The 243,793-nt window shown below is 43.1% G+C and overlaps 6 protein-coding genes across 7 annotated transcripts; 4 read left to right on the top strand and 2 right to left on the bottom strand.

The window, feature by feature from the left end:
• Positions 1–784: 784 nt before the first annotated feature.
• Positions 785–165,709, top strand: SYN3 (synapsin III; the record flags this gene model as incomplete). 2 transcript variants are annotated; one of them, XM_082280008.1, is made up of 13 exons in its annotated part: positions 785–1,101; positions 12,968–13,025; positions 22,961–23,052; positions 34,738–34,894; positions 40,971–41,060; positions 134,282–134,344; positions 143,798–143,940; positions 149,223–149,297; positions 152,637–152,739; positions 158,293–158,427; positions 163,381–163,450; positions 164,883–165,180; positions 165,577–165,709. In XM_082280008.1, the coding sequence occupies 13 exons, from the start codon at positions 785–787 to the stop codon at positions 165,707–165,709; spliced, it is 1,734 nt and encodes a 577-aa protein (XP_082136134.1). The 2 variants fall into 2 exon arrangements, with proteins under 2 accessions (XP_082136134.1, XP_082136133.1); XM_082280007.1 differs by having other exon boundaries at positions 163,366–163,450.
• TIMP3 (TIMP metallopeptidase inhibitor 3) lies at positions 43,925–81,424 on the bottom strand. The gene is made up of 5 exons (XM_082280009.1): positions 81,110–81,424; positions 55,759–55,841; positions 49,667–49,778; positions 48,859–48,980; positions 43,925–48,229 (listed from the first exon to the last, which is right to left on the bottom strand). Exons 1-5 carry the CDS (start codon positions 81,231–81,233, stop codon positions 48,032–48,034), a joined length of 639 nt encoding a protein of 212 aa, XP_082136135.1. The 5' UTR covers positions 81,234–81,424; the 3' UTR covers positions 43,925–48,031.
• Positions 165,710–170,126: 4,417 nt separating the features above from the next.
• Positions 170,127–180,979, bottom strand: FBXO7 (F-box protein 7). Its single transcript, XM_082279588.1, has 9 exons — positions 180,725–180,979; positions 179,106–179,409; positions 177,924–178,151; positions 176,446–176,587; positions 175,891–175,974; positions 174,154–174,246; positions 173,003–173,179; positions 172,295–172,332; positions 170,127–171,941 (listed from the first exon to the last, which is right to left on the bottom strand). The coding sequence occupies exons 1-9, from the start codon at positions 180,844–180,846 to the stop codon at positions 171,537–171,539; spliced, it is 1,593 nt and encodes a 530-aa protein (XP_082135714.1). The 5' UTR covers positions 180,847–180,979; the 3' UTR covers positions 170,127–171,536.
• A 103-nt stretch (positions 180,980–181,082) lies between these two features.
• LOC309572739 (BPI fold-containing family C protein-like) lies at positions 181,083–206,857 on the top strand (the record flags this gene model as incomplete). The annotated part of the gene is made up of 13 exons (XM_082281179.1): positions 181,083–181,192; positions 195,594–195,749; positions 196,464–196,527; positions 196,615–196,675; positions 198,124–198,215; positions 199,755–199,928; positions 200,889–200,942; positions 201,876–202,046; positions 202,674–202,741; positions 204,156–204,198; positions 205,089–205,155; positions 206,182–206,258; positions 206,786–206,857. 13 exons carry the CDS (start codon positions 181,083–181,085, stop codon positions 206,855–206,857), a joined length of 1,209 nt encoding a protein of 402 aa, XP_082137305.1.
• A 3,954-nt stretch (positions 206,858–210,811) lies between these two features.
• BPIFC (BPI fold containing family C) lies at positions 210,812–224,417 on the top strand (the record flags this gene model as incomplete). Its single annotated transcript, XM_082280921.1, has 15 exons — positions 210,812–210,917; positions 211,296–211,407; positions 211,521–211,649; positions 212,441–212,596; positions 213,377–213,440; positions 214,294–214,354; positions 215,271–215,362; positions 217,193–217,366; positions 218,059–218,112; positions 219,397–219,567; positions 220,098–220,165; positions 221,455–221,497; positions 222,333–222,396; positions 223,170–223,246; positions 224,376–224,417. The coding sequence occupies 15 exons, from the start codon at positions 210,812–210,814 to the stop codon at positions 224,415–224,417; spliced, it is 1,413 nt and encodes a 470-aa protein (XP_082137047.1).
• A 1,378-nt stretch (positions 224,418–225,795) lies between these two features.
• RTCB (RNA 2',3'-cyclic phosphate and 5'-OH ligase) lies at positions 225,796–236,336 on the top strand. Its single transcript, XM_082279576.1, has 12 exons — positions 225,796–225,928; positions 226,027–226,105; positions 227,006–227,073; positions 228,228–228,327; positions 229,436–229,592; positions 230,205–230,361; positions 231,513–231,672; positions 231,996–232,171; positions 232,667–232,855; positions 233,332–233,442; positions 234,131–234,250; positions 235,270–236,336. Exons 1-12 carry the CDS (start codon positions 225,836–225,838, stop codon positions 235,375–235,377), a joined length of 1,518 nt encoding a protein of 505 aa, XP_082135702.1. The 5' UTR covers positions 225,796–225,835; the 3' UTR covers positions 235,378–236,336.
• The last annotated feature ends 7,457 nt before the right edge of the window (positions 236,337–243,793 follow it).

The following is a 243,793-nucleotide window of genomic DNA, read 5'->3' as shown; positions in this document are numbered from 1 at the left end:
ATGTGGCTCATCTCACTTGATGTATGGAATAACTCTCATTTTTGTTGCTGCAAATATGTATGTCTTGAAAAATATGTATGTTTTACCACCAATAATTTTGTTTTGGTTTTCCCCTAAATGTCACCAACCAAGACTTAAAGGTTGTCTTAGCAGATAAAAATTTCTTGGGAAATCACTGTGGAAGTCTGTTTTCTGGGATGTCCTAGAGGTGAAAATTTTTTAAACCATGAGATTATTTAACTGCTGAAATACTTAGTATTCTGGGTAAAAACAAAGTCATCACACCATGGTCAAGGGAGAAGAGTCAAATACTTATATTTTGCAGTGTTCATTTTCTCACTTGAAGAGATGAACAGAATAAAGAGATCTTTCTTATTAAAACAAAGTAAACAAACAAAAAACTCCCATAAACACCAACAAGAGAGGAAAAAATGCGTCAAGATTAGACAGCCAAGCTTCTAGCGTGGAATACTGCATAGCAACCAGCAGTCCTTTCTTCTCTTGTTGATTAACCTACCTGTCTAAGAGACCAAAAGGGGTTTTCTTATCTCAGTCTCACAGTATATATCTGACATGTATGTCTTTGGTTCTCTTCCCACAGGAGAGAAAGAAAAAAAAGCTGAAAAAGTTAGACATATTTCTCCAGCAGGATTTCAAGGGAGAAAGCCTGCCTGCCTGGACTGTGAGGAGGTACACAAAGGGACACAGGGACATCCTCCAGGACTGGTAACAGCACTGTTCAGCCTTGCTCTTGCTGAGGAAGTTTCCGCACAACACTGCAACCATGAATTTCCTCCGGCGGCGTCTCTCAGACAGTAGTTTCGTGGCAAACCTGCCCAATGGCTACATGATGGACTTGCAGCGCCCCGACAGCTCCACGAGCTCCCCAGTTTCTCCTGCCATGGAGAGGAAGCATCTGCAGCCACCCCAACCCCCGCACTCTTCCTCTACCGGCAGCAGCATCTTCAGCTCCATCTCCAGCGCCATGAAGCAAACCACGCAAGCGGCTGCAGGGCTGATCGATCACTCGGCCGGCCCCACGCCCCCCATGGCACAGAAACCCAAGATCCTCCTGGTGATCGATGACGCACACACGGACTGGTGAGTCATCAGTGATCCCCCACTGGGTTCAGCTGCACATTCTCAGGGATCTGGGAATCACGGATAATCTGCAGGGGGTGCACAGATACTCTGACATCTGAGTCACCAGCTCTGGCCCCAGGCTGGTGTCTGTCAGATGACTTGCGTGAACGGCAGAGTGGGTTTTTTCATAACTTTCTCGGTAAAAAATGTTCATTTGGTATTCATTGACCAACTTCTTCATAACTTTAATATATGAACACGTATAGGAGGTTCTTGGCTCAGCAGGCTTAGCCAAGCTGTCATATCTAGCAATGATCCTAAGAGATAACAGCTGAAGGTGTATTAATGATGTGGTTCAGGACCTTAATCCACTGTGCTGACTCTAAAAATTAAAAGTGACTCAATCTCTCCATCTCTCTTGAGCTTTTCTCTGTATGCAAATTTATACATAAATTATGGTAAGATAACCAAGCTTCCTACTACCTGTCAAGGGCCCTTCACCTGCTGAGCATAGCAACAACTATTGCCAAAGGAATCTCAGGCTCAGCTAAGCCTCAGATTTGTCTTGTTCATGCAGGTCTCTTTACACACAAAAGTTTGGAAGTTTGTTTCCTATGACATTGGGTAGCACAGTACACTTTCCAAAGGGTAAGACAGTTGTAGTCTTCTGAAATGCTAGAGAAATGACTTACTGCTTTTTGTATGCTCCTTTTTGAAGTCAGCTGGTTTAGAAAGCTTTAGGCAACCTGTCTGAGAGTCTTATCTGGGGGAAAAATCCAGAGAATGTATTGAGGAGATGCTCTTGCTTCATCTGCCAGCTTGTCTCAAGACAAAAGAAGGAAAGAGTAGCCTAGGTAAGGGGGCGGCATTGAAGACTTCAAAATTAAAGAAGCTGGGTTACTGGGTCTTGGCCAAGGCAGATTAGTTTATTTTCTTTTCATCCCACACCACTCTTCGGTACAGCTGTCACCTTTGGTCTTCTCTGTTTAACAGGAAGAGTGGGGACAAGGTGAGACCTACCTTTTTAGGTGTATCTCCACAAATCAAGAGCTTAGCTCTTACCTAAAAAGAGACCACAACTGAGTACAAGTAGGTCAGGCATCTTCAACCAACTTGAAGTAAGAGAGGGAAAACAGTGGGATTTTTCTCAAAGCAAGAGCAACGTCTTAACCGAGTGAGAAAGTCCCTGATAAGGTTTTCACCATGAATGTTTCCCTGGCCTAGTGTCTTTCATCACAGTAGCAGCCCCTCAGCGCCAGCTCGTTCAGTCGGCAACACCAGTCTTGCTCAAGCAGACCTGATCTCTCTTTCCTGGGCACACCACGAGCCTCCCGCAGGCTGATGCTCACTAACCACTGTCTCTGTGAAATGCTTTTGCAGTTCCTTGGAGATGCTGCCAGGTGGCAGTCCCTTAACACAGCATCCTCGGTCTGGGATGGGAGTGCCTTTGTTGCACAGCTCTCGCATCTGGGGCTTAGCCAGCACTGTGTAGCGCAAACACTGCGATCAGAGAGGAAAGCCCCAGCTCAAAGGCGGGTCTAGTTTTCCCTCGAGATTAATGGTGCTGAGGGTAGTCGGGGCAGGGGAAAGGACAAGGAGGGGTTGGACCCTGCTGCAGTGTTTTCGTGTTTTAAAATACACATACTTCATTTGAATCCCTGCCTTTACATCTCCCAGCTGCGGTTCTGTCATGCAGACTTTGTGGTCTGTGAGCTGTGCTTGCTGAGGGAGCAGCAGCTGGGATATATAAAGAGGAAGTATGGCTACCCATGCTGTCCTCACTCCTCCACTCCTGTAAGCACTCCATGCATCCTGCTGTCTTGGCTATCCCTCTCCTGTCTATAACTGAGCAGTTTCTAGGAACTATGGGATACCCCTTTCATTTATCCCAGCTCTCTGACTCAACCCACAAGTTTGCAGGTATCAAATGCTGCTTGCAAAGGCTCCCTGCCTTTACTTTCTCTAAGGCTGTGAGGACACTGAACAAAATTAGTGTATGAATTCATGATCATACCCTGATGTATGTATGACATGAAAAACAAGGAAAGAACATTACTAACCCTTCCCTGCCATGGCTCTTTGCAGCATGAACAGAAATACATGTCTGGAAACTTCCCCAGCTTAAAGGCAGCAGTACATGGTCCTTTCTGAGAGAACATACCAATGCAACCACTCCAGTGGGCCAGGAGTGCTTCTTGCTGGTTGATTTTTGTGTCTCCAGGAAACTCAGTGAGCCCCTTGAGAGCAGCACTGAAGAGCAGTGGCTCCATGGCTCCATGGATGTTTACTTTTGGTAAGGTACTTCTGAGCAATGCTAGCCACCTTCGTGGTCTCAGGGTGTTATGTGAGTTCAGGCTGAGCAGCCTCAGGAAGCAGTGTTTGCCTTGTGAGAGCCCAGCTGACGAAGCTGATTATCCAGGGATTCTGACTATCCACTCTGCATCATGTACAGAAACAGTCCCGACTTTGGAAAGTGAACAACAGCACATTGTTATTTCTGTGCTGGTGATTCTGGGTTTGGAAGAAGCATCATGTTTGTAATGTGTTTCATCTCCACCTGCTCTGGTCTTTCTACTTGTGAAACCTTTGTATTTGGTTTCCAAGAAACATTTTCCTCCTCCTTTTGAAATAGTTTACTAAAAATATCCCCAAGAAATAACTACTGAAGTGTTGCCCTTATTTTAAGGGTGGGGGCTTCCACAGTGCCTCCTCCCCGAGAGCGAGTTACACAGAGTGTACAACAAGGACCAGCTTGTTCACGGACAGGAAGGGTGAGAGACAGAGGAATCTGCCCTTTGATTTCTCTTCTCTAAATGAAAACACTATCTCAGAATTGGAGACTGTAGCAATATGGCCAAGCCAGACATTAATTTATCATCACTGTTTGTATTACAGCGAAGGGCTGCAATTGTGGATTAGGATGAGGTGTTGCGCAAGTGCGTGACGAAATGCTTTAACAACCCAAACAGGCAAGTGCAAGTACAACACACTTCAAAGTGACAAATGGCAGTCTTTTCTGTTTCTGAGGCGCTACTATGTCTCTGATGGTACAGTACAGCACTCGATTTCTCTCAGAGGTCTGAAGGGAAGAAAGAGCATGCATGGGAATCTACGGTCTGTCTTCCACTATAAAATCCTTGCCGTTCTTGACATGCAATCCGCTCTGGTTTATTCCAAAGGCAAAGCACTATAAAAACCGTGTGAGTCCCACGGAATATGATCAGCTGCTTTCTGCATTAGCAGCAGTAAAAGAAAGGTACATTCTATTAAAAACAATGGAACTCACCCAGCTTTCTGTTAAAGTGGCAACATTCTGACAAATTTTCCATTCTCCTCAAAGACACAGCTCTAGACATTTCAAGGAAGCACGCAGTGAATTGCCTTGTGTAGGATGTGCACGAGAGGAAAATGCTATCTATACAGCTCTCTTGTGCTCTTGGCTTTGACAGGCAGCCCTCAGAGGCATGCACAGCAGTGAATGTACCTGTGCATCAACACACCAGGGAAAAGCTTGGCTCCTCTTCTGTCATTACTGGCACATTTCTCAGCTGGGGAGCCTGCACCTGGAGAATGAGGCTCCTTCTGATGGGCTGGGAGTATCTGTGCTTTGGGAGGCTTCCAAAAACGCATCCACAACTCACCTAAAGCAGTTGCCAGAAAAAATGGAGCTCAGACATGAGTGCACGTGCATGTGTTAAACACACAGCAAAAGGGAGCAGGACCATGAGGAAAGGAGACAGCAGAACTCCAGGTGGTGGCACGTGGGCCAGCTCTGGCAGCCTGACCTCAGCCAGGAGGAAAGCATCCCACCTCTGGCAACCTCCTCGCCCACCATGCTATTAAGAAAATTATGCTCTTGCTGGATTGAATTTCTCAGCAGATCAAACAGGATTTTGTACTGTGAATTATTAACCCCTGTCCTCTGTGAAAGTGCTCAGCTTTCCAGTCTAATGCCTCCTGTTTAAACAGCTTATGGGGGAAGTGATCAAGCACAGCTAAGGCTCCTATAAGCCACACATGCTAAAAGAGTCGCTTTCCGGACCAGACAGCATAACAAAGTTGTTCTTGTTGCATTTGCTGGGTATCTAAGTTACATTTGTGAAACAGCTCATGTGGCTTTTCAAAGCCATTGCTGTGTTTTGTCCAAGTTTCAGGCTGTTTCAAGAGCTCACAGTGCTGTGTTTGGTGCCTTGGCCAAAATACATGTGCCTGTGTGCAGCAGCTCCACACACGAGGACTGTGACATGCTTCTCCAAAAAATAAGTCACAGAGGATGTTTTAGGAGACACAAAACTGCATTGTTTTTTCTCCCCTTTAATTTGTGGCCAAATCTGCCTGAACATCCTGTCTCCAAAAATTTTAAGATCAAGGAAGAGAAAAACTGTGATTAACACTGAATGAAATCCTCTTAATGCATTTGAAATGGTTCTTTGTATAACAATAACGCCATGATTCAGGTCTAATTATGGACTGATTTGACAGGATTACCGTTTTATACTGGTCAAAGGAAATGATCAACTTCTTTAAAAAGAAAATGATTTTTACTTCTGAAACATGAAAATATTGAGCCCTAAATATGTCATTTGCCTAAAAACGTGACTGGTCAAATAATACCCTAATACTGAATTTTATTAGCAAGGGAGTTCCTAAATCCTAAGTTTTTTTCAAGGAATTCCTTTTAAAAATATTCAATGAGTGTCATGAGTCATTTCATGCTTTCAGTAGGCTGAAGGTGATGTACTAAGGCTCCCATTAGGAAGAATATTTCTGCACCTCTTTTAAACATAATGGTAAGTTTTGGAGTTCAAGCTTGAATTTAGGAATTTGCTGGTTAAATTGCAAAGTTTTGTCTATATTTCCTGATAAGAAATCCCAAATCATCTAACATGGTGGTGACTGAAAATAGATTATTATGGATTAGCTTTTTTTACACAGTGGTGACCTTTTAATATTTCACAAGTTCCGTGCAACAGTGCAGCAATAATTTGAAAAAACATGCATGTAAAATCTACGTTTTCACAAATCTGGTTTAAAAGCCCTCATATTTTCATCCTTTAGCCTTGTCTACCCAGGACCGAATATTTTTGTTCCTATACTTCTTGCCAAGTTCCACTTTTTGAGAAGTGGAAAGCAGAAAGTGGAGGCAAGCTTGTGTTAAAGGAGTGTGTGTGTTTGTGCACATATACATGCCTGGAAGCAGCATGGAGAGTTTCTGTATTCCCTAGAATACAGACATAGGGGTGAGAGGGAGGCAAGGCTGTCAAAAGTTTTCAAGAAATTGCATTTATCACATCACTTTCCAATCTGTTTTAGGTATATCACCGTCGTGTCTGTCTGTATTTTTATCCTGCATACGTAAAGTATCTTGGGATCTAGTCCCCCTAAATGAAAGGTGATACAGAAATGTAAAGGATTAGTATCATTACAAAAATAGACACAAAGAATATGGAAAACATTCCCCACCAGGTTATAACTGTGCTAATGCAAGTCAAATCTGGGTCCTTAATTACTTTACCAGAGTTCCTATAAATGCATAGAATTTAACCTCAGAATGTCCTGCCTAGTCCTGTACATGTTAAAAAAAACCAACAAACCCAACCCTCAGATACATTTCTCAGAGTTTGTGAGCCAGATTTCTTCTGCCTGGAAGTCCACAGCCCTGCCCCACTGTTGGTCCAAGTTAGGCCAGTTCTCCTGCTCCTCAAATTCAAGGAGAACTGAAGCAGCTGGAAAAAAATATTGCAAAATTCTCAACAAAAAATGATACCCCTTGCAAACAGCTCCAGGCCATATTATTTAGATTTAGCAATGTGGAAATGTTCCAGCAATGCACTGTTTTGATAACACACAAAATCAAATTGCTGCCTCATGTTGTACTTAATGCAGTACCCCACCTCCACCCCCTACCCTCCTACCCCCAGCTCTTTGTGGGCAGGAGGAATGTGACCACAGTACAGCCTGGGTGGGGGACCAGACCTACAGCAAAGTGTCCTTCCTATTCTGACAGCTCGGAGAAGCACAAAAAGCTGTGCCCAAAAGCAATAGCGCTGCACTAACTAGTGCTTCTTCTCTTGGTGGGGGGATGGCTTTGATTACCCCTGTTTGATGAGCAGGAGGTGGCACAGGAAGATGCTGGGAGGCCAGTATTGTGTGGGACTCCACAATTCCTTGAATACAAAGAGTGGCCTGAATAGTTGTGTGTGCGATCCTTAAAGTGCTGCTGGCTTGCCAAGCCAGGTCTCCCCGGAAAACAGGCCTTCAGAAAGGGAGGGCTCACTAAAGAAGATTTTAAAAACCCTTCTCCTTTGCTGCCTCAAAGCTTCCCTTTCCATGTGCATTCAAGCCAAGAAAATCCTCCCAGCCCTGTAGGGTGGGACCTCAGATCTCATCAAGGACCTCACCAGAGGACTTCCTTTATCCAAAAATCCCTAACCCATACTGCCATCAGAGCACAGCACAACCCCCTTCGGGTGAGGCGTTCCTTCCCTTGATGTGATCCCATAACTAATAACGTTTCAGGGGTGGTTTTACAGTAACCAGAGTGGGCTGGGTTTTGTGGTTCTTCCCAGAAGGCAACAAAAGAAGTCTGTTCCCACAGCCCAGCCGAGGACACTGAGGACACACCTGCAGCGCTGCACAGCTGGCGTTCTGTTCGGTGGCCACAGCAAGTCAGGTGGTGACAGCACCGGGAGCAAGGTGATCTCACCCCGGGGAGAACAGGGCTGGTCACAGCACTGCTGTGCCCGGGGATGAAGCTGAAACTTCTATGGAGTTCCTGCCAAAGTATCAGGGTGTTTAGGGTTACCTTTTGACCCAACACAAACCTGAGGTTTACCCATTCGTCCCTCCCTGTTGGTATGTACAATGTAAATACCTTTTCTTTCTTTGTGCACTTGTCTCTGGTCCATTTAACTTTTAATTCAAACCTTGTTTCCTGAGGTGTCAAAGCACGCATCCATCACTCTTATTCACCATCCTGACACCCCCACCCCTTGCCCCAAGGTACTCTTGCAGAGTAAGTATTAACTACCAACCAGTCCATCCCACAGCTGAACACTGCGTAAAGGTCTCTGGGCCAAAGCAGATGTGGACAAAAGCTCCAGCAGCTTGCAGACCTCAGCATTTATGGAGTGATTTTTCCCATCCCTATGCCCTGGGCAGTCAGGACTTGACCATCTCAAAATTCTTACTAGGTACAGCTGAGAATTTCTGAAGTGGGGAAAGTGGTGGAGGGGGTGAGAACTGGCTCCTGAAAGGAAAACCTTCCTTATTTCCACCCTCTCAATAAAAGGGCACAAATGCATCTCTCCTCCCCCTTCCCCTCCCTGCTGCCCTTATAGCATGTAGGGGCTGGGGGGGTCGAAGCATTCCAGCAGCTGCTGGCCAGTATCCTGGAAACTGCCTCCTTTTTCCCAGTCCCAGCCCCTTTTATGAAGGAGACAATGCGGACATACAGTGAGCGCCTTGTGCATCACTTGGGCCCCCAGGCCCTTTGACACGGGGATTTTGTGCAGTGCCTCACCATCTCCCCACCCTCCCCAAGGTGCCCCCACACCCAAACCAGGGGGCTTCAGCCTTGCCTTTTCCTGCATTATCCAGAAAGAAATTGCATGCCTTATTTTCCCAAGGGCTTGAGAGAAGTATGTGTAATGTGATACCAGGGAAATAATTCAGATAATTCCAGAATTTATCCATGGATGCCTTTTGGTTTGTTTATCCAGGTCTCTTCTTACCATTTCTCTCCTTCTTTCTTCCACCCACTCCCTTGCCTACCTCTCCCCAAGAGTCCCACGCATTTCTCTCTTCATCGTGTGTTGCTCTGGCCCCTCCACAGGGTTGGAAAGGCTGCTTCCTGCTCCAGATAAGAAGTGGTTTCCATCCAAAGCATCACTTGGCTTTCTTTGCTTGCTGTGTCTTCATCCAGAGGCACAAGCTAAGTCAGAGGATTTGGAGGAATTTACCACTACAATATCCTGGTGTCCTTCTTTTTCATGCTCTCAGTGAGGAGGGCCCATTTTTGGGTTGAAGGTACAAGCCAGCTCTTGAGTTTGTAGCTCAAGGCCTCTGTTGAACAGTGATACAGATGTGAGTCTGGGTTTACTCACATCACAGGGGATTTGGACTCAGGCTTATTAGTTCTCTGAAGAATGGCTTCCCAGTTTCCAAGACAGCATTCCAATATTTGCTGTATCAGTTCCACTGAGGTCTCTCCTAGGAAGATCTGAAAATCTGTGAATTAGCCTGAGGTAGGTAATTGGATGTGAATTGATCACCTATTATTCCCTGCTGCTGTTAAAGGTACACTCCATATCTGACAGAAAACTGTTGTATATGCTTCCTCCAGCCATGGCAATTGAGGCAGACTGGGGCTGGTTTACAGAATATCTCTGCAAAATGAACTTCTATCCTTTCCAGATTACTTCATAAGAAGAGGCATTGGGTTTCTTATGTCCCTGTAGTCATGTCAGAGCTGAGGCAGAAAGTGAAAGTTATGTTTGTCTGATGCCTTTGCACCCAGAAAATATGTCCTTTTCCAGAGCATGCAGCTTCTTCATCAGAAGGAGAGAGGGGTTCAAGGCAAGCTTCTTTCCTACAAGCCAGGGCAGACCTTTGGCTGTTTGTCAAGGTGCTTCCTCCCTCCCAGTCCTTGGGGCCACATTTAAATGGATTGCCTAGCTCTATAAATCCCACCCAGGAACTGTTCTTGAGCATGGCCCTGCAGTTTTCTTCAGTCAAAACATGCTTACATGCTAATTCACTGAGATCACAGCAACCGCACCACCCCATCTGCACCCTGCCTAGCCAAATCATAGCTCTGTGTTCTGCTGAGCTGAACATCTGACATGCTTTAAAATAAAGGGGTGGCCAGCCAAGCAGTGGTCAGTGCTGCTGGCTGCCTGGGAGAGATGGTGGGTCTGTGTGGCAAGTGGTTTGCCCGGTGTCCCAAGCTGGGGACAGTGAGCCCTCCTGGGGCAATGAGCTGCTCCTCTCATTGCTGCTGGCTGGTTGTGCTGGAGGTGAGTGGGAACACTTCCGAGGCTCCCCAGAAAGGTTTTTCTCTGGTCTTCTGGGCACCGCTCCTCTGCTGGACTACAAGCTGCCTAGGTAACTCTGCAGCAGTCAGGTCCTAGGCAGAGGTCTTGAGGAGACTTGCTCAGGTGGTTTTGGGGCAGAGAGCATCCACAAATGTCTTGTACAGCCATGAGACTGCCAGAAACATCCATATTTCTTTCTCGTGCATCCCCACCACAGCAGCGTGATCTTCCTTTCCTCTGTCTCATGACCACTGTAAGGACCACAAACCACCTCATACATGGGGCAGAACTGACCAGAAGAGTCTCTCTCTCCTGCAAGAGGTATGATGCTTCCACAGCATCAGCAATGATTCCAGCTTGCTTAAAATTTGAGGGGCTCCAGGAGGATGCTAAGGCCATTTGTCATTTAAACATGATACCCTCTACTGTCCAGGGGCTCCAAAACCTGAGGTGAGAGTTGAAAGCATCTCTCATCCATTTCAGAGACATTTCAGTAAGAAGTGTTTTATTCTTACCCTGGGCTGTGTCAAAATGATGTGATCAAAATATTTGGCTGCAAATTGCTTAGCACCTGTAGTCTTCAGAGACACTCAGAGCAGGTTCAGCTTCTGGGGGGGCTGTCTTGGAAAGAAAGGGATATATTGTGCTGTTGGAGGAAAATTCTTGGGACATTGGATGAGACAACCTGTGTGGAAAGGGGGATAGGATGGAGAGGTCACACAGTGTCTGAGCTGAGGTCCCTTGCACTACTCCAACAACTCCTAATGCTGGATGCACCCTCTGTGTGACCATCCATGAACACAGCCAGTACTGTAGAGAGGAGAAAGAGGATTTTGTAACCGTGTGGAGGCCAGTTTCCTGGACCAGGCAGTGGAAGCCTCTTTGCTCCATCTGAACCAGGCTGAAGACTGTTGTGCTTCATTGCAAGCTGAAGCAGAGCATCACCAAGGAGCTTGCAACCAGCTGGTCGGCAAAGAGGAGAGGCCATAGAGGGAGGAAGTGTGTTTCATAAATGTGGGTAAGGAATATATATTATGAGCATGCTGGGAATAAAAACAAACTTGTACCAGGGAATAGTGCGCCTCAAATTTCAGACCAGTTCCTGTGAGCCCTCTGAAAGCTTATTGCAGTTTTTAAGAAGTCACTGGTTGCAGCAATATCCCCAATGTTTAGGAGTGAGGAATATTGCCAGACCCTCTAGAGCCATGCCTCCAGAAATCTAATGGGATTATTAAGTGCATTTAGAGTTCCTGTTTATTGTTAGAGGCGTGATGTGTTAGCTTGTCTGCTGAGTTGCTTTTGTTCATGCAACGCTCATAAATTCAAAATAAAAAGGAAAAGTAGCCAGAGATCTGCTTTTTATACCAAACAGGGCTTGTTTGAGTCACCTGGTCTTGGTTACACCTGGCTGCTACATTGTCCCTCACCTATGCAGAAGTTTTATTTGCACCATGCTGATGGATGGGCTGTCTGGGAAGGGAAGTGTGATGCAGCATTCAGATGTACTTGTAAGAATTAAGCACAAAGCTTTTGACATTTTGAATGGTTTTTTCTATTATAATGAAAAATGTTGACTTTGTTTTGAGCCAGAATGACAAAACAACTTTTTTATTTACACATCACGTTTCTGGGGGAGGGGAGCATTCAGCTAAAAGCTGGTGTGTTTCAGCCATGGGGGAAATTGCCTTCCTACTGTCTCTCCTTTTTTTATTGGAACAAATAGACACATAGTAAAAATGTGAGCCAGCTTTTTTTTTTTTTTTTTTGCTTATACTATAAAATAGGGAGCAAAGCCGGCTTCCCCTCATTTTCCTTTACTTCTTTATTCTGTCCTGTCTTTGCCAATTGGAAACAGAACCCAGAGTTACTTTGTCTCTGGAAACAGCTCTTGCGGGACTAAACTGTTTTCAATGCTTTCCAAATAGAAGAGCCCTTTGGAGCCTACATGGCCTTCTGAAAGTTTACAGGGGAGGAGGACTGACAAAATAAATTCATGTTTTCTTCTGTCAAGCTTGTTTGGTGAGAGGAAGAACTGGGGAGAAATATTCACAGGGAAATTTATACTGGCAATTTCCCCACTGACTAATCAATATAAAGGGAATTATACACAAATATGAATACAAAAAGCTAGAACTGCCTGTCCTTTTCCTCTCTTTTCTTCTCCAACACTACTGTCAGCCTTCCCCTCACAGGAACAACCTTCTAGAAGTGCTTTGGTGTCTGCATCACGTGGGGAGATAGGAACAGAGCTGGTGGAAGGTGTATGTTCTTCTCACAGCAGTGTTCAACCCCAAAGCAAACAAGGTTTCTCAGTTCAGGAGTTCATCCTTCATCAGTGATACTGTAGAGATGCAGATATGGTTTCTCTAAATCAACAGCAAGAAGAAACAGAAGCGGAAAGCAGCTCTGTAGTGAGACAGCATGAGAACAGGCTTCACGAGTACTTCAGCTGTGATGATAAAGCTCCTTGCTCAACATCAGAAGTTCCCAGTGCTGCACCATATGTTGCTCTCCTTTTACAGAATAAAGATTGAGTATTAAATGAGATCTAGCAAGGAATCATTGATTAGAGTTGTTCCCTGGAAAAGATTAGGAGAACATTTGGTTTTCAGTTTGAAAATTAAATGAAAAAGTAACAAGCCTTGAAGGAACGTTCCAATGTGGTTTTCATCTGGCTTGGCAGGTTTCTCCTGGAGAACAGAAAGCTAAAAGGAGATAGGAATTAGAAAAACATGCTGTGACCCGGATAGAAATTCTTCAGCGAAAAGGGAAACACAGAAGCAAAACGGTATGTAATGAAAGCCAAAAATCTTATTTAACCATGTTTGTCTCTCTTGTTTCTTCTGCAGGGCCAAATATTTCCAGGGGAAGAAGGTGAATGGAGAATTTGATATCCGAGTGGAACAGGTCAGTGACAAGTGAATGTCTCTCTAAGGAATGCATGTGGACAGGGCTAAGGAGAGGTAATCTGTCCCAGGAACAGTAATGAGGCTCATAGCCTGTTTTCTGATGGGCACTGGACACATCCTGTTTCCCTGTTAGCCTTGTTAGACATTCATTTCAGCTGAAAACTCTTCATGTTGGGGTCTGTCCCCTGCTCTGTGTGCTGGTGCAGTGTCTGTCAAACAAAAGTCCCATATTGACTATGACTGGATGCTGTTGCCAAAGTAGAAATTATTATTAACAATCATCATCTGCAGACACCTGACTTGAAAGCAGGCATAAGAAGAGAGAGATGTAGAGATAAGGTGGTGATCCTGAAGGAATCATATGCTTATTTTATACTCATTAGGGCCATAATAATGTTTGGGTGGATAAAGAAATCTGAATGTTGTTTGAATGACCTGATATTTTCTGTTTTTATAAAGCTGTTGATTCTGCATCGTGTATGTACAGATTATTAATGCAGTGGTTTTGAAGACTTTCTCAGGACCCATTGCCCTCAAAAAGGTTTCTTCTCTTTTCAAAGGGGTCCTGTCCTGTTGTCTATGACTGTTCATGAGCGCACATGTTCTTATCAAACTGCTTCTGGGACAGATTTTTCTTTTTTATTGATGTCGTACTTGTCAGTCTGGGTGGTATTAGCAAGAATAATTCTTCCTGGCATTTCTTCATCAAAGTCCTTATTTTGTTGGCTGCCTTAGCAGTTATCCTAAAAGAGTATAGGAAAAATTTTTTAAAAATTTAAATCATGCTTCTCACTTAGAAGATCCAACTGTCTCCATCACTCAAAGCAGGGCCAGCTTCAAAGTTAGACCAGATACTCTTCAAAATGACCTGTTAGTTCTTTCCTAAACCTCCCAGCTCGACCTTTCCCCTAATACTCCTTCTCCTCAAATGTTACTGCACTTGAGGTCCTTATAAAGGAACTGCCTTCAAATGGTTGGTGAGTGCAGAAGGTCAGAAGTGGACTCTGGTTCCCTGCTGGGAGATCAAGTTGAGACCCTTGTCACCACCACAAGGTAGCTTATCCCATTTCCCCACGGACTCCTGTAGGGAGATTTTCCCAGTCTACCTCTTGAAATCCTTCACATAGGCTGAATATCCATGTTTGAGATGAGGCAACAGATTGCTCCAAGCCAAGACCATGATGTGATTCTGCTGGTGAGGACCATGGCCAGGCCCCTGCAGCTTTCATTAAATGCCCACACAGGGACTGCTTCTTTGCCCAAGGGAATGAAGCCCCCAGTGGGCTGGAGAGTTGAGGAACAGAAAACAAGAAAACAAGGATCCTGGCTGTTTCCACCTTTCCCCTCCCTGCCACCCAAATCAGGCAGCCCAGCCTCTGTTTGGTGGGCAGGGAGCTGCTCTTGACTCCTCCAGACCTCAGAAGGAGAACAAATGATGACTTTTACCAGCTGGATCAATCTGTCCAGGGAAACACAGAAGCTGCATTGTCATGGGCAGTCCTTGAATCTGACCCCAGGGCTCTCCTGTGTATTGTTTAGGTGAAGAGAAAGGCACTGCTTCCTTCAGACTCTGGCTTTTTGTCCCCTTCTTTGTTTGGCCATCCATCCTTGCTCAGTATTTCTTGATATTTAATTTTTCTTCATTACTGCAACCCTGTTCGTCTGGAGCCTTCCTGACTTCTTCACCCTCTTCCTCAAGCAGTCCAGGAGCCTAAACTGTTGTGGGAATGGGTCCCCTGAGGCAGAATGCTAACCCTCTCTACCTAAAAAAAAAAATATTCTTCCACAGTTTTCTTATGAAAAAGGAAAAAAAAGGGAATAACTGTTCATCAGTATGGTCCACATCTTTCTCTTTGAGTTCCCAGCTTACCAGTCTTCACTCCTGTAACTCTCCCCTGAATGGCACACAGACTGGGCCATGGAGCACAAGCCTTAACCTGGCTGTTCAGTTCTGAATAACCTCTTCATCAGAGAGCTTGACTCTTGGGCACCTCTTGAACCATTTGGTCTGCTTAGTAAGTTAATTCAGTTTTTCATTTTTCCATTTGATCCTGGTTCAGATAACCACACATTATTAACTCAGCCAGAAATACAGTTTGCCCCAGGAACTTTTTTTAGGTTTTATAGGAGAAAAACCACTTTTGATCTGAAAAGCTAAATAACAAAGAAGTTTGAATGGCAGAAAGCAATGAAAGGAAATATCCAAATGTTAAATACTCTTGAAAAACCACATTGGGAAAAAGCCACTGCCTTATTTTTACTGACCATGCTAACTCTTTTGCCATTCTTCCAGGATGTTCTGTAGCTGGTTTGAAGTTTTTCTCCTCCTCTTTCATATCCATCTTTGTTACATCTTAATTCTTTCTTAGCAAGCCATTTTAGCAATCTGTGGGGGAAGCAGAACAGGATAGTAGTTGATATTTTCTTGAAAGTCATGGCATCACTTACTTGTAATGGAGCAGGAGTGCTGAAAGCAGCACTGTCTCTCCCTCCCTCAGCAGCGGGAAGTCAGTTATCTAATCTGGTTGTACACCCTACCAGCTCTCCAGGCTGCCTCCCCCCTCCTCTGAGGAATGCAGGACATGTGTGATCCTGCTGTCCTGCTCTGTCTGTCCCCCACACCCAGCCCTGTGGAAAGCATTGGCTCATTTCAGCTGAATTTGAGAAACAGGCAGATGTTTCAAGATGCTAAGTTTCTGCAAGAGGTGAATTCAGTTCATATTAGACACTGGGTAATACACAGGGAAGAGACTGTTAAATGCCATCCTGCTGCTCAGGGAGCTGCTTCTGCAAGTCTCAGCCTGTAGGAAAATAGGTTTTATGGACTCTCAAATAAGGTTTTCTGGTTCTTTAGCACTGAATGAATTGCATGACCTCGATAACAACCCCAGGCCCTTGTTCTTCACATCCATTACCCCCAGGAAGAGATAGGGGTTACTGTGGGCAGCACCTGCTAAGGTGCTGGATAAGGAGAGGGCTGGCAGGGACACTGTGGCAGGTACACCACTCTCCTGTCATCCATTAAAATGAAAGTGAAGTCTGACTTTGTTTCCACCTTTGTTTCTTCTCTTCTAATCTTCAGTGTAACACTGAAACCATATTTATTAATGTGTTTTAAAGGCTGCAGGATTTATTATTGTCCACCATTTAGTGAAACCAGGCAGGCAGTGCTATTGCCTTCTTTCTGCTGGATGCAAGGAGAGAGGTGAAAGGCTTTGGTGGTGTAAAGCCAGTCCAAGTGTTCTCCTGTGCCATGGCCCCTTTTTCTTTGGAAGCAGTTTGGATTAAGTTTTGGTTATTTGCATATTTTTCCACTTCTATAGCAATGATTGTCTTTCGTGAGACTGATGGAAACACTGATCCAAAAGTGAAAATCTATTTGACCTATTCCCGTTAAAACCCTGATGGTTTAAGTTTTTACTCAGTGTGGGTAAAGCCCTAAGCTTTAAGGAACAGCTGAGTCTAAAAATACTATCTCTATTTTATGCTAAAAATAAGCTGCTTAGATTTTGATCCACGTTGCTGCTTTTACTTGCCTGGTGATGTCTAGCTTTCAGAACTGCAGTGTATGCATCTCCAGTTCTTTCCTCTAGAAATACAAATACTAAAAAAGTTCTTTCCGAAATGAAAAGCAGAAGTTTGAATAAATGGCTCGAAGGCTAAGGTGAACTTAAAGAATAATCTTAACATGCCACAGGAGTGGACCACATTGCTTTTAGTCTCTCACAAAAAGAATTTTTCTTCTATCTCCTCAGTTCTTCATTGGCCAGAGGACAGGAGGCATTAGGAACCACAGTACACTGAGGAAGAGGAAGAATTACACTATAGGCCTTATGCTCTGTCAAATCGTTTCCTTCATTAGAGAGAAACTAATTCAGCACCTCTTTTCCCACCCTCTCTGTGCTGTCCCAGAGGAAACTAAATCTTGTGTGCTCTAAGGATTCCTGGGGTTTCCCATACAGATCATAACATATCTCATGTGGGGTCTTCTTGGGCATTAGACATGCCCCAAGCCCAAGGTGAATGCCTTGTGGCCATGCATCCCCAGCACAGCCACAGACGAGCAGAAGAGGGCAACAGAGATGGGGCTGAGACCTGGACAACCACAGACCCATCAGACAGGATAGTAGGTGACACTGAGGGTGGGGGGCAGATGAGTGGGACACTTGACACCTGTCTGGGAGAGTGATGTCCACAAAGCAGGAGGTGTGCAGAGCAGGGGCATTGGGATGGCCATGGAGACCTGGCTTATGAGAGGAGACTGACAGAGTTGAGTTTGTTTATGCTGCCATAACAGAGGATAAAGGAGACATCAGTGCTTTTAGTAAATACCCTGGTGCAAGAAAGGGTTTCATGACATGGTGCCAGGCATAGTGAGAGGTTAGACCCTATGGCTCTAATGGGCTGTTCCAGCCCTGTGCCCTGCATGGACCAGTGGGAGACACAGCAGACAAGAGCAAGCAGCACCTCTTAGAGAGAGTGCACCACCTTCAGGGTACCTTTCCTGCAGGTATTTCCCAAAGGAATTTGAATATGTTCAGAGACGTCTTTCCTGACACTGGCTAATGATGGTGGAGTGGGGTGAGAAGTGTGACAGGGGAGCCATGAGGCCAGAAGGTCCATCTACACTTTTATTCCTGTTTGTTCACCCGTCTCCTTCCCACCATTTCCTGCTGTGATGAGGTGGGTCCGTCCGTCCGTCTGACACACATTCTTCTTGCACAGCTCATTCACTTGTTCCCACTGTTCAGTTTATTTTCAGGGAATGATTATTCAGTGAACTTCTATGTACATGCTTCTGGAAAAGTCTTGTGGTATAGATTACGACTCCATTGGCAGCATTGTCAGGAAAAAAGTTGTACTTGGCAGTCACAGAAGATAATTGTAATACAAATCATGAATTCCAGCTCCTTTGTACTTCCCGCCCTAAAGAGGTATTTTCATGTGTGGCGTAAAATGGTCCTTTCAAAAGGTAGTCTGACAGGTCTGTGTGTGATGAAAGGAAAATTAGCCTCTTGTCAAACAACTGTATAATTTTTGTTCATTATATGTTTAGGGCTTGGGGTTTTTTCCAACTGAATGCCAGAAAGCAGTTCAATAACAGCAACAGCAGTTCTCCTAGCTTTGCCACATGCAAGCATTCAGAAACCATGAATAAAGGGACCTGGAGAACTAGCAAGAATGACTCTAAAGTCATTATTTTCTTAAATTTAAAAAAATACTCTCTTCTTTTTCTTTTTTTTAATTTTCATTGACTTTTGGAGGTTTACAGAGTTTATGGTTTTGAGCCATTTCCTGGGATCAAAATATTTAGAAATGCGCTTTTTCTAAACCTCAGATTTTCAGACAGTCACATAACTTCTGAAATGAAAATTCAAGAGACAATTCTGAATGCCATCAGAGCTGATGCACCAAAAGGTGTTCACGCAGGGGAAGGCATCTGGACCTTCAGCACCAGCATTGTCTCTGGGAGAATGCATCCTAGCTTCAGGACTTGTGAAGAGCACTTGTGGAAGCTGCTGTTGAAGCCACAAAGCAGCATTCCCATCGCAGAGGGACTCTCTCCATTCTTTTCTCCCAGAGATCAATCCTGGTGGTACTGGGGGCAGGTGGGGAGCAGGGTGCCTCCCCAAGGAAAAATGTCTCAGGAAGAGACATGGGGAATCAGGATGTGTAATCTCCAGTGCTGCATGCTTGTGCACCAAGCATGCATAGCCCCAACCCTCATCCCACTGGCACCCGTACTATCTGCCCACCTTTCTGCCTGTGCAGGATTTAGGGATTGCTTACTTTCCCCTTGAGATGCTTGCAATGGTTGGAGTGAAATGTGCTGCTTTAGGAATGCAGCCTGATGTGGGCTTTTCCTTGTACATATTGGAAGATCCACCAAAAAATAAGGCATGAAATCCACTGAGGAATGCATGTGATTTGATTATACAGTAGCAACTCCTCAGCCCAAGTGCCTAAGCCATGGCACGGACCAGGCTAGTCAGCAGCCTAGACAAAGCAACACAAGGATTACAGTGGATCTCAGCCAGAATGTGAGCTAGAAAGCAGTCACACTGCTGCATGTATGACAAATCCATACTCAAACATATGGTTGGCAGTATTGCAAATGAAGGGAGTTGTGGACTTTCCAGAGAGAATCCTGGTGTCAGCAACAACTCTGATCAATTCACTGAAAAACGTCATCTACGAGAAAATCTTACAAGAATGGGGCTAGTTTTGTCTAGGGAAAAAAAAAATGGAAGAAGGATGTGCAAGTCTTTCAGGAATAAGCCTTCGGGTTCTGCAGGAAGACATAATGGACACAAAATAATTGCTGTCTTAAAAGGTAAGGGGAGAGATTTAGGTTGGGCGTTGGGAAAATTTTCTGTGGTTATTAAGGTACAGACTGCCTGAGGAGGTTCCTCATCTATGGAAGACAGAAGAGGTTATGTAGTATCTGCACACAACGGCAGAGGCAGAGATGGTCATGCCTTAGGAAAGAGAGAAAGACTGTGTGATGTCTTGAAGTCCTTCCAACACAACTTTCTGTTATTCTATGAAGAATGCTTAAAATACACCTTGAACATGTGCTTCCCTTGAATCACTAACAGGCATAGCTACCAAGCCAGGCATTTCTACCATTTCATGATTTAAAATGGCAAAATCGTCCTTGTTTTAATATCACGAAACAGAAACAGACACTCTAAAATAGCTCACCAAAAAGATCTCCAGCACACAGAGAACACTGATGGAAACTGAGAGTACCTTAAGGTTTAGTCCAAATGATCTGGAGAGTTCTCTGATTCTTAATACCTGAAGTAGGCATTTTTGACAAAACTATGATCAAAGTAGCTGTGGGCATCATCTCATATCTGAGCCTCAAAGAGGTATGAAATATTTCTACTCCCACAGTCTGTGTTACGTTATTCTTCAAGACAGATTGTGTCACATTTGTCACACCTGGTTTGCTCTTGCCCTGAATGTTTTTGCAGCCACTGGCACTGTTGCAAAGCGAGTATAAAACACCACCAGGCTAATGCAGTGCCTTCTTCTGTTCCATGATTCCTAATGCAAGTGACTCTGCAAGGCCACGGGGAGCTGGGCTCTCCTGTTTTATGCATAGTTACCTGTCACTGTATCTGCATGGTCTGCTTTCAAAAACCTCTTTGTCTGCAAGGTAAACTCAGCCTGGAGATGATCTCAGAGTTGAAATCCCAGCCAAGGGAAGTCATCAGGCTACAAAACCCACAAAGTTAAAAATACAGGGAGCACTGGAAAATCAACAGGAAACAATTTCTGCTGACTGAAGGTTTTAGCCTTCTTCCAAACGCCAGCTAGCAGCAGCCTGTTGGATGGGACAAAGCAGCTACATGAAAGCAGCAGCATTCCTTAACTTTGTCTGTTAAAGCAGAAGTGAATGCCAGGAAAAGGTCAGGATTGTCCCTCAGCTCTGATTGTAGATCTGGGTGTTTTGGGGGTGAGATAGCCGAATCCCCCAGACCCTCTCTACACTTCTCTCTCCTTGCCAGGGTTCCCTGGACAATGGTTGCCAAAGGGGATTTCTCCTTTTCTTCTGGCTCTTGACATTAGCAGGGCCTGAAATTGGTCCTGGCAGTTTGGCATGAAGTACTCACCAGCTCGGGGGGTTCTCAGGCCTGTTTGCAGGTCAGGTGTCTGAGCACAGCTTTGTTTGGCCTGACTTCCTCAGGGAAACGCCTGTCACACCAACTTAGTTAGACTGTAAGTGCCCCTCATCGAATGAAGATTGTCTGTTTTCACCCCCAGCAAAGAGGAGTGTTAAGCTCTTTACTACAAACCATTATGGAAAAAAAATTATGGTAGAAAAGCATAAAAATCATGAAAACACAGACCTAAAACTTCCCTTTCTTGCGCTGGTGTTCACATCAGAGAGTGCATTCCTCAGCAGCAGAAGCTGGAGGTCCAGCTCGACAGCACTCTGCTTTCAGAGCAGGACATCTCTGAGGCATATGGAGACACAGAGGTGGGAAAAACATCCTTTCATCTCCCCGATCCACACAACCTCTGGAGCTAACGTGTAAACTAGCAAGCGTGCCTTGACCCAGTGGGGAGATCACTGATGGTGCCCAAAGCATCTGATCTTACTGAATTTGTCCAAGGTGGACTCCTCTCTCCCTAGATCTCCTGAGATTTTTTGAATGTATAAAAGGCAGGTGCCTTTTAGGGGTACATGTTCTCTTATCTCTGATCTGACAGGGTCACTGAAGAAGCGTGGCTGTGGCCAAGGCAACACAGTGCAATCTCTCACGAGTAAAACCCAGGCAGTCACCTGAACCACTGCCAATCCCTCCCTGTGAGTGTGTCTGTGTGTGTATGTGTTTGTGTTTGAAGTAGCATTTATTTCTTGGCAACAGGAATTTTCCCCCTTTTTTCATTGTAATTAGGAGTTACAATGATGTAAGATCATGTAAGGGTGTTGCTTTAAAAAGTTTACGCAGGGCCACAGACATGAAATCTCATTACATCATTGGGTCACCAGTCCGCAGCCATTGCTTTAAAATTACATGGATTTTAAAAGAAGAAAGTTGTAAATTATTTTTTCATTTGTCATCTGGCCTTTGAGCCTTTACAGGTGCACTAGTTCTCCATTGGCAAGTTTTTTCCATGAGTTCATGAGGACAAAACATGCTTTTTTTTTTCTTCCCCTGCCTTTTTTTGCCTTTTTTTAATGTATAAAAGTTGTTCCTGGCACTATCTTTTGGTTCCAGCTAATAGAAGTAGCAGAAGAACATTAAACAGCACAAGGATCTCAATAAAATCATAAGTGTTAGCAGCACCATCTGAGTGTTCTGGTATTAGATAGCTACTGGTTAGAAGATGATTTTACTTCTGCCCAGTCCTCATCATACTAAGTCAGAAAAAATGCCTGAAAAAGGAAGGGGAAAAAAACTGCTCAAAGGGAGAAGACTATATTTTCTGCCTCAAAAAATTAAACCTGTTTGTTTATATTTATATCACAGGCACTAATTTAATATCAGATTTTGAATCTGCATCATGTTAGAAAGGGAGGACCTGCATGGCACTAGAATATTCTAGTTCAAGGTTTACTCATTTGCTCATCAAGACCAGAGTTAGGATTTGAAGCACAAGACTAACTCTGATCAGGTAATCCTGCCATCCTCCTACTGAGAGTGGCCTGAGACCACCAAGCCTTGCTAGCTCTCCAGTCAGGATTATCACTTCTCTCACCCAGCCAGTCACTCTGATTTGTGTCCTGACCTTCACTGACAACTTCTGCAGTCACAATCTCCCCTGTGCCTTTTGCTCCCCACGGCTGAAATATCCCTTGCCAACCTTTCCAGCCTTGTAAGTCGTGCCTCTTTTAAAATACAAAGCGTTTTAATGATTGAGCAGCTCTGTTTATAGCCTGCCCAGCTTTGCTAACTCTTTAATAGTAAAAATCTTAATAAGCAAATCACATCAGGTGACCTCTGCTTATCACCTTCCTGCAACATAATGAGGTTTTAAAAGGTTTAAATCTTTTGTATTAGATTTATAGCTGGCCAGTGGCACAGCAGCCAACTCAGAAATAATTCTAAATTGATGTCTCCAAGTGGAAACTTGGAATTTGAATTCAAATGACCTTACCTCTTTTTATTAGTATTATTATTATTCTTTCCTGTGTGCATTTTTCAGCTTGCTCATTCTTAATTCCTTCAGTACTCATTACTGCAATAAGCCTAATCCTGTATACTTTTACACCTCGAGTGTGGGAGCCATAAATACTTCTGCAGTCTCTCAGGGCAAGCTAGCTATAATTGGATCTCCAGTTGCCTCACAGAAAGGAAAAAAAATTGAAAAAAGAAGGAAAGGCACATTCCAGACAAAGAAAACTCTGCGTCTGTATCCATGTGTTTGTGTCTCTGCTGCCCCTGAGTAACACTTTGTCCTTTTGCTCCACTCCAGGCCGAGTTCTCCGAGTTGAACCTGGCTGCTTACGTCATGGGTGGCTGCATGGTGGACATGCAGGTCATGAGGAACGGCACCAAGGTGGTCAGGTGAGGAGCACCAGTTGGTCTTGAAAACTGGGCTGTCTGGATCAATACTGGGGCAAGCAGGTTGGCCTCAGGGGGTGACAAGTATCTGAGTCAGGGCAGCATAGTCCTGTTGGCTCCAAGGATTCTTGGAAGTGGTGAAAAGACTGGCCTGACTGGTGGGTTTGTATCAGGTCTCAGGTGCACATTATGCCATGCAGTCATTGTTTCCAGTCTAGACCCTTCATGCAACAGCAAATGCCTCCTTCTCAGGTTCTTTTTAGCCTCCAGACTCCCAATAAAAGGGATAACAGATCTTCTCCCTTGGTTTTTCTTGCTTCTCTGTCAACTCACCTTCATTTTAAACAGTGGCTCTAATTCACTAGCCTGCCTGACTTAGACCCTGATCCCATTGGACTACCCTCGCAATAGCCACTAAGCCCAGATGACCAGACCAAGAGCAGCCCTGAGGAGAAGGACTTGGGAGTGTTGGGGGGACGAGAGGCTTGACATAAGCCAGCAGTATGCTCTCACAGCCCTGAAAGCCAACCACGTCCTGGGTTGCATCCAAAGCAGCGTGGCCAGCAGGGCAAGGGAGGGCATTCTGCCCCTCTGCTCCACTCTGGTGAGACCCCACCTGCAGTGCTGCAGCCAGCTCTGGGGCACCCAGTATAAGAAGGACATGGACCTGTTAGAGCGAGTCCAAAGGGGACCATGATAATCGTCAGGGGGCTGAAGCACCTCTCCTGTGAAGATAGGCTGAGAGAGTTAGCATCGTTCAGCCTAGAGATGAGAAGGCTCCAGGGAGACCTTACAGGACCTTCAAGTACCTAAAGGGAACTACAACAGAGTTTTGCAAGGGCATGTAGTGATAGGACAAGTGGGGATGGCTTTAAACTGAATGAGGGTAGATTTTTTTCCTTTATTGTGAGGGTGGTGAAGCATGGGAACAGGCTGCCCAGAGAAGGTGTGGATGCCCCATCCTTGGCTGTGTTCAGCACTAGATGGTGCTTTGAACAACCTGGTCTATTGTGAGGTTTCCCTGCTCATGACAAGGGGGTTGGAACTAGATGACCTTTAAGGTCCCTTCCAATACAAAGTATTCTATGATTCTGTGATCCTGATGCTTGCAGCCTGATTTGCTCCTGAAATACCACTTCTTTTTTTGTGAGAGACTCCCAGTGCTCTGGCTTTGCCCTGTGGTATATCTCAGAGGTAATATCTGTCTCTGCTTGGTGGGGATTTCTGTCCTACTAGCATTACTTTGTAATTGCAGTCATTGCAAGCAGCCTTTTCCCGAGCAATGCTTCTCCAATCACACATCCAATTCACTTTCCAAAAGCATTGCTCCCCCTCTTTCAAGCACCAGAGTGCCAGTAATCTGGAGCTAATGTGACATGCATTTTTACAAGTTCTATGTGAAGAGTAGTGTACATTGTCACATGTGTGTATGATGCCTCTGTTTACACAGCACCAATATTACCTTCCACCCCATTATTCCCAAGCCTTCATCTTTATGAGCTCCTGTTGTTACAACTCTACATTTCATCTTTGATACAATAGCTTTTCTTTGTTTGTGTTGAAATCTTACTGCTGTTCCAAATTAATTTTTCTAGCTGCCCTGCTTCTCTGTGTACAATTCCTTTGCACTATTTGGTGTATTCAGCATCTTTGAGTTTAATACTCTTGACACATTTTATCAATGCTTTTGTCTGTTTGCAACTAGTTCAAAATTAGAGATAGGGACACATAATGTAGCATGCAGTGCTATTCTTGAAAGGGATTCTTAGAACAGCTGACAAACTGTGATTTTGAGCATGGTGGCCTCAGTTTAATTTCTCAAGATGTCATTTCCAGTCCAAACAGTGCAAAGCAAAACATGTCACTGTCAATTAGCTATGACTGTGGTCCATCAATTCATTTCAGGTCCTGACATCTCTCTTAGTACATCCACAAGGCATTTGTTCTTTGGTAAAATGTCATGAGCCTCTGCTAAAAACCTTTAAAGTTGTGTCTGTTACATGCATTTGCTTTCTCCTGTGCCACAAATGTCTGTTTCTGAGTGAAACAAAGCATTGTGTCCCATGAACCAGCCGCTGGAGCGTTCATCAGACAGTGTGCTGTGCTAATGCACTCTTGTGTTTGCTTGCTCATGATGCTGGAAGGTTTCCCAAGAACCATTTCCTAGGTTGATCACATCTTCATTTTCCTTCCTGTGTCTTTCCTCCCAAAGCCATTCATACATCTGGCAGAAAGATCTTGAGCTATTAAACTGAAACTGAAGACAAAATTTATTTCACAAAACTGTCTGGGGCATGGTGTTCATGTTTCTGCTCTCAGTGAATACACAGGTATTCCAGCTAGCATTTTTGCATGGATATTTATTTATGAAATACCTGGGGTTTTGAATGTCATTAGCTCAGGGTTTTTTGTTTTCATACCTGCATGTTTAAGGACACATTTGCCTTGTGGGAAGTGGATTTGGTAAATACACACTTGTCTGGATACGCAATTTATATAGCATATGCTACATGCCATAGTCCTTGCAAGCAGCAAATATTTGTTTGCAGCCTGTGCTGATGTGCCCCTGTTGTGCCCAGCTCAGTGAGTTTAAGAATTCAGGTGACCCAACTTCCACAGCCACTCCTAGCAATACTCTAGAAGGTATAGAAATTAAAACTCTTCTTCACTTCAGAAAGTGAATTGTGGAACTGAGCTGTGCAGAGGCACCTCAGCCCATCCACATGGATGCAGCTGCTTCCCACTCCCTTCAAGTCCCACTATCCCACTCACAGCCATGTCCTGCCTGGCCACAGACACACTTCAGAGTGCCCAGCCACAGGGAGACCCCTTCAACTCACGTGTGCACCAACACTGCTGCTGCTGTCATTTTTTTTCCATCACTTATTAGGCCTCTGTTAATTATTAAGCAAAATATTCATTCCAAAATCGGAATGCTTCTAGATGGTGAAATATAATACTCATCTTGTTTTTTTAATACCCAGAGTCATGGAAATCCCACTGACAATTTATAGGAAGGTAAATACAACATCATCTTGCTAACAACCACATTTGGGATGCCCCCCTGCAGGAGCCCTGCCTGCTTCACATTCCTCTTCAAAGGGAGAGCAATAGAATGTAGCAGTTTAGTGGAAAGACAGTGAATATACTACAGACAAGTAGATTTAAATCACCAAAATAATAAACTTCTTAAGAGCAACAACTAATATTCATATTCATATTCAGCAACCACTGGGCTGTCCTCTCCAATTTGACATTACATTTACTGATAAGCTATCTAACAATTTATTAGCCTATAAAATTTTGTCATTTTGGAGCAGGTCTCCTAGTTCTGTCTTTAAGCTGTAAATACCATATCGCACATGTAAAGCAAAGTTTAAACCAAAGCCTTTTTCTGCTGTTTGCGTAATCCCTTCTGACACCTTGGAGTTAAGGCATTTTTTCAGACCCCATGTCAACTGATTTGAACTGCCCTGGGAAAAAATTGTGGTTCTTTTACCTAAGAATTCTTAAATTCCCTAAGAAGAAGGTATAACAGTCCTTAAAGCCTTCCATTTACCACTTGCATCAGGAAAATTTTAAAAAAAAAAAAGATGCTTTAGAAATATTATTGGCAATTACAGAAAGCAAAGACATGGACATATACATGACTCCTAGCCTGCGTATCTTGAAGTAAGTAGCCACAATTAAGTTACCAAACAATCTTACTGAAGCCAGGCATTACTTTGCTTGCCTGATTTTTAAAACAAGCATGGCTCCAAGAATTTAATTTTACAGTAACAGTGTTCTCGGTCTCCAACTTCTCTTTTTTAGCTACTAAGTTCTGCACATCTGTAGGAGGGGGTGGAGGATTTGAGGTAGTGTCAGCAAAATGTGCTACTGGAGACAGAGGCTATCATCTAACAAATGTAAAAAACTGCATCTGTGTTTTCTGTGCCAGTTTCACCATGGTTTGTGAAGGCTCCATCAGCCTGTTCAGCACATTTCCTTCAGACAGAGAGCTGGCCATGAAGTGCCTTGTGCAGTCTCTAGCAAGCACTTTCCTGTGTTTGTGCCCTGTGACCCTTGCCCTGACTGAGGACACCAGTGGGATGAGCTGGGCACCAGGAGCAGTGTTGGGCTCAGCCAGGGCTGGTGGGGTGGGGGATGTCCCACACATTGGTCCTTATTACCCCAGCATTTATTTGGAAAAAATTGGCAGCAGACCTTCTCCACTGAAGAGTTAAATATGGGAAGCAGGAGGTAGTGTTTATTCATCTCAAAGGATCCCTCACCAGCTTAGACAGCAGCTCTTAACAGCAGGGAAAAGGTGGGTGCAGTAGCTGGAGTACTAAAGAGTGTGTAAAAACAAGTGTGGGTTTATGCCTACTTTTAAAACACTTGGGTGGATTCTTCATCCTCCTCCCAGTGCACACACAACTTCCCTCTGGACAGGTCTACACACACAAACAGAAGGATACAGTGAACCATCTGCAGTCTAATTTACTCTAGAAAGCTCTTGGACTGTGTCACTTTTACTGGGGTTAGGTGTGAGGAATAGGATTTTTATTTTCACATTTCTCTGAAGGGCCCTTCCTGTCAATATTTTGGCAGTGTAAAGAGGCTGTCAGTGTTGGCACTGCACCCACTCTGAGGTGCATTTATGCTTTCAGGATATTATAAAAGTGTTTAAGTAGAAATGAAAATTTGGGCTGTATCTGCTTCTGACAGCAACATTTCGACTCCCAAACTATGATCCCAGGTTCTGTATTAGATTAAATTCAGTCCTCTGCCTGACTTTTGGATTTCACAAGACTTCAGCTATTAATTCCAGTAGATATGGGAATAAGGTGGGGATATGTTGAAAATCTGGACAGCTCTTTTACCTGGGGAATACTAGTGTCTTTGGGAGCATTTCAGACCTTTAAGGATATAAATTAATCATGCACCAGACTGCTCTCATCTCCTGTCTCCCTGTAGAGAGGTCTCTTTTGCCACTGGGGCCGATCATCCAGGAGAGAAAGCACATTCTCCTGTTTGCATGGGACCTGTCAGAGTGGTGGCCATAGCACTTACAGTGTGGTGTGCAGGTTCAATGAAACCCCACAGGACAGACAACAGCTGATGGACCAGGAGATGCCCAGGGTCTGAAGTGGGGAGGACCCTGTGTGGAGAAATGGCCCTGGCAAGTGTAGAGGAGTGTCCAAAATGACAGCAAAGAGGAGCAGCACCAAGGACAAAGCCTAGCTGTGAGGAAGGATCTTTGCTGTGGAATGATGTTTGGTCCTACAGGCCTTGCCCAAATTTGGCCTGTCTGTGTAAGGTGTGTGTCTCTCCCTGCTCACCCTGGGTGATGTGCCCTTGCTACTCACAGCCATGCTGGGGTCAGTGAATTCTCCAGTTTGTCCACACAAGCCCATCCATTCCTGTAACACTGACATTCCCGTTGCTTCCAGCTGATTCAGTGCTTCTACAATGCTCTGGTGACAACAGGACAGCAACCTGTTGAATCACCATCCCAAAAATCCCTGAAAGTGCTTTTTTCCTGCAGCATATTTTTACACTGCAAGCTGCAGTAGTCACAGCATGAGGAAGCAAATCCTTTCACACAAGAGAAGCAGAGAAGAAGCTGGCCAGCCCACAGGTGTTTCCCTGCTATTCAGAGCTTGCAGACTCCAGGAGACATGTAGTCTGACTAAAAAATATGTGCCTGCTCCAGGATGCAAGATTCTTTAAAGTGAGGACACTGTCCTCTGCCCACTGCACCTTTTCCCATCCCAGTAGGTTCACTCACCCCAAAGGTCCATCAGCAAGCAGCTGCCTGAAAGGGGCATGGAGGTTTTCTAACCTACAGAGGCCATGCTTTCTCACCACACAGCAGTTGCACGTTGCTAGAAGGATGTTTTCTTGTCTCCACAGGACTATTTGTTCACAAGAGTTGGTGGTTTCTTGCAGTTCTTCTACAGACACAATGTCCAGGAAGACCATGGGAGTAGCCACTGTTCCTGGACACTGATGTAGGAAGTATTGGTAGGCAGTAGGTCACTTGGTCACTTTCCAGCTTCTCATGTTCCAGGAGGGTTGTGCCAAAGACAAACTGCAGCCTCTGTCTAATCCTTGTCTTTTTTAATTTAACTCTTGACCTAATTAGGGTCTTTTTTTGGATGTCTTTTTCTAGTTATTGTTGTTTGGGGGGTGGGGTTGGGATGTAGTTTTTGTTGGTTGGTTGGTTGTTTTGCTAATTCTAAACCAAATTTCTGCAATTTTCTGTGAAGTTGCAGATAGGAGAAAAAAAATGGCAGAAACTGATTGGGAAAGTTTATGGTTCTAGCAGCCAGATGGAAAAATATGTTGAGCTCATGGTTCTCCCAAGTTTCACAGAAAGTGCCACATGGTGGAGTACAATATGTGCTATGTATTTAACACTAAGAAACATTTGGGCAATATTTTTTCTATTGATGGCATGGCAATCCATAAATGTAATGGAGAAGTGTGTGTAACAGCCTGTAAGCTTTTGAAAATTCAGTTTAGGCAAGAGACCAATGTGCCAAATGACCACTTTCCTCACTGAAATACCCTGCAGAGACAATGAGCTGGGGCGAGATGTCTAACAGGGTACACCCTGGCAAGCTGCAGTTGCATATGAAGCAATTTAACACCTCTAGTAAACATTTATAAACTGAGAAATTATTCCCATATGGGGGATGATCTAACATTGTTTTTCACTAGTATCTCCCCCCTCTTCACCTGTCTGTCCCTGTCCATTTTTTTTTTTTTTTTTTTTTTTGGAGCAGGAAGTACAAAAGAGAAGAGACAGTGGGGTGTGATTATTTATGTATTTATTCTCAGTTACTTCCACCTCAGCTCCTGCTGCTAAACAGCTGCTTGGAGGCCTGCCTCTCCCTGCAGGGTTTGCTGATGTCCCAGATGAATAATGTCCCCCTTCACCTCCCCGGCAGCTGGCGCCCAGCCAACGTGCAGGCAGGATGCTGACAGTTATTGGGAAAACACTTGGCATGCAGACAGCTGCCAGAAAGCAAAAGTCACTCCAAGCAGACCAGGGTGGGGAGCATCTCAGATACTAAACTATTGCCTGACCCTTTTTTGCATTTACAGTAATTCTTTCCAAAAAGGAATGAGATGCCAGAGCCTAGAACATTCAATAATTAGTTAATCCAGGATTAAATACAAGAATGATTTAAAAACTGTGTACATTGCTTCAGTCTTGATCAGCTTTCTTTTTTTATCAGTTCTGCCATAGTTTGTCTCCTTTCCCTGTGGGTTTTTACTAAGGCTTCTTCCAGGGAATGGCAATCATCCTAATGTCACTTCAAAGTTAGCCCTGCAATGAGCATGGTGTTGGGCCAGATGGTTTCCAAAGATCCTCTCCAACCTAAATTACTCTATGACTTTATTCTGTGATGTTGGAAAGTATTTGGATCATCTTCTGTAAAAGCTTTGGATCACAAGCCTTTAGAAGGCAAGTTGATGTTGGCAGGTGTGGTTGTTCCTACTTTAAGGCTTTGTCTGAGTCCACATGCTTTTCTTGTCAGTGTTGATCAGTTTAGAAGTAAAATATATGGCAGACTTTTTAGACTGCCAGAGTACAGTTCAGAGAGTATGGGACATGATTCAATGGTTAGTTGAGCATTGATCTGTGGCTGAGAAGCAAATCAGAGCATCTTCCAGGGTGTCCTCATCTGCCTACAGTGGTATTGTTCCTTCTACAACTGTGACTCCTGGCTCCTGCTGCTTTTGCTGCACTGATCTCCCACACCCCCCATGTATTTTACCCAGCCATTCTCTACAACAATGTTCAAAAAAAAACCCCTGCTTCTCTCCTCCAGCCTACTAAAGAGAGATTATTCTTTATTCTATGCTGCTTTCTTTTTTCTCTAAAACAAGCTCTGTGTTATCTTATTTATATAAGCAGTCACATTTGTTCTTTCTTTGAATAACTTCAGCAGGGTTTATTTCTTTCTCTGGAAAATATGACATGAGGTTTTGACTGAAATGACATTTTTTTCTTGGCAAATTTTCCACTTTGCTAAAACATCAAACAGAATGTTAAATCTAACACCGTGATAGGGGAAAATGTCATCAATTCCCTATTAATTTTCAGTAATGTAAAAACAATGCCATTAACACCCAAGCAAAGCACAAAAAGAATTTGTTCCTATTTGTAAATGCCATTTTCTGTTAGGTGTCAGACACCTGAGGCACTGCATATTTGGAGGAATTTTGCACTTGAGCAAAAGTTGCAGCCACTTATATGGCTTGGACTTGTGCCTCAGAAGCTTCCCTGAAGGCTTCATTAACTGCAAGTAACGCAAAACTTACTGTATCATGTTGCTTAATTATGCACTTCTCTTCTTCTCTGTGTCATGCCAGATAGGAAAGGCTTTGGAAGGGAACTTAGTCAAAACATCTTGATCACTGGTAAGTATCTGAAAGCTGAATGAAGTCTCCTTGAATAATGGAGGGTAGCCAGAACCTGAAGTGAGGATGTTGTCTTCAGTGTCCTGGGAAGATCTTTTTCTACTGGCATGAAGAGCAAAGTGTCTTCTAAGACTGTCAGTCTTCTAAAAAGAGAGCAGGAAAGCCCATCCTTCTCCAACAACACCAGGAAAAAGCTCTCTCACCCATCATGGTGCTGGGGTATAAAGCACCCTTTGGCTGCAAATGGTTATTCACAGTGGAAGGGGTCGTTAAGAGGTATTTTGACAATCATAGAACTGGTTAGGAAAGATCTCTAAGAGCATTGGTCCCACCATTAACGAGCATTGCCATTTTCACCACTAAATCACAGCCCTAAGTGCCATATCCACACCCCCTTTGAACAACTCAAGGGACAGTGACTCAACCACTTCCCTGGGAAGCCTCTTTCGATGCTTGGTAACCTTTTCCACAAAGAAATTTTTCCTGATATCCACTAAACCTCCCCTGGCACAACCTGAGGCCATTCCCTCTTGTCCTACACCTTGTTACCTGGGAGAGGAGGCCGCTACAACACGCTCCAGCACCTCAATGTCTTACTTTCAGTGAGGGAGCCAAAACTGAACACAGGATTTGAGGTGTGACCTCACCAGTGCTCAGTACAGGGGGACAATCTAATGTGTTGATCACACTCTTTCTGATACAAATAGTCTATGCTTGTGTGTTCTTTCTTCATGCCCTTGAATCTCTTTGTGCTTCAGTGAGAAAAGCTGAAGGACTGTCAGCAAGCCAGAGTTATGCCTATATGCAGAAATAAGAAATAGGCAGTCTCTTTAAGGCATGAAACCTCCTAGCAGGATGTGCTGTCATCATCTTCTCTACCACAAAGCAGGCTGGGGACCTGCTTTCTGTACAGAAATGTTATTGATTGTTATTCCTTTTGCTGCTGGTCTCCATTTCTCTGTTACAGGCTCTGGTGCTCTTCAGCTGATGTTTATTCTCAGCTAGTCCCAGGCCTGGCACTCCACTGCCTTGCTCTCTGTATCCATGGGAACATTCACATTGTTCCATGGCTCAAAACAGGGATTCAGTGTCCACCTTCGCTTTAGAGATTCACTCCTCATCTGCTGCATGAGAGAGTGCCCTGCCTTCCTAGAGAACACAGAGTTTGAGAATAGGCTTTTCTACATTAATTCTGTGCCCTTGTGTCCATCATATAAGTGGAGAAACTCTTTCTCTGCCAGGATCTGAAAAGACAAGAGCTTTTTCCCTGAGCTTTTGGCTGGCAGAAGTAAAGCCAATGAAGGCAGTTTCCCAGCCACTCTGTGTCCTCCCCCTGAAGCTGGCTGTGCTCATTTTCATCCTTCCTCCCCACCACAGCATCACATCCCCATCCAGGGTGTTGGGGCAGATGTTCAAGGGGAAAATACCGCTGCTTCACCTGGAGAATGATCTGAACCATTACTGTGCAACCCCAGTAGGTGCTGTCCCATGAGTCAAGTCTGGGATTGTAACAAGGACCATTTTTTTCTTCATATGCTCAGAAAGCTGGATGAGGAGAGACACACCCATAGCTCCTGCCTCTCCCGGCACCACAACTGTTCAGTAACTCAGCACAGATATCAAGCCCTGGTCCTAAGTAGCTGGTAAATCCTTCTTGAGGACCTGTGCCCACCTGCAGGGTACTTTCTACACAGCAAGTCCAGCAGAACAGAGCAGCTCCAACTTTCCAAGATTTGTATTCACTTGCTGTTTCTCAGCGGAGGTCACCACTTGCCTCATGCCCGTTGACACCAGGGAGGTCCATAAATCAGCTGCACAGTGATAGCACAGCCCTCATGATGCTCATTCTGCATCTCGCTGCTGGAGGAAAGCACCACCTTTGGTGCCAAGTACATTAGGGAACATGCCTAGGTTTAAAAAAACTCCATGGGAGGGAATCACAACATTTCTAAAGCTTGGCCTCTTTCATCACAAAAGCTGAGCATGATCCTCACCATGTCTCAAGCAGGTGATAACAAAAGTCCAAGGCCAACAAACAAAATGAACATCTTTAAAACAACAAAGCTGTGCTGGGGTTTGTGTACAGTGTTTGTTGCCACAATCTGGCCCAGAGTCACCATCTCACATTTCCCTTCCAGAATGATGGAAATATAAATAGGGGCTATAAACCCAAAGTATTTCCAGCTCATACATCCAAAGGACAGAAATTATAGTCTCTTAGCAAGGAAAATGTTCGAGGGTAGTGAGGTAATGGGACCTGGTTACAGAGCTCATTTCTCTGAAAATCTTTAATACGGCATGGAAATTTTTCAGTGTCCTTGATGCAACCTCTGCTAACATATAAAATAATCCCCTCTTTCAGTGGAAAAGCCCCTTCCTTAGAGAATGAACTGCTGAGCCCCATTTTGGGAACCATTTCTTTCCAGCTGCTGCTTCCAGATATTTTTGAATGGCTCCGAAGACAGCGCGTCAGCAAGGAATGAAATCTGGCTGCTTGAAAGACAATCCATTGCCTGTTGGCTTACCTAGAAAGGGCCTCACTTTTCTGTGCATTAGCTGAGGGCTGCTGCTGTTGAACCATAGGAGTCCAAGCTCCAGTCTTGCTAAATAATATTCTGGAAGTCCAAGCCATGAGTCACAGCAGCATATGAGGGGCTCTGCTCCTCTGATTAATTACATTACCGTGCCTGCCCTTTGCTTGTTGACTCACAGCCGTGAGAGCCTGGGATGTGCTGCCTATGTAGTAAACTGATTAAAGGGGGAATGTGGGTCAGTGTATGGATGTGTACGAGAGCTTTCTGAAATCCCTTATGATATTCCCACCCACTGGGCATTGCTTCAATATGGAGCTCAATCGTCAGGAAACAAACTTGCTCCCTCATCTGTGTTGCACATTGCAACGAGCTTGCCAAGTACGGCCAAGCTTTTAGAAAGAAAAGAGAATTCCCCCCCCCAGTGAATTTATGACCCTTGGCTCTGCTTGTGGCTTGTTCCTGTGCATGCCTGAGTGACATGGAAACTGCAGAAAATCTGCTTGGCCTGTATCTATGCTCTCACACTTGCATCTACATTGGATTTTTCCTTTTTTAATGACTAGGGGGTTTTGTTGGGTTTGTTACATTATAACACGAGCAACACATGATGAGAGGCCCAGAGAAGAGCAACATGTGTTAGTGAAAAGAAAGGGGAAGGATGGAAAAGAAACAAGGAGTGGTTAGAAGTGCTTCTGAGCATTTGAAAGTAAAACATCACTCTCCTCATCTCTTCCAGGTCCTTCAAGCCGGATTTCGTCCTGATCCGGCAGCACGCCTACAGCATGGCACTGGGAGAAGACTTCCGCAGCCTCATCATCGGCCTCCAGTACGGCGGCATCCACTCGGTCAACTCCCTCTACTCCATCTACAACTTCTGCAGCAAGCCCTGGGTGGTAAGTGATGATCCAGCTCTGCTGCAAGTCAGCTCTGCAGAGGAGATCTCTGCTACTGATAAAACACCAAGGTTGCCTTCCAGGCTGTTTCAAAGGAGTTGGTCTCTTTAGGTTAAAATCTAAGCAACCTTAGGAATCCAGGCGGGAGTTCTTGGGGGAAAAACCTATCAGCACTACCAGCCTCTTTATCAGCCTCTAGTGGTATCAAGGTGTTATTTCTTCACCCTGAGTGGGACATTTCCCTTGTCCCAGACTCTAAGGGATCACCAACAGCTGGCAGGGTAGCAACACCTAGGTTTCTTGTCCTTGGGAAGGATCCACAGTGGAGAAGTTCATGGAGGACTGTCTCCCCTGGGAGGGATCCCACGTTGGAGCAGGGGAAGAGTGTGAGGAGTCCTCCCCCTGAGGAGGAAGGATCAGTAGAGACAACATGTGATGAACAGACAAAAACCACCATTCCCAATCCTCCTGCACCGCTGGCCGGGAGGAGGTAGAGAAAATCAGTCCAGTTAGGGTCAAACCACCACAGATGTAGAGTGTTTCAAAGTCCCAGAATGAAATACAACATTATCATGAAGTGTTGGTTCATTGAACCTGAAACATTGCACCTTGGAAAGACCTAGGCTGAGTCAGCTCCTGATGAGGACAGGACAGTGTTCTGATATTTTGCACTGGAAGCTCCCTTCACCTGTTCTTTAAATTCTGTCAAGTTCACAGGAGAATCTCAGAAAACTTTGAAAAATATTATCATTGGCTTTTCTCAGCCCCAAATCAAAGTGTGTAGTAATTCCCCAGACCATTTCTCTGAGCAGCTCCAAGGCAGCTGAAGCTGCAGAAGCAGGAGGGCTGGGGAGATAAGTTGGCCTTGAGCCACAAGAGTAAGGCTGGTCATTGCAGTAGCTGCAGGAGGAAGTCAGATGCTGATACCATTTTGGAGTTGGCATATGGGTTTTCCAAGCAGTTTCGTCCCAAAGTGCCTTCTCTGATCACTGATGCTTCCAGAATGGAAATTTCCCTGCATTCTTCTAGGTTCAAAGCAGGAAACTACAACTATATGGATGTGAGGAGATGGGACTTTGCAATATGACCCCATGGAAAACTTTTAGATGCATTTTCAGGAATTCCCTTACTCATTGCACAAATTTTGCTTGGAGTAAGATGGAATGCTTATAGAAAATGATATCTTCCTCATCACCTAATTAAGTGGAGTTTTATGGTTGTTTTTTCCCTTGGAATAATTATCCTAGAGGTCCTCAGTGTGTTGCTTGGTAGGTCAAGTTCAGATGAGGTCTGTAGTGACTCAGACATTTATTTCCATGATTGGGCAGTGTTGGATTTAAGTAATTTCTTACTAAAATGGTACAAGTGTAATAAACAGAGTCTTTTCAGTTTTCACCCCTTTTTATAACATTTGTGGGGTTTGTTGAGACCAAAAGCAAGACCCTGTCTTTTCCAAAAATGTTACAGTGCAACAATGACAGTGGTGAGAGCAACCTCAAACAACCTCACTTTGCCATCATTGTATAGGTGGTTAATGTCCATTTGACCTCAGTTTCCACCTGATTTTCCAGTTCCAGGCTCAGTACCACACCTTCACATTGGTTCTGACAGCTGGTCCTAGACACAAGTGCATTGACCCTGGTGACCAGACAAAAAGCCTCCACAGTTACACTGCCTTTTGAAGACAGTCATGTAGTCCATTCCATCTGATTTTGGGGTCAAGTCAGTCAGGGCTTAGCTGGTGCTTTGCAACTTATGCCTTGTAATTATGTTTCTGATGGTGTGAAGGGGCCTCAAGATGGGAAAGGCCTATTTTTAGGCATCTGAAATAAAAGAAAACAAACAAACTTAGCACTTAAAAAAATAAAAAAAGCAGTGCTGGAAAGGCAGTGTGGGAGAAATTGGCTCTGCCAGCAGCTTGGCTTAAGCTACTCTGGGTCTGGTTGTGCCATGCTTTCCTCACGGGGAATAGAGCTGGCACAGACAACCTTCCCAGAGGAGTCAAGGAAACCGTTTGCAAACTTTAAACAGGTTTTCAGAATGCCTCCTTTCCCTGCTGCCCCTGCACACACATCACCCCCAAACCAGCGACTGTAATGTGCTCAGCAATCTAAGATTGCATCGAATGTGCAATGCTCAGATGGTATTGAAGCTCTTGTAGAGATTGCAGTGGGGCATTTGAGGGCAAAAATCTTCACTGGCAGCACAATCAGAAAATTTTGTTTTTGTGATAGCTGGGAAGCAAGAGGTAGGGACACTTTGGTGCACGTTCCACTTTGATTGCAAAACAGGCATCTCGAAATAAGGGATCTGCATAACAGAGATTACTGGAAGCTTTTTGGATCTAGAGAACAGTTGAGATGCATGAAGAAATGAAATGAAATACCCCTGGGAAATGTGTTTTTCACTCTCATTTTTTATTTTCCCCAAAAATGGTTCCATTTCATAGAAATGTTTATGATTTTGTGGAGGGGAATGAAATTGAGACTGTTTTTCTTTGGCAATTTGCAACCACGTTTTATTCTCAGCAACTCTAATTACAATCAGCTGAGTTTGGGTTTGGGTTTACTCAAACATGCAGCCCCATTTTTTAATGACATTTGCCAGGTTTCTAGTTCTGCAGTGCACAAACTTCTTCAAAGATTAAAACGGGCACAGTTTGAATCAGATGTTTCTGAGAGGGAAAAAAAAAAGAATATTCAGGGGGTCTCACAACCTGAGAGAAACATCTAAGAAATCTGAGTTTTAAGATGGTCCCAGAACTGTTGAGAAATAATACTACAAGCACACTAAGCACATTGCTTCAACCACTAATAATAATTTTTGTGTTAGAATTCTAACACAATTCTAACTCTAATTCTAAGTTACAATCCAAAATACAGTGGGAAGAATGCTCAGAGCAGTACTCACTGCATGCAGGTAATGTCTGTAATTGCAAAGCAACTTCTGCATCTGTAAGGCAGCAGGAAACATGAAGTTTTTCTGACAGTCACCTCCTGAGTCCAAGGACTCCCAGCCAAACTGTTATTGACTGCCAAGGAACATAGGCTCCCTGATCACCTAGGCACTTTCAAAATATGCAAAAGGCCTTAAGGTCCTCTGAATGGACCTTTCTATTTCTCTGTAAAGACTCCCTGCATGTAACTCTGATCTCCAGCCAGTCAAAGGTATTCCACTTGCATACTTGTTCCAGGTACCTAAAACCAGGCTGCCTTGCCCCGTGTCTTATCTGTGGTCTGGATGCAATCTCGCTAAAACCAGTGGAACCACAGAAAGCAAGAACTGCTGCCAGAATGTGGAAGGTGTGGTTATACCTAGCAGAGCTGCTGACAGCAGCATTCCTACCCATCTGCACTGGGAGATGTTACTCGAGCTCTGTTATCAGATATCTCAGAGGCTGCTGCACCACGTAATGTGGGAGTCTCTTTGTCAACATCCTGTCCCTAACAACTGGTAAAAAAAGGGAAAATGGGAGGGGACTGTCCCATGAGGGGCAATACCAAAGTCAGACCTTTCTGCAGGCTTGGCCCAGTGACGAGGCTCCCAGATGTCTGAATCTCTCATCTGAAACACTCGCTATTTCAGCAACAGTCAAGAGCTGTGTGCTTCAAAAGGAAGCCCAAGGAACAAGTCAGAACATTGTCTATCAGCTGCACAGTTGTTCCAGTTATTTTGTTTGAGCTGTTTTCCCAGGATAAATGTACATTTCTTTAACATCACGGTGTCCATGGCTCACCAGGGCTGCATGCACACACAGCAAGGGGCATGGGCTGTTCTCAACCAGAGTGTTTTTCCTTCTCTCCCTGTCTCTGTCTCATTGTGTTTAACTTTTAAGCCCTGTTTGCTCACCTTGCTAGTCAAAACAGGGCTTTATTTTTCTTTTCTAGAATGTGCAGGGCTAGTGCAAGTAGTTAAGAGAAGCAAGCTGTCCTCCTTCCACAACATCAATACTCTCCTTGCCAACAATAATTATTCCACATGGGGAGTTTTCCTCTTATCTGCTGATGCATGTGAGGGTGGTGGTGGTGTTAGTGATGGGATATGCCGCCTCTTGATGTTTCCTGGATTTTCTTTAAATGCTGTGTTTTGAACTATGAGATTAGGAAAAGTATTCTTTGCATTTGCCTGCAAATCTGCTGGCAGCTGCCCCTTCAGCATTTGGCCTGGGTCTGGCACACACCTTGCAGCCTAATTTTTTTTCACAGTGACTGCATGCCAAGATTTAACTCTCAAAGGGGCATTTCTTCTCCACCAGCAAATGAAGTTTCAACTTCTTATGCAGCAATGCTTTTGCTTAGACTAGCCCAGTACCAGGAGAGGAGCCTTAACGGGGCTACTCCACAGAAAACATCCTCAATATCCTCTCTCTATCTGCAATGTAACTTGGTGTTGTGATTTGGTGCCTTTACTGGCTCCAGCTCTTGCCCAGAAGTGCTCAAAATATGCAAGATTAAGTAGCTAATGCTGTTGGGAAGAAAGGAAACTTGCTTTTCTTTCCCTTCTTCCCTAGGTGTCAGTTTCCTTCCCTTAATCTGTGTGTTACTTCCCTTAGGGGCCACAGGCATCTCCTTCAAGCTTAATACATCCCTACCTTTGATGAGGAACTTGAGAAGCTCATGCAAAGGACTTGCAATCTGTCCTAACTTGGCCCAGGCTGGAGACCTTTATTAATTAACTTGATTTTACCAAATTCTGGGGGGCTTGGAAACTGAATTCAGTTTATAAACTATTTTGTGAATAGGACTCAATCAATGGGGAACTCAGTCCTACCTTCCAGCACAGCAGGAACCAATCCCCAAACATTTTATTCTCTTATGCAGCTGCCAGTCCAACCACTTCACCAACAGCTGTGCCAATTCAGAGCTGTCTGTGGTAACAGGGCCGTGTCTCTTCAGAGAGTGAGCAGGGTGGCTAAATGCCTGACATTATAGACTCTAAGCTTCTCCTGAGATCTGAGAGGTTTCTGGGATATTCTTTGGCATATCACCCCTGCTTCAGAAACATTTTCTGTCCTGGTTATTAAGTTTCTCTCTTATAGTTTTGATTTTTTTCTCCAGGTGATGAATGATGGATCAAACAGGGAGGCTGCAGACAACATACAGAATAGTCTGCTTGCTTCACACATGGCTGAAGCAGAGCAGGAATTTGCTGTGCTGTGTTACACTTCTGTTGGGGTTTTGGAACCCGAACAGAAATCAAAACTCAGTGCTACCATGGGGAGCTTTGTGTCTGGTTGGGCACAACCCTGAATGCTAAAAGGGTTTATAATGGTGATGATAGTGGTGATGGTGGTGAATTGCATGCTGATGGGTGGGGACAACGACAAATGTTCCTCCTTGTGTGTGAAATACCGGGGCGGTTGCTGTCCCCGTTGATGTTCCATGCTGCTCTCTCTAGACACTGCCCTCACAGACTGGTGCCTCCCTCAGACCTCATGGTAGGTGGGACAGGGACAGGCAGATGTCCTTTCTCCTGTCATTCATGAAGGGCTGTTGGGGGCCCTTGGTTCACAATAAATGTCAGTTATGATTAACTCCTACTTCCTTGGGCTGGGACTCAGACCAGGTAGCACAGGCCATTCCCTCTGCTCATCACTGTCCCTCAGCAATTCTCCTGCCCTCCAGCACAAAGTGCCTTGCTTGGATTTGGCTGTGGGGAAGAGATCCAAGGGACAGCTTTGGTTTATTTGGTCTCTAACAGCGAGCAGTGGCACTGATTTCCTGGCTCTATCCTCTGCTAAGAAAGGCTCCTCTCCCCAGCTGAATTTGGAAAGCAAATCTTGTTCAGAGTAGAGATGTAAGTAAACCCAAACTGATTCTCTTCTAGCTCTTGAATCCCTTCTATGCTCTCTTAGTCCAAGGTTTGTGTACATAGGCTGGCTTGGCCATGGATAAATAATGCAGCTTTGTATTTTGTTGCTGCTCTCAGGTCAAGAAAGCAAGGTGGCAAAGACATAATTTATGTTTCTCTCACCTCCTTCACCACTATCAGAACATTTTGCAAGCACATGCCTGTTGCACAATAAGTCGCTGACATCCACTGTGTCTGTTTTTTGTTCCCCCTCCCTCACCCCAAGTTCTCTCAGCTCATTAAAATCTTCAACTCGCTGGGTCCTGAGAAGTTCCCCCTCGTGGAGCAAACGTTCTTCCCAAGCCATAAGCAGATGGTGAGTAACTTTGCTTTCTTCTGATGCCAATATGGATGGGGTAGAAACAACAGATGCAAGCTGGACACAGGAAATGGTGGTGGGAATGCTGGGAAGAGTCTAAATTTTACTTACAGAGAAATACTAGTTAAAAAGTGCTATGCAAAAGGCACTGCTTGGGAACCTCTTTCCTTTCTTGCCCAGCCCTCCCCTAGGTCATGTAAGGACCCTGAAAAAATGTACAAAGAGGCTCAAAGGTTCAACACTAAAGCAGAACTCCATTGTAAAACAGTCAACAAAAAGCTCATCCCTTAGAGCAAAGAATCACTCTATTCAGATAAAGTGGATTTTCTCTACTCCTGGAATTGTTTAAAATATGTTGACAATTTGGGACATGTGTCCTGAGAGATGTTTGTTTCACAATATTAGTTTGCTTGGTCTGTCACGTGCTCACCATCCATTAAACATTTATCAGCCTGAAGGAACTCAGGGTAACTTGGGAGTTCTTGAAAGAGTTTGCTTCAGCTTCTCATGTTTTCTTTGCACAGTGCTCTGGGGCCTGGTCTTTCTGTCAACAGCTAAACACTCAGTGTCCTGTGTGGCTGCTGGGCACTGTACCAAATTCTTAGGGCACCTTCCAAAGAAATCTGCATAGGTGCCTTTAGTCCTGGAGAACATGGCAAAGAGAGGGGCTCTGTTTAAAGCTGGTCATGGCTCTTGTTTTTCCTGCGTTAAAAGGAAGACTAGTCCTTTGTGAATTTTTGCTCCCAAGTTACATCCATGAATTAGTGGCGCTTCCTACATGGCTGAGGCTTTGATGAAACCCTGTATGAACCATGACCCCCTGTGTGACCACTGGCTGGCTGAGCTAATTTCCCAGGCTTGACTGTGAACCCAAGCAGCATTGCCAGCCTGAACATGAGGGTTGTTGAGATGCCAAACTAAGGCTCAAAAATATTCAAACCCCTCTTTTCTCACACACTTGTTGCAACACTGTGGGCCAACCACAATGCAGAACAGGGTGTAGGTTCCTGATCATGCAGGTTCTTGTGCAAAATCCCACTGCTGCCTGCTAGGTACTCAAATACTTTGAAATGCCAGACCTTCACCTCTCTGTTCCAATACTCTGCTCTCTACCTGTGCTGGATAGACTACAGCACTTCTATGCTTCACAGGCACATGGTGGAGGTAAGTACAGTCATGAAGTTGTATTATCATTTAAGACATAAAGAAATGGATAGTCCTTAAACAATGTGACCATTTGTTGCACAGTTCTATGATGAATTAGTTGATTGTGCCTGTTGCATTTAATTCCTAATGATTTATGAAGAAGGTTTTGTGACATAAGTAATGTTTCAGGACAGTTGTGACTTTGATCACCACTTCAGGAATGGTAGTTCTGGAAGACTTGATAAAGGTTATCATTGCAAATAAGTTAGCTAGCACTTTTAGCAAGATCTTCTTGTCTGGAAATCTGATTCTTGGTTCCTCGGATGTAGATGTATTTGGTGCCAGCATAGTAGTAGTACTGATCTTAATTTCACTTATTTTCCATCTTTATGACTAAACACCTACTTGGAGATGCTATTACTTACTTCCAAAAGGGTACAGGAAGCCTTTTAAACCATAAGTAATCTCATATGAACACAAACACTACTGCTGACATGGAAGCCTGAGTAATCTGGCTTAAATCAGTCACTTTTCAACAATTTACAGAAGCAACAATCCACTTGGGCAAATTCAGGTCAGCCCTTCCCAGGTGGACAGGTCTGCCTCACGGAATGAATCTACACAACTTCTAAATATCTTTTCCGGGAGCAACTTCTCAACACCCTGGGCTGTGGGAGCCTGAGAGGTCAAGCTTACACCAAGCAAGCTGCACTGCAGTCATCACCAAATACCTGCGAAAGTTGCTTGCCCACAGTGCCTCAGCTTCTCCATCTGTCAGACAGGAATATACTGATCCCCTTTTACCACTCTTCTTTTCCTTCTCCTGGAGGCATTTCCAAGCTGGACCAGTGAGCACTCGTAAAACACACTGTGGTCCTTTGATGGCTGAACCCCTGGAAGTGTTTATAACAAGTGTTATGGTTTTACCTCTCTGCAATGTCATACACTTCAAGCACTTAAGTTCTCACATAGGAGACCCTCACCCTTCTATATCCAAAATTTTCCAGAGTCTACTTTCTAAACCTTTGGGTTAAACAGAAAAAGAATTCAAAAATCTGTTTCATTCTTTCATCTGTGTAGACACTAGATTTTCCAAGAGTAAAAGTGAGATACAGGAATTATCTAACAGTAGGTCCATTTTTGTGAGCATTTTAATTTAGCTGAAAATGCTTTTTCTGAAACTTCTTTCTCATAAGAACTGGGCATTTTTAATCAGCCTTAAACAGTAAGCCTAAAGAGAGGACACAAGATTCTGACATTTCATAGCAGAAAAGATGAACCTCTCTTCCTTTTGCCATGGGCATGCACCTTCCAGACCTCCCCATAATGATCAGTTTTCTGGAAATAAGAGCAATCTGGCACGTGTTCTTCCAAGGACCTACTGGTGCTACAGCCAGCCCTTGCTCTGTACTGACCTCCTATGGCAAATTAACAACTGGGAATCATTAACTTCAAAAGGGCTTTTTCACCTCTCCTGAGCTTATGACCACAGTAACAATTCTCAGAGAGACCAACCTCTTAAAAAGAGGGGGGGATTCCTGGAGGGATCTTTGCCAAAGCACCAGATTTGCCAGAGGTGGAATATCTACTTTGGGACCAATAAAATGGTATCAGGAAGGGGAAGGAAATTAATAAATCCAGTTGCAAATCCATTTGTGTGCATTTGAAGTCGACAGAAACTAATATAAGTGAAGCAGAGACAGAATGTCTGTGATAGAAATAAAACCACTTTACTGTTTAGAATAAAAGGACACTATAAAAAGTGAACATTATGCAACATTACCTTAAAAGACAATATACATTCACTGAATATAAAATTTATAAATAACATGGAGGAAAACTGTAAACAGTGCTAGAAAATTTAGCAACAAATACATTCCTTCTGGACAAGATTTTTCACATGGGTTTGGTTCTCTCCCCAAGTTTTCATGACTATCAGGAACAGCAGAGTGGCTCTATGAAGGAAGGACAGTGTCAGAGAGAAGGAGAAGCCAATACAAGCAAAACAGCAGCAAATGTTTAGTGGGTTTTTATGTTTTTTCTCAAGACTGGTAGCCCCAAAAGTCACTTATTCTAAAAGACAAAAACCTTTTGCAGTTCCCTAAATTTTGTTCTGTCCTTCTAAGCTGTAAGTATTTTCAGAGACATCTGCAAGGATGGAGGCTTGTTCTCATGGAGGCCTTTACTTTCAACAGTCTTTACTGTAAAAAACACAACAGTATGTTTCCCATCACTGTGAGGTAGCATTTCACGCTGACAAGTATGAATGGGATACAATGACAGATTTATGTTTTAGAATAGTCCTACATAAAGGGCCATATAACTCTTCAAACCATAAATTTAGACCTAAAAATGGCACTTTCTTCCCATACTGAGGACCTTATTCAAGGAACTCCATGCACAGATCTCCTGCTCTCTAGCCCCTCCATTTTGGAAAAGGAACATAGAATCTAATCTTTCAGAAACCTTCAATATGTATTTTTGTCATTTTAAAGGGGAAAACACTCTCAAGCAAGTAACGAAAAAATATGCATAAGTAAGAAACTGAACAGCTTCAGTCTATAAATTAGTTCACACTTTAAAAAGTACTTTAAATAATGTTGGTGTGTCTAAAATATGGCGGCAGGGTGTGTGTGTGTAATCCTGAACATGTCCATTGGCAAGCAGAAGTGACTTAGCAAGGCAGAAGAAAGGAGAGCAGACAGAAAGGAAGAAGTCTTTGAGTCTGATTTAGAGCCTGTTCAATCCATGTAATGGCTTCCACTTCAGGAGTGCCTTCAGGCAGGTCCTTAATGCAAGCACAAGCTGAAGCTTAGCCCAAGAAATGCATGTCCCTGATAGCATGCACGGAAACAAAATAAAGAAGCTTCCCAAAAGAAATGTATTTTCACTGGATTCTTCCCCCTCCTTTCGGCTCCGCATTTTGAACAGCCTTAACAACTGTTTCTTTACACAGCAAGGGCAAAGATTTGCCACCAAACCTCCACCCCTGCCAGTCTAGCTGTCTGCATCTCAGAAATATTTTACCGTCTGCAAAATAAAGTGGGAATATGCTTCATTTTCTGGTAATGCATCTGCTGTTTTGTTTTGTTTACAAAGCACATAGCTACATGATATCCTACTTAGGACAGAAGTCCTCATAGTATTAGAACACAAATATTTTCACAATAATTTGAGTGCAATACTGTGACGTCTCAGCTAGCTAAATGAATCAGTGACAGGTAAAATATGCAGAGCTGCAGTTTAATGAAAATTCAAATCAACACTTTACTGCATCAAGGGGCATTTTCATTTAGCCTTCCAAAGCTGTGAGAAGTGGCTGCAGCTCAGAGACACTGGCCACCTTGAGCTTGAGGAGGACCATAGCCTGCAATGCCAACTCCAAGCAATGCAAACACTGAGGGCAGCTCCATTCTGCCCTCAGTGACCCTCACAGGTTTTGTCAGCCATGCACAACTCGAACAGAGATTGTTCCACTGGGCCCAAAGCCCAAACCCATATTTTGCCAAAAGGAACAACATTCTGAACCACTACCTGCTCCTGTGATGGGTGTCATGAAGCACCCTACTCTCCCTCTCATCTCCAACCCATAATTTAGGAGTAGTCACAGGGAAGAGGACTCTGAGAAGTGTTCCAAGTCTAAATCACAGGAAAATCCAACAGACTTTCAATGTGTTTTGTGCTGCATTGCCACTCAGAGCTGCTGGGGAAAAAAACACACGCAGCAGACTTAGGCATCTCTTACAGCAACTCTCTGAAAATGCCCTCTAAAGTTCATGCTAAAAATGAAGCTTTTTGCTGTAACAAGTCATTAGCAAATGGGGCATTTCAGAGGGTGCACGTCTGGCAGAGCTCTGGTAGCACACAAGGAACATAAAAACACCAGAGCCCATCTCAGACACCCTTTCTTTTCTATTTGGCAAAGATGTGCTAAACAATCCTCCAGTAACTGAGGTCACTGACTGTAAAATGCTGTATTGTCCCAAGCTGGAATCACTGCAACAACTTTTTCCTGTTGGTGGCAGCTCTGCTTTCTAAGTGGAATGAACGGAAGATATATGGAAACTTAAGATAAATAATCATAATAATACAAAAATGAAGTTAAGCACAATCTTTTCCCTGCCCAAGCCCTCCCCATCCAAGACTCAGTCACCCATTTTGTCAGCACCCCTTCTTCACCATCATTAAAACTTAAAATACTTTTATTTGATAAGAAAAATTATATTATAGTTTTCTTAATAATAATAAAAAAAATCAAAATAGAATGAAAAAAAAACTTCTCCAGTCAACAGCAAAGCACAAGACAGTAAGGCTTCTCCTCCCACATGACTGCAGGATATGGTATGAGCACATGCACAGGGCTATGCCTAACAGTGCCTAGAGGGAAACACAGCACTTGACACAGAAGGAATCCTCCGGGCAGCTGAAAATTTTATGATCCCAGACAACAGTTATTAGGAGACCACTTTTCCTTGCCTAGCCCACACACACACTTCCTTTCACTATATAAACAAACGCAGCTATTGTAGCTGCAGGGGAGGAACCGTGGTGCAAGGAGTTACAGAGGAAACAATGACTGTAGCCACTACTGCAGATACACTGGAGCTTCAAAATCTTAAAAGCAACTCACTGACTCGGAATGTCAATATTTCTGTCTTTAAAACACAATCAAACCATTCTTTTGTTTATAACACCAAAAAAATTCCACGTCCTGTCAAAAATAGCTTATGTCATTATGCGTATATACATCTTAGTTCAGCAAAACACTATTTTGGCAATACTTTTTTTTTTTTTTACAATAAATGTTCTAGCAAGTCTCCCCTTTCCCTCTTGCACGTAATTGATTTACAGTTGTTATTTTTGCACCTGTTTGGTTTAAGGTGCTCACAAGCTGGTTTTGCTGTTGAAGCTGAGCTGCAAAAATTTCAGGGGCCAATGCTGCTCAAAACCGGATGGCACAACCCTTCATATGCATTGCATTTACCTCCCTGAAAATAGGAGATGGGGTTTTTGTTTTTGAAACAACAACAACAACAAAAATACTAAATACTCTCTCTTTTGTTCTGGGGAAAGTCAGAACTTCAAATGTGCTGTTGCATTCACATTGTGACTGAATTAGCAAGGACAGTCAGTCAACAATGCTTTTACCAGATGATGTGGTCAGACACACCAGGTAAAGTCTCCCACTGCTGGAGTCAATCACATTGCCAATCTCTCCTATAGAGGAGGATTTCTTTTGGATGTTATTTTGTCCAGAGTTTAGGCTGGATTTCTTTTCATTTGCTTCACTTGCTTGATTAATCTGATTAATGAAATCTGTTTCCCTTGAAATAGATTTGTCTAAGTATTTTCAGCACTTAGTGCATGAGGAGGGGTGATGGGAAGCCAGCGCATAGAAGAATACAGTGCCTAATTGGCATAGTTTTTAGATTTTTGTTTTCCTAAAAAAATAGAGATTATATTGCTACAGCTAATGATACATGTAAGAGAGCAAGAGCTCCATCTTTTTTTTTTTTTTTTTCCTTTTTTTTCCCTCCCATTTTTCCCTCTGGTGTGCAAAAGTAAGCTCCCAAACGTCTGATCAAAATGAGTGGTATCAAAAAATGGAAAAGGTGATTACAAATTCAGTAAGGTAGCACAGACTTTTTTCTTTCCTTTCCTTTTTTTTTTTTCCTTTTCTTTTTTAAGTGTTCGAAGTGCTAGAATTTGCATGAAAATAGGCACTAATTTCATTGTCATCATCACGATCTGGTAAGAGTTAGTGTCCAAAGGAAGATCAGCCACAAGTAAGGGAGAGGGGAGATAAGGAAAGGGATAGCTGCTCAGGGATCTGTGGCATTGATTATCGTTTTATCTGGAGGTGCCCATCCTCTGTACCAACTGCAGTAGCCTTCCACCCTCTGGATGCAGGCATAGTGCTTTGCTTGATATCCCGAGTGGCCGAAGTTGGAGAGCATGTCTGTCCAAATGCACTCATTCTTGGAGGTGGCAAAGCAGGGCAAATAGTAGCAGGGCCTAATCTGCAATTGGAAAGAGAATTCAGGTAAGTCTACATGTAAAAACAACATTATATAAAATGGCTTTTTAACAGAGACAAGTGATTCAAAATTCCACTCCCTCAAACCTTGCTTACTAATCCGAACTTCAGCCTCAGTTCTGTAAGCACGTAAGCATGTGTTTAGCTTCACACACACAGCTAATTCTGTAGTCAAAAGGGCTTTTCAGGTGCAGAAAAGTTGAACTTACGTCTATGTTTTTGCAGGCCTGAGGCCATGTGAAAAAGTCTTAGTTCCAGTGCCAGGCTGTGGGGTTTTAAGTACTCAAAATGTTTACACAGGAAAAAAGCTGGACATATCTTGCCAAGCCTTTGGTACCTGATTTCATTCACCTGCAAATGATTCTGCACAGATTCTGAAAGTCTTCCCCAACCCCAATTAATTCCAACAGGGTATTAAAAGCATAGACTCTGCACTTTTATTTGATTATCTCTTCTTTGGTCTCAACACTAAAAATGAACTTTACTTTTTCTCTGTAAAAATTGTTGTCCTCCATTTCTCTTCCTGGCTGTTCTCTAGCATCATCAAGTATTACCAGCCAGGGGAGACAGAATGGGCTTGAATGTCTGATGCCCCCTTAGAGACACACATACCTTGCAGCCACAGCCCAGGTGATAACGATGGTTCAGTCCTTTGCGCTGGGACAGAGTCAGCCGGTCCCATTTCTCATACCAGTTGCACAGGCCAGTGTAAACCTTCCCCTCATACACCCGGCCTTGAAAACAGACACATGGTCACAAGTTAGCACTTCTCAGCTCAAGCGTTTCTCTCGTTTCCTGAGATGGCTAATGCTCTCAATATGTTTGGCTTCAGCCACTGCTCAGCAAATGTTTTCTTTTTATTAACTGGTTCAGGAATCTCTGGCCAGCAAGATAACAGCACTTCTGAAAGTCAGGTGTTGTTGTGCTGGCTCTAAGCACCACCAGCAACATGCAGGTTAGTAATGCTGTCAAACTCCTCTTAACAACAGAGAAAATGAGCTGACACCCTCACTAGAAACAAGACTTGGCAACTGTCACATGTCCATCCCCCTGCATCCCCCCATCTCAGCAGCCTGCGTTTCTCCAGCTCATTCCAAAAACCATCTTCCATTTCTGACACAGCCCAGTAGCACCCAGCTCCCTGTGACAGACATGCCAACTCAGGTATAAACTGAGAGCCATGGACTGTCACACAACATACTTCTCACAGCATGCCAGGGTGTAGGATACACTTTAGGAAAGAGAGGAACATCTAGGGAGTGAAATGACTCTCAGCATTGTAGAGTACTGAACACCAGAATACTGTTGGCCATCTTAACACTTAGGAAATTGTGTACAGAGCTGTCCACACCACTGCCCATGTCCTTAGCAGGTGCATGTATAGGATAGGAAACTTATGGAGAAGTACATGGTCCTTTACCTGTAATCAGATATTGGTACTTGTTGACCTCCAGCTTGACTCCACAAAGACTCTCAGAGGCTTCTGTGTAGATGTACTGAACGTGTGGCATTATCTGGAAGCCCCTATACATCTAGAGAAAGAATAAAAATGCTTTCAGTCATCTTAAGAGAACAAATTTCACTTAAGGTTCTTTACAATCTACATTCCTAGTTTGTGGTAGTAAGCAATAAATTCTCTGGTTTTTACAAGAGTGAAGGAATAATGACACTAGCTGGACTCATGGAAGCCTCCCCACCAGATCTGCTGGTAAAGCAGAAAAACCATGTGCTAACAAGCCATTGCAATTCAGCACAGAGACCAGTTTTTCCCATTCGTATTAGTTCCAGTGGCACTAAGTGAACAAAGCGCCAATGTTGCAAGCTCTGCCAACATCCTGAATTTTTTTTTCCCTTATAAAGGTCATAATTAGAGAGAAATAAAATTAGTTCAAGCTTGGAATCTTTCTCCTCTATGCGATTTACACAATTTCTTCCAAACGAAGAGGTTTTTCTTTTAAACAATTACCCTATTTTCCAGTATTGCTGCCATAAGAGTTTCAAACCTTTGGCGCTTGATCTAAGTCATCAAGTCAGACACCTCCTCCTCAAACGCGTAGCACACACAGCTCCTGCTGACCTCAGCAAGGACTTAATGTGTCTCTAACTCAATGAATGCAGACATTGAATTCTACACCATCTTCTAAAATTAGTCCCGTACTGATGGGCACCATAAAGAAAATATCATGTATACATAATTCCTCTGCACTCCTCCTCCTTCTTCATAATCTTTCTTCCAGCTCAGTTTAATCGAAACATGAGCCCACAGATGCACTGGCAGTTGGATTCAGTCAGAAATTAGCACATGTCCCCATCTGACCTGGCCTTACTGCTGCAATTTAGAGAAACTCATGCCCACCTGTTAGCAGCATAAAGAAGTCTTTGCATAGCAATGAAACAACCACTGCATGTGTACATTGGACCCATTAAACATATCCTATTTTTGAAACACATAGGATTATTTCCCTGAGAATTTCATCTTTAAAATTTGTCTTTTCAAAGCATTCAGTCACTCTTTTTTCCCCGCCAACTCCATGAATGGCCAATATTTAGAAGTTAAAGAAGAAACAATAGAAGTCAGAGAAAACCAGTTTCCTGGCATTTCCCAGCCTATCCTTTTCTCTCTCAGCCTTACTGATAGCACATTCACATTTGGCTTAGCAGTAAATATTAATGTGAGGCAAAAGACGACCAAAAAATCCCAAACAATCCCAGAGCTATAAATCCTTGCCTCTGTGTCACCTAAGCTGTAGTATTCTTCTCCAGGCTGCATTCTATTTCTTGAAGTCCCCTATTACCCCCAGGGTATTTCATCATTCCCCCACCTCCTTTAAAAACAACAAATCTTTTTCTTTCTGAAAGAACATGTTAATTTAACAGATTTTATGCTAGGCCCAAATACTTCCTATAAAACCATAAAAAACTACTACTAATTCTGCTATGCTGAGAGGCCAAATTTTATCTTTGGAGCATCTACGGAATGTCAGCCAGGTGATTTTTTTTTCTCCTTAGATAGATTCCCTTAATTAGCATGATCTTGTAACAGTATCACAACTCAGTAACAGCACTGCTGGGTACAGTAAAAGACATGCTAAAGAGTTTGCATTTTCCAGCCTTTCTTCTACACCCAGCTGATAGGCAAGGCCATTATTTTTTTTTTAATTAATCACAGTGTATCAACAAAAAATCATAGATCATGCTTGAAATATGACATTGTGTCCGTAAGTGGCCAAAGTCTTTCAATGGATATGGAAGAAGTGAATTTCACCTAATCTCTGCTTTATCTCTGCAATTTTCTTGGTATCGGATGACCCACTCAGATTTTCCAATCCAGTCAACATTGCTTGAGACCTAGATTCTGGCACAAGAATCCAGTCTGTCCTTGGATGAGTTCTTTAGCCCTCAGCACACTTTTGTTTCTTGCCTCCCAAGGGTACTGTGAGGAAAGGCACAGAGAATAAAGGTCACGTGTTCAGACCCCATCCTAGTGGGTGTCACACCAAGAAGCTCAGATAACAGTATCTAAGCAGGTAAGACTAGCTAAGGTAACAGCTGGGGCTGCCCAGTCCCTCCAGGCAGTGCATTATCAACACTGCAGAGGGCTGCACACTGTGCATTGCAGTGCAAGGGATCTGTCACTCGCAGTGCTGAGCTCCCAGACATGTTGGACTAATTAAGTATCTGTGTGACAAGGTCTGCACGTGGGCAGGCACACTTAGAGCCCTTTCTTCCTCTTGCCCACAGGGCTACGAGCTACACTAATCATTCCTCTGGGAAGCTGCTCAGGTCCTTCCTACAGGACTGTTACAGTCATCACTTCGTGCATCTTCGGAGCCATCAAGCTCAACATGACTGCCTGTGAAGTAGCCAGTGATGCTGAAATGGGGCTTGCTTTTCAGCTCCTGGACCTAATTTCCTGTTCACATTACCATCAGGGACACCACTGTCAGGGCTGCTAAAGGAAGCATGCTCAGCCTCTCAAAAAGCACTGCCACTCAGCCCTCAGTGACCCACATGGATGGCAGCCACTGCCACACCGACTGAACCCATGCTGGGGCAGACAGGGCCTGCCACACACTCTGATGACTGAACAAAATTCACCAGGACCTCGGTTCTCTTGGAAGGAAAAAGAAAGTTTGGCAAGGGGGAATCTTCTACAGATGCCTGCTGTCAAAACAAAAAAACCAATACCTTGAGCATTATTTTTGGGTACACAAAGTGTCTTGGAAGTGCTGTTAGACCAGTCAGAAGAAACCCAACCAAAAAGCTAGCCTGTCTCCTAACTGCTACCCTCAGAGTTCTCCTGTCCCCACAAATGTGTATTTTTGGAAGCGTAATAACAGGGAACAAAGTATTAGCAAACATGACATGGTGATGTCTGCTAGTGCTGCTCTATTTCCATCTGTGTCAGCACTCCCCTTAGCAGCCCCCATACTGCCTCAGAAATGCACAGGCAAATCCTGTGGTGGTTCCTGCTGCTTAAGTGACTTCACCCTGTAAAATTGTTCATGATGTTCCTCCTTCTATCCCTCCCATGTGAGGTTGCACTAGATACCAAGAGCTGGGAGTCACACTTTGCCTAACCTTCAGCTACCTAAAATATAGGCAATTCACAGGAATTAGGCATCCTCTCTAGTCAAATGCCACAAACAGACACCTCCAGAACAACTCAGCCTATCCTAAAACAGCTGTCTACAACTTGTGGGCTGAATGACACTTTGGTGGTTCCTCTCTCTATCCATTGACAATGAAGAGAGCAGGAAAGACTCAACACCTCATTTTAGTCTGTCTAAAATTAAACTAAATTAATCCTACCCCACTTCTTTCCTCTTGGGACTATCACATTTCCCCCCATAGACTCATTTTACAGATAAGCAACAAACCAAGGAAAGTCTCCTTGCTTCTGGCAGCCTGTGCAGGGTGCTGCCATGGTCAACCAGGACTGTGTGTGCGCATGGAGGAGAAATATCTTATCTCCTTGTTTCCTTTGCAGTTTCCTGAAATAGGCTTGGGCCATTCTCAGAATGCACTGCAGGATCACAGAACACATAGGGGTTAGATCAGTCCTGAGCAGATTTATGACACGTGATCTCAAAGTATTCTTATATTATTTGAGAAAGCAGTGGGGAGAGGCAGAGGTTGCTTGGAAAAGCACAAGGCCTCTTCAGACAACAAACCTGAACACTAGAAAGCCTGGCACTGTTCTGTCCCTGTGGGCTGACCTTGTGCTCCAGTCCAGGCCCCAAGCTGGTTTAGTTGTGAAATGCAGCAATGAGTTCAGTGAGGAATGTTACTGAGATCAAGAATCTAACCCGGCAAACTCCAAGCAGCCCGTGAAAGAACTACGGAGATTGTTTTCTGCCCTTTGAGGCTTTCAATGCTTTCCACAGGCAATTCAGCACACACTGATAGACTAAATGGCTTGTTTATTTTTCACCTGCAGGTGCAGAAGGGTTTATGTAGACTGACATGTTAGTTTTATCTTCAGAGTTGTTCCCATGCAGCTGTGCAGAGCCATAGGCATCCTTTCAGCAGGCGGACAGTCAGCTTTCATTGGAGCAAACAAGGGAGAAATTTGCTGCATCACTCTGAACTCCCCCACTGTATGGATCTAAATCCCTCTTTATACTGAAGTCTCTAAGCTCAGCAGAAAGACAGCAGGGTTTCCAAAGAAGACACTTGGTTTGTTTGTTTGTTTATGAAGAACTATGGCCTCCGGACATTCCAGTCCTACTGAGCACTTTGCTTCAGGTTCCTTCATGCCAAAGGTCACAGTTAAACATCCAGTGCAACATCCCACCAGCCCACCATCTAAGCAGACATAAGGGCAGTTTGACCAACACAAGATTTCCTCTTTAAAATCCCGCTTGGTTTTGTTGGACACATAGCTTCCTAACAAAACACTGTGGAAATGCTCCTGCAGAAAGGCCCTGTGCTGCAGAATAACCCAATGAAAACAGCCAGGACAGGCTCAGGTGTCTTATTTATTTAGAAAAGGGGCAGTGTTACTGTTGGTAAAGGGTAGTACTTAATTTCGGGGACTACCATTATTCTAGATCACTGCTGCACCCTGTTCATGGTCGTATGTTAGACGGGAAGCATCAAACTCTTGGCACTGAGAAGGAGGGAAAGTAATGGTACTGGACAGACCAGGATGAAATCAGAAAGAGAAGGTGATGAAGCCACTGCAGCACGTGGGCACTGAGTAGTTTTGTGAAGCAGGGTACACTTGCAGCGCTGGAGAGTGACAAAACTGGAGAAGAACAGCATGGAGTGCTGCAAACCTGATGAGGCCAACAAAAGCCATAAAAAACCAAAAAAAGTGGCAGTGTTGTCTCATTATTGCCAATACAACCAGTTGCTTATTTTTCTTTGTAAAAAATATGTATTTCCTTTGGATCTTACAGAGAAATTTTTAAGGTTAAGGAAGTCAGTAAGCCCAGCACCTCACGCCCTCTTACTCGAAGCGCAGGCATTCCACTCTTGTGGAAGAGCCATGCCAGGACCAGATTTGGCTACGTGCATGGTTTTGTGACAGCTTATGAAACAGGCTTTGAGTCTCCTCCTCCCCGCTTTCGTGCTTAGCTATAAACTGCCTTATAAAGAGAGTTACTGTTACAAGGCAGGCAAGTGACTGGTTTTTTCTGAACCTTTACTTTGTCTAATATGTTTCAGATTTCTGCAGTCTCTGCCAAGCTTTTCCATTCCCTTTCTTTTTTTTTTTTTTTTTTCCTAAAGACATAAACCAGTCTTATGACTGGAATGGCATTGCCAAGAAAAACAATCTAGGGCTAATTTTTAGCATTACATAACAAGGGGGCAGTTTAAGAAAAAAAACCCAGTGCAAAGCAGCAGGTTGGGTGCAGTTCATGCAGCAAAGAACTAGAGCTCTGAAGAAAGGAACCAAAGAAATCAAGCAACTGGTGTGGTTCTACCTCTTTTCATCTCTGAATCAATATTTTACAACTCTTCTGAGCTGACAATATTTAAAAGCTACAGTGCTCCGTTTAGCTTTATATAAAGACTTCATTGTATGATTTTCATTTGTTTTGTACATGGAAAAAAATGCTGTAATCCTAACTGGTGGTCACAAAGAAAGCAAGGAAAGAAGAGAAACGAGCACTCTCCCAAGGCTGGCAGACCCCCTACCATAATTTCCTTCTTGGATTTAAAGAAAGTGCTGCATGGCAAAGCTGGCATTTCCAGTCCAATACTGTGCATGTTGAACACAAAACATGACTTCAGTACCTAGAGAAGATCATCTGCCATCTTTTACTACCAGAAATTTTAAAATAATGGAAGAATTCAGGTATTCAGCATTGTATGTCAGGAATGACCTCTTCCTGCTCCTTTCCCCACTTCAGGGAAATGTCTACCAATTGCTGGTTTCCTTCCATTCAGTATGGCCACTACAAAAAACTGCAGTGCTGATAAGTATGCAAAGTGTTTGTTACTAAGTGTTAATTAGATTCCTTACCATATATACTAGCCCACGGGAAATGTCTGCAAACATACCTTCATCTGCTTGACCGTGTACCGCATCGTTCCAAATGGTCCATCTTTCATGAGCTTCTTCCCCACCACTTTAGCTCGGATGACTGTCATAAGAGAGGAAAAAACAACAAATTGTAGACAACTTTTCACAACATTAATGTTATACCCCCCACTTAAAAAAAACCCCACAAAATTGTTTAGATAAACTATCCTATAAAATAAACAAAACTCCAGGTTAACCTTCCTCGCAATTTATTCTAAGCCTCACACACAGTGAAGGCATGTATAATGGGATGCCAAAGCAGGTATTTGTTTAGAGGAATCCAGTTCTGTGTGAAGAATAAGAACAAGCATTATTTGTGGTTAAATCTCAGTGAAATCTGCAGAGCAGACTGTAGCTGGGACTAAGACAGATTAAAATCTTTGCACCAAGCCAGTGGGATGAAGTTTGTAATGCCTTAACTCCCAACAAACAGGATGATGTTCAATAGGATACTACTTTTAAATTGTTCTTTGTGGGCCCAGTAAAACTTTTCTTTCCCAATAAACACAACAACACAGTACAGTGCACTGGAATATCCCATATCTGGGGATTTCACTACAACTGCCACCTTTGAGGTACCACAAAACTAACAAATGGTCCCTTGAACAAACAGCTGCTGTGCAAAATCAGATTATTCAGCAACCATCAAGTGCCCAGTGAAAGCTGCCAGGCCAGCCAGAAGTCACCTGGAAGACAAAATAAGCTGACCCATCAGATCTTGTGTCCACTGCACTGCATTCCCTCATCAGTGTGTGGTCTGTGCCATAGGCACCTCCACGGTACCACAGATGCACCATAGCAATGTCAACTGAGCCCAAGCCATCATATGTAAGGATTTTGAGGTCCCATAGATAAGGATTTTTTTTAATCTAGTGGGCAGTTTACAGTCAGTGCTTAATGAAGGGTTCTCTTGCTCATCTATTTTTGGGGCATTCCACATACACAAAAAAGAAAATTAAAAAAACTGTTCTATCAATCCTCTTTGAAAAAGTTCTACAACCACCTGCTCATCTCAGTAGAGGAGCAAAGCTTAGGGACAGGGCAGGCATTACCCATTTTAATCCATCACAGAAAACCAACAAAAAGCAGGGAGGCATAGAAGGGAGACAAAGAAGTGGAAGCAGGAAAACAGAATGAGTTATTTGCATTACAGCACTATCTAACAGCAGCAACAAAGTTCAGGCATACGTTTTGCTGACGTATAGGACATTAAACAAGCCTCTTGTTGCGTCATAGCTTATTTAGGTTTCAAACATCTGTAGAAACCCACCGGAAGAAATGGGAAAAAGAGAAGGCCAAAGTTTTTTTTACTACCTAGATCCAACGAGGGAGGCAACAAGCTTGTCCTAGCTTTCTGAATAATCAGAAGAACAGATTTAAAGGAACAGATAGGTCTGGTTTTACACACCAGTTCCTGAACCTTGTTCCACGGGGGTGATGTGAAATGAAGACAAATCCACTCTGCTCTGATTTATATCCTGTGCTTCAGCCAGACGTGTCAAAGAAATTTTAAACTAGGTAAGACAGTTCTGGCTTTGATTCAAAGAACCAACAAAACTTTCATTCATTGAGTGTAAAACTTAAATTTTTTTTAAACTTCTATTTCCCAATGGCAGTAAAAGCAGTTTTATTGATTCTTCTGTTTAACAAGTTGTTCTAACTTCAATTTACTCTTATCTTCAATATTTAGTAGCTATATTGAACTGTGCGCTTGAGGACTGCAAATATCTTTAAAGAACTAGCTTCCTCCACCTGCTGACCCCAACCACCACAACCACCAACAAAGCTACAGAAACCAGACTGTACCACGAGTCAGTGAGAAAGAGCACAATTTCTTAAGACTTTGTGAATTCCAGGACAGCTCACTAACACTGGAGTGTCAAAAGTCTTATCTTCATCTGCTGATACACTGAAACTGAAAAAACTGGTGCTTGCCCAACACATCTAAAACCAACAAAGAAATCTTTTATCTTATTGACAATGATAAGAAATACACTAAAAGGCAGTATTACAAAATGGTAATGTTTCCAAACCAGAACACAGTTAGCATCTAAGATGACAAGCACATTCTCAGTTGCTGACAAAATACCTAAATAAATTTTTTTTCATGTATTGCCCTGCTAGCTTGTCACCCCTTTGACTTCTAGTTAGGGTACCACAGCCATTTCAAACAGAAGCTTTGATTTACAACAGCTTCACTAAATATTCAAAATGCATATCTCCACTAGCACGTGAGAGCATTCCAATTCAACTAATGATACCCTTGCAAACAATTAGAAGGGTCTGTAGTTTCCTATTATTGTTCCCCAGTAAAGTTGGAAAAGAACAGCTATCCTAGCAAATTCACTTAGAAAAGCCAGGACAAACCTTAGTGTGGGCTGTCACTTCAAACCTTTTGTAAGTGGGTCAAGCCCTCTGTTTTTCAGAGAAGTTGCCTTTATCACCCCAATGGTAACTTTTCTAGCTAAGTTGTTTTCAAGAGCCAGAAGTGAACAAAGAACCCACCCTGCAAATTTTTTCCCATATTAAAGGAAAAATCAAGCTGTTAGCCAAGAAGCAGGGGATATTCCAAGGTAAGTCTATCACCTGTAATCCCATCCCTGAGTATTAGATGCCTCTGAGACACTGGAGAGAAAAGCTGGATGGGCAGGACTGCTCAGAGGTTGCTGTTGCATGTGCAGCTTCAACCCCCTAAGGCTCCACACACAAGAGCCACTTGCACACCTTGCTCAGCGCAGAGCTCTGAGCTGCACATCTGCAGCCACGTGTTTCCCAGTCCCTCTCTTTGCTCCTTCAAAGCACCATTCCCCAGTTATATGGCCACTCTTCACACCTGGCCAGAAAATAAAGACCCTTGCTCCTGACTGAGCAGGGGCCATGCATACTTGTCAGAAGAACTTTTTGGCCTCTGCAAATTATCTGAAATTTACAGCATTTCTGTTGCAAATTCCATGTTAAGTTAATGAAGCTGACTGTTTACTGCTGCAGACTCCTACTTCTTGAACAGAATGAGGCAAAAGGTGCTGTGACTGCTCTCCTGAGCTCCTCCCTTCTCCTTGAAACTCTATTACAGTCCTGCTATTACTGATGGGAAACTTTATCCCACACAAGTGGTCACCAAAATAGCTGCATATTTTTAAACCGCAATTCCTTTGAAGCACTGCCTATGAAAATACTCCAAGATGAATGTTTCTCAGTACTTTGGGGTTTCAGGTCGGGTCACTTTGTGGGACTAGAGCAGTTGGCAAGGTCTCATGAGTGATTTGTAATTATTTATGAAAAGCTAAATTAGACAAGGATATAAATCTTGATAAGCATGGCAGTCATGCCATGATACAAAGAGGAGAAAACATATGTACTGCTTCTCAACATTTGACATGATTAAAAAATTGAGGGAGAAAACATCCCCTCATGAAAGGAAGGAAACTAGGCATTTAGTTGATACTCTTAAAAAAAATGAAAATAATAACCTGCTGTGTTTGAGGATTGAAGAAATTCATCTAAGAATGTATCACAAATTATTAATGTATTTATCTCTTTTCCCTGTCTTTTTGTGGTTTTTGTTTGGTTTTTTTTTAAATGTAAACTAGCACAGTAGTTAGGAAAACAGAGATTTGCCAGGACTAGTATAGTGACAGCAGCTACTGATTTGTGTTTCCCTGGCATTCCTGGGGTGGTACAAACTGTCTGCAGGTGCATGTATACACATAAATACGGCAAAAATTGCCTACATATTTTCCAAATGTCACTAGATGAAGTCCTATAAAGGCAAACAAATCAGAATGGGCATAGGAGAAAAAGGACATTTATGACATTTTATTTGCCCATATGCATACATGTCTAACTGAAGTACTCTTTAACTTATCACTTACTCTGTAGCCATTTTCTCAAGGATTCATAGGGAGAATAGGCCTAAAGGCAAGACCTGAAGCATAAGAGGACACTGACTTTACATCTGAGATGCAAGAAGGCATTCTCTTCACGAGTCAAGGAGCAGAAAAACAGGGAATGAGAGATGAAGACATGCACTTGGCAAGCTGAGGAAACAACACGGTGAAAAGACTTGTAGCTACCAACCAATTTCATCCAGGCACACAGTAACTACTACATGTATGGTAGCTCTTTCTCCCAGCTGAAAAGCAAAGGCATCAAATGTCCTGGTTCAATCCAGCCCGTGTCCTTTATAGGGGCCAGCCACTAGATGGTGACCCTGTCCCAAATCTTACCTTCTCCTGATGAGAGGGCAGCGGTACAGACCCAGGCTAACACCACCAATCCCAGCTGCTTGCTCAACTGCACCATGAGAACCAGATGCTTTCATGCAAGTGGGCTGGTTGTCATCCATAAACAGCATTTTAAATGGAGGCACACCCTTCAGAGACCAGGATTTGCTCCAAACCCATTTTCCCTCATGACCAACTACCATGAACAGCTCAGGAGGGTAACAACTGCTACACTTCTTATTATTGTTTCAAGGATTTATTTTACTGGTGTGCAATATGAGTATTTTCAAGTGAGAGCTTTGGCTGAGATGCATGCTCACTGCTTTTAAGTGAGTGAAGGATGTGGAGGACTCATGTTGTTTACTAATGGAGACACACGGGACAAGTTATTCTCCCGGGCCATTCTCTGACATTCAAACAGTGGCTAAATAAAATATATAGGGAGCAGCAACGTGACTGGGAGGCTGAAGAAAAGCTCCTTCTGCCCTGAGGCCACTGGCTACACCAACATTTAAAAACGCTGCTTTAACACCAGACACGTGACATGCCAAGGAGGATGGTGGCCATTTTATTCATCCAAAGACTATACAAGGGCTCACTTCCAAGAGCAATTTACTGAGACCTTTTTACCAGCCTTACTAGCAGCTCTCTCATTTGATCTGCCTCACAGGAACTCCCTTCTGTGCTGGTACATGCTGGAGGGCTCACACCACGCAGGGCTAAGGCAGCTGGTATGGTTTAGACTCCTGAGTATACCTAGCACACTACTGAAATATTAATGCCGATTATGGGGGTGTCTCCTAATGTGGTCAAGGCAGGATGCTTTTACACACAGATTTTCTAGTACTGGTGCTGCTAAGATGGAATTGCTGTCTCCCTTGCTTGCTCACTCGCTCTCACAAGATGCATTCCTTTTCCCACTCCCCTGGCTGATCTGTTAGCAATTACTACCGACACTCTTGGCTGCCCTAAAACCAGAGGACCATAACTAAAGGTGGATTGTGTCCTTTGAACTGGAAGTATGGCTCAACTGTATGCAACCTCTTGGGAGGCTCTATTAAACTGTCTGGCAGCTGCAGGCTTCTATGAGCAGCAAGTAGCTGGTGCCTGCTTTAGTAGGGGGAAGAGATAGAAGCCTTTCACCCATTCCTCCACTTCCACAGCAAAGCAGATTGGAGAGGGAAATACAGATTACAGCAGGGGATTTATGAAGAGGGAAAAAACCAGAAGCCTCCAGTCTGTTAGATGATCTGTTAGTACTGAAAGTCACCTCCTCCATAGCCAAAATAGAATTCTTTTACAAATCAGTGTTGAATTTGAAGGCTTCTTGCAAAGCACAAGAAGGCTGAAAAACACCATAGAGGAGCTTTCTTTTGCCTCATTCCATCATGACCTTCAACCAAAGCCAAAAAAGGCAAAACAAACCTCTTTTGCTTTGTCTTTGAAGAAGTCAAATCCAGCTGTGCTGGTACACGGGATCACCAAAGAACTTCATCAAGGAAGCAAAAAAAAGGTAGCGAAGTAAGAGGTTCACTGCTGGATGCCTTCCTTTTATACCCTGACCAACAAACTAGTTCCCATTACTGGCAGTCCAAATCTTGACTTCTTGCCTTTTCAAAGTGCCCCCAGGAATACTAACTGAGAAAGAGCACCTTCTCAACACCATTCACCTCTGCCAGTCAGTTTCCACATAAATATCACATTGTGAAGGACTTGTGTGTACATCAGCAAGTGTGTTGGTAGCTAACAATAAAAGTCTAAGTAAAAACAGGAAAGCGAGACACAGATAACTTTCTTTCCCATGTTCTAACCAGAATTATGACATTTACTGTTGGCCTTTGTTGTACAGATCCAAAAAAACTTTCCCTGTCTGTGGCATGGCAAGCATTTTTGAAGGCCACCCAAAAAAAAGTGGAAGGCAATTAAATGGGTTTGCCCAGGCCTAAGCTCTGTATAAAACAACTGATCACAATTACACTTGCTAAATATGAACCACATTTCCCATCCCTGCAGATTTCCTTGCCACTGACAGTCGGCACAACATGCTCTGCTGCTTGATTTCTAACACTGCAAAATAAGGAGTGATACAAATTTTTCATACAAGGCTTTGATTGTGTCACACCTTTCATCACCTCGCAAAGTATAAACTGCTCTAGAAGGGCTTTACTTGGGAGAAAGTTAATCCTCCCAACAAGACCATAAATTAAAGAAACAAGGTTGCATAAAACAAGCAAGCATAACTTGGTTAGTGCTTGTCATTTCACCTGTAGCTTATTAACTGGATACAACCTTTCTGATGGCAGTAGTATCAAGCATTTTTCTCTCTCCTGATATGGTGCACCTCACCCTACGGAAGTTAAAGTACCCTTTGAAATACATTAGAATCAGAGAGAAACAAGAGATCTCTGTTAGACAAAAACCTGCAAATTCTCTCCTGGACATTTCTTTCAGGTTCCTCCTATATGCAACTTGGTTAACGACTCTTCAACTGCCCAGCACTGCCCCTGCATTTAACTCCCGATGTTAGCTTCCTTACTTCCCCATCATACACACTGCTGGGGACATAGAGGGAAGACTGAATGGAGAAGGAAGAATGGATGGATCTAAAATGCATTTATATCCATTTAGAATATCCCAGTAGAATCTCTCGGATCCATATGTAGATGTTAGTACGTGTAAAAACTAGCTTCAGGAAATACCTCATGAAAAACACAAAGCTAAAGGAAGAAAAGAAGAAAAAAACCCACTGCCTGTTGTTATCAGCTATTACACCTACTAAACTCAGTGAAGCCAGGTAGACATAAGAGATTAGCTAGATCAGGCACAGGGCTGAGTTCCTGGAGTTACATGCATTGCTGGGTTAGTCTCACAGCTTGCATCAATGAAACATTCTAGGTTTGCTATAGATCTAAGCAGAGACACTGCAAACTACATAATGAGCATGGCTACAGCATTGAGAACCCTCTGGTAAAATAAAAAGAGAAAACAGTGTCATTCCTGCCAACTAGACATTTCTCTCTCTCCCTTTTGGAGGGCTTTTTTTTCTTTTTAACTTTCCTCCTATATCTTTTAATTAGTCACTGGAAACTGAATTCAGGCTAAAGGCAAAAAGCAGTAGGCAAGAATCAGAGAAAAGGAAGGAAAAATTATAGAAGTGGAGGGAGGGGAAGGGAGTGCCTCATGTACAGAGCACAGCAAAGGCATCTCACATCTCTCTCCAAGGAGTATTTTCAGCAGAGCGCATTTTGCCTCGTTCTGTGTCTCTGACAACTGCCAAAGGCAGAAATGCTTTCAGCCAAGGTTAGCAGTGTTGGAAAGATAGTTGTCAAAACCAACACACAAAAGCACTTCCAAAGCCAGCTTACAACAGTGAATAAAAATAACAAGCATATGACTCAAAGCAATACTCAGCTCAAAACACCTTTTCCGTTTTCTTTTGTCTACGTAAGATTGGTGCAACAGAGCAAGATTTAGTTCAGCCCTCTCTTCCAGATCAAGTACTTCTTGACACAGTACATAGAGGACCAGGGAAAGTCAGGCTGAGACAAGGCTTTGGTTTCCCACAGTTCTTTGGAATTGTTCAAAGGAGCCACAGGTCTAAGCTTTCCACTCAGAGAATATGGCTGAGCTGATGTGAGACCAATTAGGGGCAAATGGAAACCATATGCGATTTTAATGAAACAAGAAGCTGGTGCACATAACTTACTGCTGCAGGAGCATTTACTGCCTGAAAGGAATGTGCATCTGGCATTGATCGTTTCCCAACCCATCAAGTGAGCAGTAACATGGAAAGCAAATTGGAGCATATGATGAGAGATGAATTGCCTAAAGAGTACAGTTAGGGGAGCAGCCTCTGCAAGGAGAAAACATGTCCTTTGCCTGTGATTTAGTGATGCAGTTGTAAGTGAGGCTGATCTTCCATTTCCACAGATCATGATGATAAACTGCAAGAATGAGTGCTAAAGTGATTAAAATGGATCCAGTGATATTTTTAAGAACCTACTACAATCACAGAAGTCCCATTCTGATTCACATGGAGCAGACTTTTTCTCTCTTGAGGCCACGGGTACTCCTTTAAAAGCAAAGTACTATTGAGACTAAACAAGGGTAATATACAGTCCTCAAATGACATTGCTTTCCAGTGAACAACAAAATGGGTACACAATGAGATTTCAGGTTGAAGAGGCAGTGTAGACACACCCTTTTGAATTTTCTTCTAGTTTTTTTACTTACTATTAATTACTCAGGAAGTTTCAGTTCTGCTGAGAAAGGGAAGTCCCCATTCTGCAAATCTGTAGATAAGTTGCTTTACTGGGCTATGGTCATTTCTTCTGTAGGCTGTTGTGTTGCAAGCTGATACCAGGTTTCAGAACAAACCCACTGTCTACACTAAGCAGCCATGAGATGGCTCACATACATCAAAAGAGGAGGTGAGGGCAGATGCTCTGATCCAGCACTTGACCAGTGAATGCCCAGGGCTTGAACCTGGTAGATGTTACTTTGCATTTCAAGTAATAATGAGACTTCTGGAAAAACAAGACACATAGAACTGGCATGTCTTTTTTCCTTAGTGCTAGACTTCCCCTGGGGTATAACCAGAGTTAACAAGCATCATAAATTCATCAGTGTATATTTCAAGGATGCAATAGAAAAACTTTTGAACCAAATCTGCCAATTTATTAGTCTTTCATAACCCGCTGTGCAATCCACAAACCCACTGGGCACCAGACCCACACAGTTCAACAGGAGGCAGAGGAGGAGGAAAGACAGTCCTGCTAAAGAGAACATCTGGAGGCTGCTCTCATCTATGCATTAGAAATAGGGCATCTCTGACAGCTCATGTAAGCCTTTCAAAAGAGGGATTATCAAAAGCCACAGGCCTGGACACTCCCTGCTTCATCAGGTTACTTCAGAGGACTCTCCTTGCTTCAGCACCTTGCCCATCTGGGATGGGTGCCAGCGTTCTGCGAGGAGGCTGCACTCCACTGATCACATGGTTTATGCTCAATTTTGCACGTAGGAGCTAGAGAGGAAGAACTGTTTGGGAACATGTATAGATTTCAAGGGTACTGGGTGGGCCTGCAAATTCCTTCCTGCATTACAAAACTTGCACTAAACTGACAGGCTAAGCAGCTGTCCACACCACAGAGGTATACATATTTAACCAGGTCAGGCCTACATGTGCTGCTCTGCTGCTCCTATTTGCACTAGGCCTGACAGCATCTAATATTTGGTCTGCCAGACCCTGGAACTAAACCTGCCTTCAAACAATTTCCCCAGTGAAAAGAGTATCTTTGCCCACCATTCTCAAGATGTCATCAATTGTTCTGAAGTTGCCAGCATCTGCAGACTGTTCACATACAGTGGACATGTCCATGATACAGTTCTGGTCACATCATAATGCTTAAGGAATTTACTAATTGCCCATTTTATTAATTTCTGTTATGTAATCACAGTAATTACTATAATGCAGCTGATCTTAGATACATGAAGAATTTTACCCTGGAGTCTGAGCACCACGTAAACCCTTAGGTGTAGCACTCAGATCCTGATTCACTGTTCATTAAAAAGGTAGAAAACCTCCCTGAGTCCTGAATGAGCTTCACATACCACAGTTCCCAGCAGCCTACAGGTCAAGGTCAGGCAATTTGGCCAATCTGCCCACCTATCCAGAACTTTCCAGAAGTCCATGTAGTGCCCTGTCATAACTGCATTCCAAAGCATCATCCCTCATATTTGACCTTAGAAGGTCTGAAGAACTCAGTGTTGATTTGTTGTGTAAATCAGGTTTAAGAAAAAAAAAAAAAAAAAAAAGTGATATGAAACATCTCATGAAAGAGGTAATGAGAAGGCCTGGAATTCTGAAAACATCTACAAGCAACAACTCTTTACATGAGTAACACAAATACTGCACACTGTACATCCTCTGGCCCCGAAGGATTTTCCCGGTGCAGTGACACAGCACTGACTGCAGAAAAGGTAGAGAGCCGATGGCCAGTCCCCTTTCTTCTTCAAGCAGTTTGCTCAAACTCCCTGACTGTCCTACTGACAGACTAGCCTAAGGTATTCCATAGAAATTGCAGTGGAGAGAGAAACAGTATAACCATCTCAGTCTTCCACTACCCACACTGCCTTCATACATACTTTCATCAAAATTTCATGTCCATGAACAACCCACTAGACCATAATCAAAATGGATTTCTAGAGGGAGTGTATCATTACCTGGATGTTTATATGCATCCTTGGTGCTGTCAATGACCTATTAATGAGTTATGACTCTTAGCCAGACTTCTGTAAGCACAGAGACTACACTGAATGATTAAGAGTGCCTGTCTACCACCAATTGTTGACTCTCTTTTTTGCACAACAAATTATTTATACAAATTAAAGAATAACCCATGTTGTTTATTCTTAGACAGTATCGGTAAGAAGTGCTTACAACTTTTTAAATGTTTTAAATGGAAATGCTCAAGTCTGATCCTATGCATCTGATGGAGATTCACTTAAAGTGAACATACCAATCTCTTATCTCATCTGTGCTACTGGAGTTTGAGAGCTTCTGGAAGAATTCTTACTGAAAACTTCCATAAATTTCCAATTCGAGGGAGGCAAGCTTGCATTCCCATATCACTTCTTAGGTGTCCTTGTAACTTTTTAGAAAAAACCTAAAGGTCACAAGATATGGTTGGATAATCATCTCACAGCTGCCCTGGCGCAGTGATGGCTATTTTTTGAATGCTCTAAGGCCCATTAACTGTTTGGGAGGCAGAAGTTCTCTGGATACTGCAGTGCTGAATGTTTACAGAGAAGGGTAATCATTTCCAGGGTATCCACTGAGCCTGACTGCTTCCTGCCTGTCTAGGTCTCCTCAGACACTGCTGTAACAGGACTATTTTGGCAAGGTAATGAACCACCCTCTCAAGAGCCAGCTTTTCAGGGCTGGAGTTAAGCTCGCACCTGGCACACAGGTGTAAGCTTGTTTAAACATTGACAGGGAGGGAACTAACAGAAATACAAGGGGAAATACCTCGTCTCAGTCCACTGGCAGTGACACAATCACAAAACAAACTTGTTTGTTCATTAATGCAGCAAACGCAAGGAGAATAGTCCACTGACAAGGACTGGAGCAAACTAAGGAAATCTAGATTTGTCTTGTAAAGGGAATTCTCAGCATTCAGGAAAAGCTAGATTCGTGTTTTAAAGAGAATTCTCAGCATCAGAAAAAGCTAACTATAAACCTCGAAGGACTAATGAACTGGAATCTCTGCCAGCTTGAGAGGTAGTGTGTAACCTGATCAAAATCAGCACTTCCAGAAGGGGAGGCTGTTACTGTTAAGCCATCAGGCATGTTTTTGGAAAGGCTTTTTCCTGATAGGGATCGTGGCTTTATTTAAGTCACAAATTTCTAAGGAAAATATTGACTTCAGTAAAATTGTTTCCTCATTTTTTTTTCTCAGAAAAAATTCAACCTATTTTGATCCTTCAAAGCAATTCTCTTCAGTAGCACTTGAAGTCTTAATGTTGATGTGAAAGGACACCTTCATTCAAATTGGACATTTTGAATTAATCCTTCAAAACACTAGATTCAGATGCATCTGAATCACTTTTCCCAGAAAATGCCATGCTGAAAACTCCAATACTATCATTTTCCCTCACATTTCAGATGGAATAAATTTCCGCCATTTCAAAATTCTTCATGAAACAGAAATTCTGTTTCAAAAAACTCCTCACCAAGTTTCTAGCATTCTCTTTCATTGTATAAATCAGGTGACAACAACAATCTCTAATAACAGAAGCAAGACTAATTCCATTTTTCTCCTCATTTTTCAGACATGGCAAGTAAATGCATACCAATGAGAGCTGCAGGTGCTGAGAACTTGCATAATTTCAAAATGTAAGCCATTATCCCCTATGATCTCAGAGTATCCAAACTAAAATCAGCATTCAAGATCAGTCTTTTAATTCACTGTGCCAATAAAAGTCTGTCAACACTGCAGACTGTAAATGAACATAGACCCACAAGAGCTATTTTTTAAAAGCAACTTAGGATACCACAGACACTAATTTAACCTGTTCCTCAAGTAAAACATTGGCCTGCTGAGTGCTCGTACTTTGAGCCTGCAGGCAAGTCAGAAAGTCAACTCTGTGACAAATGCCTTCCTACTCTCTTTTTCCTTTCTGGCTGTTTCCAACATTTTGAAGCGGTATTGTTTGATTACAGGCTGCTTCCTGAAGCTGCTTCCTTCAACTGCCTGCCGAACCCAGCTGGAATCTTCCTACTGATTTTCACTGGAGTGGGATCAGGCCCTAAATAATTAGTGGAGGAATCCCTTGACTTACAAACTGAACAGCTGTCTTTGGCTTTCCAAAAGAAAAGTTATTCCTGCAGCTGTTTTCCCCTAAGTGCCATATCGCTCCGAACTGTTACAGGACTGGAGGGAGGGGGAGAAGGTGGAATCTTAACAACCCATTAAAAAGGAGTATGGGCCATTGCGCAGCAGCTCTTTCTGTTCGACTCAGAAAGGGTCACTGCTGCCAGGCTCAGACAGCCCTAAGGGCACGGGAAAAGTCGTCTTCTTGTTTTCACATCTCATTCACGCGATGGATAACGAGGGGGAGGGAGGAATCAGATTTTGGGTTAATTAGCACCATGAACAGACAGCTGCATTGTCATTAAAAGTTCAAGAAGTCACCAGGGTCATCACCGAACCGCAAGATGTACACACATGCACACGAGGCACACGTCTAAGCCTGGGCTTTGGCAGCCTTGCTCCGGCTCTGATTGTCCCCTACCCCAGGATACACTTTGAGTCAAGAACACTGAACTGTTGTAGCTCTGAGGAGAAGGCAGAAACATAAAGGTACTCCCCCTAAATAGCAGTTGTTCATCCCCTTGGAACTGCTTAATTTCACACGCAATATACCAGCTAAGAATAGTTACACAGCTTTTTTCCCCTGAGAAAAATCAGGTGTGGCTTACCAATGTATAGTTTCATGTTCACTTCTAATACTCTGTGGGATAAGCAGAACCCCAGTTAACAAAACCATGCTGTTGGTGCACACTGTTTCCTTCCACAGCTTCCTTCCACAAGCAAGGAAGCTGGGGAAGTGCAAGTGCACATTAGCAAACTCAGAAATGAGCATGTATAAATAATAATGAAAAGATAAAACCTCTAAAATGTCAAGGACTGCTATTAATAAGATTTGGAACAGTGTTAGCCTCAGAGAGTCACAAGTTGGCTTAAAAACAAAAACAACAAATTATCCAACTATGCAAAACAGCCACAGATTACATTCTCATTGCCTCAGATTGCAGTAACATTTTCTGTTAAGGGATTTTAAGGAAAACACAACAAGACAATTAAGGATTCCCCTGCCACCTTCCAAACAGGGCAGAGAAGAAATATAATCTTGAATAGCTGAAACATTAGTGCTTCTGCAGAAAGCAGACTGGCATTGTCTAGTTCTGTTGGCTTTAGCTTTGCTACGTATATATTCCAAAACCAAAATGGATCTGAAACCACCATCATTATAGGGAAATCTCACCAAAATGTAGTTTTGTTTTTCTGGGTGAAAGCATTACAGATCCTGCTTGCTCTTGCTATTACATTGGCAGGCAAACATGCAGCTAGCTCATGAGTGTATAGTTCCATTCAGTGCCTGGTCTTTGGCAAGGGAATTACCCTGGGAATACAGAAACAAGATTTATTTTATTTTATTTTATTTAACACCTGTTGATCCCAGTGTACAATGATTGTCCACATTACTGAATTTCAGTATGTTTATGACAACACAACACAGCACATTGCAGCAACTCTAGCAGAGATGTTCACATGAGGAAAAGAAGTAGAATAAAGAGGTACAGTCCAAAATTCAGTGGGGAAATTACATTCATCAGCATTTTGGTTCTAATTGCCCAAGTTAAGATGAGTACTGCAAGGGAACCAAGTGGGCTAAGCAGTTCATCTTAGAAAATGCCTCTGAATTCTTTCCCTCCCATTCAAGACCCGGATATCTTTTTGAACCAAAACTGCCTTTGCCATATTTTAACAGTGCAACCTAGTGATGCTTCCTCAAAGTACCACCACAGTATTTCAATAACAACTTTTGTCAATCTTTCCTTGTTGGTCCACATATATATTAAGGAGTAGGTGCTGGAAGGAACCCAGCCATGTGCTTGACCTTATGAGGGTTTGATGAACACAGAAGCTGCACAAAAATGTGAACCCCAGGGTGTGCCAAGACAACTACCACCTCAGAATCCTGTTCTGTCCTCTCTCCTTCTTTCTGTCAAAACAGCAATCAGGATGTGAGCAGGCAATGTCAAATTCAGAAGAGAAGAGCTTTGAACAGCACAAAGGACAAAGTTTACGTCAATAGCCCAAGCTGCCATACTGCATAAAGGACAAACAGGAAAGCAGTTTCTGAGACAGGAGGGAAAGAAAGACCCGGTGCTTTCCTTTACCCAGCTCTTCCAACAGCCATTAGTACTAGAGGAAATTGGTGTGAGAGAAGGGCATGCAGAAACAAACACGAGATCTTGCACTGACAGGAAGGAACCTATTGGCTTGAAAACTTTCCGGTACTAGTGAAAGCTTTGTTTCCCATACAGCCAAATACACCAGACAGGTGCGGTCTGATTCTCTCAATCTACACCATTTCTTCAATCAATTTAAACATGCCATTGGAATAAAGGCTGGCAAGGACCTGCTTCCCACCCTGTTGGCCTCCCATTCAAACAGAAAGAGGAAACCAGAACACACTGGCAAACTCAAGAGATAGCTGTAATTTAGAATGCATGTGGGAGGTAGATTAGACACTCATCCTGATAAAGAAAAATAGACTCCAGAGTTGAAGTATGACTCTAAAGAGTTTTGGAAGGAACTTAAAACTCCATGGATTGAATCCATCTCTAATAACGAGGAATTAAGATGATAGCCTGAGAAGGGAGCTTTGGGAAAGTCAGAGTATCCCATATTAGGCTTCTGGGAAGCATATTTTATCAGTATCAGGACTCCAGCCTCGCTGGATGATGCAAATGACTCACTACCATAGGTTCTGTTGCAGTGTGTTTGTTCCAAAGTAAAGGTGTTGAAGGCAAAATACTGATAAGGATCACTGGCTATTTGCCACCTGAGCTAGCTGAGCTTCTCTCTGAATGCCTTAAAACCTTCCTGTGATAATTTAGGGTCTCTTAAAGTACACCTAGAAGTTCTATCTGATATTACAAAATCTTCTATTTCTGTGCTTCTCTGTAAAGCTGCAAACTGTTACACAGTGGGGGAAAGCAGGACAGCTGCTTAATTCTATTGAAAATATACTGTCTGTAGAGAAGATGGAAAGAGACTTATTGAAGTCTTTTTCTTTATCTTGATCCTCTAAGGAAATAACCAACTAAATCCTTAATCCCCAACCCCTTGGGGAACAAAAAAAAAAAGGAAAAAATAAAAAAGGGACAGGTGCTGCTCTTCATATTTAAAAAAGTAAAACAAAGAGCTTAAGAACTCATCCTGCCCTCACCCCAGCACAATCCTTTGCAATACTGAAGTTCTTGCACAGGAACTGCAGCTCTTGTCTTCCCACACTTCTCTGGGTTTGTGATTTTTGCCCTGCAGGATGCTAAGGGAGGGCTGGGTATTTTGTGGCTATTGAAGTATTGTACATGATGGCTATTTAAGTGCCCCAGGGATCACTTTGCTCTTTTATTTCCTCTTGGACTGATCCACCTCGCCAAAGCATTTAAGATATTCAGTATTGCAAGTGCTATACTTTTGCATGCAGTGTGGTCTCTCAACTAGTTCCATCTTTTCCCCACCCTACATTCTCCCAAATACCAGAGTTCTTTCAGCTGTCAGCTCTGCACCATATGTAGCACATTATCTATTGGAAGAAATAATTTCCTTAGAAACAGACCCATATATCCTAATCCAGAGGTGAGCATGATAAACAAGGAGGATGTTTCACTCTTCCAGAAATTTAAAGCAGGGGACCCAGCAATCTCACACTTCACAGAGTAAAGCAGAGGACCCAGCAGTCAGTCACTTCACAAGAGCTGGTCTAAAAGCTCTTTCATACTGTCACCTCAGATCCCTTTTATCTGCAATGTGCATTTCTCTGGACCTATGAAAGGCAGGCAGGATATTTATAGCAGCATCAGAGGAGGCAGGAAGTAGGGAACTGGGGTGGGTGATTGGAAAGGGTATAAAGGGCTTGGAGCACGGGGGTCAGCCTGGAACTCCATCCCCCAAAAGAACAGAGCTGAAGGAGAAGTGTCTGGGGAATAGTTGGTTTTCCACTGATGTCCCCTGGCTCACTCCTCCTGTACCTGCTCCCTTTCCACCACCAGCCATTTCCTGTCTTTCAAAGTTGTGGAAGTTTTCCATTCCGTGGTTTTCCGGTCTTGGTACAAGCAAGAACATTTTTCCCTTACATTTTAACTGTTTGGAGACCAACAACAAAACCTACTCGCTGGAGGGAGAGCTTCCTATTTACGGCTGATCCATGAAATTTGAGAGGGCTGATTAAACATCAGAGGAGCAAGATCTTTGCTTGTTCGTGTATTCATTGAGCATGAGAGATTGAACTTGTTGTCTGAACAAATGCTCCAGTGCCCCTCTATAGAAAATTAACAGACTAACATAATGCCAGCAGGCCTCCCTGCTGACTTCACTGCAGTAACACCCAATACTGAGGGAAACATGGAGAAAAGGAAACAGATGTTGAAGTCTCCATACTGTAATTACAATGCAGCATGAGGGAGTTAAAATTCAAGTCCTTCATTCTAGGCCAGCAGGAACCTGGGTGATTTTGAATATAGCCCTGTGAAACAGAAGTACTCCTGTTTCCTATGTACTGTTGTGTGACTTTTTTTTTAAATGAATCAGTGGGGAGCAAGAACTAATAATGTGTTACCTTCATGCTGTTGCACCTGGTGTAGCCATTGCTACCTGCTCAAGTTTTGTGCAAAGTTGGTGCAATTTATAGCTGCTTTGCCAAAGTCATGCCAGTGATCATGCAGGCCAGCAGAAAGCTGGGCCTTTTTATGTCAAAGCTGAGGAATTAAGAAAGGAAGAATCTATGAAGTCTCTTTTTCTTCCTTGGGCCCTTTAACGTACCTTTTTTTACCTCCCCAGTAAACTGGTTCTAAACTCTGATGAACCAGCAGGATTACAGAGCTCTGACACTTTAGAAACAGACAGGTAGCTAAGGAAGATTGTAGGCATTTTTATTAGTGTGTATGTTGCCTGGGATCAGTAACAATTTGTTGAACAATTTGCACACCCTCCTTTGATCTCCCGGAGAGGTTACTACTTCAGGTATCTCAAAAGTACCTTTAGACAGCATGTTATATATGACAGCATGTTATATATGGCTTCATTTCATTTGCTTCTCCTGCTGCTCAGTGTGAATCATTTTCCAGCTAAGCAGTATTTTCCTTATAACTCACCTGGCAAAATCAAAGACCAAGCCCTGCACACACACCCATACAACCTGCATTTCTTGAAGGGCTATTTGAAGGAACTTTGCATTCATCTGAATGGAGGAAGACAACAGCTTGGCTGGAGTCCAGATAGACTAAAGGGTATGTGCTCTGTCCATGGCCACTCCACACAGCCAGGTTTTTTCAAAGCCTAAGCCTCGACTGCCAGTCAGAAATAAACATGTTACAGGCTGTTAGAGATCAGTCAATAGAACATCAGATCGTTTTATGTGGGTTCTCCTACTTAAGTGTTCCCTGAAGCCCAAGTATATACTCACTCTCCTGGATGGATAATTTCCACCTTAGGCATGTCCCACATAGTTCCCATAGCTCCAGATGGGGTGGCCTGCCATGTGTCACAGCTAGTGACTCCTCCTAGCTTGACCAGCCTGTACTAGTTCTTCACTGCAGCTCCCACACTGCACCTCCACTTTCTTCAGGAATCCTTCTCTCCTCATTATACTCTGAGATAATCTCTGGAGGGCCTTTGCCACTCCTGCAGCTCCTAAATACCTTCTCCTGTTTCCACTGGGCCTATTGCTGTGGCCATTCTCTTCCCCAACCTGTAATAATGACAGAAGTTTTCAAAGCTGAGCCTGCTGACACAGACCTCTAGTTCCCCACAGCCCAAGACCATACCCCTAAGTTGACAATGGCCTCCCCACTCCCCAAGCACTGCTCTCTGCTGGTTCTTGGCACATTTCTGCCCAAGGAGGGACACCCCAAACCACCTCCTTTCTTCCTAAAGTAAAAATGAGATTCTACATCACAGGCAAACTGCAGCTGATTTTTACAAGGATTGATATAAATTTTTGTACATGCACCTCTCTGCTATTTAACTTGAGTTTTATTGTCTGTATACTGTTTCTAAGGGCTCAAATTGCCCTTTAGAAAGGTCTTATATAAACACTAACAGGAATTTGGACTATTCATAGTCAACATTAATTTTAGCACCACACAACTCAAGAGACTTCTGACTTGCTTCCAGAAGATTCCCACTATCTTTTCTAGCAGGCAGAAATTTTGGATAAATAAAGTAATCAGGGTTATGTGAAATTACTTGCATTTTTATGTTATTAGACACTGTCAGTTAAAGCACTACATCTTCAGTCTGGTCACTCCAGAGAACTACTTCACATTACAGTAGAATGTTAACTTTGTTTTTGACAATAGCTTTTCAGCTCTCTAGTGTTTGTAACATTCCTCTTAGAAGCCTGAAACGATCAAGTCAAATCCAACCCTGATACAAGGTGGTGAAATACTGGTGAGACAAGTGGCAATGCACCTGCCTTACACAGAGCATGAGGCTTATGAGGCAGGTTCAGTACTTCCTCTCCATATTCATTACTAGGGCAGATTTTAGATCTTGTATAAGAGGGTGTAAATCCATTTAACCCACCTTGGTCTCATTTACCTCAGGTCCAGCACCAGCCTAATCCTTTCAAATAGGACAAACTTGAAGTTCACATTGGTTAACATTCTTTTCTCAAGCTATTCCAAAGCAGACCCAGTTTAGCCCTAGTTTTAAATAAGGCCCTAGGCCACTATGGGCAAATAGCACTGGTAGTCATGTCACTGGTGGGCAGCGAAGTGATAAAGCCCCAGCAGTGTGCATCCCTCCCATGAGCTCTGAGTACTTCTACACAGAAGGTTACCAAAGCAATTTGCAAAGTGTTCAGTGCCACAAAGCTGAGGAAAAGTTGAAACAGTCTTGCAATAGTTTCAAATGTAGTCAGCTGCTCTGATCAGCCTTGTCTCAGAGAAGTCTATGTAAGTACAGTTAACTTAAAGAGTAGTAACAGTCCAATAAAGTTCTGCCAGTAAAATTTCAAGTGTCACATGTGGATGTTCTTCAGAGGTTTAGATGAGCTACTGTAGGCCTTTAATGAACTCTGCATTTACTTAACTAATTGGTGCTTGAAAGCGCAATTTTCCTCTCATCTTCTACACTACTATCATTTTACCAGTATAATTTAATTTCAATTTATATTATCATGAAAGACAGAATCATACCCTGAAAATCTAGAGCAATAAGCAGGACATTAGAGCAAAAGCCTCTTCATCTTGAAATGAAAAAAAAAAAAGCCATAATTATAGGGAAACTCAAATACACGCACTGCTGACATTGTTAGGATGGAAAGTAAGTTCCTTAGGTTAGTCAGTCTGGTTCAGAGCTGGCAAACACAGCATGCCTGGTCTTGCCTGTTAACTCAAACCAAGCTGTCCTTTCAGGTTTACCCATTCTTACAAACTCCCAGACAGCATCTGGTGGAAGTTTCCTTTAATTCCAAGACCTCCTGCCCAGACCAAATGGGCTCCTTCTGTGATGCATGCTTGGTTGGGGTACATAAGAGCACCACATGGTATTGGAGCTGTGAGGAAAGAGAAGTATGATCTTAGACAGCATTGTTACATCATAAAACTAAGTTTCCATCTTAATGGTTTTAACATCCAACTTAGGGCAAGGTGACTCAATGAGTGCTCCTACTAAAAATTCTTGGCCCCACCCACCCTGGCTGGGATTGCACTTGAGTACAGAGATCCATTTCATCAGACGCAACTCAGTTGCCATATCCAAGAAACTCGGAAAGTGCAGGACTAACTGTATTAGTGTCTTGGAATGAGGGAAGTCCACTGATGAAGATGAGAATGAATTTGTCACCGTGTGCCACTTCTCCTATGGTCAAACAATCAAATCTGCTCATCCTGAAAAAGCAACATGAGTAAGGCAGGTCCTTCCCAAACCCAGATGAAAAACACCAGTACTGCGTATGGCTGGACATAACTATGTTCCCACCACCCCACTTCTGTCCAGAAACATCAGAGGAGCAATTGGCAGGTGGAGAGTTCTAAAGAGCACATGGGAAACAGTGAAAATGAGAAGGGAAGAAATGTACATAAAGCAGGAGCTCCAAGGCTTAAGGTTAGAACATCTGGTTCTCTGCTGGCTCAGAGGCCTTGCTGGAGATACTTCCTGCAGGAAATCTGGAGTAAGCATATGCAATAATAAAAAGATAAAACATTCTGCACTACATCTTCCAAACAGTAGTTTCCACTACTTTTATTTTTTAATACATACATTTGGAGAAGTGACAAACTCCAGATCCCGCTACTCTTATAAGGACTAAAATTGCAAATAACCACACAAAAAAAAAAAACAACAAAGAAGCAACTTCTATTTCCACTTCTACTAAATAGGACAATTCAGCTGCGAGTGGCCATCCTTCAGTCAGGAGACATGACCAGTCACAAGGAACACCCTCTTTCAACAAAGTTTTTACCAGGGACATTGGAATTCCGTAAAAGTTAAACAAATCTCCTCAATTTCTTCCCACATAAAATGAAATTTGAAGTACTTTTTTTTATTATTTTTTGAAGCTTTACAGCATGCTTCTCAGATTTCCTGCTTCTAAAATGCCTCCAAGGGAAGTCCAGTCTAAAAATAAAATCACATCATTACTTCCTCAACAAAAGTCTGATTCCAAAGTGGATATACTTTTGCAACCATTACCACAACATGAAACAAAAAAAAAATTGCTTTAAATTAATCTCAACCCTAAAGATTGGTATAATTAATTGGAGATGGTTTATTATAAAACTTTTAAAACAGTCTGGGAGACCTTACCTGTCTACCTTAAAGGCTAAGACAGCACATTCAATGTCACTACAACAAACTAAGGAAAGCATGTTCAAAATCTCACGCATGATCAAGTGTTCTGCACATCTCTTTTAGCTTATGAGTGAGAAGGTGGAATGACCAACTCAAGAAGAGCAGTGAAAGAGCAGGTTATCAATTAGATTTGTCTAAATCTTAGACTCCAAGCCAAACAAATTCATGAGTTTCCTCCTTCTTTACTGCTTCTTCCTTGCTCTTCTCTCACATTCTCAGTTCAAAGGATGGGAACCACTGCAGGTGTTGTGGGCTCAGTGCTCTGGGTATAGGAGGATGGAATAAAGAATGGCTTCATCAGCACCAAGGTACCCTTAAGAACTTACCTTCACCTCCCCAAAGCTCGTCAACTCCATCTTACCGAGAGTGAGGTTATTTAGAACAGAGAGGAGCACTACCCACTGGCATCCTTCCTGATACAGGTATTTCTTCTCCCAACAGAACCCATACAAAGAAATGTTATTTTGAGCTTCTTTGAACTTAGGTAAGAGACATCTAATAGTGCCATAGCTGTTCTCTAAAGTATATGCACAAGATAGAAGTAAGACAGCTGTGGAGTGAACAAAGTGCTTTATCACTTGCAGACTGGTTTGTCAAATTGCAGTCTGCAATTTCACATATTTTTGTCTTTTTTTTTTTTTTTCTTTTGTTGAAAGGAGATGTGGGGCAGAGGGGGCCAAGCAGGAGGTGTTTTCCAAACCTGTGAATTCAACATTCAGCAGCCAAGCTCAAAAGTTCCTGCTGTTCGTGCAGAAAACGGACAAACAAGTCCCTTTCATGTCAGCTATGTCCAGCTGGAAATGTCACAGCTTTGTCACAAAAGAACAAAGCATGCCTGGTGTCTGTTCTTTCAAAAGGTCTCTTAATTCAAACAAAAGAAAAATATTCACATCTGGAAGGGGTCGTAGGCAGAGGGCGGGAGTGGAGGAAGCGAAGTTCAGATGGCAAACCATAGCAGTTGCTGTTTGTCCAATTATGGTACTGCCTCTTCTGGCACTTACTGATCCCGTTAAAGAAAGAAAGCCAAGAGTTAAAACAGCAATTTTATTATTGACTGACCCCACAGGGCCAGACAAGACACACCTCTTCACTTTTGCTCCATTCATCAAGCTGGAACACTCAGGCTGAGTGAAAAGATCCCTTGTGATCAGTCTAGCAGTAGTACCTCTTTTCTCCCCTCCCTCCTTTTTTAAATTAAAAAGGTATATATTGTTATTTATGACGTTCAAGATTCCTTCAAAGACCACACCCTTCACTTTCAAAGGATGCACATATTGAAATCCTTCCCTTTCCAATGGGTTTATTTGACCATCTGTTTCTGTAAAGATTAAAACCTTCTAATAACTGCAGGGTTGGGAGGCTGCATCAGAACTGAGCCACTGGAAAATGAAAAATTAAATGTCCAGTGAGATCAGATTAAAGGAGAAGAGAATGAACTTGAGAGTAGGACTTCACTGGTTAAGCATGAAACACCAACAGTAGAAGTTTGCATTACAGTCCTCAACTAAAAGTTTTCTCCTTCTTCAAAATCCACTGCTTCTGAAGATGAAAAGCCTCTCCTAGGCTGCCACCTAGCTAGTTAATTTCTTATATTGTTTTAGGAGCTGTTTTTAAAGCCTCTTTTGCTCCAGCCCTTACTGCACTGACTCCTCCCTTTAGAGCTGGTATTTTGTCAGAAGTTTCAAGAGCGATAAAAACTTGCTGCCAAGTCCCTTTCTTCCCCACAATGTGTTTTATAACCCAGCATGTAGTTTAGTCTGTCTAAACACTGCACTAGTACACTGCCATCAGTTTCCATGGAGATGATTAACTCCTCCAAAGCCAGAAAGCTTTAGTGTGCTTTTTGTCCTTTCCACATATGAAGAACATGACAGCATTTACTAAAATCAGCCTGCAGAAATATCACATTTTCCACATAGTTCTAGCAAATGTAAGGATTAACTTTTGCTTCAACCCATCAGAGACCTGCAGTCTTAACCAAACTTGCATTCAAGTAATTTACTGCAATGGTTTTCTCTTTCCCCTCAAGCTTCTCCTCCTTTGCATTGCTGTGATGTCTGAAGGCATGACAGCCCCAGAGATGTCAACTTTTTGAACTACTTTGTCTCAGAGCAAAGCCAAGGCTTGAGATATAGTGAAGAGCCCAGAAGAGAGAAAGGAAAGATGAAGAATACTTTGAACTCAACCAGAAATCAGAGTAGGAAACAGAAAAACTTTGTGCCCTAAAGTTCAGGAGCACTGTTACATGAAACTTCATCGTTTACTCCTAGTCACTTTTGCATCTAGTAAAAATACAGTCAGCATATATTCATTACAAAAACGTATTTAATACCATCTTAAAAAGTTGAATTGAACTGAAATTACCCTAATCTATTATAGCATGACCTAACCAGAATAAGAAAGCAGTTCTTCTCCCTAAATGCAACTAATGAAGGCCACATGCTGCCATCAGCTTTTGCTGTGGAAAAACAGTTTCCCAGTCTCATTTCCACAGAAAGGACAATCTCCCTGGCAGTTGCCACTTAGGTGGTACACTTGTTGATCCAAACTATGAAAATGGCAACAGAAGTTTGAATACTTTAGTTTCCTGGAAGAATTTCCCATTATAAAACTATTTTATAAATGTTTTCCAGGGTTTCATCACTGAAGCAAACTGTAACCTTCCTACCACTTTTAATAGGGAATGGGTTTTTTGGCATTCAGGAGCAGATACACTATATAAACTACACATGAATAACCAGGCACAACTGCAGTTTCTGTAGAAGAACTGAAGGCAAGAGGTAGATCTTTTGCCACTAACCGTGGCTAACTTGAAAAGGCTGCTGGCAGCGTTCACAGCAATGGGTGTTCTGCTGCAGTGAGAATTATTTTCTATTTGACTTCCATAGCAGTTGCCAGGAGGATTTCTTTGCAGACTCTACTCGGAGTCAGCACCATGTGGGTACCAGCAGTGCAAAGCCCCCAGCCCCTTTTATGCTGTGCTACTAAGACAACCTTCAGAGAAGACAGGAGACTTCACTTGTGCGTCCACTCACCACTGCTGAAGTGACAGCCTGTATTTACCATTACATGGACATGTGTCCAGTAGTAGCTCAAAGGACACCACTAATTGGTTTCATATACTTTGTCACGGAAGAGTTACCAAGCAGCAACCGTATTTTGTTACCCACCCTTGGCTACAAGCAAGCCAACAAACTTGTGAACAGAGTCTCTATTACCTCCTCCCCAGAGATTTTTTGGTGCTGTCCTTGTCCCCTACCTAAAGTTAGTGTAACGATGCACCCTAGGGATGCTGAAACCCATAGAGGAAAACATCAGTCAGGATCCAGTGAAAGTGTTTCAACTTTCCCGAACGCATGCAGGTTTGCGTACCTCCCACAGCAGCAAAGACCGCAGCGCAGCACGCAGAAAGCCTGGAGACACTTGGTACCTGCTTCTCCAGCCCTTCCCAGCGCTACAGGCACAGCACCACAAGCCTGTGTGAGCCGCACCTCCAACACCAGCCGCCACGGGCCGTTTCCTGGCTCGGGAGAACCCATCCTAATCCTGCCTCCTACTTCTTGTCACCAAGTTGAGGAGGAAATTTTGGCAGCCTACACCTCCATTTGTGTTTCTGTCCCGCTGTAGGAAACATGCCACTCTGACAATTACTGATTTCTTTAAGGCACTTCTGGGTGAGGCTGCTGCGGGACAGGGCTTGGGAGGGCTGGGCGGGGGTCCGCCACCACACGGCTCTCCTCTTACCGACCCGGGCGTCTGCGGCAGCGACGGAGCCAAACCCGCTGTTGGGAAGTCAGGTCTCCGCTCTCCGGTGTGACCCGATCGCCCGTGACTCGCGGGACGGTGCTGCCTTGCGGTGACAGCCGGGCTGCTGCCCGCACCCCTCGGGGTCCCGGGAACTTTGTGGTTCCCCCGAGCCCTCCGGGCCCGGGCGGCTGCGGGGCGGCGGCACTTACCGATGTCGGAGTTGCAGAAAGCGTCCTGCGGATGGATGGGGACGCAAGTGCAAGCCTCCACCACCAAGTCCCGCAGGCTCCAGCTGCACAGGAACACGACGAGGAAGCTCAGCCACGCCGTCATGCTGCCCCCGAGGTGCCTCCTCACTTCTGCGGAGCGGGAGGCGGCTACTGCTGTGTTCGCCTGACTTTATTCTTGCTCCCTAACAGCCCGTGCGCCGCGGCTGCCTGCCCCGTCTCTGTCTCCCTGGCTAGCTCTGCAGCGCAGCCCTCGCTCGGCGGGACGGTGCGGGCGCTGAGGGGCGCTGAGGGGAGCCGAGGTGCGGCGCGGTGCGGGCGGAGCGGGGCCGGCGCGCGGAGTTATACCCGGCTCGCGGCGCTCGCGCTCCGGGGGCGCCGCCGCGCGCGGCCAATGGCAGCCCCGCATTACCTCATCGGCGCGAGCGCGGGGCGGGGCCGCGCCCGCCGCGCCTTGTAGGGAATAGAGCGGGCGCGCGGCGGGCGGGGGGCACGGCCCGGGCACGGCCCCGGCTCTGGCCCTGGCCCCGGCCCCGGCCCCGGCCCTGGCTCTTGTCCCGGCCCTGGCCCGCTCCGATCCGATCCGCGCCCGGTGCCGCGGGACGGGGTAAACCTCGCTCCGTGCCAGCTGTAGCTCCCTTGTACCGCCGAGTGTCCGCCCCAGGCTGTCACAGCCTCCGCCGCCCCGCGCCGCTACTCAGGGCACCTGGAAAACGTACACGGGGCTTGCTGTTCACTTGGAAATCTTGGGCTGTTTCCCTTCGATCCATCTGCGCTGTCTGCAAACTGACTTTAAACTGGAGGCGATGGCACTTTATTCACTCTATTCCAAAGAGCTTTCAGACAGCGATCAGAAAATGCACAAGTGCGGTGTGCTGCTTCTTTAGCGCTTCCAACAGGCAGTAGAAAGAGGATGGGGGAAAAGAAGGACAAGACCTATCTGAACTGTAAACCAGGATTTTGCCCTGGATGTTTTTAATCCTGCTCGAATACTCCTTCTCCATCACCCAGCAATTCCCCTTCTCTGACCTTTCAGTCAGAAAGGGGTCATAAACTGCTAAAACCAAGCTGGAAAGAGCAGTGTTGTATCCAACCCGGGCACTCCCAACATTTAATCTCAAAGTATATTTTAGCAGAGCAGCTTTAGTGGAATTTATAGAAATGTCCTGTTTGTTTTGTTTTCCTTTATCCCCTTTCAGAGCCATAAATTTCTATCAGCTGTAGAAATGTAAATGTTATAGAAGAACTGTAAGGAAGGAGATTGCCAGCTGCATGATACAGACAGCCTTATTATCCTCCAAAGGGGACTGAGGGGTGATTAATCACAGTATCAAGCCAGTGTATATAATGTCAGAGTACTTTCCACTGGGTTTACAAGACTTAAGCACATCTAGTTATAAATTATGCTGGTATTAAAGGTCAGGGACCAGCTGTCCTAAATTTCTATATAGTCAGCTAAGTCTTTAGATTTACAATTCTGCTCCATCTGGGTGAAGCACAGCCTGCCTACACCTTTTCTTTAATCATACCATCCATATAAAATTAAAATCTCCTGTCTTATGGAAGCACAGGCTTTTATTTGGAGCATCGGTAGGCAAAAGCTTCAAGATGGGTGTTGTCAGTAGGGATCAAGGTTACAATGCCAGCAGAGGAAAACACAAGTTCCTATCCTCACCGTGACACAGACAACCTGTGTGACAGCTTTGCCTCACTGTGTCATAGGATAATAGTGATGGGAGCTGCTCAGGAATGTTAGTGAACACACTGAAAAAATCGGATGGTGTTGAGGTGCTAACGGGTCCTGTAAGTGTGTATGAGACAGGGTATTAAACAGGTCGTTCAGTTTAGATATGTCAGTGTCTCAATCGCTGGGCCCAAATTGCAATACGAGGAACCCTATGCAAAACATATTTTAGGTACTTGGACTGTCTGCTCAAGGTACTGCAAGTGAAGCTGGATCCGTCAGGTAGGGTGGACTGTCGTTTCAGTCTCACTGGGTGTTCTCACACAGAACAACTCCACTGACCTCAGCAGAGTAACACGGAAGAAAAATGAGGTGTGTCTGACACTCATTTTTTGTTTGTTGTTGTAAAACGTTTGATACCCACCAACATCATGGTAGACCTGGCCTATCAACATCTCAGATCAATATCTGAGAAAAGTGAAATTCTGCCAGAATCTGACACTGGTATAAATAAGGGAGAGTTTGGCCCACACACAACTAGATTATAATCACAGCTCCTGCACCACCTCCCTTCGCTCTCTGGCCAAAGTAACTCCCCTGAGTATGTTTCTTCATTCCTATAATAGCACCTTTCCTGTGTGTTCCGAGGACTAACAAGCTAAATGCTTTGTAATAAGCTTTTAAGCTTTGGGTGCTGTGTAAATGCTGAGTGTCTATGATACACAGATGCAGGACACATTCAGAGGAGACTGAAAAACAAATCTTCTCGATTTCTGAAATGGGAGGAGAAGGGGCCTACAAATTACTGAAGTTCCACAGGGCCCTCCACGGTATGGAAGTAGCTTGTTTACAGTGAGGTAGACCAAGCTTGTTAAAATGACACCAAGTTTGTGCTGGTTGCAGGAACTAGTTCACTTTTCGGATATAATCCAGAAGTAATCAGATGGAAAGGAGTGACACGGCTTGATCCAAGGGCTGGGCACATCTCTTTGGAAGGGATGGGGTGCGGGTTGTCTGTATGGCAAGGCCTACCACTATCTTCTATACCGTTGTTTGGGAGGTGATCCAGAAATTTTTTTAGTGCTTGTATTATCATTGCCCGGAGTAGTAATGCCTGTGTTTGGTCACGGCTTAGCTGATTCACCTGCTTTTTTTACACTTAGATATTCTTTTTCAAAGAGATGAACTTCTCTACAGTAGTAGGGATGCAGTTTTTCCAACCAGGACTGGATGATGTACAAAAAGAACAATATTTATTTGCCACTTGAAGAGTAAACTTCACGCACAGAAACCAGAGTGCGTTATTTTTGTAAAGTACAGGTAAGTCATACTCAGGAAAGCTCAGTCTGGCCAGTGGCCTGCTCAAGGCCTTTGTTAAATAGTTTAACCTGCTTATACACTCATTTTATCATCTGTAAATAGAGATATTCTATGTTATCCTCTGATAATATCCATTACATATTCAATATTACCCTCTCCCCTTTAAGATCTGCCAGCAAAGTGAGCTCTGAAAGAGCCAGGCAAGAATTCTGAGTGTTTATTTATATGAGAAAATATTGATAACCATGTCAGAGCAACAGAGAAAGTCAATGAAGGAACTGAAAGGAGACTTCTCTTTGAATTCCTGTTCTATGCTCTGTCTGCATGGGAGAAACTGCAAAGGGAAAAAAATAAAGTAAAAACTATCATTCCGCTCCTTTGCTCAGATAAAACTTTAAGCCTTATATGGCCATAAAAAAGGTAGCATTGAAAGAACGAGAAAATAGAGACCTCGATCTTCATATGAGAAAATTCGGGTTCACATTTGGTTAGTGTCACCAAATAAAGAAATCTATGCTATTCCCGTCCTCCATCAAGAAACACACTGCTGAACACAATTAAGGATCTCTCTGCCTTACCGAGCAGCCATACAACTTCATGCTGTGATCTTGTCGGATCCCGCAAGCCAAGCATGACCGGGCTGGGTCAATAGCTGGTGTGAAAATTCCCAGGGAAAGCCAAGTCCCGCAGGTGTTGTTGACCGGGAAAAGTGTCCTCCTCCTGTCCGTCCTGCAGGAATGTGCGCGGCAGTGCTAGGGGGCAGTGCACTGCAAGAGATAGTTCCGACCTTCGCAGATGGAGCCAGCTCCTTCGCAAAACCTAAAGAACCGATTGTTTGGAAAAGGAAACATGTTCAGCTGGGTGTCTTATTTAAATTTCAGGAACGAGAACTACCTTCTGCTTTCACAGATACTCACATTAGTTTATATCAGGAGTACGTTAACATCATCATTTTTTTTCCACAAGACCATCCTGGAACCAGGGGCAGAGACTGAGATATGAACTAAAGGCATGTTCACTTGCCTTCTGATCACATTTCACTGTGAGGGATGCCGGCTGCTTCAGTACAGAAGGGCTTCATCAAACTACAGCAACTGCTGGCAAAAAAAACCACACACACCAGGGTGGAGGGTTGAGAGAAAGAGTGAGTGAGAGAGAGAGAGAGAGAGAGAGAGAGAGAGAGAGAGAGACCCGACTACCACCAGAGAAAAATACCCTGACAAATGTCCCATGTAGTGGTTGGTAACACTCCAGTTTTAGATCCTATTAATTCCACCATTGTATCAGTGAACTCTACATGCTATTTAAAATGAGAAGACTCGTTCTTCAAAAGTGTCTTTGATTCTATAAATACGTACCAAAAAATTCATTTGATCTCTTTCTGTGAGGTTGCAAAGGAATTATGTCACCTTCCTGTCTGCAAGCCAGACATAGGTAACACTCCATCCCATTCCCAAGCTTTTCGTTGGAGGTACACCATTAAATCTTCATCAGCTCTAACATTTCTATACTGTGTTCAGTCCTCAAGGATCCTTTACAGATTGTGCCCACTGAGAGCACCAAGCCTGGAGCAGACTGTAGGCACCATGTGTTTCCAGGAATATTACATTATAAAGGGTTGTGGAATATGAAATCACCCTCACAGTAGTGTGGGGATCCTCCAGTCAGGCTCTGATGTGGCATCAGCTGCAGAAGAGTAACCAGGAAATATCTTTTAACAGCCTTATCAAGCTGAAAATGTTTTCTGCACATGACCGTGCTCTTTGGCCCAAATCCAGCAAAACACTAAGGCACATGTTCAACTTTAAGCACACAAGATGCTCTACTGAAGTCAACAGAACCATTTACATACACAAAGTTAAATATAAGCTTAAGTGCATTTCTGGACCAGGGCCAAAGGGCTCAGTACCATGCAGGGTTCAAACCAGGGGGCTGTGATTAGATGGTCTGACAGAATCTGGGAGGGAAGGACACGACGTGATTTGCTTGGTTCTACCTGCCTATGCCTCATTCCATGCAATTAATTTTCTCTCATTTTTGTTTATAATAAGTCTTTCCATTTCTCTTGTTTTGCTTTCCTGCTGCTGTAGCCATTTCCAAATTGAAGTTTTGATTTTCTTTTTTAAACCCTTCTAAACTGCATCAATAGCATTAAGTGACTGAACAAAGAGATTTCAACTAGATGAAGTGCTTCAAATGGTAATAAGAGCTGGTGTTCCCAGAGCTTTGGAGGCTGCACTAAATACAGAAGAGAGTGAGAGCAATTGAAAATCACTTTTCTGTTGTTCCTTTGTATGAAGTGGTTTCTGGCTTATGCAATGCACAGTAATTAAAATGACTGGAATGCCTCACATTTTTAAGAGAGCTTTAAGGCAGCTCTGTGGCATTGCAGCCAGCAGAGTTCATGAGCAGATTCATGGCTGCAATCGAGGTTTGACGTTTTTATCCGCGTAATTTGAAGAAGACAATATCTCTGTAAACGCCTTTGAGGGGAGTTTGAGGAAGAAGGGGTAGACACAGAAAAGCAGTAACATCTGCTCCCTGCATCAGCTCCTTGAGCAGCTATGGGGCAAGTCTTCCTTTTGATGAGACAAGAGCCTAACAGTTAATGTGGTTGTCAGAGATTTCATTGCCTTCTCTCACTTTAGCTTTAATGTCCTGCTCAAATTCAAGTGCGGGACAGCACTTACACATTCTCTATCTCTCACTGTAATCAGAATCTTGTAGTTCTTCCTCCAAGGTGGAACTGCACAGGAAATGTCTCTACCTGTGAGAGAGGGTTTGCATCTGAGTACTGGCCATTGTGGCTGCTGTATATTTGTGGGGTTGTGTATTTGTGTGTATTTGTGGGGTTGCAAGCAGCTCCCTGACGTTTAGCAGAGAGCCTGGCAGATTGGCATGTCTCTCTGCTCACAACTGGTTGCCCTCCCTGTGATGAGGTTTGCTCTGCTTGGCAGGGGTGAGGGACTATCCTGGTGCTTTTCAGTCTCCCTGGCAGAGTCCAGAATTTCATTTTCATCTTTTCCAATTTTTTTTTTACTGAGGGTGGCTGACCACTGGTTTTCTCTCAAGACCTGGCCTGGCTTTTCACAGTGCTGATTGGCCACAGAGGAGCAGTAGAGCTGAATACAGCCTCACTCGGAAGGGGAGCTGATTGACCTGAAGACATAGCCTTTTTTGCATGTTGAGCAATTAGATCCTTCTTTCCTCATCTCTCTGCCTCTCACCAGCCTTCTGAAGGCATGAACTGAGCCTGCCTCCTCATCTCCCAGCATAACCTTTCTCTCCTTCTCATCAGAGGGCACTGTCAGGATACAGCTGCCTCCACAACCCTGTGTGAGTATAGGGAGGTAGAGGAAGATCCCAGGCTGGAGGCAGTAATCCTGTATCTCTTAGACCATCCTGAGGCTATCAGAGCTGCAGTCCTTCCATATGCCAGTCCCTAGGATGTGTCACTGGTTTTAAAGCATGTTGGAATCCCCTGAAATCTCCGTACTTGTGAAAAGCAGAAAGAGCAGCACCAGGGGGCTGGCATTCCCTCTTTTTGTTTCTTTAATGAGCCTAGAGGTAGTATTGGGCTGTCAGGTGTGAAAGAAGGGCCTTTTCTTTACCTGCAGAACAGGTGTGAGTGCAGGAAAAGTTGCTGTCTTGAGTTGCTTCTCCCTGCACAGCCTTGAGAAGCTTGCTGTAAGAATTAGCCAGTGTCTTCATCCCCATAGTGCAGGTGTTACCAGTCTCTCACCTGAAACTGCAAATTAAGGTATTAGTTACAAGGACAGTCTCTAATGACAAGGAGAGTGTCCCAGCAGGGAATGAACTCAGTGATTCCTGTCATGCATGCCAGCACATGATGTCAAAAGTGAGAAGCAGTTCCTCTGTGTGGAAATCCCAACAGGGGTTGTTGCCTCGGCATAGGATTTTTTTATAAATCCAAACTGACTTTTTCAATGCTTTTCTTCCTGTGTTCCCAAATCAATGCTGTATTCTAAACAGTAGCTGACTGCTCACTTACATCATGCCCTTCCCTCAGACTCACGGTCCCAGCCAGGAGAAGCCGGGGAATTTCCGATGCAAGATTTCAAGGACAGATCTCTTTCTTCTCTAGAGCAAAAGGCAGCACTTCAGTTTCCTCACTCCTTTGGAATTTTTCTCCATAAATCTTGGCATACGGTGTGAGACAAAAGATGAGGGGATGGTAGATCTGCAGTCTAAGGCGAGGACTCTTACTTGTTTATTGTCTTGCTCTTCCCAAGTGAAGAGTAACGCATTCCTCAAAGGAACTTTTCAGGTCAGTAGTGTGAGTTCCACACCTAATGTATTAATGTCAGGAGTGAAAAAATTAGCGTTTGATTTGGCACAGATGTGTGAAAATAGTATTCTTTCTCCACTGAAGACAGAGGTAACAATCCACAGCCTCTCTTCCCCTTTCCTTTCATCTGACAGCCTCTATCCCTTAGCTGTGCCTTTCTGTGTGCTTCTGAGGGGTGTTTCAGTGAGAACTACCCAGAGCTGGCAGGAACCAGGAAGGTGTAGTCTGTACGTGCAGATTACATACCAGGAGTTGAACTAGGAAGGTACCAAAGCTTGACCATGTGCTATGAGCAAGAAAACACCTCTCTGTAGTTTTGCTCTTAGTAGCTGTGCCACCAAATCTCACAGAGTGTTGACCAGGTGTTTGGCATTATCCCAAGTGCCCTACTGTGGGATCCTGGACTGCTCCAAAGCAGTGCTTCTTCTCAAGAGGTTGAAGAGGTACTGAACACTTCTAGCAGGAGCAGGTGTCCAATAGTAGCTTAGCACAGCACATTCTATCTTCTCCCTCTCCTCTCCAAGGTAGCTGCAAGAAGAGATTGAACTCTCACCACACAAGCCAGGGAGGCAGAAGGGTTCTCCCTAGACACCTAGCTGAGGTCTGTGAGGAAAGTGCTCTCAAAGTTATGCAATGCTTGGGAGGAATCTACAGTTTTAATCATGGGATAATTAATGAAAAACAATAAACACAGGGCTGAGCAACAGCAGTTTCTACCAACAGAGATATGACTATCCAGCAGACTTTCCCCAGCACCTGACAGTACAAAAGACAGTAGATAGACAAGCATTTTATGTGCTTTGGTTTAAGCTGTGTCTTTATGTTCCCTAGATTACAGCACAGCATTTTTTAACCAAAATCTTGCTTCCTTTTCCCTCAGTTCATGTTCAGCAGAACCACCACAAGACCAGTGAGTGGAATGGGAAGGCAGGTGTGGATGTTTGCTCAATGTCAACAAATCCTTCGTGCAGCTAGGACAGAAGGCACCCATCTGGTCTCCCTTTCCTCACAGGACAGCTGAAGGCATTTCAATTCTCCCTCCCAGTTTTGAGATTGAATGAGCTTTTTCTGGAGAAAACCTTCTCCCATTGATATTTACATAAAGTTATTTTTGTGCCGAAGAAGCATGATCATCAAGAAGAGCAGTCTGCCTCATGAAAAGAGAAGGAGCAAGCTGGGAAGGGAATTTTTTACTTCATTTGAAATTGATTTTCCCATCCAGAATAGAACTTCACCTTTGAACATCACATATAATGGCAATTTAGCCTGGAGAGGCTGACATAGCATAATCTGTGTATGAATGTAAACAATAGCACTACCAAGAGCTGGCTGGAGAAAACCAATACTCACTCTTAGTGAATGCAAGAGCATTTCTTCCTCCTCCTGCTCCTCCAGAACCTACCTCCTTATCTTAGACAGGGTCTCCAAGTCCCTTAAGGTGTTTCCACAAGTATCAATGCAATTACTTTTAACAATATTTTTATTCTTTTTTCCCTGAAATTATAATCTGAAGGATTAGACAGTCATAGTCCTTTGGTCTTATTTTGAGAAAAGGCTTTTGAAAATAGGAAGGAGAAAATAGGAGAACCTGGTGCTGCCAAAAAAAACCCCAGTTTATTCCATCCAGCATTTCTGGGAAGAAGGAGGGAGGGCAGCTTTTAAAGCCATGTCTCTGGCTGCATGTAAGAGATAGTTCTCAAAGGATTCCCTTAATCAGATTCTGTAGAAGATGGACTGTCCCTTTGTAATTCACTCCATGTCTTATTCTAAGGCCATATGCTCTGGTCACATGAAGATTTACAGTCTCAAATTTACTGGCCTCAGAGAATCTGAAAGAATTATGCAAGAAATCATGTTCCATCATAACTGAGGCCTCACACAGCCATGCTTCTTAAAGACTGCTTCTAACTCGATATATGGCCCCTCTAGGGCTTTGTAAGCCCTGCTGGGGAAGAGGGAAGGGGAGGAAAAAGGGGAGCTGCTGATCATTGCCATATGTGAGAAGCATCCCTGTCTGCACGTGGGTGTGACGTCCGTGTTGTCACAGAGGCCGAGGTCTGCGGAGCCCCCCTGTTTCCTGTTTCCAGTCAGAATCTTGCTGCTGGAGCAGGAATCCCATATCACTCTGTACTGCAGTTACAAAAGAGGAAAGTTATGGCCATTGGAGGGGGAAGGGGCGGGGGAAATCCTCTTAAATAGCTATGTAGGATGTCTGGGCAGGAATGCAAGCCAGGAGTCTTCAGAGGCAGTAGAATAAGTGGGAGTTTAGCAAACAACCATTTTCTTCCTTTGACTAGTGCTCCTCAGAGACCTCAGCACTCCAGTTCTCATAGCTAATTTTAGCTATTTGTGGTTGGCCTGTTCCTAATGTTCCTTTCCTATCTCTCTCACACACACTGAACCTTGGGATACTCTCTGTGGGCTGACAGATGACGTGAAAACCTCTAATCTGCAGGTCAAATATCAAAAAATGAAGTGGGATCATGAAACTGGAAGCATAATTTGCTTTTTTTCCAAATAAGGGAGATCTATTCATATTAGAAGTTCTTAGCATACCAAGTTTATGAGGTTTTTTTAAAAGTATATGAGGGGAATGACTTATTCTTTAAAATTTTATGGTAACCACCAAAGATGTCCCATGGACACAGCCTTTCCTTTGCAGACTATGACTGATATGCTTTCATTATTTTTTGGCGCTGCTCTTTGTTAGAAAAACCAAAACCACATTGTCCCAAACACTGTACTGAACATAACAGGCAGGGGGAGTCCCTGCCAAAGGGCATCGAGTACATGTTAGAGAGGGTTTAAAATGAACATAGTGGCAATAAATGGGCCATGACAGGAGTGAAGGAGCTGGCAGCATGTGGCATTTGGACTGCAGATATCACCTTCATGGAACTCTGAGTCTTACCTGCTTTACACTCCTGTGGTGAATTGATGTCAACGCTTTATCGACCATGAAATTTGCAATACAGTTTGTGATGAGTCTGATGTCCAGAGGCACCACAGGGTACAAAAGAAAGGTAAAAGGGTAGGGATGACTCCTCCTGTCTCAACCAAATTTTCCCAGAAACATGAGCAACAGGTGGCTCTTTTTCTTCCCCAAAATTTTTCCTGGCTTCCCTGTCCTGATTGGCCCTCCTCTTCACATACAAATCTGTAGGGGATGCTCTGCAGGCACAGAGTGTATGCTCTGAGTGATGGAGGTGTGTGACTGTGGACAGTAAAAGGGCATATGGACCCTGAAGGCATCTGGAAGAGATGCTGGCTCGGCTCTGCTCTGTAAGAAAATTTAGTTCAGGGTCTGGAAACCAAGTCACTGACCTTATTTTCAGCTGATTGATTTAAAAAGTCTTAGAGTTGGGTGAGGAATCCTGAGAAGCTGATTCAAAGGAGAAAAAAAGTAGTTATTATGTCTCTCAATGATAGAAAAGTAGTGTTCCTTGAGCTGACAGAGGCCAGATTTACATTATTAATTAGACAGACACCTCTGGTTTTGTGTTGGACCAGATATAAAAGACTGACTAGGGTATCTTGGACAAGACTGCCTGTAGCACCCTGTTCTGGCTGGCAGGAAGCAGTAAGTCTGCACATAAAACAGACTTCATGAGCTGCTTTCCTGGGAGCTCTGCTGGCTGCTGAAGGTCCCTTAGTTTTTCAGAGGTGTTGGCAGTTTGTTTGACTTTCAGACAGAGGTAAGTCCTGCTAAAAGTGAAGGAATGAATGGGGGGAACCTCCCCCACACACACTGCATCTACAGGTTGTCCTAATAATCCCTGAACAGATGGACCTGGTCATGTGTGCCCTTGAAACTCTATCTGTTTTGGAGGAGTAGTGGGTGTGGTGCTGTGGGCATGGACAGATATATGTGTTGCCTTTCACAGAGAAGCTCACTGTCCTCCAAAGACTGAGTATCAACAAAACTCTTCCTGTGGGGACTTCCAGTTCTGCCTGAGCCAGCTGTAAATTCCTTTGAGGCTGAGACTAAGAAAACTGGAATCCTGGGAGGGCTTTGGTACAGTCCCAAAACCATTTCCACTGAACCTTCCCAAAAATATGGTTTCTCTGACCCAGGAATGTGAGCTCTGTAACAATGCAAAGCTGAAGCCCTAGACCGCTGGAATTAACCAGTATTAGCTCATTGCGTCTTTGCGCTCTGTCTGTCTCAGCTAATCTGAAAATCACTGTCCCTCTGGGAGACAGACTTTGTTCCATTTTTGTGTAGCACCTGGCACGATGGGGATGTTAATACTGGAGTGAGGTGCTACCTCTATATAAAAAAAATTTAAAAAATCGTGGGACCCCTAGTTTCTCTCTTCGCTGCTTTTGAATTGATTATTTAGGAGTAAATAATCATAAAGCATCTGAATGAATGCAGCAGAGCTAACGGCTGCTTCAGCCAGGAAATGCCTGAGGAGCAGGGAAAACAGACTGGAGTATAAATTGCCATAGCACAGTAGAACAGAAGCCATGAGCTGGTACAGACTGGCTGATGCAGGAGACATCAGAAAAGTAGTTACATACACAGAGAACTCCTCCACTGGTCCCAACAAACCTGGAACAAAACTACATTTGCTCTACAGCAGGTGAAGGTCCAGTCCTCCAAACCCAGGACAGCTGGCCATCCTGACCACTGGACCTGCCAGCTGCCTCCTCACTTGCCAGACCTTCTGCTTTTGCATTCTGTCCCTCACCATCTGTTTGTCCTTTTTATGGGAGAAGTCCCTTCCAGTTGTCACCCTGTTCATGAACCAGTTGAAATATTTGCCTCCCCTACTGTGACAAGTTTCCTTCACATTTTTTGTGCTTCCTTGCACGATACAATTTCTTTTCTGAGCAAACATTTGCAGCCTTCCCCTTTTAAACACAGAGGTTCTGGAGTGACATAACACCTCTTGGAGCAAATGCATTCCCTAAAAGCCTTCCCCATGATTCTGAGGCCCCAGTTGTCAACACTCTTTCTTCCAAGGATAGAGAATGTAATCCAGGCCTCCCTCCCTTGCCTGTGGTTTCTCCATCACAGTAAAGTCATTGGTGAGCAGCCAGAATAGCCACCAGCATGCCAGGAAGGGCATGTCAAGGTTGGGAAGGAAAAGTGGCAGCACCACATTGTGTACCAGGCATGCTTAGTTGGCAGATGGTCCCTAAGGGACTGCTGGATGCTGGAGTATATTTAGGGCAGCTTCTGGGCTACTTGAGCTCACACTGACAGAGGTAAGGCAAAATCATGCTGCTGCACCAAACTCCTAGGGACTGTCATTCTTCCCACCACTTGTGAGCAAGGCCTGAGCAGAGAATTTAGTCCCGCATCACACCACTACACACAGCAACTTCTCTGCCTCTTTCTATCTGCCAAAGTAGCATGGGGGCAGTTGTAGTGAAAACTTTCTTCTGGAATGAGGAAAAAGACAGATAAAGAAGAGCCCCACAGACTGACATAAATAATCTTATTAACTTGTGCTCCCATGAAACACACACAAACACAGAAGCAGGGAAGGTTGTCAGGGCTGTTCCCAGCTCTAAAGCAGCCCTTTGGCAGGACTAGACTGGTTGGTTTTTTTCTCCCCAGATGAGAGGCTGGTCAACACCACCCCTAAACTCACCTCCACCCCCAAACAGCTGTTTTGCCAAAGGGTGGAGAAGCAGACCTCCTGACTGAGGGTGGAGCAGTTTGAAGGGGAGGAAAGCAGTGACTTCACTTCTTATTAAGTAATAGCAGAGCGGGGTGTGCGTCACTCTGAAAAACAAGACTTTGGGTGGAGGCAAAGTCTCTCTGCAGCATCTTATGCATGGAGCCTTCCTCTTTGTGGGAAATGAGCAGAATACACCATTCTGAAGAGGGAATTCAGAAAATCAAAGATGGAGTAGGTTGAGCACCTCATAATCTTACTTAAGGGGATCCAAGAAGAGCATCAAGGTGAAAAGGCTCATAATGGTGAAGGTTGTTTGTGCTAGACTTTAGGAAACACTTTGCTCCAGCAAAGATAGAGAAACATGGGAATAGATCGAGTCCCTGTGAAAAAAGCAGCATGTGGGGGTCAGCTTTCATAGGGGGCAGATAGCACTGAGTCTAGGTTCGCATACCAGGGGGGTGATGGCAGAATAGACAAAGGTGTCTCTGTGATCACAGAGAGTTACCTGCAAGGGGACTCCTGTTCTTAGGTTGGAGACAGCCTCTTCCCACCCTGTGTTAGTGAGCAGGTATCACAAGATCTGAACCTGTCTCCCCAAATAATCCTTTCCCTGCAGCTGACTCTGTCAGGGATGTATGGACAGCCTTAGGCCAGTCTGTTGCATTCTCACTGCCAGATTCAGTTGGCTTCTGCCAGTCCTGACTACTGCTGAAAGAGTCTCTCAGGCTTGAGAGCAGTCTGGAATGTTAGACATCATTCCAGGCTGTTCTGAGCAAGACAAGAGTAAGAAGCAGTCTTGGACTCCAAAGGCTTCAAATGTAACAAATATTTTCATACTGCTGGTGCTGTTCATACTGCTCTGAAAGTGCAGTTGCCAGAATGGCCATCAGAACAGAAGCTGTTTCACAGGTGGGTGTGAGCCAGCTGTAAAAGGCCTTCCCAAAGGCTCTGTGCAATGCTTATGGCGTCATCAGAGTGTACCTCTGGCCCCACTTACAGTGGGGACATAACCAAAGGCACTTATTTCCTCTCCTAGGCCTCCCAGGTGGAACTTAGAATACCTTGGCAGTGTCCTAGAGAGACATGGCAGTGTGGGGGCACACCCACCTCATTCCTCTGGCTAGCACAGGGAACCACAGTGCAGGCAACAGTGCTGGCATGTCCTTCACTTGTTGGGTATTTACCCAGGGTCTTGCCTGGGCATGTTTGACCTTAGAAGGTCAGGCTGTTGGGTTTAGACCCATGCTGCCGCTCACATGAGGTATTTTATATCCAGTTTCTACACACCTTTCCATACCGCAACCACACATGGTGATCATGTCTCCGATGCAGTCAAGAATTCAGACTCTCCTTAGGGGGGGTCTAAAAGCTGCCAGGCTGCCAAGGGCTCAGGCCCTTTTTGTTTTTCCTGTATATAAACTGAAAGCCCAGTTTTGTGATACCAACCTCCCAATGGCTTCTCATGCAGACTTTCACTAGAGGCTCCTCAAGTCTGCAAAGAGCTCAAGCACACACAATAAGCAGCTTTCCTCACTCCTGCCTCAATTATATGAGAAGGGAAGAATAAAAAATTAAGGAAGGAATAATTGTACCCTTCCTGCCAGACTGATTGACAGCAGCAAGGGCAGTTCAATTTCATTAATAAACAGAATTTTGTGTTCCAACTTCCAACCTGAGAAAAATAAATTAACTGAGTGTTCAGAGAGCCCTACTTCCTTGCTCACAAATCATAAATGGCTTAGCAGAACACCACTGTTCTGGAAATAAAGAAGAAAAGGACAAAGGAACATAAACAAAATAACAGGCATCCACCAGCTCCCAAAATGATACTTGCCAAAGCCCTTTCTCTTTGCTTGCTGGCACAGCTGCTAGAGCAGACTATTGCTCCCCTGCTCTGGAAACACTCCACTCACAGCTGACAGTTCAAGGGGACTGCCACACACCTGCTGAGTAGCAAAGTCTTCCTCAAGCTGGAGCTGAGATAGGGTAGGAACCCCTGAGCAGTCCCTGTGGGTTGCTGCTTCTTGCAGCTATTCTAACTCCTTTAGCAGCTCCTCTTAAGTGGCTCCAGCTAAGCATCTCCCACCACCTGCAGTTAAGCACACCTAATCCTCACTGGGTCCTGGCTTTTTGTTGCTCAAAGACAACGTCTTCAACAGACTTTCCTGGTCCTCTAGTTTGCTGTATTTTTATCAGCCAAGACTGCAAACCATTACACGAATCTAAGGGTGGTAGGGTGGTCATCTACTATGGCATAGCTAGTCCCAGCTTTTCACACTTGGTCATCCTCATTATCCTCATTTTTATGAGGATAATGGTGATGTTGTTTTCTTACACAAATCCTCCCATATGTGCTAGCATATGTTGATCAGTATTAGGCCCACCTCTAGGCTTTTTCAGCTCTTTTCTCTCCAGCTGAGGCCAGTAGAGCAATTCTGTCCCTATAGCTCTCCATCCCTCTGGGCCTCCTTCTGGTCAGCCAACAAAACAGGAAGGAAAACACAGTGTCCAAGTTAGTTTCTTGTGCCTTGCAGTCAGCCTGAGCCTCTCATTAGGATTCACTAAAAAATAGGAGTTGTCCTATATAAGCCTCAGGGCAGTCCTCTGTTTATAACAATTTAAGATCCTACTGCCATATCTGTGCCCCAGACAAATGAACTCAGAAAGGCAAAGGGATGCTAGTGAGTTTGTGAGTTCAACGCTTCTCCACCCCTTCCCTGTTTTCTTAGAGCAGGCACTATTCCCTCCTCAAACCAGGGAATTAGTAACACTAATGGGGGAATGTGTCACCCCTGCATGCTGAGTATGCCTCAGAGTCAAAATACAGCCTTAGCAGCTGAGAGCAACAATGAGTTGTGTTCAGCTTTTTTTGGCTGCACCATCACTGGAGCCCAGAACAAGGGCAGTGATGTCATGGCCATAGGCTTATTGTGTGAGTATCATATCCAACACTATGAGCTCTCTGTGATCTATTACTTCCACATTCACATAACTTGGGGCATATATACACACAAATAGTTGCCAGAGCCAAGAGTAAGTCATTTGGAACAGATTATTTTATTTCAGGCTTTTAACAAGAATGCTTGTCAGTCCCAACAGGCTTATTCTGGAGAGGTAGTGCCTAGCTCAGTACTGAGCTATATAATTTAGTCAAGACCTCAGCTATAAAGACAGAAGTTTGGAATGTAGAAATGGGCAGACAAGAATCCTGCTAAGAAATAGCTTACATTTTCCTGACAATTAGCCATTGTTGCAAGTATTTATATAAATGAAGAGTTAGAAAAAGTTCTGCAGCAAAGAACAAAATTACTCCCAACCATTTTCAAGAAAATTACTTTGTAGCATTTTGTGCACTTGTATTTGAACAAGACTTTTCTCCATTAGCCTCTGAGTGGAGTGGGGGATTGTTCCCTCTTTTCAGAAACGTGCAGTGTGTATGAAGTGATCTGTCAAAGGAGCCAGTACAGGAGGGGGTGTGGAGCTGAGCATACAGTGGCAGTGTAATCAGAGGCCAGCCCCTGGGTCACGCAGGCAAGCTCGAACTCGCTGTAACCTGCCTGGAGCGCGTGCTGATAACCGGGGCTGTGGAGTTCACAGACAAGCTGTTAGCAAGCATCCTCAGCCCGGGAACTGCACAGGGCTGGAGCCTGCTCTGGGCTCTGAGCAGCCCACACTGCTGTTAAACCCAGCTCAGGTAATCTGAACTTCGCATGGATAGGGCTGCAGGAGCTGCTGTCTGCAGGGACAGCTGTGCCAAGAGTGGCAGCTCCCTGCTTTATAAAACTCTTCCATAGTGTATTGCCAGGTGCCTCAGGTGACAAGGCCTGCCTGTGTCCCGTGTTATGGGCCCCTTTCATCATTTGCTGGGTTAAGGCAGGATTCCTCTGCCCAGAAAAACAGGGGAAGCCCTGAGAATTCATAACACAGAATCTTATCTCAAGGGAAAAGACAGAGGCATGTGTGTAGAGGCTTGTTGAACTACGCATTCCTCTAATAGTTTCCCAAAGCTGAGCACCAGTGGGACAGTCACACACTTTGCTGCATGTTCCCAACAGGCTGGAGCCTTTATCTGCTGGGCAGGCTGGTGCTGGAGCGCTGCCAGTCTCCCTGGAGAGCAGCTGTGGCCCCTCAGTTCCTGTGCCTCTGCACTGGGCAGCAGATTGGCGGAAGCTGGTGCAAAGCTGCCTGTCTGATTAAATTTGTTATTTTGCAAAAGGATTTATCTTTGTTTGTTGGTTATTACTAAAGAAAAAATCCTAAGCTGGTGCTTTAACCTGTTTTAAACCTTTCACAGGGTGAAAGAATCTGGTTCCTTTGCTTCCAAGTTGTAAACAAGAAGCAGAAAGCTAAGAGAGGGCAGAGAAAACAAAAAAGTTTTAAAATACTATTTTTCTTACATTCTTTTTATTTTCCAATCAAAAATTATTTTAAAATTTCCAGTACTAAAAGGCTTCCCCATCAGAAGTGTTGCTGAACTTTGCTTCTGAAAAAAATCTGACAACAGGTTGTCAGCCACCATCTCAGACATACTCCAGCTCCCACACATACCTGCTGTCTCTCCAGGGATGTGCTAGTAAGCCCATCCAGAAGGGTTTGTAGATTATAAAGATGACGAGAGATGTTCATGCTTCATAATTTTTCCTGTACAAAAAAAAAAAAAAACCAAAGGAAGCCAAATCAAATGAACCACTTATTGCAAGAAAATCTGTCTATATGCAAGATTCACTCTGGCTTAATTGAGCTTGTGGCTGACTATTAGTTAAAACAAGACATTTTCAGTTGAGAAGGTTGTAGGTCAGCAGAGACTGGTAGGCTACAAATGAAGATGACTGTAAATGTATTGTTTGAGTGCAAAAAACTACATTCAAATACTACTGTAGTCGCAAAGCCAGGAATTGCCCATGGATAGTGCCCGTACAGGGGTTGACACTGAAGTTTTAATATCTTTCCTCTGAGCCATGCAATGTAGATCATTTGTTTCACAGTATTCCTGTCACAGAATTTCAGCAATTAAAAAAATAAACATACTTTGCTTTGTCCTTCTGTTCAATGGATGAACTTAGATCTTCTCTAGTACATAGGATTTAAACAAAGTTCTAAGAGCAGAATGACTAAAACCCCTTTTGAGATCATGGCATTCAGCAAGATATCATATCTAACTGTTTCAGAAACATCAACAGATTTGTTTTCACAGCAGTACAGTAGATATTATGTGTTTTGTAAATGAGAGGCTGCCTGCTGAAAGTGCAGAATCAGAAGATTTGTGTACTTGATATGGAATGACAAGGACATGGATTTTCAGTTTCTACCATGCTGCAGCGCTTTATATTCAAAGTCCAGGTGCAGTTGCAAGTGTTCATTCCCTTTTGCAAATTGGTTGTGGCTCATTGCAGCACTCAGGGGCTGCAATGCCAGCTTAAATAGCCTCCACCCTGGTCAGCAGAGCCCTTGCCTTCCCACCCCAGCCCTACAGTGAATCTCAACACTCGCACACTTTCAGTTTGGGGCCTGTTCTGCAAATAGGATGAGGGAATCAATTCATAATAAAAATAACCCTTCTTGGCCTCAGAGCGCAGTCTGGGACTGGAAGCTATGTCAGGCTCACAGAAAGCAATGGATAGCCTTATCACAGTCACCCATGGGGAATCTGGCTAACTTGCCCAGCATCATACTGGATAACAGGAACACTGGCCAGCTCTGCAGGGCAGCAGTCCATCCCTTCAGTCCCATGATGACTCTTGCTCCCTCTGCAGTCCCTTTTCCTCTGGTGACCACTGCCATCTACTTTGCACAATGCATGAGGCAGGGGGTAGTCCTGAGGGCCCTTCTGAGGCTTTCACAGCTGTGAGTAGCCGTCAGGTGATGCTCAAATGTTGCCCAGGTAACTTTCATCCTGGATTTCGTAGGTTTCTAAGCACTTGACTCCACAACCATTACAAATTTTTTATGCAGGCATTTTGTGTGCAATATACAGCACATGTAGATGTTATTCTTAGGGACATGGTTTAGTGATGGACTTGGCAGTGTTAGGTTAATGGCTGGACTTGATCTTAGAGGTCTTCTCCCACCTAAACCATTCCATGATTCTATATGTCCTCATTTAAAGTGACCTGAAGTATTAGAAGAATGAGTGAGGGAGGAGATGGGTATCTGGACAGTGCTGAGGACCAGAACTAATGCTTTCTTCTTGTTCTTTAGATTATTTGGAGATAAAGGAGCTTAGAGGGATTGCCAGCAAAGGTTCCTCACTCTGAGAACCTGGCTGTTGCTGTTAACTGCAGAGCTGAACTACCTGTTGGTTCCTTGCAGAAAAGCTGCCACATACAAAGTGCTGCTACTGTTGGAAGCAAATGGTTACTGTGATGTCCAGCACAGGCTCCTTCCTAACCCAGGACTACTGCAAATATGTCAGAGTCTCTGTTGGACACACAGAGCATGCATGACAGGCTTTTCTTCATGTCACTGCCTAGCAAAATCTTGGTTTTGATCACTCATAAGGAGAAATACAGAAAAGTGACAGTTCCTCTGCAAGTATTGCCATCACTGGGATGGTCTGTCTAGCTCCCCTCCAGTAGGACCCACTCCCAGACATAAGCTGGAGAAGTCTCAAGGCCTTTCTGACATCTTCATGACACATGGGACATCCTCATGTCTCCTGCTACCTTTCCTTTAACCATTTCAGCAGAGGATGGGGCAGCAGTGTCAGCCACTTCACTTATACTCTTGTGCACTAAGATAATTTCACCAGATCATTGTATCTGCCTTAGTGACAATCTGTGTAACTAAAATGGCACAGAGCCAACTACTGAAGGGGCTAAAACCTGGCACAGGACTAGCTCTTGTGACATTCACTAAAATAACAAACTCAAACTTCAGCTGGGTCATCCTTAAAATAATCTCTTTTGTTTCTTTCATTACACCTGATCCAAGCTCCTCATTCCCAGTTTTTAGACTCAGAATATCTATGCCTTCCTTCTCCCAGTACTACTCCAGTCTACCATTATTTTCTTAGAAGTGCCTTCCAAGGCTTACACTTCTGTCTTTGTGCTGCACTGCTTCCTTCTCTCCCACTCCAGAATCTATGGGTCAGACTCAGACACAGCCATCTAGCTACCCTCAGGGTCTCATGCAGCAGAAAGTCATTGTGGGGCACACTGTACTGAGCAAAGTGACAGCAACCCACTTCCCACTTTCTGGAAGATTATCAGCAGTTCACAGAGGGGATGCACAACTAAAATAATCCAGCAACGTGCCAGTCCCACTTACTCTGAGCCATGGCACTTCTTCAAAATAAATAATCTTATTGGGTGGCAGCTGCACCATTAAAGGTGTATTATCATGCATGAAAGATTTTTCATACTTTTTCTACCTGAAACAGGCAGCTCTTATTTCCCATACAATTGCAGCCTTCTCATTCTCTTTTCCAGAGGCTCCTTAAAAGCCCTGACCAACAGTTTTCCACAGTTTGATATGTCATGCCCACAGCTCAGATTTTCTTGTACAGTCTGCAAGATACTGAAAGGCAAGCTTGATACTTGGGTTTTCTGTAATGACCTCCCCAAAGATATTTCTGAGTTAATAACCATAAAGATAATAATGCAAATAGCAGGAATAATGATAACTACAAGGTGAGTGGTAAAATTACTCTTGAAATGAGCCTTAAATTTGAATAAAATGTAGTAATATCCCTGCTGGAGAAGCCAGAAGCACTCTCCTCTTGCAGGATGAAAGGAGCTAAGGAATGTGCTGGCTGGCACTGAATCCCTGTCCTCTTGGGCCTTTAATGGGTTTCCTGCTCCTGGAGGTTCAAAGAGCAATTACAGTCTCCAGCAAAAGTACAGCAAATGGAAAACAGATTCTCTGGCTTTCACTAAAATGCCAAGAAAATAACTAATGAAAAGATGGAGGCCTCAAAGTCACCTCATTGCAGCAGTTGACTGAGCTGAAGGGAAATCTCCCTCTGTTCATCCCCAAGGCCAGAGGTAGTCCCTGCCATGGGCAGTGGGTGTTGGGAACCCAGTTTGCAGACCTATCTCCCTGAGGAGGCCCATGTTAGTGGAGAGAGATGATACCAGACAGCTGGAAACTGCCTCTGGGCTCCAGCTCCTTCACCTCTTTGTTGGGCGTTTGGTTTTGTGCCTTTGAATTGGCTTTTGGAGAGGAACAAAAGCAAGGTCAGGGTAACTTCCTTCACTGCAGCAAGTCATCATAAATATGGAGGTACATATCCAGTACAAGGCAGCTGGATAAGCAGAGATAGGGGCTAACAGAGGAACCAGCCATGGCTACCATCAGCCTGGTAACAAATCGGCTTGCTCAGGCCAAACAGCCACCTGCCTGGTGCAGGGGAGGAGAGTTGTGAAGACAAGTGATGGAATATGGAGAGAAAACACCCTTAAACTGAGGGTAACCCTTCCAGAGAGCTGCCTGGATATATGTAGCACAGGAGGTTAATACATCAAGAGGGACTAGAGGCACAAGTGCTGTGAGCTGCATGCTCATCTCCTGTGAGGACCTGCACAGACACATAAGGTGGGCTCCAACAGGGTGGAACCACACAGGAATTTCCTCAGGGGGCTGCACAGCCAAGTGCCTGAGACTAAAAATGAAATCCACAGGTACAGCAGGACTGGATTTAGGACCAGCAGAGCACATGTTTTTTTCCAGATCAGAGCTTTGATATAATAAAAAATATGTATAGCCCAAGAATTAGTAATTAGTGGAAGTTAATGTAGGTACATGTTCCGCATAAAAGGCAGCCTTGCACAGTTTTCTCTTACTCCTGTCATTCACACGACCAGTAACTCCTGCAGCATTAGCACACCATAGCACTGCTGTGTTGTGAGAGAGGCTTCTTTTCCCTGAGAAGAGCTATTGCTCTACCAATAGATTTCTTGCTTGGTATCCAATAAACTCTGCCACACAGGGAAAACTGAATAAGTCTGTCTGAAGCGAAAAGCCCTCCAAGTTGCTTTGCATCACATTTCATTTCCACCTCAGATTACTTGAGATTAAATCCTACCGTGGGTGGCAGGGAGAAATAGCTAATAAGTCTGAGCATCAGCAATAATACCAACTTTGTGCTCAAACAAGGATGCTCAGTATCCGGTGACAGTACAAGTAGGTCACCCAGCCAGCTTAGCAACAGGAGGAACTTCTCCATTAGGACTCAGTTCTGGCACTGTTCAGTCTATGGCACTCATCTGGGATGTAGCTCAGCCCTGCAGTTCCGCAGGTGTAGAGAGGAAACTGTATCCTCATAATTAGTCAGTAGTGATGAAATAATTGCTGAGGATTTCTTTGGTCATCTTATATTACCAATTGATGCTTCCTCTAGTTTTCCTTACTGTCTACAGAGGAAGAAGGAATGCATTCTCTCCTAACCATATGGATGTGTAATTCCCCTTAACCTAACAGGGACCAAAGAGAAATTGAATGCTAAGGAGGACTGGTAAGGAATGGATGAATGAATAAAAGGCCCCCTTATAACAGTTCTGACCCGGATGTGTGAGGTGATCTTAATCCCTGACCGCCTGCTAACAAATATGGACTACAGGCAGAGAGTTTGGATATGAAATATCTAGATCCAGAGCCAGTCACATTTGGAGAGTAAATGGGTTTTTTTGGTCCCATTTTTTCACACCAGGAAGAACAACTTGCAGTCAAAACAAAATTAAAGATTATTGATTTAATTTGTTCACCTTTTGAAACTCTTTCAATCTGTCTGGGGAGGAAAAATAAGTCTTTCGTAATTAAATGTTATGACAGAAGGCTAGGTAACTTTTCCTAGAAGAAGATGTTTTGACTTAACGTGTTTGGACAACACAAGGTGAAACTAGCCTTTTCTCACTGCAGTTTGTTGGGTCTGTAGACATTAGCTAGCAGTATCAGCTCACTGTCTCTACTGCAGGCCTCATCCCCTTCCTTGAACTGCACAGTCAATCTAAATTTCAATTTCTGTAGGTAAGGAAAGAAGCAATAGCAGAACAGGAAGGGAAAAACAACAATTTTGAAGCTTCCAGTACAACAGAGACACACTATGTGCCATAAATGCCTAATTCCAGTTTGAACACGGTCTTTCCTTTATGAACCCCCTACTGCTGCAAACAGTCTTTTTGGAGAACCTCTATTAATTAATTTAGGAAAAAATACTCTCAGTGCTGCTTTAGAAATGCCTAGAAATGGTAAAACTCTGCTATCTTCTGGGCTCTTCAATGCCAAGGTTGGAACCAAGGATTTCTAGATGGTTTAAGAATCAGCTGGACCACAAGACTGAGAAGGTAGTGATAATCAAAGACTTAGCATCTGCTCACACCTAGTAATAAATGGTGTGCACAAGAGATTGATCCTGTGGTCCATATGCATCAACAACAACCTGGAAAACACACATGCACCCTCAGCATATCACTGGAAGATGCAAAATTATGACAACTGACACAACAAATGACATCTTCAACTGAGAGGCACCTCAAAGACATAAGGATTGTAGCAATAGAAACCTCATGAAGTCCAGTAGACAGAAATGCAAAGTTCCTCACCTGAGCTGGAATGACTCCCTGCATCCCTACACACTGGGAGGGAACTGGACAAGATACTCAAAGTCAGGGGGTTACAGTGGATTTCAGGCTGGATGAACTGATCGTGCATTGGCACCACAAGGCAGCTGTGTTCTGAACTATATCAGGAGCAGCATGGCTGGCAGATCTAGAAAAGTTCTTTTCCCTGGTGCCTGACACTGATGAGGCTGCATAGGCCACGCTGTCCAGTCTGGAACATGCCCATTGCAGAGGCATGGGAGGAAGCTGGAGAGTGTCCAGCAGAAGTCTACCACTCTGACCAGAAGTGGTCAGAGGCCTGGAGCACCTGATTGGCAAGGGTGTGTTGAGGCAGTTGAAGGGAAGGCTGATCAAACAGCCTGCAACTGCCTGAAGGGTAATTACAAACACAACAGATCCACATTTTCCTTAGCAGCATCAGGTGATACAACATTGAACGAGAGCCACAGGAGCTGGACACTAAGAAGGAAATTCCTATTAAGGTAGCACAGCATTAGAACAGAGGGGCCACAGAGGTCACAGAATATCCAATTTAGGCAGTTTTCAGGACACAGCTATTCAGAGTTAGGGCTGGCCAGATGATGTACTGGCAATAGTACTTCTGTGAATAATTGTGGGTGGACTAGATGACTTCTACAGCTGTTCCAATCACAATATCTATTGTTCTGTGATTCTTTACAGTCACTAGTCAGTGATTTTGACAAGGGGATTTCCCAAAGTTCACTGCACAGATAGAGTTATTTCCTAGCAGGCTTAGATCATTGCATGCCTGACAGATATTTTTCCTCTAAAATATGGTGAGCAGCATTGTAGTTAGATTTCCTCACGCTGAGCAACATGATTCCCATTCATTATTCTGACTCTAAGTCAGTCACAGATCATACTTGTATAGAACTTGAGTTTGAGATGGATGCTCTTTGGGACTAATATTGGCATCATCTGCACAATCAGCCTCTTCTCTAATCAGTCCTTGGTCAGAGAGGACCTCACCAGGCAGTAACAGGGGATTTTAAATCTTACTAATCTTAAGTGAGGTTTTGAGAGTAAGCTCAGACCATTCTTGATGGTCAGAGACACCCTTTGGATTTTCTCTTTAGTTCTGAGAAGCTATAAAGATATTTTCAGAGGTATTCAGCCACAATAAAGAGATGTTGCCACAAAAATCCTGAAAGCAAAGGATCAATTGACTTCAAATAATACACTGTCACATAAAAATACTCTGAAGGCCCATGCCTGTGTCCCAGATACATGTACACCATACCTATGCAAGAAAAGGCACTTATTCATGTGACAGCAATACAAGAATCATTCCTTGCTGTGACAGCTGAAGTGGGAATGCCAGGTCCTCTTTTTAGCAGTGTAGTCTCTTTGTCACAGAGTAGTATCCTAAGAGAGTCCTGGCTACAGACACACAACAATGACAAACAGCCAAAGTCTAAATCTGGTAACAGCAGCCCACATTTCAGTCAATGACCCTTTAGTTGAAAAGGCTGACTAGTTCCAAGGAAAAGGAAAACACTCAAAGTGTTGCATTTTTACAAAGAATGCAATACTTTTACTCCACTGTTTATGACTAATGTATCACAAGGAGTCAGAGCTGCTAGTTAATTTGTAATAGTATTTGTGAATCAGAAGAGGGACAGCCTTGTGGTTACAGCTGGACTGACATTCAGGATGTCTGGGTCCAATTCCTAGTCTAGCATAGATTTTCCTTTGTAAACTTTGGCAAGCTGCATAATCTCTCATCCTCAGTTCCTTGCCTGCAATTTTTTTCCTCCCCTTGGCTTTTTGGCTGTCTGATCCATTTTAGTTGTGAAGTGTTTCTGTAGTTTCTGACATCCAGAAAAGTACAGAGTAACATGTATGATGTAACAAATTATGCTCTGAGCTGCAAATATCTCTAAAACAGACTAAAGGCTGGTGTTGTTTGCTTCAAATAGCTAACAAACACACTTGAAGAAACCAGCCTGGACAAGTGAATGGTTAGCAAACAGGAACTACATTCAAAAGTAATTGTTTATAATGAATTCTGTTAAATACCTGCTGCTACTGTTACTTTTGAAACCAGTACCAGCACAGACATATTTACTACCATTTCATGCCAACCCGTTTTTAAGTGAAGGTACATGTTTCCATTGGTATTTCTGTCACCTGCACTGTATTAAAAAAACAAGTATTTGAGGTTTTTTCTTATCATCAAATGTGAAGCAAGAGTTTTATGTTTGACATTTTAAAATATTCTTTACAAATTGCAACATTCAAGTGCTTATCAGTGATGTCTCCCAGGGATGATACCTCTATCTTTCAACATAAAAAATAGTTTTAAAATTGAACCTACTGCTGATTAGGTTGCTCTGCAGCCTGAAATTTTCAGGGGTTGACTGAAATGTCAAGAAAATACAAAAACAAATGTGGACATAATTATCTCTATCTTAACTGTCATATTCCAGAAGAACTCTCTTGGCACCAGGAGGTCTAGATTTAAAGAAATAAAATCAAGAATAAGCAAGTAACATTTTATTCACTTGGCTCTTTGGACCTCAGAATGGGAACACAGATCTCAGGGTGATAGAACTAAAACTTATTTTTTATTCTACCAGCAGAGCTCTGTACCCTTACAGACATGCCAAAAGCTGTCCCCCCAATAGAGTAAAGCACAAATATAAATACAGAACAGGGGTTTTCAAAATTCAAAAACAATGGCAGACTAATGTATGTGCCTGGAATCAAAGAGAGATGGTAGATACCTACAGAATTAAATACAAAGATGCCAAGAGAAAAATTCTGGCAAAGAAAAGCTTCTGGTTTCCTATCAGAAATGCAATAATCAGGGTAAAATCCATGTACAGGTCATATGAGTTTTTCATACTAAGCAGGAAAAGACAGGATCCACAAAGTCCAGAAATGCAGTCAGGTGAGCCCTCATTGAAAACAGTCTTTGTGCATGCCAGGCATCTTTCATTCTGAACTGGGGGAAGCCATAGGTTGGAGTTAGTGGGACAGTGTCTGTTCTGGGAAACAGCACAAGCTGGAAAGTTCTCCAACAGTCCTAAAGGGCAGTAAAAACAGAGAATGAAGTGGGGCTTTGACCCCTAGAGGAGATAACATGACCCGAGTGGAAAACAGCTGCATATGCATTAACTCTGCCTGCAACACAGAGAAGGATCCCAACAGAGGTCATTGTGCACAGCAAATTGCAGCTCTTCATTATATACAGCTCTGAATGCAGTACTCTGCCCATGTAGTTATAAACCACAAAGCCTGAGGGACAAAGGAACAAGCCCCTGGGGAAGCTTTGCAAAACTAGAGGTAGGAGGCGATGGACTCAATGAGTTTCCTAAGACTTGCTGTGCTACAGTGAGAAAGGCTTGCAGAGATTTTGGACAAGCATGCTGAACTCTGAAAAAGCATTACAGGGCCTCTACAATTTTCCAGAATTTACCAGAATCTGAGGCCCTATCAGTTGGCCACTCTTCTACGCCTTTTGAGCTGATGAAGACTTTTTCCCCTGAAACCTTTGAAAGCCATTAAGAAAGTAAATATTCCCTGTAAGTACCATTCTCCCCTTTCCTTAGTTGTGTTTAGAAATAAAGCAGATTCTTCTAGCAAAAAAGGTTTGAAGAGAAGCTAAGGTTGTATGATCCTTCTGCATGATCCTAGCCTAGCAGCAGAATGATACAGCTCAGTTTTGAGGTTCTAACAAACACCAGCTGAATCTGCCACCTCAAAACATGGGAAAACAAGAACTGATGGGCTCATCTGAGGTCTCAGCCTCCTTGCTGCCATATGGCACACCTAACAACTTACCGAAACAGCATTGTAGGATAAAATAATGTACTATAAGAACAATGAAGTGCAAGGGCTAGATTAATCAGTTAGACCTTTCCTGTAACACAGCCATCATTTCAAGCTCTCTCAGTTCTTGGTGAAGCAGCTGCCAGTGTTGTTTTAGAGACACAATTTGAAGTTTCTGCTGGCCCATGCCCAGGACTGTCACAGCTGGATAGCAAGGCCTGACCCCTGCTTCCTCAGGCCACACAGCACTTCCAGGCCACTGAAACCAGTCCATTTTAGCCCATTAACCATCCCTACAGGTTACTTCAGCAGGCCACCTGCACTGACTTTGACAGCCACTTTTGGTCATCAGTAACACCTGTATTTTAACAAGAACGTGCACAGTTTAGACACACACTCCATTCTGTCCAAAGAAAGGGGTTTTTAAAACAATATATTCTAATCCATCTTTTAGACTGAATTTTCGCTTCCCTAAAGTACAGCTATTGCCTAAGATGAAGGTATTCAAGCTCTTACTGTGCATGTTTAGGTACCACTGGTTTGCCCAGCCTGTGGCACATAATTAAAAGCCACAATATCCCTCCCTTTTATAATTGAAACGTTTCTTTTTAAACTTCATGATAAAACCTAAAGTGCCAACTGAACAGACTCAAGCCTACCCATGAATCCCTTTCTGTCACATCCCAAGACGATGAGAGGGGATACTGTCCTCACCATACCACACATTTTTCTCAGCAGAAGGATCTTCATCCCCTTCAAACTTGAGCTATTCAGCTCACAAGGAAAAGCCTGCTTCAGTAGTTAAAAGCTTGTACAGTGTTGGTGTTACAACATCTATAAACCAAAGAAAACTCCTTCCTGTTAATCTCTGCCATGGACGGTAACAAGGGTGGTTACATTACATGATATTTACTTGCTGGGAAACAGACAGAGGACACACACGGATAAGCTTTTCACAGAGCTTATACACAGCTTCTGTGCTTGTGCCAGCCTTTGGAAACCGCTCACCAGGGCTGGCTTTGAGCAGGAGACCTTACTTCCATCATTCCCAGGATGATCGTTTTTGTCCCACATCTGATTTCTCACACATCGGAATGTCATAGAAGATAAACAGATACAGGAGAGGAACACGGTGGGAAACAGCCTCACCCAGCTCGTGAGGAGCCACCAGAAGTCAGCCTGTGTCAAGGCAGCATTGTTTTGACTCAGACTCTGAAGTACACTGTGGCAGTCTGGTCAGGGCCATGCCTTCATCCTGCCTTGAATGTAAACATGCATGAGGCTTCTTTTACCACATGTTTTGGGAAGCATCAACAGCTCTTGGCAAGCAATAGGAAAGCAATGACTGAGAGGCTGCTGGCATGCTCCTTTAGCTGATGTCATCTTACAGTCAGACTAGAGCTCTGGGTGCATGCACTTAGTCACACATACACAGAGCTACCAGTCACCAAACTTTTGTTATGGCTAAAAAATTAAATTAGTTATGTTTGGCTGGGGAGTTCTCCCTCCCTCTCAGAATCATTGCAGTGCTTTCTTGCTCCAAGTGGCAAGGCAGCTGCTCCCTCAGAGCACCCACCATCCAAACACCAGGATAAATCTGTCAGGGAGCAGCAGAAGCAGGGCTGCTCCTTAAAGGGAGGTGAGCCAGGAGCCAAGGGGGAGCGTTACTAGCCAGGTCTCAGTCCCACTTTGCCAGAGAGAGGAGAGCCAGACAAACCCAGAGTTGATGGTTAGGTCCAACCAAAAATTCAGGTCAAAATGCAGTACAGTGGTGATGGGACAAGTACTGAGGCCAAGCCAGAAAGTCAAGGAAAAGGATCAGATCCAGTGCTCACCAGGCATGTCCGTAGCAACAAAAAGCAAGCCGTGAAGCTAAACCATAAGTTTAGATCCAGTTCAACAGGCTTCATAACCAGACAGGAGCAGAGCCATAGCTGGACAGGAGAGCAGTGCTCCTCCAGTACAGATCAAGCAAGCAATGAATACCCGGTGGTGAGCTTAAATAGAGCTCCTGGGCCCATGGGTGTGAGCTCCAGGTGAGGTGTCTCAGGGTCATTGGGGCCATTAGTGAGCTCAGGGCTCTGAAAAAAACAGAAGCTTCATTTTATTTTTCGTGTCAGATAATAATCTGAGGAACATGATCAGGCTGAGAACTGTAGGTATCTTGGGAAATTCCAGAATCAGGGTTGATTGTACAACTTTCTTTGCTTCCCTTATGCTTATGCATCTGTTCTCCAGTCCTTGATTACTGGATCACATACTGACTTTTTTTCCACTAGTTTTCTGCATCATTTAACACCCAGTTCTGACTGAATGGCCTGTTACCTCCTCATAAGTTTTGGTCCACTGTTCTGACACTATTCAAATGCTGTCCTGAGGTGAGAATGATTCTTTTACTCCTAGGTGTTTCAGTGGTTCTCGTTGCTAAAGTTTCATAAATAATAAACAGTTCATATTCAAAACATCCCTTCCAGCTAAGGGGAGATTGTGAGACCTTCATATAGATGGAAATTTGAGCAAGTAAGGGATTATGTTCAGTAATATTTCAGTATTTTAAGTGAGATACCTGAGATTTTGGGGTTCTTTTCTGTCTGTGTAGCACTATATTGAATTTTATATAATCACAGAGAAGTTTCAACTGACTTCAGCAGCAACAATGACTACCTGGCACTTGGATTAGTAAAGATAAGGGCTGTTGGATCACAGAGTCTGACTTCCTCTGTTTTACAGACCTATATATATTTTAACTAAGTTATCCCTGTAATTAGTTAAATACTTCAGGATTATCCAAGGAATGAAGCAAGTAGCTAGGAAGGCAGTTAGTCTCAATTTGAAGATCTGAAGAGATAAAGAACTGATGATTTACTTGGGTTGATTTTCGGGGGATGATTAATTACTCTTACTGTTAGAGCTTTATGCCAAATTCCTCATATGAATCTGCCTAGCTTCATCTCACAGACATAGGTGCTTACTTTTCTCCACTGGATTATAGATTCTTTTTACATCTGGTATTTATTCTTCAGGAACATATTTGTAACCTGTTTTCCAGTCACATTTTTAAAATTTGGTAGGCAACTCACTAATGGACATGTTCTTCAGCTCTTAAATAATGTCAGTTCTTCCTTTACACAACAATTTTTAAGACTTTCATCTTTTTCTATATGTAAACACGAGTCCAAGGTCTCGCTCTCTGGAGTTAACTACAGCAAGATTGAAACATTTTCAAGTTAGTTTACAGCGTCCAAAACTAAGAAGGCCAAAAATTGAGAGGCAGAACGTTAATTCCTACAGAGAACTGTGATTTAAAGGATTTTCTCAGAATTTCATTTGGATTTTTTGGCACAGTTAGGGACAGAATTCAATTCCCTAAGATGTCTTTCAGCTGCCTAAATCATCAGAGTGCCCTTTCTTTTTCAGCTACTCCCTGACACATAATTTATGCATTTTCTGACTTTGGAAGAAATGAAGCAGGGGTCCTGCAAACAACCTCTTCCTTAAGTCCAGATTTAGCCTTGGAACAGGTCTACTTGGTGGACCCTTCTGAAGGGGACCTGTGGAAAAAATAGCTCACAGTCATGTAATTAAATGCTGATTCATACAGCTTATGTACAAGGAAGGAAAACAAAGTTTATGTTTCCTAAAGTTTGGGTGCTTAACTTTTTAAGAACCTTTACAAGGTTCTTTTCACATGATATATGGGCAGGGCAATCCCTAGGCTTACCACAAATCACACCGGAAAAAAGAATTCCCTCTGGCAGCTGTATATTGGTACATGCATGACTCACCAAGGTTGGCACTTTGACCTGCACTTCATGAAGAGCAGGCATGTGTTTGCATTCATCACCTGTGGCCATACAGACATCTTTGCAAATATTTTCTGCTAAGAGAGAACTGGTAACAATCAGGACATTTAAAATCCACTCTGGACTCTGAAGGGAAAAGGTCATGTTGGAGACGGGCTTTCCTTCCCCATTCCCTCGAGTTCATCTGTATCTGCATTCTGGGTCTCGCCTATCCTGGCTCCTTAGGCAAACCCCATTCTCCTCATATAGTTGGGTTTAATATCTGTCCTATTCTTCCCTGTCTAAACGTGGTGTCCACTAAGTCCTGATGTTTGTCACTAGTGCCACTGGCCTCGGCTGATACATCCAGTGCCTTTATCCCTGGCTCTCTATCCATGCTGTCTCCCCTCTCTGACTTTGCCTACCTGCTTATTTCTTCTTTCAGACTCCCTCCCCAGATATCTGTTCACTCACAGAGCACCCCTTTATTTCAGACTCTCTCTCCAGCCCATCCCAGTTTTCAGTTTTCCTGTTGATCCGTGTGAGGTATCTGCCTTCCATAAGATCCTTGTCACCACCCTGCTGTTCCTTGGTCCATAATTCCTTGCCCAACTGCTCCTTGTCTTCCTCATCACTGCACATGAGATCACATCTCTGCTGTCTTTCCTCATAAACTCTTTATCCCACTGGTCCCCATGTACTCTGCTCTTGTCTCCCACCCATATTCTCACCCAGACAGACCTTACTTCTAGTTTCCTCCTTCACAGCAGTCTTCAATCCCTGTGTCACCAGCTGACTTTCCATTGTGGCCTGGACAAGTCCACCCCTTCCCAGAGCTGATTCTTGTTTTTCCTGTGTTTAAACCATGGCTTTCACGGTAGCCCTGATGTTAGCCCAGCACAGGGAGTGTGGCATGCACAAAGAAAGGGACAGAGATGCAGAAACATCACCAAGCAGTAGCACATCCCATCAGCTCCTCGTGACCACAAACTGGTGTTTGTCTGCGTGACAGCTCTCACCATGCTGCAAATGTAGAGCAGTTTACTTGCCTTTTACTGAAGGGTGAATTGCTGTGAATTACCCCATTTTATGGAGAGTAAGAATGAACAGGGATAATTGCTACGTATCAGTTCTCACAAAGTAATATGCTTCCCTACATTTGTTTGTTCATGTTTCCACACCCACAGACTGCCTTGCTTCAGTCCAGCACTTGTAGCACTTGAGACTTGCAATTGCAGGGGAAGATCTCAGTGAGCCTCTGTACTTTAGAAACCTGCATAGCACAGGGAGACCTTTTGACACGCCTGGGGTAGATCTTTGGCAAGACTGTGTTTAGCAGGTGCTACCTGCAGGTACCAAAAGTTTGAAACTTGACCAAATTTGGCCAAATCTTTATGATTATTAAAAAATTCAGGGGCTGCTACACTTCACTGGCTCTTTTCATAGCTGAAGTTGTCAGATTCACAAGGAAGCAGTCACAGATATTCTTTACTATGGGCAAACCAACTTTTCCTTTGCTTGTCTGTCTGGCTTTATGTCTACTAAGCTTCCTGGCTTACTTGAAATATTCCACGTATTCTTCTTAAGGGAGGCACTCAGAGTGGAATATTCCATCCTGAATGGTCACCAGAAGGCAAATCTTTCAAAAGGTAAACCAGTATCTTCTAGTAAGTTATGATCAGCCACAGAGACATCAGGTGATGGCAGGTCTGCATGGCACCTGCTTGTAGAGGACAGTGTTTAATGTGCATACCATCCACAGTGTATATATTGACATAGTGCAGTCTGATGGAAACAAAGAACAAATTGTAATTGCATCTCTACAATCTTCAATAGAAACATATGTGATGATGATGATGCTGATGATGCTGATGCTAATAATAATAATATGGTGACCACATATATGCAAGCCCAGGACTGTTTTCAAGCAAGAGAGATTATTATGTCTTAGTCTAGCATAAAGCTGGGCTGAGTGATAGGAAACATATGTTTCTTGGTACTTGTGCTTGCACAATGGTATAAAAAGAGTCCTGACATTCTGTAGGTCTCTGGACAATTCTGCTATTGATGTGTTGTGAGTCACTGCAAACAGACCATCGTATGTTTCTGAATCACTTCCTGCTCAAGGGGTTCTTCCACTTCTTCCAGAGATTGTATGCTGGGGAGGAATTCAGTGGGCTAAAGCCTTGGAGACCCATTCTAAATGCTTTCCCTTTCCCTTCCCTTCTGCAGAATGACTCAGACAGGGCATGACACCTTGAACCAATGTCACTATTCCCTTACTGGGATGGGAGAACCTTATGGGGAGTCCAGAAGGAAATTTAATTCTATATTTTATTTTAAGGACATTCCTTCTGTTTTACTTTGTTTATGTTGTAGGCATTTTACCCTTTATGGGGTTTTTTTGGGGGGAATGGGTTTAGAAATTAGAAAATGGTGCTGTGATAAAACAAAGGTTGTTTCAGCTGTTTTCAATACAGTTGCAATGTTTTGCCCCTCTGTCCCAAAAGTATTAAGGCTCAAACCAAGAAATGGTCCTTAGATATCTAAGAACCTCGGAAGCCTAATTAACTTTACAGCTGTTAATACTTGTAACTGGCTTCATTTAGATTCTCAGAACATTCATAGGTGCTTCTCTTAGATCTGTGCTGTTGATTTGTCATTATTCTGATAACACAAGAGACTGTAAGCCTGGCAGAAGATAGCAGATAGGCCAGCACAGAATTAAAAGTTTTGTGTCATTTACAATGTCCCAAAAGTCCTGCTTTGCATAAAAAGTATTGTCAATAGACTGTTTTAATGCATTTTCATAAAGAAAAATATCTCAATTTAAGGGAAATGTATTCTTCTCCTGGTGTTTAAAATGCTCCTGCTTTCATTTGACATTTCCACTAGAAAATAGTGTCTTGATAACATTTTTTCACAGAGATAAGCCATTGTGAATTACTGAAACCTTGCATTTCAAGGGCCTTTTAGTTTGCTTTTCCCAAGTTATACTGGACTGATACATGATCTTTTGGCAAATCAGTATTGTGATGAAAGTACAATCAGTTTCTAAGTAATTGCAAAATTATTTTGACTTCAAGAGATGCTTATCCTGAATGCCAGCTAATGCAGTACTTCCTCGCTAAATGGCAGTAAACAGTAGTCCTGAATAAGCTGTGCCTGTTGTTCAGAAACTATTTAGAGCTATCACATCTGAAGGAGGTGCATTTCACTGGGGCCTGATTTTCAATCCATCAGTGCATAACAGGGCCTGTCATCAGGGCAGTTGTTGCTGCCACTTGCTTTCAGAAAGTGTCTTCAAAATACAGTTCTCTCTATGCACCTTCACCAACAAAAACATAGAATGCCAGATACATTTTTTTTTCATAGATCATCTGCTTTGCTTTCATGTAGGAGTGGATGGTTCCAGGACTTCAGTTCTTAAGAGTTTGTTCTATCTCATCTGTTTCTTTGTAGATGTGCCAGGCTTTGGTTTGATCACTTTGTAACATTATAGGCATTCTTACCTCTTCAGAATTTTTCTCAAGGAGATCTTTGTTGCTGACAAACCACTCATCTTTTGCAAAATTATGTAATTTAACAATGCTAAATGCAGGTCACAGTTAATTTCCTTACATCCTTACTCTTTGCCACTGGGTGGTTTCTCATTTTGGTAATGCTTCCTACCGACCTGTTGTACTGAGTGTAAATTTGGACCAGGAATAAAATGTGTCATATTGTGTTCATCACAGATTCAGATCTGCTAAAACTGCAGTGCTGTGTTAGCAGCTAGCTTTGCCAGATGAGTAGACCTAGCAAAAATGGATATGATCACCTTTATGGCTACCTAGTAAGGTTGCCTCTGAAATAAACACCTCATTTCTCCAACATAAAGGAATTTATGCCAGACTGCATCAGCTGACCAACTGTTCCCATGCCATGGGAGTTTTCACTTGACTGGCCTGTGATTTCAGTAATTGTGACAAGCTGTAACAGGTTCCCTCTCCCTTGGAAGACATCCTCAAACTCTTTTTCAATTGTTTTGATCTTCTGCCTGTTTGGTGAGTTACCTCTTTAATGAAATTAAGGGAGGGGCATGTTTTTATTCGAGGATAATTTTTTTCTCTTGGTGTGATTATAAATCATACTTCTTCCAATTTGCTAATTGCCCATGAGTTTAGTCACAACTCTAATAGGAATTAGCTCACCACACTAAGTCCTGAGCTTCATTTGTTTATGGTCAATTGCCTGTAGTTTTACTTTCTATGCTAATGTGCCCATTCCTGGAAACACTTCACCAGCATCATGTTCAAGGCACAGGCATTTCATTTGCTTCTGAGAAGGTAGTCCTTTAATCCTCTGCAGCACTGCTCACTGGTCCCATGAAGTGTTGCCTGTAAACATGGTGCTATTTTCCTCTTTGTCCATGCTGGGCAGTGCCTTGGACAGCGACAGAAATTATTGTGGTCCTTGAAGGCTTTTTCCAAATACAAGCCATTGTCCTGACTTTTGGTGTTCGTAGATCTCTGTGCAGTTTATGAGGCAGCTCCATGCTCAATGTTCTGTTCTGTTGCCACTCTCTTGTCTGGTGATGGCATCCTCTGTGGTATGACAGCACTGTCTGTCTTGTGTAGCTTTGAATTAGGTAATTTCCTTTGGCTGGCAAATTTTAATGGCATTTTCAAAAAATAACTCTGGCTCATCCAATAGATTTTGACTACTTTTTCTCAGGTTCAAAACCATGTTTGCTGTCTTCCTAAAGACTCAGCTCCTCAAGATCAAGGGGTTTGGCTTTTCAAACCCCTGACAATTCAAAACTCTTCTGCCCTTAGCCCCGGTTATCTTACTGCTTAATGACATATGGTTCACACGTTTCATTTTTACATCGAAGCCAGTACTCTTCAAATTCCTGTGATGCAGCATCCTGGTGAGCTGCAGATGTCAGGCTTAATTCAAACCGATTAGAAGAATCCAGTAATTCAGAACCAGCTATTGTCAAAAACAAAGCCACCTCTGAGTGATGTAGAAGCATTCAGCGGAAGAGTCACCTAAGCATAATTTCCCATAATCACTGAGCAGTGGAGGCTGAAAGGACACAGAGTATCCATACTTCCACACACAGTCACTCCAGTTACCCCTCCCCAGCATCCAGCAAACCAGGCTCCTCCTGTTCCATGGCCCCCAATATCTTCTAGTAGACAACAAGCCCTGTTTATATTTTTCAAGTTACGCTCCATACTTCCAGAGAGCATTAGCTCCGGTAAGGTGAAGGCTTCAGTGATGCCACTCTTCCACTCAGAGAATTTTCCTACCTTTTTTTTTACCTATAGGAACCAGGGTGGTGCTCAAAATAAATTTCATTCAACCAAATGTAGGCATGTATCCTGTAGATGTGTATATTTGACTGGATCACCAGCACTGTCATCAGTGGGGAGGAATACTGGTATTACTGTGAAACAGCTGTTCTCAGCCTGAAGTATGTGTTTCAAATAGTTTGGACAAACCAGGCTTTGAAACCTCCAACTGAACCCTACTGATATTAAACTTTGTCCAGACTGGCTGCTGCAGATATAAAATGAGATTCATGGGTGTCTGATATTGGGTGACAAGTACCTGATTGGAGGAGTGTGACAGAAACCTGCTTTATTCAGTTTCTCACTCCCAACCCTTCAGCCTGAGTAGCATAAACCTGGGCACAAGAATGTGATCTATCTAGAACTTATAAATGTCTTCAAGCTTTGACCATGGAAGAAAAGTAGAGTGCAACAGGGGCAGTTTCTCCTGGAAGGGATGCAGTGGCTGGAAGGATGTAGCCACCAGGTTCCAGTTTGCCAGGTTTCTGCTTCAAAGTGCAATTTTAGACATAATGCTGGGTGCATCAATTACTCAGCTTTTCCTGACATTCCTCACAGACAAAAAAAATCCTGTAAAATCACCCCAGTGAAAATCAAAGCAGGGTTGGTGTCATATTTGCAGCAATGTCACAGGAAGAGAGTGTTGTGCCTTTTCAGCTCTGCAGACAAAAGCCAGGGGTCTGCCAAATTGTCTAGTTTCACTTTGACTGTGGGAAAGGAGTTGCAGAAGAGAGCTCAAGTTAGTGGAGGCTGATCTACACACAAAACATGCAACGGGCAGGCTTGCAGTTGTTTGGCACATGCTCTGGGCTGGCAAGGAGGGACATCATCCTTCCAGCCCAGCACCAGGCTCCAGCTGATCCTCTGCCATCCGCAGGGGCAGTTGCCGCAGGCTCGGCGCTCCCTGACAGGGGTGGTGATGTGGCTTTGCGCTGGCAGGGGTGTAGCTGCAGACATGGGCTGTGCTTGCATCATGCATTGCAAGAGTGGTTACCACAAGAGCTGCTGCCTTTTGACCCTCCCAGTGAATCTGTGCTGGCCAGGGCTACGTGGCACTAGGCTGGTAGGCAGCCCCTGCAAAATCATCTCTTCTGTGCCTGGGAATGCCATCCCCATTGATCACTTTCCAGCTGGCTTATATTGATTTAGCTTAATTCAATGCAAGTGTTTTGCATGTAGAAAAGGCTCTGTGAATGTTCCCATGAGGTCTAAATCAGTTCTTCTGTCTCTCTTGCTCTTTAAATCCTATTGTCACTCATGTGTAGCTTTCCTGCACTCAGTACATGCCTATTCCTGGGGGGAGTAATTGCCAGGGGCTTAATTTTAGAGAGGAATGCTCACCCTGCTGTCTGGGAATGAAGCCTGGCATAACCGACTTCAAAGACTAGAGAGATTTGTTGCTGAGTTTAAAAGACATCTTTCCCTTGACTGGGATTTGCTATTGTATCCCTTTTGCTCTTATCTTCCCTTTCAGCATATGGGAGGGCTCAGGTGCTTTCCAGACTCTTTTCCATCTTTGGACCCTCTCAAATGCACTTGCAAAGGTGCTAGCAAATTCTCAGTTCTGCCTCTTGCCCTCTGCACATCACTGAGCTGACTGAGGATGTGGTGGATTTGATGGAATCTGTGCTTAAAGAATCCGTCATTTGACTCTCTGTTTACACAGAGCCCTGGTATTCAGCACAGACCTAAAAGAAGGGTTATTTTTAATTCTAAAGAACTAGCACAGAAGGAGAGAGTTCTTTGCCTTCTTCCTTCACTTCACATAATAATTTTAGTCCTAATGAAGGACTCCACACCAAATATAATAGAAGGAAGAATTATTTTTCCTGTGTGCCTGTTGTTTTTCTAACAAACATATGTGTTTGTTTATTTTTAGATTATAAAATGCAATTATTGTGTTCTCTGAAGTACACAAGTAAAATTAAAAACACGTTGAGTTAACTTGATGCTTAATTTATGTTAATTAAACTATTCAATGGGAAGGATGTTCCTAGTTATGTTGCTTCAGTGGGATCTGGATTTTATTCTGGGCTCTGCCACAGATTGCCTATTTGATTCAAGGCAAGTCACTTAATCTCCCAGTGTTTCAGTTCTTCATTCCCCAAATGAAGATAATTCTCCTTCATCTTCTCTGTTTTGACTATAAATTCTTGAATCAGGGTGTGTTTTGCACAGTATTTAGCATAGTATACCCTGATTTATAATCGTATCTATTGATAACAGGTCAACTTGTCTCCAAGAAAAAACACCTCTGCAAGTTCTTCCCAATGCATGGATTTGCAAACAACTATACTTTCCACCACACCCAGACAGGGAATTTCAGAGCTCTGTCAGATCATGCTCAAAACTGAGTTTTCATCAGTGGAAATATGCTTATCTCAGGTTTCCAAATCCCAGGCTTTTACTCTGGAAGTTAAGAACTCAACCTCAAGAAGAGCTTAGCTCTTTCACTGCATCCTTAAACTTCGTCTAAGCTAAGGAGTGTGTGAAATCTCATCAGAAGTTTTACTACAGATCAGGTCCAGGCCTGTGGGTTAGGTAAGACAGAAACTGTGGCTTGAGCACACTTGGCTGGCACGCCTGGGAAAACTCTGTGTCGTGTGAATGGCTGAAGGACCTGCTTCACTCTGATGGTTTCTCACAGCTCCACCTGTCAAATAATCAGTCTCAGAATAGCTTACACCAGGAGGATCTACTCCTGTACTTCCCAGGGATCTATCTAGCCAGGTAACTGTTAGGAAGAGTGATGATTTTCTGTCACAACTTGGTGTATACTCATTTGTGCTGACCATCTTCCCACTACACCTGCACTCATTTGCTTTCCTGTTTATTCACCAGGTGTGTTTTGCCTGGATGTTTGCATTATGGTTTTGTACAATGCCTAGTGCACTGACAACTTCAGCCCTAAGCTGGCAGCACTGAAGCAGCAGCTACCAGAGGAGCTGCCCTCTGTTTTCAGTCAGTGCTGGCTTTAGCTGAGTCATTTTCTCAAGCTGATCGAGTCCATTGAACCCTAGACCTAAGCCCTTATTTCTCCAAATCTGGGAACTCGGGCTACATTTGCAGCAAACAGGGTGAGCAGTAGCTAATGCATGATGGGATTATGCTTTTCTTTTATCACCTGACAGCACTCTGACAGACTGCTTTTCAACATCATCTGCAGTCACTACAAACCTCCCAAAAAAGGCCATGGTATCTGTGGGGCTTCCTCCCTTCTTGCTGCCTGTGTCTCCCTGAGCAGTGTAAAGGCCAGGTCAGCCCTATGATCTTTCTACCTGCAAAAAGTCCCAGTGTTGGCACACTTCTCCTGACTAAAATTCCTTTCTTCACTTGACATATAGTACCATTCTTTGCAAATGTAACTGAGACACATCTAACATGAGGTTCACGATGTGAGGTCAGAGTGCCAGTGCTTTGACTGCCTGGCCAGCTGGGCTTGGGCTCCTATCTCACAGGAAAAGAAGAGTCCCAACCTTGCACTATTGCCAGAACACATGCTGGGTTTTGGCCCCACACTCCAAATGGACTTCCACTAAATGACACACTTCCCATAGCCAACCTGGCAAGCAAAGCCTGTCCCAAGCATGACCCAAAGGGCCAAAGTATCCATTCTCTTCTGGCTTTTGTGGTCATGTTCACAGAGAGGAACTGGTGAGCAACAGCAGTAGCACTGATCATTTTTAATGTCATCTGAAGTCACTATAAACCCCATTCCTTACCAAAATTTCCTGCACAGTTTAAATCTACCCTCCTCATTGCTGGATATGTTTGCCCAACTGCATTTGAAGCTGTGTGATGCAACTCACCATGGTCATGAATGACATGAGCATGCAACAGACCTCTCTTGCTGGCTATTGCTTGGGGGAAAAGTTCTGGCCACCAGCTGACACTCCCAGGACAGATCAAACTAATGAGACTGAAATAGAGGTCACTGAGGTTCAGAGCTGGTTCAGTTTGCACCTGGGCATTTAATTCTTCATGTTGCTGCTTCCCGTCAATAAGCTGTAAGCAAAGGAGAGTGGTAGGAACCAAGGATCAGGGTGTCCATGGGCTTCTGCCTCCTGCAACACTCACACTGAATTAAAGCAAACAGCCTCTTTAATTAAAACCAATAGCCTCTGCTTCACCGCATTTAGGCAGCTCCCTAACAATTCACACCTATTCCATACAGCCATTTCTGTCTTCCTCCTGATTCACTGAAAAATTCCCGCTCACTCTTTCCGTAAACTCAGCATCCTGTCTCCTGTTGAGGTTACAAGCCAGATGTTAGCTTAGCCAATGATTAATACCTTGAAAAGGTCAGCTTTGAATTTCACTGCCAAGTTCACCCACCTCTCTGGGCAACTCCTTATACATCCTCTCTTCCCTTCGTAACATATTTGCAGTTGAAAAATATTAAAACTGATATACTACTTTATATCTTGAAAGCACATTAAAAATAATCTTGGGTGTTGAGAAATGTTTTAAGGCTGTGCTTAGAGAAGAAGGACCTGTTTAATCCCCTTCTCACATGGATTGCTTGTAGCTCTGAAAAATCTGATCTCTGGCTCTCTATGCAGTCCTGTGTACCACCTAATCACCTCTCAACCAGCCCAGTGGATCTAAAGAAGTGAATTCAATATAATTAATGTCATCTTTTGGTGGGGACACAGAAAGTTTACACCAAATTTTACAGACGAAGGCTCCTCATTCTCCCTCAGTCCCAAGCCAGACTTCATAACCTTGTGCAAGTAGTCTCACCACGTTAAAGATTAACACTGTCTTTGTCACACCCTGCACAGCTTAGCTTGTCCCAGTTCTGTCTGGGCTTCTATGTGTGCAGCATCACCAAAGAACCTCTGTTCCTCATCAACAAATGTTAGGTAATATTTGAGAGAATTTTATCTTGGATCCTCTCACATGGAGAAATACAGTTAGGAGCAGGCAGATTTTGCCTGAGAGTGTTTTGTTTTCTTGTTTCTTTTGAAGTACAAGAGGAAATGTGGGAACCATTTCTAAATTGCCCATGCTCCAGAGTGACAGAAGAAACCCAGAAACAGATAAAGACTGACAGCTGGAACATATTGTGATCCAAAGAAGCAATTAGCTTATGGCATTAAAGAATGAAATCACATATAGAAGAGATTCGTGTCTCCTGGCATTACTTGGCAACCTGGAAACTTTGGGGCAAATGAGGTCCGTGGTCCCAGGCCAGTGTGGCACGGACATGTGCCATCCTAGAAGGAAGAGTTTAAGAGTTAAGGGCCTTTCCTTAATGACCTCATCTGAGACCTCACAGATGTGTGGGAAGAGACAAGAGGGAGGAAGGGGTCAGCAGCTTCCCTCTCTCCCTGAGCTTTCCCAGCATTGCTCCAAATTCCTGAAAAAGCTTGCTTCTCCCTGCTGCGGGGACACTTCGAGGCAGCTTTGGTCCATGTCCCCCTGGGACCTTGCATCATAAGCTGGGTGAATGGCCACAGCCTCTCAGCTGTCCCCCTACTCTCAGTCAGCCTCAACTTTAGGCATGAAAGGCCATCCTCATAGGGATTGCTTAAAAGTTACATCACTGAGCAATAAAACAGTGAAAATACCTCAGGGTAGGAGAGGAATTTGAGATAAACATTCTTTACCAGATATTGCAAAAGAAAGCATGGGCTCATCAAAATGAATGAGCTAACTCCCGTTGCCCTCAGTGCTCTAACTCCAGCCCTTACGTGTGCAATGCCGTGCTGCCGCAGTGATGAGCTCAGGACAGCATTAGCAGCATGAAGTCAGACGGCTGGATTGGTGGATGCAATCACATTTCCTGCCCCGGTTACAGTTTTACCCTCCAAAGCCTCAATTTAATCAGTGGTTGTACTCATAGTGGGATTTGTTTCAGGAGGGATCCCATTCGCCACTCCCAGTTTCGGAGAGCTGGTTAATCCTTCTGTGGGGCAGGGTTCACACATCATGCCTCATAAAGTCCCTGTGTGAGGGTTTAGGAAGAAAGGACAGGATTTGTCGTTAGCGCTCTGTGAGCGTGTCTTCACAGCAGGCACAGAGATACCCAACCAGATGGCTTCACTCCATTAACTTCTCACAGGTGGAGACCAAGGTCCAAAAATACACAGCAGCAGCCAGGTCCATGTAGGCCAACCCCATGCTCCCTCCCCAGAAAGGTCTGGGAACAAAAACACCTAAACTGTCCCACATAGGCCATCTACATGTGGCTTTTTTGCCACATTCATCCAGCCCTGCATTTTCCAGCTCCAGACTGGTCAGCCTGCATCATGATGTGCTTCATGAGCCTATCAGCCCAGAGAATCTCCACGCAGTGTCCCACTGAGGTCATGGAAAAATTTGCTCCGTACACAGGATCAGAGCAGCATTTGTGCTTTTGGGAACCCCTTCCACCAAGGACTATCATTAGCCTTGTGTGGTGCAGAATCAGTTTAAAATAACTTCACTTGGAGCGCTCCATGGAAATCCCCTGCCAGTCACCCTCCTCACGTGCTTTTTGTTCTGAGATTCAACAGGCCTCAAAGGGCAGTCTCAGAAGAGGCCACATCTGTACAGAGTTTGCTTTCATCCCCACAAGGGTTCCCAAACAATGCCAGTGCCAGCCGGAGGTTTGCTGAATAGTATGAGAACCAAAGACTTTCTTTGCCTTCTGTTCATCCATTAAAACCTTGTGAGTCAAAATTAAGAGGACAGGAGTGGGAGCTTTAGGAGGCTGTGGTTTCTCACAAATGCCTTAAGCTAAGTACTAATGAGAAAGTTAAAAAAAAAAGAAGTCTGCAACCCATCACCAGAGCAATGCCACAATTAGAGACAAATCCCGTGTGCACTGCTTTACATTTATGATGCAGACAAACTAATTTAACTAATTAGGGCTGTCTACAAAATGCATATGAAATAGTACTCTGTCCTCAAGGCCCAATATCAGAGATTCTTGCTACTGAAGTCCAAAAGTGCACAGATATATAGCAGGGACACCTGCTATTCTCTGAGCATGGAATTAGCCAAGCCACCTCTGCATGGGAAATTTTGAATATTTTCTTTATTGTCCCACCCACAACTGATGGATGAAAACCAATCAGTTGAGAAGTCTGCAAGGATTACTGTATGCAAAACTCCCTTTGATTTCAGAATTTAATTTTAAAAACCAAGAAAAAATGAAAAGTCCAATTGGCTTTTCCCATTTGAAACTAATTTTTTACACATTAACTTAACTTTACAGTTTTTATGTAAGCCTAAACAGTTAAGGTATTATTTAGCTTCTTTGAGAAAGCAAACGTTTTTCTTTGTCTGTGCAAAGGTTTGTTGTTGTTGTTTAAAAGGCACTCCTGCTCCCCTGAAATTTGGTCTGTGTATTTTGATAGCAGCAGTTTGTGCAGCACAGAAACTCTGCAGAGAAGTTCAGCTGCTGCATTACTGAGGTGCTGGCACTACCTCCATGAGAATTAAAGCCATGACCACAATAGAAGACTTCAGCAACTAGTTCTGAAAAATAATTTAGTGGCATGAAGTTTGATGAGAAGAAAAGAGGTAGGATTGTATTAAAGAAAAAAGTTTTAAAAGAAACCCATCTTTCCAGACTAGTTTGAATGTGCCTGGTTCTACCTCCGGCCAGAGTGCCTGGCATGAGCTCCTCTGCTGAACCCAATGCCCTTCTTTTCGGCACATCCATGTGGGTTTCTGCCCACATTCCAAAATCCTACCTGGATCCCACAACAGCCTCAGCACTTCATCTGGGAAAAAAACAAATGCCTTCCTGTACTGGGCGTGGACCAACTCACTAACATTTGTCTCATTTATCCCTGAGAAGTGGAGGTATTGCCTCACAGATGAAACCAGCTCAGGTCTCCACCTCTTTTTCCAGTAAAGGATGCACCCTTTCTCTCTAGACAAACAGAAGGAGTGGGCTCACAGAGACCACAGCATCCTTTGCCACTCCAGGATTCCCCAAGGTAAAGAAGAGGGTCTATGTATTACTCCAAAAGGAATTTCTCTGCTTCCTGCTTCTTGCCATTCCGGGCTGTTGCAGCCTGCGGTACATCAATGTGTGCTCAGCAGGGGAAAAATGCCGCTGGCCAAGGTGGTGGTTGTGAGATGAAAAAGGCTGATCTGCACAGTGGTTTCTTCTGTCTTCGTCTGAATGGTTTCACTTCAGGAACCCCTTCCTTGTTACAGCTGGGAAAGATGTAAACAGAAGCCAGGCCCATCTGAAAATAACTCTGCTTGTGTCCTGTGTGGAGCCTGCTTGATTTTCCTTCTGCTTTTTACTCCTAGTATCAAACTAGGTTGTCTCTCAGCACTGAGTTTGCAGACAATTAGGAGCACAGGTCACCTACAGCTTCTTCCACTTCACTGGGAGCTCTAGTGGCTTTAGCAGGATTGTATCTTATCTCATGGAATGAGACACAAGAGGGAGACAAATACCCAAGTGGTGCCATTTTAAGCTCATGCCCTTGAAGCCTAGGCAGGAAAATATATTTCTCAGATCTTGAGTGATTCCAAAGTTTTGGATATTTACCTAAGCCAAAACTGAAATCTCAAAGATCCTCAAGAATGAAACATGGACAAATTAAGTGCATGTCAGAAAAACTTCCCTTTTGCAGTTTGAAAGCATTCCATGTCCCATTTGGACTGGGGAGGGGGGAAGAAGTTAATTAGTGCTCATTCACTGAATCATTGAAACATGATACTTCCACCTTTCAAAATATAAAATTTGCCCCCTGGGACCTCATTCTCTTTCCCAAGAAACTGCTGAATTTGGAGAGATTGTGAAATACAGCCCTTCCTACAGTTTTTGGCTCCTACTGAAAACATGTAATTTGAAAGTTCCCAAGAAATCTCAAAAGACACAGAGCTAATTCAAACATGGGATACAATAGCTGCCTTTCATGTCCTCAATGTCTCTGACATGAGCCAAAAATCAGTCTGGATAAACACAGAAGATTTTTATCTGGAGAAAGAAGCTTGAAACTGTGAAGCACAAGAATGAGGATGTAGGAAGAACAGAGCTCATACCCGGCCCCCACGTGCTCTAGGTGCCTACAAAAGATACCACAGCAAATTCAGGGTTAGGAAGAGCTGTTTCCAGTGTTTAATTGCATGTGCAGCCCACGGAGGAGGTAAATTCATGGAACAGGATTTACTCCCCACATTTATGTCCCAGAGCACAAAAAGTAGGGGATGTGTGCTTCACTCCAGGCCACGTTAGCAAAGTATGTGAATTCCTGCATGAGCCTAAGGGCTCAAAATGCTGAAAATATGATCTAGCTGTAAAATAGAACAAAATGAGCCCATAGCTCAAACATTTCTCATGTGAGGCAATACCTGACTTTCCAGGTCAGCGGGCAAAAGAAATGTGGTGTAAGTATCTGTGGCTGTAAGCCAAAAAAGGACCCACTGTGAATTCAGTCTAAAAAAGGTAGTCAGTGGAAATTGTCATATGGGAATAGTATGACATCTGGCTGCATGAGGTAGACCATTTTTCTGTACAACCAAAGTGAAACACTGGTGTGGGAACATACAAAGATAAAATGCAAGGTAAGGACTACTCTCCTGCCCAACCCAGTGAGACAGAGAGGCTACATTAACAGGGGCAAACCATACAGTGCCAGGGTCATTCTCTGGCAGCTCTGTCATGGCCCAACCACAGTCGTGCTATCAAGCTCTCCTAGCCTCCAGTGTTCTGTGAGGCATGGCTGCAGACTTATGCTGGTTCCATGTTGTGCTTGGGAGATGTTTGGGAGAACGTTATTTATTCGTCTTGAGAAAGAATATGCCAGAGATTGGTCTAACAACTTAACAGTATAGGCAAATCAGGGCCAGTGTCCTTGCTATGTCATTGTTCTATCTACCAGTATAGATGTGGCCTGAGATGCCAGCTGCATTGTGATGCTTCCCATAATCCTCATTCTTCTTTATGTCCAAAGTCCCTCCTGAGGCTTTAATCAAGATTATTAACTGTGCTTTTAAAAAAGTATAAAAAATGGATCTTTCAAAGAAGTCCAACTGTGACTGCCTGGTCCTCTGTGCTGCTATTTCTATTGCTTTCAGTGCTGAAGAATAGCAAGAAGGAAGGAGGTGGTGATTCATTGCCCAAGAGCTTTCAGGAGCCCAGAGAGTATTTCAAATGTTCCAGTATCCCATTGCCTGTACCAGGCAGCATCCATGGCTCATTGCTGGTGCCAGCATCTGACATGGCAATGCCAGCCAAATATGCACGGGATCACTGGCAGTTACAATGGCGTGAGGTTTACAAGAAAACTTCAGAGCCATTTCTGTGGCAAGCAGATATTTCTCAATGAATGTACTAATAAGCCCAGGACCCACTTCTTATTTTACAGTGACATAACTGCACCGCTCTCAGATGTGCTGCAGAAGGTTGGGAAATCACAAGTAAGCCCTTGGAGTCATGTGGGGGCCTCCCAGCTTTGCGGTCAGGGTATGTGGCTTCACTGTGTGTAAAAGCTGGGGGGAGATCCGTATGCACCTTGTCCTTCGGTGCATATGGAAAAGCACCTGCAGCAGACTGTGTGGTGAGATTAGAGACCAGCAGTAACAGGGGAATTATTAGCTTCAGTGAGACTTGTTGCAAAATGTTGTTCTCCTCTGTGAAGTTTAGGGAAGTTCTTTTCTCTCCAAAGAAACCCCATGCTACCCATTTTGAAATCAGTATTCAGAGTTTTCCCCAAAAAGGGACGGTCAAGCCTGCCAAGGGAAGAGAGATTTGTTGGCCAGTATCTTGTGAACCTCAGGGATTCTTGGAAGAGTGATAGCTTTGAAGATTGCAGCACAAATTCATAAAGCATTTTATTTCCCATCTGTCTTTTTCTTGTATCTTTTACCATAGCTTAGATGCTACAGTTTTTCCAAAGGTAACCCCGTGTCCATCAGTAACCCATCAAAATAAAATTCCTAGGGAGTTCCCTACCATGTTAACAACTGGTGTTCACCATCTCTTCCTTGGCAATGTGTTTACATGGGGGATGGAATTTTCTAATTAGAGAAAAATATAGCAAAAGGCAGACAATTCAGGTCAGGGGGAAAAGGAAACTCAAGAGTTTCTTCTTCTCTTTCACTGCATCCCATAAAAAATATTTGGACAGTTTCTCAACATAAGGAGTTGGGAGAATGTATTCACTCTCCTAGCAAAAAAGGAAAGACAAGAAGCTTCCTTAAAGGCACCACTGCAAGATAGCTAAGTGAACATCATGCATTAAGGAATTATAGAAATTTTCTATGTAGTCATAGAACCTTTAAAAAACCTGCCCGTGATTTGATACGTGATAATGGGGATTTATTGACCAGGACTGCTGGATATGTGTGAGAATACAAGCATACACATGTGCATACACATACTGCATTTTGGGATTTTTTGCTGAGCATCTGTTTGTCTGGATATGTTCATATCATTCTCACACTTGAAGCTCCAAAGGAATGAGAATAATATCAAATGCTTACACTCTTATTCTCCACTAGGGGAATCCAAACACATCCTGTCTCAAATAAAGAAGTTACATAACATTAGAGGTGGAATCAATGACAAAATGTTTCGGATTGTGCTTATGCCTTTTTATTCACTTCCATGACCCATTCTAACCACAGCAAGTGTTAGGAGCCCTGAAACATTGGTTTGTGGTTTGTTTACTTGAGGATGTGGGAATTAAGTCATGCTGCTGTTGGGGTTTCTTTTTTATTATTTTATTTTTTGTTGTGTTTTTTAAAAGCAATGGGAGAATCAAAGGATATTTTTTTACCATCTGCTGCCATCTCATCCATCAACTGCCTCACTGCTTTGGGTCCCACCTGTACAATGCTGTCTTGATCCAGCTGTCATTGAACTCCTCCTGTCACAAGTATCTCATTGCTCTTCTCATCATAGCCCCTATCTCCTCCTTCTTCCTGAGACCTCTGGAGATACATACTCTTCCTCAGGATTTACTTCAGCTGACTTGAAAGCTGTCTCAAGGCCCTGTTTCCTCAGATAACGATTCTTTCTTCATTGTGCTCTAATTACAATACAGTAAACAATACACAGGTGTGTGTTTTACAGGAATCCATACCACGTGCAGCCCTGATCTGGCCATGCCTAGCAAGGCTGGCAAGCAACCAATGCTGATCTTCAGCTCAAGTTTTTAGTAAGATAGTTCCATAAACACATTGACATCATATAATGACATCATTGTTTTCCTGTAGGTTTGAATCAGCTTGCTTGCTTTTACAGGAAATTATATGTTCACTGCTCCTCCAACTTAATTGACACCAGGGAAGTGCCACACACGTTACTTCCAACATTTAGCTTTCAAGTGCATGAACAACATTCCCATCATCCATTAGGTACCCACCCAAAACAGGCTTTGTCATCATACAAGTAAAAGCAGCTAAATAAACATTAAAATCAGGTTTAGAGTAGAAAAGAAAAATTCAGAATATTACTTCTGGGGGAAGGATGAAGCCAAAAGTACAATACCTTGTGCTATGGGGCTTTCTGGCCTGGTTGAAAACACTGGATGCTATGGTAATATGATACCGATGCCAAGAGACCAAAGTTTTAATGACTCCATCTCCCACCACCTCAAATCCTTCCTAATATTATCCATGATGTAACTGCAGCCTGTGCTATTCATTTTAGCATTGATTGGAAGGGTTTTGCAGAAGAGAGAATAATACTAGAAACTGAAAGTTCATTGTATAAAACGAGCTAGATAATGTGAACTAATGCACAGAACTAAACATAACGGAAGGAAATCAAAAACGACATTCTGCTTTGTTCATGGACTACAGGACAGTACACAAAATCACAAACTTAAAATCAGCATCTCTCATGCTGATTGACAATTGAGGGTTTCAGTGAAACAAAAGTGTCAAAAGCATTGTATTCATGGTTTAGATCAGGTTTCATAGAACTATAAAATATTAAGGGGTTGGAAGGGACCTTAAAGATCACCTAGTTACACCCCCTCTGCTGTGTTCAGGGACACCTCCCACTAGACCAGGTTGCTCAAGGCCTTGTCCAACCTGGCTTTGAACTCTGCCTTTCTAAGATTCCTCCCTTCGGATCAATTTAGATCCAACTCTGTTCTACTGCTCCACCAGTAAAGAATAGAGAAAACATTCATAAATTTACAGGAAATGCTGAAGCCCTCATTATTTGTTGGAAAGGAGGGGCAGAGGGTAAAGTGGAAAGTGTCACAGTTTACAGCCACGTGTTTTCAAATAAAGGCTAATGTGTGCATACCAGCAGTCATTTTACACACCAGTGCCAAATCTGATAAACTGAAAAGTGGTCTTTGCAGTGACACTACACACAGAGCAGAGCCCTGAAAATCAGGGGCTAAAATGGTACACTTTGGGCCATCAGTGTTCTAAGTTGGAAATAACTTCATGACGCTCCCTTCACTACTACCAAAGAAGACTTGGTTGAGTTTCCTAGTTCAGGATTCAAAATGCTGTTTGACTCTTAACAGGCCTCTACATACATCAAGCTCTAGACATTTATGTAAACCTTGGCATCTCAAGGCTTTGTCACAACCTCTGGGAATACATTTGTAAGATTTTAATTCAAAGGGTTGAGTTATGAATATGAACAAACACCCTGCATATGATCACTGAGCTAGCTGTAGCACTACAGTCCCATCTCAAAACTTGCAGACCTCATCTACAACAGTCCTGTCAACAGTTCATGCACATTTTAAAATGATCAAAGTGTTTTTCACTATTTTTCCGAGAAAAAAAGAGCCCTTGCAACACATAGAAAGACACAGACACATATCTTTGCATGATTTCAGTAAAAACATGCTTTTCTTATTAAAATGTAGTGCTATTCTGTGATTATAATAATCTTCCTTTCTGGGAAATGTATGAGTCAGTATGTGTAAATACTCATCTCAGGGGTCTGCCCTTGTGGTGGCTCTGGCCACCCTCAGAACTTCTCACCGCGTTTGTGTGTGAATTGCATCAGAGTTGTACGTATGATAGATTCTCCCTTCTTTCAGCTTCCCTATCCCTCTGGGTGCTTGCCAAGTATGCTGGCTGGCCACCTTATTAGCAACAAAAGTGGGACTTGAGTCCCAACCAGACTCTGGTGGAAGCTGGAGGTTCCCCCATTGACTGGAGTGGCGTTCAACCACTTCCACCGCATCAGCAAGGGCTTTCCAGCGGGTGGTTATGGACACTGATTGCTTTAGTCCTGTGCACTATGGAGAGCTTTTGATTACACTTAACTTCCACGCAGGCTAAGGGCACTCCACTGTCACTAGATAAACTCCTTATATAATGCAGCTCTGTGTGTGTGCCATACTCTCTTGTTGGTTCTTCCATAAGGCAGGTTCATGTACATGGAAATTTGGTGGGTTTTCAGTGGCAGAGGCAGATTCCTGGCTAACCACGCACCAGCATTTCTCTGAAGCCACAGCTTTCCCAGAGAAGCTACCACATGTTCACAGTCTGGATCTGTCTCACCCCAAGCCCCAAGCACTGTGCCTAGGACAAGCCACGTGTGACCCCAACATGCTCTGACACCAGCTCGCCACCCCTACGTGGGATGAGACCAGCCTTAGTAAGAAAGCTGAGCTCATGTTTCCAAGAAACGAAGAGAAAGGGAGACGTTTGCGCAGCACGTTATCACTGCCGGTGGTACTTTCCAGACTAACAGTAAACTTGGGTTGTTTACTGGATCCTAAACTTTCTTTGCATGTATACAGGAAAACAGATGCTTCCCACTCCCGGGCCCCATGCCCAAGCAGGCTCCCTTTAGCAACACCATAGGCAGAGGACAAAAAACAGGGCAGCAGAGACATTGCTTCCTGCCTCGGTCCGCTTTGAGCTGGTGATAGAGCATTATCTATCCCGCACACTTCTGTGGCCTCCTTGCCAGGGTATCAGGCAGGCTCACAGCACGCAGTTTGCTTTTCCTGCGCCATTGGAACAGCTGCTGCCTCCGCTCCCAAACAGGGAACAGAGGCCAGGCCTTGCAAGCGCTTTGGCTAAACAGGGGGCATGGGGCAGGGATGAGAGAGCTGGGAAGTGAGCCACATCTCCCAGAGCCTGAGCAGGTGGGTGCCCCAACTACTAGGTTACCTTTCATCTTCCAGCATTAAAGGTCTGGCATGGTGCATCCATAGCCCTATCTTCAGTACGCCTCAGGTGCAGTCCCCCAAATGGTTCATTTATGCCAGCATAAATTAAATTTCAGGCTCTTACAATGAATTAAAGAGGCAAAGGTGAAATAGAGCACAAACTCATGTGCCTGGACATATACTTAACCATTTGACTTCAGGATGGCCACTTATCAGTCTCCTGCCTCTTCTTCTGAAGCAGTGGTGCTGATCGCTGCCTCTGCCAGGACTGTAATTTATTGTACCCTTCTGTGGTCCAAAGATCTTTCAGCTTTCTGCCTGAAGAAAATGACACAGGCTGCTTGAGGACGTGATGCACTCACTGTTCCCCTCTCCTGTGACATTTCTTTATATAAGCATCTGAATAGCAAAACATATCAGTGTTCATTACAAATTTTGTTATTTATAGTGAGCTGCCACAGATGGAGACTGCAGCACCATTCTATCTTTAGGGCGTAGTGCCTGCCTGTCCATACAGACAATTGGTAATTAACACAAGAACAAGTTGTTTATCTATTCTCAAATAAATAGGAGAGCCATTTATCCATCCAAATTCAACTGCCTCCCTTTGCCAGATCTCCAGGTTAACTGCTTAATGAATAGAGCTCATTGCCTCAGGCACTTAAGTAAAGACAGAAGTGTCTTTAAAGGAAATGAAATATGGACTAAAAAATAACTAGTTACATACTGAACAAATAGCATTTAGATCACAAGAATCATGAGCACAAGACAAGATAAAGATCACAGGGATGCCGAGCAGAGGTGTAGAAATGGACCAATCAGTATGTGGGGGAGATGCGGTGCATATATCCTAGTTACTCCCAACACGTGCACTTCCTACCAGTACAGCCACCCAGCTCTGAGCCCATCACTTCAGTGAATCCTTGCATGAACATGAAACTGGAGAAGAAAAGGCAGAGAGGGTACTTGCAGTTCTTCAAGTAAAATCCCACATGTGCTCTAAGATGACCTTGTATGCCTTGGGTGGCAGGACCCTGCCCAATGGAAACACCACACAAGCCAGGGAGAACATATGACTTTCTTTTCTATTTTTATTGCTGATTCCAACCCTTCTTTGTTTTCTTTTATTCACTATACCCACCCCTGAAAATAGAGAAGAACAGGCTTTATGAATAGATGGACTTTGTGAGTTGCACCTAAGGGTTGGCCCCACTTCCTTCTCTCCTTGTCCCCCCACCCTCCCCACTGATGGGAGGGGTACACTCACTATTAAGGCCAAAGCAGTCCGTGTGGAAAAGAACAAACAACCTTTGTCTTTCTCGCCATTCAGACGTTTTCAGCATCTGAAAGTTTCACTTACTCAAGCTTGCATGCGCAACTGTGTTTTACAAGCATATGAGTGTACACACATCCATATGTACAGGGTGGGAAAGCTGCTACCACGCAGCAAAAGTGGGTCAGATCTGAGGAATTCTGCCAGGCCTCCATTTTCAATCATATGGGACCCAGTGAAGAGCTATTTGCTCACTGCCCTTCCATCCAGACAAACTTTATTTGGCCTTTTTATTCTCCAGTTTACAGCATCCAGGAGGGGGATAAAAGCAACTAAATAAAGAAAATTATTCCAAAAACAGTGGCTGGAAAAAATAACTAACGAAAAAGTCCTTCTTTTTCTTTCAGCTCACAACTCCGAATTTTCCTGTAGTGGTCAAGCTGGGACATGCTCATGCTGGAATGGGGAAGGTAAGTAAAAGAAAATATATATATATATATCTCTGGAAACAGATATATATGTGGCACAGCATTCCTGTGATTACACATGGCATGTGGCCAGCCAGCAAAGGGGTTAAACCTCCCCACAACCTATCTGGGTCGCACTGGCTGTTCCTGTGGGAGAAAAGGCCTTTTTCCGCTGTCACGCACTTGGAGACAGGCAGTGGTATTGGGTTGGAGGCTGTCTGGGATGCGGGAAGGGGGGTTGGTGAAGCGTGGGGGGAAAGCTGGCTGGGCTGAAGTCATTAGGCTTGTCTTTTATACATTTTCTCCTCTCCTGAAAGTGGTAGTGTTGTTTATTCAAGCACCTGTAAAGTGCAGCTACACCCCGTAGCACTCACAATGAGGAGCTGTGGCGCTGGGCTTCTGGAGTGCATTATGATGACCTTATTCAAAAAACAGGAGCCCTTCAGTTATTTTTTTCCTCCTTGCAAGGAAGAACAAGACCTTACAAAGCAGAGTGGCTGGTTGCCTGCCAAGGAATCCTGAAAAACAGTTCACTACCCAGGACCTGTTTGTTTTTCCCAGGCTCTCTGGGGTGTTTATTCCCCCAGTGAATTAGCAGCCCCTGTTTCTTGGGGTGACTGGGCTCCCCTTTCAGTGAGGCATCACCAGCACATTCCTGCTGCACTTGAGTCTCCTCTTTCTTGCATCTATCTTTTCAAAAGGCATCCCCTATCTGTCTAAAGCTTGATTTGCTCAGAAGTATGAAATTCTGAGGTATCATCTCTAAATCCAATTGAGTGGTACATGAACTTCGTAACTGATACGCCTCTCGCAGTGCCTCCCTAGAGCAGACAGACCTTCTCCTGGCCTCACACTTTGCCTGAAAAATATATATAGTTACACCAAATTTAAACTTGGTACAGTTTGTTTGCTTGTGCTCTGGAAACAGAAGCCCTTTCTGGCTTGCTGGATTGCACATGGAAGATCTAATAATCTTTCTTGCTTTGATTGCAATGTTCCCCTGTCTGGATGGTAGCTGCTGGGGAGGAAGTGGGCACAGATCCCTGTGCCAGTGGTGGAGTTGGCTTTCAGCATCAAGGAACAAACATGTAAATAAGCAGGAAATGTTGGTTAATATATTGGTGCTGCCTATGTTAAGCAGGCAGAGGTGTTATTGAATTAGAGTGCATGCAGACAGCCTAGAGGTGCTTGTAGGGAGCCACTAACTTGTTCCTAGGAAGGATTTCATTAGCAAAAACCAACCAGGACAAACTAGGAGGAAAACCTCCCCCCTGAGACCTTGCAAGCCCGCATGTCTCTGACTGCTCTGCCATTTCACCTGTAATGCAGGTGTAATTCATGTGTCTCATGCACAAAGGACCCTTAGAGGCTGCAGAAATGAGGGTAGAATCAGAGAAAAGTACTCCAAACTTAACAGCATTTCCAGACAAAACTCTCAGCAGAACATTTAGCTATTGTCTTCTGCACCACACACCAGATCTTCTTCCACCTCTTACTTTCCCTCCCATTTTATTCTTTAATTATGTTGATTTTTGCTGTTACAAGTTACAGAGGAAGAGAGTTTCTATTCAGACTCCTGGCACAATTGTACTCGGCGGTACAAGGAGGGTATGTAGGAAGTCATTCCAGATAAAGATAGGCTAACAGCCAGCATCTTAGAAGAAAGAATTGATCTGAGGCCAAGTTTACTTTAGTCCATTATAAAATTAGTGACTACTAGCAAAGTCTGGATGTGCATTTGGGTACTGAGTTTCAACACTGCTCTGTTCAGTAGATGGGGAAGGTACAGGAAGCAAGGGCTGTTGACCTTATGGTTTTAGTTTGGGCGCTTATCCAGCCTGAAGGATAGTTGAGACTGATTAAATTTTCTTTCTTCAGTCTCACTGCATTTCATTGCACAGAGCAAAAAGAAAAGAGAGAAAGATAAAATAAAACAAAGAATAAATCAGTTGGTTTAAAACACAAGTAACAAGAATTTGTTTCCTGCTTTTTTTGAAACAGTAGGGTTCAAGCCCAAGTGGGACTGACAAAAGAAACCACAGAAAATATCAGAAGAAATACAGAGAAGCAGAATTATGGGTATACTAGAAAAGTAACACCTACAGGTAAAAAAATCAAGCCTACGATAAAGTAATGCAGAAGAGGGAAGTTCCCAGGAGACATTATGGTGTTTTTAACCATCATAATGCAAAAGCAATAACCAGTGAGATTACAGAGAGCTAAATTATTTCTTTGCACTGGTCTTCAGAAGTAGAGATAATAGCAGGAAATAGCAGGTCTTTACCTATAAAATATACATAATATGAAAAGAAAGAGGTTTGCTTTTGGTTTGACAAATGCAACAAAGTACATGTTAATAAAGCACCTGCATCAGGTCATGTTTTGTATTAAAGCAGTGACTGGAGAAACAAAGGATAAAATAACCTTAGCCAAAGTACACATGTATTAAAATAGTACTTACTGCAACAAATGATGCCAAGATAGCAAGCCATGTATTTGTACCTGTAATTGGTGCTTCAAAGGATGTGAGCATTCAGGTTACAATGTTATTAACAACAGAAATTTTCAAGGAAGTACTTACTTTTTTTTTTTTTTTTTTTTTTGCTATTAATGATAAAATCACATGTAATGGGAGGCACCAACACTTAAAAGAATGAGTAAAGATGGGAAGTCCAGGCACTGCTATTCTTTATTTGCCTGAGGCAGTGACCAGGAGCCAGAAAAAGTCTGGATGCAGAAATGCCTCTTTCCTGAAGAGCTCCACCATCTGCTTGCAGGGAGATTTGTGTCATTTCACAGTTGTCTTCAGTTTCTCTGTGTTACAGACCAGAGGAATTATAACGATTACCTGATACTTACTGCTAACTCATGTTCATCAGGTTCTTGGCAGTGCAAGTGCTGAGTGTTTAATTTTTTGCAATAATTGCTAGAAGGAGCATAATTATAATAACTTTCATTTTCGCATATTGTTTTTTTGACAGAATTTTCACAAAACTCACTCACCACATTTTTTAATCAGAGGGCTGAACAAAGAATCCTCAAAGCTAAAATGAAAAATAACCACATTAGGACTTGTACAAAATAGGCTCTATTGACTGCCTTCCCCTTAAGGGTGGGTCATCACAACTGTCTTTAGCTTGGGAGAGGAACAGCTATTATTCAAGGTCAGAACCAAAAAGGGGTGGCAGTATACCATTGGTGAAAGAAGGGCTCTTGCCAAATGATGTGTGCATGTGAGGTGCACATGGAGATGGAGAAAACAAATTTGCAGTAAAAGGCATCTTTTGAAATTTCCATTGAGAAATGCACAAACAACAGCCCCTCTATTGACTTGAACAGAGACACCAGTAATAGCCTTCACCCAGGAACAGACAATCTTCTAATCTAAAAACAGAACACATGCCCCTCCAGCCCCTCCCATGATCATCGTTACCCTCCTTCCAAAATTTGGAGTCACTTCATATTTCGGTGGCACTGGAAGATCATAACAAGTGCTCTCTGTGCTGCTGACCCTGTGTAGTATCGGTACAAATAAAATATCTGTAGAAATACTGCGTAGACAACTGTTTACAATGGAGTCAGCAGAGAAGGACCTTTCTCATGTTGTACTTAAGCTGCTCAGACTTACAGGCTCAACAGTACTCAAGGACTCTTCCAGGGAAACTGTGGATGGACACTGAGAGGAGATGTCTTTCCTTGTGCAGAACAGAACTGTTTTCTACCCAGCAGTTCCTTAGAGGTCAAGGCATTTTTAAGCATTGTGCAGTTTGAGCCTACCTACCCCAGAAGTGATTGGGGGTCTCTGTTGAACAGGGAGAGCACTGCAGTGAGAAAGGAATAACACTTCTTCCTGACTCCGGATCTCATAATGCCAGAGCCCATGGAAAAGAATAAAGCTCTGAGTGTGTTAGTATTTGCCATTTGTGTGCTAACATGACCCTAAAGTGCCCTAGGAACAGAGCCCAGTACTGCAAATTCACTCAAAGAGCCTCTTCACCTCTTCCTGATCAGATCATGAGAAGGAAACAACTGCCATATCTACAAAGAGAGTAAAACCAGTATCTGTTCACGTGACTTTGCATATATTTATATCAATTTTTTTTTTTTTTTTTTTTTTGCTACTCCTACTTTATTTTTAGACCTCTCGAATTAGGTCCATTTAAGAGTCACCTCCTGTCCCCTCCTGCCCCATAATTATGAAAACACCTTCCCAGTACAAATCCTGGCTTAGATGAATTTATTACATTGTAGAAGAAAAACTTGTTGTTCATAATAATATGGTCAGAGTTATTTTCTCCCTTACTGGATGGGAAAGACTTCTCTGCTTCTTTTTTTTTCCCTGGTATAAATATAGCACAAACCAAACAGAGCCACTCTGTAATGTAAAAATACTGCAAGGTTTTTATCAGGAAGGACAGCTCGTCACCTTGTCTCTCTCGGGACTGGAAATAGAATGTTCCAAAAGTGAGAGCTTTGAAAATCCAGTGTGCTAAAGAGGAAAGGAAGGGGAAAGGGCTGCCTCAGTTAGTCAAGGAACAAATATTTTCTTTTAGAGAAGACAAATAATGACTTGACATGTAACATTCATGCACAACAGAGGAGCCCAATCACTGAATTCCCACTGACTCATGAGTGAGGATGTTCCAAATGTCATGAAAATAGCAAAAACATCCACATTTCTTGCACATCAGTCTGAAATCTTTTGCTGGACACAGGAAACGGTGACTGACCCAGGGCACCAAGGATCAAAGCAGCCAGGACCTGGGCTCTGTTTTAGGAACATTCAATGCATTAAAGACAGCATCTGGGGAACTTCAGTGTGAGGATAATGAGGAAATACAGACCCCAGTGTGACTTTACTATTTTGGGGTGGGTCAAAATTAGGCCTAAACTGATTGTGCGTCAGTTGGATTGGGTATTTTCTGAGAAGAGGAATATAATTTGGGGTACAGAAAAGGAGAGATTCAGGAAATGGTCTGCACAGATCTGTTCCTGAAGATCCACTATCCCAAGATGGTAAGGTCCCTACAGAAAGGCTGAGAGCAGGTCAAGATAGACAAAAAATCTCAAGCTTTGTGTGGCCGCACCACTTCCTCTGGAGGAAAACACTCAGACCATGCATTTTCACAAGCCTACCAAGACTCAGTTAGACACCACATTGCCAAGCCCAGCCCTGGCTCAGCGTTGGACACCCACCTTCCAGCCAAACCTGGCTCTAACCTCATTTTGGACACACAAAGTGCTTCTGCAAGTTATCTCCGAAGTGATGTGTGTGTAGTCTGTAGGGCAGAGTTAACCTCGAAGGCAGAGTTCAGACTGGGTGATGCTCAAGAAAGGCAAGGCTAGGGCAGCCCTAGCAGATTAAGATAATTGTGGCACTTTGGCTAACCCGATTATTTTTTCATGTGGCCACATATTGAAAGCAAAAGGGGACAGTGGAGCAATACCTTGCAGTGCTCAGGCTAAAGATGAGGGAGGAGTGCCATAGCCATGGGACCCTGGCATCCAGGAACATCTGGGATGTACAGGAGGCAGCAGATTAGGGAACTATGAGACAGAGGAAGCAGAAGTTTCTACCCAGATAGATCCCACCCTGAAGGAACCCATGCTCACACAGATCTCAGGTGTGGCTCAGACTGTCCGGGAAGTTGTTACACTGGGGTTTTAACACTGCCAGAACCCATCCAAAATCCTGCTTTGCAAAAAGGCCTCAAAACAAGGTCTGCAGCAGGGTTGGGGCAGAATGTTTCCTCCAGACCTGCCCCCTGGACTGCTCTCCAGCCAAGGCCAGAAAGGTCAGTGCTTATTGGGCAGGCTGAGGACGCAAACAGGTACCAGATGCAGGTCATGCAGTATCCGCCTCTGAGATGCCACCACAGGGCAAAGGGATAGTCACATCTGTGTAAGCATGTCCCCAGCAATCCAGCCAGACTCCCCTTTTCAACAGGGAGCATGCGAGGGCATCACTGGTGCCTGTGTTAGAGAAGAGAGCCAGAAGGGAAGGAGAAATTATCCCAGGGAGCTTTCTTACTCAGAAAAGGCATTTGTCAACACACTGGCCCAAACCCTTCTTAACAGGTCACTAAAACACTACAGCAAACAGCAACTTACGGCTTCAGAATGAGTCTATTGCTGCTCAAACAGCCAGCACAGCTAAGCAAACAGGCTGCCAGGGCAGGGGCTGTGTTTGTACTCACTGTTTGCACTCCTCTATGCAGTTAATGGGATATAGCATTGATCCTAAGAAGGTTGCAAAATAAAAGGGAGAGAGGGGAAAAAATGGCTTCCTGTTGGTTTCTTTCCAACTTCTTTTATCAGTTTCGTGTATTGTCCAACCTGCCATTTTAGAAAACAGATTTGTCTCTTGTTAGGTAAATTGGTAACTTTGCTCTGGAATGATTTTTAAAAGTCCCTTCTTAAATAATGCCCTCTGGTGTCACACTACATCCACCCTGGCTTTGGTTATATGTCTGAGATTTTTTCTTCTGTTGGGAGAATGGATACCTTATTGACCTCTAAAAGGGTTAAAAGGCAGGAGGAAATGAATTATACAAAATTTAAAAGTAGAAAGCTAATAAAATGATGGACTCAATAGATAAAGCAGGAAAATAAATCTCATTTGACTGTAACTTGAGCGCTTCCTGTTTATGAAGTAATAACTGTACCCTGGGATAAACCAGCATTAACCCAGAACACGGCTGTTATTTTGTCAAATTTGGCTGGCTCTAACAATTAACAAATGGTGGCTCAGATTTCAGATTTGGTGTGGTGATTATTTTGATGCCTGGTGGGAAATAAGTCTGTGATCTCTTAAAAGGGGATTTCTGTGAGTTGCTTCCTCTGAAAAGTGCATGGGAAGTACTCTGGTACAGGCCAGGGAAGATGCCAGAGCTGTTTCCTGAGGACTGTGCAGTGGTGTTGCACGGTGGGAGTCATTTTCTTCATTTTTCATTTCTTAGTTTGTGTCCTTGGAGAGTCCCCCCTCTTCATTAACCCAGCCAAAAGTCCTCAGGGACATTAGAGAGAACACTCTCTATTGCTTTCTTCCTCTCCCCATGGGGAAGGGGTGGTGGAGAGGAGGGAGAAATGGGCCCTTCCTTTCCATAGCATGCTGTATTTTTGAGGAAAAGTCACATTTAACAAGATGAGCGCCTTTCTAGCGATATCAATATGGTCTAATTCCAGTCTGGAGGGGGAAGCTGCATCCTTTCCTCTGCTCTGGGACCAATGTTCCTGGGCTGTGGATGCAAACATTTCTGTTTGGGCCCAAAGACATCTGTTGCACAAGCACAGCACTTTGTTTCAAATCCCACAAATGTCCTTGTTCCAAGTAGGTCATTATATAATGGCTTTTGTATTTTCTCACTCCCAAAAGAGTCCGGGAGAATATGTTGTCACACCGTGTCAGTGCCGCCTGCCCTTGCAGTCCCTCCTTCGATCATCTCATCTGGGTGGGACTCTCTTGCTTGATGTCATTCAGCCCAGGGCAGCTCTTATCAGTGCAACAAAAGTACTCAGCTCCAACACAGCCTGCATTGTTCCCTCTGGTATTTTGCAAGTCCAAGCTCTGGATTCCCTCTCCCATTCTCCCTGCTGCCTCCAGGGCATTCCTACCACCTCACCCCGCCCTGTACATCCCCACTCAGACAGAGAGGGAAACAACACAGCCTAGAGCAAGGCTGCTCCTCCTCGATGCCGTGTAATGGTTGCCTTACATATCCCCTTTGTGTTTGTTATTTCCTTTTTTTTTGTTGTTAGTACCCTCCCTTCCCATAGGTGACTGTCATCTCCCTCTGCTCCTTTCCTCAGCAGTTCCTGGATAGTGAGAGCACAGCCCTCACCACAGCAAAAGGGAGATGGACTAGGGGTATTTGGTGGTCAGCAACAGGAGAAGCAAAGAGAGTTCTTTTTCCTACTCAGGCATCTAGAAATGGTCACGGGTGAAACTGGTTGCACTCTTCACCTCCCCCACAACTGCTCAGTTTTTGAGAGCTTTTCTGCAACAGGATGTGGCCGAATCTTTGGCCAATGCATAAACTGGCACTTACACAAAACCATCTAAACAGAGTAAAACAGGTTAGCAACAAGCTTGTCTGTTCCCTAGTGAAGATGGCTCCCACCCTCCCATGGCTGAAGGCGGATAAATAAAGCCACTTGTTTGTTCTTTGCAGAGAAACACCAAGTACCATTGCATGTGCTTCCTTCAGCTGGCTCCACACAGTCTGGCATCACCCTCCATTAACCCACAGTGATGCAACTGGGAAACTCTTCTGGAGAACACACTGATGGATTGTCACCTATCAGTGCACACTTAACAAAGCAGGGTTGCAATCCCCAACTGTGGTCTCAAAGCATTACCAAAATACAAAGTGAGGGTAATAAAGTAAAGAAAGTCACTCACTTGCTTATCCTTTTCATACAGTCTTGGTCTTTTTTCCACAAATTAATCCACCCTTCCTGCATATGTGCAGCCCTAAGGAACAAGACTTGTACAGGTTTCTCTGATGCACCAAACAAGTGTTTGCCAATACACTAAAGGCCATGGTTACAGGTATGAGTGAGGTGAAGTAGTCCACTATGTTCTTGCTACCTGCTTGCTCAGTTTTGCTTTCCCAAATCAATGAGCTTTTGCAGAGGTTTGATTATATCATTAGAACTGCTGTTTTGGTTCTTCTTCATTTCATTTGGTTTTTTTCAGTAAGATACAGAGCATTTCCCATAACTGGACACAGATCTGTGAAAAGCCATCTTCTCAGAAAAACTGTAGCTCATAAGTCAACTGCTCTTTCATTTCCAAGTGCAACTCAAGTCTAACACCCAACCAGCTCTCCTACCCACGTGCCCATTGCCTCACACTCACACTAATCTCCCCAAGAGTCACAAACTCCCCCAGAGACATCCTTTTCCTTCAGAGCTTGTGTCCAGTCAAGAGACCTGCACCATTCCTCAAAGAATGTCTGGAGGAGGGTAATGTGAAACGCCAGGGAACTGAAGCCTAGAGGTGGCAGACAACCAGCTCTCATGTTGATTTCCTGGAATTGGTTTGTACTTCCTGACCACCCAAAATACTCTACTTTCATCCATCGCAACATGGGAAATAGCAGTTCCAAAGTTTGAATGAAGTAATACCTCTTAAGAGATTGAATACTTTTCTGGAGCACCCTAAAAGCAAAGAGCATTAGCAAGAGCCATTTGGGCAGAGGTCTAGCTGCCTCTCTGGTGCCAGGTTTACCAGGGCTGGTGCATGAAGAAGGAGAATGGGATGGATTTACTCTGGGTTGGTTTGCTCTGGGGAACTTCTCTCTTTAAATCACAAAAGTGCTGCTCTGTCCTCAGCTGTGTGTATGCGAGGTATAACTGACATTGTGCTATTCAGGTGCAGAGATGACTTCTGTTCACAAAGTATTCATGTTCTTTTTGTTCTTGTCTCTTTTTCACTGGATTTTGATAATCAAGGTCAAAGTTGAGAACCAGCACGACTTTCGGGACATGGCCAGCATAGTAGCCATGGCAAAAACCTATGCCACCACCGAGCCATTCATTGACTCCAAATATGACATCCGAATCCAGAAAATTGGCAGCAACTACAAGGCTTACATGTGAGTGCATGGCTATGCCAGAGCGAGACGGGGACGAGACAGTGCTGTGGATGTGATTGAGTCGGTGTCTGCTCTGGGCAGGAGTAGGTAGCTGACTTAATTTCCTTGAAGAATAACCCTGCTGTTTTCCTCCCACCTCTGAACCCAGATTCTTCATCCACCAATCATCTTCTCCATTAGTCACTGTCAGGTCATTGTTTCTGGAATGTAAATCTCTGTCTGTCTGCTTCTGGGATTCAGTAAGTTCCCACTATAATTACTGTGCTCTGCCATCACCTCTCCATCCTGTCGTTGAAGGGCTCATCTTTCCCAGCAAAATCCTCCAGTTCCAACTACCCTCTCGTGGGAATTGAACCCACCCACTTTCCACCTGGGGGAAAAAATGAAAAAGATTGAGCCAGCTGCAACTCCTGGAGCCCTACAGTGTCCAGGCCATAGCAGCATCCCATCCTTCAGCCCCCAGCAGCAACCTATCCTTTCCCCAGCTGGAGATCACAGCACCACAGTCACACGAGGAGCACAGAGCGCCGGGTACGAACGGCCTCAGCTGGGGCAGCACGCAGGGTTTCTGTGGGCATTTTGCACCGTGCGCTCCTTGACACATACAAAGGATGCAGAGGAGGTGAGACATTCCTGAGGGTGCCCCAAAACTCCTCCCTGCCCTGTGGGGTAGTGAGGGAGGTGGCATGACAGCGATCTTCAACACTGGTATGTTTAAAAGTATTAAAAAGCATTCAGCCAAGCTTCAGTAGTCACCACACTCAATTAGAGATGTAACCACATGAGTCAGTAAGACACCTGTTTCTTCTTACTACAAACCAGTAGATGAAAAAAGCCACACTGCACAGCTTCTCCAGAAGCTCCTTATCCAGCCACAGAATTCTGGACAGGTAGTCAGCTCCAGCAGTACATTCTTCAGGTTGCAAGGTAATTTGTATATGTTACCTAACACCTACAACACTGTGACTCTTGGGTCCATGTTTACAAACCTCCAGGCCGTAGTTCTGCTGAAACATAGTTAAACAAGATAATCAAATGTACACAATCACGTATTTTTCAGCTATAACTGCCTAAAATTCCCAGGTGGATTCCTAACACAGAGATGTTTAAGAAAACTAGATAATGTCTGAGTCACATTCTTCATGGGAAGGAAGGAAGGATGTGTGGGACACTTACCTACTTCATGTGATCTCAATGAGAGAAAATTTATTTTTAATTGAATCAGGTCAACAATAGCACAGTTGCCTAATATTACATTAACATCTCAGGGAGTCTGACTCAAATTGGCCAAAGGAAAGAAGGTTTAAAATATCAATTAAAATTCCCAATTCCTGCCAAGACACCCAGCCTTGGCTCCAGAGCCTGCTCCCCAACTGCCTCTAACTGAAACAAAGGCCAAATTAGCTTGACCATATTCTCTCCTCACTTATTATTTGCACTCATCCAGCGCAGGGATCAGAAATAACACCAGATGATTCAGGAAAGAAAGCAGTCACACTAAGACCTAATCCCACTTGGGAATATAGCTGCACAAACAATTGTTTGATAAAGAAAAAATGTTTTCATATGTAAATGGTCATGAACAGAGAACACCTTAATGAGAAATGAAGTTCCTTAGCCAAGAAAGCAAACAGCAAGATTCACCCAGTAACTTGCCAACCCAGGAGGCTGACTTAGATTGAGAGAGCCATTTACGGATGTGAGGTTGGGAGAGTGGTATAGTCAGTCCCACCAGGGACTGTTCCTTCCATCCCAGCATTAGACAAAATAGGTTATTTCTATGGTATACGTAAGTCCCTACTGTGTCCAAGGACAGAGGTAAAAGCACCCAAAATATCAGAGCTCTCACTGATGTCCCAAATAGGAGACTCAAAACCATTAGTCATGCTAGCAAATCTCAGCCTTAAAGGCAATTCCAGCATCTGCAGTAGCATCATACTAAGTGACTTGCTTTGATCTGTGAGCCATGGAATCTATCCAGTAATTTTATACCTTCACCCACACATATAGACTTTAAAAGCCCCTTTTCTTCTGAGAAAGACTGCACTGAAATTCTCCAGAATATGTTTACTTTGCACCAAGCATCTGCCAAGAGGGAGGATGCTGCAGGGTGACTCATGCATTCCTCCCTGCCCCAGATGTTCAATGCACTTCCTTCCAGCCCATGACCCAAGGCTTCAGTTCGGTTTCCCATTGGCTTCAGTGCAGTGACTCCAGATTTACACTGCTAACAAACTCCTACTTAGCCCATGCCTTGGGCCAGTCTGAAAACAGCAGATAAGCAGCATATGATACATGCCTAGAATTCCACCAAGTGTATTTGACTGCCATTGTAATAGTGGTGAAGAGAAAACATGAAAACAGCTCATGTTGCAGGCAAAATTGGGGCAGAAATTATGCTTCCACTCTCACCCCAACTGGAGGCAAACAGGGGGATCATTTCCAGTTAAGATTCATGAAATGTTGTTCACTTTGAATTAAGCCAGCAGCTACTGACTTTCAGGCATGGGATATTCTTGCCACCAGCTCTTAGTTAGAGGGTAATACCCTTCCTTTGTAGTTTCATGAGTGGGATTTCTGACCTTGTCACCTCCAGTGCAATACAATGTGATCTGTAGGGGACACCATATCAACTGTGTCTAAACTAGAGCTACTTTTAGACAGAAGCGGCCCAGATTAGAGGTGGTGAGTATACAACACCAACAACTCTTGATCTGCTCATTTATTCACTTATACTAAACAATGCTGAAGGTGTTGTGGTCACAAATCTGTTTAAGCAACTGTTCTCTAAAAGCCTGGGGTCCCTTCTTTTAAGATACTGACTGTACATTGTGTGGCCCCCTGATGCTTAGGATAGTTGGAAGCACTTTGACTTTCAGTCCCTGAAGGAAATGGGGTTTGAGGCAGAACATCCTTAGGAAAAATTTTTGTCTTCAGTCTCTTTTTTCACTTCGTACAATACAAAAAAGAAAATCAAAAAGAAGCTGTATGAAAAGCAGTTGGGATCACTTGATCTGTTTAGCTTGGAGAACAGGAGACTGAGGGGCAACCTTATCACAGTCTACAGCTTCCTCACAAGGGGAAGAGCAGGGGCAGGCACTGATCTCTTCTCTCTGGTGACCAGTGACAGGACCCAAGGAAATGGCCTAAAGTTGTGCCAGGGGAGGTTTAGGTTGGATATCAGAAAAAGTTCTTCACCCAGAGGGTGGTTGGCACTGGAGCAGCTCCCCAGGGAAGTGTCACAGCACCAGCCTGACAGAGTTCAGCAGGCATTTGAGGCACATGGTGTGACTCTTGGGGATGGTGCTGTGCAGGGCCAGAAGTTGGGCTCAATGATGCTTTTGAGTCTATTCCAACTGAGAATATGCAGTGATTCTGTGATTCTGGAAGTTTGGGGGCACAGCTGACACCTGAACTGCTTGGACATGCTTGGAAGGGAGTGACATTGACTGTGGTGTAGGGTTTGGTGTCTGATCCAGTGGGCTTCAAATAAAACTCTACAGTTTCAAAGCAGCAAAGTTCCCCAACAGGAAAGTTAGGAATACCGCAGAGAGATATATTTTAAATCTTATGCCCAAAATTGGCTCGAGATGGATAGGCATAAACAAGTCCAACAAATCAGCCCAATGGCTTGAGCAGAGTTCTTATTTTGGGAGCTTTCCCATGTCAAATTTTCTTGTAAAACTGTCAAGCTGTGGTTCCCTTTTCTTAGGGACAACACAGCTGCTTACATTTGGTATGCCAGGTACATTTTCTAAACACCGATGTCAAATCATCATGTCACTAATGAGACTCCAGGAGTTTCCACCAGTACTAGTGGGATTTTGGATGTCCCCTGCTGCTGCAGGGCAATTTTCTGTCAAAAATACATGTTAGCAAAGAGTGATTCTTCCCGCTGCAGAACTGAAAAACATAATCCTAAGAATCCCATATCAAAAAAGAAAGAAAGGCTGAGGATTGAACACTGACCTTGCAGGCCATAAAGGGCTAATGAATGTCCAAGCTTGAGGAGGAATCCATTCTTTCGCTTAGAAAGTACAGAAGCAAAATGGATGCTGGGTGGAGGCAACAGGCCCAAAAGTCAACTAGATGGAAACACAGTTATTCGACACAGTAAACATGCTTCTTTGGCCCCCCACTCCACTCCTTTAAACATGGTTACAAAGATAATTTAAATTTCACAGCAACTATACATACCAGTTTAGAGGAGAATTGCAACAAGCACTCCAGAGGGTCTCTCACAAGAGTAAAGGGGAACCTTAGGCAGTCAGTTTATAGTCTAGCAGGACATCAGTATTACCACTGCTGAACATAGTTTTGCAAATTCAGTGTCTTTTGCAGATGATGCTGAAATTGTGAGAGAACTGGCAGCAAGGGCTCCCACAACCTCCATATTGAAGTGTTGGCTCATACCTCATACTCCTCTCATAAATCTCTACCTAAATCTTCTTCAGCATGCAGAGTCTCTCTGGATGTATCCTGTCAGCTTGCTGACTTGTTCGAGCTTGTACACTATGGAAGGGTTATCTGGAGTGTTGTCAGAGCAGGCTGTCCAAAGTCTGCCTTGGGCCTAAAATCAAGAAAAGGAAAATTTTCACCCCGACAGTGATGGCGAAACCTAGAATTTTCCAGCAACGGTACATTTTTTGGAAATTAACTATGAGTTGCAGCTAATGAAACTCCAAAGATTTTGAAATAAGAAATTCTCTAAGTCCAAACACAGTGAGCCACCAACAGGTCAATGAAAAGCCAGTGAAAAGACAGTATGATAATATATCCTATGACATCAGTACCACTGAAATCAAATTGAAGTGGACCCAGAAGTACAATTGAAATCAAATTTAAGTAGACTCAGAATGTCAGAGATGATATTTTGTGACACTGCTCAGCAAATATTTGCCTGGAGAGTTTCTGGTCCGTGGATGGAGGATGCTACCCATTGCAGAACACAAGGATGATTATTCTAGAGATCTTTTACACGCATTTCAGCTCCCCTAGGTCTGATGTATAAAGAAAGAAAGTACTCACAGAGCCTGATGTGTGCTCAAGATTCCTTGGAGGTTTCTCTGTCTAAATCCTCAGTCAGTTTTTCATGAGTCTGAACAACATACCCTGTATGGAGTGTTGTTCAGGAAGGATTTGGAAAGGCTTCTGGGAGGAAGAACCTCGCCTCATCCCCTCCTGTACAAGCACAGAGTCAAGAATGAGGACTACAGTATGCGGGAGGATGGGTCAGGAGTCTATTTTCATGTTCAGGTTGTGTTTTTGGTTTGTTTTCCTAGGAGGACTTCCATCTCTGGAAACTGGAAGGCAAACACAGGCTCTGCGATGCTAGAACAGATTGCAATGACAGAGAGGTAAGGAAGAGTGTTTCAAGACAGTATTAGCTATTCTTGGGCTAGAAGGGAGGAATTGTGTTTCCGGCTTTGGCTAATTGAGAGAACTGGTAAGTGAGGTCTCCTGGGAGGCTGGATAAAGAGTTTAAAAGACCGAGTGTTTTCTTAAAAAAATACTGAGGACACAAAGGCAAACTGTCCTATTTTGAAGAACAGACTGAAAGTACAGCTAGAAACCAACATTGCTAAATCATTAGATCTTTAGTGAATGTAACCACAGGAAACAAGACCAGCAAGCTAGGTCAAGCACACCAGTACAAACATGTAGGGATAAAATCAGAAAGGTCAAAGCACAAAACACAAAGTTCCATGAAGTTATTCTAAGTGCATTACTAATGAGAGGCAGACACAGAAAAGTGTTTTTCTTCTGCTTAACAGAGGAAAAATCTGTCAGCTGAAGTGCTGAAAGCACTTTTTGCTTTAGGCTCACAAAAGTGGTCAGTTGTCTTAGCTAAGGTCTTCTCACTGCTGAACAGAGCAGGAAGAATTCCCTCATGCGTCTCACAGACTAAAATTTGCAGATGTACTTCCATGTATTCAAATCACTGTGATATTTGCTAATATTGCAACTGCCTGACACAGGGGACTCATGGTTACATGCTTTGCTGTAACTCCTATTCTGCAGAACTAACACTTGTTCTCATCACTTTTCTCCAACACACCTAAGTAGATTACTCATAGATTTATAGAATCCATAGACTACCTGTAGGTATTCATCCCTAGTGAATTTAAGATTTTTTCAGATTATACCTTCAATTTGTCAAGATCATGATTAATTCTTACTGTCCAGTTTTAGGCACCACACTTGAAGACAAATAGTAAGGAGCTGGAGAAAGTCCAAAGGACAATAAAAGGAACGTTCAGAGAAAACCTAATGAACTGTTGAGAAAAACATGCAACAATTCTATGTAGTTCTATGTAGTTTTCCACCTTTTTCAGTTAGCAGACCTCGGTAGACGTGTAGACTAAAGCACAATGAATTCCTGCCTGCAGCACAGAGGTTCACTCTCCTTCATTAGCTGCTACAGACCTGGAAGAAGTTGCCCACAAGCTGAACACCACTTCATCCCAAAGATGAAAAAAACAAAAGAGTATAGGATCTTTAAATATATGAAAGCCTGTTAATAGGCATTTCTCACTACTTACATTACAAGTATAATACCGTAAGAAATAAATTATAGCAGAAAAGGTTCCTTTGAATATTTCCTATATTTTCTTACAGTACGGATAGCATAGCACAGCAATTGATTCTCTGAAAGAGATGGCAAATCTCTGCCCTCTTTCAGACCAGATTAAAGAAATGTCTCCTCTTTGGAACATGAGAATTGTGCAGGCAATCATCTAAGGTTCCTTCTGCACCTTTAGTTCCGTGAAACAGGGAAGCCAAGCCCCAAATCAGATGCTGAAGGCAACTCTGCAAGACCCTAGTAGTACTGAGGGAAGTGGACATGATGATGCATCCTGGCTGTTTATAACACAGCTGAAGCTAGAGACATGAAGTGTAGACATTACCTTATTGCAGTGTTGTAGGGCCAAAACCCAGATTCCTGCCAGCCTGCAACACTGCATTTTGAAGGTTTGTTTTGTAGACATAGTACCACAATTAACCACTCTAGCCTTACTCAGCCATAAATGCAATAAACTCTGTTGAAATCTCTGAGATGTCAGTGCATGAAACAAGACAGGAATGTGCTCAAATGCTCTGATGAGTAGGAGCAACCTGAATTACCTACTGTACTGAACAGTAGTACAAGGGATTGACATGTTCAGGTAATGGAGAAATGACAGTAACCCTCTGAAAATGCAACACCTGGTGCATGTGCATAAATATGCTCTTCTTCCCCATAATACTCCTATTACACCCCAGCAGCTCTGATGCTCCCAGTGCTCACCTATGACCAACAAACACTGAAGATGTGTAGCTATCAGAGCCTCTGGCATGAACAATTTCCTGAGCCTGGCTGCTGAACCCAGACACCTAGAGATGTTCCTCAGGAGCACAGGTGGTTCCCACAATGGTGCCCCTGGATGCAGGGCCACAACAGTGCGTGAGGGGGGCTCTCTGTGCCTCCTGCCTGGCTCATGAAGTCCATAGTTCTCCTCCTCCTTATGCTACTGACTCCTCCTCATACACTGTCTTCCTTGGGGGTCCAGGGTGAACACACTTGGTCTCCTCATTAGGGATAAAAGAGCACCAGTAATCATATAAGTCATGATTTTGCTTCTTCCCAGAGACATAGTGTTCACACAAGTTGATCATTATATTGTAAAGCTATGGGGATTCTGGCTGGCTTCAAGGACGTAAATTTGTTCTTTAGCCAGAACAGCTCTTTCCCCAGTCCCTGTAGGGTCTGCAAAATGTCAGTGTTTTCATGAGACTGTGGCCTTCCCTCCCCTCTCTGCATCTTGTCATAGTCCTGCTTACAGATCTGCTGTTCTGAGATTATTATTTTTATTTAAATGGCTGGGACCACGGCACAGCTGCACAGGAAATAAAACCAGGCCGCCTCATTCCCTCCTCATTTGCACAGCAGGGGGATGTGGTCCCCCCATAATATGCCTCTTGTCATTCTCTCTCCTCCTCTGACACCAGGATAGCTAAGGGGGCACCAGCTCACATTCCCATCCTGGGATGGCTAGGGAAAAGGGCTGCAGCCTGTAGGTCTCCCTCTAACAAACAGTGCCTGGTCCACGTGATGAGACTGCCTGACTAGGAGCAACACCCAAGGGATAGAAGGAGGCAGGAGACTGTAAAAGGATAAAATTGAAAATAAATTGTAAAATGCAGGAGCCACTGCATTACAGATCAGAGAGGGGATGGCTACTCCTCACTAAATTTGACACTCATGTTCTGATCCTATTCCAGTCCTAATGTCCAGGACATCTTATCAGGAGAAAGCTGCCTGCATAATGGAGGGCTTTCAGGCAAAGCCAATACAAACGCTGAGGGGCCAACACTACTGGGAGATTAAATGAGCTAAATATTTATAGCTTGGCTGAATGACAACCAACTGGAGATCTGATGTAAATACCAAGGAGGGAAAGAAACATTTTAAGGTGGCTTTTAGGGCAGGATTGAATCAGTCTGAAATGAAGGGAACTTTAGGCAAGATTCTTTTTTCTTATTCCATCTCCTACACAAGAGAGGGAGTCAAGGACCTAGCAAAGCATATGAAGGACACCTTGTAATAAGGGCTCCCAAATCTCTTTGTGTTCCTGTGGGCAGTGGGGTGGGTGGCTGGTTTTGGTGGACTACCCAAGGACAGCTAATCCTAGGCCATGCTCTTGTGCTTTCTGCAGGTACAGACTCTGGGCAGATGCCTGTGCAGAAATGTTTGGAGGTCTGGATATCTGCGCTGTCAAAGCTGTCCACAGTAAAGATGGAAAAGACTATATCATTGAGGTGAGAGCATGGGCAACCTGAATGCCAGTCTCCTTTGGGAAGTATATCTGCAAGCACACTGCCTCGGAGTTCACATGCACCAGCATACTCACTTACCCCTGCGTGCTCCTGCGGTCTCTGTTCCTCCGTGCCCACCCGTATCCTCAGGCCATGGCCCACTGATATGTAAGGAACTGATTCAGAGCCCCAGCCAAACTAGCAGATACACAGCAAGGTGTCAGGGTTGAAGTGCCTTCCTTTCTCAGTGTGGGCTGTGAAAGGAAATGGAGAGACATGAAGTGCTTGACCACCTCAGCAGATAATTCAGTTCATTAAAAACCTCAGTTTCTCTCTGAATGAACCTGTCTTTCTTCGGTCACTTCCAAACAAAAATCCTAGCTGTATCTAATTTAGAAGAGGAAAATAAATGGTGAGAGTGTAGCAAAAAGTTCACAAGCAACAGGAGAAACTTGATGAAACAAAAAAAAAGGTGTATTTTCTAAAATCTTTTTGCATTCACTACAGTAAGAGGCCATCAAGACAAAGCACCTCAGAGTTACTATGGGCAATGTGTATTACACCATTTTGTGTTCAGAGCTGGACAGACTGTGGCTCTGAGAGCTAAAGTGCAATGTGCTCCTTGCCAGGCCAGGAGGCAGATACGGAAGTGGGATCAATAGCACACTCAGGTCATCCTAACAGGGCAGAGAAGGAAAAGCTGGCCAGAAAATCAAACTGGAAACTGAAGAAATGCCCTGGAGGAGAGACAATCTGGCAAGTAAGCAAGTGCCTCTGTCAGTGTGTGGCTTGAGGAGACACAACTTCTGACCTGCTGTAAACTCCATCAACACAGGCCAGCCGAGGAAGACGAGCAGAGCCAGCCTATTGGCTTCATGCAGGGGTGCTGACACACTGGAAAGCTATGTGTGGGAGAGCAGTCCCACCCGCTGAGGGTTGGGATGCTGATGAGAACCACATGAGCCCTCCAGTGACTGCACATTCCTGCATTATGTATCTGCTCTCCCCAGGGAGGGGAGCAGTGACCTGTCAAAGGCCATGTGATAGAAGCGTGCTGCCAGCAACCAAATGCTGGCAAGCCTCTGTCTTTTCCTGAATTGATGGGGCCTGGGCTAATGGGTCTGCTCCCGTATGCAATTCATCAGCACCTAGAGGAGCATCCCCCAGAGCAGACTGTTTCCCTGCTGTGCACTTTCAAATCTCTATGCCCCTGCAGCTGGGAAAGGCAGAGCAAGAAAGCAGCCTTGCTAGAGACAAGTGTAGGGACATTTGGATTGTGTCCACACATGGTTAGACGTGATATGTGGTTTTCATATCCCTGCATATATTCTTGCACATAAGCCTATGTACGTGCACACACAGCTAGTTCTGGGCTTAAAGATTATATGCCTCTGTCTGGGTATGCCTCTGGGTTTTCACATCTGCCACTGTGTGTGACTGACTGGTGAAGAGCACATCCGTACCCTAGCAGCCACCATCAGCTTGCACACAGAGAAAGGCACGCTCACGCTCCTCTCTCTGTGACCAAGGTAAACAGCAATGCATCTAATATGACACACATCAGAAGAAACACGGTAGTTTCAGATGGGTCATGCTGAATTACCCCACTGGAGAACCTGACTGAGCAGGCCTGATATACCAACATCTAGCAGGCATTCAGATGCCAGGCTGATGGACATTGTTGGAAAAGGAGCATAGTGCAATATAAGGAGCAGAGTAGTGCAATATAAGGAGCAGACCAAAGCCAAATAGGCACCTTTTTATGCAGATCTGAGGGAGACAAGTAATTAATTGCCTCTAGCCAACTTCCTGGGGTACTTTTCTTGTCTGAAACTGATCCCTTGTTTTGCTTTTTTCTTTTGATAGTGGGAGAAAAAAGTTATTTGACAGAGTGACAGTTGTATTTTCGTGGTAAGAAGGAACAGTGTGCTGTGACATTTTACAAGAAAGCATGCCTAAATAGGCTAAACAAACAAGGAATTTGCACAATGCAATTGCAGGCAGTAATTAATTTTCACGGGGCAAAGTAGTTCTTCAGGCAAGATTCACAGAGGTAGTGATGGGCAGTTCTATGAACTGAGATTTATCACAGTGGTTTGTGGCAAACAAAATCAGATTAAGACAGATGGGTTATCAACAGCACCAGAGTAATCTTGCACACATGGTATTTGCTCTTACTTGAACTTCACCTTCTTTTCTTTTCCCATGGCAAACAGCAGGATCTGTTACGTTTCTGCCTTCAAAGCATTAGCACACTTACGTACTATTTTCATGGCTTGTGTTGAAACAGATTGTGAATTTAACAGTAAATGCTGATAATTGTTTTTTCCTCTGCTTTAAAGAACTTTGTCACTTTGAGGAAATATTCAACATAAGTAGTCAGCACTCAATCAGAATTCCTCAAAATAATGCAAGTTCTCCACTGGTGTAGCAGCCAGATTCTCAAAAGAGCTCAGCAACATGTAGGGTTTAATAATCTCCCCTCTCCCTCTTTGTGGTCCATGTGATTTATTCTTCCTCCTGGAAGAATAAGATAAACCCTGACTGCCATACAGCTAAGCTGCGTTACTAGACATGCTCCTTGCTGCCCTGCAAGGAGCCCTGCTCATCCCTTCAGCACTGCCTACCATTCGTTTTGATATGTCCAATCGCTGGTTTCCTTCCTTCCTTCCTTCCTTAGAAATCACCTAAACACTCCACTCTTGCACATCAGAGTGTGAAAAAACAAACCCGGGCTTCATCATCAGAAAGGCACAGAGGGACAACCAGGGTGGTCTTTTCCTGAGTCTCTTCTCTGCCTGGGCACTTTTCCTTCATCCCTCACACACCTTATCAGGCAACAGCAGCTGCACAAGGAGCAGCCACTGACCTTGGGCAGCTATAAAGGCTGGGTCCATATGTGCTGACATCTTCTTGCCTTGCCCAGATGATCATCCAGGAAGGCATGAGTGCAATCTGTAATTCACATATTCCTCTCAGCCAGCTGATTTATTCAGAATTAGCATTTGTATCTGCCCAATTCCAGACCAATTCACCCTTCCTGGATGACAGGCATGCTGACATCTCATGATCTTTTCAGTGCAGTGGCAACCAGCTGTGTCATTTTACCCACAGAAATCACTGCCATTTTCAAAGGCCTTCTCTTGTGCATGTGATTGTTCACTCCTGTATTTTCTCTCTCCCACATCTCACATCCCCCTGGCAGACACTGCATATCAGGACAGCATATAGCCTCATCCTTGGTGCACCTTCACTGATTCAGGTGGAACTGCTCCAGGGTTCACTCCCTCTGGGGCCTTTCGTTTATAAAGCACCATCTTCCTCTTCAGCCACAGCAACCACAGAAATAGGAAAAAGCAGTCCTTGAGTTGGGGAAATCAGCTCTGGGGTTCTCAGCACAGGAAAAAAATGGACCTGTTGGAGCAGATTCAGAGGAGGGTCATGAAGATGGTTAGAGTGCTGGAGGTTGTTCAGCCTGGAGAAGAGAAGGATCTGGGGAGATCTTATAGCACCTTCCAGCGTGTAAAAAGGGCCCATAAGAAAGACAGGGACAAACCTTTTAGCAGGGCCTGTTGCAACAGGAAAAATGATTATGATTTTAAACTAAAACAGGGTACATTCAGATTATATATAAGGAAGAAATTTTTACAGTGCAGATAGAGGTGGATGCCCCATCTGTGAAGACATTCAAGGTCAGGCTGGATAGGGCTCAGAGGAACCTGATCTAATTGAAGATGTCTGTTCATAGCAGGAGTACTGGACTGGATGGCCTTTAAAGGTTCCTTCCAGCCCAAACCATTCTACGAGTCTATGAAAAGCGAGGTTCGGGCTGTTTTGAGCGGAGCCGTGTCTCGGTGACTCCCAGGAGGGCGGGAGCCGGGAGCGCGGCTCGCCTGACTCTCGGCAGGGGAACGGCATCATCTGGTGGTCACACGGCATCATCTAGTGGTCACACGGGCCCCTCGCACCGTGCCGTGCAGGGACACGGAGACCTCTTCTCTCTCGGGATCTGTAATGGCCACATTTCCTTTTAAGACAGGAGTGGAGAGGAGGGAAACCTGTGCAGAAACCTGCTGGAGGGCCCCCAGGAGCCCCTGGCTAGTGAGACCCAGATGGGAATTGGCCATTCCCTGACACTGTTAGGAAGCATCACATTCCTCACGTCATCTCCCAGCAGAAGAACAGATAAATGGATAGTGGAAGGAAAAGCCGCGTTGTGTATTTTGCCAAACACTGACATACAATTTTCTAACCTTCTCCTTTTGCCCCCTGGGCCAAGTAGGCCATGGATATAAACATCAACCCACTCTCCAATGGTACCTTAGTTTAAACTTTCTAGGTAGCTTTTCTAGTGTTCAGAAAAGACACCTATAGAAATAAAACAAAACCATAATTCTGCAAGAAAAGAGCAGAATACAACCTCGGTGAACTCACCTCACTGATTTCCTCTACTTTAAATCTAAAAAAAGAGGGTGCAAAATTTTCCATTTCCCTCCAAGAGTGTTCTCTTGCAGCCTTGCCAGGGTGGAGTGCACTTCCGATTGTTATCTGAGCATGAGTCAGTGCCTTTCTTGAGCAATTCAACCTTCAACTCTGCATTTCCAGGGATTTTAATGTTTCTTTTAAAAATAAAAGCAAAATAAAATAAACTCTTCCAACCCTGTTATTTTGGTACTATTATATTTACTCCAGCTGAATCTTAACTTCATCAGAGTACAGTTCTTCCTGTGGGATTTAGTTAATGTTTGCAAAGCACTTGATTTATGATGAACTGTTGAAAATTATGTTTGGGGCTGCTATACAGCTGAGGGTCTGCTGTGCTTCCAGTATTATTGTTGTGAGGCCATTTCTTACCTCAAAGACCCTTCGACAGTTTTCCTTCCCCCATCCCCACGGTCTCACTTCCCAGTTTTCCCCAGCAGAGTTGTACAACTTGCTTGGAAAGCAGTTGTATCACAGCATTATCAAGAAGACAAGCAGAGAATAAGTTTATTTTCCTGCACTTGGTGCTGGTTTGGTGACATCCTATTCATTACACATCTGTGGTGTTTATTTTCGCTCTCAGGGTGCAGTGCTTTGTGTTCATTAATCCCAAATGTCTCCTGGTTTCCTCCAGCTCTCATTGCTCTCATCTCCTCAGGATTCAGTACATGTTGTTTCTCTTCTCCTGGGGCCCTTTCAGTTGCAATGTCACCCCAAAATACTGGGGGACAATGCCAGAGAGTCCTTATCCATCAGAGGCATCTCCTCAGGACATGTGAAGGAGAAAGTTTGTATTTAGTTGATTTAGAAACCTCCAGCCACCATAAGCCTTGGCTTGGCTCCCAAGCTGTGAAGGGAAGGAAGATGGAGAGTTGGGGGAAGTACGTGCTCTTTCCAAAAAATCCTAAGCGAAATCCCAAGCCTGGAAAAGTCAAGCATTTTTCAGCATGAGGAGAGTGGTGACTCCAGATGTTGGCAAGGATGTGGAGACACAAAACAGGTTAATGTAAGAGGTGAGTTGAAACAGGCAGCAGGAAGCCACCTTACTAACTGTTGTTTTTTCTCCTGTGGCAGGTGATGGACAGCTCGATGCCCCTGATTGGGGAGCACATAGAAGAGGACAGACAGCTTATAGCTGATCTGGTTGTTTCCAAAATGACTCAGCTTGTCATCTCTGCTGGATCTACACCGTCACCGCTGAGGCCTTGGGTATGAGTGAATAGAGACCTTGTGACCAAGTTATTTCCCTGAACTTCTTTCTTTCACTCTCCTCGCTGAGTCTGTCACGCAGTCAGACATCCCAGAGAGTTGAACAGCCCCATATGGGAGTGTGGACAGACAGACTGATTCCTGCTCTTCCAAAGGAGACTCTCACAGACTCCTTGAAGTGGGCACCCCTAAGGAACCCATCTCTTTCCCTTACTCTCCTTCCAGATAAATGTGACATCACACCAGTAGCATGTCCATGCATCTAGACATTCTGATTTTCTAAATTCACATTGAAGACAGGCATTTTTAGAGGTTCTTCTAATGCCCAACTTCATTTCTGTCTAACAACATCCCTCAGGATAGGTTTCATTCCAGTTTTTACCTCTCTGTTCTGCTTTTGAGAACAGAAAGTGGGAATCTCCAGCAAGACTTGTTCCATTCCTTACGGTCATTTCTTCTTCAGAGATGTCCTTTGCCACCTTCATCAGGGGGAGGCTTTACTAAGGCTGAACTCACGTATTTTGGATTTAAACTGACTCCTTAGTTCTTCTTGTGTACATCCATTTTGAGTATCAAATGCATCTAATTGTACTGCCACATTTCTCAGGGGCAGTTCTGTGTAAATTAAACACCCCAGAACAAAACCTGAGTATCCAGGTGTACTTGCTCCACCTCTTTCAGTATCTAACAGGGAGCCAAGTGTGAAGATTTGAGGACAACAAATCTGTACAACAGAAGAGACAAGAGAGTAAAAAGGTTGAGGGACAAAACTGATTGCAACACACTGGTACAATTTTCATTTCCACTTGAGACAAAAAAATGGGAGAAGGCATTTTATGGTGCTCTGCCTTTGTCATATGACAATCCACTCCTGCTAAACCAGGTCCCAGCATGAAGGGTATTCGGAGAAGTGTATTTGGGTACTCCAAGTTTTAGCTAGAGTTAAGGAGTAAAACTTTTAATAGACACTGAAAATGCTTTGAGGCAGGGAAAGTGATACAGAAGAGATAGCATTTACAAAGTGGAATCAAGAACTACCATCCAAAATAGCCAAGATATAGTGCATGAACTAAGAGCAAAGGGCAAGCCAGCAGAAACTGAGAACATGAATAGATGTGTCTGTTTTCCATGTCTGCAATACACTGGTACAGGATTGGACTGGATTACAGCTGACCTAAATTAGGGCCAAAGCAAGAATAAAACAAATCTTGAAGGGATACTATGTCAAATAGAAGAGTCAAATAAGAAAAAGATTCTGCATTGGGAATACAACCTAGAAATACCTGTATATATAATCAAGAAAACTAAACCCACAAGCACGTTATCTAGAGTTTTACTATACAGAGAGAAAGAGCTTGGTTCCACAAACATAAAAAAAATTGCACATGCTACATTACTAACATAATGTTATAATAGTTAGAAGTGTCCAAAGAGAAATAATTAAATATGAGGCTGGTGAGATGCAGAACTAGAGCTATAGGGGAAGACTTCCACAGAAGGAATACAAAGAGCAATTCTGAATACAAAGGCGGCAGTACTGAAAACATAGAAATATAAATCCTTGGATATCCTATGGGTATGAATAGAATACCTATATGTATTATTGGACCTCTCTATACGAGTCTCTGGGCCGAGAAAAACTGAGAAATTATGAAACTGAGTGCACAGAATTGACAGAGATGGAAAAGTAACAAGTCACAACAATGTGAGACTTCAGCTATCAAGAAGCAAGTCAAATACCACAGTGGGACAGCAATTCAGAGGGAGGTAAAAACATCTTGACTTTGCCTTAAGAAACATCCAGGTACAAATTCAGAAAGTGAGTGTGTACCATTAGATGTCCAAGGGACAAATGTGATATCAAAAAGTAAGGGTATGACACAAGCAGTGAGAAAATTAATCAACTCCCTAGCAGTAAAACTGTATAGATGTTATCTGAGAGACCACTGTTTTCCAGAATGCATATATACATTTCTGATCTGCTCCTGAACCAAGAATGTGAGAAATAAACTTCTGGAGTTAAATTAAAGAAAGGACATTTAAGACAAACAGGGTGAAAAAAAAACCTTTCAAATTTGGAAATCTGACATTTAAGAAGACCTTTATGTAGCATCATATGAATAATAAAATGAAATGTAAAAAGGACAGAAATTAATTTTGAGGAGCAGATAGAGGAAAGAATGAAACAAGTTCTTTGAGTTCATCAGAAAATGGAACTACCTACCAAACAATGGGTGGGTTCTATGGATCATCCAGAATTAAGGGAGGAAAAGAAGACAACAGGGACAGTGTTTTGACTCTACAAAATGTAATTGCTGAAAGTGGGGAACTGCTTTACCTTGTTACATTTTTCCCTGATCAGAATGACACAGAAAAGAACAAAAACAGTCATTAAGTCAGCGATGACTGATATTTTAAAAAAATTATTAAGCCCCCAACTCCAGATGGCTACGTCCAGTGAACTGATTTTGGGAAGTGACTAAGCTGCCAAAAAAACCTGTGCAAAATCATTAGAAATAGTCACTGCTCCAGAGGATTGGTGTACAACAAATACAAAATATGTGGTTTGAAAGCTGTAAGAGTAATGTAGAAAAATTTAGCCAAGTAAGTCACAGACTTTATGAATTATCTCAAATGATAATTTAAAGAAGAATACAGAAGATTAAATAAATCAGCAGAAACCACAGCTAAGGGCATTTACCACATTATTTTTTTGCAAGGAAAGAAAAATGCCCCAATAATTTCCTTTCGATTCTTTTCCTTTCATTTCTTTGGAAATTCTTTCATGAAGTGGTAGATAACAGGCAATCAGTCAAAATGATGTAGCTAGTCAAAAAGCCTTAGGCAAGGTAACAGACAAGCTATGAAAGAAAGCATGGAGGGGCTAAAGGGTAAAGTTTTATTGTGTAGCAGAAGCTTACCTCAGATAAAGACATAGATATGAGATTTTAATTCTTGCAAACAGTTAGCAGAGGCTTCAAGGCTACTGAGCCTGGCTGTGTTGATAAATGGGTTGGTTGAGCCCAGGACAGGATAAGATGTTAATGACAAATTTGCTCTCATGCCTTCAACGTGAAACCCAGTTTCATGGTTACACTGAGGTTCTTCCCTCGCTTCTCTGACCCACCACCAGACTTTCCCTTCACTGTGTCTCTTCCAAAGGCAGAAGACCTTGGGCTGGTCCTCACCCCTTCATCTCTCAGCCTCAAAACTCTGTTTTGCCTTTATCTCTGAGATGCCTTGGTTGACTGTAAGGAAAGTCTGTAGAGGTGAATATGATATCCAATTCCCTTTCTTTGGCTGGTCTAGTCAGGATGTCTCACAGCATTCAGACAATATATTTCCATCAACACCAAGGCAAGGTTTAGTTCCCAAGCTATGTAGGGCTAAAAGCCATGAATGGAAAATTCCCAGATTTTCCTTCCTGTCCATTTGCAAGTCCCAGACAAATTGTACAAAAAACGGACGGGCAACTTCATCACATCTTTGTTAGTCAGTTGAAACTAATTTCAATGTTTACAACTATGAAACATTTCTTCCCACTTCCAGAATCACTTAGCTCGTTCTCCTAACCTTTCAGGAGCCTTGAAGACCCTTTTATCATGATGTTCTCCATGTAAATAATCCAGCATGTACCAGCCTATCTGTCTTCAGCTTCCCCTGTTTTCATAAACAATTTTGTGCAATAGGTTTACTCAGGCTTTTGTTAATTTTGGACCAGCCCTTTGTGCAGCAGTTCTGTGTTGCTTAATCTGTTTATTAAAATATCTGTCAAAAAGACTAAACAGCAAGAGAGAAGAAAGAGCAGATGGCACCAAATTATTTGCATTAGTCAGGACCAGGGATGGCAGTGAAGAACATCTGACAGAGCTATGTATGTTCAGTCACCACAACAGCAAATGAGACTCCATATGGAAGACTGAAGGATAAGCTAAGCTGGGGGTAGAGAGACAGCATAAACAATGTGCAGAACTTTCAAGTGGCACCAGCCATTCCCTTGAGAAATACTTTGTCACATACAGGCTAATGAAAACCATTGCTCAGCCTATGGTTGTGTTGACAAGGGAAAAGCAGGAAATTAGGATGCAGGAAAAATGAACTGGCAATGTATACAGAGAACCCAGATATTGCTTCATCTGGAAAAATGTAAGCAGACCCATCTCTGGCATCTGCAGGAGGAATTACAAAGCTGGGAAAGAGAAGTTGGTGATGAAAACAATTAGGGGCTTGGAAATATTCCCATGCAGGGACTGGAGGGATTCTAGTCTATTGGCTTTACAAAGGAGGTGAATGAGAGAGAGGGCAATGAAGGTTTACAAAATAATGAATGGCCTAGCATGGGCAGGTTGTGAGAACTAATCTCAAAACTCAGAACAAAGCAATGGAGACAAGAAATGGGAAAGACAGTGAGGCTGAAAGCTGAGCAAGACTCAAAGGGTCTGGATGTAAATATCTAAACAAAATATCTGGAACTGTTGCAAAGATTTTGTGGAGCAGATAATAAGCTTCATGTTTCAGGGCTGAAGCTGGCCCTTGCTTATTAGCAATCAAGAGGAGACCCCTTAGGGTACAGAGATGATTACTCCATAGACATTTCCATGGTTCATCCCTCCTTCCTTTGGAACATCTGGTGCTGGCAACTGTCCAAAATGGGAGATGGGACTAAGAGAACCCCTCAGGCCAGATACATTTGGTAATTTCTGATTGCCTAAAAAACATTCTAAACTGTAACTTCATTGTTATTCCCTGTGAGCAAACAACTTCTATGCTCTTTATTACTCACCTCTCCATTACGGTCCCATGAGATTTTACCAGCCAGATGCTGCATGTGTGTGAGTGTGTATTTAAGGAACACTTCATGACTCTACAGTTCCTGTATTACCTCAGGGCTTCTCTTTGGGGACTCTGTATTAACTGGATTGGCTTTTTTTCCTCCAGCCTCCACAAGTTCAGCCTGTGTCAATGAAATCTCAGACTGGACCTCCGCTTGGACAACTGTCACAACCACGGCCTCCTCCACAAGGTACAGTTCTCTGAGTCCCATGACAGTGGTAACTCTGAGTCTTATCAGTTTGCCTTCCAAATAAAAGGAATCAGGATAAAGGTTTTGCTCATTTTCCAATTCACTGACAAGCAGGCAGCAAATTCAGCGTACTATTAAAGCAGATACTGTCATATCCCACAGCAGCTCAGAAAGTGGGATGATAACTTGATATAGATCCAGTTGATACCCCTGGTACGACTTGGCCCAGCCAAACAAGGCCACTTGAACTGGCACTGGAGCAGGATTCTGGGCTCAGAGTATATTGTGTTTGCACAAAGCTGTGGTGGCTACAAGTGTTAAGAAGTGATGGGAAGATGCTAGTGTTGTCTGGCTCGGAACAGACACCAGTGTTGCAATGCCAGGATCCTTGATCCATCTGTCCAGGAGTTCCCATGTCAGCAAGAGCACATACCCAGCTCCCCCTGACAGCAGAAGCAGGTTTGGCTTATTGTCCTGATGTACACTGAAGCATAGGGCTACTCCGTGGGTAGCCAGGTCACACCAAACATTCAATTCACATAACTGATTAGACCCTCATTTTTGCCACCTTCCCTTCCTTTCTCCATTTCAACCTTCTACCAAATTAACACCCTCCTCTAATTATCTTTTTCTCATTGGTCACAGTTTTGCTGCATCCAAAATTAGCATTTCTGATACCAAACACATGTATGTAATCTTGGCATTCCATACTATCGATATGAGCTGTTGGCCTTGCAGGGTACTACTCCCCATCTGTCTCCAGTACTCCCGTTCAATTCTCAGTAAAGCTTTTTCTCACACAACTCCCCTGACCACCTGTGAAATCCAGACAGCCTTCACAACACTACCTGCAACTTTTGTCAGGTTCTCACAGTATTATCTGTCATGTCCAGCAATTTCTCATGTCACATCCAATTGTTTTCCACATCCTCTTCAGTTCTGAGAGTCTGCTACCAAAGCAACTGAAGCCACCTGGTGATGGTTCTGGAACAGAGGTATGGATAGTGATAGGATGGAGTGCCTCACATCAAACTGCTGGGCCCGTGAAGGGACCGCTGACCTAAACCGGCAGGGTCAGCATACATTTCCCACAGAGCTGGTTCTCCAGTGACTCTTCCTTCCCCAAGCAGGAAGCGCTCACCAAGGATTAGAAATACCAGATACGTGAAGGGTAAGGCAGGTTGAAGTGATTCCCTTTGGGGAGAGTGGAGGGACTTCTTCAGTGCTGAAGAAGGTAGAGAAATGGACAGCTCTAGAGAGGAGGGCATGACACCAATTTTAGGCCTGTAAAAGAGGGTTTGTCTTATTCTTCTCCATGAAGTTACTCTGAAGAGTCTCTCCTCTTAGCAAAACCTGTCCTTCTGTAGAGATGTTCTGTGCTTGTTGCCCACCACATGCACTTCCTCACATTTATCTCACATGTCCCTTTCAGGCGGACCACGCCAGCCACAAGCATCTCAGCCTCCACGAACAAACGCGCCCCCGCAGCAGCGGCTCTCTCCTCAAGGACAGCAGCCCCAGAGTCCCCAGTCCACTTCCCCTCAGCAGCAAAGGTCACCTGGATCTCCACAGCAAGTCCGATCAGCAGCTGGGTCCTCTCCAGTCCAGGCCTCCAAGGCAGGCGCGTTCCCTCCACAGCAGCCCAGGCCTCCTGCCCAAGGCCGGGCTCCCAGCCAGCCGAGCCCCACGGAAATGTCCAAGCAGCAAACCACCCCACACCCACACCTGAAGTAAGTGCTCTGACAAACTGCTAGGATCTGTAGATATTAGAAAAAGGCTGTCCAAAAAGCACCCTGAGCTGACATGAAGAACATATCAGATGTTGCGAGGCCGTCTTCTGTATTGGCAGGGAAATTACTTACGGGTTTCCCACAACAGCCTCACCAAATGGCAACTGCACACTTCTAGGCAGATGTTTTCAGTAACACACACCAATCTGGACTAAGCCACTTGCCCATGTCCCATTCTGTCCCACCTCCCCCATTCCTGGATGTCTTAGCACAAGGAGATTTTCCATACCAACCTTTCCTTTTATCCTTCAATTTGTGTGATGAAACACAAAGCATGAGTAACCAGCTTTCAATTCCCATCTTCTCCTGCTGAGTCTGGACTGTTTTCCCTTTCAGCAAATCGCAGTCCCTGACAAACAGCTTCAGCATATCTGAGTCATCTCAGCGAGGAAATGCCACTGAAGATGAAGCAAAAGCTGAGACCATCCGCAACCTGAGGAAATCATTTGCTAGCCTGTTTTCTGATTAACAGTCCCTGCAGCTGGATCTGTGCTTTTGTCAGCCCTCACTCTACATTATGTCATACCTGATGTCATCCTGGAATATACTCAGTGAACCCAGCGATTTACAACTAACACCTGGGTAAAGGGAATTTAGAAAACTATAGTTGTTTTAATACAAAGAAAATACTCGAATAACCGTCTGAGAAGTGACTGTATAAAAGTGTCACTGTTTCATTGGGTTTTGTGCATAATCAGAATCACATCTGTTCAAATGACTGAGTTGTAAAGCAAATTTTACTCTTGTTAACCCCTGTGGAGTCAAAACAGTTATGACAGTGTAAACTGGGTTTTATTTTGATTTGTATATAGTTAATACAATTGTTAACTTCCAATTACTGAATTATTGTTAAGGTTAAGCTAAAAAAAAAATAAGGCTTCTTTCAGAAACACACGTGCAAAGGCAGAGTCAAGAATAAGCATCCATTGACCAACAAAGTGAGCATGCTTGAGCATGGAAATCCAGTGAAGTGTGGAATTTCATGGTACCAACTTCATAAAAAGTCACTTTTCAGAGAAAAACGATGTTCACGATAAATATGGTACCAGGCATCAGTAAGCACCAAAGATCACACAAGCAGGTCAGCCAGATGGACTGCTGGTTTGTTCCAGATCACTCTGCTCATAGCAGATAAAACATCTCTGTTTCATGCCTTGCATTTATGTCCCCTGTGTGTGATTCCCAAGTACTGAGAGAAAAATGTCATGTTCTAACCCAGTAGCCTTAGTTCAAAAATAACCTAAGAAGTGGGTCTTCCACACAAAAAAGAACTTCTTCCCCTGCCTCTGAAAACACGAGTTCACATTCACAGTTCACACGAATTCCAGACAAAACCCAGCTAAACTCCAAGCACTTTGGTGACTTGGTCACATCTGGCTGTGTATGTCCCTCAGGAATATGCTTAATTAATAGCAGAGCTGATGAAGTGCACATAGCTGTGTGCTGAGTGTTCCATAATACTGAATGGACAGGAGTGAAATCCTGTCTCCTGCCTTGAATTCCCACTGACTTTGCTGGGGTGAATGCAAAATGAATGCAAGGTGACAAACCTGAAACAGAATTGGAAAATTATGCTTTACAAGTACGATGACCTGGGTGCATCCAGAGACACCAAGCCACAGGAGGGCACCTTTGGGATTGTCCCAAGCAGGTAACAATCAGTATTAGTTCTCCCTGACCACTCCCAAGAATTATCCTTCCAGAGAAGACAGAGATGGATTTTGCTGGTGTGCTTTTCCTCTAAGCCTGCAGCACTGAACGAAGCTGTGTCTGTGTACGTATACTGGAACTGGGACACGACAAAACCCAGACAAACTACGTCCATGATTGAAAAAACTCACCCTGGGTAAATCCACGTATTTATAGCTATTTACACCAGCTGAGAGCCTACCCCTTGCACCCTGGGAGGTCTGTTTGTAACACATTTAATGCAGGTTCCAGTCCTCATCCCACCTCAACATACAGCTTTGAGGCCAGACTTGACTTTGTGCTTCCCTTGGCAACTTCACCATGATGATACTTAGGAATGCCCAGGGAGGTCAGTAAGTTAAAAAAATATTTGAGCCAATGGCCCAGATCTTTGCTGCCACTTAAACAAGGAGATCCCCAAAGCAGCAAAAGCAACAGCTGCATTTGCCATCTTGGATCTTATGATTCACTGGTGGGAATGAAGCCAAACTAGGAAATCCTTCCTGCATAGTACCTGTAATGAACATCTAAATCCAATGAAGTCATCTGGACCTTGTATGACCTACCCCTGAGCAGGCCTTTGCACATATAATGGCAAGTAACAGCATAGCTTTTCCAGATTGGAAGTCCTCAAGAGACTCATCTGGATCAATGATTTATACCTCAAGTTCAGTGTTACAGAACCACCTTACTCTCTGATGGTTTGTCTTCTGTTTTGGGTTTGTTGGGGTTTTTTTTCTCAGTTCTGTGTTGTCCTTCAGGGTTTGACAAGCAGTTTACAATGTAGCATCATAAATATGTATCATCTGAGAAAAAAAAACCCAGTCTCTGCTCTTTTGCAGTCTCCAGGAGCAATAAAAGAGTGAGAAATAGCCTTGAGCAAGCACTGTCCCACTGGCAAGAATAGCAGATTAACATGCTTCACATATATGGAGAAGAGGTAATACAACCCTGGCAGGAACGGATTTCCTTCTGTAACACTTCCCTCAGCATGGTTTATGCCTTCCCCTACTAAATGGTCACCAGAGATGCAGAGACAGAAATGAAAGTTTACTGCAAGAATCCTCAATTGCTTTATCCCCTGCAACTCTACAACTCCCTTACCAACACAACATATACAAAAAAGGAATGGTGACTAGTACGACATGACCCCATAAATCAACAGCAGTCCATCGCTGGAAGTGTAACAGCTGGGTCATTTGCTGAGGCTGCATTGGAACACAGCAGGGCTGTCCTCTGACAGACCACAGGAACAGGAGAGCACTGTCAGCTTTGATACCCAGCAGTGACTCAATCTCTTCATCTGCCTACAGCTCCCAGCTGTCATCTTTCAAGGGACAAGCAAACAGCATTGCATCTCCCCTCCTCCTGGCTTTAAGATGCAGCATCAAGTACAAACAACAGGCACTCTCAGATTAATTTATTTAGTCCATAGTTCCTGAAAAAGCACCTTCAGTTCTATTCACAGAAGTGCTTTAAAACACAGAATTGATTTCCAAAGTCAGAATGATGAAAATCGATGTTGTGTCCTGTAACTGTCCCAACAGTACACTTCAAGTCTACAGCTACGATGCTCACATACTAGATGTTGTGGCTAGCACAAGATTCACAAATGCATCAGCCCATATTCAAGTTACTGCCTTTGATGCTGGCTTTCTACTCCAAAACCCCTACACTCTAAACAAAAGGGGGTATTTTCCTTTTTTTGAATGAGAGGCTAAGGTATGCCCAAGAGGCATTTAGGTACCTAAATATAACAGCAGGGGCACAGGGCAGTAAGAAAACAACAGAAAAATTGGTAGAGAGAAGCTACATTTAAATCACAGGGCACACATGTCCCACAGCACACCTTGGGATCTTTCTCACACAGATGTGAAAACTAAGCACCTGGCCAGAGCTTCTTTTGTCCTATTTGCTTTAATTTTCTTTGCATGGAAGCCAGGAAACATGAGTAGGTTTGTGTGTTTGGATTCACCCCATTCAGTAGCTCGGACACAGCTACGACACCCAATCGTATCCACCACCTGGAAAATTAGTTTACATTTCACTGTTTAGCTACAAACTGAGGAACACCTTGACTTTCTTGTCATACCTAGGTGTGGTATTTCAAGAGGATTGGAACACACCTTCCCAGGCAAGCTAAGGTCCAAAAGAACAGCAGTCCTACTTGTAAATGCAGTGGTATTTTACCATCTTCCACTAGTCACAAGCAGGTACGCAAGACCCCACACCTTGTGTACGGCTCAGTTGCTTCATCTGGTTAGCTTAAAGTTTCATGAATAAGATAAAACAATACACAGAAAAGCCAAGGATAATAGTTCCTTATTTCCAAGTGACTTAGTAGCAACCTTTACAGTGCTGCATACTGATGAACAGCACAGGTAAGGAATGCTCATCTTCAGGCATTTCATCTCTTGTGTTTTCTCTCTTGCAGTTTGCAACAGCAATGACAAATACACTTGACTTAGGCAAATAAACAAAGCAAGCAGCTAGTTTTCAAGTATTTCCTACGTTTTGTCTTCTAATTTTATACTGTTGGTCCTGAGATACTCACTTTATACCCTGTTTTATGAATAACAGGAACTACTCTTTAAGGAACTTTACAGTTCCAGCTAAGTCAGGTTCCTTAATCTTTGGCTCACAATACCTTTACTACAATGTGAAGGACAACAAAAAAAGGGAAGGAATATCTTCAGGTCACTTTGTGATTGTCTTCACAGCAAAAAGGGACCAATTCCAGAGCAGCACACAGCTTGCCAGCAGGGCAAACCACGTGACTGTCATGGAGGCATTGGCAATGTGAGTACCACTGCCACCACAAAATTAACTTCTCACATGCATTATGTGATCACTGTTCCCAGAAATAGCTTGGGGAAAAAGGAAAAGGATAAGTCATGAATTATTTTATCAGTTAAAGCTCTATAATCTTATCTGAACATTATGCATTGCTGAAGCACTAATCACAAGGACAAAATTATGCAAGACAAGTGCAGTGTAGATTTCCCTTTTTTACAATCAGTGGAATATAAAGAATTGCTGTAAACTCTAAGATCTGACTATACATTTCACTTTTGAAAATTCTTTTGGAACGAAGCAATTCAACCACTGAAGGCAAATGTTAAAAGTTAAGGCTAATCTTGGTAGTGAAGGAAAACTATTGCTGTGAAGTAGAAAAGGGAAGAAAGAAGCAATACAACTTTTGACAGCAAAATAAAGTATTATATTTTACTTCCACTGGCAAAACTTCCTGACCTTACTGAAGTCAGCTGATTTTATACAAAACAAGATGAACCACTGAAATATCACCTGAAAAAGCACATAAGTTTTACTGATTAAATAGCTTGTATTTAACAGGAAATGTCATTCCATTTCCAGGTGGAATTTCAAAAAAGTTTTAGAAAATAATATCAGTTGTCACAACAGTCATCAATACCATTTACATTTATAGAAACAATTAGATCAATCATCTTAAAAAATACATAAGAAATTAAAAGTTCTAGCAAAGTTTAGTCATTCCAGTCTTCCTTTAATTGAGCTCCAGCATCAGCCTGCAGGTCTCATGAGGAGACTTTAACAGTGGTCTTGTTAGCTGCTCATTAGTTAATAAGACAACACTTGAAAGGTGCTCGTAACATGCTACAACACATTTCCTTTTGGCAAGATATAATCTGATACTTAAGTAACGGAATTAAACAGAATTTACTGAAGTCAGAATTCATTCTGCTTCTCATGTTGTTGTAATCCCATTTCCACTGCAACCAGGTCAGCCTATTTAATTCTTTAAGTAAGTCAGAGAGGGAGAAAAGATGCATTTTCACACCACTTTTAGTTCAAACAGAGTAAATGCAGTCATGTACTACAGATCCTTATTTGTAAAGTCAAGGAGAAAGTCAAAAGTTTTGCTGCTGATTCTTTGTAAAATTGCTCTGCTTCTGCTTAGACTTCTGAGTTGCACCGTAGCATGACTTTACTCAGTTGTTTGTAAAATGAATTTACTTGTGTTCTAATATTTCCATTATAAAGAAAATACCTTTGCTGTGTTCTTTGTGCATTAAGTAACAATACAAAAACGCTTTTTACCTAATAAAGGAAAAAGGAAACAACACCTTTAAAACTTTCCATGAACACACATCTACCATAAGTGGCAGTATCCTGTTCTATGTGGTACACGGTAACTTTTTTGTTAATAAAGACTATTACTGAGTTGGGCAGATTTTAAACAAAACCTTTCATCCTGGCAATTTAGTAAAACTCTTCAAATAAGACAGACAAGTAGAGAGTTAGTATTTAAAGTGCTCTTTATCTGATGCAGTAAGGATTTGGCCAGTATCCTGGTCTCTAAGTAGCACTTCACAGACGATTAAGGGCAAGGAGGGGGGGAAGCAGAACAAACTGCTCTAAGTCGTAGCTCTGTGAGGAACAGACCTTAAGTGCCAGGTGGTACAGCACTACCAGAGCACAAAACAAACCCAGCCTCTGTAGTTGGGACATTACCATGCACACATGTTCTTGAGACAATCTGAAGGCAGATGTTAGTGCCTGGGATTTGCAATCAGTTAGAAAGCAAGCTCAGCAACTACAAAACTCCCTGCAGGAAAAAGCAGCGATCAAATGAATGCACGGCGAATGTCCATGGGGCGGCCCCGGCTGGGTCGAGGTGAAAACCTGTCACTGGGACCAACTCGTCCTGGAAGCGTGGGGTTTGCTCCAGGCAGGGAGCCAATTGGGTCAAAATGTGGTCTGAATGGAGGAAACTGACCTGGTGCTTCTCCCTGGCCAGGAATGAGTGAGTTAATTGGGTCTCCAACATACGGAAGCGTTGGTCTCTCATCATATTCTCCCCCAATGATCATTGGGGGATAGATTGGATTTGATGGGAATGGGTTGGGTGGAAAGGGATTAGGATAGAATGGGTTGGGATGAAAGGGGATTGGATGAGGTATGGGGGGCAGAAGCATCATGTGCCTCCATCTCAGAGCCTCCTTCTTCTGTTTCAACTTTTTCTTGTATAGCTGCAGACAGAAAAAAGGCATTTTGAAGCTAAGTGTTCCAGCTTCAGCACCTGCATTCAGTTTTACAGCACTTTTCAAAAAAGCACTCCTCACCAGTCTGAAAACCCAGAGCAGCAATTCCCCTGCCCACCAAAGACCAGGCACAGCATCTTTGGAAGATCTCTTAACACGCAATTTGAGCATGCACCACGTAACTTGTTGATGCTCCTTTAACCTGGTCTGACCAACATGCACACACAGAAAACCACACTTTGAAGCTAAACTTTAACTCAAAGTTACTGTCTCCCAAAGTTTATACTTAATTCTCAAACTAAGACTGATCTCAGAGAAATTCTATAAAAAAAGCCACCTACTTCTTTCCAGTCTGTGTCACGAGGCCTTGCAATAGGATCTACAAAGAGAAGCAAAAAATTACAAAAAGCAACAGATCTTGTGCCACAGATACCTGCAGTTTGTCAGAACTCAAAGAATAACCAAGATACAAAAAAACACTTTGGGTCAATATGTCTTTTCATAAAGATAATGCATCTTAAAAAATATAAAGCTCCAGGTCCATTCAATAGGTAATCTACTTGCACACCCATTCAATGTAAAGCATAATCTCCAAATGTTATTAAACAGAGAAATCCCAGAAACATTGTCCCTGCCTTTGCCTTGTGACCGCACTTCCCTTGATTACCTGTTTCTTCACTCTCTTGTGAGAAATTGAAGCAGGAATGTATCTTCCCTCTACTTCCTAAAATATGCAGTAGCCAATACACCAAGGTAGCAAAGGAAACAGATGAAAACAAGGAAAGCCTGCACCACATAATGGGAAGAACCACATGGAGCAGCAGTAGTGGCTCAGAAGATTGCCAACAATTTTCCTTGGCAGTAAACTGTGCATCCCACTGAATCACACCTGACCAGCTGTACTGGTTAGTATCACAAACAACTGCATTTACTCACAGTGTTTAAACATCATTATTGGTTGCCCGAGGAGCCTCTTATCAAAACCTGTCAGACCTAATCCCTCTGTTAACAGGAGAATGTAACCAGAAAAAGAGGTGTCTCGACATTACCTCGGAAATCCCGCAGATACATAAACCTCCAGAGAAGCTGGTCATTGGAAGCTGTGTAGAGATCACGGCAAACAGCAGAGAGAGAGATGAGGGAACGGACATCCAGAAGTCTGAAAATCCGAAGCTTGAGCTCAAGAGGAAGGACCACTAACCCAAACACATCTGGTAAGTTCAAAGCTAGAGAAAGAAGAAAGTAAATTCAGAAAAAACAGAGTAAACTCAACACCACTGAGGTAGTGGTTCTATCTCTAAAGACCCTAAAAGAAAAAAGAACATAATCTTTCCCTTACATCCTCTCCCTTTGATGCCTGAGTTACATCACTTTTCTGAGCAACTACTGTGATACTGCAAAACAGATCTCTTACAACTCTAACTACGCTTGTAAGGTGCACAAAATAGGGCAAATGACACTTTATACTGAGCACTATGCCTAAGAAACATTCCACACACCAAAGTGTGCTTATAGGCTACAGAGCCAAGGAATAAGTAAAGAAAAAAAAAGACCTGCCCAACTTAATGAGCTTGCAAAAAACCAGAAGTACAGGGCACATGACTCGCATAAAACCTTCATGCACTGAAGTCTAGAGGGAATTCCACTGAATTCAGAATACAGAGCTGAGACCTTTTATGGCAGTAACTATGCAGAGAAAGCTTGGCTTCCTACTGCTTTACAAACACTGGGTTACTTCCCACCATCCTCTCCAAGCCCTCAATGACCAGTTCCTAATAAGACCACTCCTGAGGTCAGACTTCCAAATATGATGCTAAATAAATTTTTCTGTTTGGACAAAGAAATAGATCAAAACTCAAGAACTATTGCTACAAAATTACTGTAGTAGGATTTCCTCATCGTTATGCATGGAAAACAGCCACTCCATTTCCATCTCTGAAGTGAGACTAAAGCAATCAAAATTAAAACCAGAATTATATTAACATTTTCTGAGTTACAAAGATTAATATTTTTGAGTTACAAAGATAATATTTTAATGCTAAATTTCTTTACCATGTATATATTACTTTGTGTTTACTCTTTATATGCCTATCGCTAAACAGCTGTTTCTAACACTTTTCCTTCAAGCCTTTAGATAGACCCCCTTCCTTCCATCCTCAAAAATTAAGTACCATCTCTAATTGTAAATATTTTCTCTCACCTTGTCGGGCAGCAGCCAGGAGAGAGTAAACCAGCTGGTCTTTAAAGAGACGGGATAATTTCTGAAGATCTTTGTAAACACCTGCAACCTTCTCTATCAAAGAAGGGAGAGAAAAAGCTTAATTTCAAGAGATTATAATGCAAAAACTACATAAGAATTACAGTTTTCTTATTAGCACAACTTCAATCTGCTTGTGGTCTTGATGGGAGCAGCTCTGCTGCTAGAGTGTAACTATCCTGCAACAAGTCAATCACTGACAAACTAGAGACCAGTTCCATGGTCAGGCTAAGCTTTCCCTTTGGCCTTAAAAAGCGCAATTAAGGGAAAGACCTGAGTTCTCTGCAAAGAAACTGACTCTGAAGGTGTCAGAGCTACATTTGTCATATTTCAAAGCTCCTGCCCTACATAAACCTATGTTCTAAAAGCCTGCAAGCTTCATTTCTCTGACAGAAGTATTTTTCTTTTCTGTTCCCGGAAAAAAGAGGAGCCGGGAGACTTTACTGGTGCATTGGACACATTTCAGCACTCAGTTCTTCTACAGCCTTTCAATTAGACTTGGACATCAGTGACTACACAGAACATAGGAAACTGAGTCAGCCTGGACTGCCAATAAAGCAGCTCATACCCTTCTGAGAATGTAAGGGTGGTCAGGTCTGTGCTGACAAGGATCTACATCAATCTGCCCTTCTCTCCTCCCTCACTTTAGTCTTCCCTCTAATCCTGCCACTCTGGAGAAACCTATGTGGTCAGCACATGTTTCCTGACAAAAAGAATTTAACAACTATGGTGCCACAACAAGAGTGGAGGTACCATCAACTTCTGAAGTCCTGAGCCACCAGGCAGAAAGGGGATATCACCCAGCACTGATGTCCCAGAGATTCACACGTGTCCGTTTCCCGCACTTTCATGTGTCGGAGGAAAATAACTTTAAGGGATGGGACTATGCAACTACACGAATTTATTGTTTAAAATAACAAACGCATCAGTCAAGGAGTGAGATTTTACACCACCTCCAAGTAATGGTGACTAGTGACAAGATTTAGGGTTACATCGTAATTTATAACTTTCTAATCCAATAGACACTTAAAACGACACTTTGTTTTAGATTAATGACCTATCACCTGTGGCACTTCTCACTGCAATGCAGCTGTGTCTTCACCAATAACTTCTCATGTCACGTACACACAGTTGTCTCTCTTATACCATCTACATTCTTAACTTAAACTATATAAAATCACACTATTATATTTTAAAACCCTTCACCAAAACACCCAGTGTACAATTTTACTTATAATGATAGGAACACAAGTTTGTAATCCTTTTGCTTAAAGTCCACAAATCTCTGTCAATTAAGCCAGACCTAGTCTCTTCCAGGGTTGTAAATCAAAGCCTCCTTTAATTGCAGGAGTTTCTACTCCTCTGTCTCCCACACACACGTGCTTAAGACCTCATAAATAACAGGCATATGGGCCGAAGGATAAACTGAGCTTTGCAAGGTTCTTTCCTCACCTTGTTAATCCAAGAAATACAATTTGTGCTAATAACAAAGTATGACTAAATGGCTACACTCCGAATTCCTCTTACCACAAGGTTATGACTAACCCAAATGGTAACCACATTTTTACTCTTTTTTGCTATTCTGTACCTATCTGGTGCTCTACTAAAGCATATTCTTACCCACTGTGTCACTTCTTTACTTTTCAATTTACTACTATGAGTATCATAGCTCAGACATACCTGGGTCCTGAAAGCAAACAAAGGATGATGGCAATAGCTGGATTCTCTTAACACTTTTAATCTCTTCATTGATTTTTAATGTTGCTACAAATACAAGAAAGAAAGACATTTCAGAATTTAAAATCCAGTGAGACAACAGAGACCACTTCATTACTGAAGTAATACATAGTCTGAAATTGTAAGTCTTGCAAATAACATAAAAGAAGCCAAAACATTGTAGCTGATGCAAATCTACTTCCTTCATGTCTGGCAATGTGTACCAAAGCTCCTGTGAAATTAGACACCAAACATATTTCTACAATATTGCAATGAAAAGGCCAGGTGAATCTCCTAAGGATTAATCTGTTACAACAACTGAGAAATAAACAGTTAACACAGAGACTAGAAATGCCAAGAGTATTCAGCATCAGGAAGTGGCAACTCCTGCACCTCAGCAACCCAAGTAATAAAGGTGTAGTTCAAAGCAGAGCACACAAAGGACACTTAAGTTTTCTCTTCCTAAGCAATGGTGATACTTAGGAATGTGCATCCAGGATAAAGACATTACTGACTTACCATTAATAGCAATAAGCTCTCCCAGAGGCACACAAGTCAAACCAGCAGAACCTTCTCCACAAAGGGGATGTGTGTACTGTAGCTTATAAATACCATTCCCTCTCCATTTCTCTGGCATAGAGACTGCCTTGGCTTCTATCCCCTACAAATGCAAAGGGGTAACAAACACACTGTCATACTTCTGCAATGTGCCAATGCTGAGGGGTGAGAAAAGGATTAGAAGTTAGGAAATGGCAGAATGATGCCTGCAATTCAACTCTTAGGTCAGTCCTAATGCACATTATGACACAGTGATTACGAATATGTCTGATTCTACACTATTTTCCCCAAAACTAACAACAAATCTAAGTGAAGTTCAGTAAATTTTTCGTCCTGATAGGAAAGGACATTCAGTGAGCACTCACACCTATTTCTTTGAGACACATCCATCCATTCCAACATTCTGACAATTCCACATAACTAACTTGCTGCACACAAAAAAAAAAAAAAAAGTTATTGTACCTTTTCTGTGAACTTACAGTATTTGACAGGGCTCTAGAATCATAGTTTGAAGTTAATTAGAAAACCTGAGTCAGCTAACAGGTTGGCTTTCAATTTCAGCACGAAGAGGCTCAGATGGAATTTCAGAGGTATACAGATACAATGTAACCAAAAGTGAAAGTAGGTTCCTTCATTTCTCTTAAATCTGCAGGGCAATCATCCTTCCTACCTCCAAGCCTGCTCACGGACCCCAAACTTCATCCCCAGCGGCAAATGTATTCTTTACACAGTATTTCAAATTAGGGGGATGCAATGAACTTAGCATATTTATTAAATTGGTATTGGTCAACCTGACACCCACATGTGCTTAGTCAGCCTCACTGCAAGAAAAAATACGAGAATCTAAACACCTGCCCAAGACCAAGTCTTTTTCTGCACATTCAGCCACATATTAGTAAACATAAAATGCAAATGCAAAGGGAAAAAGTGAATCCAAACTTCGTACAGGCATACTGCCATAGGTGCTCGAGTATGATACCTCTATAGATTAGTAGAGCCAAAGACAAACATGACACTTAGCTGAATATGGAATTAGAGCCAGTGCTTTGGCAGACCTAGGCCTCATTAAGCACCACTTGGCAGGATAGCACTGAGACAACGCTGACTCTTAAGGCAGTACTTTGGGGAAGTGCTACAATCTAAGCACATCAGCACATGCTCAATAGTGTAAGGCAGGAGCAGGAGGTTCAGCTGGGTCCCAGTGAGGCTGAGGACCAAAACAAACACAGGTACAGGCCTCTTCTTCCACACCTAGAAGCTGCTCTGTCTTTAGCCTGAAGACTTTCTGGTCAGGGAAATTAGAGAAGCTGATCTTTCAGCAGCCCCTGCAGCCAACTGATATATACAAAGGCAGAAGCAGATCCTCAGATGCATCTTGTATATTCCACAGCTTCCCCACACTGACCCAGAAATTGCTGTTTGGTGGTGCACCTACCTACCTGAGGTACATAGCCTGTTTCCATCATGAGAAGATGAACCAGAACGATCAAGGCATCAGTGGCACTGGTACAGTCAGCAGAAAGGTAGAGCATCTCTAAGGAATGGGGTATTTCACCATCAGCAGCTTCACTGCACAGCATGGGTTCGGAGGGATAGGAACCTGTACCTTCTTCCAGGTCAGCATCTTCTGGGACTAATCCAGAAGGAAATTCTAGGCTGGATCCTGCCTTCAGGGGAAAGCAAAACATACGTCAGAAATTACACCTCTATATACATCAACATTAAACATCTGTTTATTGCAGCCTGATTTCCCATACAAGTTGTACAGATTCACTATACCTCCATATTCTAGCATTCCAGATGGAGACTGGGACTATACATGTAGCCTTTGTATTTTTTAATCTTTATAATGCAAACCCTTCATGAAAGAGTGTTATTTTATTGCATATACTAACTAAAGACAAAGTGATCATAATATATTAAACCTTCATCTGAATTTTTGCAACATACACAGGAATAATTTAATCACTGTACTATCACCATTTATTTGAACTTAGCCAATATGCATGGCAAGTAACCAAAATGGTAACTTGGGCTGCCAACAAACACAACAGGCCTAAAAAGCAGGGGTGGGGAGAAATCAATCAATGGAGTGCACCTGCTGCCACTTGAGGAGGACTGTGGCTTCACTGTAGCTTCCTTTATTCTACCAAAATCATAGCCTGTTATTAGTAACTGACAAAACTACACACAGACACTTTATTTAAAAGAAGTAGAATGAAACCTGTAAACAGATTTACCTAAGGGAAGGGTCAGGAAAGGGGGTAAGAAAAAAAGCCTATCTTCGACAGTGCCTGTTGCATCTGCTCCTATCTAGAATCAGTTTCCTCAAGAAGATAGCACTGAGGCAGGTAAGAAATGTAATCCTTACTTCCTTAAGTGTATGCTCCAGCAAAAACATTTACTCCTGAAACACTTTGAGCTCTCTGAATTAGCTTCTGTGCCACAGTAAAATACAATGAATAGAGATGAATTTCCATTCAAATAACTGAATATATATCAGACAAATATAAGGAGCCAAATATTCTGAAGAGATTATCTCCTATGTAGTACAGCAACTGACACAACAGGATACCTTCTTTTTTGCCCTGTGCTGTACAGGAAAATTCTCATGTACTTACCCTCTCATCACTCTCTTGAACTTCCACTTGAGCCTTCTCATTGTTAGACTGCTCATTCTGCCCTTCTCCTTTTGGACTGTTGGCCTGACTTTTGTTGGGGGTCAAGGTGGACGGCTCATGACCATTCTGAAGTGGGGGAGGAGCAGAAGGAGGTGGAGGAGGAGGTAGGCTGGGTTGTCCATCTGGCTCTTCTAGTAGCAAGCAAATCAAATCACCAGAAACAATCCCGTATGAAGCTAAGGTCTTCTGATCCTCTGTGAGAGGATCTTTTCTGTTCAATGTTATTGAAAATGTGGTATCCGAACTGCAAAATAATTAAAAAAAACAAAAACGTAAGGAAACATGGTTGGCTGACCCTGGATAGCCACCCACTGGACATGGCAATTGGTACTTTGGTTTAGTTGATCTGGTAGTGATTGGTCGAAGATGGACTTGATGATTTTGGAGGTCCTTTCCAACCTTAATGGCCCTATAATTCTACAGTTAGAAATGCATACTGCATATTACAAGAGTATTGTGCCACGGGGCTTAATCCATTACTAATTACCTATATGTTAAAGAAATAGTGAAATAGATAGAGATAAAAAAAAGATTGTATGAAATTATTTCCCCACATTTCTTGCCAAGTACATTTTAAGTTACTGTAGCTGCTTGGTAAATAAAACTTCATTTACAGAAATTGCTCATAAAACAGTTATGAAAGAAAGCAAACAAGTGCCCTTCAAAATAGAAGATATCACAGCTAGGAAAACGAGCTCTAAATAACTACTGCCTCAGATTATTTAAAAATAAATAGTGTTGAAGGCTCAACCACCTTGCTTTCCCATCGAGCTAAACATTAATTTCAAAGATCAGCAGCTGTCCTATAGAATGCTAGCTGCAAATGAGGGTGATAAAATAAGATGCTTCAGGCCAAAAAAAAACCCCAGAAATGAAACTGGTTAGCAGGGAAGCAGCTACCCAGTATCAGCTATAAAATACACCCACTGCAGCAAGACAAGCAGTAACTTCAGATTCCTCCTGCCCACACTGCTGTGTGAATCACCAGTGAAACACCAGCACGTCGGACCTAATTAAAGGTTTGTGATACAAACCCTTCAGCCACCATCAGAAAACGCTCCCCTTTTACAGGCGGTTCTTAAAGCGATTCTGCAGGCTTTACTCTCCTACGGAGGATGCCGTGAGTTGCTCACAGATAAAACGTTTATGAAACTGAAACCGAGATTCTCCAGGAAGCCGGAGAGAAGTGTAAAACTGAGACCCTACAGCATTCTGTAACATAAGTACCGCGCAGAAATCTCAGCCAGCTCTGGCCGAGCATTTCACAGCGGAGCACGCCCGAAGTTCTGCCTTCCCGTTCCGCAGCGCCCAGCCGGGAAGCAGCGCTGGTGCCCCGGCGGGGCAGGCGGTCCGCGAGCCGGTTCCGCGATCCCGCCATGCGCCGCCGGGCCGCAGCAGCGCCGCCCCGCCCGCAGGGGGCAGCACCGCGCCCGCGGGGCCGGGGGGCAGATCCCTCCCCCCGCGCCGCGTGGTACGGCCCCGCCGACCCGGGCCGCGCACGGCCGGCATCGCCTCCCCCCCCCCGGCACCCCCTCACGATGGTTCGCTCCGCTCGCTACCTGTACCCCCAGGCGGGCAGCAGGGCCAGGCGCAGCTGCGCGCGCAGCTCCCCCAGCGTTGGCTCCGCCCCCTGCACCTCCAGGGCTGCCGTTCGCTTCTGCAGCCGAACGCGGAGCTTCATGGCGGCAGCGGGACGGGGTGGGGTCTCCGCCCCCACTTCGCGCCCCGAGCGGGCCCCGCCGGGCAGCGGCGGCGGGGAAGGTGGCGGCGGGGCGCGGGCGCAAGGGCTGCCGGGCCGGGCCGTTGTTTTGGTTGTCGCGGCCCCGCCTCCGGGGCTCGCGGCACGCCCCCGATCGCTGTCTCGGCGTCCCGCGTTGTGGCCTGCGCGGCGGTGGCGGCCCCGCCCGGCCGCGATCGATGATTGGGCGCTCGGTTGTGCGCGGGAGGAGCCGCCCCCGCGCGCCCCCACAGGCGGTGCGGGAGCCGCCATTGCTGCCGGTGTGGTTGCCTTGCGGCTCCTGCGCCTCGTAACTGCTCCGTTCCTCCTCAGCTGCTTCCCCTGCGATGGATAAGCTACTGGCGGGTGTTATTCTTGTGCCCGGACTGCCCAGCCCCGCGTGGCGAGGGTGGTTGGGCCGCTGCCCTCCTCGTCCTCAGTGTAGCACAGGGTGAGGCGATGTTCTGTAGCCAGAACTGCCAGGGAGAGCCTGCCTGGGTGTTAAACTGTAGGCGAGGGTGGAAATGCACAAGGGGAAAGGCTGAAGGAGGATGCTTTCCCCGAGAGTGTTTAGTTTATAAAGGAACCACATTTTTCTAGGCCAGACTGCTGAGTTACCACCTCACAGATAATGGTACAACGACTGTGGGCAAAAAATCTCGCCAAAAGTATGAAGTGGTACAAACTGAAGTTTACTGGCTTTAGTTCCTCTTCACGTGTCATAATTGGAAGAAAGCCCTTCCCACGTCTTGAACCTGGAAATGCACACTTGGCAGGAGTATAATGTTGAGTGGGGGAATAACGTAAAAAGCAAAAAAATTTTCAGGTTTTTACTTTGTTTAATGAATTCCATTGAATTTTTAAAAGCAGTAAATTCAGAGGTAACTTGGAGCAATGCATATTCTCTGAACTTGGTTTTCTTTCTCATGATAAAACGTGGCTTGCATCACATTTCTCCATACAAAGATTAATGCAAGAAAACTGGGGTACATTCTAGGAATATAATACTAAAATATTAAGTGAAATCACAAGACCTAGCTTACACAGCTACCACCAAGTACAAGTGCTTATTAGGGGCCTATACACATTGCTTAACCCTGTAGAAACAGGCTTGCTGGCTTCTTTCAGCCCCTAGGGGCCCAATCAGAAAAAGGAGACTTGAAACTTCAAAAAACTCTTTATTCTGGGCTGCAGGTGAAACCTCCTTTATGCGTCTTAACGTGGCCATCGAAACTATCCCATTCATTTTGGAGTTGGCTGTCAGACGTGTCTCAAACTGAAGGGCAGCCATCCTCTGTTTTCAACATGTCAATAAATTCCTCAGTGGAAAGGAGAGGCTTGTACTGAAGGCGATGAAAGAAGGATGCTGAGCTGGAACACCACTCGCTGAACAATGGAAGAGCTGATGCTCATTACAATCAGCTTGGTGTAACTTACGGGTCCTCACTGACAAACACTACAACAAGGGATTTCCTGAGAAGCTGCACCCTTTGCCACTACCGTTTTTGAAGGAGTGCTTATGCAGTCATCGTCAAATGGGGCCACATCCTGGATAAATCCAGAAGAGTGGGTTGCTGCAGCAGGGGGGGATGCCAATGGAATTGGCAAAGAGGTAGAAAGGAGAACATGTGAGGAGCACTGTGCTTCTCAGAAATTCTTTGCTCTCTCTTGAAGAGGGTTGAATCCAAAGTGAGTCATGCTGCTGCCTCAACATCATTACCATTTCCCTTTGGCCATGGATGTCCTGCTCTGTTTCATCCTTCAGAGTGAAGAGGTGACTGTCCCAGCCACCTCCTGTTATCCCACTGGCTCTGTGGCATCTTAGTCTGTGCTCCTTTGGCAGGGAGGAGGAGGCTTCCCTAGTATGTGGAATGCCCACGGCTGCAGACATGTTGCTAACAGCAGAACCACCTTTTCAGTAGCTTGCACAAGCTGAAGTGATTGTGTGACATGAAGTGGTTCAGTTTCTCAGGAGCTGACTGTAGCCATTATTAGGTAACCAGCTACACCAGTTACAAGTGAGCATTTTTGCTGCCATTCTGTGAATTTTTCCTTTGAACTTTATGAGTCATGCTATAATGTAAGGTTTAGACACGTTTTCCACACAATGTAAGGTTTAGACACATTTTCCACACAGCAGGAAAATCTCCTAGGAAACAATTAGGATGAAAGGCTAAACCATTTTCCTCTGCTTTCAAGTCTGGCAAATTACAAATGACTCAACACCACCATTAATTTTTTCCCTCACACATCATTCTAGAAAAAAGGGCTGTTATTTGATGAGTTACAGGTTTTCTCCACCATTTTAATTTTGTCTCAGTCTGCAGGCAGGAGACTTTCAATAGCCATATATGAAGTTGACCTCTGGCTGGGAAGGGCACTTGTCAAATTAATACAGGAAACCTGTGTGCTTAGAGGCTTGGAAAAATGGTTGTGTACAGAAGAATTTTGACTTTCAGCATAGTTTGCTCTTATCAGAAATAGTGAATTATTTTTGAGTCTAATTTGTTAAGATAATACACAGTATGATGATGATGAAAGCTTTTTGTCAGTAGCTTGGAACGGTTGTTGAAGACAATGTGGTTTCTCTACTCAGAGTACTTTATTGAGAATGTTTCTTTCCCTCGTGGTCAGTGTGAAACACAACCAATAGAACTTGTTTCACCAAAGCTGTAAAACACTACTGAAAGCCCTAGTGGGTTCTGTTGAGGAATTTGAAATTTAAAGCTGTAGTCCTGTTGACCAAGTCCCATGGCAGAGGAGAGCTATAAAGTGTAAAGGTCTCTTTGGTTCAATTGCATACCTAATAGATTTTTTTTTTTTCCTGAAAGATGAGTGTGGTAATAAAGCTGTGAGCCTGTGGAACTTTTCTGTTATTTTTCTTCACGTATTTGCCACTACAAATAATGTGGTTTATAATACGTATAAATAAATATATGTGTGTATATATTAACTTCTGATGGTCATATTTTGAATGACAAGAGTCACGCTGAAAGGTGGGATAAAGTGTGGAATGAGAAGGAGATGGGTATGAAGGCTGGAGTATCATCAGGAGATGAAGTGCCGAAGTCTGAAGTTCCATTTGAAGTGTGCCAGTGGAGGAGGAGATTCAAATAAAAGCCAGTGGAGAGAACCTGCTAAATCCTTGCAGCTTGCTGGTGGTCAGCTTTACTCCTAGAAGGTATTTTAAAGTGCTTTATGCTAGTGCTCTATACAGTGAGTGGAACTCTGCATTATACCATCTCAGGTTGGCTGGCTGCAGATGACCCTTAAACAGTGGCTGGAGTTTGCTCGTGTACCTCTTAACTTTTCTGTTTCTGAATAAAATCTTGATTGTATGGCACAAAAGACCTTCCAGCAGTTTTCCTGGAGTTTGCCCGATTGCTTCAGACGCTTTTAGGTGCCACTGTGTTTTTCTTTGGATTTGCATATTTTTAACAATACCAAATTGCTGGGAGTTTTGTGCTGAGCAAAAGTATTTGAAGTGACACACCAAGGTCAGAGTTTGATATCTTCTCATTAGCAGACTAAAATCATGTTTCTCTGGGTAATAAAAAGAGGGTCATTTTCTTCTTAGGGAGATTACTGCATCTACCTCTTAGGAATCTGACAGGACTGCAATTTGTGTGACCCCAGGGTAGTGGCTGCCCAGGCTGAGAGTGCCTCATGCTACTGTCAGCTCCCTGAAAGGAGCGCAGTGGTTGTAGAAGAGACTGATGAGTGAGCCAAACAACGGGGAGAAAAGCAGAGAAGAAATCTTAGAACAGACCTATGCAAATGATGGACTCAGCTCTGAATTTGGGCAGCTTCCAGACAAGTAATGCCTGCTGCATTCCTGTTCAGTGTCTCAGTATTTCTTACTCTTTGCTCGTCCCTTGGGAACCAGCTTAAGTGCACCCCACAGTTCTTAGCTGTGAGGGCAGCGTGCAGGGCAGAGCCAGAACAAGGACACTGATTTTTGTTTTGCTAAATGGACTTTGATAGAAATGATCCTCATCGTCCTGGCTCGGGTACTAGGATAGGGCAGTTACAGAGGTCAGCAGCATTAACTCAATGGATCAAAACAGGGACAATGTTTTTTTCCATCAGCTCGTGAGACAACTGCCTCCCAACATTGTTATCCATTGTTAGCAGATTCTGTGTAGGCACTACAGCTATGCTATTTATTTTGCAGCCTGGCGTAGATTAATAGTTCTCTGGCAACCCTGCTCCAAGGCCTTGAAAGCCTTTATGAAGGGCATCAGTAGTAAAGCCACACTTAGGAAAAGCTGTGGTAACATAAAGCTTTTGCAAAACTGCTGAAAAATCAGGGAGCGTCCCAGACATAGTCACAGGTACAACCTGTGGGGTAGGGGCTGCCATTTCCTCCTGGGAATTCTGTTTGAAGATTTCACTGAGCAAGATTGATGGCTGCCTCATGAGCTGGGAAGTGGATAGCATTACTTTCAACACAGAATGCAGGAAACCATGAACAGGAACTTACTGAAGTTTTTCTCATTCTGTGGGTATTTCCAGTAGTTGTGGAGAGAGATCATCTGCTTTTATGTCATTTAGCAAACTCCTGTCCGTGTCATTTGCTGTTTTATTTAAGCATTCCTGACAATATATCTCTTCTATCAACCATATAAGCTTTATATTCCTTTTCCCTCAAGAGGTGATTTTCCATATGGAGTATCAGTGTGTAGGAAGGGTTAAAATCCTGAGGCTATTGAGTCCGTTTTGATTTGACACTGTTGACTGAGCTGCAGAAACCCTACCTCTTCTTGAGTATACTGCAGAGTAACTAGAAACAATGGAGCAAAGAAGGAACTGAAAAATCCAGTCCCAGTTCTATGATAACAGCAGAGATATTTGGGAAATTAAAGTGCTCCTTCTGGACTTCAGGTTGGGTAGACTCTATATTTGCTATCGTGTTTGAGAACTGTTTGCCTTGTGTTTGTTAACCAGTGAGGTTTCTAAATTTTTGAAAGTGAAAGAAATTATTCTGTGGGTTGTAAACTGGAGAATCTTGTACAGGACCAAGGCAAGACAATGACAAAATTCTTTTTCAGACATACTCTATGCTGAGGATGGTCAGTTGAAGACAGTGTGGTTTTATGGCTGTGTTAAACCTGTGCAAGCCAATTATGGTGACTTTTTTTTTTTCATCAGAAGCTTGCTGAGTTGTTAGGCAGATTTCAGCTGTAATCTTTATTGTGATTTTTATTAAAAGTTTTTGCAGACTGTTCACGAAGGAGAAACCAGACATGGTATCTACAGCCTGGTAAGTAGAGTACTTCATTAGGGTGAGACAGGTACACAAACTGAAACAAAGGAGTTTTTAATCTTTTCCTCTACTTAAGTACTTGAATGCACTATCTCTGCGAAGACAAAAGAATTGAGGGAATTATTTACATACAGAAATCAGTCCATGCCTGCTCAGTTACTGAAGATAAAAATCAGAGTAATTTGTCTGACACATATTGTCTTCAGCAGTGCAATTGGCAGCTCTCATTTAGACTATCAGGCAGCTGACAAGTTCCTTCTGCTTAGCTCTGTCTGCCTCAGTCATCTGACTGACCTTGTACAATCGATCCTAAGGGTCTGAGAGAGGCTCAGGGATGAAACCAAGAATATCAGCTTTGGAGCGCAAAAGTGAAGCTTGTTGGTGTGAGGAAGCAGTATGAAATGATAGCATCTTTTATTCCCGTGGCAGTTCAGTTTCTTTCAGCTTCTTACCCAACCTACATTTAAGATCCAAACAAGAACTAATCAGCTCCAAAGCATGCTAGATTGCAAGATTGCTGTTTTCTGTTCCTCAGTGTGAATGACATGCTATGGGAATGAGGTATCTCATCTGCATCAATGTTTCTAGAAATCCTGCTAGATAATTATCTAGTAAATAGCCATGTCCTTTAATGATAGAAAAATCTTTCTGGTTTTACATTAATTTTTAATTGACCCTTACTAATCAGGATTGAAAATGGCATGTCTGCAGGAAAAGTTAGGACACTTTTTGGAAAATGTTTAAGGTATGTAACTTCAACAGGCTGTTGTGCATAATATAACATTGCTACCTTAAAGTATTTCTTTTGAGATGCTTAAAATAGAGAAAACCAAAAAGGCGAAAGAACTAGAGATGGACAAATTAAAGGGTGCATTTTCAAAATTTGTCACAATGTGGATTATGTTTTCAGAATGTTTTTTTCCCTGAGACTACTTTTTCTTGCATAATGTTCTGGGATAACTTTGTAAGGATTCCTCGAAGAATCAGTTTCACGGCAATATTGATAATGCATTTTGTCTGTCTTACAGTGGGAAATCTACTGAAGACCAGTTATTTATGAGGTGCTGGGTAGAATGTAGATTTGCAACCATTTAGAGTCTGACCTGATAATACTAATTTCAATACAGAAGTAAGACTACCAAAGGGTGGTGGGGTGTGGGGTTTTTTGGTGGAAGAGACGGTTTGTGCTTGTTTTAACATTTATGTGTTTTCTAACAGATTATGGAATAGATTGTCCAAGACAATATGATACTTGTTAGAAATCGAGGAATTACTTTATAGTCTCCAAATTACTGGGAAATTAGCAAGACCTGTTGCTACTGATTAATTAGCATGGTTTTACACATACACAGGTATCATGATCACAATCAGATGTGTTAGAAAAGAATGTCCCACTCCTGTCTGTGGTAAGCCCAGCATAAAGTTATTATAGGTCCCTAATAAGCAATTTTCTAATGCAGCACTGGGAAGACTTGAAGTTGTCTTGAGAAACAGTATTGTTATTTCTAGGAAATTGAGCAGTGGCTGTCATTGGTAGTGAAAATCAGGATGCATACAAGAATTTTGAACAAAGAAACCTTACTTTTGTACTAGGAATGTGTCACAGAAAGAAACAATTTGTCTCAGCTTTTGTGAATCTGTGTTGTGTGGTTATGTCCCACCATGCAGTGGCTCAGAGCCTGCTTTGCACTCAACCACACCACTGCATTCTCATGCCAGGACACCCTTCTCTACGCCTTTGTGATCACCATGTAATTCTCACACATGCTTTGAATTTACCCTTCCATTCCCTTCTCATGTAACCTCATTTAATCAATCTCATGTAGCAGTGTCTGACCTGCCTTATTTTATTAGACCAGCAGATTCAGCTGAAAAACTTTGAGCCCCTCAAATCTGGTATATCCTAGGGAGGCTATGTGTATAAAAAGGAGGTGTTGTTATAGAGGAAGACAGACCTGCTTCTCCTTGACTGGAATTACTTTGTCATGTTGACTCTACAGGAGGTAGGACAGATGGTAAAATAAGACAGCCAAGACATGGGTGTGGGGAAAGGATAGAGTAGTGGAGCAGAACCATTCAGTCTCACCAACAGCTAGTGCCTGCCAAAGTGAGATCCAAAGAATCATAAATATGTGCCTGCTCCCACAATTATGGCTTTATGCAATAAAATCATTAACTAAGGCTCTCTTGCCTATCCATCCTTGTCCAAGTTCCATTGAAGAAAGTCATGGATACAGACTTTTTGCAACTCATGGTATGCATAATTTATGAAAGCATTTGTATCATACATGTTCTTAACAGATTTGTGACAAAGGTGAGAAGATGCTAAAGACATGGTATCTTTTCCTGCTGTGTTGGCTGTCCTTGAGGCTTGAGGCTAATCCTGGTCTTAAAGTGAGGATTACTCAGAAGGGGCTGGACTGTGGTATGTCTAACATTGTCAGAAGTTAATTTATCATAAATACTCTATGTACAGAATATTGTTTCTTAATAGAGGTGCAATGAAGGAACAAGCGTCTTAAATACTGAAATAGAATATATTCCTTTTGTCACCTCACACCAGGAACACTCTTTGTCTCTTTCCTCATTTATTTCCTTTATTTTGTGTGCATCCCAGGTGTGAATTTATCCTTTATTGACGACTGCATTCTCCTACAGTCCAGTAGTTTCTACTATATTTTTCATATCTATATACTTTTTTAGAACCAGGATTAGATGGTCATACAATTGCTCCTTTTTTTAAAGTGTCAAAAACCTGACTTAAAGTGCAATACTTAGTTGAAGATAATCAGACACAATTGGGAAAAAAGCTTACGGTTTTGGAACAGCCACGTAGATGCACACCTTTACTCTCACTCCTGCTTTTGGCATGGGACAGACCCTGCATGTGCTATTCTTTAAAAAAAAAAATCTAGTGATTGCCATAATTCTGCCCCTTAACAGAAAATTTCCACAATATATTCTCCATACTCTTTCTATTCATGCTGACGTTCACCGTCTCTTACCTAAGGCTTACTCCATGGGTGTGGGGGGCATGTAGTAGAATTTCAGTTGTTTACAGTATTAATATTCATAATAAAGGTTAACAAGGCACAAATTCAACAAAGACTCGGTCATGCTAAGGATTAATCGTCATTTAAGTACTGAACATGCTGACAGGTAAACAATGGACTTGTGAAATGAGAAATAAAAGGGTTCATTCCATTGAGATGAAAGCGAGGATCAGATCTACTTATTTTGCTGCATGAGCATTGTTTAAGAGCTTTTGAGGAGTTGAGAAGTGCAGGGCAAACATCAGTCACCCAAAACTGTATCGATCTCCCTTGTTTCCCAGGGATCTCTGATGCCTTTAGAAATGAGACTTCAACCTGGTGTTTCTTAGTGTGAGCACAGCAGTTTTTGTGACAGTCAGCGTGGCCTTTCAAGTGCTGAATGAACAGACTAAGCTGGCACACCCCTGCATTAGTAGTAAGAGCAGATGAACAGTTCTCCTCCCGAAGGTATTTCTCATATTTGAAGAGCTTGGTGCCTGATATATCCTTTCCCTTAATGTGAGATTTGAAGGCTGAGGCAATAGATCCTGCATTCATGCATCTTGCCTGCTACAAGAACCTTGAGAGAAATTCCACCTGAGATCACTGGTTGCCCTCACTGACAGTCATAAGAGGGCTTTAAGTTATTTCAGTGAGAGCCCATATTTTGCTTTGGAGACAAGAATTCCCAGATCATCATAACTTACTTCTCCTTCATAACAGATGCATTTTATAAAATCCAGTTACCAAAAATTTCAATTCTTAGCTTTTCAAATACTATGGAGCCCGGCAATGAAAAAAACCCAGGTGTTTAGTATTCAGCAATTGTGAGGTCAAAAGCTAAAGACACTCAGAGTGAAAACATCTGAAAGCAGGACATAATTCAGTATTAAAGTTTTAGTTATGTCTTAAAGATGAGCAAAAAGAAGGAAGGCACAAGGAATTTGGGATTTAAAGATGCTCTGGTTTTTGATAATAGGGTCTGTGTATATTATCAATGCACAAATAGCATTGAAACATTCAAGAAAGCAGGGATTCCTTAAAGCAAGGAAAGAAGGTAAGGAAATAAGTCAGACATCTGCAGCAGGCTGCAATGGTTAAGGTTCAGAGGCAAAATATATGTACTGTGAAAGAAAAAGGAAGAAAATATTTTAAAGGATTGTCTTTAGAACTCCAACAACTTCTGTACACAAGCAACAATTTAGATAGTTCTGGATTTGACATACCAGCACTTCAGATGCATATATCACACTTTTTCCATAAGTAACCACTACATAGACAAGTTGCCTTGCTACTTCATGACTGGCTTTTTCATCCAACAGATATGAGGCAGTATGAGGTAAAGGTGATGACCAAGTGTTTCCCAAGGCCATCCACATTATGAGTGAAGTAAAGGGAGTATAAGAGTTTCAGAAACCTGACACAATCTCTAGAATATGAAAGACAACTCAGGGACAAAATGATCCTAACAGATTATCTTGATCTTGGATTAAATGGCTTATATGTGAGGCTAAGAGAAGTTATAAATGGGTATATTTGTAGTTGGAAGGAGATCTAGGTAAAGATCATAGAATCAGAGTATTGCAAGAACTATGTTAAAAATTATGATTAAATTATTTAGTAGTATATCTGGACCTTCAGGTGCCTGACTCCAATCTGCAAGGCATGTACCTTCCTATGTCCCCTTGTAGGCAGGAGGATTGGGATGGAGCTCCTGAAGCAAGCAGTATTGAAAGAGACTTTCCCAAGCTGGAGTGGGCAGGAGAGTTTCTCAGTTGTTAAGGTCAACTATATCATTTCAAAGTAAGTAAAGGAAATTAATTTCAAAGTTTTAGGATGAATCAGCTTTTTATTACTACATTGTAATAATTACGCAGCCACTGCTTTGTTCAGTGTAAAATTTTAGTGGTTCATCTAACTCTGCTTCTGAAGTACTTGTTCTGCTTCAATCAAGAGATGAGCTTTATAAAGCTTCTGAAGGAGCACCTTGGCTGTTTTTTTTCTGTTGGTTTGTGTGAGAGTTTGGGGCAAGACAGGTATAAGCATGGCTATGATACAGCAGGGGAAATGGGTGGGAAAGAGGGCAGGGTTGGTGTTATTAACAGTCTGCTCCAATGAAGGACCTGTAGCAATGAAAATAATCTGTTTGTGTTTGATGAAAAAAAAGCCAAAAAAGGGATAAGATGAAAATGTGTGCAGGGGATGATGTATCTTGGATGATGTGGCAGGAAGACGCTTTTTACAGAATACTTTTAGATTAATTTACATGATAAATTATAATTTTGACTGGATAGGGCTCAACAACTCTTTACTGAAGAGGAAAATCTTTGTACCAGGAGCAGTCAGTAGAAAAACAGTTTTACAGAGTTTCCTACAATTTCTTCAAATATGGAGACTAATATAAAAGCAGGTCTTTCTACAGCCTTCAATCCCACCTTCCAATAGGCTATAAACAAAAAAAACCAAGAGAACATGGAGCCAGATTCTTCCAAGAGTACACAGTGAAACAATGATGAGCAAAAGGCCTAAGTCACATCAAGAAAAGTATTAAAGTTAGCAAAAAATTCTAGGGAGCACCAGAACAAGGGCTGAAAATGCTGGGGAGTCTGCATTCTTGGATGAGTTTGAGACTCAAGTGGGCAGAGTCTCTGAGTTGTTTCAGCTTTGAGTAAGAGGTTGAACCAGCAAAATCTCCTGAGGTCCTATTTCAGTCTAAATTATTGCATGATTTTCAAAACCCCAATTCATTCCCCCAACCATAGTTCTTGAAATTGGTAATCTTTCCAGTGTATAATCTGATTTTAGCTCACAGCAAACAAGATACCTAAAGGCAGTCTTACTGCCTGAGAGGTTATTGGAAAGTTATGGTCATTTTAACTAAAAGGAGCTGGTGCCTTCTGCCCCAGGGAAAGCAGATTAAAGGCAATTGTGTCAGAGATCTCTACCAGATAGCAGGGAACAATGAGAAATATATACAGTGTGATAAGATGACATCTGATATCTTTACAATGTTCAGCTCAATTCAACACACCCATCTGCAAGACAATGTCCTTGAATATCAGAAAGATTTTTTTTGGCAGGGAAATATTCAACTAAGATTTAATTTAGAAAAATGGATCCTCTCCAGAGCCCTTTGCTTAGGCAAGGAAGCAGAATGGGAAAACAAAAACTTTGATGGTCTTCAGTAAATGCTAGCAATCAGACAACCTGGGTTTATTTATAGATGTAGTATCTGGGATTAAACATAGATTTATTCTTTCCCTGGCAAGAAGATTTCACTTTAGTGAGTTCGTTCTTCTCCCAAGGGAACGTTTTTGCTTATAACAAACAGCAAACAAACCACACCCAAAACCCCCCTGGCCAAATATCAAGGGTTCTTTTTCCAAGGATCCTACAAGGTGTAATGGTACGAGTGTCTTTCTTTCCTAAAATACACATGGGTTCAGTCATTTCTGAGAAATTCTTTTACTGAAGCATAGACTTTACCTTTTATAGCAGAAGGGGTTTCAGTGATCAGAGGTCCTTCTTAGTCTTTTGATGTGCAGTCTAATAATCCCCCTTTCTGTGTTCTGTAGGCTCAGAATTAATGCTGTAGATTTCCCAGAAACTTCTGCTTCCTTTATTTCTGGCACTGGCATTTATCTGTCAGTGGCACAGGCTTCTGCTACAATTAGTGCAGACTGGAGAGTACACTCATGGCTACTGTAAGTATTGTACAGGGTGCAGGTAGGAGGGCTCTGGGAGAAGGATTGCAAATGAAATTAAGAAATATACTGGGTAATTACTTTTCAGGTCAGATGTGCTTTATCATTTAACAACAATACAACAATAATCAATTTGAATAAACTTCTTAAGAAGGAAACATCCCCTGACAACTAATGTTGTTCTGTGGGTTTTTTTAAATTATTCTACCCCACAGGTCTCTTTGGGAAGCATCAGGTCAGACATCTGTTAGCATGCTCAGTTTGTCCGGACATTACATGGATATTCAGGAACACAGAGTTTGCAGTGGCCACATTTGCTACTTTCTTTGTATAGTATAGCTGGAAGCTTGACTCTATAGCTAATGATCTGCATGCTGGTACAGTGTATATTGCTGTCCAAACAGCTCCTGCTAAAGGAAGGGCACTGTCAAAATGCCAAACATTCACAACTTCAGAAACTCCAGAATTTGGGTTGGTATGGAAAACTGACTTAGCTTCATAAGCCTGTGCAGTATAAGATTGTCTGTATTGACATGATTACATACTGATTTTTCCACTTACCTCAGCACTTTTGCAATAGAACTTTAATACAACAGTGTTAGGATAGTATAGCTTTTCTTGGGAATGGGGAGGCCTAAAACTTCTGGGATATCAGAAAAGTTTGCAATGTGCTAATCTCTACAATTTGGGTTAATGGAGCAGCTGGTAACAGCAGTAGGCATTGCTCTATTGTGAGCCAGATAGCACAGCAAGATGGATCACCAGGCTACAAAATTTCACAGCTCATCCTGATTCCAAAGGAGCATGGAATGCAGTTCTGCCTTCTGTGTCAGTGAGACTGGTGGCTGGAAACTGTCACTGTGCCCCCAGCCTCTCTGTTGTTTCTTCTGTTATATCACTATTGTGGGGAAAAAAGATACCATATTCAGTAGGGCAAAACAGCTGTGCCTAAACACTGAAGCCACCTCTCTTGCTGAAGGATAAGGACCTGGGCATAATCTGTAGAGACTCCAGATGTATAAAACACCAAAGACTCCAGAGACAGCAAGGGAGGCAGGGACTTATTCAGAATTTCACAGAGCAGATCATGGGAGAAGTGGTCAAAGGCAGCTTTGGTGGAGTTTAGGGAGTAAAGGGGTTTTTTTGCCTTTTTGAAGGATTAATCTAGTGCTGCTTTTTGTGATAGTGTTATTTCTTTCCACTCTAGTGCATTTCTAGTTCTCAAAGTAGTCCTTTTCTCCACTATGTCCCAGAGCACTCTGCAAGTCACAAAACTTCTTTGTGGGCCCATTGCTCCTGAAGACTGGGAGCTGTGACCCTGCCTCAGTCAATCCGGATTCCTTCAGAAGAAAAGCATATATAAGGGTGCAGGAACAAAAGACCTAAGTAGCTATGTTGCTCCCCATCTCCCAAGTAGCCCAAAAAGGGAGGAGGGCTGAGATCCTTTTGTGATGATGTGTGTCCCTGTAGGATGAGTAAACCTAAGTTAGCAGGATCTCTAGAAGTAATTTGGTCCAGCCTCCTGTTCAAAACAGCAGTCACCAGACTAGACCACATCAGCTGACTAGTGATGTTTTTTGGCCAAGGATCATGATGCAACAACCTTTCCAATAGCTTGTCCCAATGCTGCATAACTCTCCTTGGGAAAATATTTTTCCTAATGGTTTCTGTGATGATGGTTTGGATAGGGACTGGAAAATGAGGGTCTTAAGAGTGGTGCTTTCTCTGCATAGACACTTAGTGAACATATATGAATTGAAGGGGGGGTTTAAAATGGTAATGGTGATAGGAGGAACTTTGTGACTGGCAATACTAGGGATTGGTCTGGTCAGGGGCAGTTTAGGGTAAAAAATAATCTTTTAGGATTACAGCTTCTTTTTCCAGGAATTTTGTTTTGGCTAAAAAAATTAAGAGGAAAGTGGAGAGACTCATGGTTTGAACTTCCTCTTGGACAGAGCTCTTTCTCTGTAGTATGATGCCACCACTGTAGTAATGCCTGAGAAAAGAAAACCCAAGTAATCAAGATGACAGGGTGAAAAATGATGCTTTCAGTGTCAGTTCTGTTATGGTAAATGAGGCTTTTATAAGGCTATTCTAACATCCATTCAACTCTCTATCCTACTCAGTTCTCTACAGCTTTTGCAACTCCTAACCATAGTCCTAATACCTAAATTTTCTGGAATTTAGGTATAAAGAGATTTCTGTTGGGATCTTAGTAGGGAATTTTACAGAAAGGAGAATGAATGTGTTTGGGGCTGGACAAAAACTAATGGAGTAATATATAGATTTAAAAGAGTTATTGAAAACTGTAACTGGAAAGAGCAAAGTGGAACAATTACAAAGTTGATAAAACTTGGGTTACATATTTATTAGCCAACTGGCTTCTGCTGTTGCAGTCCCAGAGACCTTCAGGGTGATCTATCATGAAGAACTGGAATATCTTGTGTTTCTGTGAAATCGTGACATTTTTGTAAACTTGTCAAATCCTGCACAACACTGGAAAATTAATTTCCTTGAAACATATGCATATAATCTGTTTTTGAATACCAGGCATGTCCCTAAAATACTTTAATCCCTAGAAAACCCATTCTTCATTCTAGATAACAGAAGCAAGAAGTCCTTTCAAACTTGATTTACAGGCCATTTCTTAAATTGTTCCCTTACAGCAGATGTTTTCTTGACTGACTTTGGCTTTTTTTTCCCGAGCAGCAGAGACCAAGGACAAATTACTGTGTCCATCTCAGGACTGTTTATTGCAGTTATCTTCAAAGTGTCACGGGATAGCACAGGCCACTTGTCCACATTGCTACACAGTTGCCAGCTGAGCATTGATAGTGTAAAAGTCAAGTTAAGTGGAGGATCTAGGTATGTACAGCAAATTTTCTAATTACTCTGTGGGAAGTAGCAGGGTTTGTACCATAAGGGACACTTCTCAAATTTTGATTTCTAAGGATCTAGCTACAGGATATGATTAACTATTGAAGGCTCTGAAAAGAGGTTTTTAATGATCTGTTTTCAAAACCAGACTCCTTTGCTGAGTGTGTGAAGTGCAGTTAATCTACATTTCTTCCTGCATGTGCCAGCAAATGAGCTGACTAGACCTACTGCACATGTAAGCATTGACATTTGACCATATTAGAGAGTACAAGATTGCAAATGGGGGATTGCAGATATAAAGGTCATCTAGACTGATTAAGGCTTTTGACAAGCTGATCTACAATTTAGGAGTAAAGCTAATAGAATAGGAAACAATGCTTACAGTTCTTATTGTGATTTTCTAGAATTTTTTCTTACTCATAGACAAAATGTGGCTAATTGAGCATCATTTATCAGTATGTTAACACGAACATTCACAACTTTGCAGATTGCCTTCTATATAGCTATTCTGAGACTCAGACCCCCTAGATTTGTCTGAGACTCTCAAATTAATAAAAACAGTCAAGTGTTCAGTCTACTATAGTGCTGTAATTGCTTCTCATTAATATAAATGACATTGATGTCCCAGTCTGCCAGATTTTATATTTTCAGAGATTTCAATCCATGGTAAGAAAGCCACTGTGTTTATTTCCTTTCCTCCAGCTGGATCTACAGCTTTCTATCCAGTTATCTTGAGAAGCCCATTCATACCAAATTGGATAAAAGTGTAAGTTTGCAAAGATGGTTTCAATTAGTGAAGGGAGGAGTTAAAACACAGGCCTTACGTTTCTGACTTGTCTCTCTTTTCATACAGCTATGCCTGAATATCAAATACAAAATCCAAATGATGGATGCACTGCTTAGAAAGCATAAGGGTGAGTTGGTGATAACAGTTTTTTGTTAAGTAATTTTCATAGTGCTCAAACTGTAGCCATTTTTATTAGATTCCAAACTATTCCTGTGTTCATGGTAAAAAACAAAAGTGAAGGAAGAAAAATTCTGCCATTGTTCTGTACCTTAACGTATTCCATACTTCACCCTAGAAATCTCTTGCATGCATCTTATATACAATATTCAGATTTCTTCTGTGCCCATAGCAAGTCACCTGCAATCTTTCAATCTGTTGTGGTTGGCCTGTGTTATTTCTTTAGACTTTGGAGGTGAGCATTTTCCTGCTGTTCCTTTATGTTCTTGCTGTGTGGACATATGACTTGTGTTCAGTGAGGTAACAAGATGCTGCAGATAGACAGTGTCACAAAGAGCATGTTTCTTTTCCTACCAGTAACAATTCCTGTGTCATTCTTGCAGAGACATGAATACAATAGCTCTCCATTTTCAAAAAGGATATAAATATTAGATTTTCATTACTATAATCAATGCCACAGCTTTTTTTTTTATTGCTGTTGTTAGGGTTTTTTCCCCCAAGATTGAAAACATTTGGGTTTTTTCTCAACTCAAATTAATTTAAGTCCCATAAGAAGTATAATTCAGGTCATAGAGTTTGTTCTCATTTTCACTTTTCATTGTGGATATTTCTATTATCTGCTCTGCTGTTCAGAAGCAGAGTAAGTAGACATTTATTTTTCCTAAAATGACCTATACCTGCCATGTGCCAAGCAGTGGCAAATTTTTACTAGAAATCATGGTCATTGAGATCATTTTCTTATGCAGCACATAGTTAAACACTTCAGGTTCAAGGGCACTCCAAGCTGTGCTGTCATATTGAGAAGTTCATAATCTCTGTGTGAATTCACTGTTTCTCCTTGAACCCATCTGATTTTTATACAGTATAAACAGACTGTACAGTCCAATCAAAAATATCAGTCAGACTGAGGCTGCATCCGGCACCTCTCAGGAAATGTCTTCACTCATATTGATAATGAAGTGCTCTCTATGTGAAAAACGTCCCTTTTCTTCAACACTGATAGGCAGAAAAGTGTGCTAATGTCATCTTCCAAAGGATTCAGTCATATTTAGCAGGATTTCACTGATCATATAGGAGAGTTTTGTTCTCTTGTGCAATTACGTAACAAAAGCGGCGACTCTGCCCTAGGTTTATCACTGCATGGGAGAGACTTCTGCAAAGTGTATTCAGTTGAGAATAGCAGGAGAACAAGGCCTAAATCAGGAGGAATCAGTGGCTTTTCCAGGGGGAATACTCTCACTGTTTCTCTTATAATAATTTTTCTTTTTCTTCTTCCTTTCCCCACCATTCTTTAGATTCATCATTTCTATAATGCCCTTGCCTTTAACTAAGCAATAACTGTTTGTGGTGTGGTTTTATAATTAATATATGTTTTGATTTTGTCCATCATTTTTCTAGTTTTAAGCCAGATTGACGCCTTTGCACAAGTAGACTATTCCCTAGTTAGTTCTCCAGCAGTCTTCAAATCACACATTAACTTGGATTTGAAGGTAATTTGTTTTTAATATCAGTGCACTTTCCAAGACTTTTCTGATTATCTTTTGAGTTGATGAATTTTCTTTCAGTACAGTCTTACTTGGCCTCTCCAATATTTACTTAGAAGAGCAATAAGACGTTTTGGGAATTTTGGTCAAGAGTTATTTTGGAAACCAGATACAATTTTTTATTTAATAAATTAACTGCATTTGTTAATTAACCAAAGCTATTATTTATAATTAAGTTATTTCAGAGTTGAAACTCTCCACAGGTGCTTTACAAACAGCATTAAAGTGTTCTTTAGATACCCAGCTCTTGCACTGCTGCTTGGTCTTCACCTGTTAGCAGTCATAAATAATCTGTGATGGCTGCCAGTGTGATTGCAGTCCAAAACTGTTTGTTTTGAGATGATTCAGCATTTTGTATAAGTACAGGTCACACCCAAAAAGAAGACTCCTCTCAGACAGTCCTTGAGCAGCACGTAGCAGTTCTTATCTACTTTTCACCTTTGTTGCAAGAGTTATCTCAGTAACACCCATCTTTTCCAGCAGTTTCAACTGTCCTTGTAACTCAGAGCATCCTCATGGCTCTCAGAACAGGCTTCAGTTTAGAAAGATGTGCCACAGCTAATTTTGTTCAAGCAACTTCTACCACGCACAAAACACTTTGCAAGCAGGATATACACATCTTGAAAGAACTAAGCAATTACTTATCAGCTACTGTTTACAGGCCAAGCTTTAACACATGGACATCCCAATGGGACACGGGATGACTTAGAAAAGTCAGTCAAGGAAGTTAGTCAGTGCTCATTGGAACAGGCTGGTTCTTGATGGTTTTAAGTTGTCTTTTTTCATCTTTCAGCTTTTTTTCTTAGGTTTTATACCTTTCCAGTCAGTGTTTTTCCTGTAGAATCTTCCAGCTACTAACCTTCACAGTGTCAGTAATTACACTATTTACTGTCTGTATTCTCTTCTTCTCTTTCATGGCCTGAGCTCACATACCTTCTCACATTTTAATAGTTATTTTCTTAGCATACCTGAACCAAGGTCCCCTACCTATGCAGCACCCAATCTAGTTCTTGCAGGACTGGCAGCTGGGTCAGGGCTGAGTGTTAGGTGATATAAAAGGATCCTTTGTGTCCCTGTCCTAAGCAACTTCCAGTGCTTTTTGGGTGTGCCTGAAGATTTTCTTGAAATATCACCCTCAGCATTAAATTAAAAAAGGTGTCTTTGCTACAAGAGAAAGAAAACTGTGGTCCAGAGAATTCTTTTTTGTGTGTCTTGTAGCTGCTGTTCAGAATACTCGCTTGAATGCTCAAATTCAAACTTTGAAAGTATGACACCCAGATTTGGTTTGATTCCTGTATTTTTTCAAAAGAGCCTGAATTTTCTGATTTTTAGGGCATAACACAAACTTATTTGCTTAGTTCAAGGTTTCTTTAATGTCAAGTTTTTCTGCAGACTGGAAAAAATTCTTTCTGTTCAACCACTGCTAATGCATTCTGGTAGATACAAATGTTTCAGCTAGAAATATTTGATAATGACTTTTTGCAGGGCACAGTCTATCCAGCAGGAAATCACACAGACCCTCCCTTTGCGCCAGCTCCGTTTGCCCTCCCAAACCAGGGTGATTCCATGATATATCTGGGAGTCTCCAATTATTTTCTTAAGTCTGCTTCACTGGCTTACTACAGAGCAGGGGCCTTTAACATCAGTATCTCCAAAGAGGTGAGTATGATTTGCTTGTAATAGAATTACAAACATTAGCAATATGGATAGTCAGCAAAGAAGACTAACACCTTCTGTTAGCCATTTCACACAGATTTGGGTCATACCACTTGTAGGAGGGATTCATGACATTCATTCCGTTTGTCATAATTTAAAGCAGTCAAAGTCCCCGTGAGGCTTCAGTCTGAACTTCTTGGCACCTCTAGGCAAAGAATTACAGAATGAACATCACAGAGTTGGTGTGCCAGGAGTGGCAAAAAGAGCTAAGAAAAGCTTTTGTCTGCATGGATTCCACATAGGAAAGGGCAAGACAAGAAAAAGTGCACTGAAGTCCCAGTCTGCTGCACAGTGGCCCATGATAAATGTATTGGCAATGTTGAGAACTAGAATAAATCCTCAGTCTTAACAGAGCAGCAGAATGAGGCAAGCAGCAGGTACAAGCAAACTAAGCTTTCAGCTGTGGTTGAAGAACATCCAAGACCTCTCAGAAATGCCAGTTTCCACAATGGCATTTGTAATCAGAGTTTCCAATAAGTTTTGCTAACTGTAACAATGCTAAGAGGGTCTTTATGAAAATGGATGACACAAATGGTACTTGCAAACATCATCACAGTGATTAGCAGCAAAAGGGTAAATGAGATTTTTGAGTCCTTGCCTCTGACATATTCAATATATTTCATCTGAGAAAGTCTCAAAGGCAGAAGTCCTGTCTGTTCTTTCAAAGAATAATGCTTGTTTACTGGTACATGCTCCTGAATCAAGTCCATGAGAAATCTCTCTCTTCTGTCCAAAAGAGCACTGTGGGTTCCTTAGAAATCCTTCTGGGGCAAGAAAATACTAAATCAAAACATGGATTATCTAAAACTAAAATAAGCAGGATGTGTTGGGGTTTTTTTTTTTTCCCCCAAGGAAAACCTAATTTTCAAGCTGATAAAATGATCTAATTTTTTTTTTTTACAGCTTGATAGTACTTTTAATCTAAATGCCTCCTTACTCAGATGTTTTGTTTCTGAGGTGAGTACTTTTATTTGTACAGACCTTTTAAGAAAAAGCAGTATCTCATGTTTTTTATGGATATTATCTGTGTGCTAGCTATTTGCAAAAGTTTGGAGGAGACAGGAAAACTGGTTTATTTTTAGTGCAAGATTCAAACTTACATGTCTACCCCATGGTAACTCTTCCTAACTATATCATACTACACTTCAGTCATTCTCTACTCCTCTGAGTGCTAGATTTGCTCTCTGTCATTGAAACAGTTATAAAGAATAAGTGGTAGGCATCTGTCAGCTCAGTCTCCTTTTATTCCTCTTCAAGGTAATGGTATCTCTGCTATTGGTAACCTGACTTCTCTTTGCAAAGATTCCTGATTTCTGACTACTGGAGATTATGTACAATGGGAAATAATAGTCATGAGTATATAAATGTGATGCAAGAAATTAAGATACTGTGAAATGCTTTAAAAATAGGACAATATCTACTATAAGATGATGAAATTCAGACTCTGCATTGCAAACTGAATTTTGTCCTCTAGAAGTTTCCCTGCTCTTCAAGATTGCCTCTTTTGAAAGGCTGTCAACTTTTCCGAATTCTTTGTATTGTCAAGGTGATTTTTTCTTTTTTTAACTGGAATCACTCATTTCCTTCATTTCTTAAACATACTAATCTTTTCCTCTTGAAATACATTTTTCTGGAATAGCCTTTAAATTGTTTCCCTATATATGTTCAATATCAGTGAGTTTGAAACTTCATCATTTGCTTTATCATCTCTGAAACTCAGAGTGCTAATTTTGTCACATCAGTTGGTGTAATGAAAATGAAGTATTTTTAATACTGGTTCATTACAAGATGATTGGTGTGTAACACCTGATTATGATGCAGCTATAGAAACTGTAGCTTAAGAAAAGCTTAACTTGCCTCAGCAGTTGCTTCCTCTTTGAACCTGCACAGATTGCTCAGAGTTACGCAGCAGCGAGCGCAGTGCTGCTGAGGCTGATGGCTACATCACCTCCTGCAGTCAGTTTAAACGCAGACAGTTGTGTCCTACAGATCACTGGCTGTGTAGAAGTGGTTGCTGCTCTGCCAAATTCAACCACCCAGTACGTCTTTGCAGGGAATCTAGTAAGTAAAAGGAGCTAGAAGGTAACATTCAGTGCTGGGGTTGAACAAATCACACAGTAATCTTCCTGGTTCTTTGAAAATCATAGAGATTAGCATAAAATAGCATGTACTGGTCTGCCACAAATATGCACACTGTTTTGTTGCATTTCACAGGGAGGAAACGTGCACCACACATTGTAGAAGTTAATAGTCTTAATAGGCAGGTGCAGAGAGCCCTTTTTTCCGTGTGGGAGGTCGAGTAACTATTCAAGAATAAATTGTAATATATAAAAAATGTTACTATCTGATGCCCAGTGTTCCTAACCTCTGTGTTATAAAATAGTTCAGTGTGTCCCCAGACATCTTTTCATTAGATTGCAAGTGAACCAATTATGTCAGCCATGAAAGGACTTAAATGATCCTAGCGATAAACAGGCAATCAGGGCAGTGTTATCACTTTGCTCACTCAATCCCAGTTGCTGGCAGAAAGCGGCAAATTCACAAATGATTTCACAATCTATATGTATTGACCACATGAAAAGTTTAGACAATGTGTTTCCAATCACAAAAGCAATTGCATTTGTGCTTGTATCTAAGACAGTATCTATCTATGTGTACAGTCACAGAAGACTTTTTTTTTCCCTGCAGACAGCCAGTACCAGAGCAAATTTGACTATAAGCAAACAGAAGTTGATTATCTCATTACTTCTGAAGAGGTAACCAAGAAAAATTCAGAAAGCAGCATTAATGATCCCTACATTAGGATACAACAGAACTCATTGTGTCAGCCTGACAATGCTTATTTCACCATGAGAAAAAGAAAATTAGTTACCTTCTTTCTCATAGGAGCTCTAAGATACTTTTGACTGGTTGGTCTAAATCTTGGAGATGAAATACAATAATACTGTGGAACAACCATGTCTCTTGTGCCCCATGATGTTCCCCCTTTCTGTAACTTAAATACCTTTCCAGATGACAACGTTCAATTTATTGCTTATTGTGAAGGCATCTGTCTCAGTCTTGTGTTGGTGTTGGAGAATCAAGTTCAGTAGTTTACTCAAAACCCTCTGAATCCTGCTGCCATGCGAAGTCTGAGCATCATGAACAAGTGCTGGAGTGCAAACCCTGCACAGGACCACTGTCCCTTTAGTTCTCCATATGCCTTCACGAGAGGGGCAGGAAAAAGTGAGACTACGTAGCACGCACTGCAGCAGCATGTCATCAAACAAATGAGACTAGAAAGGTGTCTGTAGTTTGAATCAAAGCTCAGAGATTTTTAGATTTCACTTAGATCTTGCTGGTTTTGCAGTTACCTGGAGTTGTCCATGTTCTCAGCTGTCTTACAACAAATTTTATTCACACTTCCAGCAGGACTGGGTTTACAACCCCCTTCTCCATAAATGCACCTGATGGGTAGAAGCAAAGACTTTCAGAAAGGTAGCCCACATCAGTGTTTCTTCATGTTAGTGCTATACATCGAGTTAGATTAGAATTCCAAAATATATGACAATTTTTAATCTATTACAATTTCATTAAAGAAAAATGTGAACAGTCTTTTCTTAGTTTTGGTCACTGGACTTTTTAACAGGAAAAGAGGACTTAGAATGATCAGAGCCTGTCCGTATAAGTTTAAGAAGTAATGGTGCTGCTGACTTAGAGATTTTGGCACAATGATGTGTTCTGTTCTTCAAAACTTTGTTTTTCCCCAGGATTATATTTACAGTAATCCGAGGATGCATTACAGACATCAGTAGGAAAAGTTAGCAAATCATGGTGGTTAGGAATGGATATGAGTTTATTCAAATCATAATGAGCATTTGAGGAATGTGTAGTTCAACCATTCCAGGAAATGACAATTCCAGAAAATTTTGATTTCCCAAGTCATATAGTCACAGCCCAGAACTACACGTGATCATAGGAGGAGATTAGTACCAGAAAGATCCTGGTGATTCTAGAACTCATTTGTAGTTCTGTCAGTTTGAATTAAAAGCTGCTGGGAATCTAAGAGCCTTTGACAAAGTTAAATGTGTGAATCAGCGTGAAATCAGTATGAATTTCCATAAATGCATCTTCAAGCACTGTGCATAACTTGTGCCTTCTAGTCTTTCTTCTTTTACTTCTTTTCTTCAGGTTCCAGTTCTCCCTGCTGCACACCAGTCTTGGCTTCCCTGACGTAAGTTGATGATTTCAGTGCCTAGGAGAGGTAGCTGAGCCCTTTGGAGACAAAAGAAATTCTTCTGAACTTGTTGTTGAGCAATTATTGGTCTGTCTTGGGGATATCATCTGCCATTGCTCTTTCTGTTTTGAAACAGTATATTCTCCGCTTTTCTTTTTCTTTTCAGTTAGAGGAAATACCTCTAAGAATGTTGGGGTTTTTTCCTCATCAGGGGCTCAAAATGTTATATAGTCTGCCTGGGTTCAGATGGAATTCACAGCTGGATTGAGTTTGTGTAGCAGTTGGAGTGAATACAAAGTCAGGCTTCATCTCCATGTCAGGAATTATCTTAAATCACTTCAACCAAATATCATAAAGACAGGAGCTTAAAAAAAGGGAATAAAAGAAACACAATGCAATGCCACTATTTAGATCACTCACTGTAGACTTTGAAATGATCAGTGAGACTCTGCAGTAGGTCAGTCCAACCCACACCTTTAAGTAAAGGAAGAAGGACACTAATCACAGTGGCATTAAGACAGAGCACCAGCACAGGACAGTTCTTCCATCCAGAGTTCACTTCTGAGAACTGAGTCCTGCCAGCTGAAATAAGGTTTAGCATATTTCATTCCTAAAGTTAAGGTTCATCCCAGGTACTTAACACACAGAAAAAAAGCCCTACAATTTAACTCTGTAAGAAACATGGACACCTCTTTGCCATGTATACTTTGCATTGTTCAGCTGCAACTTAAACCAAAAAATATCTTCTTTTGCCTGAGATTTTCTCTGCCAAGCTCTGCTCTGATTGTTTTGCTTGTCACTTCAGTCCTAACCCTCCATCTTCCTCATCAAGCTGCAACCTCATAGGCATCAGGCAATAATCACCAAATGTGTTTTTTCCCTCACAGCAGAAGTCACTGGTGGAGAATTTCCTGTCTTATGCTTTACAGAGAATAGTGATTCCAGTAATCAATGGTAAGGATTGTAGCCAGCTCCTGAGCACAGCTGGTGAGAAAGCAAGACTGAAACAATAAAAGGGAGTGCCCAGCTTTAAACACTCTGTTATGGGAGGTTTTCTTTACATTTGGTGACAGCTGGGCAGGTTTACTCTGTGCTGGACTTCGATCCTGGTCATTCAGCCATATGGATCAGGGGCTGGCAGAGAGCAAGTCTTTGCTCCCTTTCAAACACTGGGCTTGGGTTCCATTTTCACTGAATGCAGTGTGGCAGCAGAGCTGAGACAGGCCTGAGTCTTGTCCTGACAGAGTCAAGCCGTGACCAGAGAATTGCCCAAACTGAGGAAGTGCAGAGCACACTTGCATCTTTGGGCTTCAGGGTAACATCTCTAACTTTACCACCTCCCTCTGCTTTTGTGCTTCACCTGCTGCCACAGGCAGGACAGAGTAGAAAATCCATTCTGTGGGATGTAGGAAGTAAGGGATGATGAACAAGAGAATGATGGTGAAAAGAAGCAGATGAGAGAGTACAGAAGGTGCCTCTGAGGTGAACAGAGGTGAGAAGACTGCTGAGGAAAAAGGTGAGCTATCAATGAGAAGAAAAGCAAGAGAATTAAAGGGTGGGATGCAAAAGTCAGGTGTTTAGAAAAACAAATAGGAATAAAACTGGGGTTTGAGCTGGGAAAAGAGGGATAGATGAGAATAAGAGGAACCCACAGGCTGAGAGGATCAATTAGAGAAGAAAACAAAGATGGAGAGCATTCAGAATGGGAAATAGCAGAAACCACATCTTGTGGGGGAGATACCAGAAGAGGAACAAAGACAGGAAGATCCTAGTGTCAGCTGAGAGACTGTAAGAGGTTTATGTGCAACTTTTTCGCAGGGTGTTTTGCTTTTTAGTACATATGAATAATATCTCCCTTGAGAGACACAAGGACAGCTAATTAAAGGGAAATTGCAAACAAAATGAGTTCCTTGAGAAAGATGCTTCTGAAGTGCATTTTATTATTACTTTCAAATGTATTTATATTTGTCCTTTTTGAAGATAAACTAGGGAAAGGATTTCCTCTTCTTAATTTGGCCCACACTAGCCTGACTGGACCTGTAATAAAAATAAATCAGGTGAGAAGCCAAATTTCTTCTTATAGAAAATTGCTTCTGTTTCAGGCCTGTGCATTTGTGTGTGTTCCAGTGGTGGGTAGATCTAAATGTTGTTAACAGTAAAGCTTTCACTATACATTAAATATAAAATGCAATCTCTGGACCCAAAATGAGCCCCCCACCCCTAGCAGTTGTAGGCTGTAAAGGGTCCACCAGCCCTTCGGGGTGCCAGTATGGGGACATGACAAGGACAGCACTGCTATCCCCAGCAAGGCTTAGGAGCATTGAGTGCCTGAGTCCTCATCACTCTAACCATTCTCTAGGAAGGCTCATGGGCAGAGTGTCTCTGTGGTAAGTGTTGCTCAGTCTTTTGGAGAGTTGTATTAACCTACCTGAGAGCCCATTCCAACCCTAAAGTTCAGGAGGCACGAAGCCACTCTTCCCTCCTGCCCTGCTGAGGGTCTTACCATAGGATCAGGTCCCAGAGTACTGTACCTGAATATACCCATCTGAATTTAAGGTAATTTTATATGTTTTTCTTTCCTCAGGGTCATCTGGTTATTTGCACTGATGTTCACTATCAACTGGAGGATGAGGAGGACCTTCACAGCCACTGCTGATGTCCCTTTACTTTTAAAGAACAATAAGAGAAAAATGTAGTCTTCCTTCTGTTGTCTTATAGGGAGTAGATGCTATAACATTAGAAGCATGGCTTTTCATCACTGTTTTTAATGTTTTAGTAAAACTTCTTAAGCACTTTTCACAAAGCAAATCTGTTGTTTTTAAGTACAGTGAGTGTAGCCAATTTTTATTAATGCTTTGGAAAACTTGCTGCAGCCTGATGAGAAGGAGTGACTGGTTCTTTTCACTAGAGTTGTAGACAATACATTTTCTTAATTTTAAAAGCCAGTTCTTGCATTATTCAATTTATCTCCATTAGTGTTAGCAAAACTTTGTGTATGGAGTGACACCTTATCCTTTGTAAGAATTTCACAATTTGTCACTTTGTAACTGGACACCAAGAGTGGAAGCGGCTCTATAAAGCTCAGTGAATTGCCATGTAATTAGAGAATCATATAATCTAGTCCAGACACTGGTTCAAAACAGGACTAATTAAATGAGGTTATTGAGCATGGTGTCCAGTCGAGTCTTGAACCCCTCCAAGGATGAAGGTTCCACAATCTCTCAGGACAATCTGTTTCACTGTTTAACTACCTTTAGAGTAAATTTTTTCCTAGTATCTAATCAGTATTTCCCATGTTCCAGCATGTTCTGTGGCCTTTTGTACTTTGACCGCACATTTCCAAGAAGATTCTGGCTCCATTTTCTCTGTAGTCTCTTTGCAAAATTTTCAGGCAACAAAATGGCTTTTCAAGCCCTCTCTTCTCCAAGGTGAACAGCCTAATCTATCAGACTCTCCTTGTAGTTCATGTTCTCCAGCCCCCTTGGTGGCACCTGCTGCTGCAGGCTGGAGGACAAGCCTTGCTAGTAAAAGTGGCCTTTTCTATGTCTTTTGTCACTAGTCTCCCATCCTACTGAGCAAGAAGCCCACATTCATCTTCTGCTGTCGATGTACTTACAGAAACCTTTCCTGTTGCCCTTCAGCTCCAGCTGAACTTTGGCTTTCCTGATTTCATTCCTATGTGTGCAAACAAGATATTTTTGTTCCTTCCAAGTAGCTGGTCTCAGTTTCCATCTTCTGTATGCTTCCTTTTTGTGCTTAAGTTCACTCAGGAGCTCCATGTTCTCCATGCTGGCTTTCTGCCACAGTTGCTCAGCTGTCTGAACATTCTAATGGCTGCTCTTATGCTCTGAGGCAGCTGCCCTTGAAGATTAGCCAGCTCTTCTGGGCCTCTGGTCTCCAGGCCAACTTCCCACAGATCCTGCCAAGCAGGTCTCATCTGAAGTCTATGGCTGTAATTCTGTTCTTTGTCTTGTTGCTTCTCCCAGGATCTGAAACTCAGCAGTCTCATGCTCACTGCAGCCAAGGCTGTCCTTGGCCTCTATATCATACAGAAGTTGTTCTTTGATTGTGAGTAGCTGCAGCTCTTCGAAGGTATTAATCTCCAAATAATTCCATACCTTTAATATTTGTAAAATGGAAGCTGTATTTTTCCTTTTATCAGTGTCAACAGAGACATTCAACCAGGAGACATAAAAGTGTATGGAAAGGAAAACTACTCTACAAATGTCACACTACAGAAAGTTCAGTTCAGGAAAGAAACGTGGCTAGTGTAGTTTGAGCTGAATCAGTTTATTTATCTAGCTGTCTGACAGAACACTAAAAAAAGCATCCTGAAAACAAACAGCAGTAAATCACAGCAGGGCTTCCAATTCTTTGTATTCTTTGGTAGGTGAAGAGTGACTAGAAAAGTAATGGAAGAAAAAGAACTCGAAAGAAATGGAGATTTTGAATTAGTTTGGTGTCCCTCACTGACATCAGAAATATGTAACTGAGGGTATGAGTTATATTCATCATCAGTTACCGGAGATACGAATAATGAGATTATTATGCATGTGACTCCCTGTAGTAAATGTTACATCTGTGTAAAGTATGAGCATTTGTTGACTGAGTGAAAAGTGTCTCTATCTTTTCTATTCATGGATTGCACAAAGAAGTGACTCAGATTGTCCAGCAAAGTGCCCCATGCCTGAGGGAATTTGCTTGGTACTTGCAAGCTAATTGATTAAATCACCTCCTTGACAAACCAAGTAGTACTGGTTAGCTGAAGTACTGGTTAACTAGATAAGAGCAGAAGAAACAGAAAGTATTGACTGTAAGGACTTGATACTATATATTTGTACAAGATATATACACTGTAGTGTCTGTGTGTATTTATATATATGTATATGTTATAAAAGAAATACTATATTGTTTATGGTTTCCTGTGTCCTGAGCAATTTCAAACAAATGGGTCTCGTTTTTCGTATCGATGGCACATTAATTTACTTATTCTACAATACAAACCTGGCTATGAATGTCTGTCCTGTGGAAATACTGAAATTCTCCCTGGGGTTTCCTTCTCATCTGAAAAACCCACGCTGAAACAGTCTACCACAAAGGCAGCACCTCACCCCGAATTCTGCATCCTGGTACCTGAGTAACCCCAGCCAACAATTTACATTGCCCTCTGCTTATCCCTACATGAAATTTGATAGATTTAACCTGGGACACCCAAAATACCTTGGGATGTGGTTATCAGAGGCCACTCCCTGGGTGATACTGCTGATGATGATAGCAACTGGCTCTCTTCAAGCCCACAGGTCTTTCCTATAAAAGATGGGGTCATGGCTGTAGAAGGTTTTCCCTGCAACATCCTCAGCCCTGTGGTCTGCTACAGCAAAGGTTTTCTCTTCAGCCTTCGGAGGAGAGGTATGGAAACAAATACATGGTGATTGCACTTTGTCAAGGAGTGGCTTTGTTGGGAAGTGATAGATGTCGATAAATCTGGTTAAATTTTGAGATTTTAAGGTTTGATAACTATGTATATGTCAAAGACACGTTTCCTTCCAGTCCTTGCTTTTGTTCTACTTATGAAGTGTGTTTCTTTCATCTCTCAATATCTGTCAGTTAAAATTAAAAAATACTAGTTATACTAAAAGGCAAAGGTGTTCTTCAGGATTGCTTGAAACTGTTACAAAAACTTAAGTCAATGTTCTCTCATAAGTTTTGCAGATTGTTTAAATTGTGATCATGACTAAAAATATTCTGGTTTGAGGTATATTGTTACCTCTGCTAATGAAGCAGCTAGTGAAAGATGCAGCAATATCAAAACAATTTTTCCTGTGTTAGGAAAGAGGCAATTGTCTGCTTGTAGATGGTTTCATTCCAGCTCTTCAACAGCCCCATGGCAACTAAAGAAATTTTGTCTGTAAAAGTAATGCTAGAAAAGACACTTTCCTGTATTTCCAGCTGTTCATAATCCTGTGTAGTAGCTGGAAATGAGGAAAACCATAATAATGTGATCTGTTTGCTGGGTCAGTCCCAGACGACAAAAAACTCCATAGAAAGCTGTTCCCATCTCTGGGGGAAAAAAAACAAACCAGTCTCTGATTTTGTCCAGTTTTGTTTAAAAATTCTCCATCAGGTGGCTTCTCTCACTCTCCCTGGGAAACCTTGCTGAAAGCTAGACCTTCTTGCTTTCACACCACATGCAGTCTGTGATTCATACAGATAGCTCCATCTCAGTTTAAATCCTGTCACAGAAGCCCCTGGGATGGCATCTGCTTCACTCATTCACCATCCCTGTGGTGAGTCCTGCAGAGCCACCAAATTACAGCCTAAAAATTCAATGTTTGTCCAGATGGATGTATCCCAAGCACTTTCCCCAATGTCTATGGCAGTGAATAGGCTGAGTTTTCTCTTCCACCCCATGGATCTCACTTTTTATAACAGCCTGTGGAGAATGGGTCTTCTCTTCCAGGGTTGCTGGGCTCTCCACTTTCTTCATTCTGGAGGGAAAGCTGGTGTCCAGGGTAGTGGGGGGGAGGGAGTACAACCACCAAGTGACACAGCATGGATTTCTGCAATCGTTATAAATATTTATTAACAGGTCCTGTAAAAAACAAGGAAAATGGTGAAGATTTGCTGTTCTCTCCTCCTCTTAAGTTTGCTCAGTGGGCAACTGAGCGCCATCCCTGGACTCAAAGTGAGGATCACCCAGAAGGGGCTGGAGTATGGTATGTGTGACGTTCTCAGGAGCTGTTAGTGGCATTCCCTTTAATACTGATATGACAAAGGAAAGAGAGGGCAGTGGGAGTAAATGACCTAATGACAAGTTATAAAGGAAGGGTTAACAGCACAATAGAGCAAAGTCAGTAAGCTGCTTGACAGCATTGAATATCATAGCAAGGTTCATCTGACCTCAGATATTGAATCAGTTAGTTCAGCTCTTGCCATGATTAGGAGTGAGACCTGAAATAGCACTGCTGGGTCTCAAGTGAGATACCACCTTCATGCTGATTCTTTGTCCATCACATTTCCTAAGCCAGAAGCATGTAACTATGAACTCCCAGGCACTATCAAAGGCAACTGAACTGGTCACTGTTTTCCTGTAGCCAAGGAGGTTGGGCTGGAAATCCTGAAGCAGAATATGGAGAAGGAGCGTTTCCCTGATTTGACTGGCCATGAGAAATTTGGGCTTGGTAATGTCAAATACAACATCTCAAGGTAAGTATTCTCTCTGGGGGAAAATTGTGTTTGACTGAAATTTGTATCTTGTTTTGTGTTCATTCTGACTCATGAAATACAATTTTTTTTATCTTTTCTCTCTCGTGCTCTAGAATATGTGTTACTGCTGTTGAATTACCCAGTGCTTCCATCTCCCTCCTACCAGGGTCTGGGGTAAAACTGGTGATTGGAAATGCTTCTCTAACCATCGATATGAACTGGAACATAAGGACCTGGATGTTGTATGTACAGCTTTGCATGCCCTGGGATATTTTTCTTGATGGATAATACAAAAATGCATATTTTAGTTTATTCTTGTGACCCCTTCGTGGTAAAGGTGCTCTTTATCAGCTGGCAGCAGTAACCCAGGAGCACATACTGATGCTTCTCAACAGCTCTGCTGGTGGGAAACAGCCCCTGCCCCCTCAGACATCAGCACTGATGAAGAGCCCAGGTCTGAGAACCACTGCTGCGAATAGTACAGGACTGCTGCTCTAGCTGAATGCTGTCATTGTCCAGCCTGACAGCTAATGACACATTTAGACAAACTGTAGTGTGGTGGATCACAGTCCAGTATAATAAACCCTCATCGTGCAGTCACACTATTAGAAACCCTCTGTTATGCCACCAAGAGAAACAGTTCAAAAGCTGATGGAAAATGGACGAGCAAATGGCAATATCCTTAGAGCAGTCTCCACACCTTCTTAGTCCCAAGCTGTTCCAGAGGAAAGAAAACCCTCTTCCCTTCCCCATAACCCACATTACCTATATGGCTAAAGTGACTGAATTACAGCAGTCTCTGATCTGCACTTCTGCCAGGGACAGCAGGGCTGCATGCAGGGGGAGGGGACCTGGGAGCTGATGGGGGTGACACAGCAGGAGGCACAGTGCCCTCGCTGGCAAGCACCCAACACAGGCAAGCAAAGCAGAATAATGGCAGTGACCAGGAGCGGCCACGAGTCCGCATTGCCAGGCAATTCCATAGTGAAAAGGTGGGGGGTTTTCAGTCTTTATTTATTTTCACTTTATGCAGCAAAGACAGTGGAAGAGGCACAGTGCACATTTCAAAGGTGTTCGTTACTGCAATCTTTTCAACACCCCTGGATAATACAGGCCCCACGTCAATATCCCTCACCAGCTGCCAGACAACTTCTGGTGACATAGATATCAAGCTAAATGGGAAAAGTGGGTAAGTGGAAGAGATCTGTATAAACTCTCTCAGAAAATAGTTGTCAATGAATGGCACAGGGATAAATTCACAAACTGGGGCACCCAGAATTGCTTTTAGGCATCATAGGCACCAAAGGTGAGAACCGGGGCCCTAATACAGCATAAAAATGGCCAACATTGATATTTGTCCTTGTATTTACACACAGTAGAAGATAAAGACAAAATCAAACAATCCCTTGTGCTTCTTCAGCACCACTTCTTTCAAACTTCTGCTCTAATCTTCAGCTCTAGGTAGAAGTTACATACCTGTACTATGCTTCACTCCTCCTAGTCACAGTGCTACCAAAATTGAACAGAACCAGACTGCTGTCTGTTAAGCCTCTGGATACAGCCCCATGGAACAGTATTTCATTGTTTTCTTATATTTCTCTCACTGTCTGAATACCACTCTTGTCACCTTTTTGGGGGGTTGTTTTTGTTTGTTTATTTTTACTTGTTTTGGAAGTTCCTTGTGCAAAGACTATTTTGTACATATATGATGGTGGTACCATGAAGAATTCCCTTCTCATAAATATGAATTAACCCAGGCTGAGATGCTCAATTATTTCATCAATTATTAGATGAAATTATCATCTTTTAAATGGTGTCTCTCTGATAGTTTTTACATTTCAAAAAGCTCCCATGCCATACTAGAATATCACACTAAGAGGCCATTAAATTCATGTTCTGCAGCGATATCTGATCTCCTGTTAATGACCATAGTGCCTGACCCATTAATTGCCTTCTTCCTTCCCTCTAGCTTCCTGCATAACTTCTTTATCAAGTATCTGAAGAAACCCATTCACAGGAGCTTGGTTACTAATGTAAGCCTTTCACATTGTGTAGGGGAGGGGTGTAAGGAGGATGGCATTCACAAGTCAGTGCTGTGAACTTTGCAAAGGAAGAACTAGAAAAATAATCTTGTAATAGTCCTATGCTGGTCTGATCAGCACAGTCATCATTCTGCCAGCCAGAAATGATTCCAGATAAAGTGCCAGGTTCATGGCCAAGATACTGACACAGCTACATTCAACCAAGGCAGCAGTAAGGATGGAAAATGTAGTTATTTTTCCATTCCAATGCAGAGTAAGTTCCTGCCTGTGTACCTACCTGCCTGGGGTTTAGGTCATTTTTGGGCTCAGCAGACAAAACATATACTGGGCAATGCATAGAGAAATTATAGTATATCAACTGACAGTAGGACATATTTCAACTTCATAGTATCAAAGAGGTGAGTAGTTCTGATGACAACCTGCCCAGAGCCACTGAGAGGAGACAGAGCTTGAGATGGCTGTCATTCTGTCCAGGGATTTACAGTTGGACTCGATGACCTTAAGGGTCTTTTCCAACCTAAATGATTCTATGATTCTGAGATCTCTCCCGTGAGACCAATATGAAAGCTGTCCTCGCACTATTTAAGGTTGTGGTTTTGTCACCCCCATCAGGCTGCCTCTGGAAACTTGCCTCTTTTTTGCAGCTCTAACATATGACATGCTTACCTTGCACCAAGCAGAAACCTTGGGGATCCAGTTAGCTGAAGAGAAGCCAGATTAGGTGTTTTGATAAACAAATGCTGCAATGTGTGTCGTGCAGCAGAAAGATCTGCTAGCACACGTGTAAGAGGTGCTTACACATCCAAGCTAATCAGGCTATAACTTGAGTGTGCTTTTATTACAGTCATGTCCCAATATCAGAGCTGGGATCCAGTTGATAGATGAAGACCTCCAATCACTGAATGGTGAGTCATTAGTGATACCTTTCCTTCTGTTTTCTCTCTTCTGATCAGTGAAATTCGGCCACTTCCTAAATGGCAGCTGCTTGGTGATGCCTCCAGGAGTGGTATCAGTCCTTCTGCTCTGTCTGCTCCCTTGCATACAGAACCACAGTTAAATAAAGACTGGGCTACTTGAGCAAGAAATTTGTGTTTATAAGAGCCAAGGACTTGGTAGCAATTCTCAGCTTGCAAGTGTGGCAGTGTGCACTTCTGTTGTGAGAAATGCCACTTAGAGGCCACACAGTACTGATGCTGAGGCAGTTTTCCCTTACCATGCTCCAAGTCCTCCTGCACACACAGCACTTTACAGGCTGAAGCCTGCTCTCCTAGTCTGCCTGGAAATTAAGTTTTACTTGCCTATTCATCAGACTTGCGGGAGGCAAAATGAAAAAGCTTCTTTGCAAAAACCTTCTCACTTGAACCACTTTGGGTTAGATTTGCAGGCATTTAAGACACCCCAAGTGTTGGCCAGATACCATGTGCAAAACACAGGTATCTAAGCAAATCAGGCATTCTCCTTCTGGGAAAGTATTTGCACGTTACAGGCACTTTGGATGCTCTTAGAACTGCTTGACAAGAAATCCCAACACTTCCTTATGCCCTGAAGCACTGATATGGCCATCTCCTTTTTTGGGTTAGACCAAACTTACTTTCCACAATGAGAAAACAACAGACAAACTAGAGGAGGTGCTTTAAAGAGGGTGTCAGTTGAAACATCAAATCTTAGGTCAGAATGCATGTTAGGAGGTTCCTGGCTGTGTTTTCCTCTAGTCTCTGGAACAACTTGTGTTACTCCCTGTCAGAAACTTAGATTTAAATATACATAGAATTATTTCTGTGGTTTTTGTAATATTCTGTGTCTGATCTACCACCCTTACAGTTGCAATGCAGATTGATGATTTGGCTGAAGTAGACTACTCCTTAAGTAGCTTGCCAGCAGTATTTCGACCATTCATTGACCTGGACTTAAAGGTAGTTGCCTGAAGTGCTCTTTGCAAGGTTGCTGTGCGTTCCATCATTCTATGAGACACTTTCTAAGATGACAGTGATTGTTGTTCTGAACATAAAGGCTCATTGCCTGAGAAGACAGACATTTCAAAGCATTATTGCATTTGTTACAGTAGTAATTTGTAACAATCCTGTTGTGAAATGAACTATTTAAAGGCCACATCCTTTTGTTTAAACTGCTGTTGAGTTGGTTGTAAAAAATAGAGAGCAGTTAAAGTTGACTAAGCAAGGTAGAAGAAAAGAGAAAGGGAAAGGAAAGAAAAAACTATTCAACCTCATCATTCTCTCACTGTTGATTAATATCTGGGACTTCATTGTTCAGTCAGTGTAATATTTCTATACATGGGACTAACTAGATGTGTCTGCTGTCAGATGAGAGAGGAAAAGAAAGAGCAAGACTATCAGAGCAAGAATTAAGCCTCTGGCTTCCTGAATGGGAAGACAGAAGACCCTTTCAGAAGCACAGGAGCCCAAGGAGTCCTGCCAAGTCCAAGGACTTGAAAGTTTGTTTCAAATTAAGGATAAAAGTCTCCTTATGTACTGAAATTAAAATATGACTAGTTCCTCATTCTGAAATTACTTTGTTGAGGGTAGTTGTCATCATTATAGTATCTGAGATCCTTAATTAAGTTTAAGATGCCTTGTGCTTGGTGCTCTACAAAGGCAAAATGAGAAGACAGTCTTGTCACAAAGATCCTATAAATTAAGTATAAAAAAAAAAAAAAGACAACAGGGAAATAAGAGAGGTGGAAACACAAAGGAACAAAAAGTTTGTATCTGTTTGTGTGGTAGACACTGGTCTCAGCATACCAGCTCTGCAGCTGCTGTGAAACTCTTCTAAGTATTGCAGCAACTAGATTTTAAGCAGGGACTTGAGTCAGACTAAAGAGGTAAAATCATGGCTGTTCCAAGAGCTACTCTCCCACGTAAGTTACATGGAGGAAATATACTAAGCAAGTGTCTGGTAAATCCAGCAAGTGAGTATTGAGTAGGAGGTCACCAGCTGTGATCCAGCACTTTGTAAGCATTTTGATAGTCCTTAAAAGGCAACAGGAACTTTAGAGCTAGATGAGAAAATAAAGACAGACAAAATACACTTGAGATGAAACAGAAACAGGAGAACTAATAAAAAACTTTAACCTTTAAATGTCTTCATCATTTTAAATCAATTTTTGTTTCATCTGGATGCATTTGGAAGTATTAGATCTGCAAGGCTTGACTAATATAATGAGTAGTGCAGAAGACACATAGGCATTTTAGGTTTGTCTGACATAACTTTCTCTCATAAGCCTTTTGTCTGCACAAGTTATCAGCTTGATTCTGGGTAAAGTAAGGTGCTGATTTTAACCAAGAAAGACCTCTGGTTTTAGAGATCAATTTTGTAATTGAGACCATTGGATGGCTCTTAAGTAGCAGTTCTCAGATTTAAATTCTTGGAGATAAGGAAAGGAGAAAGTAAGGCTTTTCAAAAAGGAGGACCACTAGTCATGTTCTTCATGCATTTAGACCCTTAATTTAGAGGGTGATCTGAGGTGGCAGACTGTCCTTGGTAGGTGACCAATATCCCAAAAGACAGATCCTGGGCCTCATCTGTGAGATGTCCAAATGCTGGAACTTGCCTTCACCACCTGCTTGAAAGCACCAAGCCTTCAGGGTGTACTACAAAGCCTGCATACTCATTTATATACCAAATGAATAGCCTGGGCAAAGTAAAGGAAAGTAGCATTCTTTGTCTGCAGTCATGGTAAAATTATATTTTGACTCTGTTTTTTTATCTCTGACAATAACTCTTAGGGCGTAGTCTTTCCAGCTGGAAACTATACTGACTCTCCCTACGTGCCAGCTTCCTTCACAATCCCAGACCAAAGTGACTCCATGCTCTACCTTGCCTTCTCTGAGTATTTCTTTCAGACCTCCTCATTTGCTTACTACACCACAGGGGCCTTCAACATGACCATTGCAGAGGAGGTGAGCAGGACACAGAGGAATGGGGTCAGAGTGGTTCACATAGGGCTTTGACATGCCAGATGTCAGTATGTGGCCATATAAAACTCTTAGTTCATCTGTAGAGTCCTGAGACAAGAGATTATAAATGCTAGGATGTTGTTATTCTCTTTTATTTATGCTCTATATAGATGCCTCAGGCCACAGCCAGGCATGCCAAGTTCCACTGAGCAAAGTACCAAATACTGCCAGCTTTGTTACAAAAAATAAGGGGTTTGTAGACCTGAGGCAGAGACTTCACTAATATGGACAAGGGATCAACTCTGGAGAATCTTGCAGCCTCAGTGGCTGAGGGATCTTCATAGAATGAAAGTACTACAGGGGCCTTGTAAGCAAAGCATATGTCAAAGCACAGCATCTGTGCCTTGGAGGCTGCCTGACTTGGCTAGCCTGACTGCAGGAGGTTCAGTAAGTCCCAAACCCTATAGACTGCAGCCCAAACTATAATGACACTAAGCATTTGCTTTCTGAGGGATTATTTTGGCACATATTATTGGGAAGCTGCTTTAAGTATACTGAGTCTCTTAGGAATATTTCTGAGTGGTAAAAACTCAAAGATTCATTGAGATGACAGTAACAATGCATTTAGAGAAAAGCTGACCATGAAGGTCAAATCTGGTAATTCATTTGTTTTCTCACTTTTCTTTTTCCTCCAGACTTGCAGTTATTTTAATATAAACACAGAGATATTTGGCACTATCATCCCTGAGGTGAGTATCATTACTTTCACAAAGTCTTTGGGAAGCCACCCAGTGTGGGTGTCAAGACACGTCACTACTGGTGTATCCCAAAGGCTTGTAGGGCCTGCGCTGATGAAGCGGGCACATGTGTGCCTTGTAACAGCAGAGCAGATGGGCCTTGTCACTTCCCACCCCATGATGAGTTGAATGACTTGCACTGTTACCAAACATAATCTTGGCCCATAACCTTGCACATCAATCTTTTCTCTGGGCACCATGCCCAAGCCACAGCTGTTACCACCTAAAACCAGCTCTGTGCAGCAAAAAGCTTCCAGTCATGAGTCCTGCTTTGAGAGACCTCCAAGAGGGCCTCAGCTCAGAAAAAAACACTTTTCTCCTCCCCAAACCTGCATAATTCTCTTTGCTTTGCTGCTGGCCTGTGACTGATGAGCAGAAAGACCTGGGAAGGGACCACGTGCAGGAAACTGAGCTCACAGATGGTCAGGAAACATTACATCCTATGGAACATACAAGGCAGATGCACAGGATTTCCATTTATTTTAGGTGGAGGAGATGAATATAACAGGACAGGGAATATGAGCACAGATGACTTCTACCAGCCTTCTGAGACAGAATGACAAACCAAAAATGAGCATAAGAACCCCTAGGCTATAAATGCCAAGGATGGGTGAAATCAGATTAATGGTTCAAAGTACGTCACATTCTTGTTTGCTTCCCAGATGTTATTAAGTTCCCTCCTCAGAAATGTAAGAATTCTCTAAGGGCAGTCATGTATGGTGTTCTCCATAAAATGCCGTGAGCATTGATGCTGATATTCCACCCCCTCTGTTTCAAATACTGAACTTGGTGAGCCTATTCACTCTTCAGGCAATGAACAGAGTGAGGCTCCTCTGAGGACAGTCCAGAGGAGGAACCCATCTCCTGAGATGGGTGAATTTCAAAGTGAGTAACTCCTGAGCTCTTTTATTGTGTGACTAAATTCATGGTCCATTTATCTCCTCTGTTTAATTTAGTATTTAATTTCTCTTGAAATTATATGGAAAAATTTGTATTCCTCAAGTGGAAGGAATTTTCCACTGCATTCCTGAGTGACCAATACTGTTAATTTAGCACCACAGGAAATCTTTGTTTCCTTCTTACCTGAAAGAATCTTATGTTAGCAGCTATCCTTAACCTCGTCATAAGGAACTACTTTAAAATCATTGCTTCAAAACTGAGAACATGCAGTATTCTGATCCATTTTATGAGAAAAGTGCTTTTCTTTTTTTCTTTTTTTGTCTTTGAATCTTACAGGTAGCTAAATATTCAGTTACACCCAACCCAGTGATGTTGAAGCTAACGGCTACTGAAATCCCTATCATCAGCTTAGAGCAGGATTCCTTCACGGTAGAGATTCAGGGTTCCATGGAGGTGTTGGCTGTTCTGCCAGACTCAACCACCCAGTCTCTGTTCACAATGAACATAGTAAGTACAACAAACAAGGTGACATTTAACACAGGGTTAAATATGTTTGTTCCTTCCTTCTGTTAAAGCTCTGTACAAGAAACAAAATGCCAAATTTCTAGTACTTAAACATGCAAATCCCCCTTAGTCACAGGTGGTGTAGGCATGACCTCACCTAGCCTATAGGACATTTCTATGGTAAAGAACATTCTCCTACAGATGGACAAAAATCCAAACATATAGTGACTCTGATTTGATTAACCAAGGTTTTGTTCTGTGGAATGACAGTTCAGCAAGTACGAGTCATGCCTCTTGGCAACTTGTTCATGGCTTTGATTAATGAAATCTCATTACCCCATTTCAGCTCCTGTCAGTGCCATTCAAATAAACAGACATTTACTGTGTGCAGCCTTGCAATGAGAAAGTTGCATTTACCTAAAACAGCTTCCATACATAACTGGAAAGATGGTATTTATGTGTTGGTGACTAATTCACATGAAGGGTCGTGGGGTTTGTTATGTCTGGTAACCCATGGTTTCTTTATTCTGCAGGCAGCCAACACCAGCATTTCTCTGAATGTATTTGATCAGAAATTGATGGGCTCGCTGTGTTTGAACAGGTAATCCAACCTGGGATGAAAAAGATTTCCAGCCCTTTGGAAAACAATGTTAGCAATCCCAACATTAGTAGATTAGACATATGATCAGATAACTATGAATATGTTTTGCTGGTAAATTCATCTGCATTAGTTTCTCTAAATCTGGCAGCACTTGTACAGTTTAGAGGAGGCAGGAAGCGTCTCTCTGACAACTGCCATGTCCCCAAGGGACTTCCCACCAGCTGTGGATTGCTGCAGGGCAGTGGTCTCACTGGACTTCTCTGGTTTTACTTCTACTTCCCTCTGAGCTAGGTAAACTAAGCGTGTAGGGCAGTTTGGATGACCATAAATCATCTGAGAGTTTCCTTCATCACTTTCCAGCTGGCAAGATGTCATGGTTTTCTAGACAACTTGTGCCACTAAAGAATGTCAGAGCAGTCCAGGGCACAGTAAAGAACCTGGGCCCCTGCAGGTCCCCTATGCAGATATTCTTAGAGCAGACATTCACTAACTGAAGTCCTGCAGCTTCCAAGGGTCAGAAAGCTGGAGACCAGAGGCTAGGTCATTTACACATCTAGCATGTCACATTTCATGGAGAAGAAGCTCTGTATACCAGGACCTCACAACTGGGAATTGGGACTCCAATTTCATAAAATTCCCTAAGAAAGACACAGGGTTAAGAACATGCAGAGTTCATCAGGGCAGAGAGATGTTAGGAATTTAAGGAGGATAGTGCTGATAGCATTTTCTGCAGTAATTTTCAAAGAGGAAAATCTAGAGTGTGCTGGAAGCTGGTTTTGAGAACTCAGGTACTGGTGCTGAGGAAACTCAGAAATCTTTTGCTGGATACAAGAGTGACATAGGGAGTAAGTATTTCAATTTGAAAACAGAGGCAATAGCAACAAAGCCAGCAGCAGCAGTACCATACCACGAACAGACCCTTTCTTCCTGGTAAGACTCACACAAAAGCATTATGCAGATGTACCAAAATCTTTGCAAAATGCCTGACACCCTGCAAGTCCTTGGTAAAATAAATTGTCAGTAGGATTTCCAAAACAGCACAGAGGGAGAAGCACACTCACATTGCTGGCTACAGCTCTTCCAGCACACTGTTGCATGGATGCTCAGCAATGCTTCAAGAAAACCACGTCCTTCTCTATGCAGCAGTATGCAGTGTGTGAAAATGCTTCAGAAATCTCTTTACAGATGCTTCTTAAGGCCTGGAACTCTACAGCAATGACTGCACATGATTAGAATAAGTGTGTTTATCCTTTCTTAGTGACTCATCTTGTTTCACTTTTTTCCCTCAGGCTCCAGTTCTCCCTAGCCCACTCCAATGTTGGCTCTTTTGAGGTAAGTGGGTAGTTGAAGCATATAGGAAATGCAAACCAAGAATATCAATGATATCAAGGCTAAAGAGTAAGCAGCTAAATTTTATCTGTACTTCCAAATCATTAGGCTTCATTCCCAGATGGCTCTTTTCCTGTCCTCTGGCAGCCACCTCTCTGTTCTGAACTTAAATATATACTCTTTGGGGCAAGTTAATGCTCTGCAAAGGAGACATTCTGTAGTTCCCCGGCTGCAGTAAGCAGAGATCTGTCGAATCATCCCAGTGAAACAGAGAGAGTAGACCTGACCTGTAGCAGCATAGCCGAGCGCCGTCTAATGGCCACATGTATGGCTGAGGCACAGGCACTCCGTGGGCTGCAGTGATGCTCATCAAGGTGCTCGGAGTTACGGCAAGGAGGGGGAGTCGAGATACTTCCCTCAGATGCCTGAAATATGTACAGTTGTAGCCTTGCAGGGGAAAACCCTGCCTCCACAGAGAGTCATTTCATTCTCAGTATAATCAATCAGTTCCAAATATCTGAGGAGAAAGGATTAAAACTGTTCTGGTCCTGCTTTGCTATTGGTGATAAATTATCTCACAATAAATAAAGGAAATAGACTGTTTTAAATTAAAATGTTGGCCAAGCATAATGAAATCCATTTGTATTTTGCATCCCACTTCCTTTGCATCATTCCAAAACCTTAAGATCCAAAGTTCACTTGAGCTTGTGACTCTTTTGAGGCCAAAAGAGAGCTGAAAGTTGAATAAGAGCCTACTAACTCCACCCAGGATTAGGGCACAACAGTTCTACTGCCATCAGGAAATGATGGCTAACTCAATTTTTCTTGTCTGTGGCAGGTCTTGCTTCTGGAGAACATCCTATCTTACATTTTACAGACTGAAGTAATTCCATCAGCTAATGGTAAGATTGTATTTCAAAGCATCAGCTAAAAAAGCTTCCAGCAGAATGTGTGATTCTACAGACTTTCTGATTAAGTTTTCAGCTCCCATTAATTGGAATGGAAAATGAACATCAGCCAGTAAGCAGTGGAAGGGGGAGATTGATCTGTAGGGGTGTAAGTGCTCCCTCTCACTGGCACTGTTCTGCAAAAAGGGCAAAAATTATTTGGAAGGTAAAAATTCATCTGCCTTCATCTCAGTCTAGGTGGTCCTGATGCATCAGGGAGAAAAGCATGTCTCTCTCATCTGCACACCTGCCTGAGGCCACCATATGTGAAATGTGTTCCTTTTTATTGGACCAGCACAGAGATTTTGCCTCTCATCAATCTTATTTAAGGCTCTGGAGGGAAGTAGAGCTTTGTGTCAGCCCTCTGTACTGGGATGAACATCACCTTCTTTAGTTAATGGATACAAATGGGAACAGGTTCTAACAATGGTAGAGCTGTATTAATAATCCCTCAAGGATCATTAGGGACAAATCACTGAGTATGTAATGTGTTGGACATGAAATGCCTTGGTTTGGCTGCAACATTCTGCCAAGAGAGAAGCACTTGTAAATCTTTTTTCCCACTGGTAAATGAGCAGCTTAGCTACCTCCCAGGGTTGCTTGTGAAGACAAAGAGGCTAATTGGTATAAATGACCTACAAGTCTCTGGATAAACAGTGTTGTTGAAAGGCAGGTGTTTATTATCTTTCAGATGCATGCCTAAATCATCTTTTGCCTCTTTTTTTAAGCTAAACTGTCAAAAGGATTCCCTCTTCCCAATCTGGCCAATGTTACCTTGACAAGACCTCACATTACAATTGTACAGGTGAGATTTTGATACTTACGAAAGATTTTCTTTTATGAAAGGTTATCCCTCTTTTTCCTTTTTTTGCTAGGCACATATTCACCTTCTATTGTGCCAGAAAATTGCTGTATTTGAGCTACTGAAGTAGTAAAAATGGGTTTAAAATGAGATCTGTAATAGTGGTAAAATTCTATTAGAAACAAATGTATCTTTCTTTAAGAGGAAAAGTTAGAACTGAATATATAACTATGGAGTGATCAAATGCACAACTTGTTCAGCCTTGCAAGTTGCAATTCAGTGTAAAAACAGGTTTAACATATTGCTCAAATTTGGCCAATCACATCAAATTAGAGTTATCACTACCTCACAGTCCTGTTGAATACTTAAAATATGAGCGGGAGGCAAATTCAATTTTGTGCACCTAGGATGCCCAGATTTTGTCAATATTTGGTGATGATGACTCAGGCTAGGAGCCAAAAGTAGTTAGTGAGCTCTCAGAAAATATTTTTTTGCCTTCTGGTTATCCTTCTCCAAATCTAGCCCTTAGTTTGAGCATACAGAATGTTGCTAGGCAGTCAATCAGTACAAAGGCATTGCTGACAAACGAATGCCCAGAAAATGAGTAAGCCTCTTGCATTTCTCCACTTCTTTACCAACTTCTCAAAGTTATTTTCAGCTTTGCAGAGACTCCTAAATCTTTGTTTGCAGTTAAGCACAAAACACAGCTCAGGAAAGGAAATACAAAGGTCTGTATGTGCTGACAATGGGGGAAATTTTAAGGACAAGTTTAGAATAAATGGCTAATTCTTAAGTGGCACAAATTAGGTAAAAAATAATCCCACCTTGTGATGATTGCCTAGCTGCCTCAAGGCTCAGATGAACCTTCCTAAGCAGGCTGTATGATCTTTAGATTCCCTCCTTTCACTAACGTGGTGCAAAGGGATAGCACCCAGGGAAAGATGGAGCCTTTTTGCAAAGTTCAAAGGGCAGAGTTGTATAAAACTTGTTACTTCCAAGGCTCAACTGTTCTCAGTAGATTTTTGGATGTTAAACATCAAGATCAATTTGAAATTAAAAAAAAAAAAAAAACCGCAAAACAACACGTTCATTTTAATTCATAGTATGTCCATGACTGTTCTTCTCCCCACAGGGATACGTGTTGATTTCGACTGATGTCCACTACAAACACTAAAGGAGAAGACAGACCACTTGTTAAGCATGAACTTCAAATCAAGACAATAATGTGACTCTGAAGACTGAGCACTGTCCAGTTCTGCTGAAATGTTTAACTTGAGCTCTGACAACCCCCATCCTGGTTAGGGGCAAGAGGGGGTGCTGGGAATCAAAAAAAGCTGATGGAATGGTTAGCTGGTATAATGGTGGTAAAAGCAGACCCAAGGGAAAACATGTAACACATGCTTGACATTTATTTATTCTATAGTTTAACTGATGCAAAAATGTTTTTAAGATTAATGACTCTTTTGAAATACAATTTTGTCTATATGCTTCCAGAAAGATGCTGCAATCTCTTAAAATTGGGAAAAGTACATTGTCAAAATTCTGCTAGGGCAGATACAGCTGCTAATATGTTTCTACTGTAACAATCTTAAACACTTCCCTTCTGTATGCAATGCATGAAGTATGGAGTGAGCCCTCTCTAAAACCATGGAACTGTCAGACTGGGAACTGTCCCCAGTCTTTGCACTGTCTTAACATAAATCTTAAGATGCAGAAGTGGGAACAAAGTGGCACTACTGCTCTCCCTCTCTCCCTGCAACTCTTCAAATCCTTGTGCCTGTCGTGTGCCCTGTTCAGTGCTGTTCAACCAGGTTAGATACATTTAACTCCTTCAGTGTTTCTGGGTAAGTCCTCTAAATCTAATTCTCTGACATCTTTATCTGAATTCAAAGTTAGATACTTTTCTTACTTCATTTGAGTATGTTATCTTACCCTCTTTCTTTCTCCTCCTTTTTATCCAGTACTTTATTAGTGTGCAAATGTGAACACAGTTCTGCAGAGGGCCATGCCTGCCTACAGGCGCTTGTGCTTTGGCCAAACCCGGACGGGAAGCCGGCTCTGGCCTCCCAAACACCTGTTTCCCTCATGCTGAGGAACGCATTCAGTGATGAGGTGCAGGCAGCTTTTGCCTGTCTGGAGCTGAGAGAGCTCATCCCACGTGCTGCAGCGCGGTACCTAAAAACCCCACGGGCCAAAGCTACTCTGCCCCGGGGATTAGCAAGCACAGAGACTTGAAAAAAACACTTGGGTTTCTTCCACGCAAACCAGCCCCAGCCGTACGTGGTACGAGGGAGGAGGCAGCCAGGTACAAACGCGACGCCCTACGCTCCCGCTCGCACCCTGGCCCGCGGGTACCGGGTGCCCAGCCCGGGCTCCCCCAGCCGCGCCAGCACCGCGGCAGGCGGCCCGGGCATCGCTGGGGCCGGGCCAGCCCTCGGCACGGCTGAGGGGCGGAGGGCGGCGCCAGGAGGCAGGGCTGCGGGGGAGGTTTGAGCCTCGGCGGCTCCTGTCCGCCGCTGCCGCGGGAGCGCGTCAGTTCCTGCCGCCGGCCCGGCGCTGCCATCGGCATCTGCGAGCGGGAGCGCCGCCGCCATGAGCCGCAGCTACAACGATGAGCTGCAGTACCTGGACAAGATCGACAAGAACTGCTGGCGGATCAAGAAGGGCTTCGTGCCGAACATGCGTGTGCGTGGGAGGGGGCCTGGCTGACCGGGGCGGGGGAAGGGGCGCGGGCTCAGGCGCGGGGTCGGGGCGGCCCGGGCAGCTGACGGCTCTCCCCACAGGTGGAGGGCGTCTTCTACGTGAATGACCCGCTGGAGAAGCTGATGTTCGAGGAGCTGCGCAATGCCTGCCGCGGCGGAGGTGGGTTCGGCGGGGGGCGGGGTGCGGACCCCCTGACCCGGGGGGTGACACAGAATCACAGAATCAGTCGGTTTGGAAAAGACCTCTGAGATCATCGAGTCCAGCCTGTGACCGAACACCAGCACTCCAGCTAGACCCTGGCACTGAGTGCCACGTCCAGCCTTTCCTTGAACACCTCCAGGGACGGTGACTCCACCACCTCCCTAGGCAGCTCATTCCAATGTGTAATCACGCTTACCGTGAAGGAATTCCTCCTAATGTCCAACCTAAACCTCCCCTGGCACAAGTTAAGACTGTCCTGTTGTTCTGTCACTGGTTGCTTGGGGGAAGAGGCCGTGTGCTCTGCCCCAGGCCCGGTGTGTGTGCCCGCGGGTGGGTCTGGAGAGGCGGCAGACAGGAGCCAGTTATCCTGCCGTGTGTGCCACTGCAGCCCCGGGAGCAGCGCAGGCTCACGGCAGCTGTAGCGTGTGCTGTGCCCAGCTGTGGCGGGTGGGCCCAGCACTGCCGGCTGCACCCTGTGCTCAGGAGCGTTCCCTGAGTGCCGCTCTCAGAGTTCGCTGCGCGGTGAGGGGCAGTGCCTGGGCCTGTTCTCTGTGGGGCTGGAGTGCAGGGCTGGATCCGAGCTGCTGGCTGGGCCGGTGGGAGCACACTGCTGTTGTTAGCACACACCCCACTCTATTGGTATGAACGCAGCAGAAGTTGGACTTTAGTGAAATAAACACCACATTTAATGAAACTGCAGATTGTGCACAATCCCAGGTGCTTTACACCAGATTTGAGGGCTTGTCAGTGGCTGACTTCTCTTTTGTCAGTGTTTTACAAACCCTCTTTAGAAAGTGTTTCATTGTGATTATCATGGTAAATTACCAGTTCACTTTTTTAAAAAAAAATCTTTTTCAGGTGCGGGGGGCTTCTTGCCTGCTATGAAACAGATCGGGAATGTGGCAGCATTACCTGGCATTGTTCATGTGAGTAACTGCTCTGAAAACCTGCAGTTTTGCTGTTCCCATTTGCCTGAGATTATTGCATTCCAAATGGGAACTCTCTTAGGAGAAGAAGTATGGACCAAAGTTTCTCTCAAGGCAGTTTGTGTGTTAGGAATCTGTGTCTGAGTAGAGTGAGCTTGCAAGGGCAGGCTGCAAAACTAAGTTGTCAGAAAGGGAAGTACCCACTTACTTCATTGCTTGTCTTTGGCATGAAGCTTTTCATGCTGTTTCAGTTTCTTGAGCCACTTTTCCCCACTGTTTATACTGACTGCTTGTTGGTTTTGAATTTTGTCTGCTCTGGAATACATGGAGAGGTGTGGAGAGAGCAGGAGGTGGTACTGTTGTCTGTATTATTGTTGCTGGCCTGATGTGAGTAAGGAGCCCTCCCATGCACTCAACACTGCTTTCCCTCATCCTGTGCCTTTTTGAAAGCAAAGCATCAGATAGAATGATGGAGAAGGAAAATGCTTACCTGTCACTCTATTCAAGAAGTGCAATGATGTGGAAATGACCCTTTTCACATTCAATATTGCATATATTAACAAGTAACAAATAACGGAATTTTTTAAATGGTCTCTTTTGGCAGAGGTTTTGAATTTATGGATGCAGTAGAAGGCAGACAGACCATCATGCTGTTAAATGCCTTAGGGGTCAGCCCTAAATGGAGTAAGGTCGAATAATAACAACCTGCTAAAATGGGAATTTTGGCAGGTAGTTTGTAGAAGAGATGCTACAATCATCTGCATATTCAAATCTTCACTTTTTATTTCCAAAGCAAGGATTTTTTGGAGGTGGCAAGGAAAGGCAGAAGAAGCAAATAATCCCATTCAAAAGTACTGTTCACTTCAGTGTGTGATAGCAGTTTAATAGATACTGAAAAGTTCCAGTTTCTGACAACTTTCTGGGTGTCATGGGGTGTTTGCTTCAGATCTGCTCTCTGCTTTCTTTGACTGTTCTGTAAGTGCAGGAGATTAGATGCCTGCCTGAATTGACATGTTCACTCCGCCTACATCTGAACATCCATTCTCTTTTGGTATAGTTGTTTGCAAATGTGACAACCACTGCCACAAGACAAAGTATAACCAAGGTGACTCTACAGCATGCAGTTTCATAAAGCTTTTAAAATTTCCTTTCAGAGATCAATAGGCCTTCCAGATGTCCATTCTGGCTATGGATTTGCTATTGGCAACATGGCTGCCTTTGATATGAGTGATCCTGAAGCAGTGGTTTCACCAGGTAAGGATGACTGACTTGACCTGCTCTGAGAAATACCTGGGATGGCATAAAAATACTTTTCAAAATGGCAGGACTTTACAGTACTTTACATTCAGAAACAAAGCAAAAAATATGAGAATTACAGGGAGTTAAGGGGTGCTTAATTCTTGCACTTAGAATCTTTATTCTTTATTGAGCAGGTATTTACACTGAGAACAGCTAAACAGTAGAGGGAGAATTGGCCTTGTGTTTGTGTCTTGGACTCATGATATCCCTCAGTTTTGAAGGGAGAGCACAAGCCTTTGACTTTGGGTTTCACCAGGTTGATAAAGAACTGACTAGTTTCTTTAAGCAGTGTTTGTAAACGTCTTTTGAGGGTATTTCTACCGTTTTACTTAAAACGTGACCTTAAAATATGTCTGTCTTCTTAGTAAACACCCAGCTCTTTGGTTACTGACAGTCTGAAGCTTGTGTGGTTGTCATGAAACATGATACTCGTGTCAGTTTTGCTTTGATCAGTCCTTGGGTCAAAGTCAATCAGGAGCACTTCGTCTCTTAGTTTGGTATTTCTCCTCTAACATTAGTAATACCAGAACCTTCATATTAAGGTGGCATGATTATTTTTCACATTAGGCCCTGCCTTGTAGTATTTACTATTATAAATAGTAAGAGTTAAGCAAAACACCGAGAGCTGAAGTTTAATATTCCTTTTAGGTATTTATCACTTCTTATAACTATTTATTATTTATTCTAGTGAAGATTCAAAAAAGAACTTACTTTCAGGGATTGCTTTCAAGAGCATTTTACATCAGGAAACCATTCTAAGATCTGTCACTTTTCTTCTGACCTTAGGCAGCAGAACAGGAAGAATCTCTCTACTTCTTATGGGCAATGTGTTTTATAATTGTGTCCACTTCTCTTTGTCAGCTTGCTGAAGTAACTTTGTGAACTGAGAGCTCTGTAGGCAATCGTACAGCTATGTCTCAGAGTCTGAGGCTTCATTTAAATCTGTTAAAACAAAGCTTACTGCAGTTCTGCTTTTTTTCCCCCAGTATTGTGTCCCAAAAAAAGGAGTGAGATTACAGCATTCAGTACATGCTCCCTGACATGGCTTTTTCTCCACTTGTAGGTGGTGTCGGGTTTGACATCAACTGTGGTGTCCGCTTGCTGCGGACAAACCTGGATGAAAGCGATGTGCAGCCTGTGAAAGAACAGCTCGCCCAGGCTATGTTTGACCACATTCCTGTGGGTGTCGGCTCCAAAGGCGTCATCCCCATGAATGCCAAGTAAGAGAATGACTTTGTGCACACATCACTGGAGGGGACATCTCTGTTGTTTGTTTTGTTCAAGATTCATCAGTGTGGGACTTTTAAGAAGGAAAACGTTATTCTAAAATGCTTTCCCTTCTTTCTGCATATGTGCTTTACCAGGATTAGCATAATCATCAATGCACAGTCAGCTCTTTCTTCCCACATTTAACCCTTTAAAAGTTCTTGCTGGGTTCTCATTTCTTCTGACAGAAAAATTCCATGAACATAAAGGTATTTTGTGAAAGGGATGAGAGATAGGATAATAGATAGAAAATAAGATATTTCCCACCCAGCAAAGAGGAAAAAGTGATGACTTATCAAAAGTTAATGTATTCGTAGAGATAGATTTTCATGAAGTATTAAGAAGATGGACTTGTTAGGAGAGTAGGAGCCTGACCATAACATCATAGAATAATTTAGGTTGGATGGGATCTTTTGAGGTCATCTGAACTAACTCCTAGCAGGAAGGATCTAAATCTAAGGATAGGTCTAACAAAAAAATTGCATCAAGTTGCTTAAGGCCATATCCAGTGGAGTTTTGAGTATATCCAAGGATAATCATCTTATGTCAGTGCTTGATAATTGCAGGGATTTGGAAGAGGCACTGGAGATGGGTGTGGACTGGTCTCTCCGGGAGGGCTATGCCTGGGCAGAGGACAAGGAGCACTGTGAGGAATATGGAAGAATGCTGCAGGCCGACCCCAACAAAGTCTCTTCAAGGGCAAAGAAAAGGGGCCTGCCTCAGGTAATGTTTCAGGAGGGCTGTGCATGCTCCCAGGGCTCAAATATAAAGGTTAGAGAGTAGTTCTCTAATTCTGTGTCTTGATACTCTGTCTAGCATTTCCAGGCAGGGGGAAAGGGGAGATGGTGAGGTCAGTTCTGAATAATTCTTGACAGAACTGCAACAGAGGAGAATAAAACTGTATATACCCCAGGTCCCTGGGGCCATCAGGTTTTCATCTGTTAACACCTGGTACTGTACTGGAAGTTATATTGGGTGGCATTTCCATTTCCAGATGTATTTTGTTTTGAAGAGATAGGCAAGTTAATGTACAACTTCTGTGCTTGTTTGCTCAACGAGTTAATAGCAGGGCAAGAAAAGATACAATAATAAATGGAACTAGCTCATAACTGAATCACAGTTGAAGGTTGGATTTCATTTCTAGATATAGTATCTCGTTGCTCTCCGTGGAACAGTTTGAGATGGCTATACTAATGACATATTTGTAATATATTATATTATATATAATATATATATATTATATATTATATATATTATATATATATTATATATATTAATTGATACTATTCTTTATTAATTGGGGTGGTGCCAAATCACAGCATTTAACCTCCAAATAGTGTTTTGTCCCCAATTTTCACATTTGCCTTGCAAATAAGCAGTCATCTGTTACAGAGTTGAAAAAATTTGGGCTTGGAAATGGGATATCTTCTTTTAATCTACTGAAAAGTTCTAAGTACCTAATTAACAAGATGTTGTAACTTCTTTGTGGAGTTATAACTGGGTAGAAGACTGTCGGCCTTGTCTATACAAACTGAAGTCTCAATACTCTCTACTCTTCCCATCCTTCAACCAGGCCAAGTAAGTTGTAAAAAAGTGGCGGCACAGTCTGTGTGTAGATCCTGGTCCTTTTGTTTAATCATGGTCTTGTTCCAACAGCACAGGTAGTTTAAAATTTGAACAAAAAGGAAAGTGGTGATGCTACTGTGTTCTACTTCCTTGAAGTTTATATGGGGATATTTTTTTCCTGAAAAACCTTTTCTAAACCCAAAACTTTGCTGTAGCAATTTGCCCTATTGCCTGTTGCCATAGCTCTCCCCTGTGCTCCCCGAGGCTGCTTTCCCTGTCCTGTCTGATCAGTGTGTTGTGATTGGCAGCTGGGGACCCTGGGAGCTGGAAATCATTACGCCGAGATCCAGGTGGTGGATGAGATTTACAACGAATATGCTGCCAAGAAAATGGGCATTGACCACAAAGGGCAGGTGTGCGTGATGATCCACAGTGGAAGCAGAGGGCTGGGCCACCAGGTTGCCACAGGTATGATCTGACTGGCATAGCTACCTGGAGTGAGGCGAACTCTTCAGCGTGGTCTTGTCACTGACAGCAAACTCCAGCACCAAAGAGCACCTCTTACAGAGAATTGCTGAGAGCATCCTGAATTGCCTGGTCAGGTGTTATCTGTTTGCAAACAATTTATGACGTTCTGCCACAGATTTGCTTTTGCATCTGAGAAGTAGCCTTGGGTTTGGCCATTGGACAGATGAGTTCAGTTTTAGAATATAAATTATAGACATCCATCTTAATCTCAAAGATTGCAGCAGAATTAGGAAGTCACTTAGAGTTACTGTGTTTATTCCCAGATGCACTGGTGGCTATGGAAAAAGCTATGAAACGGGACAAAATCATAGTGAATGATCGCCAGCTGGCATGTGCCAGGATTGCCTCTGCAGAGGGACAGGATTACTTGAAGGGAATGGCAGCTGCTGGCAACTATGCCTGGGTTAACCGCTCTTCCATGACCTTCCTAACACGACAGGTAGGAGCAGAGTTGTCTCTGATGCAAATAGTTTTGCTGCACATCTGCTTTATCCCAGACATAGAGAACAAAGCGTAGCTGGACTATTTAACTTCATTTCATTTTTATGTTTCTTAAACTGTTTTTTTCTGGAGAGACTTGCACAAAGCTGCAGTCATGACAATCCATCTAAAACCTCTCAAGATCACTGGATTGTACTTGGCAGAAGCTGCTTAAGCAGTATTTTGAAAACGCCTTGAGCTGGAAAAAGAGGATACAAGAAAATTGGGGGGTTTGTTGCTAAAACGGGGGGGTTTTGTTGCTAAAGCCAACTTTTCAGAGTTGCAAGAATTTGTCTAGTTGATACCTGACTGATTTACAGCAGGAAGCTGCCAGCGGGCAGAGAAGCAATCTAGGCAGTCCAATTCTGTCATTCTCAGCGGTGTTGTATTCAGTTCCACTATGGCTGAATTATGATGCTCTTGTATCTCACATCCTGATTTGCTCTCTTTTTAGGCCTTTGCCAAAGTCTTCAACACAACCCCAGATGACCTGGACATGCACGTTATCTATGATGTGTCTCACAACATTGCCAAGGTGGAACAGCATGTAGTGGATGGAAAGGAGCGGACTCTGCTGGTGCACAGAAAGGGATCAACCAGGGCCTTCCCTCCTCACCATCCTCTTATTGCTGTTGATTATCAAGTAAGTGTAGCTTTGGGAGAAGGGAATAGAAAGAGAGTTCTGGATTAATCAGACAATTTTAGAGTCCCTAACAGATGGCTAAATGCTGTGAGTTCATTTTTTAAGGTAACAGCACTGGAACCCTGGTGGGATGGCAATATTCTGCTTGTCTATGCATTAGATCTTTGGGACACTGAGGTTGTGCTTCTGCTCCACACCCAAAATGGTTGGAAGATGATGAAAGGAAAGAAGTCATTTATGCCTAGGGTAGGCTTCAGTGGTTTGCCTTGTCTGTCTGTTGGACACAAGGCTTTTGATCTACTGGTCTGCATTTTTCAGTGCAGTTAGTTTTCTAGAATCCTTGCTTCCAAGCACCTGAGACAACCAGGGATGCTCTCAGGGAATGTTAATCTGACCTCCTTTTCTGGAGATAGGGTTCCTCTCAGACTTTGAGTTTTTTCAGGTTTTCTTTACGAATGAATGCTTTTCATCCACAGCTGACTGGACAGCCCGTTTTGATCGGTGGCACGATGGGCACCTGTAGCTATGTCCTCACTGGCACAGAGCAAGGCATGACTGAGACCTTTGGAACTACTTGCCATGGAGCTGTAAGTCAAGAAGTTGTTTTGGGGAGAGAGAAGTTGTTTTGTTCCAGAGAACAAAGTTGTTCAAGGGTCGTCTAATGTGTGACTCATCTGTTGGTCATACAAGCAGAGAGTAGCCTTGCCAGTAGTCCCTGGCCAGGAGGACTGCAAGGTAGAAGTCTTTGTCCCTTACTGAGTAGTTTTGACTACTTCTGCAGAAAATCTAGGGGATGTTGCTTTTTATAGGGCAGATGTTAGGATGAAGATGTGGAGAGTAAGTGCCTTTTACCAAATTCTGATATCTCTGAGCTAACAGGAGGGGTTAAGTGTGCTGAGGCTGTCTATATAAAACTCCTCAGTAATTAGAAGGAGGTATTTCCTCCCTCGTTACTCATAGTATGAGACAATAATTGAGGAAGAGAAGTATCTTCCAGTAAATTCCAAGTCTTGAACACTGTTTGGTTTGGGTAAAAAGACACTTGCAGACTAGTGTGTTATACAAATGAAACTTCCCTAGCTGTCGTACCAGAGGTGTGATTTTGGAGGAGCCTGTGACATGAAGGCTAAATTAATTTCCTGTATTGAGATTTACTGTGGTCTATGCTCTCAGTCATTCTGTGTTTGCTTTTAATGTAATAATGTTTTTCTTTGATAAGGAGTGTTGTTTTTCCAAACTGCTACAAAAATAGCACTAACAAAACATGTTGCCTAGGGCCGTGCACTGTCTCGAGCCAAATCTCGACGTAACTTGGACTTCCAGGATGTACTGGACAAGCTGGCTGACATGGGCATTGCCATCCGTGTTGCTTCTCCCAAACTGGTCATGGAAGAAGTGAGTTTAGTGCTTCATTATCTTAGAAGGAAAAGGGGGTCTTGCTCCTGGCTGAATGACCCTCCCTGACCTGATTTTCTGCAGCGCAATTTTTAAGTGGTTGCCAGTACTGTAAATATGCAGCTTGTGTGATTTCTGATAGAGCTATCAAATTTTTTGGGAAATGATGTGAAGTGTTCTCTATCCTAAAAGCATGCTGAAATGGGAGATGCCTGATTGACAGGTTTTGGGGTATGTTTTTTCCTCTTCTGCCTAGTGATAGGGATAATTGCTATCTTTGTGTGAGCATCTACAAAAGTAGCTATGTTTTATGGATTTTCTTCTTGAATGATGTTCTCCCTGCTTTAAATTTACCTTCCACTGCAGCTTTCATGTAGATTAGTAGCAGCTTGAAAGATCTTCTTTTAAGATGAACTCCTATATTTGCTCAAGAATAGAGCTCTGAATGGTCAGAAAACTTTGAATAATATGACTTCCAGTTGCTCTGCATTAACATGAGCATGCCTTTTCTGTTCACAACCTCACTCATGAAAGTGTGTTAATCACTTGGCACTATGCTTTTATGGGTGTTGGTGTTACATGAACATGTTGATACATTAAAATCTCTATTTAAGGGCAGCTTCCTTGTCAGAATGGAGCCAGAGGGAGAAGCTCTAGAGTTAAACCCTGACTGCTGACACTATGGGGCATTGAAGATAAAGGCTGTCTGTAAAGCAGTTGGAGTCACTTCCTACTAGATAATGAGGCTTGACATTCTCACATGCTGGGGCACTGATTATCTGAAAAACTAGATTAAAATAGCTAGTATTTTATCTGAAATATGATGAGAGCTTATTTGGAAAGCTAAGTGTCTTACAGATTTCTTAGATACATAAGGTGTATGTATCAATATGTTCACCTACTTCTACACCCTCTATTTATAATTATTTTTTGAAGAGTGGATTTCAAAAGCCTACATCTGACTTCCTGTGACTATGGGTTGTTTATAGTTTTGTATTTTTTTTTTCCCCCCCCTCCAGGCACCAGAGTCTTACAAGAACGTGACTGATGTGGTTAACACCTGCCACGAAGCTGGCATCAGCAAGAAAGCCATTAAACTGAGACCTATCGCTGTTATAAAAGGCTAGGAGCCAACTAGGCACCGATGTCTCCAGGCCTTACACAAAACTGACTAGAATTACCATCTTCCCACACCTCTTGGACTCTGTAGGATGCTCAAATATCACATTCCTGTTCTGGAAACACAACAGCTGAGGATACACCTATTTTTAACCACTCCTAGCCATAATTAATGCCCCTCCTCCTTGTTATATGGCGTTCTTTTCTTGTGAGGACAGGGCAAAGAAACAAGTCTTGGTTTTTGTATGCAGTCCTTCCTTCCTTCATTTCCCTGCTCAGGCAGGACTTCAGACTTGCCTGAGTTGTTACTAAGTGCTGTGCTTCAAGACCACCTCCATCAGTGAAGGTGGTGTATGAACCAGACCTGCTGTCTCCACACCTGAGTGCCTGGAGCTCTTTCTGCATGTGGAAGTACTCTGATAGGGTATTGCACTTGTGGGCAGGGGGAGGCTGCCCTGTTTGCAGGGACCTTTATGCATAGTCTATACTGTTGCATGTTTTGTGGCAATTGGGTAAGAAATCTGGAGTTGGGAGTGGTCTCCAGCTCGGGTTGAGAGGAACTAGCTGAGCTTGAGATACAGTCTTACCCAGCCTCTCCCGTTTAACACAGCACCTGGTGAACTTGGCTCAGGACAAGTAGGTATTCCACATCTTTTGGAAAAGCTGAGTAGAATGGAGTATATTGCCTTGAGAGGTTTTGTTTGCCTAGTAAAAGTTGTAACTTAACTTAGAGATGTGCTGATCCAACGTTTTAAAAAGCTGTAAGCATGTAAAAGTTGGGTTGGGTAGTGCTGCTCACTGTGTACCACAGCTCTGATTTAAGGGGAACCCAATTTCAGGGTGAGGTCCAATGCAATGGGCCTCACAGTGTTTCTTTTACATTCATTAACCAAGGCTGAAGGGGAAGCTGACCATCCCCACTGGATCATTTTGGGGGATTACAATAAAATGGGAGATGGACACGGCAGTGTATCTGTGTCATGTTTATTCTGTGTACTTAAAAGCAGACAACAGATGTTTCAGTCATATATGAGCTTGAAACGCATTGTTTTGTGGCTTCAGGTGATGCATCTTGCTAAGGAATGTGCAGATGGCAGAGTTTTTGCAGGATACAAGGAAGGGCAATGCAGTGCTGTTTTCCCAACTTGGTTATGACAGGAGTGTGATGCTGTGACTTTCTCTCGGCCGTGCTGAGCCCGCCTCGCTGGACAGGGGATGGCGCCTGCCTGCAAGGCTGGATGCCGGCACAAGAGGGCGGCTGGAGGGAATCAACACCCCAAAGCAAGAGTGGAGCCCTGCCAAGGACTCGTGTAAGGGGAGCAGATAGTGATTGATGGACTGCAGTGCCTTTTGATGAAACATCCCTTCAAGTTCAGGATCTTAGAAGGCATAATGGTATTTCACTGTCGTAATCACTTTGTTCTTATGGGTTTCTTAGGTTCAAATACTGTGTTTGTGCAGGTTCAGAAGCAGCACTTACAGCACTTTCGTACTTACAGGCACTGCTGTGAGTTCTTGTGGGTCTGAACTTACAGCTTCTTGCTTTTCCCTCCTTTCTTCGGTGGAACAGCTCCAGATTGTCATTTCAGAGATCCGAGACACTTGCTGAATTTAAAACAAGAATCATTTCACCTAGAAATGTGAATTAGCCTCCGGTGACTGAAAGACAGCTTGGTCTCAAATCTTCTGCAGAAGTGTATGTTCCATGCAGAAGTTTCTGTCTATGAGTACTTTAGCCTCTTTGAAGTGGAATGTAAGGGAACCTTTAAAAAACTCACATTTGAAAATAAGAAGCATTTCACAAACACAGTTCTCCTTTCAACTTTTACCTACCCTTACCATTAAGAGACAAATCTCAGTTTTTTACAAGCAGAAATCATGAGTACCGTGGAGATGCTGTCATATGGATGGGATGTCAGCCTTAAGTCCTCTGATCATCAGTTGATTATGCATTAGCATTCAAGACTGCAAGAAGTGCTGTCAATTTTGGTTTCTTGTTACAAAGCTAGTGCTAGTTTTGGTTATATGTTGTGCGGTATGGAGTGGAGTGCTGGTTTCCTAACCACCTAAAAAAGTAAGGAAAAATGTCAGAAAAATGTCTCCCAGTTCTTTGTTTGAACCAGTATTTTTTTCCAATTCAAGTCTCTTTTTCTGCAAATAGGGCTGTCCACCAACTTTTTTTATTCTGCATTTTAAAAAATAAATAAGAAGTTTTAGGTAGGGAAGGTGTGCAGTGTTAAAATTCACGTGCTGAAATACAAGTGTATCTGCAGGAGCATTTTGGCAACACCGAAGAACCAGTGTGATTATTGAATCACCTCTGCTTCCATGGAAGATTACTGAGAACTCTGAAATACCTGTTAATGACACACTTTCCTCCCCAAAAGACTGAAAAAGCCTCGGTGAATGAGTGTTAGGGCCTTTTTTCCTTGAGATACCACAGTTATGGTGGTCTACATCTGCCCTTGGAACTGCTGCACACTTGCATCCAACCACAGGCACTCACCTATTCCCTGCCTAAGTTCAGTTAATTCACTCATCTGTGGCCTGCAGCAGAAGGTTTGTTGGCTTGCACAGGCTGTCTGCATTAAGTCTGCATTTCAGGGTTTGGTTGCCTTTGGGCAACTCTTTGAGAAAGCCCTCGGATTGCACCCCAAGCTGAGGGTGCTGTTGGTGGGGTGCAGCACAAGGTGGAAGGGGCAGCGCTCAGCCTGGGCTGAGTGAGATCCCTGGGAAGGCGGTTCCTCCAGCAGTGTTGCAAATGGCGGCTTCATTTGTTGTAACAGATAGCAAAGCTGGGGTGCAGGTGACGGCCTCCCTTGACTTGGTCACGCTTTGTGTTCTCCAGGTGCCTAACTTCCCTAATTCAGCCTCTCCCCAGGGAAACCAGACTCCAGCAAGGTAAGCTGCTGTGGTATATTTGCACCGTGCCGCACATCGTGATGCTTGAGAGCCTGGTGTCTGACATTTATCGCCTGGTATCGTGTTTGTCACCACCCTAAGTCTCTTGGGATTTCTCTTCCCTCTGCTCTGACTTTCCCCTCCCTGCTTTAAACGCAGCTCCGCACACACCGCCTCCCCCTACGCTGGTGGTCCCAGGCTGGTGTTCTGGCCCAGGAGGAACAAGTGATCTCTGACACATCTCTGGCGCAGGCACCCCCACTCTATCCTCCACTCTCCTTTGTTCCTCTCAAACATAAACACACTTAACTGGCCTCTTCTCTCCCTCAACCACCCCAGTCTTCAAAGCGATCAGACAGAGCAATATCCCTCCTGCAGCGTGTGCCAGCACGCTCCCTGCTTGCAGGAAAGCTTCAGTGAAGCAGCAGGCCCTGCCTGTACCTGGCATTAGCTTTGCTCTCTTGAGCCCTCTCCTAGCCCCAGGGGTTTTGAATTCCAGCGCTTCTGGTCTTCTATCTGGAAAGGTGGCAGTGGGACGTGTACAGTGGAAAAGCAGGAGCTTTGGAGGTCCCCAGTCAGAGAGATACTGGGTACAGGTGCTTTGTCCCCTGCACCATGGGAGGAAGAAGAGGACGATTACCTCCTGGCACGCACAAACACCAATAATTGTGGTTTCTCTGGGGTTTTTGTTTGCAGTATGTAGCAGGAGGTTGGGGGTCATGCTGAGCGATGTGTAAGGTGGGAGACCAGAGGGTACAGAAAATGCCTATGGTCTCCCATGGCAGACATGCAGCTTGGTCTCCTCAGGCAACCAGCCATCCCCAGCCTGAGCTGCTGCCGCTGGCTTTCATAGTGCTGAGCACATCCCCATCTTGCTGCATCCTTGTTCCCAAACCCCAGGAGACCGCTTTGGGTCATGTTGTATATATAAATTAAGAAACCAAAATAATCACTAGTCTTAATTGCAGAGATTATGACCAGGAAAGGGAAATGGAATCATCTGCCAGCACTTAATTTAACATTTACTAGCTTAGCAAAAGACACGCAGGGGCTGGGCTGCCCTCACATGCTGAGGTGTTTGAGTCAGCCTTGTATTGGAGCCTATTCGAACAAATCACCTGGTTACCCAGCTCTTAGCTCTTAAGAATTGTAACCTGTTTGTGCTTTTAATCTTAAAAAAAACAAATCAAAACCCCGGTTGTTTTATTTTTGACTAACGCTTGTTATTGTGGTGCTTTAAATTTGTGTCATTCACAGACAAGTTAACAACCTTTAAAACTATAGGTAGGCTGATGAGTTCCTCCAGTGTTTCCCTGCCAAGTGTTTAACCACTTCTTGGATGAGGACTAAAATGGTATCATTGTAAATTATTCTTTCCCTGGAAGGTATTTATACTGTAGCTGTTGCTAAAGGGATTTTCTCCTCCATTTTGTGTATTTTGAGTATCTGTATTTTGAGCCTAGCCCAGAAAGGATTTTGTCCATCTTCCTGACACAAGTTGTGTGTATCTGCAGGGCTGGAGATACACACCACTTTCATGGTGGAAGAACTAAGCCCTGCAGAGGAGGAGAAAACTTTGCCAAGACACAGGGCTCTGCTGGCAGGAGGGTGCCTTTGGGTGCAGGCTGTGCTGGGTGCTCTCCTACCACAGCAGCCCCAGTGGGCACCTCCATGGCACAAAATCCCTCCCCAGGGAGGGGGTCCCAGGGGGACTGCAGTGCCCATGGGGCAGCAGTCAGGCCTCAGAGGGGCAAGCAGGGAGGGAGAACCCTGCTCTCAAGCATGGTGTGCCAGGAACTATGCACTGCTCCTGTCCCCCACCTCAGTCCCAAGCCTGTGGGGTGACTTGGGCAAGGCCTTCACAAATCCTGTTAGGTTAGTTCAGGAGACTAGCAGGCTGCTGGCTGCTCTTTGGGCCAAACCCCATGAGCTCTTCCATTAATGGTCAGTGGATGAGGCAGAATCTTTATCTTGACAGAGAAGCACAGAGCTTTGTTTGTGGCAATATTCGTTTCCTTGTCTCTCGGGCAGAAATTCCAACAATTTGACGATTATCAATAGCAGTCAAGAGCACCATTGCTGTCTCCTTTCCCCTTGCTTCTCTGGCAGAAAGTGAATCTTCCATCACAGACTGGTCCTGGAAAGAAAAGTTCGGCTCAAGGTTCAGACATTCAAGTCCATCATGGACTTTTCCAGCCTGTACCAAGTCACTTTATCTTCCTATGTCTTGGTGTCTTATCTGCAAATAGGAATAAAAATCACTTCCTTTAATCTCACTTTTTATTGGTCTTTCCTATTTAAATATGAATCTGTGATTCAGGGACCAGATCCTTCTGTACCTATGAGTGCTGCCGATCATAGTGGTACCTCTCTGTGGAACGTGGCCTCAGCTGTCCCATGCTCAGTGCATGCTGTCTTCTCCTGAGGCTTCAGTGCTGCTGGAGGGAGGGATGGGTTCATTCCTGTCACAATCTAAACTGGAAGTAGGAGAGAGTGTAAGCTGTTCAGAGTTTCAAGTAGTCACTGCAAAATTTAGAGTAATTTTTACAGAGCCTGGCTAGAACACAGAGCCTCTGAGCCAGACCCTCGAGTTCCGTGTTAGTGAGCGCCTAAATTCCTCTGTGCCTGTGTGAAGAGCTGAACGTGCCACCTTGCTTTGGCCATCTTTGTGTGCTAAGGGACAGAAGCTGAGAGAGCATCGGGTTGCTCTCTCAGGGAAAGGGACAGTGTTAGATGGATGCCTTCAGTCAGGAAACATTCAGCAATGCATGTCAGAACATGGACTTTCATTTCACTTTACTCCACACTTCACAGTCCTACTTGAAAAACTTCAAAAATCTGAAGATCAAACCAAAATACTGCACGTCAGGGAAGAAAGCATTTAAGGGAGGCCTTTGGTTCCAGTGGGAAAACAAAACCAAACAAAACCCTTATGGATAAACTGGAAATTATTTTGTTCTTCAGCTACTCCTGTTTGCCATGGAAACGAGCCATTAGTATTGTGCCATAAGAAGTGAAGAGCCCCCAGCCCTGAGTCAGTGCCAGAGTCCATCTCCCCAGCACGCAGGGCCCCTCATGACAGTGTCCCCCCAGCTCTGCCTTTGCCACCTTTGCCACCCTCCCCAGCCTCCATGGCACCGCCAGGGATGAAAGGCTGGATTCACTTTGGATTGTGTTCAATGCACCTTTCACAGTGCCTGGTGGACCCATCTCCCCCCCTCCCCATCTTTGGTGTCTCAGCCTAAGAATTTTAATCTCTGTGGTCTGTCTGTAGTTGTAAAATATAATACCAATGGAGTTGGGCTTTTTATCCCGAAGCCATGGAACTGTTGTCAGAAGAAATTGATACACGCTAGTGAGGGGAACAAAGTGCTGCTGGGGAGGATTTGACTCAAGCCAGCACTTCAAATGGAAATTTCCCTGTTTGAAGTGGATACATCCTTCATTGCTACACCTTTCATTTCTGTTACGCTGTGGGAGCGAGGGCTCAGAGGGTCTGTTCACAGGAGGGTTGGCTCCTGCTCTGGCTCTTGTCCGCAGAAGATTCCCATCACCTGTCTGTGGGTGTCCTCACTGCTCACAGGAGCCCTAGGGAAATGGTTTTTTGGGATGAAGGGGCTCCTGCATCCCAGCTTGGGAAGCACCTCAGCCACTGCCCTGCTGCCCCAGGGCTGCAAGCTGGGAGTGAGCTCTCCATGCCTGACCAGCACTGGGCATGGGGCTCTGTCCATGTAAACACAGCCTATCTCAGGCACTTCAGATCAATTCACAGGGTCTTCCCTTCAAAGACATCTGAAGCCTAAAGGAAATAGATCAAACATGTAAATTTGAACTGAGATTAATTATACATTTATAACTGGAGGGAGAAGGGGGAAAAAAAAGCCATTAAGGTTTGTCTGCATTAACTATGCCTGTGGGGGTGTTTCTTTGTCTTTGCATGTGATGATACTCCATGAGATACCAGGTCTGGTTCCACCAGATCTCTGGAAAAGCCTTAGAGGCTTCAGGAGTTTTTCAGGCTGTGTTTCAGCAGGAGGCAGACAAGGAGAAGGGAAGTGTCGGCACCGCCTCCTCAGAGCACTGGAGGAGCCTTTGTTGAGTGGCTGGAGGCTACTTCCCAGCTCCCCGATTTCAAACAAGTATAATTATCAGTTGGATAGGGTTCAGGACACGGAGCTGCCAGATCTTTCATGAGGAGGTAAGTTTGTCCCACTGAATCTAGGATAAAAAAATTCAGGAAAGAGGGATATAATTTAACCATGTAAGTGTTGCCTTACATCCATAATGTACCAGGTGGAACATACTCCTAGTTCTGCCTGGCAGCCTGGTTTATACACCCCTTCCCTTTGGAGCATTTGTGTTACGATATTTTTTATATAAAACCTGACTGAGATGAAGAGGCACTGGAAATTTCTCCATGAAACCTATTCTCCAAAGAGCTCCATCCCTATGAGTCTCATTAAAAGTTAGCATGTGCTCTTTCACAAATCTCAAAAATCTCTTCAAACCTTTTGAACATTTTTTACTCTGCCCTACAAACTGCCTTTTCTTAGACCTCTCGAAGTAAATTTTAAGTAAGTCTCATGAATTTCCATTCACACATTTCATTGTGTGAAAGCCTTAAGCCTTCTGATCTGCCAAGTCACTTTCCTAATTGTTACAGTGAAGTTACTGTCAATATTTCAGCATACACTTGTACACTTTGTTCTCAGCATTAAAGGTTAGGGCTAGCTGAAAAAAGGGAGTGCTTTCAGAAAAAAATAAAATAAACCCAAAACTGCCTCTGTTTTGTGGGCATGGCTCAACACAAACATATATTTTTTTACATTATTTCCAATTACATTCTTCCAAACTAAAAATGGCCTCATTTACAGATTTGCAGAGTAAAACTTTTCTTATCTGTAAAACTTCAGGTGTAAAATAAAATACATCATCCTGATGATTCCTGGACATGGGTTGCTGCTGCCATTGTCACACCAGAGTCACAGGTGATAGCAGGCACTGGTACCAGATGCCACCTGCCCCACGCTCCAAGCCCCTGCTCTCAGACCTTGGTGCCTGCTGTAGGAGCTGCTCTGTGGCATTTGCCCCACACATATCTGTGCCCACACCTGCAGCCAGGCTTCACTGCTAAACTTAACTTCATGTCTTGCAATTAAGAACCATGTGGGAAACTCACCAGTGGCTTTCTCAGAGGGGCTCTTCTTACCCCATGGTTCAGCCATGCAAAGTCTGGCCAGAGACCCCACCAGACATTGTTCTTGGGAAAAATATAATCCTGAGGCTGTGAATGTGCTCTTAGTGCCACCTTCCCAGGAGGCCCATGTGGATGAAACCTTGGGATCCTTTTCCGACATGTCAACAGGCATCTCCTCTAACTCTACCTAAACTCTTTTTGTCCCACTGTTCCTGTTCAGCTTCTATCTGCAAATGCCCCTCTGGCTGTGCTGCTCTCACCCAATCCTCACTCTGCATGACCATCTCCTGCCCAGACAGCTTCTGACACCCATCACTCCAGACACA

The sequence above is a fragment of the Coloeus monedula genome, assembly GCF_965178545.1.
Source record: "Coloeus monedula genome assembly, chromosome: 4".
In the NCBI taxonomy this organism is placed as follows: Eukaryota; Metazoa; Chordata; class Aves; order Passeriformes; family Corvidae; genus Coloeus; species Coloeus monedula.
This window is presented reverse-complemented; position numbering and strand designations above follow the sequence as displayed.

Excerpts from the sequence above, each read along its gene's own strand:
- FBXO7 (XM_082279588.1), bottom strand. The coding sequence starts at position 180,846 with ATGAAGCTCCGCGTTCGGCTGCAGAAGCGAACGGCAGCCCTGGAGGTG. Across the intron at positions 178,152-179,105 it reads TTCAAGAGAGTGATGAGAGG|GCAGGATCCAGCCTAGAATT; the intron begins GTAAGTACATGA and ends TTTCCCCTGAAG. Across the intron at positions 173,180-174,153 it reads CCTGGCTGCTGCCCGACAAG|CTTTGAACTTACCAGATGTG; the intron begins GTGAGAGAAAAT and ends TTCTTTCTCTAG.
- TIMP3 (XM_082280009.1), bottom strand. The coding sequence starts at position 81,233 with ATGACGGCGTGGCTGAGCTTCCTCGTCGTGTTCCTGTGCAGCTGGAGC. Across the intron at positions 49,779-55,758 it reads ACACGGTCAAGCAGATGAAG|ATGTATAGGGGCTTCCAGAT; the intron begins GTATGTTTGCAG and ends TTCTTTCTCTAG. Across the intron at positions 48,230-48,858 it reads ACCTGGGCTGTGGCTGCAAG|ATTAGGCCCTGCTACTATTT; the intron begins GTATGTGTGTCT and ends TTCCAATTGCAG.
- RTCB (XM_082279576.1), top strand. The coding sequence starts at position 225,836 with ATGAGCCGCAGCTACAACGATGAGCTGCAGTACCTGGACAAGATCGAC. Across the intron at positions 226,106-227,005 it reads CAATGCCTGCCGCGGCGGAG|GTGCGGGGGGCTTCTTGCCT; the intron begins GTGGGTTCGGCG and ends AATCTTTTTCAG. Across the intron at positions 233,443-234,130 it reads GAACTACTTGCCATGGAGCT|GGCCGTGCACTGTCTCGAGC; the intron begins GTAAGTCAAGAA and ends CATGTTGCCTAG.